Here is a 271,748-nt window from a genome sequence, read left to right on the forward strand (position 1 = left end):
ATTTGCAGCAGGGCCGCCTTTCAGGGGGCCTGGTGTGCTCTCCTGGTGCCAACCCAGCTGTCTTTTTCACTATTCTGAGCTCTCCTCTGCCACCTCGGCCCGGCCCGGGCCTTCATTCTTTCTTGGAAACCCGACTCCTTCGACAGAAGCCACATGTCCCGCTCAGGCCTCATCTGACAGCTGTGGCCCCTGGCCTGGCCCCACAGACGTCCAGTGTTCCCTTTCACAGGCGCGGGGCTGTTTCTGCCAGAAAAGTCCACTTCCTTCACGTGTCTCTTTTTCATGGTGTCACTCTTTTTGGCCTTGAATGGTCATGCCAATTCCTTGCACACTTGATGAAGGGATTTGGGGGCAGAGAACTTGAATCAATGGGGTCTTTTTATTTTCGGACATCAGTAAACAGCACAGATCAGTTCAATGAGTTCAGACTCCGTTATTTCCACGCTCACTGTGGTCTCGACCCAGCATTACATCCCACTGAAAATGCCTCTTGTTATCTCCAGCTAACGAAGAATGTTGCCCTTTCTTCTTGGTTTGAACACGTTCCAAAACATTGGCCTGAAAGATCAGTTTTACCACTGAGGAGCCCTGAATACAAAAATCTTTAACTTTCCCTTTGATACAGCTCAGTGACATTATTCTCGTTGTTTTCTTTCCTCTTCTTTTTATTCTGCTCACTGACAGTATTTTTATCTGTCTGGTAGCGTAAAATGCAACCATTTATTTTCGAGACTAATGAGGACATGCCCAAATCTTTTCCTAGGGCTAAGTTACAAATAATACAGTTAGAGATTTTAAAGGCCCAGTTAGCCTGTTAACTTGTCACCGTGTACCTCCATCAGAATGGCCCCTTCTCACCCTTGTCATTCTCAATATCCAGTCCCGGGAAGGACACTTCACAGAATTGTTTATTTAAATGTAATCAATGTCGTATTATTTTATCAAGAAATAAAACCGCAGAACAAATATTCCTGGAAAAAAAGATTTTAAGATAAAAAAAAAAAACTATATGCTGTCCCCTCTGTAATACCAAATGTCCCCACATTTTCAAAAAGTTAAACCTTTTATAATTAAACCATTAACACCAAGAGCATAAGTTAAGTGGTGCCGGTGATATACCTTCACCAGATACTACTGCCAACAGCTAGTGAAACCCTCAGCACAGTGAGAGGACTCAATGGCAGATTCTGAACCAGACTGCAAGAGTTCAAACCCCCATTCTAGGACTTACTAGCTGACCTTGGGCAAATTACCTCACCTCGCTGTGCCCTTGTCTTCCCATATGAAAAATCAGAACAATGAAAGTACCTACCCTCACTGGGTAGTTGTGAGGATGGGAAACCCTTAGATTATTGCCCAGCATAGAAAGTAATCATCATAGGCATGGACACTGTTGTAGTCCTGGGTGGGTGATCGCCGACTCCCTGACCCAGGCCCACGGCCCTGCCGGTCCTGAAATGCTGGTCAGATCCTTTCCCACCCTTCCTCCCTAACCCCCACCCCCACCTGACAAGACCCCGGGCATTTTTCACTCATCCTGTAGGAGGAAGTTACCTTGCTATGGCATGATAAATGATCAGGCTTTCGCTGGGAAGGCAAGAATGATCAGGAAGCCCCAGGCCACAACATGAAACAGAACTGGCTTTTCAATCTCATAAACTTTTTTTTAAATGTTAACCTAGATGAGGGGAGTTAATTTTATCCTCTGTGGGAAGCACATTCTCATCATTAGCCTCACATAAGTCTGCTCCCTCACTTTATATTTTGTTTATTCTATTTTTCACTTCCTCACTCTCTGCCCCCCCCCACCCCACCATTCTGTGTTTAAGGGGACTCTTTGCTTCCCAGTGTTTGTGTAAAGGGGGTTGTAAGGCCAGGAGCCGTCATCGTGACCATTCACATGCAGGTTCCCATTGGATTCGGGCAGACGATAAAGAAATGGCGGAGTCAGAGGATGGGGGGCCATCCTATTTATTGGTGTCTCACCAAGACAGGCAAACCACAAAAGAAGACAAGGGAAAAGCAGAAAACCAGCTCTTCCCATGAAGGGCAAGGGATCAGGGGAGCCCCTGCAATTGTGATAGCAGGAACTGTGTGTCTGAGCTCCTGGTCTGTCCCACTTTATAGTGTAGAAAACCAAAATCCCTTAATCCAATATACAAACAAGGAAGTCTCCGATACAAAGTCACTTATCCAAGGCATAATTGGATTTCTCATGATAGTGCACCACCCAGATCATACAATCAGTCAAGGGTGTGGGGAAAAGCTTAGTCCCAAAACCAAACCTCAGGCTACAACAACCTGGCCTGCTTATAGCCTGTCCCCCACACCCATTATAAGTCACAAGCGAGCAAACATATATATCATGTTTACAAACTTATTTGACCAACAGGGGTGAATGCATGTGTCTTTGTGTTACATATGTGTTATGTGTAACATTCTCCCTAAAAGTCTTAGGATCCATGTGGATGTGAGGACGTCTAGGCTTCTCCCTGTTGCACATTCTCACACCTGACCCACCCTTCCCCAGGTGACAGCCACCCAAGTTGTCCCCAACCATCCCCCACAACACACCAGGACAAAGAGGGGTTCTCCAAAGATAATCTTGGAAAATCTTGCTACTACGTGGTTAAAAATAAAACTGAATCCCCACGTAACACTGTACAAAGTGAACTCTAGATCTATTTAAAGCCAAAATTTAGAGGCTGAAAGAATGGAGTTAATCGAAGAAAGTGTGGGTGAATATCTCAGTGACGCAGGGAGAGGAGAGAACTTCTCAAACTGAACCACGGAGGCGTGAACGTCCTTGAACATGTCCTCCATTCGCGTTGGTTTTCCGTCCTCTCGCAACTCTTGGTCAGCCCTTCTCAACTGCCTAGACGTTTTCTCTTGTTGAAGGACAAAAGAGAAAGAACAGCACAACTTGAAAGCCTCTCTCTTCCCTACTTTCTGTTTTCCCTTCCTATAAATCAAAAAGATAGTATTTTTTTTCCTAGTCTCATCCTTGCCCCGCATGAGGGTCAGTAATCTATGAATGAATCCAGACAACCTCACAGTTTTGTACAGCCTGCTAAGAAAGGTTTTACATCTTCAGATGGTTGGGGGGGGGGGGCGGAGAATAATTTGTAGGATCTGAACGACAGTATACAGAATACAGATCTCAGTCTACGGCCATACCACCCTGAACGCGCCCGATCTCGTCAGAATACAGATCTCAGTGTCCCTAAGTAACATTATAGTGAAACATAGCTACACTCACACACTGTCTACATTGCTTTGTCGCAACTGCACAGTTGAGCAGTCGTGACAGAGACCGTATGGCTCACAAAGCCTGACGTATTTACTCTCTGGCCCTTTGCTGAAAAACTCTGCCAACCCCCAAACCAGGTGGAATGCCCCTTGAGCATGAAAATCATATTCAACATATCTTTTATTTCCCCGATTGCTTTCCACAGAGTCTTGCCGACAATTAGTGCTAGTTATAACGACTTAAGGCTAATTTTGGCTTCAAGTAACAGAATAGCCTACGGATAGGGTTTTTGATTCTCAACAAGAAATCCAGAGATAGGACTGGCATTGATACAACAGCTCAATGAAGTTAGCGCAAGGCCCTGGAGGACAGCCTCTTCCCCTGTCCTTCAGGGTTGCAAGATAGTATCAGCAGCTCCTCAAGTAACCAGAAAACTGACAGCAACATGGATCAAGAGCAAGAACTTGACCTACCATATCTTCCTCTTTTAGGAGCAGAAAATATTCCCTGAGCCTCCCCACCGCCAGCAGACTTTCCCTCATGGTAGCAGCCAGAATGTGAACACATGGGTCTAAGACAGGGGTCTCAAACTCAACTCAGCATGTGGGCCGCAGAGCAAGATCACAGCCGTTCGGCGGGCAGCACTAGGTCTACAAAAGGCAACTGTTATGCAACACTTTTCAGTGTCACAAAACGACCAGAAACTGTAGTTCACATCACAACTGCTGTTAACTAAGTTAATATCTAGCTAGGATGCTAGAGAAATGAAAAATACAAGTAGGCCCCTAGGCTTACTTAATTTTATCCAAAATATTTTGAACTTCGTGGATTAGTCTGCGGGCCGCACAAAATTTTTCGGCGGGCCGCGAGTTTGAGACCCCTGGTCTAAGGAGGCATGAAATCAATGATCCATGCTCACTTAGACCAGGGACTGGGCTCCCCCCCCCCACACACACACACCTTGAGAACTAGAGATCTCCACTCAAAACTCAAACAGCATCAGAGAACGAGGAAAAAGGGAATGGTTTTAGAGTGGGCAATGAATAGTGTCTGCCCCAAGGTTCACTAATGGCAAGGCTGATGTTTGACCATGGAAAGGCAACACAGAGATTTGAAATGTTTTGTTTGTTTGTTTTTATGCACAGAACCAGGTAATAGCTTAATTCCAACCTTTTCTAAGGCCTAGAACTCTTTTTTAAAAGAGAATAACTTTTCCAAACAGTTTCAAGTGGTTTTCAAATCATACAGCACCAAAGTTACCTGAGTGGCTTCTGTGAGTTCTGCTTGGCCTTTTCATAGTCAGGACCCTTCCACTGCTGGACAGAGTCACATGGTGTGAAGTCACAAGGTGAATTGTGTCCCATAGTCCTCTGACAGTCCAAACTCTTACATTCATAGTGGCTGGCTCATCGGTCACCCAGCTGATCTTTTTTTTTTTTTAATTGATTTTAGGGATAAAGGACAAGAGAGAGAGAAAGAGAGAATTGCTTCTTGGCCTTTTGGCTAAGATCAAGTGGAGAAAAAGAGAGAGAGAAACACTGATTTGTGGTTCCATTTATTTATGCATTCATCAGTTCATTCTTGTATGTGCCCTGACTGGGGATCGAAACCACAACCTTGGCGTATGCAGACAACGCTCTAACCAACGAAGCTACCTGGCCAGGCCCTGTGCTATCTTTTGCAATGATTAAACCAGCAATCAAGCAGAACACGAGTAATGGCTTACAACCACAAAGTACACTACTGTGAGTAAAAAAGAAAGACCAGGCGGTAAGCACACAGGTTCCCAGGAGACGTGAAACCAGTGCCAGTGTGGGATCTGGGCCATGATGAGTCAGAGCTGTGGGCTCCGTGAGCGTGCCTTGACAGGGGTCCCTTTGATTCTCTGTCTCGCAGAACCTGTTACACCTTCTGTTTATGATCACTCGAGTCACATGAACTGAGGGAACAGTCGACCAAGGACTGACTAGAAAAGTAATACAACTATTAAACTCTATAAAGAGAGTTATGATATGGTGGCTTTTATATAAAATCTGGCTGCTCAGCTTGCTCTGTATCATGTTCCCTTTTTTTTCAGTCTGTGGCTTTGATGGGACCTGTCCCATACTCTTTCCCTGTCCTCTCTGACAGCCCCACCTGCCTTTAAGACACAGGCGGGAACATAACTCGAGCCACACACTCTTCTCCCCAAAACTTGGAGGAAACAGGGGCTGTTATGCTAAATACAGTAAGTCAGACAGAGAAAGACAAACACTGGCTGATTTCACTTTTGTGAGGAATCTAAAGAACAATATAAATGCACTGGCCGGTCCTCCCAAAGCACAGAGGTAGCCAGTTCGATCCCCAGTCAGGGCACATACAGGAACAGACTGATGTGTGTGTGTCTCTCTCTCTTTATCTCTCTCTCTCCCTTCCTCTCTCACTAAAATGAATTTTTTTAAAAATTTAGAAAAGATAATATAAATGAACAAACAAAACAGAAACACTCATAAACACGTAGAACAGCCTTATAGTTGCCAGAGGGTAAGGGAGGTGGGGGGAGATGAGGGGGAGGAAGGGGGGAGGGGTGAAGGGATTGAGAAGTACAAATTGGCAGTTACACTACAGTAACAAGGGCTTGGCCTGCAGAGAATATCCTGGGGACCGTGGCCCAAAAGGAGTGTCCCTAGTTCACATCTTTAAAAGGCCCTTTTCTCCATTCACACGAATGCATCTGAATCCCTGTCCGTCCTGATTCGGAGATGTATTCTCAGCTTTCGTTAGTTGAATAGCTCTTAGGTTCGTCCATTGCTGTCTAGGTTTCATCTCTTCCTTTTCTCTCCTTTTCATGTCATGAATTTGGGCTTTCTTCTCATTCCTCTCCTCACGGTCCCTGCTTTCCTTCTCGGCTGCTAGGTCTGGGCACCGCTCCATTTTGGTCTTTTCCAATCGGTTCAAGACCTCCTTCACTTTCTTCTCCACTGTCAGAGTTTTCCTATCCTTTCGCTCGTGAAAGCCCATTTGCCCCACATCCACGGCAGCTGTTCTCGTCAGGTTAGACCACGGTGAGCATGCCCCGTGAGCCTTGCGCACCCACAGCCTTGCACGCTCCGGCCTCCCCGATGGGCACGGGCCACCAGGACTTCCTTCGGAATGAATGTCTTCCATCTTCTCCCCCTTATGGAATCGAAGGGATGCACGAGCCGAAAAGTTTGTTCACACGAAACCAAATATCTTCAGGCCAGCCATTCCATACTAGCTCCTCATTTTCATATTTATCCGTTGCCAAGGGAACAGTGGAAGCGGGTGGGCTGACGCTGCGGCTGGTGAAGTCGAACACCGTCGAACACCGCGATCCGGACGGCGGCGCAGCGACCCCAGCGCGGTGCAGCCGGCCCGGCGCCCGGAGTTCAGAGGACCAGGCGCCAGGCCCCCCACCCCCGTGCCTCGGAGCTCCTCCGCTCCGAGAGTTATTTCCACTTTGGAAAGAAGGCTGGAAATGGCCAGTCGGGGGCAGGGGAGTGGTCATTAAACCAATCATGTGTGATGGGAACATGACCTCTACATTTCCTTTTCTTTAGCTCCACTTCTGGGAAATCGGTCAGCGAGGAAAGAAAAACCAATGTGCATTACACCTACTTTCTGTCACATCAGGCTCGACGCAGGGTGAGCATGTCACCGCACAGCTTGCAGACCTCCACAGCTCTCCAGCCTTAGCCCCCCTGAGGCCGTGGGCCCCACGACTTTCTCTGGAGCAGCACAAGCCCCAGGCCACCCCCTCTCCCTCTGGATGGAGTAGCCCTTCCTGTCCCTCCGGAGCGCACTGTCCCAAATGCCAGCCACTGGCTCCTGTGGCCACTGAGCACTTCCAATGTGCTGGCCTAAAATGATGTGTGCCGTAAGTACGAAGCACACACTGGATTTCAAAGGCTGCATAAATAGTTTTTAAAAAGTAAAATAGTTTGTTACTAATTACATGCTGAAATGATATTTTTAGGTATATTGAGTTAAAGAATGCATAGTAGCAAGTTACTTTCAACTGTTTCTTTGACCTTTTTTTAAAACGTGGCTACCAGGAAATTTTAAATTATGTATGTGGGTCACATTCTATTTGTATTTCTATTGGACAGTTGCTACCCATGCCCTCACCTGCACTCTGACATGTTTCGTCGTAGTATCTACCTGCTTCTCCATCTGACCACTGCCTCCGAGTACTGTAAGCCCCATGGAAACAGGTGCCTTATTCTTCTTCTCATCCTCACTGTCTAGCATCGTGCCTGGCACACTGGACAAAGGATAGTGTGAAGTTCATCGTTACGTTCTTCTATTTTAAAATCCAGGGGAAAGTCACAGACATAGTGTTAACCACTTGAAAGTGAACAATGCAGTGGCATTTGGTACTTCCCCAGGTTGTGCGGCCTCCTAAATGTTGTCTATCTACTTCCTAAATGTTGTCATCACAGCAAAATAAGACCCTGGAGCCACCCAGCACTCGCCCCTATTCCTCACTCCCCACCCCTGCAGTTCCTGGCCATCACTAATCTCTTTTCTTCCTACAGATGTATCTGTTCTGAACATTTCACATAAATGGAATCGTATGATATGTGACCTTTTGCGGCTGGTTTCTTTCACTTAGCATAATGTTTTTGACATTCATCTACAGTTTAGCCTGCATCGGTACTTCATTTCTTTTTTAATGTTCCTTCCTCTGTTCGCATTAGTTCTTGCCCCCTGGAATGCACCCTCCGCGTGCCTCCTCTGTGCTTATCCAATTTAACTCATCAGGCTAAAAACGCAACAGCCGTTGGTGCTTTGTGATTGCAGAGGTGACCAGAAAAGGCTGCCCTGACCTTCGTAATTCATTTTCTCCTCTTTCCCTAAAAGCTAGCGAAAACATTTTTGGTTAAAGAGTAATTTCAAAACTTAGTAAACCTGAAAACGAGCGAGTTTAATATATACTTATTCATGCAGTGAGCACCCAGACAGAGATTGAAGAACTAAAAAATAGCAGTCTCTGAGTCATTTGTTAATACTTAAATCTGAACACCGTGACTCCGATTAGAACACGTTCAAAAATCCACATTAGGACAAGGCAAATCACATGAGCTGTCTGTCTCTTTGAACTGATTCCTTTACCTTTAGTTTATTCTTGCCTTTCTGTTCTGCCAAATATCAAAGGCTTTGTTTCAACAAGTCTTAGAACCTTTGAGAGGTACTTCCCGTAGCCGTTCTTATCACGTGCTCTTCTTCTTAAATAGAATTTTTTCTAAGTCACCTGCTGTATCTCTTTGATAGACAGAATAATGCCCCTCTCCAAGCTGTTCCCATCCTAATCCCCAGAACCCATGAAGATGTTATGTGGCAAGGGGAATTAAGGTTGCAGATGGAATAAGTTTGCTAATCAATCAACTGACAAGATGAGGCTATGGCCCTGGCTGGTTGGCTCAGCAGTAGAGCGTCGGCCTAGCGTGCGGAGGACCCGGGTTCGATTCCTGGCCAGGGCACACAGGAGAAGCGCCCATTTGCTTCTCCACCCCTCCGCCGCACCTTCCTCTCTGTCTCTCTCTTCCCCTCCCGCAGCCAAGGCTCCATTGGAGCAAAAATGGCCCGGGCGCTGGGGATGGCTCTGTGGCCTCTGCCTCAGGCGCTAAAGTGGCTCTGGTCGCAACATGGCGATGCCCAGGATGGGCAGAGCATCGCCCCCTGGTGGGCAGAGCGTCGCCCCCATGGTGGGCGTGCCGGGTGGATCCCGGTCGGCGCATGCGGGAGTCTGTCTGACTGTCTCTCCCTGTTTCCAGCTTCATAAAAAAAAAAAAAATGCAAAAGAAAAAAAAAAAAAAGATGAGGCTATGAACTGGTATGATACAGATGAGCTGCGTATAATCACCAGGGTCCTTACAAGGGAGAGAGGAGGAAGGAGAGTCAGTGTCAGGTGTGGTGGAGGAAAGGCTCTCCAGCGGCTACGGCTGGCTTTGCGGATGGATGGAGGCTTTGAGCCGGGAACTACAGAAAGCCTCTAAGCTGCAAAAGGCAAGGAAACAGTTTTCAATCCCTGCGGACACTTTGATTTTGGCCCAGTGAGGCCCATTTCAAATCTGACTTCCAGAACATATGACAATAGATTTGTGTGGTTCCTGCCATTTGTTACAGTAGCAATAGAGAACAAGTACAGCTATTTACAAAAGTTGGGGAGAAATGAACCTTAATTTTTATTATCATGCTTAAAAAGACTAGTTTGAACTGCGAAAATTCCTAAAATTAAAGGTGTTCACTCCCCACCCCCATGCCAGCCCTGCCTGCCCTGACCCCTGCTTGCGGTGGTCACCGCCACTCCACAAGTCCCCCTTTGGACAGCTGCTGTGGTCACTGTATCTCTGGTGCTGCTGCTCCAGGCGAGACTGCAGCCACCATGAGGGGTGTCAGAAGCCAGGATGCTGGAAGGTAATATAGTGCATTCTCACAAGTTGACTCTTCCTTTCTGCAACATCGTTTCCAAACAGAATAATCATGTCCCTAATACCAAGGAATTGAGATGTTCCCTTCTTTCAATGAATGATTGCCAACTTAATCTACAGTATGATTTCATTTCTATAAAAAGAAAAACAACCCTTGACGCTCCTTCTTATCCAAAATAGCCCTGCATCCAGCACTACAAAGTAAACTACTTTATACGTTGTCAGCTGCGGATCTCGAGGCACCCATGATCCAATTGGTAGTGCTTTGAAACTGAGAACTGGGGTCATCCTCACCCCCTCCAGCTGCCTCCCTTTTTGTCTACTGCCCTAGTCACCTCCCCTTGACAGGATAGGGAAGAAGAGAACATATACAAGATTTGACCACTGTGTCTGTCTCCCTATTAAGGTTTTTTTTGTCTTTGTTTTTTTTTTCCAGGGGGAGGGACAAACAGACAGGAAAGGAGAGTGATGAGCAGCGTTAATTCTTTGTTGTGGCATCTTAGTTGTTCATTGATTGCTTTCTCATATGTGCCTTGATTGGGGGGACTCCAGCCAAGCCTGTGACTCCTTGCTCAAGCCAGAGATCTTTGGGCTCAAGCCAGTGACCAAGGGGTCATGTCTATGATCCCATGTTCAAGCCAGTGACCCTGCGCTCAAGCTGGCAACCCCAGGGTTTCGAACCTGGGTCCTCTGCATTCCAGGCCAATGCTCTATTCACTGTGCCACTGCCTGGTCAGGCTAATTAAGGTTTTGTCACAGAAGAGTTTGTCACTTCCAATTTATTTAGAGATGGAGGTAGTTCATCTGGCCAAAACTACAAACCAGAACTAATTATCAGTAACAAAGAACAAAGTACTTAAAATAAATCAAGAGCAAGTTTTTCCTAAACTGAACTTTGTTTTTAATTCTAAAAGTTGCACATTTGTTGTAAAAAGCAAACAGAATTACACAGATTGTTTGTATCACATAAAACATTCCCAATATTTATTCATTTGTATATGAAAACAATGTTGTTTCAATCAGGAATAATGTGTTCTCTTTGCTGTTTTTTCCTTCATATTTTCTTCAAAGGCTGTAAAAGGAGCTCTAAAGAGGTGTGTGCGTGGCCTTGGGGTAGGGAGTTGGTTACATTCCGGGGTTTCTGTCTCACTGGACTATTTCTATACCTTATTAGCACAGCTGAAACAGATCAATACCTCAAATTTTATCCTCCCCTCCAGCAGGACTTCTGTATCTACTGAAAATGGTTATATGGGTATGTCTTAAAGATCATGTGCAGTAAAGTATTCATAGCCACACTTTCTGCATATCCTTTAACCAGAAATAATGTGAGTGTATAAAATTCATGTTCCAGAAAGCTCATTCGATTTTATTTAATGCCCGTTTTCTGTAACATGAAATAAATATGTTATGTTTTCTGCACTTGACCTTGAGTGATACAACACATAAGTGTTTTGAGAGCAGTTACCAAAAGTTATGCGGATTGTTCCAAAAGCTACCTGGAGTTGCAGAGAGATCATAAATGTGCTTTGGGGTATGTTTCTCAGCTACTGGGGACCTGAGCAGCTGGACCAAGCACATTCTGGCACAACGTCTGTTGTCCTTTTATGTAATCCACAGTTTCTAGTGAATGAAGAGATACAGCCCCCATCTTTGCCTCCACTTGAAGGAAAGGATGTCCCAGCATTAACCAGCACTGGGAGGAGCTGATTGTCTAAATTATAGCAAAAGGAGCATAACTGTGACATTTCAGCATGAGCTGAGTGAGTGAACCAGTAAAGAAACAGCCGCAAGTTGATCATCAGTGAGGTTGGATATTAAATTTTTATCTGGTGAAGGGTATTAAAATTGGGTCCAAAGGCAAGAAAGTTAACTAGAAATTTCTTTAACTAGCCATGTGAAATCACAACATCAAAACAGTGTGCATCTTAAAAATGAATAAATAGATGCTGAGAGGAGTGAGTCAGAAGCACGAGTTGTAAGAGGTTGAACCAAAGAGACCAGATCAGGCAACGCTGCTTAATACCATCACATGATCGGCCCCGAGGCCCATATTTAATTAAAATAAGGAGTGGGGCGCAGCAGAGGCCAGAAGAGCACTGTCTCTCTCAGCAGTACGGAGAGCCAGAGTGGTGAAAAGTTAAACTTTCATCGCTGGGTCTGCGAGAATTCATTCAGCATGGGATGTCTCTACTGCTTCCTGGGGTTTCTGCTTCTGGCTGCAGGACTGCCACTCGATGCCGCCAAACGTGAGTAATTCTCCGTTTCTGTGTTTAACCCATTCTCTGGCTATTGGCTGAAGTGGTGGCTTGTCTGAAGTAATGTTGTCTGAGCCAGAAGCTGGGCTCCATGAAGCGTCTCGGGCAGATTTCATGATCACGCATTTCTTCTGGAGACCGTTGGCAATGTTGAAACTACACCAAAATGACTCCAGCTCCATTCTCTGCTTCAGGGTCTTGGAAACTAATAACGGTGCAGCCTCTCTCTTATGGAGCATGTTTTTCCCTTCACAATTGCGACTTACTACCTCACCAGACAGTAGGAAGGTGGGGTGTGAGGGGAACACTCTCTGGCCTGAGAACAAAGCAATGCTACCCACTCAACTTTGTCTGGTTTCGATCCAATTAGGGTAGAAACCTCAGATAAAATGGGGACCCAAATCTGGAGACAAGCTCTTTCATAATTCCAGCCCAGAAGCTGTTGCTAATCCTGCTGAGATTTCTTCCCAGACCTGCATGAACTTGCGGCTGCGGTAGTGAGGTTCCTGAGAGAGGAGTTGAAGCCCAGTTCTCTAGTCTAGTTCTGCACTGGAGGCTGGGGGCTTGTTCTCAGTGCTGATGCCCAGATCCGTGAATCCGGAATCTTCGGAGGTAGGGTCAGAGCCCCCTTGTTTGAAAAGCTGCTCTTGTGAATGCAAAGCCAGAATTTTGAACCATTAAGCTCCGAGCCAGCCCACTTGTCCCGTCCAAGGGGTGGGTGGTAATGGCAGCCCCCCACCCCCGAGCAGAGTTAGGGTGGAAATTACACATCACCCAGAAGGTCTACTCCACTTTGCTCCAAAAGAGTAGTGACCTTCAGTGGATGAAAGGTCTAGGGATCCTACTCTGCAGGCAGCTTCCTGGGGGGCTGGGAGGTGCTGAGAAGGGACCAGTATCTACCTGGTCCCCTCCTTATGTCCCCTCCCTCAGTCAGGTAAACCCCACAACACCTTGTGGAACAGATGGTCCTCCTCCTATTCAACAGGTGAAGACAGCAAGAGCCAGGGTCTTGCTTTTCACCTGCTCAGCCCAGCCCCGAGGGAGAAGTTGTACCCACGGTCAGAGGGGCACATGCACACATCCTCTCACGCGGGAGAGAAGTGTCCTAGTCAAGCTGTCCCTGCAGAGTGGGATCCAGGGCGGGAGTGCTGGGTGGGGAGAGGAAGGAACCGCTAATAGCCTCGGAGGTTGGAGCATGTCCACAAGTTTCCCCCGGGCTGGAGAGGCCCAGGCAGGGGTGGGGTGTGAGAAGGGCACGCTAGGAGTCACGGGAGCCCCGCGTTGGGGGCGGGGGCGAAATCTGGGGGGCGGGGAGCGTGAGAGGCACGACCATTTCTGCACTAAGCAGCTGAGGCCGGAGGCTTGAGCGGTGCGGACCTGGCCTGGCATCACCTGCGACTGGGGACTGGGGCGGGGGGAGATCCCAGCGTTTCTGACGAAGGCCCAGACTCCGGGACTGCAGTGGGGGCCTGGGGGCTGGAGACCCGCTGGCTGTGCTGGCCCCACGTGGCTTGTGGACAGCCTGGGAGGGCTGAGACTGATGATCCCGTTTCCCAGAGCAGGAGACAGGCCACGGAGAGGGCAATCACTCGCCCCGGGCTGCAGCGGCTAAGAGGAACACGGCCGCTTTCATGTGGGCCACTGTTCTTCCTGCGGTTGGACAGACCAGGGTTCCCTGCCAGCCACCAGGCAGGGCCACAAGTGACTTTACTTTGAGCTTTCACTTCCTTCTTTGCCAGACTGGGCAGTGGGGTTCTTGAGAGATCAGCTAATAACAGGTGCTCAGAGTGGGAGACACGTAGCGATTGTCTTACCTCAGTGACACCCCCTTACTCCCTCCATCTGCTGTCTGAGGAGACGGAGGGACAGAGAACACACAGGTCAGTGGGGGCCGCTGCACCCAGTTCTAGCATCCTTCCCACCAACACCCCTTTGCTCTGCTTAGTAAAACAGATTAGCTGCAGGTTGAATCTCTGTCCCTTTGAAAGGAACCCCCGCCCACTAGGCAACGTTCCTGCCTTCACCTTGCCCTAAACTAGAGATTCTGGTCGGAAAGAAATAAGGATGGGTAGGATTTAGCAGTGTATCAAACACTAAGGAGTTCCTCGCCACTGTCCAGTCCTAGCCCCGGTAGGACGAGGAAGAAGAAAGTGTTGACAAAATTGTTAACAAGCAGCGGGCAGCTTCTTGTTTCTCTGCTGACCACGGGCAGAGCAGGGAGGCCACAGTGCAGAGGGAAGAGCGGGAGGGGGGCTGGAGGTGACCCCATTTACTTTTACACATGTCCCCCCATACCCACACCCCCCTTTTGTTTCCTTCTAGTCTGCATACTGTTGGGTTTGTTTTATTGTTTTTAATTCAACTTTTAATTTTGAGGTCATTGTAGATTCACATAGAGCTGTAAGAAAGACTTCAAAGAGACACCCCTCCCCAGACCCTTTACCCAGTTTCTCCCAATGGTAACATCTTAAAAACTATCACGCAATATTACAACCAGGATACCGACCTCGATACAGCCAAAATACAGAACAGTTCCATCACCACAAGGGTCCCTCACACCCTTTTACGGCCAAACACACAATCCTTTCGAGCCCCACCCCACCCCACCCCCAGCACCCACCAATCCATTTTTTCGTATTTATAATTTCGTAACTTGAAGAACGTTATTATGTAAATGGCATCATTACAGTGTGTAATCTTTGGGGACTGGCTTTTGTTACTGAACACACCTAATTGAAGATGTTGCACGTATCTTTGTTATTACCGAGTAGGATTCCACAGCATAGAGGTACCACATTTTAACCATTTCACCCAGGAAAAGATATCTGAGTTGTTCCAGTCTGAGCTCTTATGAATAAAGCAGCTAGGAACATTCATGTTCCAGTTTTTATGTAAGCATAAGTTTTCATTTCTCTGGGACAAATGCCAAGGAGGTCAGTTGCTTGGTTGCATGGTAATTACACATTTAATTTTACAAGAAATGCCAAACTGTTTCCCAGAGTGGCTGTACCATATTACGTTCTCACCAGCAGAGCATGAGTGATCCAGTCTCTTCACGTTGTCACCTCCCTTTGATGTGTCACTGTAGTTTAGTCTTTCTGATAGGTGTGTAGTGGTTTCTCCTTGTGCTTGTAACATGCTCTTCCTTACTGGTTAGTGACATGGAGCACCTTTTCGTGTGTTTCTTTGCTGTCTGTATATCCTCTCCATGGAAATGTCTGTTCAGGCCTTCTAACTGGATTGTTTTTAACATTGAGTTTCGAAAAGTCTTTGTCTATTTTAGATATTAGTTCTTCATCAGAAATGCAGTTTGCTAATATTTTCTCCCAGTTTGTAATTTGCCTTTTCATCCTCTTCACATGGTATTCGCAGAGCAAAACTTTCCATTTTACTGAGGTCTAATTTGTCATTTTTCCCCCCTTTTATGGATTATGGTTTTGGTGCCAAATCTTAGAATTCTTGCCTAGCCTGGAGCCGGAAGATCTCTCCTAGGATTTTTACATATTTGTGGCACCATTTTGCTGAAAAGGCGAGCTTTCCTTCATTGGATTGATTTTGCATCTTTGTCAAAATCGGTAGGGCATACTTGTGTGGGTCTATTTCTGGGTTCTCTACTCTGTTCCATGGACCTTTGTCTATTCCTTGTTGCTCTCCTTTCAATTTTATATTTTTCCTTGACTGCTGACATTTAAAATCAGAGGAGAAATCTGATAGGAGCTGAGGAAAAGAAAGACTCTTAGGAACAGTGGAAAAAACTGGTCCTAGAATCAAAAGATGTGAGTCTTCATTTCTACCTAATGAAAGATGATCCTGAGTGAGTCATATCAGTTCTCTAGGCCTAAATATTTTTCATCTATAGAATCAAAGGATTTGAACTAACTCATTTGAGTCTTTCCAGATTGAACATTCTATCATTCTGTGACTTAGTTCGAGTGAATTTCCAGTTATGAACATTTACTGATAAGCATAGATTTCCTGCTCTCATTTAGTAGCATCATTTTCCAAAATAGGAACAGTCTCACGGAATCACGGGACATTTGGTTTCTGTCTGAAATGAAGGCCCAGAGAAGACACATAGCCTGAAGTCACCCGGACTGTTTAGTAGCAGAACAAAGATGAGACCCTCGACTCTGTGACTCCCAGTCAGTGTTCTTTTCTAATCCATTGGCCTCCCTCCTCCTTCCAGGAGAGAGGACTAGAAGACAGAGGTTAGTGGCATCCATTCAATATGGCTTCTCTGACTACCTACCAAATACCACACCTCATGGAAGACCCCTTCCAGGATTGAAAAGATGGTAATGTTTTTGGCTTTAAGAGTTCATGGCGAGGTGACGTCACGGAAATGGCGCCGTGAGCAGCGTGTCCGACAGATCTCCCCTAAATCACAACAAATTTATCAACTAGAAACAGAAAAATTTATCCTCGGAGCATTCCGGAGTTCCACACAAACTGAAAGCAAAGGACTGTTATCACTTGAATCTGAGAGACGAGGGTGTGGAGGAAGCTACCGCAGCGACGTTCATTCAAGCCGCAAGGGAGTGCGCCTGTGGTGAGTCAGCCCACACTCGGGAGCCGCGAGCAGCCATGGGCGCGCGCCCGGTCCGGTTGCAGAGCGAGCACCGCCCACACTCCGGAGAGGCGAGCAGCCACCGGCGTGCCCGGTCCGGTTGCAGAGCGAGCACCGCCCACACTCGGGAGCCGCGAGCAGCCGCGGGCGCGCGCCCGGTCCGGTTGCAGAGCGAGCACCGCCCACACTCGGGAGCCGCGAGCAGCCGCGGGCGCGCGCCCGGTCCGGTTGCAGAGCGAGCACCGCTAACGTTCCCAGCGGCCCGCGCACTGCGAGTGAGAGTCGCCAGCCACCAGTGCCCGGAGCACCCCATTCGCGCGCGTGCCCTGGGCATTCCACGCGCCCAGAGCGCCCTACTGGCCCGCACACCCAGGGTGCCCCATTATCCTGCGCCTGGTGCGATCCAGCCGCCAGCGGCAGGGCGAGCGGGAGAGGTACCAGGGTGGTCTTCCCTATTTGGGAGATTCTCTTCGTGGGCGGGGCACCTCACCCAGCCATTCAAGCTAACAATCAAGCGTTGGGGGAAGGGCGCGCGCAGGCAGCCTAAAATACCTTCGGGAGCACAGCTCCGACCCAATCACTGAAATTAGCTTAACCCATGAAATCTGCGCACCCTCGGTTCTAATTGATAAGATCTCTCTCAGTTCAGCGACCCAAGACAAGAGGCGTGATATTTTTTAGTGCCTCTCGCTAAAGGGGCGGGGGCAACTTCTGATTGATAGAGCCTCCATATTCAGGGATAAACGCTAATAAGAAGGACTTGGCAGATAATAAGATCTATACTACACTAGTCGCAAGCAGAGACTAGTGCCTCTTCTTCCCAGCCAAAACAGGCTACAAAGTGTGGAAAGCCTGGGTTGAGAGGTTCAACTGAATGCTAGGCGCTGAACAGTCACCTTGACAACAATTGACTCCCACCCCCGCCTGATTACACTGGAGGCCCTGACTGCCAGAGCCTTTCCCAAAGCCTTGCACTGAGTGGGGATAGAGCAGGGATTTCCCAGCTCTTTGAGCCTCTTACTCCCCAGGCAGAAGCAGTTGCAGCCTTATAGCTGGATCACCAGGCTGCTAATTCAGGAAGGGGGGACTAGGAGAGAGAATCCAGGAAAGCAAACTCTCTCATTGTTGGACCCTGCAAACACCAACAAGCCTTGACTACCAGCAAGACTAAAGCCAATTATATGACATTGCCATAGAATCCCATCAACTGCAAATCCCTACCTAAGTGTGACACAGGGGCAGAGCCTGGGGAACAGAGTCACCGACCAGGAAGAGGGAGAGAAAAAAAAAGGAAGAAGTTAACCTCTCAAAATCAAGAAAAATCCACAGACTTTACAACTTGTTCCACTAATTTTTTTTTTGTTGTTGTTTGTTTCTTCTATCTTATTGCCTTTATTTCCTCCACCTCGGTCCTTCTATTTTCTGCCCATCTTATGCTTCCCTTTTCTTGAACTACACTACCCATGAGTGTTACATTTTATTTCTCTTCTTCATCCTCACCCTCCTTTAAGGTTATACTCCAAAACACTTAACTCTCACTCTCTCCTCTTTTGTTTTGTTTTTTGTTTTGCTTTATTTTGTTTTTTTCTCTTCCTTTTTTTATTTCTTCCTTCGTTTTTCTCTTTTTCTTATTTTTTCCTTTCTATTCATTTTTTCTTTTCTCGTTTTACTTTCCTCCCATTTAATCCTCAATCACGAACAAATTAGTTAATTTGGGACTCAAGGCTTTTTTTGGCTTTATTTTTCTTTTTTGCTTTTGTTTTTGTTTTTTTCTTGTTTGTTTATTTTTGTGGCATTTTGGGTCCTCCCAACCCAAGGTCTCCATTGTATTTAGTCTTCGCTCCACTTAATACAACAGATTTTTACTTATTATTTTTATTTTTTTCTTCTTTATTATTCTTTTTTTGGTCCTTTTTTCTGGTTCCCTCTTATCCCTCTCATTATATCTCTTAGTTGACCATCACTTACAAGCAAATCATCTTATGCTTGTCTAAAATTTTCTTCCTTTTTTTTTTTTTTTATTTTTTATTTTTTTGCATTTAGTAGGTCCCTACTCCCTTTTTTTGCCCCTTGAACTCTTCACCCCAAATCAGGCCCTCCATTATAGGCACGATATTTCCCTGAGGAGGGGAGAGGAGGGAAAGAGAAGAAAGAAAAAAGGGGGAAATAATAAATTATTACTGTTTTTTTTTGTGGGGTGTTTTACCTTTTTTTTTTTTTTTTTTTTACTTTTTACTCTTTATTAATTCTAATTAGTGCTATCAACAAGACCACCCTCAGATGCCAATAAGAAAGAGGAAATCGAATATTATGGATACAAAAGAAAGAGAGGTAACACAAATAGATGTGGAAAAATCTATGGAGAAAAGACTTAACATATTGGAAGCCTTGGAGCTAAATGACAGAGAATTTAAAATAGAAATCTTAAAAATACTCAGAGATATACAAGAAAACACAGAAAGGCAATATAGGGAGATCAGAAAACAACTCAATGAACACAAAGAATATATTACCAAGGAAATTGAAACTATTAAAACAAATCAAACAGAAATGAAAAACTCAATTCACGAGCTGAAAAATGAGGTAACAAGCTTAGCTAACAGAACAGCCCAGATTGAGGATAGGATTAGTGAAATAGAAGACAAACAACTTGAGGCACAACAGAGAGAAGAAGAAAGAGAATCAAAAATAATAAAAAATGAGAAAGCCCTACAGGAATTGTCTGACTCCATCAGAAAGAATAACATAAGAATAATAGGTATATCAGAGGGAGAAGAGAAAGAAAATGGAATGGAGAATATACTCAAACAAATAATAGACGAGAACTTCCCAAGCCTGTGGAAAGAACTAAAGCCTCAAATTCAAGAAGCAAACAGAATACCGAGTTTTCTTAACCCCAACAAACCCACTCCAAGGCATATCATAATAAAGATGACACAAACCAATGACAAAGAAAAAATTCTCAAGGCAGCCAGGGAAAAGAAGAGTACAACATATAAAGGAAGGCCTATTAGATTATCATCAGATTTCTCAGCAGAAACTCTACAAGCTAGAAGAGAGTGGACCCCAATATTTAAAGCCCTGAAAGAGAGGAACTTTCAGCCAAGAATACTATACCCATCAAAGCTATCCTTCAAGTATGAAGGAGATATAAAAACATTCACAAATACAGAAAAGATGAGAGAATTTATCAACAGAAAGCCCCCACTCCAGGAAATACTAAAGGGGGTTTTCCAACCAGATTCAAAGAACAAAATAAAACAACACCACAAGTAACAGCTCCACCAAGAACACAATAAAACCAAACTTAAACTGTGACAACAAAGGAAAAAAAGGGGGGAGAGGATGGAGATTAACAGTAGCAAAGGACGATGAAGTGCAGAAATACTTATAAGATAGGGTACTACAATGAATATGGTAGGTACCCTTTTCATTACTTAATGGTAACCACCCTTTAAAAAACCACCACAAAAACACTTGACTTAAAAAAGGTAGCAACAGAGGAAAGAAGTATGGAACACAAACAAACAAAAACAAATGATAGAAAAACAAAAGAGAAGAATCAAACTAGATACAAAACTAACAGAAAGCAACTTATAAAATGGCAGTAGGGAACCCACAAGTGTCAATAATTACACTAAATGTAAATGGATTAAACTTACCAATAAAAAGACACAGAGTAGCAGAATGGATTAAAAAAGAAAATCCAACTATATGCTGCCTACAAGAAACACATCTAAGCAACAAGGATAAAAACAAATTCAAAGTGAAAGGCTGGAAAACAATACTCCAAGCAAACAACACCCAAAAAAAAGCAGGTGTAGCAATACTCATATCTAATAATGCTGACTACAAGACAGAAAAAGTACTCAGAGACAAAAATGGTCATTTCATAATGATTAAGGGGAAGTTGAATCAAGAAGACATAACAATCCTTAATATATATGCACCAAACCAAGGAGCACCAAAATATATAAGACAGCTACTTACTGACCTTAAAACAAAAACTAACAAAAATACAATCATACTTGAAGAGTTCATGGCTATGCCAAGACATATGACCATATGCACTGATGAGAGAACTGTTTATGACAGTGTATGATTAGGGGCTGGCTGAGGACTATAGACAATGGACTGTGAGGAACAGAATAGTCAAATAAATTGAGTAAGACACTTAGTATCCCAATAAGTCCAGAAGTAACAAGAGCTCAGCAACATGACCAAGAACTCTTTCCATCCTTCCTCTCTGAAGTCCTTGATGTGTAGGCTTGCTTCCTCAGGACTGTGCCCTCAAGGCTCAACAGGGCTGTCACAGCTGCAAGCATCACATCATTGCCCTACCACCTCCAAAATCTAGTCTGAGGAGAATTACCTAAACACACTAGGGAAAAGGTAGAGTAGATTTTTTAAAAACCAACAATCTGCTGTCTAGAAGAAGCCCACTTCAAATATAAAAATAAATATATATGTGTGTGTGTTAAAAGTAAAAAAAAAAAATAGAAAAAAACTGTGCTTGTTAAACACTAAGCATTAATAATAAGATATTCTCATAGCAAGAAGTATTATCAGAAATAGAGGTCAATTGTTAACAATAAAAGGAATAATTTATGAAGAAGATTTAACAACCAGAGGTTCAAATTACAAAAAGGAAAATTTGCCAGAACTGAAAGAAGAAGTTGGAAAATTGGCAAATCCATTATTATAGTTGAAGATTTCAACATTCCTCTAATTGAAAAAGCAAGTAAACAGAAAGACAATAGGAACATAGACGTCTCAAAAAGCACTACCAACCAGCCTGACAGAAATGACATTTAAAAAACACTTTACCCAACAACTGTAGAGTACAAGTGCATATGGAACATTTACCAAGATGGCCATATGTTAGACCATAAAAAAATTAGATTGTTCAACAACGGGCTGTCCAGTATGCATCTCTTGGAACCCTAGAGGCATTCCTGAGCCTAGCATTCCTTTGGCAAGAGAATGATTCAGAATGGGAAAAGATGAAAAACTGGGCTGCAGATCATTGGCATCTGTGTTTTCCTAAAGATATTGTGTTAAAGAAAATATTCAGAGGAGATGTATTAGAAAAATAAAGGTGGCTAAGAAATGCTGACTTTCAAATATTTCTTTGATTCATTTAAGTACATGAAGAGATAATGTATGCATACTTGTGGTCAAGGTATTTCTAGTGGGCATTAAAAAAAACAAACAGGCCCTGGCTGGTTGGCTCAGTGGTAGAGCGTTGGCCTGGCATGCAGGAGTCCCGGTTCGATTCCCGGCCAGGGCACACAGGAGAAGCGCCCATCTGCTTCTCCACCCCTCCCCCTCTCCTTCCTCTCTGTCTCTCTCTTCCCCTCCCGCAGCCAAGGCTCCACTGGAGCAAAGTTTGCCCAGGCACTGAGGATGGCTCTGTGGCCTCTGCCTCAGGTGCTAGAATGGCTCTGATTGTGGCAGAGCGACGCCCCGAGATGGGCAGAGCATCGCCCCCTGGTGGGCATGCCGGGTGGATCCCGGTTGGGCGCATGCGGGAGTCTGTCTGACTGCCTCCCGTTTCCAGGTTCAGAAAAATACAAAAAAAACAAAAACAAAAAACCCCAAACAAACAAACAAACAAAACGCCCTGGCCAGATAGCTTGGTTGGTTGGTTATCATCGTCCTGATATGCAAAAGTTGCTGGTTCAGTTCCTGGTCAGGGCACATATAGGACCAGATTGATGTTTCTGTTTCTTTCACCCTTCCTCTCTCTCTAACATCTATAAATAAATACATAACACCTTCGCTCGCTTGACATATTGGAAATATTATGTATGTTCTTTCCAACCTCATGAAATGAAAAGTGGCTTTAACCATTGTTAGCTAAGTGCTAAACAGGAAAGAGAGTACACTAAATAATTTGTCTTTCAAATACTGATATAGGGTATCAGGACGTGCTGGGCGATGAAAGAACTTCTGACTATATGAGGAAGCACAGCCAGTTAAGTGGCTGGTCTTCGGATGAAAATGACTGGGATGAAAATCTCTATCCAGTGTGGAAAAGAGGAGACCCGAGGCGGAAAAACTGCTGGAAAGGTAAGTCCTAGGATTCAGCCCAACGCTCTGTCATTTCCTGTGTGAGTTAGTCTCAGACGGAGACTTGAAGATCACACGGTGCATGTTTCTCCTGTGAATGACAGCACTCTAGTTACCAAATGGGAGGCACCTGGGTTTGGCAAGCTTTCCTTCATCTCAACATATCTCTTTCTAAGCCACACAAGCAGTTTAATCTTCTCGGAATTTACCAGTTTGTAGTTTTTGGAAGATTTTGGAGAGTGACCCGGTTTAGTCTAAAACCTAGTGGAGGAATGTGTGAAAGATTATCTTCAGAAGACTTGGGACTCCAGAGCAGTTTTTACCATCTCAGAACTGTGGTTAATCAGAGAGTGAATATCTTTCCATTCACATGAGTGAATGGCTTCTTCAGTTATTGGTGTTAAGTTTTAAAAATATGAACTTTTTTTTTTTTTTTTTGTATTTTTCTGAAGCTAGAAACCAGGAGAGACAGTCAGACAGACTCCCGCATGCGCCCGACTGGGATCCACCCGGCACGCCCACCAGGGGGCGATGCTCTGCCCCTCGGGGGGGGGGGGTCGCTCTGCCGCGACCAGAGCCACTCTAGCCCCTGGGGCAGAGGCCAAGGAGCCATCCCCAGCGCCGGGGCCATCTTTGCTCCAATAGAGCCTCACTGCGGGAGGGGAAGAAAGAGACAGAGAGGAAGGAGAGGGGGAGGGGTGGAGAAGCAAATGGGAGCTTCTCCTGTCTGCCCTGGCCGGGAATTGAACCCGGGACTTCTACACGCAAGGCCAACACTCTACCACTGAGCCAACCGGCCAGGGCCAAAAATATGAACTTTTAACATTTTTATTTATTCATTTTTAGAGAGGAAAAGGGAAAGACAGTGACACAGAGAGAAAGAGAAATATTGATTTGTTGTTCCACTTATCCATGCCATGATTGGGTGCTTCTTGTATGTGCCCTGACCAGGGATCAAACCCACAACCTCAGCATGTCAGGACGATGCTCTGACCAACTGATCTACCCAACCAGGGCCAAAGATATGAACTTTTAATATTTGTCACTTCGGTTCAATTGAGCGGATTTTTGAAAATTATTTTAAGTGAATGTTGTTTCTGTGTTTAGAGAATTCTTTAACTGGTCAGCTGCTTTTTCTATTTATCTTCTAGAATATTGTACTCTGATAGCAAAAGTTAGGAAGTCAGAAAATAAAAGTTATTGTAAAGAGGCATAAGGATCCTCGGTTGGTCCTTACAAGTAGTTACCGCCTCATGTCATTCAGCGGTGAAAGGAAAGAGATGCTTGCTCATTGAACTCCACCTTTCTCTGTCCTAGGAGGCGAAGTGCAGGCGGCTCTGAGAAGTGATTCCCCAGCACTGGTGGGCTCAAATATAACATTTGTGGTGAACCTGGTATTCCCTAAATGCCAAAAGGAAGATGCCAACGGCAACATAGTCTACGAGAAGAACTGCAGAAATGGTAAGGAAATGTTATTCACGTCACAGGAACATGCTAGTTCTCCAAACTACTGGAGACGCATTTCAGAAACCTTGATCCTTGCAGGTACTTCTCCAATTAATGCAAAATGCTGCTATCATACCATGTCACTCTCTCCTCGAGTTGGGTGTCAGGGAGGGTGAGTGTGTGAATCCGCCCAGCCCCTTCATCAACATTAGCCAATGACATCTCAGCAAACTGATGGCTTTCCACTGCTTGGAACCCTCTTCAAAGCTACACTGCATGCTCAGTTTTCTCTTTGTGTCCAGGTGATTGGACAGAGACCACCTTCTTGATTCTCAGATTATGGTTTTATTACTTGGAAGTGCTTTGGCCATTCAAAGAATAGTCAATTTGACAGATGTTTGCTGATCAGGGTAATTTCTGCTCACAAGCATTTCTTAATGCTTCTTAAGCAAGTGCTGTGTGGCTAGCACAAATGCTAAAAATATATATACAGTATATATTGGATTGGTTTTGCTCTGAAAGCAGATAAGCTCTTTATTAAAGAGTGCAACTGAACACAGACACATCAAGGGAAATTGTCTTGTTAGAACTGTACATTCTCAAAAATTCCAAGCTAATTACTGTGATTCTTCAGTGACAAGTCTATTAAGTGCACTTATGATCTGATTTTATTATTTAGAACATCTATTAAACTGTCAATGTGTTCATTTCTCATTAATTTATCATATTCTTATGAGGAAAACATTTGATTCTGTATATAAAGGATTTGAAAGTTTAAAAAGTGTTGTATTTAGCCTGACCTGTGGTGGCGCAGTGGATAGAGCTTTGACCTAGAAACACTGAGGTTGCCGGTTCAAAACCCTGGGCTTGCCTGGTCAAGGCACATATGGGAGTTGATGCTTTCTGCTCCTCCCCCCTTCTCTCTCTCCCCCCTCTCTATAATGAATAAATAAAATCTTTAAAAAAAAGTGTTGTATTTAATATTTGATAGCATTTTTCTCTTTTTTTCCTTAAAAAAAGCTGATTTTTATGAGTGTTTCAAATGACAATCTAGCCCTGTGAACATTTTTTTCAATGAAAGAGTTCTTGTGACTTACCAAAATTCTATTAAAATATCTGTCACTACTAAAAAGACTTGGGGATCCTTGAAGAAATGACTGATTCCAGGTGGCAGGGAGGATAAGTACCAGGTGAGCCTGGGATCTCTTCGAGCGTGGGAGTGCCAGAGACTAATGGGGACATGTCACAAGGACACACAAGCCACCCTGAAGAGGTGCCCACTGGCCTTGTTTGGATCAATTTAAGGATAAAAAAATACTAATGGCTGTAATAGACTGGTAAATAAAAAGCTTCTCCATAAATGTCAGTGACTTAAAATATCAGAAGGGTAAGGAGTTGTTCTAAATGAACAAACTATTGATCATGACTTGTTTAAAATGAAAAATGTCATAGATACAGCAACATAGAAAGCAGGGTTGAGCACCGAAATACCCTTCACCTAGCAGTTTAAATGTTCTACCATATTAGCTTGCTCTGCCTCTCCCTCTCTCCCTCTTTCCCTCCCCCCCCCCGCCTCCCCTCCTCTTTCTCTTTCTTCCTCTCTTCTTCCCTCTCTTCCTTCTTTCTTTCCTTTCTTCTTTTCTTCTGGAACAAAATATTCAAATATAGTATGTGACCCTCAATTACTGTGGTAGGGGTAGGAATGACATTGTGTTTATGTAAGAGAATATTCTTATTCTTAGGACACGTGTGCTGATGTCGTTAGGAGTAGGAGTAATGATGTCAGATGAGTTAGGGAAAAAAGTACATATAGAGTGTATCCAAATAAAAAGATACCCTCAGTTTTGTTTGAATACAGTCATGATTTAGAGACCCAGTATGAAGATAAAATAATATTAAGTTGGTATCTCGAGATTAAACTTTCCTGAATAATTGCTCTCTTATAAAAACTTAATAAAATTGAACATATATGCAGAAGAAAATGCACAGGTCATAAATACTCCTTTGGGTGAATTCTGAGTATTAGGGCTGTTGTTGTTCAACTACATTTAAACTAGTTATGATAAAAACATTAAGAAGTGTCTAATTCAGCCTGACCAGGTGGCGGCGCAGTGGATAGATCGGCAGACTGGGATGTGGAGGACCCAGGTTCAAGACCCCAAGTTCGCCAGCTTGAGCGTGAGCTCATCTGGTTTGAGCAAAGCTCACCAGTTTGAGCCCAAGGTCACTGGCTCAAGCAAGGGGTTACTTGGTCTGCTGTAGCCCCCTCCCTCCCGTCAAGGCACTTATGAGAAATCAATCAATGGACAACTAAGGAACCACACGAAGAATTGATGTTTCTCATCTCTCTCCCTTCCTGTCTGTCTGTCCCTATCTGTCCCTATCTCTGTCTCTCCCACACATGGAAGGAAGGAAGGGAGGGAGGGAGGGAGGGAGGGAGGGAGGGAGGGAGGAAGGAAGGAAGGAAGGAAGGAAGGAAGGAAGGAAGGAAGGAAGGAAGGAAGGAAGGAAGGAGTCTAATTCAATGATAAGCATTGAGCATTTTGGTCCAGATGACAATCATGGCTTTTTCTCTCTGTTTAGGTCCAGGTCCGGGTCCGTCTCCTGACCCATACGTTTACAACTGGACAGCATGGACTGAGGAGGATGACTGGGGGAATGACACCGACCAGAGCTATAACGTGTTCCCTGACCGAAGGCCGTTCCCTCACCACCACCGACGGCGGAGGGGGAATTTCATCTACGTGTTTCACACACTTGGTGGGATTTACAAACCCTCTGAATTTTTCCTTTGCCTTTCTTTAAAATGAAAATATTTTCTTATTCCATAATCAAAATTAGTAACACTGAGAGTTTAATAATAGTTCATCTGTTAACATTCCTCAGCTGGGATAAAGGGTAAGAGATAAAAAATAATATTGATTAGTCTTGCAAAATCGCCAGGACACCAAAGAAATAATAAATTTTAAAAATAACTGGTTCAGCTTTCTTTTTTTTTTTTCTTTTTTTTCTTTTTTTCTGAAGCTGGAAACAGGGAGAGATAGTCAGACAGACTCCCGCATGCGCCCAACCGGGATCCACCCGGCACGCCCACCAGGGGCGATGCTCTGCCCATCCTGGGCGTCGCTATGTTGCGACCAGAGCCACTCTAGCGCCTGAGGCAGAGGCCACAGAGCCATCCCCAGCGCCCGGGCCATCTTTGCTCCAATGGAGCCTTGGCTGCGGGAGGGGAAGAGAGAGACAGAGAGGAAGGTGCGCCAGAGGGGTGGAGAAGCAAATGGGCGCTTCTCCTGTGTGCCCTGCCCGGGAATCGAACCTGGGTCCTCCGCACGCTAGGCAGATGCTCTACCGCTGAGCCAACCGGCCAGGGCCTCAGCTTTCTTTTTTAAAACAAAACAACTCAATTTTTTTTATCTAAATCAGTAATCTGGAAAACACTCATATTTATTTATTTGACTGGCACACAGATGGGCATTTGCTGATTTATCCTTTAATTTTTTTATATTGTCCAATATATTTTTAAGAACTAAAGAAAGTTATGGTCTTTTTAGGAAATTTGCAAAATGAAAATGAAAAATAAGTCATCCATAATTAACACCAGAGGTTATTGTATATGTTAACATGATAGTGTTTTCTTTAATAATATTTTTTGGTTAAGATTAAAATGTATACACATTTTTTTCTTAATATCATGAGCATTTGACTACATCATTAAAATTATTTACATATATTATTTTAATGACTGCATAATATTCCATTGTGTGCAAATAACATATTCTAACCACTGCTCTTCTTTGGCATAGCCTACCTTTATTTTTCTTTTTCTAACAAGTGGCATCTACTTTGCATTATTACTGGTGAAGTGATTATTTTTAGGAGGAGCAAATTTAGGTTATTACTAGCGGAGCTGCTAAGTCCTTAGTTAAAAATGTCACTAGGTTGCCACCTGGTATTTGAAAATTGCTACCCACAGTGCAGTGTCCCAGTTTCTAAATATTTTGTCTTTTTTCATCAATTAGAGAAAGCCTCTCTTTCTTTGATTAACTTATTTACAAATCAAAAGAAACTATTAATAACACATTCCAACTGAACAAAGTATGAAATATATGTCAAATAGTATGCCTACCTATTCAAATCCATTGATTGGAAGCTGACTTTTTTTCAATGCTTTCATGGCCCTGTCTGTCACCTCACCAAATGTCATGATGTCTTTGACCTGACATGGAGTTTTCTGTGGCAAATACCCATATTTCAAGCACCGAATCGCTTATTTATAAAAAGTATTTATTTGTGAACCAGTGACTGCATTATTCCTCTATACAGCTCTGTTCATTTTAACCATACAATTATGTTTCTTTAGCTGTATGTTTTATAAGGTTTTACATAAAAATGTGCAGCCTGACCAGGCGGTGGCGCAGTGGATAGAGCGTCGGACTGGGATGCGGAAGACCCAGGTTCGAGACCCCGAGGTCGCCAGCTTGAGCACGGGCTCATCTGGTTTGAGCAAAAAAGCCCACCAGCTTGAACCCAAGGTCGCTGGCTCCAGCAAGGGGTTACTCGGTCTGCCAAAGGCCCGTGGTCAAGGCACATATGAGAAAGCAATCAATGAACAACTAAGGTGTTGCAGCGCACAATGAAAAACTAATGATTGATGCTTCTCATCTCTCTCCATTCCTGTCTGTCTGTCCCTGTCTATCCCTCTCTCTGACTCACTCTCTGTCTCTGTAAAAAAAGAAAAAAAAATGTGCAGCACTTTCTTTCTGAAGCAGCCAACACCACATTCCCGTGCTGTTTTTCCCTCCCTAGAGCAATCTCTAAATGATCAGTTAATGCAACCAATACCTAAATATTTCTAACCTTTCCCAGGTCAGTATTTCCAGAAATTGGGACGGAGTTCAGCGAATGTTTCTATGAACACAGCCAATGTGACGCTTGGCCCTCAACTCATGGAAGTAACTGTCTATAGAAGAGACCGGCGGAGACATGTTCCCATTGCAAAAGCAAAAGCTGTGTACGTGGTAACAGGTGAGTGGTGTGAATGCTAAAGTAACTGAGGGTGAGGCTCTGACCAGGTTGCTCAGCGGATAGAGCATCGTCCCTGTGTGCCAAGGTCTAGGGTTTGATCCCTATATCAAGGCATGTATGAGAAGCAATTAATGAGTATGCAGCTAAGTGGAGCAACAAGCTGATGCTTCTCTTTCTCTTCCTCCTCCCCTCTCATATTAATGGAAAAATTTTAAAAATAAAGTACCTGAGGATGAGGCACTTAGTTCTGATGATGTCAGTGGGTTAAGAAAGAGTCAGAACCAAGTATTCTAGGTTAGATTACAATTCATCTGAATTCCTTCTCAAATTTCTATTTAATGACGTATTTCCTCTGTTTCCAGATTAACTTGGGAAAACTCTAGAAAACTAGCATAGGAAAAGGAAAAATGATGCTGAATTATGCCTAATTTTAATTTTTAACTTAAAAGCATTATTGAAATCACTCACTTAAAAATCAAGCAATCATGCATTCTTTTTTTTAAATATCTCTTTTAGATCAGATTGCTGTATTTGTGAATATGTCCCAGAAGAACAATCGGAACTCATCCAATGAAACGTTCCTCAGGAACATCCCTATTATGTTCAGTGTCATAATTCATGATCCCAGCCACTTCCTGAACGAGTCTGCCATTGACTACAAGTGGAACTTCGGGGATAACACTGGCCTGTTTGTTTCCAACAATCGCACTTTGAATCACACGTATGTGCTCAACGGAACCTTCCCCCTTAACCTCACTGTGCACGCTGCAGTGCCCGGACCTTGTCCTTCACCTTCGCCTTCACCTCGGCCTCCGAAACCCACTCCTTCTTTATGTAAGTGTTTTCCAGGCGACCTTTTGGGGGGGGGGATCATTAACTGCCAAAAACCAAAAAACAAAAAATGTCATGTGAGTTAGAGCATAAGATCCCTAGTTAAAAGGACTGTGTACAGCCTTGGCAAAAATCTGTTGATTTTTACAGCCAGTTTATTGTTATTTCAAGCCGTTAGAATATGGAAGAAAAGGCATATATTTAAAGTCACTCGGCAAGTAAACTTAGGTGACTTGTATACAGCTCTTTGACCGTCCTAATTTTCACTGGCCTTTCTTGTGTGTACAGATGCTTCCCCTTCTAGCTCAGCCACATTCCGTTTGCCTCTATTTTTTGTCGCTGTGAGAAGACACACTGGCCCCTTGTAACTGTTCGGGCCATCCCCCTTTCCTCCCCCTCCCACTTTCCTTCCCACTTCCATTCTCCTCCCTGCTTTGCCCACATCCACCTAGTGTCCCATGAAGACACAGCCGTACTCGAAAGCACTTTCCAAATGGCTCCAAAAAGGATGTTCCTTGAGAATATTTCTTGGCTGGCAAGCTGGAAATACTCCAGACATTAAAGTTTTTCTGGATATAAGGTTTAATGAATTAAATTTCACCCTCTACTAATGGTGTATGAGGATATTCAAGAAGTTCTTAAGAGTCTACTTTGGGAAGCCTTAGCTTCCATCTGATTGCTCTGCCCTTCCCCCAAAGAGCCCTTCCCCACACACGCTATTAGTATATCTTAGCATCCCAGGATCCAGGGGATTATAATAGACCGACATCCTCTCGTCAGACACAAGAGGGCGCCATCACCAAGCACAGAGGGAATGCACCATCATGATGTCCAAACTTGTCATTGTTTTTACCAAAAACCTGTTGGTTATAAATAAGAAACTGTCATAGTAATGTTATTAATAAAACAGGATCTTATTAAACCAAACATATGTAAATTGAGACCCTATAATGTATTACTTATTTTGATTCATTCTTTTTTGAAATATTTTAAATTACAAAAGGAATGCTCGTTCCTTAATAAAAATTCAAATATAGAAATCTAGACTAAAAGTGAATGTTCTTATTTACACTCTCCTCCCAAGAGTTAAATCCTGTGAACAGTTGGGAATGTTTCTTTCCAGATCATTTTCTATGCATTTACAAATATATGTTACAAATACACATAGGGTTTATTGTTTTGGTTTTTATGTAAATGATTTTATGATATATCAGTATATATACAAATATAATTTTCTATAATTTCTCTTTTCAACTTAATAAACATCATAGGCCTCTTTTTATTATCAATATGTGTAAATCTAACTCACTGGCTACATAGTATTTCATAGTATATATAAACTATAATTTATTTACTCATACTCAGCCATTCTCTTATTGATGGATCATTAGGCAAATCCTAATTCCAATCAGAAATATAACTGCACTGAACAACTCTAGCCTGACCAGGCGGTGGCACAGTGGGTAGAGTGTCCGACTGGGATGAGGAAGGACCCAAGTTCGAGACCCCCAGGTCGCCAGCTTGAGCGCAGGCTCAACTGGTTTGAGCAAAGCTCACCAGTTTGGACCAAGGTCACTGGCTCGAGCAAGGGGTTACTCGGTCTGCTGAAGGCCCGCGGTCAAGGCACGTGAGAAAGCAATCAATGAACAACTAAGGTGCTGCAACGCGCAACGAAAAACTGATGATTGATGCTTCTCATCTCTCTCCGTTCCTGTCTGTCCCTATCTATCCATCTCTTAAAAACAAACAAACAAAAAGCTCTAAACACATATCTTTGTTCTGGTATTTCTATAGGAGAATCAGTTTCCTTATCTACAAGTATTGATGATCTTCCTTACAAATTTAATTTTGATTTAATTTCAATTTTACAAGTGTAAAATTAAAAATAAATTCCAGGTGCCAACTGTCTAGAAATTCCTGAATGGTAAAGGGCTTAATGTTATGTTATTTAATGTTAATCTATCTTGAATTACATTTTTAGTAAGCTCCTTGTGTTTCTTAGAATCTATTTCTGTAATATGTATAAAAATGTATTTTAAGTCAGTGAAATATTATTTTAAATTTCTGTTATTATTTTCCATAAGTTAGACCACAAGATATAAAGTAGTAACATTACAGGTTAAGTTTTATTGTGAAGGGAAGCTGCCTGACTTTATCGAAAGACGTTAGATCAATCATAATCAACCCCGAAGTGCCTTAAGACAGCTAGGAGAGTGGAGGGTAGCGATGGTAATACTTATGGGTCCCAAGGTGATGCGAGGAGTCGGCCCATGACTTGACAAAGGGGGGTGGGATGGGGTATTTGTCCTCCAGAAGAGAGGGCGTTTGGAACTAAGAAACATCCAACAGGGTGGGGTGGGAGATTGCCTTCTTCAATATTGCTTATTTCTTAATCTGTTATGCACCAACCTTACTGTTTTAAATTCTATATTTTATCTATGTCATAGCCTACCCTATCTAAACAGATGTACAGAAGGACATGTGGGATAAGGAAACTGAGGTCTAGGAAGTACTTCCCGTGTGGCAGACACAAGAAGCGGGTTTTATATACCTCATCTAGGTTTTATAGTTCAACCCTACTAGGTCAGGAAGTATTATTCCTATGTTACAGACGAGTAAATTGAGGCAAAGAGAGGCTAAATGATATGCCCGTGGTCTCAGACAGCTAAAAACAAGGGACCTAGAATTTGAGCCCAGAATATCTGCCTCCAAAATTAAAATATGACTTTGTCTATTATGGCCAGCTTTATTTCATCATGATTATCATATCACACACTTAAACATGGCTTCTACCTTTCATTTGATTTCTGTGTTCACACAAGATACAGGATTGTGTTTAGTTACATGATTTACCAATGACAATGCCTTATAGCTTTCACATTGATAGGAATCATTACACATTTAGTTCAAATCTCTACAGCAGTTTAAAAGTATAGGATTCTTGATGTTTTTTTTCAAGAGCAGAGAGACAGGTGTTAGATTTTTGGTTCTGTCATATACATCTTTTACACTCTCAGCAACTAATCTAAACTCCATTATTCAAACTTTCCAGCACCTGCTGGTGACAGCCTCCTGGAGTCGAGGGAGATTCCGAGTGAAGACTGCCATATTAACAGATATGGTTTCTTCAAAGCCATCATCAAAGTTGTTGGTAAGACTAGCAGGGGGAGGGTGTTAGAATCGATCCCGGGCCACCCACTCACTTCATTGACTCTGGAGGGGGTGTGGGGAGCAGGTTACACCCACTCTCTGTCCAAGGTGATACCGCATGTAGACAAGCAAAGATTCTACTAGTTTCTAGATTCCCACCTGCCCGCCCCAGCCTTCCTACCCATGTCCTAGTGGAAGTGAGCCCCCCATGAGACATCCACACTGATGAGCCTATGTGGGGCCTGGCTCTCCGACCCTGGGCCTCCCAGAAATCTCATGAGCAAGTCTGGAAAGAAAGCCAGTAACAGTCCCCACAGCTTCCTCTTCCCCTAGCTGATTTCACAAAGGCACACACCGTGCATGTAAGAAACATGAATGAAGAGGCTACCAAACACAGCTGTGCATTTTAAGCACAGCACACAGGAAAGGCAGGTGGGGTCCGAAGCCCGTGTGTGCACCCTGGTTCTGGGGATGGGGCAAAACAAATGCTGTGCCCCTGGGTCTGAGCCACCTCACTGCGAGATGCTGGCCAAGGCCTGGCCCTGGGGCTGTGTGCCCCCAGGGGCACCTTTTCCTGAACCACCTGCCCATAGGGGGTGCTGCCCTCTAACACCCTGAACCACCTGCCCGTAGGGGGTGCTGCCCTCCAACACCCTGAGCCACCTGCCCGTAGGGGGTGCTGCCCTCTAACACCCTGAACCACCTGCCCATAGAGGGTGCTGCCCTCTAACACCCTGAGCCACCTGCCCATAGAGGGTGCTGCCTTCTAACACCCTGAACCACCTGCCCGTAGAGGGTGCTACCCTCTAACACCCTGAACCACCTGCCCAGAGTGGGTGCTGCCCTCTAACACCCTGAACCACCTGCCCGTAGAGGGTGCTGCCCTCTAACACCCTGAACCACCTGCCCGTAGAGGGTGCTGCCTTCTAACACCCTGAACCACCTGCCCGTAGGGGGTGCTGCCCTCTAACACCCTGAACCACCTGCCCATAGGGGGTGCTGCCTGCTAACAGACGCACAGAGTCCTGGATCTGGTGTGGCGAGCGGCTGTCCCCATTTTGTTTAACCTTCTGATTTATTCAGGAGCAGCTGGATTTGGGTTGGTTTCCACTGTATTTTGATGCATTTTTCTACGGGGGGTTGTTTTGTTAGAGGGAATTCTAGAAGTTAACATCATTGAGATGACAGAAGTTCTGATGCCTGTGCCACAGCCCGACAACTCCTTGATGGATTTCATCGTGACCTGCCAAGGGACGTGAGTACATCGTCTCAATCAGAGGGACAGGTCGAGTGAGGGCCCCAGGGCTCAGCAGAGGCCTTGACTGCAGTCCCCCCTTCTGAGTTAATCTGCTTCCCTCGATCATCAGGAAGCCAGGGCAGGGGAGGGGCCTGCGAGCCACTCTCAAGCACACATTTGTTTCACTAGACTTGAGAAGCGCTCATTACTTTTAACTGTTGATGAAGTTGAACAATAATTATTATCAAACGCTTACTATGTTCTTAACATTTTGCATCTGTTCTCCCATTGCATCCTCACACAACCCTCATTTTACAGATGGGGCCACGGTGGTTATAGAACTTGCCCCCATGGACAGTGGGTAGCGGGCAGAGCACAGTTCACAGGCCACGGTCTGGCTCAGAACCCTGCTCTCAAGCTCCCTGAGGCTCCCTGAGGCTCCCTGGAGCGGCAGAGGCCAATGTAGGATAGCTGTGTCCTAGCGTTAATCCCTAGCAATGCCTGATAATCCTCTCACTTTATAATTTACAAAGCCCTTCTAATGCGTTACATAATTTGGCTTTCTATGGTTTGGTTATAGCAATAGACTAAGAATATATAAATTAATATAGGTACTATATCAATAAATTAACTTAGTGAATTAACTGATTCATATAAATGTAAATCAAGCAGTTAGAATGTATAGGTGTGCAAATGTATAAATTAACCAAGAGCATGGGCCAGTATAAAAATGATAGCTGAGTTCTCAGCTGGGGCAGAGGGGCGCGATGAGATTGACAGAAACTAGAGAGAAACCCAGCTAGAGACGCGAAGCTGTTGCGGAGGCCAAGGTGTGCCCCCATCTCACCCACACCCCCATCAGACCCAGTGTCAGAGCTCGGTCTCCCCCTCCAGGAAGTCTGCGCGTAAGTGACACAGTTGCTAAGACAGTCATGCAAGGCCACGGTAGCCCAGTGGATACAAGACGGTTGTCAAACGTCCCTTGTTAAAGTCCCAGCTTTACCTCTAACTGCTGTGTGACCTGGGGCCAATTATGTTCCCTCCCTGAGTGCTATTCCCCTGCTGCACTCGGATAATACTACTTTCCTCATGAAATCATTGAGAGGACTAGACAAACACCGCGTCGGCCGTCGAAGACGCAGTGGACTAGACAGAGACCGCGTCGGATGTCGAAGACGCAGAGCCTTGCGCCCAGTAAACAGCGCTCCACCCTCCATCGTCCCGCTGTGGTTGTAGAGTCCTCCGCAGGAGCCCAGCAGGGCCGGCTCTGGCGTTCAGTACTGTCTTTGCCTGACATCTGCGGGCGTTTAGGGAGCCAGAGGTGGAGGGAACGACTTGGGCTTCACACCCAGCAGCCCCTTGCCTCGGGGGACATAACTCCTTCCTGATGCACCCCCAGGGCCACCCCTTGCGGAGGATACAGAGGAAACAGTAGCTCACCCCCAGGCTTGTTGAAGGGTAAATTGTACATGACAATTTGACGTTATATGCTTTGAGTAAAAAGTAAGGTAAAGCTCAATTTTATAGAAATGTAATGATTTTCCCTTTAACGCTGTTACTTTCCTCTCTCCCCCTCTCTGTGCCCTTCACGCGCTCAGCATTCCCACAGAGGTCTGTACCATCATTTCCGACCCCACCTGTCAGATCGCCCAGGATACTGTCTGCAGCCCTGTGGATGTGGACGTGGGCGACGCGTGCCTGCTGACGGTGAGACGAGCCTTCAACGGGTCCGGGACGTACTGCATGAACCTCACCCTGGGTGATGACGCGAGTCTGGCCCTCACCAGCACCCTCCTCTCTGTCCTGGGCAGACGTGAGTTTGGTTTAATGGTTGTGTAGAGCATATCACATTGCTGATAAAGGGTGTTGTGTTCAATAGTAGAGACTGTCTGAGCTTTGTTATCAATGTTCAATTTTATTTTAGCAAAAATTATCAGAATTAATGTAGATTCGGGGACTGGCATTCAAGTCCAATAGCAAATCTATTTAGGGAAGGGAAGTGAAGGGAAGGGATGAGAGAGAGAGAGAGAGAGAGAGAGAGAGAGAGAAATGGAGTGAAACAGTGGCCAGAGGAAAGCCTTTTGATGAAAATGACTCAGCTATGATCGCAGAGCAGTAATAATAGGAGATGATCACTGCATGCTCGGGCAGGTTTCTATTTCAAGGGGGAAGTGGGAACCAACATCATAAAATAACAGTGTTCTCCAGTGAAACTGTGACAGGGGAGGCTGGTGTCGTGTTGTCATTAGGTCCACATGGGCAAAGATATGAAGCCAGGAAGAGAAATGAGAAGCCAGGTAGACTCCTTGCTCCTTTCTCACTTGCCATGCTTCCCTTCCCAAATGGCACCAGACATCACACGGAGATTGTAGCAAACCAAGGTACCCATTCCTCGGATGCTTGCCAGAAAAACTAACCTTTACCCTCCTAATGCTTGGAGAGGTAAAATGTTTACAAAGTAAGCAAAAAAAAAAAAAAAATTTGTTCAGAAATTTTCATTTACTGGTGGCTTCCAGAATTCCTCGATCTCAAAATAAGGTCTCTACAGTACCCCTTACTGAATTTCATTTATACCAATTTTATTGTAAGCTACTGCTTTATCTCTTAGAGCAGCAGTTCTCAACCTGTGGGTTGCGACCCCAGCGGGGTCGCCTAAAGCCATCGGAAAATACATAATGCATATCAGGTATTTACATTCCAAATCATAACTGTAGCAAAATTACAGTTATGAAGTAGCCACCAAAATTATTTTTTGGTTTGGGGTCACCGCAACATGAGGAACTGTATTGCGGGGTCACGGCATTAGAAAGGTTGCGAACCACTGTCTTAGATAGAGGGTTACACGGTGGGATGGGAGGGAGATTAAACTGGACACACATTACAGCCCTTAGTTTGCCCCTTAATTTGAGTATTTTCAGATGCAACCGAGAGACTAACTCACAAATAATTCCTTTGGACTTGGAGCCTATCTCAGGAGGTAAAATGTACTTACACATATTTAGTCATTAATATAAAAAGCAGCTTTAGCCTGACCTGTGGTGGCGCAGTGGATAAAGCATTGACCTGGAAGGCTGAGGTCGCCAGTTCAAAACCCCAGGCTTGCCCAAGCAAGGCACATACAGGAGACAACTACTATAAGCTGATGCTCGCTGCCCACTCCCCTTTTCTCTCTCCCCTCTCTCTCTCTTCTCTAAAATCCATAAATACATCCTTTTAAAAAGAGGGGACAGCTGTAACTTCTTTCAAAGAAAAACATTAGTAACCATATATATAATTATTTTTGTATGAGGGCTTATTGTTAGTAGGATCCACGGTGTAGATTAAAAAAAACCAAAACACAAGAATATAAAGCAGGGGTCGGGAACCTATGGCTCACGAGCCAGATGTGGCTCTTTTCATGGCTGCATCTGGCTCAAAGACAAATCTTTTTTTTTTTTTTTTTGTATTTTTTTTCTGAAGCTGGAAATGGGGAGAGACAGTCAGACAGACTCCCGCATGCGCCTGACCGGGATCCACCCGGCACGCCCACCAGGGGCGACGCTCTGCCCACCAGGGGGCGATGCTCTGCCGCGACCAGAGCCACTCTAGCGCCTGGGGCAGAGGCCAAGGAGCCATCCCCAGTGCCCAGGCCATCTTTTGCTTCAATGGAGCCTTGGCTGCAGGAGGGGAAGAGAGAGACAAAGAGGAAGGAGGGGTGTGGAGAAGCAAATGGGCGCTTCTCCTGTGTGCCCTGGCCGGGAATCGAACCCGGGTCCCCCGCACTCCAGGCCGACACTCTACCGCTGAGCCAACCGGTCAGGGCCAAAGACAAATCTTTAATAAAAAAAATAATGTTAAAGATACAAAACATTCTCATGCATTACAATCCATTTGTTTCCTACCGCTCTTGTTCATGGTTGCGGGTGGCTGGAGCCTATCACAGCTGTCCTCTGGGAAAACACCAAATTTTTATTGGATAATACCTAACGTACACAGGTCATTGTACGGCTCTCACAAAATTACATTTTAAAATCTGTGGCATTCATGGCTTTCTCAGCCAAAAAGGTTCCCGACCCCTGATATAAAGGAAGGAATTCTTCCTGGCGGGCGGAGTGCACTGGCCTAGAGTGAAGAGCTGGGAGGTCAGGGCAGAAAGAGGTGGCTGCAGCCCTCAGCACTGTCACCTCCAGGCGCTGCTATGGCCACAGCTGTTTTTTGTTTGTTTGTTTTTTTGTATTTTTCTAAAGTGAGAAGCGGGGAGGCAGAGAGAGACAGACTCCCACATGCACCCGACCGGGATCCACCTGGCATGCCCACCAGGGGGCAATGCTCTGCCCATCTGGTGCTATTCTCGTGCCTGAGATGGAGGCCATGGAGCTATCTTCAGTGCCAGAGCCAACTTTACTCCAATGGAGCTTTGGCTATGGGAGAGGAAGAGAGGGAGAGGAAGGAGAGGAGGGAGGGGGGAGAGGCAGATGGGCGCTTCTCCTGTGTTCCCTGGCTGGGAATCGAACCCGGGACTTACACACACTGGGCCAACACTCTACCGCTGAGCCAACTGGCCAGGGCTACAGCTGTTTTAGAATTGCCTTTAGAGTCATACCTCGTCCAGGAAGCTTCCTCAGCACTGGCAAACCACTGTTCTCTCACCTGAATTAAATGTTTCTATAAGTTTTCTTAGGTGTGACCCAAGCCATTTTCAAAAATCCAAATAAAGAAGTTCAGAAGAGCTTTCAATCCACTGAGATTGTAACTTGATGACTCAAGCGTCAAAGTCAGAATTTCAGAGCTAGACCGTTGCTCAAAGGCAAATCCATAGACTTTTAGCTGAAGTGAGTTTTATTCATTGATTCATTGAACATCTGTGAAACAGCTGCAATTCTTTCAACAAATATTTACTGAGCATCTACTCCATGCCCCTCCCAGCTCTAGACACAAGATCTCCAGCTCTAGATAGAGTGGGGAGCAAGATGAAGAAGACCCTTGCTTTTGCGGGTAGAAACAGGCAATAAGATGGCGCTGTGAAGAAAATAAAACAAGGTTAGGGCACGGAGAGCTACTAGCCTGGGAGAGCGGGGACAAACACGGGCTTTTTAGACTGGGAGGTCAGTGGAAGTCCTGCCCACCCAGCAGCACCAGCTGGCTGAGGGGCCTCCTCTGAACTGAGACCTGAATTTTAACTAGGAGCAGCCCCTTTAGATCCTTGTAGGCCACCAGTAGGGTTAGGGCTCTATTCTGTGTGGAAGGGGAACCCTGGTGGGTTTGAAGCAGGATCTGAATTAATGCTTTTAGAAAATCATGCTGACTGCTGAGTGCAGCAAGGATCATTGGAGGTAAAACTGGAAGCAGGTAGAAAATTCAGAGGTCCTCTCCGGGGAGAGGGCTGGTGGCTGGGACCGCATGGTGGCAGAGGAGGCGGAGGAAAAATAGATAAGCTCTAGTTATACTTTGGTGGCAGAGACAAGACTCGTTGATTTGCTGGGTTACAGGAGTAAAGAGAAGACCTAATCCTTGCTTCACGGTTCTCACAACTTAGTAGGAGAAAAATACGTGTAAGGAAGTGACCGCAGCACAACGTGATGGAGGCAGAGGAAGAAAGGCAGGCAGAGCACTGACAAAGGAAGGGGTGACCGCTGCCTCATGAATGTCTGGAAGGCATCCTAAAAGGGTGGACACTGAGATAGGCTGAGGAAGAACATTCCCAGCAGAGGGCGTGGACATTTGAAAGAGTGTAGGGAGGATGGGCAACTGCCAGGATTTTTAGCACAGCTGGAAGGTAGGTAGGGGGAGGTGAGGCCGGACGAATGGGCAGGAAGGCCACAGAGCCCTCTATCACGTGGGCACTGCTGGGTCAGCTGAGGCCTGAGCAGGTGTCTTCAGGACATGACATCTCTCTCCTGAGCCCTTACCACTGTGTTCCAGACATGCTAACTCATTCTCTAAATGGAAGATAAACTGACCCAAAGACTATGTATTATTTAATGGAAAAGATTACTGAAAGCCCGGAGGGAGCCATATATCTTCTGAGAGCTCCCTTTGTCATTTACTTAATTGCATTTCAAGCAGCATGTCCTCTAGGTGGAAGATGTCACTAATACGGTCTTTCTTCTGTTTTGAGACCCAGGCTCCCCTTTAAGAATGGCAAATGGTGCCCTGGTCTCCATTGGCTGCCTGGCTGTATTTGTCACTGTGATCGCCCTCTTGGTGTACAAGTAAGTTGCTTGTTCTAAGATTTTAAAGCACTCTAGTATATTGTTGAAAGTGAGTAGCAATGTGCTGTACAAATGGGCCACTTTCGCTTTTTTGCCTTTTAACCATTTTGTGTGGGGGAGGAAAAATCTTCCATTGACTGATGAATACCAAACTAGCCTGTTGATTTTGCTGTGGTTTTGTGTGTTTTTAATCCTAAAAACGCTACCAGATGTCAGTAACTACAAAATTGTGTCAGCTTAATATTTAACACATAATCTCAAATTTCTTGCATGAAGAAGAGAAAATATATTTCCATAAGACATCAGTGTCTTAAAAGATTAGGTTAAATGAAATTAAACCTTTGGCAGTAGGCATGCAAAAGCCTGTGCTAAGTAGTATATTCCAACTGAAGATCTTTTTAAAAAATCTTTCTAACACATTGCTTTCAGAAAACACAAGAAATACAAACCGATAGAAAACAGCACTGGGATCAAAGGCAAAGGCCTGAATGTTTTCCTCGAGCACGCAAAGGTCAAGTTCTTCCCCAGAAGCCAGGAAAAAGACCCACTGCTTAAGAACCAACCGGGAATTCTTTCTTCAGCCTAATTTCTGACCAACAGCTCACTCTTCAGTGCCATGTTTGTGAGCTATGCTAAGTAGATGATGATTAACTTTTCCCCCTAAAGATTAATGTAAAATACATATTGTGGTTTAGGGAGGTCCAATTTTTTTAAAATTTTTTTATGGGTTAAATGACATTTTAGAGAAGTGAAGAGGAATTATACTGCACGCAACCTCAGCTGTGTTATATAACTGATAAAAAGCAGTCCACGGTGCTTTCTTTCGTTATGATTTTTGTTTCGCTTAGAGTGTCTTAATATCATTAGTAGGATAGACGTGCTGTGTCCAGAGAGTAAGGGGAGAAGGCACTATTCATTAGAGTCTGACCTAAGATACCTAGTAGGAGAGGCTGGACGCTTTCTGGCTTTCCATATAAACACATGCATTATACCAATGTACTGTATTCCTGTCCTTAAGATCATGGTCCAAGCTAACGGAATCACATTTCAATGAACATACATGAGCTCCTGACGGAATAATAACAGGTCAACCCTCTACTATGATGCAGGTGCTTGTCATACTAAATAACAATAATCTAATCAATAAGTCTGAATATTTCTATGGCAACCTGCCCTGCCCTGCCCAGCTGTGCAAAGAAATGTTATTCATTCCTTCATTTATCCCATGGACATTTATTTAGTGCTTTCTGCATATCGGCATGTTGCTAGGCACATGGCCCAGCACTCAGAGCGTGGACAGTCTTGTGTAGATATCTGAATTTCTGTACACTCTGGGGCATTTATTTGAAATTACATATTATGATTTTCCAAAGGAGGCGGCTCCTGGTTTTCCTACTAGTTTCTCTATTTGAACGATGTAGAAACTTGATCAGTGAGGGTTTTATCTGCATTTGTAACTAAAACTGTCTACCATATGTCAGACATGACATTTTTTTTCTTCTCCTGTCTGAAAAATAAAGGATGAAAAGAGACAAGATCCTGGAATTGCAATTATTTTCCAATTTGTTGTTTGCCTTTTGATTTCATTTATAGGCTTAATTGCTTCTTGGCATTTTGGCTAAGGTCAAGTGATTTCATTTATAGTTTTGACACATAAAAAGTTGTTTAATGTGGCCCTGTGGAACACTGAAATTTCACAAGCATTTTATATACACACACACACACACACATACTATGTGAAATTTCAATAAATTTAATATGTAAATGCATATAATCAGACCAATCTAAAAAGAAGAGGTTTTCTATAAACAATTGTCCTGGACTCTTTAAAAAGTCAGTATTATGTTGAAAATAAAGGCGAGAGGATAGTTCTAAATCATAGAATAGTAAACTTTTTCTATAAAGGGCCACCTAGTAAATATTTTAGGTTTTGTGAGTCAGACAGTCTCTGTCGCAACTACTCAACTCCGCTACCATGTATGTAAATGAGAGGACAAGTTCCAGCAAAAGCCTAGTTACAAAAGCAGGTGGCAGACCACATATGCTAGGTTTGTTGACCCCTGTTCTACATTAAAAAACACTGAAGAGACACAGCTACTGAAAGTGACTTAGGGGTCTCGATTGGACCCTGCCTGGAAAAAAAAAAAGCTGTGAAAGATATTCTTGGGACAAGTAAGGGAAATTTAAATACCTACTGGATGCCAGATAATACTGTAGAGTAATTGTTAATGTTTTTAAGGAACAATGAAAAGTTTTCTAAGGAGCTCGTGGGGATCAACATTTAGTCTAGCGCCTTCACTTCACAGGTGACCTAGACCCCCAAAATAAGCTACTTATTCTGAATTCATCTCCAAAGAGTACAAAATTTGCAGAACATGAATTATGAAGTTTCTCCCTATTTATGTGTTGACTGTAGGTTCTCAGCCATGGGTTCCTCTGCCCCTCGGGCATTACTGGTAACATTAGGAGACATTTTTGGTTGTCACTACCAGGGTGAGGTGCTACTGGCATCTAGTTGGTAGAGGCCAGGGATGCTGCTAAACATCAAGCTATAGGACAGCCTCCCCACGGCAAAGCACCCCATATTATCTGGCCCAAGAGGTTAGAAACCCTGTCATGGACTAATGGAAGAAACTCTGGACTTGGATGTAAAGACAGAAGACTTGGGTTCAAGTGCAGCCCTGCCACTTAAAGGTGAGTAACCCTGGGCAAGTTATTTGACCTTTCTTGAGCCTCGGTCTCCTCATCTATAAAATCAATATGTGGTCCCTCCTTTGCTTATTGCACAAGGCTGCTACAGACCCCTCTGAAAGAATGAATGGACAAGAAAGGCCTTTGTACATGGGACAGTGGTATACTACTGGGTGAGGCCTGAGGACAGAAGCAGTGGGAAGATGCTCTGTCATTCTTATTATGGTCAGGAGGACAGGACATTAGTACCTATGAAGAAAAGTATTGTCAAGTTGCAGCGGAATCACTTAGAGGTTAAAACATGGACTCCTAAACTCTACTCCCAGAGTTTCTGATTCAGTGTTTGGGGTAGGACCCCATAATTTGGATTGCTCACCGGTTCCAGGTGATGCTGATAATGCTGCTCCAAGGACCTAACTTGGAGAACTATGGTCTTGGGAAGCAAACTTTCCTTCTTCTATCAACAGAGGGTAGCAAAGAGCAGCAAATATAAGGTCAATTACCAAGGAAGCAGGTCGGGAGCTGGTTGAAATCCTCATCAAATCTCCCAACATTTGAATCTAACAAATAGCAGGAGAGAGAGTTGAAATCATGAATTATTTAGATTTATATTTTCTGTGTCACCTTGGCAACAAGTCATCTAACTTCTGCTGAATGGCAATTTGTAAAATGGAAGAATGACAGTGGGGTGACGATTAATGTTTGCTGAGAATTAGAACTTCCCAAGAAAATTAAAATCTGTAGGTAATAAATTATTCTGGGAATTTCTTATTCCTAGGGCTCTTTATAAATGTCTACATTTTAAACACATCTGACTTGCTCATAAACATTGTTTACCCTCATTGAATTTTCAATTGTCTAACAGTTTAGAGGCAGTACTGTTAACATATTCTTTCTATCCGGAATGTATAATAACTCCAAAAGTTAGTGGCTGGCTAAGAGAAGATGAAAAGATAGTCACCCCGGGGGTGAAGGTGACCACCTTACCTTCTGATGGAGCTCCTGGTTGGGGAAATATCATTTAAGATTATTCTAAAAAATTTTCTCAAAGCTGCTGAAACCGGTGCCCTAAAAAAATTTCAAAGGTCAGTTTGTAGGACTCACCTCTTGCAGACTGATTTTGATCCTTGAACCATCACTGACTGAGCATCAGTATGTCCCAGGCTCGGGTCTGAAGAGGACACAGCCAATATGCAAGAGACGAGAGCTCTGCTTGGAGCTTGGGTTCCAGATATGTACTACAGTGAGAGCCCTAACCTGTGGCCTGGGGATCCCCGCCCCCATTCTGGCCACCCCCATTGACCTCAACCTAATCTGCAAAAGCAAGTTTTCTGCTATTTATAACTGAACTGCCATTTCTTCTGTCCTTGAAATTCTGGAATAAAATTTGCTTTGGGGGATTTGGGTGCCTTAATGGTATTTTAGTAACTAATCAGTTTTAGCCTGACCTGTGGTGGCGCAGTGGATAAAGTGTCGAATTGGAACACTGAGGTCACTGGTTCAAAACCCTGGGCTTGCCTGGTCAAGGCACATAGGGGAGTTGACGCTTCCTGCTCTACCCCCTTCTCTCTCTGTCTAGTTCTCTCTCTAAAAATGAATAAATAAAATCTAAAAAAAAAATTAAAAGCATCAATTTTAAAAACCTTATTCATTGATTTGAGAGAGAGAGAGAGAGAAGAGCAGGGGAGGAGCAGGAAGCATCAGCTCGTAGTGGTTGCTTCTTGTTTGTGCCTTGACTCGGCAAGCCCAGGGTTTCTAACTGGTGATCTCCATGTTCCAGGTGGACACTCCATCCATTGCACCCCCACAGGTCAGGCTAGTACTTAGTCCATTTTAATCCTCTGTATAGTTTACCATAGATATCATCATGTCACCTCACTAATCAAGATTTCTATCAAAGCCGCAGCGCAGTTGTCACTATTAATTGTACTGTACAGGTTTTAATGATACAAATAAATATCAAGACTTGTGCTTAGTGAGTCCTTAATTTTAAGGTGTTAATTAGAATAAATTCTTCTAGGATATTTTTATATAAAGAAGAGATTAACTGCCGATGAGAATGCGGCAGAAGTATTTGGTGGCTGAGGATAGTTTTAAAGTTGTGTTTTGGAATTGAGTCAAGGAGGGTAGGTAGGACTTAAGCCAGGCATTTTCCTTTGTGCTCCAAATTCTCCTCCTCTATAAAATGGAGGACAGGAGAAGAAGGAAGCTAAATTGGATGAACTCTAAAGTCTCTTTGAGTTCTAATGCTTGGGAAAAATGGGGAGGATATTACCCAATTTCCTTACAGTGATGTCAGGAAGACTGTATCATAAATTAACGGTGGCACTATGGTGTGTGGGCCAAATCTGGCTCTCTGTCTGTCTGTCTATGCCCCACAAGCAAAAGTTGGTTTTTATATGTTTGAATGTTTGAAAAAATTAAAAGAGAATATTATTTTGTGCCACATACAAATTATATGAAGTTCAAATTTCAGTGCCCATAAATAAACTTGCATTATAACATAGCCATACTCATTCATCTACATATTGTCAGCGACTGCCTTTGCCCTACAACAGAGTCCAGTACTGTAGTTGGGATAGAGACCATATGGTCTGCACAGCCTAAAATATAAATATTTGCTATTTAGTCCTTTATAGGAAAGTTTGCTGAACTGTGTTTTAAAGCATTGTTGAACTCCATTCTGAACTGAATTGAAAAAACAAACAAACAAGAATTCTTCAGAGACTTTCAGTTATGTGAAATATAATTTTCTTCATTGAGTACCTATTGCTCTGACCCTCAGTCCATGTCACATCATTCTGTACCGACAAGAGCTGTATCATCAGACAGAGTTAAGTGTATGTTGCCCACAAATTGCTATGGGAAAATGTCAAAAAAGACTTCCTAAAGGAAAAAAAAAAATCTACCACTAATCCTCTCAGGAGAAATTACAAAAGCAGGAATCAAAACATAAAGAACCAAGTGATGAAGGATTTCATAACTCCCCCAAAATAAAAAAACTGATATCTCAAATTATATTATAATTTTAAAGTTCTATATAAAAGAGACATCACAAACTTCTTGTTTTAAAAACACTCCACAAAATTCTCATATGTTGCTGCTGGTGGATGTGCAATACGGGAAACAATTCAGCAGTTTGGAAAGGAGTTTGGCAGCTTCTTATAAAGGAAAATATGCATGTACCATATTACCTGGCCCTTCTATTCCTAGGTATTTCCCAAGAGAAATTAAGACACATATGTTCATACAACAACTGGTACCTAAATGTTCATAATGTTCTCTGCAATGGTCGCAGGCTAGAAACAGCCTATCTTTCCATCAACTGGTGAATGATAAACAAATGTCATAGGTCCATACAATGTCATACTACTGGGCAGTTAAAAAGGAGGCCAAATTATTGCTAGATGGAACAATGTGAATACATCTCAAAAGCATTCTGCCAATTGAAAGAAGCCAGACATACTGAATGAGTCTGTTTATATGATATTCTGGAAAAGGCAAAATGATAGTGACTGAGAGCATATCCGTGCTTGCCTCAGTCAGAAGTGGGGGAAGGGATCGCTTGGGGGCACAAAGGAACTTTGAGAGGCACAGGAAACATTTTACACCATAATTGTAATGGTTACACAACTGTACACATTTATCAAATATTAAATTTTAGGGTTAAAATTGGTTTTGTTTATTTTGTAGAAATATACCTCAATAAAGTTGATTAAAAATGAAAAGGCACAGCCTGACCAGGTGGTGGTACAGTGGATAGAGCATCAGACTGGGATGCAGAGGATCCAGGTTCGAGACCCCAAGGTCACCAGATTGAGTGCGGGCTCATCTGGTTTGAGCAAGGCTCACCAACGTGAGCCCAAGGTTTCTGGCTCAAGCAAGGGATCACTTGGTCTGCTGTAGCCCCCTGGTCAAGGCACATATGAGAAATCAATCAACGGACAACTAAGGAGCCGCAACAAAAATTGATGTTTCTCATCTCTCTCCTTCCTGTCTGTCTGTCCCTCTCTCTGACTCTGTCTCTGCCACACACAAAAAAGAAAAGGCACAGACTAGAAGAATATAAAACTTCAATACTTCAATATATGTAACTGATAAAAGATTAGTGCTTACATTATACAAAAAAAATTGTTAGGGAAAGACAATTTATCACACAATGAGACATCATTTCACACCCACCAGGTTGGCAAAAATAAAAAAAATCTGACAAAATTAAGTGTTGGCAAAAGTGAAAACACTGGAACACATATTGTGCTGTTGGGAGTTTAATTTGGAACAATGGTTTTGGGAAGCAATCTGGCATTATCTGGTGAAGCTGAAGATGCATGTACCTATGATCCAGCAGATTCACTCCTAGGTGTAGAACGACCCAGAAAAACCCTTGTATATGTGTTCCAGGGGCATGGATATACACATTAAAAACAGCATAAGAAACAACCCAAATATCCCTCAAGGGTAGTAAATCAGTTGGGATATACAATGTACAATAATACTAATCATCAGTGAAAATGAATTAATCTACAGCTAGTAAACACCCAGAGGAAAGACTCACCAATGTTATATTGACATAGAAAAGCAAGTTGCCAAAGAATATATACACTATGATACCATTTAGGTAAAGTTCTCAAAAGCATGAAAAACCAAGCCATATGGGAATGTACACAAACATATGTAATAAGAGCCCTGGCTGGGTAGCTCAGTTGGTAGAGCACCATCCCATTATGCCAAGGTTGTGCGGTCCATCCCTGACCAGAACACCTATAAGAAGCAACCAAGGCCCTGAACGGTGGCTCAGTGGGTAGAACGTGGGCTCCACATATGGACCTCCCAGGTTTGATTCCTGGTCAGGGCACACAGGAGAAACAACCATCTGCTTCTACCCTCCTTCCTCTCCTTCTCTCCCTCTTCCTCTCCCGCAGCCAGTGGCTCCATTGGTTGGAGCGTGGCCCCAGGCGGCACTGAGGAGAGCTAGCACGCAACCTCAGACGCTAAAAATTGGTTGGTACTTGAGCATCAGCCCCAGAAGAGGTTGCTGGGTGGATCCCTGGATACTGGTTGGGGAGTATGCCAGGAATCTGCCTCACTATCTCCCCTCCTCTCACCAAAAAAAAAAAAAAAAGCAACCAATAATTGCATGAATAGGTGGAAAAAAACAAAATTGATGTCAGCTTTCTGTCTTTCTCTCCCTCCACCTCACTCTCTCCAAAAAAAAAAAAAAATTAATAAAAGAAAAACATGGCTCAAGTACCAGATATTTGAACTCTGTCGCTGGGCCCCCCAGTGCAATCTATTGGCGTGAACAAGTCCATATGGGAAGTGCAACTCAAGGGCTGACCTACTCAAAACATTTTCCAAATGGACCTTATCACCTCCGCCTCCCACCCTACTCGAGCCCAGGATAATAGCTTTTCCTCAAGGGATTTCCAATTTGCAAGTGCACTTCTCTTAAAAACGGATTTTAGAGAAAGAGGAAGGGAGGGGGAGAACCATCGATTTGTTTTCCCATTTATCTATGCATTCATTAGTTGATTTCTTGTTTGCGCCCTGGTGGGGGACCCAGCCTGCAACCTCGGTGAATCAGGACTACCACTAACCAACTGAGCTACCTGGCCGGGGCTGCAAAGGAATCTTGATAACTTTCTGGTAATGGGCCATGGGGAGAAAATTGTGTGTCCTAATTCCAGTATAATCAATTGCATCTTTTGTTTATTCAGTACCAGCTGTTTTAGGGGCTGTGGAGGGAACTGTTAAAAACAAAATAAAAATTCCTACCTTCATGAAGTTTACATTCAGAAGGCAGGGACGACGTTTTGCGTCACTATGACGTAGGACAAAGCAAGGTGGGCAATTACTAGTCCCACAAGTCCTACAATACCTAAAAGCGCGACTCAATTTACTCCGGCCACCGTCGTTTCCCTCAGGCTTCAGACTCCGCTCACGGCCCCACCTCCGGGCACTGGTCCGCCCACGTTCCTGACGTCAATTTTCCAGGCCGCGACGCAAAGACCCGGCCAATCGAAAGCCGCAGAAGATGCTGGAGCTCCACTAAGCCCCGCCCCGTGAGTCGACGCGCGGGCAACGGCGATGGGGCCCGCGAGATGTGTGGCCCTGCGCGCCTGGACACTGTTTGGGCGCAAGGCTCTTCCCCCCGGAGCCGGGCCTGTGGCGGGCGCAGGGTCCTGGTTTCGGTTGCTGGCCGCGAGGGGGCTTCCTACGGGACATGCGCTTGGCCGGGCCTGCTTGACCCCTGCCCGTGCGCGCGGCCTGCGCGGCGGCCCCGGCCTGGAGGAGTGGACAGAGGGGGCAGCCGGCGCGGGGCGCCCGGAATCCCGCGCTGCAGGTACGGGCGTGGAGGAGGGCGGCGGCCCCTGCGGGCTGCTGGAAGCCGGGCGCCCCGCTGAGGAGGCTCTGAGTTGTCCTCTTCATGCATCTCGTCTGGAGTCACAGAACTCCAGATCCAGAGCTGGAAGGGAGTGAAAAGGTCGGCACCGCCTTGCGTGTCACAGTGAAGCCGGGAGGTGAACTGACGGCCCCAAACCCCAGGCGTCCGGAGGGCCCCACCGTCCTCACCCGCTTCCCGCTCTCCGCGGGGTCCTGGGAACTGGACGTGTCCCGAGAGGGTTGGGGCTGGGGGCGAAGGGAAGGAGCGCCGAGAGCAGACGGGCCTGATTTAAGGCCCTGTAATCACTGGGGGTTTGGGGGACGTGAAAGGTGGTAAATAGGTCACATCTGTGAAAGGCTCTGTAGGAGAAGGGGAGTGTTGCTGAACTAGCCGCGAGGTCGGTCCCCGGGCGGCCGCTGTAGAACGGAAGGGTGCTATGCATGAGCAGGCCCCTACTCCCGGGTGAAGAACACAATATCTAAATCTCTACAGGTAAAAAACCAACAATAAAAAAAGGTTTTCACAGATAACAGTTGTTACAGAACCCAGTTCGCCTTATAAGAACATTTTGAGGGTTCAGAATAAGGTTGCTTTAAAATTTCCAGCTACCATTGGTTCTGGGGCCACCCACTTAACTCTGCTAAGCCTAAATTCCTTCCTCTTTCAAGTGAAGGTTGTGGACCAGATAATAAGAGCCCTTCCAGCTCACAATTCCAGGCCCTTTCTGTCCGAGATTTCATTTAATATGCCCCAGGCTGTCACCACCTCCCGGACTGGTGCTGGTTCCTTTTTTTTTTTTTTTTTTCATTTATCTCTTTAACGGTTCTGTGTCTGAGTTATATTGCTCATTCCCTTAAGTACTATTTAACAGAAAGTCATTTGTTGTTGATCTATGGTTCTGTTTGCACGTGGTAATAGCAAAGGATGAATGGTAACCTGAGTACTCTTCCTGTAGAAGGGCAGCAGTGCTGTCGGAAACCACTGCCCAGTTCCAGCATCGGGGAGGCGTGCTCCCTGGGGTCCTTCAAAACATTATAGACCTAAATACCCTCATGGAGGGGCAGTTTCACTGTCAGTTACCTGCATACCTGTCTGTGTCTGTCTCCTACCTAGCCACCTGTCACAAGCAATTTTTTGTGCATTTCAGATCATACTGCTTCCAAGTTTGACATCGATATGCTGGTTTCACTGCTGAGGCAAGAAAACGCAAGAGACATTTGTGTGATCAAGGTTCCTCCAGAAATGAAATACACAGATTACTTTGTGATTGGTGGTGGAACTTCTACCCGACACTTACATGCCATGGCCCACTACATTGTGAAAATGGTAGGATGCTTTCTTTTCCCTTTGGAACCGTTAACTGAATGGGATAGTGTCAGTTCATCAGGCTGAGGAGCAACACATGAAAAATAATCCCATCAGGTTATATCAGAAGCCCCGATTTTCAGAATTTGCATGAATGTTTTATATTCTTTGGTAGTGAAAGTTATGGGGACAAATACCTAGCCCTAGTGAATCAGTATATTTCTGATTCTTGTCTCTTATGACCACAAGGAAAAAAATATTTAAAAAAAGAAACACACTTGGGACAAACTAGAAGACTGTATAACCCAGAGGAAATTCTAGAGCCACACTGTCCATTGTGGTAGCCATTTGCCACACATGATCAATTATAAATTAAAATTAAATATTCAGTTCTTCAGTTGTCCTAGGCCAAATTTCAGGTGCTCAGTGGCCACATGTGACTAACAGCCAAATACTATATTAGACAGCACAACTATGAAACGTTTCCATAATTGCAGAAAGCTCCGTTGGCCGGTGCTGACCTAGAGTTTGAGTCAAATGTTTGAGCCTGGCCGGCGTTCCCAAGCACTGTGTAGTGAAAAAGATGTCGTCTTGACCTCTGACTTCACAGTTGAGGAAACGGAGGGAAGTTCATTTTCCAGCTGAAAGGAGATCAGTGAGGAAGAAAATGGACCTGGCAGCCTTTACCTGATTCTGCTACCACTGTAGGGAGAAATATACCCCCCTAACCTTGTTGAAAATTGGTCATAGAGGACAATTAAGACCAAAAGAAGAGCTGGGATTGCCTCTAGAAGGGTGTTGACAATAAGGGGGCTGAAAACAGCCCTAGTGAGACATGGCGGAGCAGAGGACGGTTCCACCACAGGGTAGTGGAGAGACAGGCAGAGAACCAGGGGCGTGGAGAAGAGACAGGGCCCCAAGGTCTCTGTCAGAAACAGTAGGACGGGGCAAGGTGAATACTTAAAAGTGACCGTTGGACTTGGAGATGTAAAAAGAATAAGGTTTTTCAGAGAACTTTCTGTGGAAGAAGGAGGGCAAGGGAATAGAAATTACTTTTACAAGAACTTTAGATGAGGAAGAAAAATGCAAGGTCAAGGAAATGTTGTTTGTGGTATAATATACATAATGTAAAACTTAACATTTTAACCATTTTCAAGTGTACAGTTAAGTGGCATTAGGTATAAACATTGTTGCCGCCATCCATCTCCAGATTGTTCTCTTGCAAAACTTGAAACTCTTGTACAGTTGATACCACTCTACAGGGAAACATGCCTCTCTCACCTTGTTGAAGTTGGTCATAGAGGGGACAATTAAGACTAAAAGAATAGCTCTGGCCAGGTAGCTCAGTTGATTACAGCATTGTCCCCATGTTCTAAGGTCACAGGTTCAATACCTGGTCAGAGCACATACAAGAATCAGCTAATTGGTAGATGAATAGGTGGTACAACAAATTGATGTTTCTTTCTCTGTCTCTCCTTTCTTCTTTCTCAAATCAATAATAATACTAAAATAACTAGGATTGCCTAGAAAAGGATGGTAAAATAAGAAGGGGGCTGAAAACAGAGCCTTGGTCCCTGTACACATTAAACAATAACTTCCCAGCTCTGGCCAGTTAGCTCAGTTGATCCTGATACACCGAGGTTGCGGGTTCACTCCCTGGTCAGGGCACATACAAAAATCCACCAGAGAATGCATAAATAAGTGGAACAACAAATCTATGTTCCTCCCTCCCTCCTTCCCTCTTTCCCTTCCTCCCTCTCTCCTTTCTTCCTTCCCTTCCTCTCCCCCTGCCCTTCTCTGTCTCCCCCCTCCTTCTCTCCCCTCTCCCTCTCCCCCTTCTTTCCCTCTCCTGCCCACCTTCCTCTCTAAAATCAATAAAATAAGTAAATAAAACAATAATTTTCCATTCTCCCTCTCCCCAACCCCTGGGAGCCACCATTCTGCCACGTCTCTATAAATTTGACTAAGTACCTCACATGCATGAAATAATACCCTATGTGATCTGTTGTGGCTGGCTTATGTCACTTAGCATAACATCTTTTTTTTTTTTTTTTAATTTTTTTCTTTATTGATTTTTTTTTTTTCTTTCCAGAGACAGAGTCAGAGAAAGGGATAGATAGGGACAGACAGACAGGAATGGAGAGAGATAAGAAGCATCAATCATTAGTTTTTCATTGTGGCACTTTAGTTGTTCACTGATTGCTCTCTCATATGTGCCTTGACTGTGGGACTACAGCAGACCAAGTAATCCCTTGCTTGAGCCAGCGGCCTTGGGTCCAAGCTGGTGAGCTTTGCTCAAACCAGATGAGCCCGCGCTCAAGCTGGCGACCTCGGGGTCTCGAACCTGGGTCCTCTACATCCCAGTCCGATGCTCTATCCACTGCGCCACCGCCTGGTCAGGCCCTTAGCATAACATCTTCAAGGTTCATCCACATTGTAGCCTGTTTCAGAATATTTTATTACATGGACATTCCATTACTGGATACTTGGGTTCCATCCCCCTTTGGGTTATTATGAATAATGCTGCTCTAATCAGGAGTGTAGCAATATCTCTTTATGTCCCAGCTTTTTTTAAAATATATTTTAAAATTATAGTTGACATACAATATTAATTTCAGGTGTACAGTACAGTGATTAGACATTTCTATACGTTAAGAACTGATCACGCCTGACCAGGCGGTGGCGCAGTGGATAGAGCGTCGGACTGGGATGCGGAAGGACCCAGGTTCGAGACCCCGAGGTCGCCAGCTTGAGTGCGGGCTCATCTGGCTTGAGCAAAGAGCTCACCAGCTTAGACCCAAGGTCCCTGGCTCCAGCAGGGGGTTACTCGGTCTGCTGAAGGCCCGCGGTCAAGGCACATGTGAGAAAGCAATCAATGAACAACTAAGAAGTCGCAATGCGCAACGAGAAACTGATGATTGATGCTTCTCATCTCTCTCCATTCCTGTCTGTCTGTCCCTGTCTATCTCTGCCTCTGTAAAAAAAAAAAAAAAAAAAAAAAAAAAAAAAAAAAAAAGAACTGATCACCATAATAGGTCTGTCACTCATCGGTACCATACATAGTTATTAAATATTATTATTGACTATATTCCCTATGCTGTGTCATATATTCTTATGACTAATTTTATAACTAGTAGTTGGTGCTTCTTGATTCCCTTCACCTTTTTTGCTTATCTTGCCAACTCTCTCATCTGGCAATTACCAGTTCTCTTCCTATGAGTTTGTTTTTATTTTGTTCACTTATTTTGTTTTTTAGATTCCTAAGTGAAATCATATGGTATTCGTCTTTCTCTGACTTATTTCACTTAGCAGAATGCCTTCAAGGTCCATTTGTGTCACAGACGGCAAGATTTTGTTCTAATTTTTGGCTGGCTGGCTTGCTTACTTCATTCATTCATTTGAGACAAAGATAGGGAGAGAAGGAGGACAGAAATGAGAAGCATTAGCTCATAGTTGCTTCTCTTTAGTTGTTCATTGATTGCTTCTCATATGTGCCTTGACGGGGCAGGGGCGGCTCTGACTGAGCCAGTGACCTTGGGATCATATCAATGATCCCGCGCTCACGGTGGCGACCTTGAGGTGTCAAACCATGGACCTCAGCATTCTGGGTCAATGCTCTATCCACTACACTACCACTGGTCAAGCTGTTTTTATTTTTATTGATTGATTTTAAAGAGAGAGAGAAAGAGAAACATCAATCTGTTGTTCTACTTATTTATGCATTCATTGGTTGATTATTGTATGTGCCTTGACCAGGGAGTGAACCTACAACCTTGGTGTATTAGGATGACACTCTAACTCAGGGGTCCCCAAACTACGGCTTGCGGGCCACATGCGGCCCCCTGAGGCCATTTATCCAGCTCCCACCACACTTCCGGAAGGGGCACCTCTTTCATTGGTGGTCAGTGAGAGGAGTACTGTATGTGGTGGTGACGCCGGACGCACGCGTCACGACTCCGGAAGCGCGTCATATCACTTGTTACAGCTAGCAGTGACAAATATGGAACCAGACATTGACCATCTCATTAGCCAAAAGCAGGCATTTCCCATTGAAATACTGGTCAGTTTGTTGATTTAAATTTACGTGTTCTTTATTTTAAATATTGTATTTGTTCCCGTTTTGTTTTTTTACTTTAAAATAAGATATGTGCAGTGTGCATAGGGATTTGTTCATAGTTTTTTTTATAGTCCAGCCCTCCAACGGTCTGAGGGACAGTGAACTGGCCCCCTGTGTAAAAAGTTTGGGGACCCCTGCTCTAACTGACCGAACTACTCAGCCAGGGTAACTTTTTATTTTTTGTTGGGAAGTCAAGTCACTTTATTTTTTATTTTTTGTCATTTATTTATTTATTTTTATTTAAGTGAGAGGAGGGGAGATAGTAAGACAGACTCCCCATATGCACCCCACTGGGACCCACCCAGCACCCCCATCTAGGGCCAGTGCTTGAGTACCAAGCTATTTTGTAGTGCCTCAGGCTGATGTACTCCAATACTCAAACCAGTTGAGCCACTGGTTGCGGGAGGAGAAGAGGGAGAGAAGGGGGAGTGGGAGGGGGGTAGAAGCAGATGATCATTTCTCCTCTGTACCCTAACTGGGAATTGAACCCAGGACGTCCATACGCCAGGCCAGGGCTCTATCCACTGAGCCACTGGCCAGAGCCACAGGAGTCATTTTAGCAGAGCTCTGGTGCCAGCCAAGGCCAGCCACTGGGTGTGTAAGGTCTGGAGCAGGAGTCCCCAAACTACGGCTATCCGGCCCCCCGCCGCACTTCCGGAAGGGGCACCTCTTTCACTGATGGTCAGTGAGCAAAGCGCAGCGTCGCTCATGTACAGTACTACTTCCGGTGACGTGGGATGCACACGTCATATCACTTGTTACAGCTAACAGTGACAAATATGGAACTGGATATTGACCATCTCATTAGCCAAAAGCAAGCCCATAGTTCCCACTGAAATACTGGTCAGTTTGTTGATTTAAATTTACTTGTTCTTTATTTTAAATATTGTATTTGTTTCCGTTTTTTTTTTTTTTTTTTTACTTTAAAATAAGATATGTGCAGTGTGCATAGGGATTTGTTCATAGTTTTTTTTATAGTCTGGCCCTCCAATGGTCTGAGGGACAGTGAACTGGCCCCTTGTGTAAAAAGTTTGGGGACCCCTGGTCTGGAGCCTCTTCAGAGAGGCTACAGTGTTAACCAAGGCCGGCCAAAATTGTGCCAAGCTTGAAGGTGCATGGAGAAGGCTCCAGTGCTAGCTGTGGTTGGCTACCATTTGTGCCAGGCTTGGGGCACATGGTAGAAGCTAAAGTACAAAGCCCGCTTGTGCTGGGCTGAAGGGTGTTTGGGAGAGACTGCAGTGCAAGGCGAGGTCTGCCGCAGCTGGTGCCAAGCTTAACCCTTTGAGGAGTACAGATGTTCGCGTACGTCCTCGTGCCTCCTGAGCATCCAGAGTACGATCACACAAAAATTTTTATTTTATAAATGTGTAGGCAACATGAAAAAAAGGCAAATGTATGTTCTTGTTTCCATAAATTGGTTATCAAACAAACATGATTTTAAGTTAATAACACTGTAACTGGAACTAATTTCTTTTTTTAAAATCACCTGTGGAGGTCAGCGAGCATGAAAAAAACTCACTACTCAAAAGGTTAAGGGCATTTGGGAGAGATTACAGTGTAAGGTAAGTACAGTCACAGCTTGTGCTGAACTTGAGGTGTTTGGGAGAGAGCACAGTGCAAGTCAAGGCTGGCTGCTGCTTGTGCCGCGCTTGAGAGTGTTTGGAAAGTGAATGCACATTGAGGCTAGCCACTTAAGTGTGGGGTCAGGGGAGCAGATTGGGTGAGGCGGAGTCTCAAGGAAGCACTGGGGCCAGGCAAATGGGGCCAGCCAGGTTCATGGAGAGGGACAGATTTTGGCAACTGCCTGGGAGGAGAGCTCAATAAAGAAACAGTAGCACCTGGCAGGTCTTTTGTCCCATGAGAGAGTTCCCATCAATTTCTGCACTTCCAGCTTTTACCCTAAAGTTAGTCAATTTAGTGCCTCCCTAGATGACTCAGGCGCTTCTTGAAACTCTGTCTCTGTGCTGGAGCTTGGAGCAAGGGGGTTTATGTGCGAACTCTTTAAGAACAGTGGCGTGATGTTCCACTGCCCTTCGACTCTATGTCTAATCCTTGATGGTGTTCAAAGCTGTATGTTATAGGACTCCTCTTGCCAGCATAGCTGCCCCAGGCTGGGGAGCCTGGCATGAGGCTTGGATCCCTCTCTCCTCAGGGGCAATCTGAGATGGTCTTCCTATTTATTAATTGCCACACTGTGGGCGTGGGACCTGTCCACACCACATCTCTGCCGCTCCTCTCCATCTTGATATGGCTTCTTTATGTCCTTAGTTATAGGAATTCTGTTCAGGTGATTCTCAATGATGGTTCTATAATTCAGTAGTAATTTTGACTTATTCATGGGAGTGGGTTCAGGATTTATCTACTTTACCATCTTGGATTCTTGTTTTGTTTTGTTTTTTATTTATTCATTTTAGAAAAGAGAGAGAGAGAGGGAGAGAGAGAGAAGAAAGAGAGAGAGAAGGGGGGGAGAAGCAGGAAGCATCAACTCCCATATGTGCCTTGACCAGGCAAGCCCAGGGTTTCGAACCAGCAACCTCAGCATTTCCAGGTCGACGCTTTATCCACTGCACCACCACAGGTCAGGCCTATCTTGGATTCTTCATGTCTCTGCTTTTAATAGCAGAAGGAGAATTGCCAGATCATGGTAATTATATTTTTAATATTTTGTGGAACCATAAACTCTCTTTACATTCATTCCCATCAGCAGTTCACAAGGGTTTCAGTTTCTCCACTCCTTTGCCAACACTTATTTTCTGGTTTGACTATAGTAATCCTAATGGGTGGGAAGTGGTATCTCATTGTGGTTTTGATTTGCATAGTGATGTTGAGCATCTTTTCACGTGCTTATTGTCCACTTATATATCTTAAGGGAAATGCCTGTTCAAGTCATTAGCCCATGTTTTTTTAATCAGGTTGTGTTGGGAAGTTGTAGGAGTTCTCTGTATACTCTGGATATTTATCTCATATCAAATGTGACTGGCAGTATTTTTTCCCATTTTGTAGGTTGCCTTTTTTTTTTTTTTCTGAAGCTGGAAACGGAGAGAGACAGTCAGACAGACTCCCGCATGCGCCCGACCGGGATCCACCCAGCACGCCCACTGGGGGCGAAGCTCTGCCCACCAGGGGGCGATGCTCTGCCCCACCAGGGCGTCGCTCTGTTGCGACCAGAGCCACTCTAGCGCCTGGGGCAGAGGCCAAGGAGCCATCCCCAGCGCCCGGGCCATCTTTGCTCCAATGGAGCCTTGGCTGCGGGAGGGGAAGAGAGAGACAGAGAGGAAGGAGGGGGGGTGGAGAAGCAAATGGGCGCTTCTCCTATGTGCCCTGGCCGGGTATCGAACCCAGGTCCCCCGCACGCCAGGCCAACGCTCTACCACTGAGCCAACCGGCCAGGGCCTGTAGGTTGCCTTTTTACTTTATTTGATAGTGTCCGTTAATGCACAAAATTTTTTAATTTTCATAAAGTCCAGTTTATCCGTTTTTGTTGTTGCCTATACCTTCGGTGTTGTAGTTAAGAAATCATTGTCAGATCCAGTGTCAAAGCTTTTCCACTGTTTTTTTTCAAAGAGTTTTTTAGTTTTAGGTCTTTATGTTTAGGTCTTTGATCCATTTTGAAATAGTTTTTGTAGATGGTGTAAGGTAAAGGTCCAACATTCTGTTGTATATGTGGATGCCTAGTTTTCCCAGCACTGTTTGTTGAAAAGACTGCTATAAGGCCAGTAGTAGTCGCAGCTACCATCATAGTCGCCTGCCCCTTGCAGGTTCCCATTTAATTTGGGCAGATTGTAATGAATCAACAGAGCCAAGAACTGGCGGGCCATCCTTTATTTCTGCTCCTACTGGTGGGTGAGAAAATATACACGGCGGGAAAACACTTCCCTTTCCACTCAGGGCTCCCAAAGCCACTGCCTTTCTTCGGGTTTTCCCTAGAATCAAAGGCCTCACCAGCCTCACTCTGTCCCCTCTAGAGGCATGCCTGCATTTTGGCTGCCTCCTCCCCTGCAACCACTTGGTCCCTCTCCCCTGCAGCCCTGGGATCTCCTCTAAAACGGCCTCCTAGCTCCTCCTCTGAAAACTTTTCAGCGCAAAAGTCCCTCCTCCAGCACACATTAGCATAACTAAGCCCCTTCCCAAGCAAGAAGGTAATCAGCCGCCCCACATGGGCAGCGCTATTTTTAATAAAAGTGAGCAAAACCAAGTAATACAAATTCTACAAACTTATTTGCCCAACAACTGCCCTTTCTCCAGAGAAGGGATTTGAAACCCTTGTTGAAAATCATTTGGATATACAGGCTCTCTGTCTTATTCCATTGTTCTATGTTTACCTTGATCACTGTTGATTACTGTAGCTTTGTAGCAAGTTTGAGACCTCCAGCTGTGTTCTTTCTTTTTTCTTTCCTATTTTTTAATTGTATATATTGGGGTGACACTGGTTAACAAAATTATACAGGTTTCAGGTGTATAATTCTATAGCAAACCTTCTGTACATCGTATTGTGTTCATCCCCTTCCCCATCTGTGTGCTTTTCAAAATTGTTTTGGCTATTTGGCATCCATTTAGCTTACACATTAGGATGGATTTTTTTATTTCTGCAAAATTAATGTCATTGGGGTTTTGATGGGATTGCATTGAATCTGTAGAGACATAGCTTTGGGAATATTGCCATCTTAAGTCTTCTGATCCATGAAGTCAGGGTCTTTCCATTTCTTGGTGTCTTTCTTTGAGCAACATTTTATAGTTTTCAGTGAGCAAGTCTTTGGCCGTTATGCTTAAGTTTATGTCTTAGTTTTTTTGTCTTTGTGTTTTTAGTATTTTGATTCTTTTGTAAATAGAATATTCTTTATTTCCTCTTCAGGTTTCTCATTGTTAGTGTATAGAAATGCAACTGTTTTTTTTTGTTGTGTTTTTTTTTTTTTACAGAGACAGAGGGAGGGATAGATAGGGACAGATAGGGACAGACAGACAGGAACAGAGAGAGATGAGAAGCATCAATCATCAGTTTTTCGTTGTGACACCTTAGTTGTTCACTGATTGCTTTCTCATATGTGCCTTGACCGTGGGCCTTTAGCAGACCGAGTAACCCCTTGCTCAAGCCAGCGACCTTGGGTCCAAGCTACTGTGAGCTTTGCTCAAACCAGATGAGCCCGCGCTCAAGCTGGTGATCTCGGGATCTCGAACCTGGGTCCTCCACATCCCAGTCCGATGCTCTATCCACTGTGCCACCATCTGCTCAGGCGCAACTGATTTTTATGTATTGATTTTGTGTCCTACAGTTTTGCTGAATTCATTTACTAGTCCTAGTGATTTTCTTTTCTTTTGTAGAATCTTTAGGGTTTTCTACAAATAAGATCATGTCTCTGCAAATAAGGCATAATTTTATTTCTATTTTTTTCAGTCTGGTTACCTTTATTTTTTCTTATTCTAATTGCTCTGACTAGAATAGGACTGTTGAATACAAGGGGCAAAAGTGGGAATTCTTATTTCTAATCTTAGAAGAAAAACTTAATATAAAGATATTTCACCATTGAGTATGATAATAGCTGTGGGCTTTTATTATCTTCAGATAGTTTCTTTTTCTTAGTGTATCATGAAAGAATGTTGAATTTTGTTGTAAAATGCTTTTTTTGCATAAATTTTAGATGGTCCTGTGGTTTTTGTCCCTCATATTGTTTATGTGGTTTTATTACATTGATTTACTTTCCAAAAATAAATCCCACTTGATTGTGAATAAATTTTTCAGTATGCTGTTTGAACTGGTTTGCTGGTATTTTGTTGAGGATTTTTGCCTTTATTCATCAAGGATTCTAGTCGGTAGTTTTCTAGTAGTGGCTTTGGTTTTGGTGTTGGTTAATGCTAATCTCATAGAATGAGTTAGGAAATGTTTCCTTCTCTTCAATTTTTTTGGAAGAGTTTGTATTATTTTTGTTTTAAATAGTTGGTAGAATTCATCAGTGAAGCCATCTGGTCCAGGTCTTTTCTTTGTTGGGAGTTGACCCCCCCCATCCCATGTTCTCTCTTTTTTGATTATTCAGTCCTGAATATTCATTTGTTGGTGTACAATCATTCATGGTAGAATTATGATCCTTTTCCTTCTCTAAAATTGATAGTAGTGATCCCTCAGTTGTTTTTGTTTTAGTTACTTGGGTCTTCAGTTCTTTTCCATAGTCAGTCTAGCTAAAGATTTGTCAATTTTATTGATCTTAGAACCAAATCTTGGTTTCTTTGAGTTTTGCTTTGTTTTTCTCTGTTTTCTTCTTTCTGTTAGCCTTAATTTATTCTTAGGGTGACAGTTAATAAAATTACATAATAGGTTTCAGATGTACAGTTCTATATTTCAACTTTAATTTGTTCTTCACTTCCTAGTTCTTGTAGATGGCATAAGTAAGTTTTTGATTTGGGGACTTCTCAGATAAGCATTTGTAGCTATAAATTTCTCTAGATACCACTTTCACTGCAATCCTCCAAGTTTTGGTTGAGTTTTGTCTCAAGGTATTTCCTAATTTCCCATGTGATTTGTTCTTTAATCTATTGGTTTTTAAAAATGTGTTGATTTCCACATATTTGTGGATTTTCTAGTTTTCTTTCGGATTACTAGTTTCTTCTCATTGTGACAGGAAAATATATATAATTTTGATTTTAAAAATTTACTAAGACTTGTTTTGTGGCCTAACATGATCTATCTTGGCAAATGTTCCATGTGCACTTAAGAAAAATATGTATTCTAGGCCCTGGCCGGTTGGCTCAGTGGTAGAGCGTTGGCCTGGCGTGCAGGAGTCCCGGGTTCGATTCCCTGCCAGGGCAACACAGGAAAAGCATCCATCTGCTTCTCCACCCCTCCCCCTCTCCTTCCTCTCTGTCTCTCTTCCCCTCCCGCAGCCAAGGCTCCATCGGAGCAAACATGCCAGGTGGATCCCGATAGGGAGCATGCGGGAAGTCTGTCTGACTGCCTCCCGTTTCCAAATTGAGAAAAATACAAAAAGAAAAAAGAAAAATATGTATTCTGCTATTGTTGGGTTCATTGTTCTGTGAATGTCTGTTAAATTCATTTGCTCTATAGTGTTGTTCAAGTCTTCTTTATTGATCTTCTGTGTGGTTTTTCTTCTATTATTGAAAAAGGGGAGTGAGCCCTGGCTGAGTAACTGAGCATCATCCCAAAATGCCAAGGTTGTGGGTTTGATTTTGGGTCAGGGCACATATAAGAATCAGGAATCAGTGAGTACATAAGTGGAACAACAAATTGATGCTGCTAATTTTTAAACAAATTTTAAAAAAAAGAAAATGGGAGAGTGAGTCTCCTATTATATTACTGTGTTGTCATCATTTCTTTAATTCTGTCAATGTTTTATATGTTTAGAAGCTGGGGGTTTTGTTTTTTGCTCAACCCAGATGAGCTTGTGCTCAAACTGGCGACCGCGGGGTCTCAAACCTGGGTCTTCTGCATCCCAGTCCAATGCTCTATCCACTGCGCCACCACCTGGTCAGGCAGACGCTGTTTTTTGATGCATATGTGTGTGTAGTTCTGTAATCTTGGTTAGTTGCCCCTTTTATCATAAATGTCCTTGGTCTCTTGTAATAGTTTTTTACTTCAAAGTGTATTTTCTCAGATATTAGTATATCTGTTGTTTTAGACCATCTGTAGTCTCTGTTGGGAATAGGGACATGGAATGATAAAGTACCATTAACGTTGCCATAAAGATTGTTGAGATGGACTAAGAAGATCTAGCCTTAAAGCACCTGCCTCCCCTCAGAGTAAAGGGAGGCTGAGATGGACAGAAGGGATGACGTAGGTGAGGACCAGACATTTCATGAGTTTAGGCCTCTGTGCACCAGGGACCATGGTGAATGAGTAGGTGGGCCCTATCAGGAGGTTTTGGGCAGGGAAGATTCAGGAGAGGTATAGAAGTTGGGCAGGATTTAGGGGGGAACTAGTTTCCTGAAGTTACTAATTGTGGTACAAAGTATGAAAAATGAGTAAGCTAGATCCCAAATTAAGACCAAGAAAAAAAGACCACCAGACCCTCAGTAAGAGCAGAGATTTCCCCCATCTCTTCTCCCTTTAATATGTGACCTCTTCGTTTTCAGTACAAATTCCTGAAATGTAACAGTGAGCCTCACGTGAAGATTGAAGGCAAGGACACTGATGACTGGCTCTGTGTGGACTTTGGTAAGTTATTTTGGCAAGTTTTATAGATATTTGGCATAACACTAATATTGAACTGTTTCCAGTTACAAAAGGATTGAGATCAAAATGCTGATTTGCCATGTAAAATATTTGAAATGTTTCTTTCATTATAACCCAGATGGTCTTATTCACATGTGAAATGCTTACCTAACCTTTTATGCATATAATGAATCAAGAGGTCAGAAAGGTGGAGAACAGGATGGATTAACATGGCAGAGATGGGAAAAATCCCTTAGTGGTGGTAGAGGATTTGGGGTCATTTTCAAAGTATTCCCAGAAGGTACTTACTACAAAGGGAAAAGCAGTGACTGGCAAGCACTATGAGGGAGCGAACGAGTTAGCCGACAGCTTCGTGGACATTGGGAAAGACTGCAGAAGACCATTCCAGGGGGAGGAATGGACAGTGTGTTATCATGGCAGTAGCCGGTAGCAGCATTTTTGCACCAGGTTTCCTGAGCCCCGGTTTCTGTAGCACAACACAGGGCCTGCACACAGTTCTTAGAGGGGAACCCTGCAGTTAGGGTGTCCACACCATTTATAATGGGCAGAAGGCTGCATTGGCTGTAGGGGAGGAGACTCTGGCAAGGCTGCAAGTCAAGGTTACTCAGCTTCATCACTATTAACCTCTTGGACCAGGTAATTTTGGTGGAAGTGGGTAGGACTAGCCTGTGCGCTCTAGGATATTTAGTAGTATCCCTCCCACTGCATTTGTGAAAATTAAAAAATGTCCTTGATTGAGCAAACCTGTTCTTTGTTCCAGAGAGACAGTATCTCTGAGACTAATCGTCATACAAATATCTTCTAAAAAGCCCTATGCTTTGCTCATAGGATGTAGAGATGTGGCAGATACGGAGAATTATCTCCCAAAGAGAAAGCTGACAGGCCTCATCTCTAGTCACTTGGATAAAGTTAACTTGCACAACACTTGAGTAATGTTACATATTGACATCATGTACCTCCTGTATGGTGCACTGAGAAAACACAGCAGCACTTCTATGGTATTTTGCTGGGTGGGGGGGCCCACAGTTTATATTTCCAGTAAGCTCCTAGGCAATGCTCATCTGTGGTCCACACTTTGAGAACCACTGCTAGAGTTCCTGTAATACAGTCTCAGAGGGTTGTGAGATCAAAGAATAACAGCAAACAAACTGCTTCTTCATTGTAACTCTTATCTGTCCTTGATAGGCAAAATGGTGGTTCATTTGATGCTTCCAGAAACCAGAGAAACATATGAACTAGAGAAATTATGGACCCTCCGTTCTTTTGATGACCAGTTAGCTCAGATAGCACCTGAGACATTACCTGAAGACTTCATTCTTGGAATAGAAGATGACCCTTTATTCCCGACTCCAGTGGAGTTCAAATGTGAATAAAATGATACTGTTTTAGCCATTTCAGATTGAGTCACTTCTCAAAAATATAACTCCTAAGTCCTACCTAATTGGGTAAGTTGTCAGATCTGACTGTGGGCACTCACTCCTGCTGACTGACACCTGGATGTGGAGATTGCAGGTAAATGAGCATTAACTATATAGTTTTAATATGTTGTCTATTCCTGAGATCCTAGCAGCATTCTCTGGGGTTATCCACTAGTCCTTGTGCTTCACCTGAGCCCTCTGCTCAGATTTTAATCAGTTTTGCTTAAGTGTTAAGTCTTGTGTAGAATGGAATAGCCAAAACACTTAGCTACCTTTTTGGTCCTATTAAAGCCTGTCGTTCTTAGTTTATGTGTTATGGTATTATCAAGGTTCACATTAAAGTACCACGGAATGGAGAAAATAATTTGAGATTGACATAGTATTACTAAAACTGTTTAAATTTACAAATTCACATTTATTTGAAAAAACAAAAATAAAACATACTAGACATCAAGCTGCACCTAATGATGAAAACTTTATTCTGCATCAAGGTATCTGGAAAATGAAGCTGCATTTGGGGCACTTTACAAATGAGGAATGATTCATATGTGGTGAGTACAAACTCAGGTACAGAATTATTTTCTAGCTATTACCAGATACTCCGTTACCAATGCTTAATTGAAAGTAAAACATGATTTGCCACACTAAAATGCTAGAAGTGAAATATGATAGAATTCAAACCAGCAGATATAAATGCAGCACCTATCTGAAAAAAAACAAGTACTGGATAAATCAAATACTGAGGAAGAGCTCTGCCCATAATCGCATCTCACCTAAAAACCAACCAGAAAGCCAGTCCATGATTTTTTTTTTTAAAGCAATTCACTGGAAGAAAAATTATGAATGCTAGATGAATTCAGTGACAAAAAGGGCACTTTTTGGCTAACACTACAAAATAAACTGGTTTTCCAAAAACATTTCAAGTCGTTTTCAAAATGTCTGATAGACTGATCAAAAAGAACAACATCTAGTTTGTAGAAATTCATCTTGAAATACAAATGAGGCAAAATTATTTTGAGGGGTTTTATATATCCTTCAGATCTGTGTAATATGACTATGATCAATTTATGAACAAAAGTAGCACAATTCTGAGAGTGCGTGGCCTTGGAGCCCATGCACACACCCATAATTGTACATACTGGGCTTTGCCATTAAGCTACAGAATGGGCAAATGAGTTCAGTATCAAAGGTCAAATGTCATCACAGTCATTCAAATTTTTGTAAATCTTGCAATAACTGTTTGCAGAGGATACATAAATCCTGCTGCATTTTATGTAGTAGTATAGGTGGCCTTTCATTTTTCTTATCATTGTTTAAAAATCTTCAAAACAACTCAGTGAGGCTCATGACAGTGCCGGGCACATGCAGCCTTTTGTTGCCTTTAAACACTGTCACACCATCTGACTGCCCCATTGGTCTTTACCAAGCAATTCTTTTAGGGTTTGCTCGTAAACCACTGGTCATAGGTGAATTGGCAAACTAAGCATTGCCAATCAGTTTCAAGTCCACAGGGGCTGCATCTCTTCATAGATGCACTTTTAGGTAGTGATAGTCAAAAGCACAAAGCATTATGCATTCAGTCACGTAGCCAAACAAAAAAGTGAAATCTCCTGAAGCCATTTAACTAGCCATTCCAAAACCTCCTGCACCACTGCTCTGTTAGTACCATCTTAACTTTCCCTACCATAAACAAAAAATAAATGGTATTGCTGCTCTCCAAATATAGGCACTGCTCCATGTCATTGAACATTTATGGATTTTCCAACTAATAACTGTCAGAAGCCTCAAACAACCTGAAATTAATTTTCCAGCTTTACTGTCACTAGCCAGAAGTCAATTTTTTTGTTATTTGCCTGTTAGCTAATTAAATTTTATTTTTTTAAAAACAGTTGGACTTTATAAAGTATATAAAATTTTCAAAAAAGAAACACAAAATTTGCTTTCACTGCATTACTGAATACCTGAGGTAGTTGAGTAAAAATGCACGTTTAATACCCCTGCCAACACCATTCAGCACTTCCCTTAGGTTATTCATGTTAGTGTTAGATAAAGATAAAATAAAACAGGTTTTCTGTGCTAACAGCTTAGTTCTATTCTGACTTAGGAGCAATCTTTATTATTATTTTTTTAATGAATTTAGTGAGTGCATCTTTAAGCCAATTTCTTGCATTAAGGAAAATTAGAATGTTTGTTACATTGAGAAGACAACAAAAGGGAAGTGCAGAGCTCCTCTCTTTTCCTCCCTCCCCCCATTTTTTTTTTTTTAAAGCTGGGTGTCATACATTTCAGAGAGCATAAAGTATACATTCTCACAGAGACAGGAGTTCGAAAGTTGCCTGGTCCTCAGAAACAACTGGCTAGGTAAAAAGTTGTGCATGTGATTCTGGATAGGGGTTCAGCCGCCCGTCTGTTGGTTAAGCACTCTGTCTTTGGTTTGGCATCTGCCTCTGTGGTGGGCTGTTTCCTGAGCCTTTACTTCCGTCTTGACTGAGGTGGTCCGCTCTGCAGAGCTTTCTGCTGTTGGTGCTGCTTTACCTGAGTCAGAATTTCCTGAATTTTTCTCTGGGCAACCTATAAAAGGAAAGAGCTCTGAAATTTCTACCTGGTTGAAAGTTACTAAAAGCTGTTTCACATTAGAACCAGCAGGCCCACATGGAGGCAAGGCCAGGGTGGGAGGGGAGCTCAGCCTCAGGTAGCAGGCACTGTGACCAGCCACACAGGTCAACAGGAGCAGAAGAAACCGGAGCTAAAAGCAAAGGTGTGGCCCTGGCCGGTTGGCTCAGCGGTAGAGCGTCGGCCTAGCGTGCGGAGGACCCGGGTTCGATTCCCGGCCAGGGCACACAGGAGAAGCGTCCATTTGCTTCTCCACCCCTCCGCTGTGCTTTCCTCTCTGTCTCTCTCTTCCCCTCCCGCAGCCAAGGCTCCATTGGAGCAAAGATGGCCCGGGCGCTGGGGATGGCTCTGTGGCCTCTGCCTCAGGCGCTAGAGTGGCTCTGGTCGCAAGATGGCAACGCCCAGGATGGGCAGAGCAACGCCCCCCTGGTGGGCAGAGCATCGCCCCTGGTGGGCGTGCCGGGTGGATCCCGGTCGGGCGCATGCGGGAGTCTGTCTGACTGTCTCTCCCTGTTTCCAGCTTCAGAAAAATGGAAAAGAAAAAAATAAAATAAAATAAAAGCAAAGGTGTGGGGAAGGGCCCCTGGGCACAGTAGGAATTAAAAAATTTGGCAAAAAGTGAGCTGTTCCTTGTGCCTAGGGCACTAGTGAGTCTTAGTTCCCTCCCTGTTTAACATCTGGACGCCCTTTCATAACATCTCTTGCCACCTATTGCTAGAATGAAGTATTGTCTTAGAGCCTGTTACACATTTAAGAACAAACTTGTAAAAACAGTAATAATAATCACGCAGTGGCTCCTCTCTTTAGTTCTTCTCACTCTGCCATTTCGGCCTTAGCTGTGAGGTCATAGGTGACCCAGCCCAAGTGTATTCTGTTCTTCAGTCTCTTCTAAAATTCTGTACTGCCTGGAATTAAACGAACTCATTTGAAAAACGACCTTAAATATTTGAATGGGATGGGGACACCCACAGGAAAGCAACTTCTAATTGAGAAAGAAGCAATTTTTACATCAGAGCCCACTTGCCTGGCAAGCATAGAAGTGACCAGTTATTTTGACCACCACTTGATCGTTTTCATCAGGCGTCTGGTCACGAGGGACAACAACTTCTGCACTAGACAAATTCTGGAGCTCATTCACCTGAGAAAGATAAACACAGATCACATTAAGTCAAGATTTTTTAAGTTACCATTTCCTAAGCACTTACTATGTGCTAAACACTAGCTATGGCTTTACAAATTTCATCCAGTCTACTTATGATTCTGTATGGTTATTAAAACTGTCCCCGCTGCAAGATGATGAAAACTAAGGCTTAGCCAAAGAAACTGACTTGCTTAAAGCTACACAGAGAACAGCAGAACCAAATTCAAACCCTTCCAAAGTGCACTCTGTCACTTCAGAAGTATAAACAGCAGGTGCATGTTTTAAAGAAAAAACTAGAAACCAATTCACTTATAAAGATAGATGAAATATTTAAAATTTTTCTCATCATTGTGCAATGAAAATAAAAAATTGAATTATATCAACAGAAAAATGCCAAATGCCCCTTATAAATATGAGACAGTCTGCTCACATAAAGTGGTCTGAAAGAGAGGCATTACTTTCACCACTAGCTGACACCACACTCAGGAGGAAGAAAAGGCAGTCTTCTCCAAACTTTGGCCCAGATGGTCCTGCCTTTTATAAGTTAGCCAAAATTCAGGGGCTTGGAACTCCTAAGTACCTTTCAACGCTCTCCCTTTCATACCACTGCACAGGTTTTGCTGAAGTACTTGCCGTTTTGCCTCCTTTTCCAATAACTCTGCCAGCAGCAAAGGATGGCACTCTGATATGAGCTTCAAGTTTCACCTCTTCTTTAGGACTAACAAAGTTTTCTTCTTTAATTTTTCCATAAATTCTTCCCTGAGCCTACAGATGAGAACACAGCCTATCAATGTTGTTCATGGAGGAGAAACAAAAGATTCATTAATGTTAAAAATGGCCTAAATCCACACTACCCTTTGCAGTGATAGTTTGCATTTGATAGACTGAAGATCACATAAGAGACAGAGAAAGTAAGAAGCCCTGGAAAAGGTTGATAGTAACTATACATCATAGACAAGGCAATTGATGAAAGAATAGGCCATGTTCCTCTGACAGCAGTTAAAGGCCGTTAATAATAGTCACCCTAACAAACTAAAAGTAAATCATTTTTGTGGGCAGATGGCCATCTGCTCCCCATCTGAAAGGTAAAACTTCTACAGGCAGTAAGAAAGTAATTATATTTTTCTTGAGCAAAAGATACTACGAAGAACTACAGGGCCAAGCTTTGCCAGGCCCACAGGAAGCCAGCTCTTGTCTAAACTGGCCATTGAGGAATCTGCTCAGAAGAATAGTTTGTTTCTACCTCTTAGCCAGGTGGTTTTACTTTGAATGATAAGACACAAACTCGCCCTGGCTGGGCAGTTCAGTTGGTTAGTGTTGTTCCGACATGCCAAGATTGTGGGTTTGATCCCCAGTCAGGGCACAAGAAGAATAAGACTACAAAACCAAGTCAACAGATACTTCTGATATTAATAGCACATCCTGTCATCACTCTACATACAACTAGAAGTTATACATAAGAAACTTCTCCCATGATGTGTAACCATTAATTTGCTCTGTTTTGTACCAAAGGAAAAAGAAGTGAGTTGGTTTAAGTTGCCAGAGCAAACCACAAAAACAAAAGTATCCAACACATTTTCATTGGCACAGAAATAAGCTCATTTTAGGGGATTACAGAAAAAAACAAAGCCCATCTTGGTATCTATTCCATTCCTTCTCAGTCAGAGTCTCAGGTCATGGATGTAGTTATTAACACAAAGGACTCTGGAATATGCATTATCCTCCAAAACAGAAGCTACTGAAATCATAAAAAATATGGGTTAGAAGTTTATTCCTTTGATCTCTAAAATAATTCATTTGTGATGACTGCTGATCACTTAAAATATAATTAATAGCTTAAGTGTTTCATTTAAGACGACTGTGTAATGTCAGCATCGAGGATACAGGGAAACAAACTTTGAATTTCCCAGAATTCAAGCATTATAGAAATCGCAAGATAGTAATTCCATTTATCAACTAGTAAGAGCTCAGCACCAGGAAGGAACATGCAATAACTGATGTTTGTATTTATCTTTTAAGATTTCAAACTACAAATGACTGACCCTGTAGGTTCAGGATAGGAAGCAATTCTCAGCATTTCTGACATAATCTGTACTGCCTGGATGGACCACAAGGCCGGTGTGAGGGAGCCAATTTCTTCATCTGAGTTTGAGCCTAGCCAACCTGTACCCACATCTCAAAGTAGCTCCTTTTGTTTCTTGTTCTTCCTGTAAATAAAGTAGGGAAGGAAAAAAACACCTTTGGATTTTTAGTGTCAGGGGTTGGGGAGGTGTAGGCACTGTTCTAGTCCCATTTTAGAGCTAAGGGAATTAAGGGTTAAGGTTCAGAGTTGTCCTCTTATACAGCTGCTAAGTGGTAGCAACAGGACATGGGTTTTGGAAACATTTGTTTCATTAGAATTCAGTAGTTGCTTTAACCTATGACAGATATACTATGTTTTATAAGAGAAATCATATACTCAAGTATGAATTTGAGGATTTGGCAGGGTATTGGTCTGCTTTCACCCCGAGTCTGCTGAACGCCACCACCAACCCATTTATACTGTGCTTCCTATGTACTATCCTGAGCACTTCCATATTGTTTAAACCTTAAATCCCCATTTTACAGATGAGGAACTAGCCAGCAAAAGGTTAAGTAACTTGAACAAGGTCACAGACTGGTAAATGGAAGAGCCGGGAGCTGAACTAGCAGCCTGGTGGCCAGGTCTCTTCTCTTATGGCCAAGCTGCCTGCCTTTCAGTTCACAAGGAGAGGCATTCCAGCCCCAACCCCCCAAAACATGAGGAGTGCGTCACACCAGGACGGATGTCACAACCTCTAAAGTGGTGGATTAAAATAACTGGAAAGACTGTGGACAAGGGCTAACAGTCAATCCAAGGGTAAGAAGGGGCATTTACATTCAAGGGTAAGGTTTCTCATGAACAATAAGAAAACCTTGGGAATACACTCTGAAGGCCTGTTTACCAGGCAGGTTTGTAACTTTCAGTCTCAAGGTCTCACCATCACATGATAACGAGGCACTAAGCCAATTCTCTCAGAAAACAGGTAAATCCGAATCCAACAACCACTTAGAACTCTCAAAATAAAAAAAAAGGGTTTTGTTTATTTTTGAAATCTAATTTGGGGCATGTCTGTATTCTGTTTTTAACCTCAAAAAATTTCCATTGAGAAATTGTTTCTACTGAGTATTGGATACATGCAAGGGAGAAGCCAGGTTACAGAGTTCCTGAAAAGAAGCCATTAATGTTCCTGCAGCCATTTGTTACCTGTGCACAAACTAGAGCACATACCTTGAACTGGGCCTCTGGTGGCCCGGTGATAATCACCATCCTCACTTTAGCATCTGGGGCTTCAGCTGGAGCGATCTGTAACAGGCCCATCAAGGGGTTATGACACTTTCTGGTGCCACTAATAGAAAGGTTACACAAACCAGCCTGACATTTGTATGTGACAGTGAAATGCAGACTGAGAGATTCCAGAAGGAAGTATGGAGAGGCAGTGATTAATGTGGGTTTATTAGTAACTGGTCCTGCCACATACTTGTCCTTACACTGTGCCTGGTCCTAATATAAAAGTCGCATTTGCAGTCCCTCAGCTAACCCTTACTGTATCCCAGTGCAGTATTGCCGCTGCTTCACATACGGGCAAACTGAAGGCTGGAGAAGTTGAAATACATGGCCCATGCTCACCCCACTAACAGAGCCAGGGGACAGCTGTGTCTGTCTCCACTGCCCATGTTCCTGATCACTGTACTGTTGGTACCCCAAGGGTGGTCCTTGGCCTTCGTGCATCAAAACCCCCTAAGCTTTCTTTGTGTGCTAGAAATTGTTAAAGTCACAAATTATGACAACTGATAAATTTCTTCCAAGGTATGGTCATATAATATGCAGTTAACCTCAGGATAGACTTCACCTTCAATTATGAGGTGGCAAGACCATGTTTCTGTAGCTGACCATATTTAAAAAGCACCAGGACTACCACGGTTGGCAGAACAGTACCTTAATAGACGCTCCTGCAAAGCGAGAAAGCTGTTTGATGTGCTGCCCCTGCTTGCCGATAATGGCACCGACAGACAAGGCTGGGATAAACAGATGCACGGTCTCCGTTTCTGATTGCTGTTGGAAAGAAACACAGGACAGTACTTATAGGACACAAATCAGGCTGTTCTTGTTGGCATAGGGATGGGAACATTTGCATACAGAAGAATCAGAATGGCTTTGGGGAAGCCACTACAGTAAGTTGACATCAGTTTATCCTAAGAGGTCAATAAGATCTTACCATCTCATCCTGAAAGCATTTGCATGTAAAATGTCACCTCTGTATTCGATTTTCTTAAACTTCAGAATGTCACCAAATTACAGAGTTAAAAGCTATGTAAATGTTATAAAGTTTAAATGTATTACAATAGAGGGACAAGACTGTATTTAAAATGAAGATTCCCCCATCACTATATCCATGATAGATGCCTGACAAGTAAAGAAATCCTTGATGAGTAAATTAAATTATGAGAATAAAATAACCGCATCACAGAAAAGTAAAAAAAAAAACAACAAACGATTCCTTCATTACCTGAATTATTTTGTTTTATCTGAGTATGCTACTTTAAAGACCTTCAAAAAAAGGGGCAAAGACCTGAAGAATCAGTATGTGGGATGAAAACGGAAATAACAGAACCTGTCAAACATAAAAAGTATCAGAGCAAAGCCAACGAAGCTCCCCAGGAGGTGGTGCCCTGGACTGACACACAGTGATGTGTACTCCTGGCAGTAGCACCTTAATAAAAAGTTGAGTCATCAAATGTATGGAGCTTAATGAAGATATTTCTGATTGCCAAATTCCCTTTTCTCCATTCCATATCCACCAGGCCTCTCTCTGACCATAAACTACTTTTCAAGGAAATTTTCCTCTGGGAACACACGGCACCTCACATAAACATCCTGTCCACTTGACAGTCATTAAACTGGCTCTGTGGTACAGATCATTCTTACATGGGGTTCAGCACAGTTAGCCATGTTTTCAGGATTTGGACCCTCAGACAAGCAGATAACTTCCATGTTTACTGACAAAACTGAAGCCAGAACAATGGTTTATGATAAGCCTCTTCCAACTGAATTTAAGTCTCTAAGATGGAGCTTGGAAAAACTCAACATTACCCTTTCTGTTACACATTCTTTGCATTTAAGTTAATATTCAGCTGCACTATCATGAACCCTTTCCTAAACCTTCAGAGGTGAAAGATATTCACAAGACACAAGCTGCTTCCCAGTGGATTTCTGCCAGATGCCTATCGGCAAAACTTCCTTTGGCCTTGTTGGCAGACTTGACGTTATAGCTTGAAAAAACAAAAGAACAAAGCTGCTCAACTGAAAGTTTGCATAACTGGTGAAGCCTGCCAATGAGTAATTCCTAATCCTCTATCATGAGGAGATACAAGAATGAGCAAACAGTAAGGTTAAGTGTATTTACTTTGTGGGGAACAGAACCGAAGACATCACAAAGGCATGGAGACAGGCCTGCCAGCCAACAAGAACAGCCTCCAGGAACTGGAAGGACGCCAGTGTTTTCCTTGGGCTGCAGAAGAGATATTCCTGGGTTTTTCTGTTTTGTTTGTTTTGTTTGAATGGATTTTGGTCTGGAACTGGAATTAAGTTTACTCAACTCCATGACCTGAAAGGAATATTGAAGTCTTCCACAACAACAACAAAAAGGGCAAAGAAACTTTTCCCTCATAACAAGTAATCAAGGCCTCTTAGAGGTAATAACTGTGTGCAAGGAATTATTTACTTTGAAATGATTTACTGACAGAAGAGCTGCAACCATAGTAAGAAATCCTAAGACTAAGAGACTCTGTGAAACCAGTCATCTGATCCAAAAATCCCTTTCAACTCGTAGTTTCTTTTCAATTCAACCTAAATTCATTTTAAATCTTTGTAGTACACACTTACTATAATACACACTATTTTAGCTGAATGTTTACAAAACCAATACTGAAAAGAGCTCTGTTCCATTGCTTAACAGTTAACCATATTATGTAACCATATACTTTAATATTTAATAGTTTATCCTTTTTAAACTAAAACAACCATGTACTTATAAATGTATGTAAAACTTATCAATGAAAATTATTTTATGCATATCAATTTGTTTTTTATCTTGAAAAGGTAGTTATTAATGGTGTGCTCATTTAATCATTGAGCACATTATTGAAGTGTCCATTATGTGCCAGGCACAACAGGATGGTTAAAAAGATAGATGGAGTTCTTAACTTAGGTGTTATTTCTAATTTCACCTATGCATTACAAGGTCATAGACTGTTTCTCAGAGAGCATTTTAAACCAGCTAAGACCTAAGGAACTGCTTACTTTTCTTGCCTCTTCTATAAGCGGAAAGTTAGCAATTCTTAGATTATGCTGTTGTTTTGGAAACTTCTGGGAAGACTCCAAACGCACTACCAAAATTATCAAGACAGCAGCACTTGGGCTAACTTCTGCCAACACAAAAGCAAGCTTCCAATGCCGTCAAGCTATGGATATTGCTGTTTGCCAATTCCAGCTCTTGCTCTGCTCACTAGCTGCCAACTGCCTCTTCTCTACAGTTTGAGCATTTCTGAAGGGAGCATTTCCTGTCATTTCTGAACTCGAGGTTTGCCAGTTAAGTACTGCATGAGCCAGCTGCTAGGCAGGCCCTATAGACTTCTTGTCTGTTGGAAGAACCAACTCTTTGGCTTTATAGGAAAAGTCAACCTGGCAGGTTCCAGGAAAAAGGGCATGTTGTAGGGGCAGAGTGGGCAAAGTTCTGGAATAGAACAAAGCATTTATCCAGAGACAAGATGCATCCATTGTACTTTCACATTACAAAACAGGGAGAAAATGAAACAACTGTAGGAGAAAGAGGAAGCAATAGTAAAAATAGTCAGATTCTTTGAAACATTCATCAAAACTTACTGCTTGTCAGTGTCAGGCACTATACATTTAAAGTGAAGCAGAGTTACTGTTAGCCTGCAGGCATCAAGGATAAAGACGTGAACTTACTAAGTAACCCGTCTTTGAGAGCTTTAAAGGAGAGCAAGCTTCTCAGTGGCAGCTGTGGACGCCTGACCACCATTGAGGAGGGCCACCAGAGTGCCGAGAGCAAAACCTGTCAGCCTTTCACTCTCTAAATCCAGCTTTTAAAAGATGTCCCAGACCTTCAATGTTAGGTTCTTCGACAAGAAGAAATGTGAAGCCAAAGGGAATAAAAGGACTGTAAGAAAAGTAAGCTAAATAAATAAATAAAATTTTAAAAAGGATGGGGGCAAAACCTGATGTATTTAACTATTGCCTTTAAAAACAATAGGCAGGCCTGTCCTGTGGTGGCACAGTGGATAAAGCATCAACCTGGAACCCTGAGGTCGCCGGTTCAAAACCCCGAGCTTGCCTGGTCAAGGCACATTCGGGAGTTGATGCTTCCTGCTCCTACCCCTGTTCTCTTTCTTTCTAATAAAAATGAATTTTTAAAAATCTAAAAAGTTAGTTTAAAAAAATTATTTAAAAAAAAAACAATAGGCAGGCCCTGGCCAGGTAGCGCAGTTGGTTAGGGTGCCGTCCCCTTACTCCAGGGCTGCAGGTTTGATCCCTGGTCAGGGCATGCACAAGAAACAACCACTGACTACATAAGTAAATAGATAGCAAATTGGTGTTTGTTTCTCTCCTTCTAAAATCAATAAAAAAAATTTTTTTAAAACTTTCAAAAAGTGGAGACCACTTATTAGTAGTTTGGGTTTAGAAAAAGAACAAAGTTTACTAATATACTTAAGGCAAAACTACAACTAAGTATCCCTTCCCCCATGAAATTAGATATATACTAAAAACTTGTTAAAGAATTGTTTTCTGAAACATTAAACCAGAAAGTTACCTGGCAGTTATTTGGAAGTAGATTGTATTCTAATTGGTATCCAGAGACAATACAGTTCTCTGAGAATGGCATTCTCCCTTTATTAGATGAATCTGCGGGAGTGGAATTGGAACACGGAATTTTCTCCTCTAGAATTGAGAATTTCCCTTTTTTGGGGGGATGGGGAGCCCTTAAAAGCTTACCTCCTTCTTCCCAAGCTCTGAGAGATTCCTTTTAATGTAATACTGCAGAATCAAGGGGGGCAGAGGAACCATCTATTTAAAGACTCCATTTCCTTGCTTCCTTGAAGGAAGACGTGACCAGGTGTTATGTTCTAGCAAACATGACACCAGTAGAAGTGTGAAAAGCTGTCCTCAGGCAATGTCCATAAATGAGGTGACTGCTAATTCTTTTCTTTTTTTTCTTTTTTTTTTTTGTATTTTTCTGAAGCTGGAAACGGGGAGAGACAGTCAGACAGACTCCCGCATGCGCCCGACTGGGATCCACCCAGCACGCCCACCAGGGGGCGATGCTCTGCCCCTCCGGGGCGTCGCTCTGTTGCGACCAGAGCCACTCTAGTGCCTGGGGCAGAGGCCAAGGAGCCATCCCCAGCGCCCGGGCCATCTTTGCTCCAATGGAGCCTCGGCTGCGGGAGGGGAAGAGAGAGGCAGAGAGGAAGGAGATGGGGAGGGGTGAAGCAGATGGGCACTTCTCCTGTGTGCCCTGGCCGGGAATCGAACCCGGGACTTCTGCACGCCAGGCCGACACTCTACCACTGAGCCAACCAGCCAGGGCCTAATTCCTGATTATTCATCCTTCTTGCTGGTTGGAGTCAGACTCAAGGGCTGGAGCCCAAGCAGTCATCCTGGGCCGGGAAGTGGTATGCTTAGCTAATAGGAGCACCAGCCCTAGCTGATACCGCAAAACTACTCAGATTACCTACCCTTCAACTCTTCTCTTAAAAAAAGGAAAATTCATTTAAACCACATTTTTAAACTCCAAAAACACAGCCAAACCTAATCCTGATAATATAGCATGCCAAATATATTTAGAAGCATGAAAACAGACATATGGCAGCATCCCACAGACAGTTTTGGCCTGATAGTTGCCACGAGTTAGAATGACAGGTGGTGAGAGAAAGAGAGAAAGGGGGGTGAGTTTTCTCACTACACTCAAGTAAAGCCTCAAGTTAGAAAGAGGGACATACATGAGTGGGTGTTTATGCTTATCCTAAATACTGTCTCCCACACATTAGTCTTGAAAGGAGATACTCTTTCCAACATTTAATTGCACCCTCCACAGACTAGTAAACATTCTTTGCAGAACAGTAGTTCTTGACAGCGAATGGGTAACCAAAAGCTCCTCGTGACCTTTACAAAACCCCAAGTTTCTGAGCTTCCATCTGCCCCTACTGAGATTCTGATTCACTTAAGTTCAAGGTGGGGCACAGGTTCTTAACCAGTTAAGAAACAGAACAGATGTTATTAATCTTGGCTACACATGGGAGTCATCTATGGAGTTTTCCAAAATAATGATGCCTGGGTCTCATTCCCAGCCCTGCCCCAGGTGTTGGGGAGTGGAAATGCTACTGTAACTAACAAAATATTCCCCCCTTAAAATATGAAGCAAAGAAAGCTGTATTTTGACGGATATTGTAAAAGAAGAAAAAGCAATACATGATTTGGGCAAATGTCAGCAGTGGGTAGTAAACCCACTAGGTGTAACACTGCTGGGAGCAAGATACTCAGTCTCAAAGTACTATTGATAACTTTTTTTTTTTTTTTTTTTGAAGTTGGAAACGGGGAGGCAGTCAGACAGACTCCCGCATGCGCCCGACCGGGATCCACCCAGCATGCCCACCAGGGGGTGATGCTCTGTTGCAACCGGAGCCATCCTCAGCACCCGGGCCAACTTTGCTCCAATGGAGCCTCGGCTGTGGGAGGGGGGGAGGGAGAGAGAGAGAGAGAGAGAGAGAGGAAGGAGAGGGGGAGGGGTGGAGAAACAGATGGGCGCTTCTCCTGTGTGCCCTGGCCGGGAATCGAACCCGGGACTCCTGCACGCCAGGCCAACGCTCTACCACTGAGCCACTGGCAAGGGCCAATAACTTCTTAATCATAGTTGAGAGTTTTATAATGGAGATATTGAAGGACCTGGTCTTCATCATATGATCAAACTTCTGACCAATAATGAAACACGTTGACATCTTTTGCTTCCCTATGTGAGCAGATATTCCTGCCCCAATAAAATGTATGATCTGAGACAGGCAATCAAACCCAGATTAGCGGACAGTCTATAAAACCATTAGCCTGGATTTTTCAATACCATAAAAAGGAAGAAAGAGGGGCGGGGAAGGGGATACAGTACTAGTTCAAAAAGAGACAACTAGCCTGACCAGGTGGTGGCACAGTGGATAGAGCGTTGGACTGGGACATGGAGGACCCAGGTTCAAGGCCCTGAAGTCGCCAGCTTAAGCCCAAGTTCGCTGGCTTGAGCAAGGGGTCACTTGGTCTGTAGCCCCCCCCCCCCCCCGGTCAAGGCAAATATGAGAAAGCAATCCCTGAACAACTAATGTGCTGCAACGAAGAACTGATGCTTCTCATCTCTCTCCCTTCCTGTCTGTCCCTTTCTCTGACTCTGTCAAAAAAAAAGACAAAGACATGACAACTAAATGCAATGCATGATTCTTGACTGGATTCTTTATTGAAAAGATACAGAGGGACAAGCAACTTGACTGGCATAACTGGGGACATTTCAGCACAGACTGAATGTTAAATGGAATTCTGCCCAATTTCCTTAGAGCGGCAGCTAACGTCAAGGTGAATGTCCTCATTAATAATCACCTATAATCACAAAGTTTGTAAAAACAAACACCAAATATCCAAGATAAGATGTACTGTGAGTGGAAAAGGCAACTGTGAGCACCTATTTTTAAAACCCACAAAAGCAAAGATTGCTTCCATTTTGAAGAAAAAGGTAATCACAAAAATACATCTCCTTTCCACTTTTAAGTTCTATGTAGAATTCCTGATTCATTCTTTGAGGTCCAGTATGAACAGAGAGATAAAGTTAGCAGTAGGTTAAAATCTATAGAAAAATCACGTGATCACACCCACCTTCAGCAGACACAAGCAACATATACACAATTCGTCCAACTTTCCAGCTAGGTAGGTGACAGATTTGCCTTTCTTAAGCATTTTTAATGTTTTAGGTAGTACCTCATACGCCAGTACAGGGAAACGTCTGGTTTCAAGTTGGGAATTCCATTTTATCACTGCCTGGGATACATGTTGAGTAAATGTCCACTGGAATTCTGCAGAGAACATGGATTGCTAAGACTGTCCCCATTTTAACCCTTTAAGAATGAGAATGTCTTCTTCCTGCCCTTGAAACCACCAGGCCAGTAGGGGCTCTGAGCTCCAGTCCTCTTGAAGAGTTTCTACCTTTCCTCCTAGCAGCTTCTGCACCTTTTACTGTCTTCATTAGCTGCTTCTAATTACACCTACTTGTTTTTGCTTTGAAATCTAAGAACCAAAGACTACTACTGCCAGTGATGTATCCTTACATCTACTATTGGCTCACTTTCATTAAAGATCACTGACCTCCTCCCATTCATCTAACAAACTGTTACTTGTTTAAGTCACTCAAACATTTAAAATTATAAAAGTGCTTCAGAAATATAATTTCTAAATATGATCTCTGAATTTTTCTAACAGGAACTCAATACACATTAAATCAGAAAGTTGACTAAAACCAGAGACTATTCATATCCTTTTATATGAATATTTAAAAAGTGAATACCTAGCAATTCAATTGAGGGATTTCTGATACTCAAGTATCCACTTCAGTGTAGAAGATGTCAAAGAATGTTACAAAATGCTTGTTAGTGAGGCTTTACTGACTGAAACATGACATGCAGCAAGTGGAGAGAGAGGAGTTCAAGTGACACCTCGGTTTACAAACTGGGAAATGAGGAACAGGGAAGTGGCTTGCCTAGAGAAAGCTAGGTTAGGGCAGCTTGCAGGAATGGAGGTTAGAAGAGAGTGTCAATGGCACAGTTACTCTAAATCAACTCTTGGTAGCTTTCAATAAATGTCATTTTACACAGAACTGTCAAGGACACATCTGCTCTAACCTCAGTCATATGACAAATGCACCTATAAAGATACTAGGAGACGTATTAAGAGGTTTTAAGTCCATATACTCTCAAATTCCTATTTTATGTTCACTTTTACTCACTTCTCAAACTTGTTCTATTATTATTTAAAAACGAGAACTGTTTGACCTGAAAAAATTTTTTTAGAGATTATTCATATAGTTCAGTTCTTTGTTGTGCAGGTGAGAAAACAAAACCAGAGAGGAGTCTGGCCTGTGGTGACACAACCCAGGGCAGAGCGGGCTAGAAGACCTGGGCTCTCGGCTCCAGGGCCCCTTCCACCTGCCCCCTTTAGCGAGAAGGTGCCAGCACACCATCTCCCTCCCCTCACCTTTAGCTAGGGGGGAAAACTTCGTTGGAGGCATCATGAATCTGCTCACACTTGATATGGAGCTGGGATTCTGAGGCCTGTCGTCACAGCGTCAGAGCAGTGGGCTTTGTCACATGGTTTCCAAGCCCAAACCCACTGGAGTGGCTGGTGAGTCCAGGGGAAAAGGCAAATGCTGCTGACAGAGGCAGGAACACACAGCCAAATAAGAGGACAGACCTAAGCACACCCAGCAGTGGTGCTGTCAGGGACAGGCAAAGGGATTCCCCTTCTTCAAGAGATGAGTACGGTTTCTCTGTAGGATTCCAGTGGCACGTGACACACATTCTAGGCAGCGTGGAAATGGAACCCCCCAACCTGTGCCACCCAGACACTATGGCACAGGAGCTACCACTCAAAACACGTGGTAAGAGAGCCAAACAGGAAGGTAAGAGGTGAAACAAAGCCATGAAGGAAGATCCTACATTATCAATTTTATTTCACATGACTATCTACTCCCAATTATCACTGATAACATAGACGACTTATGAGCTACTTTCAAAAAGAATTACTGGATAAGGCGCCTACTGTGCTGCAGATATTCTCATATTACCACTGGCCTCAGAGAAAAACGCTGTTTTTTAAGAGGTTTATTTCTTAATGTGTTTACAAAATAAATAAATGCTATTTATTGTGTGCATATGCACACAAACACGTGCACAAAACTATCTGAGTCCATATAAAAGCACAAACAAAATGGGAAAAAAAGGTTCAGTCTTCATTGACCATTCAAAGCAGTTTGTGAATTTACAGATGATAGAAACCTTTTAAAAATCCTTTTCTTCAATATTTAAAAATAAGTAACCTCTTTCTCCCTACCCAAAGTCTCAACTTTTGACAGTTGAAAGCACATGTTGAAAATTCTGCCCTGAAGCAGCAAAAGTAATAACTGTTGTATCTACAAAGGGGTAGGTAAGAACATTCTATCAACAAGAACCAGGAGACCAGGCGGTGGCGCAGTGGATAAAGCGTCGGACTGGGATGCGGAAGACCCAGGTACGAGACCCCGAGGTCGCCAGCTTGAGCGCAGGCTCATCTGGTTTGTGCAAAAAAGCTCACCAGCTTGAGCCCAAGGTCGCTGGCTCCAGCAAGGGGTTTCTCAGTCTGCTGAAGGTCCACGGTCAAGGCACGTATGAGAAAGCAATCAATGAACAATTAAGGTGTTGCAATGCGCAACAACAATAAAAACCTAAAAACAAGAACCAGGAAGCATGCGCTGACTCTAATTCTAGATGGTCTGAGAACCAAGTATTATATTAAGATTTTCCCCTGCCTGACCAGGTGGTGGCGCAGTGGACTGGGATGCAGAGGCCCCAGGTTTGAAACCCTGAGGTTGCCAGCTCGAGCACGGGCTCATCTGGTTTGAGCAAGGGGTCACTAGGACTGCTGTAGCGCCCCCCCCCCAGGCACATATGAGAAAGCAATCAATGAACTAAGGTCCGCAACGAAGAATTGATGCTTCTCATCTCTCTCTCGTCCCGTCTGTCTGTCCCTGTCACCCAAAAAAAAGACTTTTCCCCAAAGAACATCTCACATTACACTACTTGGAAGGCAACAAAGTCTGTGTCCTGCACAACCACAAAGAAAGCCATGTACATCTTACCTCAAACTGTGGGTAAGGAGGAGTGACAGCTGACGGGGGCCCTGAGGTGGGGGGCGGCATCCCTGATGTGGGTGGGAACAGACCCAAGGCATTCAGATTTAATCCAGGAATTAAATGTGCTTGGAGCTGCAATGATAAAAAGGTCCCTTCATTTTATAATTAAAAGAGCAAGTGTGAGCATTTATAAGTGACAATACCTGTATTTAGATTGTGACCTCTCGTCTAGTTAAAAAAACCATTTGACACAAATTTGAGAACAAAGCAGTTTCCTGTGACCACACTTGAGCCTCTAGTTTATATCTGTTTATATTTCTTGGTATTTTAAAATCTGTGGGCTTGTTGGCCGCCTCCTTGATCTGGAGCCATACGGAGTTTCTCAAAGCAGGGAACACAGGCTTCCTGTCCTTTGCAAGCAGCTCACAGTGCTCAGGCAAATATGGACCCTATACTGTGAGCACACAGTAAATATGGACAGAAAACCATGCATTAGTTGAAGAAGCAAGCAAACAAGATTTGCACAGAAATGCAAACCAGGTAACAGACAGCTATTAAGAGAACTTTACTTCTGGATAAAATTTAACAGTCATGGGTTTAAAAGCCTAAAACAAAGTCAAGCTCTTTGGAAATTGGGTCCCATCCGCATGTAACTACAACTACTAAACTTATCTTTGGAGGGATCCAGGATCCAGGATCCAGCAAGGGGATTTAGTTTTGGTTGAATTTTATAAGGGTTGAGATTTGAACATACTTGAGAATCCCTGGAATTGGACTGATCCACAATTAACTGAAATGTGGATAAGCCGTCATAATGTGAAGGCATAATGTGAAGGTAGGCAGGCAAGTCAAGTGGGCTGAAATGATTAGCATTCTAAGCTCACAAAGGTAATGTCATTTTTCTATCTCCTTTTAGGTATAATGTTTTCAGATGACAGGCCCAAATGAGGAAATTTTTTCCATTCATTTACTTAAATATGCAAGATGAACTTTACAAACGTTATATTTTCAGCATCATTCCATCAAGGAAAGTCAGCAATTCACTGCTGTTGTTGCACGACACAGATTATTCACTTTTATCTCCAAGTAATCAAGTTTTAAATTAGTACTCATAATGAGTTTTAACATGCACTGTTACCTACTGTAATTCTCATAGGCATGCTATGTAGCAGCCCCATTTCACAGATGAAGAAACTGATGCTCAGAAAGATCAAATAAGTTATCCAAAGAACAGAGCAGCAGCTTTAATAAATGGGTGAGCTGGGACTCAAAGCCAGTTTACACACCTCTAAAGCCCAAATTCCAACTATACTAATCTGCCTTATATTAATAATGTGCAGGAGATATTAACCTTTTAAAGGGAGGTGCTCCCTATGGTGCTAAAATCAGTGAACCTACATCTAACGTGACACTATTTAAGAAATCAGTATTAATGCAATTGAAAATGTCTTCTAACTTCATAAAGATGCGCCCTTCATACTGAAACTGACATTCATGGAAGCAATGTCGTTTTCATAGGACTCCCTGATTTTCTTCATGATCGCCTCCTCGGCTCTGGCACAGGTGTCCACGCTGCCTCTCACTGTGATGGTGCGCTCCGGGTTGTACAGCGTCAGCTCCTGCAGTCTGCGCATCGAAAACGAGGGAAGGAGAGAACGGGAGTTATAGGAGCAAGGCAGCCACAGTTCGGCTGCAGATGGCAGTGAAAGCCCAGACACAGTGGCTGGCAATATGTAAAAGTGGGTCGTTGGACATGATGAAAAATGAGTAAGCTCCAAAAGAAGTGAATCCAAGAATCGTAAAGCTACAGGAGAGAAAACACTTCCCTCACCTCAAAAAAAAAAAAAAAAAAAAAATCAGGTGTGCACAGCTCAATTAAGACCATGTTTAAACACAGTGTACTTCTTGACCACTTACAGCTGACCCCTTTCTCACAGCTGAACAGTGAACTAGGATTACTGGAGGGGAGCAGTGCCAGCAGAAACCGAGAGCCAGGGGCACACACCTTTCGTCAGTATGTTCCCAGTCTGCACTGACCCGTTCTAGGCATCACGGGCATTCTCACGCAGTTCTGTTTTCTGGGTCACCAAGCAAGGAATAGCATGGAAGTGTTCCAAAAAGGCGAACGAGAACGCGTGTATGTAAACTCCCTTTCCACCAGTCCTTTTAGAATTTAGATCAAAGAGGCCTGGAGGAACTAATGTAAATCAATCCATCTTCTCTCTTTTTTAAAAAAAAAAATTTTATGGCCTTTTTTTTTTAATCCACCTCGACTAAATTTTAAAAATCGTCCCTGGATGACCACTTAGACAACTAAAAAACTAGAATGTGGCAGCAATAAATAGTCAGAAACTCCCTGGTTGACCCAGATCCTGCTGAAGTTTCAAAACCACTCAGAGAACATCCAAGACCACCTAAGCCCTAGGAGGGAATGCGGTGGGAGGTACTGGCGTGGAAAACAAGACTAAGCACACAGCTCAAAAGGATGTGGAACAGTGGGACAGCCCTCCACAGTCCTAGAGTTCAAACGCTCATTTTCATGACTAGCAGAACACCTTAAGCTAAACTTGAGACAGATGAATGGGATATTTTTTTTTCTGCAACTTGCTAAAAATGTGAACGAACATCTCCACACTGTCTCAGCTTAAAGAAGTCTCCAGTTTCAACCCGTCTTGCTTGGCCAAGCTTTTCTATTAGGTTTTAAAATAGCTGCTTCTAGAATAGCTTTTAAGATTTTTTTTTTTTTAACTTAAAACCCTCACCTTTCTGAGCATAAGCCTCAAGACAGGGGTAGGCTCATTTATTGAATTTACCACTTTGTGTTTTTCTTCCTTTACAATCAAGCAGGACTTTCCTATTCCCTTACCACCTCCTGTGAAAACTCCCTGCTACACGCACGGTCTGTGCTTCAATTCCTCCTTAGTTCGCCTGTCTCCCCGCTTTATTTGGGGGGAAGGGAGAGGGGTACTGGGGTAGAAACGAGGAAAGTCACTCTCAGAGAAAGGAACCCTCTCCCACCATTCCAACCCGTTTGCAGCCGCAGTGTGCTGGCCAAGGGCTCTTCCGGAACAAGCGCCCTCCCCGCTGATGTGCAGTCCTCCCCCACATGAACGCGGCTCTCGCGGGAACATCAGAAAAAACGATTAGGCCCCCGAGGCTGTATAACAAGACACCCCTGCTTCGGTCTTGCTCTCTTGGAGCACTCCGAGACAAGGGCTGTTGCTCGGATCCCCAGGCAGCCCTGTGGACAGGCCCAGTGGTGGGGACTGAGGCCTCACACCAACAGCCAGTGCTGATGTGACAGCGACTAAGGGACCTGGGCAGAACCAGCCAATGAAGCTGCTCCTGGATTCGTGACCCATGAAACTAGGTGACCAATAAACATTTACTATTGTCTTATCAATTGCTGGACTCATTTCTTACACAGCAATGAAGAATAAACTGGGTTCTGTATACCCATTCTGGGAGTACATGTCAGAAAACTTGACCAAAACTTCAGCTAGGAAATATTAATACAAAGATTTTCGTGCCCCCTGCCTCGTAGTGAGAACAGACAATGCTTTCAGTATGGGTTGGAAACGTAGACAGCAGACCAAGTTTAAGAACAACATGTACATATGGAGGTGCAGGCCGGCTCAAGCTGTCAGATGGGACAAGCTCTGTTTAATATATAACCTGCAGCTTAAACAGCGTTTGAAATTTTTCTAATTCAAAAAAAAAAAAGCAAGGCAGCACTTACGGTGATATCGTGATTTTAGTATCTGTGTCTTGCTCAATTTTTTTAAGATTTCTTCCTTCCTTACCAATAAGCCGGCCTACAAAGTTATTATGGGCTAAAATCTTCAAGGGAATCTCTTCTGTGCTGTAAATTAAAAAAAGAAAGGTCATGAAATCAGGGTAAGGAAACCTGGACTTGGGTAAAAAGACAATATTGTTCATTAAACATTTACTACCATATAGGAAACATTATGCCAGGTAAAGTTTAAAACTGGCTGACCATTAGCCTACATTCTAGCAATGCATGAATAGAGGGGGTAAAGAAACATTAAAATGTATTTGGATAGAAGTTAATTTTTAAAAACTGTTTCCTTTTATTCAAGGACTAGCCTCCAATGATGGATTCTGTTAGCCCTGAAAACAGCTCCGACTCAAATTCCTACTCCTAAAACCCTAATACCAGAACACAGTGCACAAATGCCAAACAGTATGCCTGTAGCATAAACCTGAACATACACACCTGGCAGTGCACACAGGGAAACAGAGAAACTCAACAGTGCTTACACTGGCGAAGGGAGGGTGTGACAGCAGGGGAGGGGTGCTTCCCATTTCATTTTGTACCTTTCTGAATTTCCAAGTCACACATATCATTGTTTGAAAACATCATTGGGATTATCTGGGTGGTGGGATTTTTCTTTATTTTCTCTATACTGAAAAAACTAGACTCACAGCACCATACAACACCTTATACTAAAATATAGTTCATATATTTTAAAGGTCCCTACAAATTCAGTGTTGGTGATCAAGTCCCCAGGCCAACTCAGGCACCTTACTCTAGATTCTGCCTCACGCGCAGCACTGGGCTGAACGCCAGTAGTGCCAACCCAACCGCCACTCCAAGTTCCTGTGGGAAAGAAAACCCTGTTCATCCTGGCCCAAGAGTAGGGATTTCCCAGCTCCATGCTCCCTGCACACACATGGGGCTGGGCGGAGAAAGGCCAGGAGCTCACAGTAAGGGCATGAGGATCGGGCCTGCCTTGGGGAAATCCGAGACACCTCCTGGGCCTGTGTCCCCAGTCACGTTCCCCTACAGCTAGACTCCTCAGTTACCACTCACCCCACATCTGCACACAAATTGAAAATATTTTAAGGACTTTGGCTTTACAACCAAATCCACAGTGCCAACCGCTGTAGCTCATCAGGGCAGCTACCCCCGGAGTCTGCTGACAACCCCCAGGAACTGTGCCATAGAAATGCAAAGTAACAGTGCAATGATCAGCCTGTCCACGGGTTCATCCTCTTTACTCACAATTTTATATCTTGAGCTTCTTTATGCATAATCTCCAGAATAGACTTACAAGCCGCAGAGGTGCCTTCAGGGGTAGAAAGGATAGTGATGGACTTCTCAGCAGCACCTGCGTTCTCTTTACGATGGACATCGATTCTTGGGGTGGGCACGAGGAGAGAGGAAACGGGCAGCTGTGAGCATGTATTCACAACAGGGTTTACAACTAACCCACTTCCAAGTCACTGGACTTCTGGGCAGAGGGTGAGTCACTTCCCTCAAGAACATAAACTCCTGATAAACTGTCAACAGGATGCCTTAGAGATGGATTTTAATTCCAGGAACACTCCCCTTTCCTCAGTCTGACCAAGCAGGGACATCTTTACATTCTGCCCCGGCCCTATCTGTTTGAAGTTTCCTTTCTGATGGCACAGAACAAGCATCTCACAACAAAGAGCTGGAGTTCAGACAAAGGCTTTCTTCTGCACTAAAGCAAACAGGAACTGGAAGACAGGCCAAGAGGGCGGGGAGCTGGAGCCCCGCAAACCAGGTCCGCTTCTCCCCGCACTGTGCCCTTGCTATTCATCAGATGGGCACGCTCCGCTCATCTGTTCTGCAAGTCTCTTCCTACACTTTGTCCCTTCATAGAGCAAAGTCCGCAACAAAACCCAAAGAGAAGGCAATGCCACAACAAAGAAAAATGGTCAATAACAAAATGTCAAACATCTCTGGTAATTATATACACACCAATTAAAATGAGGTGTATTTTCTTCCAGACCTGCAAAAGATTTTGACAGGTAAAATTAAGTTTTGGCAAGAGGATGGGTCAACGGGGCGCACCCACACTTTCGGTGGGAGTGTAGAACAAACCAGCAGGACCTATCAAAGTGGAAATGCCTATCACCCTTTGATTCAAGAATCCTACCTCTCGTACCATCAACAATGTAGTCCCATCTGTGTGCCGAGAGCAGTTTCTCACCTTCGGCACTACTGCCATTTTGGGCCAGATTAATTTGTTGTGCTGGGCACCATCTATATACTGTGGTGTGCTTAGCAGCGTCCCTGGCCTCTGTGCCTATAACACATCCCTCTTCCAGTTGTGACAATTAGAAATGTCTCCAGACATTGTCAAATGTCCACGGGGCTGTGGGCGGTCACCATGGATGAAAACCACTAGCACAGAAATGTCCGCTGCAGCACTTGTGTGCAGTAGAAAGAAAATTGGGATGATCTTTAAAAGGCCCACCGGGAAGAGATGGTTAAATAACAGTACATTCCTTTCATATAGCTGTTTAAAAACATGTGGTGTAATTACAGAGACCAACATTGTAAAAGGGCCTCGATCTTCTGTGAAAAAAATGCAGCATAAACCATATGACAAAGTTTCTCTTTTAAAGCTACATTTGTTAGCAGATACAAGGAACAAATCCTATGAAGATACACCCCCAACTAAACAATGGCCACCTCAGGGGCTTAGATGAACCTTTTTTTAAAATTACTGTATGTGTACATTTTGAATTAAATGTAAAATAAGTCTGCTCTTGCCCTGGCCAGTTGGTTCAGTGGCAGAGCGTTGGCCCAGAATGTGGATGTCCTGGTCAGGGCACACAAGAGAGGTACCCGCCTGCTTCTCCCACCGCCATTCTACCCCCCTCCTCCATGGCTCAACTGATGCGAGCACATCAGCCAGGGTGCTGAGGATGACTCTGTGGAGCCTCTACCTCGGGCGCTAAAAATAGTTCATTTGTGAGCAGCCCAAGATGGGTTGGCGGGGGGATCTGATAATGACTGGTTTCAATGGCAAGAATTAATTAAATCCACTGGCAGAGTTCTGCAAATGAATCATCGAATTTAATAAAAATTGCCTCTCTTCCCTCTCCTTCCTCCATCTTCCTGCCTTAAATAAAACACACGGTTCAATTTAAATCACAGAAGCTCTTTCCTCTGACAAGGAAACGAGTAGCAGCTAAAAGGAACAACCCTCATCTGCCACGCGACAAGGAAGGGACAGCCACTTAATAACTAGTTCCTGCAGGCAATGCTGAATCAAGGGAAGCAAGGAGCCCTTCAATTTTAAGATTAAAACCAGACAAATTTGACATGAAAACTGACCTAGGCCATGGTTCAATTGTCTTCCCTAGCTCCTACATTCTGAGGTCAAGGCCACCGATTTTGCACAAAGACCCCCAACACCAAACATCTCCTGCTTCAAAGGGGGGGAGGCAGGATCAGACATCACTGTGCGGGTGGAGCGGGTCGGCCACCACCACTGAACACAGTTCTGTTTGATTCTGCATGAGAAATCGGTCATCTGGTTCAACGCAGGCATGGTGCCTACGATGAATATGGACGGCCTTGGAAGCCTGATGAGACCAACACAGCACCGTGGCCGTCCTTTCAGAAAAAGACTCTCTCCGTAATTCCTTGGACCACATGAAATAAAAGTCAATGTCTTTACTATATTTAAAATGCAAACTAACCCACAGTCATCTCTGTAGCCGGCCCCAGGCCATTCGCCTGTCCTTTGGTGCGGAGTGACTGGCCCAGCAGACGCCTGCGCACAGCCTCTGCTCCCCAGTGTGCACAGCTCTCCAGGGAACACGGCGCAGCGGCCCAGCAACAGGCCCGGCAGCACTCCACAGGACTAGGGTGCAGACAGAGTCCATCACCCAGGTTCTCTGGGTAAAAATAGTCACATACAGTGTGACAGGACGGTTAATAAAGCAAAACTAATACATGATACAACGGAGTTGCATGTCACTCATCTACCAATACGAGAGCCCCCACATGTCAGGCAACGTGCCCGACACCCAGTGGTCAGTTGTAACACATGCTCCCGCTTTCTACTCCTGCACAGTTAGCGCCAGTGTTTGACCAAGAATCTCTCAGTCCCTTCAACTCTGCAAGCTAAAACTCCCAATCAATACCCGGAAGAAAACGCCGTTCTGGCTACATGGCTTACTCATGGGCTAAACCTGAATGATTCTTCATCCAAGTAAAGCAACACTGAAAACCGATCTCTGCGTTGGACCCAGGAAATGAATTCCAAAACCAAAGAGGCTGGTGTAACTGGGGGTTGGAGGAATGGAGAATAACCTCGAAGCCGCCCCTTGTTCTCCTGAGCCTCCCCCATCACAAGTGGAATTTGTGTTCTATTAATGTGTGAAAAATCCCTTTGAGATGAAGATTTAGCGTGTTTATATAAAATAAACACTAAGATATTAAAAGCACACAGTTTTGCAGATTCCCAAGTACTAGACGAGATCCTAACCATGATCAGAAGAACACTAAGACCCAGAATAACAGTCTGTCATTAAGAGTCACCCCATCACACACGCACAACGCTCACTTCGATTGGGTCTGTTTGGTGATGTTCCGAATGGTGGCACCTTCTTTTCCTATAATGGCTCCAACGAACTGGGTGGGAACCAGCAAACGCAGAGGCAGGTCACACGGTTTCTGCTTGGACGCCGACCCTGGAGATCCCTGTCTGGACGAGCCTCTCTGCCCAAACCCACGGCGACCTCGGGGCTGTTGCGAGGGGTTGTGCTGCGTGGCCATCTCGTCAGGGATGTAGGCCACTTTCAACGTGAAGCTCTCCAGCTGGAATCCATTCAATTTGTCCAACGCTCTGGAAGTTAACAAGGCACAGGAGTGGGAAGAGAAACTGAGCTGTATAACAAACCTTTCTGCAAAGCAATACTTATCTCTTCCGCTCATGATCATCGGCTCGAAACTTCTGAATAAAGCCACAGAACAAGTAACACAGAACACACTTAACTCCCACCCTCAACACACACACTTTTCCTTTGAAGTACACACAGGAAGGAAAAGACCAACTTTCCAAAGGGCACATACTTGCTATCTACCAATGAAAAGTAGAAAAAAACAATTTGTCAAACTTTGGAATTTTCTTTACTGAAGCATACCATATTTCTCCATGTATAAGACACACCTTTTCCGAAAATTTTAAGGTCTAAAAACTGGATGCGTCTTATACAACGGTTGTAGATTTTTTTTATTTACATTTCCCACTTTTTCGCACTTGTTTTTGCGCCCATTGTTGAAGACGGTGGTTCGTCATCAGACACAGATGAGGACAAGCTAATGGATGGGAGTTTTGACAATGATGAGGAATTGTACAAATTTTATGAATAAAACTTGAGTTCGGTCCTGGCCGGTTGGCTCAGCGGTAGAGCGTCGGCCTGGCGTGCGGGGGACCTGGGTTCGATCCCGGTCCAGGGCACATAGGAGAAGCGCCCATTTGCTTCTCCACCCCTCCCCCCCTCCTTCCTCTCTGTCTCTCTCTTCCCCTCCCGCAGCCAAGGCTTCATTGGAGCAAAGATGGCCCGGGCGCTGGGGATGGCTCCTTGGCCTCTGCCCCAGGCGCTAGAGTGGCTCTGGTCGCCGCAGAGCGACGCCCCGGAGGGGCAGAGCATCGCCCCCTGGTGGGCAGAGCATCACCCCTGGTGGGCGTGCCGGGTGAATCCCGGTCAGGCGCATGCGGGAATCTGTCTGACTGTCTCTCCCCGTTTCCAGCTTCAGAAAAATACAAAAAAAAAAAAAATACAAAAAAAAAAACTTGAGTTCAATAACTTTATGTAATGCTCCCCCCCCCCCCAAATTTCAGGTCCCAAAATTAAGGTGCGTCTTATACATGAGGAATATGGATATTGACATACAGTGTTACATTAGGGTCAGGTATACAACATAAGGACTCAATAGTTGTGTATACTGTGAAATGATCACTATGATAAATCTAGTGAACATCAACTGTCATATGTGGTTACAGAATTATTTTTTCTTGTTATGAAAATTTTAAGGTCTACTGTCTTAGCAACTTACAAATATACAATAGCTATATATATTGTTAACTATAGCTGCCAGGCTATACATTGCATCCTCATGATTTACATATTTTATAACTAGAATTTTGTACCTTTTGACTCCCTTTACCCACTTTCCCCCTCCCCCCATGTCTCACATCCACCAATCTGTTCTCTGAATCCATGAGCTTGTTGTTTATGTTTTTGTATCTTGGAGATTCACATACTGTATAAGTTAAGATCATAATAGTATATGCCATTCTCTGGCTGACCTCTTCCTGACTTATTTCACTTAACATAATGTCCTCAAGGTCCATTCAAGTTATTGCATATGCCAAGATTTAATTCCTTTTTATGGCTGATTGTTATTCCATTGTGTGTGTGTGTATGTATGTATGTGTGTATGTATGTATGCATGTACATACGTACGTACATACATGCTCCCCCATGCTTTCACCCATTGATGGACATTTAAGTTGTTTCCATGTCTTGGCTACTATAAATAATGCTGTAACTGAATTACCCAAGAGCAGGGGTTCCCAAACTTTTTACACAGGGGGCCAGTTCACTGTCCCTCAGACCGTTGGAGGGCTGGACTACAAAATAACTATGAACAAATCCCTATGCACACTGCACATATCTTATTTTAAAGTAAAAAGACAAAACAGGAACAAACGCAATATTTAAAATAAAGAACAAGTAAATTTAAATCAACAAACTGACTAGTATTTCAATGGGAACTATGGGCCTGCTTTTGGCTAATGAGATGGTCAATGTCCGGTTCCATATTTGTCATTGCTAGCTGTAACGAGTGATATGACATGCTTCCGGAGCCCTGATGCGTGCATCCCGCATCACCGGAAGTAGTATTGTACACAGGATGCATCCTGTGCTCCTCTCCCTGACCACCAATGAAAGAGGTGCCCCTTCCGGAAGTGCGGTGGGTACCGGATAAATGGCCTCAGGGGGCTGCATGCAGCCCGCGGGCCGTAGTTTGGGGACCCCTGCCCAAGAGGTTAGTAATAGCTTAGGAATACTCCAACAGCAAGAGAATTGAGGGGACAGCCCTTGTCCTGGCAAATCTTTCCAAACCAGAAGGGAAAATGTTAGAACTACACACCTCCCTCACTTTACCCTCTTCCAAAATACCTATAAAAACACTGTAAGCATCAAAGGACAAATCTCTCTAGAACACTCACAGGAAATTGATAGAATTAGATATGCAGGATAATCATTCATTAAGTTCTCAGTAACTATTATGAGCCAGTCCCTGAGAAAACAGCAGCCCCTGACCTTCTGGAGTTGATGATCTGATCTGGGTCAGGGAGGCAGGGGTGGTGATGAACCAAGAAAAGCAAATGAAGCTACTTTCTACCTTATCCAGCCAGCCAGCCAGCCAGCAAGCCATCCATCTCTTTGAGAAGAGCTTTACTATTTTGTTTTTATTCCATTTTGAATGTTATTGTGGAAAAGTACTCAATGTTAAGAGTACATTTCTGAGTTTTCATAAAGTGAACATGGATACCCAAGTCTAGAACTAGAACATACCAACACTCCAAAACCCCCGAATAGTGTAGATTACTTCTTCCTTTTCTGAAAGTCTATATAAGTAAGTATATATTAGTCTGTTATGTACCCTCTCGTGTCTGGCATCTTTTACTTACCAGGTTTGTAAGTCACCCATATTGTTCTCTTTTTGTTTTTTACCTTACCTAAATATTTTAAAAGTGAAGACCTCAATAAAAAAACTGATAGAGAAAATATGACCAAGGTTCCAAAAGCCTGACCAGGCGGTGGCGCAGTGGATAGAGCGTCGGACTGGGATGTGGAAAGAGCCAGGTTCAAGACCCCGAGGTCGCCAGCTTGAGCGCGGGCTCATCTGGTTTGAACAAAAGCTCACCAGCTTGAACCCAAGGTTGCTGGCTCAAGCAAGGGTTCACTTGGTCTGCTGAAGGCCCACGGTCAAGGCACATATGAGAGAGCAATCAATGAACAACTAAAGTGTTGCAAAGCGCAATGAAAAACTGATGATTAATGCTTCTCATCTCTCCTTTCCTGTCTGTCTGTCCCTGTCTATCCCTCTCTCTGACTCACTCAGTCTCTGTCAAAATAAATTTTAAAAAATAAAAAAATAAAGCCATCCCTGGCATTCCATTAAAAAAAAAGAAGCACATATAAACACACATTTAATAACACACACACCCAAGTATGCAACAAAATTAAAAACAACGATCCCATACCTTTCCCAAGTCTCTGTTCAGATTCTGTTTCAATGGGTTTCAAGCTCAGCCCAGAACAGGACAGAAAAACAGACATGAAATGGTCTCTCTCTAGTGCTCGGAGGTCATTTCTAGATCACATACCCCTTTCCTTACATGGGGATCTTCCCACTTCTGACTTCGATGGAAACGAGGTGGAGAAGAGATGGTCCCAGCACCAAAGCATGGAATTGGAATTCAGGCCTTGCCTACCCGACAGAGCACTGTCTCAGGACCCAGAAATCTGCCCTCTTCTCTCCCTTCAGTCCCCCTTACCTCACTACCCTACAGTGACTAGTACACGAATGAACCCTTACTACAATAGAGCCAAAGTCATGCAGAAATGCAGAGCAACAAGAGACTTCTGTCACCATCACCACGCTCCGCTGTTAACCACGCTAACTTCTGCAAACAGACCAGTTCTTGCCAAATGTTTGCATATGTATGTGTTCAGTACCTTCTTAAAAACAAAACTGGGATCCTGTGGGACATAATTTTGCATTTTGCTTCCCCTCCCCCCCAAAAAATCTATCTCGGAGTGTTTCCAGGTGAATTCTTTGTCAGAGACACTCTTTTCACAAGCTTCATAGAATGATAACAGGCACACGTCACACGTGTCCAAAGTCCTAAAATCTGAACCTGAAGTTAACCTATGATTCCTTGCTTTCTCCTTCGCCCCTTTTCCCTTAAGGCAAATGTGGATCAAGGGCATTAAACATTTTGGTTACTTCTGAAGGAAGACAACCGCTGTGAAATTTTATTCATATTTACGATGTACTTTTTTTTTTTTTATAGAAAGTTGGTACTGCAGAAGTTTCAACTAACTAGATATTCATTCGAAAACAACTTTAAACCTTTTCAAAAGCAAGGAGAAACAGATCACTGAGGGTTCTTTCAGAAACAAAGGAATGCGAACCCACTGAAAGAGCCCGCCATATTGACAGGCAGGAAAGGCAGTGTGGTGTACCATGACATCTTTCCTACTTTAAAGCTGAGTATTACTGGCTTTAGAGGAAAATAAGCAAATTCTGACTGTAGAATTCAGTCAGTAATGTTACAAAAAGGGTAATTACTTCCTTCTTGAGTGAGACAGACGAACACCGACAGACATCTCCATGGAGATAAACCTGCACATCACCAGAAATGTCTATGTATTCTGGGGCTAGCAACGTCACATGTCCTAAGAAACGACTCTCTCGACTTTGCATAAAACTGTAACTTCCAAAGTTCACTGTGCTGCTCTTAAAGATTCTCTTTGTTTTTTGAGAAAAGGGAAGATTCTCTCCCTTGGGAGGTCAGAAGGCACGGTGCTCCAATACTCAGGGCCCCGAAGGCTCCCAACCGGGCTGCTCCCGCCAGAGAGCAGACCACACACTGGGCATCCCACCATCCAGCTGCCAGCTAAGCAGAGCTTCCGATCCTCAAACCACAGCGCTCCAGATCTGGACAAAGCTGAGAGAGTGCAGGAGTAACTTAACTGAACAGCAATGGCTTTCTTGTGACGAAAGATTCAGAGTTTCTGAATTTTCAATGAAATGCTGAAACCTTTCTACGCAGACTTTTTACACTTGATCTTAGCCAAAAGGCCGAGAAGCGATCGCAGACTTTTTTATAGTCTGCTATGTCCTTTGGTGGTTTGCTGAGTACTATCACCAGACACATTGTATATATGACACGGATGATGATAAGGTGATGGATGTTAACTGGACTTATTGTGGTGAACATTTCACAATGTACACAAATATCGAATCATTATGTTGTACACCTGGGACTAAGATACCATACTTCCCCATGTATAAGACGCACCTAAATTTGGGGCCCAAATTTTGGGGGAAAAAATGTGTTACATAAAGTTATTGAACTCAAGTTTTATCCATCATAAAATTCATATAACTCCCCATCACTGTCAAAACTCCCATCCATTAGCTTGCCCTCACCTGTGTCTGATGACGAATTCCCGTCTTCAACAATGAGCGCAGAACAAGCACAAAAAAGCAGGAAATGCAAGTAAGAAAGTCTACATCCACTGTATAAGACACACTCAGTTTTTAGACCCCAAATTTTTCAGAAAAAAGTGAGTCTTATACATGGGGAAATACAGTAATATTATTTACCAATTATATCTCAATTTTCAAAACACTGAAAAAGACATATGATGAACAACTGTCATAATTATTCAAAACAGATACATTCAGCCCTGGCCAGACAGCTCAATTACAGCATCATCCCAAAGTGCAAAAGTTGCCAGTTCAATCCCCGACGGGGCACACACAAGAACAGATCGATGCACCTGTTTCTCTCTTCTCTCACTAAAAATCAAGAAAAAAATTTTACATAAAATTCAGAAACTAGGTAGTTTAAAAAAAATATGCATTCACTTCAACAGAACTCAAGATGTTTACCCAACAAGTGTATCACTCAGAGCCCTGTTTTCCCTTCGTCACCTGACTCTGCTCCGATGTTGTTCTGAGTCATTCAGAAGATGCGGAGTAGTTTTACTAGTTGGTAGCACCTAACTGTATTGATGGTAAGTTTACTGGGGTAGGTAGGTCACAGTTTAGGGCCAAAAGGGCCGTGAGAGAGAGAAGTAATTTAACACAAGGATGAGAGCCTTGGAAGAGAGAAGAAAGAGACCCAGAGAAGTGCACACACAGAGATCTTAGCAGTGAAGAGGATGCTAGAGACTGAATCCCAGTCCAGCTGGAACAGTAAGTAGACATGGAACCTTGGAATGGTCACTTTCTACTGGGCGCTAAGTTTCTCACCTACGAAACTCAGAGATTAGATTTATGATCCCTTCCAACTCTAAAACTCCCTGTCTAAAATGTCCTTTTCCTTATTCCCACACCTCACTGCTGTATTTAACGCAGGTTCTAACAAAATGAGGCTTAACCATTACTGAAAAGTCATACATTCCGTTTTCTGCTTAGACCAAGAATAAGAGGTTGAGACGTACAATTCAGTAATAATTACCAGAAGCCTGGTAATGCCACAGCAGGGATGCAGCTTAAAGAAATAATTATGAACAAGGCCCACAGATTTACCTACAAAGGACTTTATTCATTAAACTGATTCTAAAAGCACACACACACACCAAAAAAATAAGTCAACAAAAACAAAAAACCTTGCAAACAACCTAGACATGCAGTATAGGACTAGATATATAGACTATGGCAGGCTGAAACACTGTGTAGAGATTACAAATTACAAACAGTATATAGTTAAGGAAAAGATAACCCATAAAACTCTACAGAATGATCTGTATAATTTTACAAGTTTAGACGCATGGGACAAAGTCTACAAAACTTGATGGCCAATTTTTTTTTTTTTAATTTTTTATTTATTCATTTTAGAGAGGAGAGGGAGAGACAGAGAGAGAGAGGAGAGACAGAGAGAGATAAGGGGAGGAGCTGGAAGCATCAACTCCCATATGTGCCTTGACTAGGCAAGCCCAGGGTTTTGAACCGGCAACCTCAGCATTTCCAAGTGGACGCTTTATCCACTGTGCCACCACAGGTCAGGCTTTTTTTTTTTTTTTTTAATTTTTTTTATTTTTTATTTATTTATTCATCATTTTTAGAGAGGAGAGAGAGAGAGAGAGGAGAGAGAGACAGTGAGAGAGAAGGGGGAGGAGCTGGAAGCATCAATTCCCATATGTGCCTTGACCAGGCAAGCCCAGGGTTTCGAACCGGCGACCTCAGCATTTCCAGGTCGACGCTTTATCCACTGCGCCACCAAAGGTCAGGCTTGATGGCCAATTTAACACTGGTTATCTCTGAGTGGCAAAATGGCAGGAAATCCCTGTCTTCCTGTTCTACCTGTCAGTTCTTTTTCCAGAATATATCTTCTACTTATATAATTTTTTAACATTTAAGGGTGGTGGTCCACCCTGTAGCAATCAGCCAAGCTGTTTCAAACACTTCTAACCATAGCAGTGTGCACCTGATCAGGGTCCTCACTCTAATAGAGAAGGACCGTTCAATGACAGCTTCAAAACATAAACAAACTAGACTGATTCCCCCACAATAACACCAGAAGTCAGAGCCTGAAAGAAAGAAATACAAAACTAAATGTCTACAAATTCTAAAGGGTTGTTTCCTTGTCACACATTATAAATCTCCCAATGGGTGATGTCTAGCCTTGACAGTGTGGTCTGCCTCTCCTGCTCTAGAAAATAAGAGATAGAAAATACATACTTCTGTTTTTAATGATTTTTTTTATCATTTTTACTCATTTTATTATTTTAAGAAATAATTCAAGATTTAAGGTTTAAACAAATATATATTTCCTAGTAATACATTAATCTTACTTAACCTTTGATTTTTCTTAGCCACAAGGGGGCAGGAATTTCCATGTTAAATTCTGACTCAGACAGCCTTATTGAGGAATCAATCTTCTTACAAGTGGCATTCACAGAGCTTTAGGTAACAAGAGGCAGACACAAAGCTTTTGAGGTAGGTCCCTAACTCCTGAGTATCAGCAGCCAGTCATCATCTGAAATGAAAAATACTGAACAAGAACAGTATCATCAACAGCAATGAAAAATGGTGGGAAGTGCACAGTGGCTGCTAACTTCAGAGCTCTTGCTTGGTATTACGACGGTAAGCATTTTGGAAGCATCATCATTAGCTTCTTTCAACAGCCCCATGAGCTAAGAAATGCAATTATTCCCGTGTTACAGATGCGTGTGAACTAAGAGTAACTTGACCAGAGTCGAGAAGAGCAGTGGCACAGAGTCCCTTCCTTGAACAAGGCCCTGGAATGTGTCCTTTCCTCCCCACACCTGCATAAGCACAACCCCGTGACACAGTCTCCCGAGCCGAGTCTCAGCCCAGCCCCGTCGCCCACAGAGGGGAGCTTTGAACGGGCTGCCAGGTAAGGGCACGGGGGAAGTCACACAGTGACAGCAGCCACTAAGGCAGCAGCCTGCTGTGCGGAGCCCAAGGAGCAGCCTGCAGGGCTTGGGAGCGGGTCCTGGAGGGACCAGTTTTCCTCGGCTGCCCTCGAAGCAGCCCAGAGCCAGTGCGTTAGACAAGAGTTACTATTGCCCTGGTGCCTGTGGGCCAGGCCAGTTGATAGGATGATTTTTCTATAAATCCAGTGCCTATATAAATGAATATATTTGTTTCTTGTCAACCCTCATTTTGTCCCTGAGAAAACAGCAGCTCAGAGAGGTCAAGGTGATACAATCAGAGGCCACGCTTTCTCTACTCCATCCAATGCCTGTCAAATAAAAGTCTCACAGAATGAGCCTGGCCAGGCGGTGGCACAGTGGATAGAGCCTCGGAATGGGACGCAGAGGATCCAGGTTCGAAACCCTGGGGTGTCAGGCTTGATTGAGCGCGGACGCATCCGGCTTGAGTGCAGCTCACCAGCTTGAAAAGGAGATCACAGACATGACCCAGGGTCGCTGGCTTGAGCAAGGGGTCACCCGCTCTGCTGTAGCCTCCGGGTCAAGGCACATGTGAGAAAGCAATCAATGAACAACAAAGGTGCTAAAATGAAAAATTGATGCTCATCTCTCTCCCTTCCTGTCTGTTCCTCTATCTCTGTCACAAGTCTCACAGAATGAGAATGTACTCATCTCTTTCACACTTTCATAGTAAATTTTCGTAACATTGTTATCACAACAGTAACTCTTCCATTCTTTGTTTGTTTATTTTATTGATTTTAGAAAGAGAGAAAGGGAGGGAGAGGGGAGACAGACAGGAACACTGATCTGTTCCTGTATATGCCCTGACTGGGAATCGAACTAGCAACCTCTGAGCTTCAGGCCGATGCTCTAACCAACCAAGCTATCCGGCCGGACTGACTCTTCCGTTTTCTGAACCATTTCCTAGTTCTCTTTAATCTTTAGAATTTTAGAGAAAAGGAAACTCAACCTGGCAGTAAATAAAATCAGGTGATCCCTCTCCAAATACTCTTGTATTGTATGCCAGGAGGCATGTCCCCAAGGACAGAGATTTTGCCTTTACTGATTGGCAATTTTTGGTCAATGGTTGCTAGTCATTAAATAACTGACTGTTAGAATAAGAGTTGGGAAGACCCTTTCTCTCATTGGAAAGCCCCATTTATTTGTTTAGGGTTGCCTGATTACTGAAATTGCAAATTCCTGAGAGTCTTTTACCCTCTCCTTGGGACTGGCAGGACCCTGCCAATCTCTAACAACACTTGTAGAACTAAAGTGTATCCACATTCAGTGTGCTGTCAGGTTAGGGTTATTTTTTAGCAGTAATTCTGCATTGATTAACCAGTCGGCCCTTTTCTGAGTCTGTGCTCTCAGTACTTGGCACTGGAAGGGACACTAGATGTCCACCACTTCCTATTCAAGTTCAAAACTAAGCAGGTTAGGTCTCCAACAAACCTTCTCCCAGACAACTAAGGAACTGCGAAATTAAGCATTTTCCCCCTTTAGCTAGCTGTCACCGCATAAGTTTTCAAACAAGACAACCAGGGCAGGCCTTTGACAATCTCCAAATAGCCTTGGGTTTATCACATTATCCCTTATTTTCCATCTAACAGAGAGCTGACTCTACCAAGTGTTTATACATATAGTATATCTTCGTAGAGACTGAGGCATGTAAGACAAACGGAGCCTCGGCGTTCTCACCACCATCGACTTGGAGTATAAGGTGGGACATTTCTCTTAGCTTTGCTCCTATACAGTACGGTTGAAAAATAAAGTTTGTAAAAATCACTTTTACAACTCATACCAAAATTTCTAAGACGTCCAAAGACTTCTTATAAATTGTTAATATTTTTAAAGAAAATGAATGAAAGACATAAACAGGAGGAAAAACAGAATTTTAAAATATCTTAAAAGTCTCATATTCAAACATTAAAAGTGAATCTCACAAGTCTCACTCATTGTTTTAGAAAAAAATGGAATGAGCATTATTAGATACTACATTGCACCCACAAGGTTAACAAAGTTTGATAAAGCCCCGTGTTAGGGAGAGTAAGGAGAAATACACACTCACACGAAGCTGATGGCAGTTTAAACTAGTTCAAATTCTATAAAAAGATAACTTGCCAATATCTAACAAAATTTAAAAAGGCACAAAGATCTTAACTCAGCAGATCTCCTTCTAGGAATTTAACCTACAGCTACACTTACATACATGCGAAACGACACCTGCAAAAAGAGATTCTCTACACAGCAATTTTCATACGGTGTGCCACAAGAATTCTTGAAACACGCATTATCTAACCTCTTTTCCCTTAGACTATAAAATTTAAAAAATGACAATAACCATCACAACAATAGCAATCTGATGGGAATGAATCAATTATACCTATTTTTTGTTGTTGTTGGATCAGCAAAAAAACAAAACAAAACAGAACAATTATTGGTGTGCCACAGAATTTTAGTAATTAGATTAGGTTTGCCATGAGATAAAAAAGGTTGAAAATTGCTGCTCTCCAGTGTTGTTCATAACTTCAAGAGACTCAAAATAAGCTAAATATCCAATTTGGAACTAAGTCATTCTACATCCATACAATCAAATTCTATGCAACTATAAAAAACAAATTTCTATGTACAAAATGCTCAAATGTTATAGAATCATTTGTGTAAAAAAGAGAAAAAATAGACCCTGGCTGGTTGGCTCAGTGGTAGAGCGTCAGCCTGGCATGTGGATATCCCAGGTTCAATTCCCGGTCAGGGCACTCAGGAGAAACAACCATCTGCTTCTCCACCCCTCCCCCTCTCCCCTGTTTATTCCCCTCCTGCAACCATGGCTTGATTGGTTCAAGTGCATTGCTCAGGTGCTGAGGATGGATCCATGGAGCCCCCACCTCAGGCACTGAAAATAGCTCCATTGCGAGCATGGCCCCAAATGGGCAGAGCATCAGCCCCAGACAGGAGTTGCCGGGTGGATCTCGATCCAAGCACATGCAGGAATCTTTCTCTTTATCTCCTCTCCTCTCACTTGAAAAAGAAGGAAAAAAAAAAGGAGAAAAAACACACATCTATTTGTCTTCAAAATGTTTATCCCCAAGAAAAGCTGGGGAATAATACTGGGAGGAAGATTTGCACTAGATATGTCTTTGGGCCTTTAAAACTTTGAACTGTGTGAATATTACCAATTTAAAATATAAAGTTCCATCTGTGTGATGTGAATTTCCACCTCCTGCCCAGCCCTACCTTCCCCGTCGCGGCCCCTCCAGGACTGGGGACTGCCTGTGGTGACTAGCTCAGTGCCCCCTCTCGCGGCTGGTTTCACCATCTCCCTTTAGGGGTCAGGGTCCGCCAGCATGGCCCTTCCTTTCACCATTCCCATACAGAGGACAGACAGGCTGCACTGTGTCTGGAGGTGGTCAAGGCCTCCACAGTCTGCGAACACGCAGTGCTGGGCTGCTGGGCACCCGGCACGCCATTGCTCGCTCAGTTTGCGATCCGAGCAAAAGCAGTATTTGTGGGACCCTCAGTTTCTCTCTCTCCTGCTGTCAGTTCATCAGATCATTCCCAAGCCTAGAGAACTGTCTTTCCCTGATTTCTTTAGAAAAAGGAGAGAGAGAGAGAAAGGCAGGGGAGAGGAGTGGGAAGCAAATCGTAGTTGCTTCTCGCTTATGCCTTGACCGGGCAAGTGCAGGGCCTCGACCACCGACCTCAGCATTCCAGGTTGATGCTTTATCCACTGCGCCACCACAGGTCAGTGTCTTTTCCTAAGAGACACATTTCGATCTGTCAAGTTCTGCCACCCCATGGCAGTGAAATATATTTTTCCACCAATCTAAAAGCAAATTAGATTGGTTTAATGTCTGCACACTCCTAAATGACAATAGTAATCATTAGAAAAATCAGGGAGCAAGAACAACATTGAACACCATTGTTAGTTTAACACATGAGTGACTTATCAGCTTTGGATAAAACAGCAATAATGTATGTATCATCCCAATATGAAAAAAAAAATCTTAATGTCATTTGATAATACCCTGGTCCACAGCTTTTTGCAAATAGTGTGTGTAATAATTCAGCTTCACACTATAACTGGCATCAAAGAGATACTGAAAAGGTAATAAAACTTTAACCAATGCAAATTCGTATTATACATTCAAACTGTAAAAAATTTGCTGGGTTAAACTTGGCAAAATAGCAGGTTTATTTCTGCTATCCACTAGCCCCAAATATAAGCACTATACTTAACCTAGTTATTAGATAAAAAGGGTCAAACTGCTTACTGTCTAGCTTGGTCCTTGCTGGCGTAAGTCACGTTTACCACTGCAGTCTCTGAGTCGGTGTTCACTAGAGGAAGAGAAAAAGGAAGAGAAAGAAAAAGTTAGTTTGCTTTTTACTTCCCTCCTTTTGCAAATTTGAAAGCAATTGAGAAGACGTGTACCTTGCTCACAGCTTTCCACCACTCCATACTGGACTAGTAAACTATCCAGCACCTATCAGGAGGGGGAGAGAAAATCACACATTTTCAGTTTCCCAAGTTATTAGCAAGGGCAGAAATATGTTTGAAAATCACAAAGAATTGTGATAAAAAAAAAAAAAGCCAAAAAAAAATGAGCTGAGGTTTTGGACTATAGTAGTGGGGGAAGGGCCCCCCTAGAGAGCACCCCATGGGTGGGCTGCTCTCTCCTGCCTATCCCAAGATCCCTGACTTTCAGCTCATTTCCTGTGGATGGCGCAGCAAAGCATTTCAACCACAGTCACTCAGTTCCTGAGGCTGGAAGAGGAGGAAGCATGTACCCCCATACACACACCAACACATCATCAGACTTCCTCCTTGCATACAGAGTCACGAGACAATGGCCCAAGCTAAGTTTTATCTTTAAGATGTTCCTTGACAAAGAACTTCCTTTTATAGCTATCATGAGTGCATCAGAACAGACAACTCTCGAGGCACGCTAGCAAAATGAAGAAAGAACATGGTTGATATCCTACCTGGAGTCTAACTAAAGACTAAAAGTGGTATATCAACACTTAGAAAGTATAAAAGAAGAAGTGAGCATTTTGAAATCTAGACTAGGTTGGAAAATGTACAATTTAAAGCCGTCTATGTTTTTAACCTCTTTCCTGCAGCTGCATTATTATACTGTGCATGTTACTCTAATAAGAGGCCGTAAAAACAGTAACTAAATTTTATTATACATACTGTAAACTTCAGGTGTACATCTCATCAGTATAAAATAAATTCAACTGTCCTTAGCTTCCAAGAACTATAAAAGTTTTCTTTTTTTGGAAAGTAAAACAAAATAAGTTTCTACTAATTTATACTGAACCAACTATTCATTACTTTACTTGCAAAATGTGAAGGACAGTCCCTTAAGAATGTTTTTTGGCCTCCAGAACACATTAAACCATTAAGAAACATACTAAATAAATTTTTTTTAAGTGAGAGAAGGGGAGATAGACAAATTCCTGCATGTGCCCTGACCGGGATCCTCCCTGGGCAACCGAGCTATCCTCAGGGTCCAGGGCCAACGCTGAACCCATAGAGATGGACACTTCTCAGGAGTGCCGTGATCAGGGATCGAACCCGGGGTGTCTGCATGCCAGGCTGACACTATATCTACTGAACCAACCGGCCAGGGCCTTAAATGAATTTTTATGGTAATTTTCTACTACTAAGCAATTTCTTCTAGAGCAGTGGTTCTCAACCTTTCTAATGCCGTGACCCCGCAATACAGTTCCTCGTGTTGCAGTGACCCCAAACCAAAAAATAATTTGGGTGGCTACTTCATAACTGTAATTTTGCTACAGTTATGATTCGGAATGTAAATACCTGATATGCATTATGTATTTTCCGATGGCTTTAGGCAACCCACAGATTGAGAACCGCTGTTCTAGAGGAACATTTATGTGTATCTTTCAGTCTTATTTTGTCTGATTTCAATCTGAAATTTAGAGCAAGGTTTGGGAATTAGCTTTTTTTTTTTTTTTCCATTTTAAATAAGGTTAATTCCTATTTGTGAATGGAATAGTTTCATTTTCTCATAGCGAGGTTTTGACATGGTGAATATCCTTCGAGTGAGGCCTAATAATAGAAGCACACTAATCTTCGTTTCTAATTATAGCTGCTGTTAAATCATAAAGTTTAATATTTAAATCAGAGCACTTAACTGACTACATAATTTCATTTGTCTGTCTCAGCCACTAGATTTGCGATCCATGTGAACAGAAATTTGCTGTTCACTGTACTATTCTTAGCACCTATGAATGCACAGGCAAAAAAAGACATTTAAACAGTCCGTAAATGAAGTAAATACTTCTCAGGAGAAAGTCTAGTATAGTTTATTGGGAATGGAACTCTCTTTAATAGAGTTCACTTGTTTCAGAGGTGCATTTGACATACATGTAATGTTGATCACAGGCACATCTTATAAAGGAAAAAAGAAAAAGAAAACCTCTTACAATGCCATTCAAAGAGGTAATTAATATGCAACATGTAGTACCTTAAAATATTTTTTTTTAAAGGCAACCAGCCTGACCGGGCGGTGGCGCAGGGGATAGAGCATCAGACTGGGATGCGGAAAACCCAGGTTCGAGACCCCGAACTTGAGTGAGGGCTCATCTGGCTTGAGCAAAAAGCTCACCAGCTTGAGCCCAAGCTTGCTGGCTCAAGCAAGGGGTTATGCGGTCAAGGCACGTATGAGAAAGCAATCAATGAACAATTAAGGTGTTGAAATGTACAACAAAAAATTAATGATTGATGCTTCTCATCTCTCCATGCCTGTCTGTCCCTGTCTATCCCTATCTCTGTAAAAAATAAATAAATAAAAAATAAAAATAAAAAGGCAACCAACTTAGCCTGACCTGTGGTGGCACAGTGGATAAAGCATTGCCCTAGAATGCTGAGGTCGCTGGTTCGAAACCCTGGGCTTGCCTGGTCAAGGTACGTATGAGAAGCAACTGATACAAACAAGTTGATGCTTCCTGGTCCTTCCCCTGCCTTTCTCTCTACCCTCTCTCCAAAATCAATAAATAAAATCTTTTTTAAAAAATAAATATATAAAAAATAAAAGAGCAACCCAGCTATATATTTTAAAACAAAAGTTTTTTCAACACCAAAAACATTTTATATGCAAATTAATTCTAACAAGGTATTTTAATTCACTCCATCTTTAAGGAATTAAAGCAGCAGGAAAGGCACATCTACTGTTTAAAATTTAACTTTTAAATGAAAGCCAATCTAATAGTTGGGCTTTGTAGCAACTTGGGTTTCTTTTTTTTTTTACACAGAGAGTCAGAGAGAGGGATAGATAGGGACAGACAGACAGGAACGGAGAGAGATGAGAAGCATCAATCATCAGTTTTTCGTTGCGACACCTTAGTTGTTCATTGATTGCTTTCTCATATGTGCTTTGACTGTGGGCCTTCAGCAGACCGAGTAACCCCTTGCTCAAGCCAGCGACCTTGGGTCCAAGCTGGTGAGCTTTGCTCCAACCAGATGAGCCCACGGCTCAAGCTGGCGACCTCGTGGTCTCGAACCTGGGTCTTTGGCATCCCAGTCCGATGCTCCATCCACTGCGCCACCGCCCGGTCAGGCCAACTTGGGTATCTTGAGGGGCAGGGGTGGGTAGGGGTGGGAAAGGTGTGGAGGGACATGGAGACAGTGGGGTGGAGGGAGTAGAAAGGGGGGCTGTCAATTTAATGTGTTAATTTAAATAAACATCGTTCTTAATTCTCCCTAAAAGGTTTTTTTCAGTAAACACATAGTTTAGCTTACATATCTTTAACTTTTACTACTATAGAGAATGGACTATAGAAGTTAAACAATCATGATTTATAAACAATGTTGACTAAAGCTGCAAAAATAATGCTAATGAAACTAATGTTCTTCCAAAGTCAAAAGGCCCACTAAATTATATATACATTTATGTATATGCACACACATATATAAATATATACATGCACAGGCACATAGATAAATAATACAAGGCATTTATAACTTTAAAAAAAGTCCAGGAAATTTATATAAAATTTTCACTGCATATACTAAAGTTTAATATGTTCAAAACAAAACTGCTTGTACAGTTAAACATTCTATTCCTAAATAACAATAAATGCTACTAATTTTCAACTATCCTGTGTATAAAATCTCTGAAAAAATGAGAAACTACAATCCTATACACTTAAAATGGCGAATTTTATTGTATGCCAATTATATTTCAATAAACCTAACCCTAAAACAAACACACAAACAAACTATAATCCTTATAAGAAAAATAGGCCCGGCATCCATCTCGGTACCGAGTTGAGGACAAGTCAACCAGACAACATAGAGGATTTTACTACTGAAGACACCAGAGTTGGATGTCAATGGATCTTTGAGGTCTTCATAGTTTTGTGCACAAGTTTTAATTACAACTCAGACACGGGGGAAAGACTGTCAACAGCCCAATCAGATTCACAAAACCCCGAAGGGTTTCCAACCCTCCGATTGAGCAGAGCCAAGGAACCAGCTCTCCTCTGACCTATATGGAAAGGCATTTGTCTGAATGTGCTGTGTGAAGCAGGACTACCAAATTATACCATGCCACTCCAACCCACTGAACTCTCCAAGTCAATACAACCCACTGAACTCGCCAAGTCAATACAACCTATTCTCGGTAAGTTCTGCCCTACTGACTCGTCCGGCACAACTGGGAAGACAAAGGCTCCTGTTATCTGTCTCCTAAACCACCCATCCAAGTTCCTGCCTCCTCAATTCCTAGCGTCTTGTCTTTTAGCCCGTCTATCTCAACCACAAATGTTTCTTTTAAACAGCCTTGTTTTCATGGTAAAAACAAACAAAAGCCAAAATACTTCCACGGCGTATTTCCAACATTTCCACAATCTCTTAACAAACCAACATTCTCATTCCTAAATGAATTTATTTTACTCAAGCTGGAAAGAAAACATTTCTCTATGCTTAGGTAAGTTTATACTCCAACTGGAGGCCAGAGGAGCTACCAAAGCAAATAAAAGCCTCAGAGGAAATGTCTTCGTGGAAATCCCCCCCCCCCATATATATATATTTAAATCTTAAAAACCTCAAATGTTCACTTTTAAAAAAGTAGTTCAGCCTGACCAGGTGGTGGCGCAGTGGATGAAGCGTCGGACTGGGATGCAGAGGACCCAGGTTCAAGACCCCGAGGCCACCAGCTTGAGCGCGGGCTCATCTGGTTCGAGCAAAGCTCACCAGCTTGGACCCAAGGTCGCTGGCTTGAGCAAGGGGTTACTGGGTCTGCTGTAGCCCCAAAGTCAAGGCGCATATGAGAAAGCAATCAATGAACAACTAAGGTGTCGCAATGAAAAACTGATGATTGATGCTTCTCATATCTCTCTACGTTCCTGTCTGTCCCTATCTATCCCTTTCTCTGACTCTCTGTCTCTGTTAAAAAAAAAAAAAAGTAGTTCATCCAAATGTAGAACTAGAAAAAAAAGACTCATGATTAAATGCAAAGATTATCACTTTCCTTAACATAGTGGTGAAGAATCAGACCATTCATAATAGCCTCAAGGGGAAGCAATCTAACTGCCCATCCACTGATGAATGGAGACAGATAATGTGGTCTAGCCACACAATGGAATAGTACAGGGGTCCACAAACTTTTTACACAGGGGCCAGTTCACTGTCTCTCAGACCGTTAGAGGGCCAGACTATAAAAAAACTATGAACAAATCCCTATGCACACTGCACATCTTATTTTAAAGTAAAAAACCAAAACGGGAACAAATGCAATATTTAAAATAAAGAACAAGTAAATTTAGATCAACAAACTGACCAGTACTTCAATGGGAACTATGCTAGGGCGGATAAATGGCCTCAGGGGGCCGCATGCAGTCCATGCCACAGTTTAGGGACCTCTGGAATAGTATCTGGCCATAAAAAAGGATGAAGTACTGTTATGTGCTACAACATATATGAACCTTAAAAAAAATTATGTTAAGTGAAAGAAACCAGCCGCAAAAGACCACGTATTCCAGGATTCCATTCATATGAAATGTCCAGAATGGAGAACTTGATAAAAACAGCAAGTGAACTGGTGGGTTCATAGGGCGTGGAGAGTGACAGGGTGACAGCTAGAAGCTTCTTCCTGCGGTGATGAAGTCATTCTAAAACTGACTGGTGATACCTGCACATACCTGTGAGCATACTGAAAACGACTGAATCGCACACTTTCACATGGGGGAGTTGTACAGTATATGCATTATATCTCACTGAAATGTAAAAATAACAAACATCAATAATACTGGCAAATGACCTAAGTTTTATTTTAAATCCTTAAAGTATTATTAACGTATAATAAACTGCATGAAATTTTATCAGTTTTGCCATCATGTACTCATGAAACCATCACCATAATCAAAATAACAGTTTCTTTAAGATAGTGGCCTCATTTATTCATACACGGAACACCAAAAGAAAGATGGCTGAAAAACCATCTCTGTACCTCACATGACCAGACTTCCTCTATGACACAGCGACCCCTCTCCACCTCCCACAAACCAGCTATCCTTCAGCGGGTGCCTGTGAGTACGGAGTGATTCACGCTCTCCAGGTTAACCTTCCACTGACTACTTGTTCTTTGTGTGTGTGTGTGATAGAGACAGAGAGAGAGACAGAGAGACAGGGACAGACAGGGAGAGATGAGAAGCATCAGTTCTTCGTTGTGACATCTTAGTTGTTCACTGATTGCTTTCTCATATGTGCCTTGGGAGGGGGGCTACAGCAGAGCAAGTGACCCCTTGTCAAGCCAGCGACTTTGGGCTCAAGCTGGTGAGCTTTGCTCAAACCAGATGAACCTGCCCTCAAGTTGGCAACCTCGGGATTTTGAAACTGGGTCCTCCACATCCCAGACTGACGCTCTACCCACTGTGCCACCGCCTGGTCAGGCTGATTACTTATTCTTTATTCCTGCTGTTTAGGTCCCATCACCTCTGAACTATCTGAACCAAGGGGCTAACTGGCATCCTGCTTCCAGCCCACCACCCCGTGACTACTCTCCTTCTGGAAGTCCCTATTCCTCCTCAGTAGCGACACAATGCCAACAGGAACTGTCCGAACTGCAACCCAATGTAGGAGTTCATCAGAGTTCTGGTATAGCCTAACCTAGGGGTCCCCAAAGTTTTTACACAGGGGGCCAGTTCACTGTCCCTCAGACCGTTGGAGGGCCGGACTATAAAAAAAAAAACTATGAACAAATCCCTATGCACACTGCACATATTTTAAAGTAAAAAAACAAAACGGGAATTTAAAATAAAGAACAAGTAAATTTAAATCAACAAACTGACCAGTACTTCAATGGGAACTATGGGCCTGCTTTTGGCTCATGAGATGGTCAATGTCCGGTTCCATATTTGTCACTGCTAGCCGTAACAAGTGATAAGACGCGCTTCCGGGAGCCGTGAGGCGTGCGTCCTGCGTCACCGGAAGTAGCACTGTACGTGAGCCACACTGCACTTTGCGGCGCCTCCACATACAGTACTCCAGGAGCACAGGTCTCACTGACCACCAATGAAAGAGGTGCCCCTTCCGGAAGTGCAGCGGGGCCAGATAAATGGCCTCAGAGGGCCATAGTTTGGGGACCCCTGGCCTAACTTCTTCCAACATCTTGAACATGCTTCCCCCACACCAATGCTCCAGCCACACCCTCAAGGGTGGGTAAAGCGCCTTGTTTCCATAGCACCTGAGCTTACCTAATCCTGGAAATGAAAGCAATCACATTTCACAATCTCTGCACTGCTCTTCATTCTCCCACTAGGCTAGTAATTATTAGCCATAGTGATCCGATTGTCAGGTATGGTGCAAGGAATAGTTACACAGGCTTCCATGCATGGGGGTCAGAAACCTTGCATTCAGCCTGAATAATTTCACCTTCATGTTCCCGAAGTTCATTATTACAAGTCCAGCTGTATGCTGCTACCTCCTGCACACTGCGCGGGGCCTACCCGCGGCCCTCTCTGCAGGCCCCACCAGACCCAGCCTCGCCCTCGCCCTCTGGACTACTGCAACATGCTCCTAAGAGGCTTCTGTGTTCGTTTCTCCTCCTAGGTGCTTGTTCTCACAACAGCTAGCCCTGCATTGTCTAAGTGTGACAGCCACTGGCTACATGAGGCTACTGGGCACTTGAAATGGGTTTAAGTATAAAATAGACACCACATTTAGAAGTCTTAGTAAAAAAAAAAAAAAAAAAAAAAGCTACAGGTTAAAATTGTAACTTTTCAGCTATACTGGGTTTAAACAAAACAAAATTAATTTTCACCTGTTTTCTTTTTTTTTAACTTTTTTTTTAACATGGCCACTAGAAGATTTTAAATTGCACATGTGACCTGCATTATCTTTCTCCTGGACAGTGCTAGATTAGACTGATTTTTTTTAAACACTGGCTAATCAATTCACACCCTACCATAAAATCTAAGAACTTCCCTGTGTATTTGAGACAGATTCCAAAATCCCTAACAAGTGTCTGAAGGCCTGTGTGACCCTCTCATCATCTGATACCCCTCTCTCCTCTCCAACTGCACTGGCCTTTCAGTAATGACTTGTGGGAGATACATTTGGATGCTTTCTAGTAGCAGCAAATATCTATTTTAACTCATTTAATCCACACAATCCCATGAGGCGCCATCCCACTTCATATATGGGCAGATGATGATACAGGGAAGTGATAGAGAGATGATTTAAGTGCCAGCTGTCAGACATCAGAGCCCACTCTTCACCACATGGTTAACTAAGTTCCCTCATTTCTCTTGACAATAAAATTGAAATATAATGATACAAACTAAAACCAGTTCAATCCTCACTTTGTTGGGAGATCACAAGCATCCTTTGGGAGACAAAGAATTTTACCTACTCCGATGTGCCAAGCGCCAAACTCTGTATTTCTATATACCTCAGTCAGCTGAAGGTATTAACCAGCATTAACTTGTGTTTTACAAACAGGAATAATTGTAAAAACACTCCAAATTATATAAACTTAGGGTCCCTTCTGACCACCAGCTTCCAAACTATTTACTTCCCCCAAACCCTAAAAGAAACCGCTGTCTGCTTGGTGGGTCTCTCCAGATGTTTTCAGAAGTATTGTGTCACAATACTTTGTGTGGGAAGATGCTCCATGTCATTCGTCACTAAGGAAATACATTTCAAAAACCACAATCCACTAGAATGGCTATATTTTTTAAAAGGAGAATAGTTAAGTTTTGGCAAGAATATGAAAAAATTAGAACCCCCATCCATTGCTGGGAATGTAAAATAGTGTAGCCTCTATGGGAAACAATATGGCAAGTTCTCAAGAAAATTAAAAACAAAATCACTGTATGGTCCAACACTTCCACTTCTGGATATCTATCCAGAAGCAAAAGCAGGGACTCGAAGAAGTAATTGTACACTCGTGTTCAAAGCAACATGATTCACAATCGCCAAATGGTAGAAGCAACCCAACTGGTTACACAAAATGTGGTTGATATATATATATCTCGTAATATTATTCAGCCATTAAAAAAAAATGAAGTACTGATACACGCTACAGTGTGAATGAACCTCGAAAACATTATGCCAATTACAATAAGCCAGACATCAAAGGTCACATATGGTATGATTCCATTTATCAGAAAGATAAATCCACAGAGACAGAAAGTAGATGAGTGGTTGCCAGGGGCGGGAGGGAGAAGAGAATGGGGGGAGGGATGAAAATGTTCTGGAATTAACAGTGATGATTGTACAACTTCGTTAATATACTAAAACCTATTGACTTGCACACTTAAAAATGATACATTTTATTATAATTATATATATTTTAACTCATTTCTTTTTTTAAAAAAAGGTATGTATATATGCTTATATCTTCACAGGTACACCCACAGGAGACAAATATTTTGTTGTATTTTTAACTTTTGTAAAGCTAATGTATCAACTACTGTTCTAAACATTTTACACATACTTTCTTATTTACTCCTCACCAGGTGGTATTATCCCCATTTTGCAGATGAATCAACTGAGGCAAATTTTAAGTAAGTAACTTGTTTAATAGGACATTGCTCATCTTGCTTTTCCCCTCTATCATCTTGGTGGCCAATCATTCTGTTTAACTGCCACATGGAATTCCACAGCACTAGCAAGCTGCTGTCATTTCTTCTGTGCCCTCAGTCACAGTGTCCCCCAAGCCTTCCACACCAGCCTTCTGTGGCCTCCCCCACAGCCCACAGGTCTCGGGAGAGTCCAGCAGTGAGCCAAGGGGGCAGGGACAGCCGGGCCTCCCCTCCAGGCCTCAGCCCCTAAACCACAAATACAGTACCAAACTGGGGAGGGAACCCAGACGCCAACCCCAGCTTCAGAAGCTAACATTCCTTTTGCAGAAAGGGATTACCTCTCTCAACAGCTACAAATTGCTACCGGCAAGGGAAAGTAGCAGTTCAAAAGCCTAATTACAATTCTCACAGAATTCTGGCTAAAGGCACTAATTAAGAAGTAACTTATCTAAACGAGGGGGAAAATACCCCAAATTAAGTGGCCCACAAAAGTGGTGGCAGATTATCCCAGAGGCTGGCATTGTTTGTGCCAACGGCCTCTTGTTTAAAGTTAAATAAATAAAATGCAGCTAAAGAAGGAAAAGAAAGGTTCCAAAATCAGTATTGATAGGAACATTTCCCATAAATATTACTCTCTCAGATGTGCATTACGTGGTTCTTCCACTGGGCTCTATGGAGCCTTACAATAAAATCCTTGGCACTGATGAACAGATATAAACAATGTGACATTCAGACACTGGAATATTATCTGTCCACAAACAGGGATGGACTGCACAGTACAGGTGCACTTTGGAAACACCACGCTGAGTGAAAGAGGCTACACACTGTATAACTAACTCTATTTCTATGAAACGTCCAGCACAGGTAAATCTATACAGACAGAAAGTGGCTGAGTGGTCGCCAGGGGCTGGAAGACAGGGAGGTCAGTGACTGTTAATAGCTATTGGGTTACCTTTTGGAATAATAAAAATGGTCCAGAACTGAAGCATGGGAATGGTCCCTCACCCTGTGAGCAGACTAAAAAACACTGAACGGTACATTCTTTTTTTTATTTTATTTTAATGGGGTGACATTAATCAATCAGGGTACACAGGTTCAGAGAAAACATCTCCAGGTTATTTTGACATTTGATTATGTTGCATACCCATCACCCAAAGTCATATAGTCTTCCGTCACTTTCTACTGGTTTTCTTTGTGCCCCTCCCCTCCTCACCCCCGGTAACCAGCACACTCTTGTCCATGTCCCTGAGTCTCATTTTTATGTCCCACCTATGTATGAAACCATATATTAACTGTACATTCTTAAAGGGATAAGTTTTATGGTATGTAAATTACAGCTAAATTTTTTTTAACTTTTTTTAGATTTTTTTTATTCATTTTTTAGAGAGAGGAAACAGAGAGAGAGAGAAGAGGGGAGGAGCAGAAAGCATCAACTCCCATATGTGCCTTGACCAGGCAAGCCTGGAGTTTTGAACCAGCAACCTCAGCGTTCCAGGTCAACGCTTTTACCCACTGCGCCACCACAGGTCAGGCTACAGCTAAATTTTTTTTAAAAGAAAAATTTTAAGACATAAAAGGATATAAACTTATACGTAAAACATAATAACCATGTTGAAGAACACCTATCATACTAGATCGTATGATAAATCACATAACAATGTTGACGTTGGAAGAAAGACTTTTCTTCTTTTCTAGTTAATTTCCAAATTTTCTACAAAGAACATTATACAATCAAGGGGAAAAAAAGCCTGACCAGGAGGTAGCACAGTGGATAGAGCATTGAACTGGGACACAGAGGACCCAGGTTCAAAACCCTGAGGTCACCAGCTTGAGAGCAAGGAGTCACTAGCCTGAGCAAGGGTCACTGGCTCCTCTCGAGACCCTGGGTCAAGGCACATCTGAGAAGCAATCAGTGAACAACTAAGGTGCCACAACTACCAAGTTGATGCTTTTCATCTCTCTCCCTTCCTGTCTCCCTCTCAAAAAGAGAGAGAGAGAACATCAAACTGTATATTAGCCTTTAACTTGTTCTATAAAGAAGTGATGTCAAGAAAATAAAGCTCTCCTCTCCTACTCTTTACGCTCAGTTGAACACTGGGCAGAGCCAGATGCATGAGTTCCCTGAGGACTGGACAGAGGAAGTAAACCGGCTGCTGCAGACCTGAACACGGTCAAGACAAAGTCAGAGTGCAGGAGAGAGTGGACAGGACCAAAGTCAAGAAGAATGCCTCCGTCCACTGCTATTTGTTTCCTATGATAGCCATCTATTTCCTAAGAAAGTTTTGGGGCCTGACCAGGCGGTGACGCAGTGGATAGAGCGTCGGACTGGGATGCGGAGGACCCGGGCTGGAGACCCCAAGGTCACCAGCTTGAGCGCAGGCTCATCTGGTTTGAGCAAAAGCTCACCAGCTTGGACCCAAGGTCACTGGCTCGAGCAAGGGGTTACTCAGTCTGCTGAAGGCCCACGGTCAAGGCACATATGAGAAAGCAATCAAAGAACAACTAAAGTGTCACAATGCGCAACGAAAAACTAATGATTGATGCTTCTCATTTCTCTGTTCCTGTCTGTCCCTATCTATCCCTCTCTGTGACTCTCTCTGTGTCTCTGTAAAAAAGAAATTTGAGGTGAAGAAATCACAATATTGCTAAGAAAGTGACAAAGCAGCCCTTGCAAACAAACGTCCTTAGACTTATCCCCATTCTAAATTCATTGGTCCCGGGGGACAGGAGGATTCTAAGGCAAACCTGGTTTCCCCAAACCCCCCACTGCTCTCAGTCTCTGGCAGGGTGTATCCACGATCAAGGCACTACTCGGGGCCTGGACATGTAATTTGCTATACTTAACTGCTAATTAAACCCTTGAGTACATTTAGTCAAAAATTCTATTTAGCAAGCTGCTCACCCAGATCCTACGCCTCAGAATGTAACATGATCCTGGCTTCATGCTGTTTTAGAAAAGATTTGAGGACCAGTTTGGCTAGCACCTATTACTGAGGAATTGGGCGTGCCCAAGTATTTTAAAGGTTTAAAAAGTAACAAAAGTTTGTTTAACAAGGAAAAGTTATAGTAAGAGGAAAATAATTTTAACTGCAAACTTTTTAGGAAACCATGTCTATGAAACAGCAAGTTCAGCTCTTTGAGACTAGCAAGTTCACTTAAGGTTTTAAAGATGTCGGAGGAAAAACAATTCCCAGTTTCTGTCCTTCAAACTACTCCCTACGCTGCTCCCACCTCCGATGGCAGATTCTAGAGACCTGTCTAGAGCTTGCCACTCTCAGCACATACGTGGTTTGGAAACTGTACACTCTTTTGGCTTCTACTTGATCCATGCAAAACACACACCCACATTGCAACTCCATGTCTCTACTATTGCTCACAACAGAATCAAACTCTCGGACAGATGTATTTGAGAGGCCAGCCCATGGCCAGCCCTCACAGCAGGGGTGGTGGTGGTGGTGGTGGTGGTGGTGGTGGTGGTGGTGGTGGTGGTGGTGGTGGTGTGTGTGGCAGGGGAAATGGGTGGGGGCCTGGAAATTTGAGCGCCAATTTCCAAGATGAGTTTTAAGATTCATAACCTGGTGATTTTCTCCAAAGAAGAAACACAGAAAGGCTATTGCAAAATTAATGCCCAGCCATGAATACAACACAAAGGCCTCTCAGGTTAGAATTATTTTGATTATCAGTATGAATGATTCCAGTAAGTCTGAAACCCAAAGTATGTTTAAAGTCATGAGCTCCTAATTACACACATAAAAACTGACTGGTTTAAAAAAAAATTAAAACAAAACAAAACAAAAAACTCACTGGTCATCCTTGTATGATGCCAAGGCACCCACTATTTATAAGGTAGAGAACAAATGGCAAGAATCAGGCATGTTTTTGCCTGACCAGGCGGTGGCGCAGTGGATAGAGCGTCAGACTGGGATGTGGAAGGACCCAGGTTCGAGACCCCGAGGTCGCCAGCTTGAGCGCAGGCTCATCTGGCTTGAGCAAAAAAAGTTCACCAGCTTGGACTCAGGGTCGCTGGCTCCAGCAAGGGGTTACTCAGTCAGCTGAAGGCCCGCAGTCAAGGCACAAATGAGAAAGCAATCAATGAACAACTAAGAAGTCGCAACACGCAACGAAAAACTAATGATTGATGCTTCTCATCTCTCTCCATTCCTGTCTGTCTGTCCCTGTCTATCCTTCTGACTCTCTGTCTCTGTAAAAAAATAAAGAATCAGGCATGTTTTATATCTCAAACTTTACCTTAAAGTGATCACATCACTGCTGAGGACAAGTTTCTCTTGACAAATGCACTCCAACTAATACATGTAGACATTCTAGAATTAGAGTATTACCGTCCTGCAAGCACACAGTTAATGAATCTGAGCAATGATCAATGGCATTTCACATCACGGAGACAAACATTCTATCGTGTACATCCCAATGGAAGAATACATAACCACCTGATACTTTGTCTTGTCCAAACAAACACCAAGTGACTTTGAGTCTAATCCAAGTCCCCCAAGAGTCAGAGAAACATGTTAAGGGATCGCCCATGAATGGAATTCAGCAAGCTAGGAGTATAGAACATTCTACAGAGCAAATAAACCAACAAATATGCTGCACACACAAAAAAGTGGGGGCGTAAGGGCAGTGAGAATAACCTACTGATTAAATGCCTTGAAAAAGATCTTGTTTGGATACTCACTCAAACAGAAGCATTTATTTTTTATAAATTGATGTGATCAAGGAGATATAAAGTTTGATTTGACAGTTGAGATTTACTATTAATTTAACATGTGACTATTTAAAAGAAACTTGTTATGGGGTTGAACTGTGTCCCTCAAAAGTCATAAGGAAGTACTTCCGATTGTGACTATATTTGGAGATCAAGTCTAATCAAAGTTAACAATGAGGTCATTCAGATGGGCCCTAATCCAACAGCACTAGGGTCCTTATAAAAAGGAGAAATTTAGACATACACATGCAGAATGTCACATGAAGATTGTAGTTACATTGCCATATGCCAAGGAACCACGTGTGTTAACACCTTGTTGTCAGACTTCAAAAGCCTCTAGAAAAAAAGTTACTGTCATTAAAGCCACTCATTTTGTGGGGTTTTTTTTTTTAATAGCAGCCCTAGCAAACTAATAGAGATGATTTTGCCTCACAATAATATAGAAAAAGGTGAGGAGGGTAGAGTTATAAACAAAACAAGACAGCCTGATTATATAATAATGGTTGAAATAGTGTCATTATATTAGTCTCCCTCTTTTTATGTTTTGTATTTCCATAATAAAACGGGTTTTTTTGAGCCCTGGCCGGTTGGCTTAGTGGTAGAATGTCAGCCCAGTGCGAGGAAGTCCTGGGTTTGATACTCAGTCAGGGCACACAGGAGAAGCGACCATCTGCTTCTCCACACACACACCCCCACTTCTTCCTCTCTCTCTCTCTGTCCCCCCTTCTTCTCCCATCCTGCAGTCATGGCTCTATTGGAGCAAAGTTGGCAGGGACACTGAGGATGGCTCCACGGCCTCCACCTCAGGCGCTAGAATGGCTCCTAGTTTTAACGGAGCAACACCCCAGATGGGCACAGCATCGCCCCCTAGTGGGCTTGCCGGGTAGATCCTGGTCATGGCACATACGGGAGTCTGTCTCTCTGCCTCTCCTCCTCTCACTTAAAAAAAAGGGAGGGGTTGTTTTGTTTTGAGAGAGAGAGAGAGAGAGAAAGGGAGATGAGAAGCATCAGTTCTTTGCAATGCCTTAGTTGTTCATTGATTGCTTTCTCATATGTGCCTTGACCGAGGGCTCCAGCTGAGCCAGTGATCCCTTGCTTAAGCCAGCAAACTTGGGCTCAAGCCAGCAATCTTGGGCTTCAAATCAGCAACCATGGGGTCATGTCTACAATCCCATGCTCAATCCAGCAACCCCATGCTCAAGCCAAAAGAGCCCACACTCAAGCTGGTGATATCAGGGTTTCGAACCTGGGCCGATACTCTATCCACTGCACTACTGCCTGGTCAGGCATAGAAAATTTAAAGTAAAGGGCATGCAGACCTTGAGATGACCAACCCAGAAGAACTGTGGAAGCACAGGACAAAAGTCAGGCATCATAGTACCAGGGCATGGTAAACACGCAGAGGTAATAGCTTGGGCACAGAAAGACTTGCTCATATAACAGTTATGTAACAGGTCATTGGGAAACTCTGGTATCTCCCACACACACCTTTTATTGGATTCTTTTTTTTTTTTTTTTTTTTACAGAGACAGAGAGAGAGAGAGAGTCAGAGGGAGGGACAGATGGGGACAGACAGACAGGAATGGAGAAATATGAGAAGCATCAATCATCAGTTTTTCATTGCGACACCTTAGTTGTTCACTGATTGCTTTCTCTTATGTACCTTGACTGTGGGCCTTCAGCAGACTGAGTAACCCCTTGCTCAAGCCAGCGACGTTGGGCTCAAGCTGGTGAGCTTTTTGCTCAAGCCAGATGAGCCCATGCTCAAGCTGGCGACCTTGGGGTCTCGAACCTGGGTCCTCCGCATCCCAGTTCGACACTCTATCCACTGCGCCACCACCACGTCAGGCTGGATTATTTCTTTTTTTTTCTTTTTTTTTTTTTTTTTCATTTTTCTGAAGCTGGAAACAGGGAGAGACAGTCAGACAGACTCCCGCATGCGCCCGACCGGGATCCACCCAGCACGCCCACCAGGGGGCGATGCTCTGCCCATCCTGGGCGTCGCCATGTTGCGACCAGAGCCACTCTAGCGCCTGGGGCAGAGGCCACAGAGCCATCCCCAGCGTCCGGGCCATCCTTGCTCCAATGGAGCCTTGGCTGCGGGAGGGGAAGAGAGAGACAGAGAGGGAAAGCGCGGCGGAGGGGTGGAGAAGCAAATGGGCGCTTCTCCTATGTGCCCTGGCCGGGAATCGAGCCCGGGTCCTCCGCCACGCTAGGCCGACGCTCTACCGCTGAGCCAACCGGCCAAGGCTGAATTATTTCTAATGAGGCAAAGTCTGACCCATCTCAGAGCAACGATGCATAAAGAACTCTATTTGATCACAGTTCTCTAAAAAAAAAAGAAAGAAAGAAAGAAAAAGAAAAGAGTTTACCAATAACGTCCCCAAATAACCTGTCCAAGTCCATTCGTTATTCATAACCACCTGTTTCCTCCAGACCTGGGGAGGATCCAATTTCTACTGGGTTCACCGTCAAACTTTCAGGGGCATATTGAAAGCAAATAAGTAATGATAATTATGGGAAATAGAAACTTGCCTTTTAGGGAAGTTTTTTGTTTGGGTAACCTGAGTAAGAGCAGAACTTGACACTTTGCAGATGCATGACTCTGGACAAGGTACTTCAGCTTTCTGCCTCAGCTGCCTCATCTGTAAGGTGGGGACATGGCAATATTGTGAAGATAAACTGACTTAATCCAGCCCCCAGCACATACGTGCTTTCTAAAAGTCTGCCAGGGCTCAGAGTCAGACCATGGTATAAAGAAAGATCACCTATTTGTATCAATCTTCTCCTCAAATTGTCTATTACGTTCCTTCAGAATTATTTAGACTACCTTTAACAACTGTTCACTCAAATTCGCTGGTGTCCCAGTGATTTCCAGAGGCCCGCAAAGCCTCCCAGAGGATTCCCAGGGGCCAAACAGGGAACCCCTAGGCAAGGTTCTGTGCTGCCTTTATCAATAGTCACACACCTGGCTTCAGCCATTCCACCTCCTTTGAGGAAAATGTTTGAAAAGCATCCACCCAGAACACTGTTTATGTCTGAAAAGCATCCACCCAGAACACTGTTTATCAGCTACTTCTTTATTTACAACTCCAAGATGTCCCACTGCAGAAGGCTACCATTAAATGGTTTATTTCTAATATTCAACACCAATACCTCTGGTAACTTCTGTGTTTGGTTCACGGTTAATGTCAACCCCAGGGTTCCTACAGATGTTCTGCTTGATCAAGTTCAAGTATTTCATATTGTTAGCTTTACACTGTCAATTATACTTAAAGGCTTTGGTCTCACCCCATTTCTGTTCAGCAGTAACACACAGATTCATCACGTGCCAGGTAACACCTGAGCAGAGTAACAAACAGGAATCAGCATGTGGAAGATAAAAACAAGCAACAGTTCCTTCCCTTAGAGGCACCTACATCCGCCAGGGACTTCACCTAGAAGATTCCATGGCCCTTGCCTAAACCTCTGCGTTTGGAAGTCATCCCACCTCCCCCTAATCTCCAGGACAGCCTTCTAATTCTCAGCACACATTCACCCCAAGTGTTACTATGCAGGCTCTCCTTGAACTATTTTATATTAACTATGCTATTGTCTTGTCCCCCCCCCCCTCCAGACTACTTTTTGCTTACTTCCTTATTTCTTTCTAAATAAAAACTCCTTTGGTTTCCCTTCTGCAAGAGCCTAGCTTAATGATACTATTGCTACTTCCTAGAATAGCCAGGTCTCCTATAATTGATCTCTCATACTAGACTCCGAGTGCCTACAGAAAGAAAATAACAGACTTGCCCAGCCTGTGGTGGCACAGTGGATGGAGTGTCAACCTGGAATGCTGAGGTCACCGGTTCAAAACCCTGGCCCTGCCCGGTCAAGGCACATATGAGAAGCAGCAACTAAGAATTGATGCTTTTGGCTTCTCCCCACCTCTCCTCTCTCTAAATATCAAGAAGTAAAATCTGTCAAAAAAATAACAGACTTCATTGTGATAACAACTTTAAGAAGCTGTTATTAATCTTTTGGAAATTTCCGATCGGTACCACTCACCTTCATCAAACATTCTTCTAACTATAATGTGGATCCTATAATTTCCCCATTGCCCCATCTCACAAGAAGACAGCTGTTTTTCTGAGATTTCCACCTTACTTTTTAGAATGCATCTTTCATTATGTTCAGAAATGTGGGCATCTTTCTAAAGCTTCAGCTCTCCTACCAAAGAGTGAACATAACTGACCCAAATATAATTAACTGACAGGGAAGTTCTAAGGCTTCTCCCCACTACATCTTACGGTGAATGTAACACTGCCCATCACCAAAATACAAAGAAATAATTTTTTTTGGTATTTTTCTGAAGTGAGAAGCGGGGAGGCAGAGACAAGACTCCCGCATGTGACTAACCGGGATCCACCCGGCATGCCCACCAGGGGGCAATGCTCTACCCATCTGGGGCACTGCTCCATGCAACTGGAGCCATCCTAGCACCTGAGAGGGAGGCCATGGAGCCATCCTCAGCGCCCAGACCAACTTTGCTCCAATGGAGCCTTGGCTGTGGGAGGGGAAGGGAGAGAGAAAGGAGAGAGGGAAGAGTAGAGAAGGAGATGGGCACTTCTCCTGTGTGCCTTGGTTGGGAATCGAACCCAGGACTTCCACACGCTGGGCTGATGCTCTACCACTGAGCCAACTGGCCAGGGCCAAGAAATAAACTTTTAACCATGACAGAAGCCATGGGCATTTTAATATTTTCTATACCCTAGAAGTCCACTTTCTCCAAACTGGTTACTAAGAGCTGTATTCAAAACTAACAAGCCAAACCCTAAATAAAGTGCCCTGTTAGGGCCATCCTTGGGCCCTACAAAAGAAGAGCTTTTTTAAAGATTCCCAATAAGATCCACTTACTTCCAAAAATTGCTACAAGCTCATAGAGAAGCACCAAAAAGACCTTTCAAAGAAATCATTAAGGTAACTCCTCTGAGAAAGGGAAAAAAACCTAATATTTTATGCTGCAATACCCAACTTTGGTTTCTTTATTTTTAGTATACTGGTTACTTGTGCTCCACGTCAAGAACCAGAAACCAAGTCATGAAAGTCCCAGCCTGGATGCAATCTGAGGGCACTTCAGTTCCGAAGGGCCACCCCGCCCCCCACGTTGAGCCCAGAAGACAGCTCCTGCTCCCCGTCGTCATCACCCGGGACCACACCCACGGCACAGACGGGCCTGACGCTGCAGAAACCTCCCGAGAGCTCCTTCCGCAGACTCCTCTCAGGCCAGGAAAAAACTGGATATCCAATTCTTGAGGGAAAGCCAACCTACATTCCCAATTTTGTACCAAGACTGTGATTTTAAAGCATGTATTGCTCATAAGTATTTGCCAGATCGCATATTCAGATCTTTGCCTCAGAAACCACAGTGGCTCCGGGCACGAGCAACGTCAGCATGCAGGGTCTTACGATGCAGGCGGCTAAGTCTGTGGCTCAACACTGTTCTGACACACAATTTTCCAGAAACACTGGACTTCTGTCACCTGACCCTACAATGAGAGCCTAACTTGCCCTTCACTTTAGGACACTTCATTACACAATTAATGGATCTTACCGGTCTTTCAGAGAGCATACAGTTTCAACATTTTGTGAGTACTTATTAGGAATTTTGATTATTTTTCAAATGCAGAAAAATACTCCTTAAATTTAGAAAACGGCCTGACCCGTGGTGGCGCAGTGGACAGAGCATCAACCTGGAACATTCAGGCCACCGGTTCGAAACCCTAGGCTTGCCTGGTCAAGGCACATATGGAAAGTAAGTAGGAGTTGATGCTTTCCGCTCCCACCCTTCTCTCTCTCTCTCTTTTCTAAAATGAATAAATAAAATCTTTAAAATAAAAAGTATTCTCACCCTGGCCAGGGAGCTCAGTTGGTTAGAGCATTGCCCCCACCATACCAAGGTTACGGGTTCGATCCCCAGTCAGGGCACATACAAGAATCAACTAATCAATGCATGAATAAATGAAGCAACAAATCAATGTTTCTCTCTCTCTCTCTCCCTAAAATCAATTTTTTTAAAAAGTATTCTCAGCCCTGGCCGGTTGGCTCAGTGGTAGAGCGTAAGCCTGGCGTGCAGGAGTCCCGGGTTCAATTCCCGGCCAGGGCACACAGGAGAAGCGCCCATCTGCTTCTCCATCCCTCCCCCTCTCCTTCCTCTCTGTCTCTCTCTTCCCCTCCCACAGTCAAGGCTCCATTGGAACAAAGTTGGCCCGGGCGCTGAGGATGGCTCCATGGCCTCTGCCTCAGGCAGTAGAACAGCTCTGGTTGCGGCTCTGGTTGCAGCTCTGGTTGCAGCAGAGCAACGCCCCAGATGGGCAGAGCATCGCCCCCTGGTGGGCGTGCCGGGTGGATCCCGGTCGGGCGCATGCGGGAGTCTGTCTGACTGCCTCCCTGCTTCCCACTTCAGAAAAATACAAAAAAGAAAAATTCTCAAAGGTCTTTAAAGTGTCCTCTGGGGCTTTGTCACTTCCCGACTTGGGTACTGTTCACCCAAGATGTTCCTTCAGTCCTCATCACACTAATTCACCCCCCTCAGGCCTCTGAGGACCTAGATGTGCTGGCCATCGGGACTACTGTGGAAAAGCCTTCTAGTTCTAGCTACATCAAAAATCTACTCTTCAAGCATCTCAGGCAAGTGGGTGGCAGGGGGAGAAGAAACAGTTTCTTCAATCTCCCTTCTACATTGGCATATTTGAGAGGAAACAAAGTTAGCTAATTCTCCCACAGCAGGCCCTTCAAAAGCTTAGGTTTTTTTGCGGGGGGGGGGGGGGGGGGGGGAGGAGACAGATACATGGTAACAAAAATGATGTGACTTAGGGTGATGGGCACACAAACCTAACAGTCCAAATACTGTAGAAATTTTTACCTGAAACTCTTACTGATCAGTGTCACCCCATTCAATTTAATTTCTAAATTAAAAAAAATAATAATAGTTTCCCCATATCTTTATCTGCCCAAAACATGTGAGCAATACAGTTAGCCAAGCCAGGCAGGCAGTTTACAGCATCTACAACGCAATGGTTAGAAATCAGTTAACCCGTCTGACATACACAGCATGCAGGACCCTGAGAGGAATCCCCTGGTAACACTCGGCAGTACATGCTGCCATGAATATAAACAATAAACAAACATAAAATAAAGATGGCATCGCCTGACCAGGAGGTGGTGCAGTGGATAGAGCGTCAGACTGGGATGCGGAGGATCCAGGTTCGAGACCCCGAGGTCGCCAGCTTCAGCGCAGGCTCATCTGGTTTGAGAAAAGCTCACCAGCTTGGACCCAAGGTCGCTGGCTCGAGCAAGGGGTTACTCGATCTGCTGAAGGCCCACGGTCAAGGCACATATGAGAAAGCAATCAATGAACAACTAAGGTGTTGCAATGAAAAACTGATGATTGATGCTTCTCATCTCTCTCCGTTCCTGTCTGTCCCTATCTATCCCTCTCTCTGACTCTCTCTCTCTCTCTGTAGAAAAAAAAAGAAGAAAAAAAAAAGATAGCATAGTGGAAGAGAGGTAACAATCCAGCTACAGTTCTTATAAAAGGCTACGCAGCCCTGCTCTTCAGTTTCTGCCCTGGTCCCAGATTCGGTCCTCCCTTTGCTGACGGCTCAGGAAGTGGCTTACTGGAGGCCTGGCAGACAGGAGAGGAGTGTTCACTTCTGAGCCTGAACTCCGGCTGGACTCTAAGCTCTCAGTTCCAAACCACCTACGGGCTTTTTGATACAGGGGCTGGGACTCCATCGCTCCCTTGCCAGCGAGCCCGTCAGTTTCTGCAGACAAAAGGCACTGGAGGGAGCCTGGAAGGCAGGAGTGGAGGCCATGGGATTGCTCTCTCCCGTCTATCAGCTGCAGTCATCAGCATCATCCTATCCGCAATGGGTTTCAGCCTCAGCCCGGAGCATCCTCCGCTCAGGGTGTCACCTGCTCAGTCCTCAGGGTAGTGGCTGCTCCCCGCTCCCTGCAATTTCCACCTCTGCTTTCCCTTTTGGCTCTTTCAGCCCCTCCGGGGCCTGATTCTCTACCTTAACTTACCCCTGGTGAAATACCTGGTGTTTTCTGTGCTCTGGGCTGGATCTGACCAAGTCAAGAACAAGGGCAGGAGGAGGTGACCGTGTTGTTCATAGTGTAGCTAAAATGCAGTGTGCACATCGGTGCCACGCACTGTTACAAGGGCTTCAGTGTGCATAACCCTATTAATGCTCAATCACAGCCAGCCACCTAATGAGGTGGCTGCTACCATCATCCCATGTTAGTGATGAGGAAAACTAGGCTCAGAGAACTTTTAAAGCCTGTTCAGAGATCTCACAACCAGAAAGTTGTGGAACTGGGATACAGTTCCCAGTCCGAACCCAAAGGCCACCCCCAAAAATTCTAAGGCTTTTCGGCCCTGGCCGGTTGGCTCAGCGGTAGAGCGTCGGCCTGGCATGCAGGGGACCCGGGTTCGATTCCCGGCCAGGGCACATAGGAGAAGCGCCCATTTGCTCCCCTCCCTCCCCCCCTCCTTCCTCTCTGTCTCTTTCTTCCCCTCCCGCAGCCAAGGCTCCATTGGAGCAAAGATGGCCCGGGCGCTGGGGATGGCTCCTTGGCCTCTGCCCCAGGAGCTAGAGTGGCTCTGGTCGCAACAGAGCGATGCCCCGGAGGGGCAGAGCATCGCCCCCTGGTGGGCAGAGCGTAGCCCCTGGTGGGCGTGCCAGGTGGATCCCGGTCGGGTGCATGCGGGAGTCTGTCTGACTGTCTATCCCCGTTTCCAGCTTCAGAAAAATACAAAAAAATAAAATAAAATAAAATAAAAATTAAAAAATTCTAAGGCTTTTCTAGATACTTCATGCTGCCTCAAAGGACTGTTTAAACAGTTCACAAATAACTTGTGACAAGTGTAAGCTGGCTTTTTTGTTATCCTAGTAAGTCTAATTCTGTAAGTCTCCTTCCCAGCACTGCTAATCAAGTGAGACATCGTTTGTCCCCTGAGATGTCCCATATTTCCGGACGTGGCCATTTGTTTCTGGGTGGCATCATTTAAGTTGTGCTTCTACCTTCTGTATTTATTATAAACTCAAAGTGGATCCAATGAAACCTCTAATTTTTAGACTAGAATATTTCCTCCGTGTCTATGTATTTCCTATTGCCATCAAATCAGGAGGTGCATACTGACTAGTCTTTCCAATCTCAGTCATTCTAAGATTCATCATGAGTCAATTCAAAGTCTGAGCCCTCCAACATAAAGGGAGTTTGGACCGGCAAGCACCTACTCATCACTGTCCAAGATGAGGCTTTGGCACCAAATAGCCAGCACGCTCAGTGTGCACAGATGAAAGTGATACAAAGTGACTAGTTTCAAAAAGGAAGTAACAGATGGCTTTCGTTCAAGTCTTCAAGGAAAAGCCTTCAGTAAATTTTGTTGTTGGCCAATATTTTAAACAACCATTTAAAAAAATTGAAAGAGGTGAAAGTCAGGAGTTCCCAAGTCTAGCTCCAGACGTCTTTGAATTCGGTATGTGTTCTTGCTGAAGGATTTGAGTCCCTATTAGCCCATCTGAAAATGGAAGTAACATCACCAACTTAACCTTACCCTCAAAGGACTATGGGGAAGGTAAAATGAAATATAAAAGATTTATTTTATTTATTTAGGCAAATAAAGATTTAGTCTCATGAATGAGGTTAAATTTGACCCAGAATAAGAATGCAATAAACTAAAAGCTCGAAAAGCCACCAAAACTACAATAAACTAAGTGCTCAAGGAGCCACTGCAATCTAAATTTGGAGACATGTTATGAATGAATCAAAAGAAAATTGGGCCCTGGCCAGTTAGCTTAGTCAGTTCAGAGTGTCATCCCAAAGCCACAAGGTTGCAGGTTCAATCCCCGGTCAGGGCACACATGGGGAGCAATCAATGAATGTACAACTGAATGCAACAATAAATGAAATCTTCCCTTTCCCCTCCTCTCTCTGTCTCTTTAAAAAAAAAAAAAAGCAGCCCTGGCCAGATAGTTCAGTTGGTTGAAGCACCATTCCAAGCTCAGAGGTTGCCAGTTCGATTCCCCGGTCAGGACACATACAAGAGCAGCTTGATGATCCTGTCTCTCCCCCACTCCACCAAAATAAAAAAAAGAAAGAAAAATTGCTACTTGCCCCTATCCAATATACCAGCGATTTTCAAACAGTATGCAGCAAGAATTTTTTAAATATGCAACAGCCAGAGGTACTGACCTCTTTTTCCTTAGATTGTCAAATAAAAAAAATGACAACCAACACAACAATAGCAATCCACTGTGAATGAATCAAAATTATACCCGTTTTTTTGTCAGATAAGCAAAAAGTATATATTTTTTGGTGTGTTGCAGAATTTTCATAAGTAGTTTATGTGTGCCCATCAGCTGAAAATTGCTACAATATACTACTACTCTAATAATTCACTTACTTAAAATTGGCTGCAACCATTTGACTATTTCATTGAAAGCTACAATATAGAAGCAGAAAAATCACACTTAACACAGCCTACATTAAAACAAAGGGGCAAAACCACAACACTTGATGTGTGGACCCATCCTCCAAGCCACTCAATTTCCTAAACAAATGTTCATCTAAAACAGGAAAATGTATTCAGCTTAACCTTATTTATCCTGTTTCCATCTACAAAAGTATACTTTTTATATTTATATATATATAGTATAGCTTGAAAAATATTCAAGCATATACTAAAGAACCAATTCCTCCTACAAAGATTAAAACTCAATAAATAATATTGTTCTGAATATAAATGCTGTGTAAAATATTCTGAGCATAAATGATTTGTTACCAGCTTGAACCTTAGATAATTAGACTTCAGACCAACCTCTCAACTTACCACCAGAGAAACCTTTAAGCCATACTTTGCATGTTGATAAAGGTTCTGGTTTAGTCACTCATCAAATGTCATTTTAGAAGACGAATGTGAAACACACAAAGCTAGCTACTCTTGATTTTTATATTAAAAATACGTAAGAGTGGCGCTGTATTTCCTGTACCACCTCTCCAAGGTAGAGTGTAAGAACTTTCAGGTTCCCTCAGCTGGACGAGTCAACAGATATTTTCTTTTATTTCTTCAACCACTGGTGTCTCAGATTCTCACCATGACATCATTATTATTATTATACTTTGAAAATTGCTGACAAAGGCTAATCAATTGTACTAAATATTTAGTTTGTATTTATGCCCAGTCACTACAGTGCCACCATCTGAGCAAAAGAAAGAAGAGTAATATTTTAAAGTAAAGCATAAGTCACAGGGGACTTCATATTTAAATACAATTGGCAAACTCTTCAAAAAGCTTAAAAAAAAAAAAAGAATCTGTTGGGATGAGACTAAATAAGGAAGAGTACCCAAGAAGCTATTTCCATTTTTTTTTAAGTATCTGAGAGGGCAATTTTTAAAAGATACAGAACACCCTTACAAAGAAAAGCCCACACACAACAAGACACAAACCATAAGAGAGAAAACTTTTGTGTCTCTAGCACAAGAGATGAGAGAAGGAGAAAAACCTTTGTGAAAACTAACAATAAGGTTAGATGCCAAAATCTTAATTTTAAATACAGAAATTCTTACCTCCCACTGTAGGTGAGGCGGGATATTTCGTATCTGAAGTTTCCGAATCCTGCAGAAGAATTAAAATGTTTTTTAAAAGGAAAAAAAAAAAACATAAAAGTAAAAGATAGTAATAGCCAACAAAGATGTTAGATATTACTTAAATTACTAACTTTATATTAACTACAAACTAATATATTGTAAGAAAATGCAGCCCGAGAAGAAAAAAGGAAACAGTCACAGGGCACATATTGAGACCATTTGGAGATCCAGCATCTTTAGATTGTTACGGCTCATTTTAAGAGCCACTGAAATTGGCAGACACAGTGTTTGAACCACATTTCATCTGATGACTGTCTTCTAAATTCAAACCCGTCAGCCTCAAATTAAGCACGACAGGACACAAACCCTTAGCGCAGAATGTTCTGAATCTGAGCTCACAGCCAAGGGGGGCCATGGATAGCATTCAGGGGACTTGGATGGGGGGCGAGGGGAGATCACGTTTGTTTTCACTATCCCCTGAAATTTAGCACCTCTTTTCAATTACAAATGATGGCATTAAACCACAGTACAATTACAGTACTTGTAATTTTTGACATCGACATAAATCAGTTCTTCTCATACCACATTAAGTTGTTGCAGATCCTTACATTCCATTACACTCATTACTGTGAAATTCAGATGTGTTGCTGGAACTTAGAACTTGTTGCTTATTATGTTAATAAGTGCATGTTACTATGAGTTTAACATTTTGTTGTTATTTCAAAATAATTAGTTTCTTCATAATCCTATGTGTTTTACTTTATGCATGTAAAAACATCCTAAGAGGTCCACACATTTCAGGCTGCCAAAGGAGACAACAGTACAGAAAACAAAAGAAAAACACACACACACACACACACACACACACACACACAAAACCTTAGTTCAAATGCCCACATATGTAAATATGCATATATAGTATACTATATATTGTATATACTAATATCTATTTATACACGCATACACACCCTCTTTTTCTCCTCTTCAACACTGTCGGGGAGGGGCGGGGGGGAGGGGGAAGGGGAGGGGAGGGGAAGAGAAGGCAAAAGAATTTATAGTCAACTAGCTATTAAAAAAAAAGACTAGACTAGCAGTTAGCCTTGATATCTCAAGTGAAATAAATTACTTAACTTCTAGAATTAGAACCACAGTCAGTTTTCCTCTCCACGTTCAATAACTCACTTATTTTGAATTACCACAGCAAAACAGCAGCTTAGACAACATTAACATCCCAGTCCTTTGTCCCTTCTATTCCCCCAGAACAGGAGAACAAATAAATGTCACAGATACCACCTACCCCTTAGGAAACTCTAAAGAATGTGTCGACTAACCAAACTCAGGTCCTACTCCTGTTTGTAGTAGAACCTGTTAGTGATCACAAAATGGAGAAGGAAGAGCACTCTTATAAGACAATAAAACAAAGCGTAATCACCAGGAGCAATATAACCAAAGAGATAATGAGAATGTCGATTTAAGGAAAAAAAGATACCAAGATCAGACTGACAGGCGTCAGAGAGGATGGGAGTTGGGAGGCTAGATGAAAAAGGTAAGCGATTAAGCAAAACAAGCAAGCAAACAATACTCAGACACAGACCACAGTGTGGGGACTGCAGAGGGAAAGGGTGGGGAGAGGAGAAGAGAAGGGGGGATAGATAGTGTGATGGAAGGAGATCTGGCTTGCAGTGGAAAACACAATGCAATAGACACATGATGTATTATCACAGAACCATACACCCGAAACCTGTACAATTTTATTAAGCAATGTCACCCCAATATATTCAATTTAAAAAAAATTTTAAAGAAAAAGGAAAAAGGATTTTAAACATTTACATTTTAAATGCTAAGTGAGATTCTTTTTTTTTTTTTTTTTTTTTTTTTTCATTTTTCTGAAGCTGGAAACAGGGAGAAACAGTCAGACAGACTCCCGCATGCGCCCGACCGGGATCCACCCGGCACGCCCACCATGGGGTGACGCTCTGCCCACCAGGGGGCGATGCTCTGCCCATCCTGGGCGTCGCCATGTTGCGACCAGAGCCACTCTAGCGCCTGAGGCAGAGGCCACAAAGCCATCCCCAGCAAAGCACGGCGGAGGGGTGGAGAAGCAAATGGGCGCTTCTCCTGTGTGCCCTGGCCGGGAATCGAACCCGGGTCCTCCGCACGCTAGGCCGACGCTCTACCGCTGAGCCAACCGGCCAGGGCCGTGGGATTCGTTTTTAAGTAACTTAGGTGCTACTAGTTGTAAAAGCTGCAGGAAGTGTCCTTTATCTCTGCTTCAGTATAAGGTTTTAAATTTTTTACAGAAGCCTTAAAAATACACTCTAATACAAGAATTTCTAATGCACAGATTTCAAAGCTACTATATATTGCTTTAGCTAGCAGAAAAGTTACTCACATTGTGTAAATATTTACCCTGGGTAACCAAGGAAGTAAGAATTACTACACATAAGCAAGTGCTAATCTGTTTAATCAAACATCTGACCCAGTAAGATAGCAGCACAGGGTTAAGAAACTGAGCATTCATTACCATTAGACTCCTTCTTCTGGTATATTACCTAATAATTTTCCCAAAATTACACAAGTAAGAGTACATACAGAATTCTGGTCAATGGATAGGTAATTATTCATATTACAAAAACAAATATCCACTTCATAGGGCTCCCAATAAACTCTTTAAATAGAATACCATCTTTTGTACATCAGAAGTAATTCATGAACCATGTTTCCCAATGCATTCTTCAAAATGGACATCCAACACCCATTTACTTATTGGACATTATTCCAGAATAATTATTTCCCTTAAGCGGCTGGCCAGTTTCCATTATCTGATTCCCTCAAGTTTCATTTTAGACAAACATTAGAATTGTTTTTGTACAGTGTTATAACATCAAACCGTTCTTTCTACAGATGTTGTACTATGTGTACACCTGAAATTTATACATTGTTAACCAATGTTACCCCAGTAAATTTAACTTAGAAAAATTTTTTAAATTACGGAGAAATATACTCAGTAACAAGTAAAAACAGAAGCAATGCAAATTAAAACAATATTGAAATGGGAGGGGGACTGTTCTTTCCCTCCTGCTCTACTAGTAACTAATCTGAAGTCCGCAGTTTCACCCCTGGCTCCCCACCCAAGCTCCCCTCCTATCCTGTAAGCATCAGAAGGCTCCAAATGAAAAGGGCCCAAGCAAAGGCATGCATTCCAATCACCCAGCACAGAAGCACCAACTTCTGACCTGGAAAGTACTAGAGAAAAATCTACCCAACTCAGCTGCACTTACCAAAAGTCGTCCATAAACAAAAAAGAACCTATCACCTGCTTCGCTGAGTGCCCATTTCCCACAGGAGCTTTTAGAATTAAGTTATATCTAGGTATGATTCTAAATACTTAAGAGTCAATAAAATAGATATTGGTATTTGTTTCTACTCTACTAGTACCAAATCATTAAAGTTCAACCATCAGCAAAATAAGCTGGTGTTTCACTTTCCCCCTGAAACACATCAAAGTAGTACTAACAGGATGCACACTCCCAAGGGCTGGACTTAGGCTCTCTCATCTACTGTTATACTCAGAGCCTGGAACAATGCTTGGCACGCAAGAAGCACTCACTGGATAATTAAATTAAATGTTGTTATAATATTCAACATATAGAAGGGGAAGAAAAACAAGACTTGCAGATCCGCCATCCAGAAACTACGAACATTTTCAATAATTTTCTTAAAAACTATATGGGGGGGGGGGGCACAAAGAAAACCAGATAGAAGGTGACAGAAGACAATTTGACTTTGGGTGAGGGGTATACAACATAATTAAACATCAAAATAATCTGGAGATGTTTTCTCTGAACATATGTACCCTGATTTATCAATGTCACTGCATTAAAATTAATAATAATAAATAAATAAACTATATGGGGAGTGAGTACTGTCAGCACCTACATTTGAGAACAAAACCCAGAAAAATAACGATTTAATTACTGTGTTATTTAAAAAAGCAACTCCAACATAATCTATTTATAAGTTAATCATATAGAACTTAAGGCTTTTCCCCCAAGAGAAAAATGAGGCAAAGTTTAACATTCTCTGTGCTTGAAATATCAGTTAACATGAAAATTCAATACTAGTTATTTATTAAAAGCAACTTAAATGACAAGATAATGACCCAACAGAGAAGCTCACATAGACTCCAAAGGGCATCTTCAAAATCATTAGTAATAAATGGAACTGATTCAAGTTGATTTTAGAGAAATTTTCACATTGACACATTATATAAACAAAATAAAAAGTCATCCTCCATGTGCCCATCCCAGTTTCAATTATCAAGTATGATCACCTGATCTTGTTTATCCATATTCACACCTGCACCAACAAGTCCCACCTCCTGCTGAAGTACATCAGTAAATAGCTATAAAAGAACCTCTTAGGTTAAATCTAACTACAACACCATAATTGCTCCTAAAAGTTTTTTTTTAATTCCTTGATATCAGATAGCCTGTTTATTTCCAATTGCCTAATAAGTATCTTTTTAAAGCTGGTTTGTTCATAAGAGCCCAACAAAACACACCACTGGTGTAGAGCTGGTATCTATTTGATACAAGAGGTTCCCGTCACTGTTTCTGGCCATTTATTTGGTCCCGGTCATAAATCCTGTTCAATTACTTACTCTGAATTTTTGATGCACAATGATGTGTAACTTTTTATATTAAAAAGCAAAAGGCCCTGGCCGGTTGGCTCAGCGGTAGAGCGTCGGCCTGGCGTGCGGGGGACCCGGGTTCGATTCCCGGCCAGGGCACATAGGAGAAGCGCCCATTTGCTTCTCCACACTCCCCCCCCTCCCTTCCTGTCTCTCTCTTCCCCTCCCGCAGCCAAGGCTCCATTGGAGCAAAGATGGCCCGGGCACTGGGGATGGCTCCTTGGCCTCTGCCCCAGGCGCTAGAGTGGCTCTGGTTGTGGCAGAGCGACGCCCCGGAGGGGCAGAGCATCGCCCCCTGGTGGGCAGAGCGTGGCCCCTGGTGGGTGTGCCGGGTGGATCCCGGTCGGGCGCATGCGGGAGTCTGTCTGACTGTCTCTCCCCATTTCCAGCTTCAGAAAAATACAAAAAAAAAACCAACAAAAAACAAAAAGCAAAAACTGTCAATGAACCCACCTCACCAAAGAGAATGAGACAACTGAAGTTTCCCGTGCTGTCTCCTAGAAGTAACCATCTCCTGGAACCTGTTGTCATTCTCATGTTTTGTTTTTTTTGTTGTTGTTGTTTTTTTTCTTTTCCATTTTTTTTTTTTTCTGAAGCTGGAAACAGGGAGAGACAGACAGACTCCCGCATGCGCCCGACCGGGATCCACCCGGCACGCCCACCAGGGGCGAAGCTCTGCCCACCAGGGGGCGATGCACTGCCCATCCTGGGCGTCGCCATGTTGCGACCAGAGCCACTCTAGCGCCTGAGGCAGAGGCCACAGAGCCATCCCCAGCGCCCGGGCCATCTTTGCTCCAATGGAGCCTTGGCTGCGGGAGGGGAAGAGAGAGACAGAGAGGAAAGCAAGGCGGAGGGAATGGAACCCGGGTCCTCCGCACGCTAGGCCGACGCTCTACCGCTGAGCCAACCAGCCAGGGCCCCATTCTCATGTTTTTTAATTGTTTATTAAGTATTATGAGTATCTCTTAAAATTACTCTCAGTAGACAAAATACTATTATCAATCCCTAAAGATGAAAACTTCACACTAAAAATCTAGGCAATGTTCAAAATGCCACAGTTTAAAAAGAATTTGTCTTACAATTGTTTGTTCAATCAGCATCCAAGTCAGGTCCACACACTGCATTTGGTTGATTATGACTCTTAAGTCTCATACTCTACACTTTTCTTTCTCCCACCCACTCACTTGGGGGAAAAAACCCAAAACCTATCATTTGTCATGCCTGGATTTTGCTAATTAAACCCCTACGCTGGTGCTGGGTTTTTTTAAAGATTTTATTCATTTTTTTTTTTTAGAGAGGGGAGAGAAAAAGAAAAGGGGGGAGGAGCAGGAAGCATCAACTACCACATTTGCCTTGACCAGGCAAGCCAGGGGTTTCGAACCTGCAACCTCAGCATTACAGGTCAATGCCCTATCCACTGCGCAACCACAGGGTCAGGCCCATGGTGGTGTTTAATAGGTTTCTCTGTCCCCTACAAAAGAGGTAATTAGATCTGAAGACTCAGGACCTGGCCAGTTTGCTCAATGGATAGAGCATCCGCCCAGTGTAGGGACGTCCCAGGTTCAATCCCCAGTCAAGGCACACAAAAGCGACCATCTGCTTCTCTTCCCCTCCCTCTCTCCCCTCTCTCTCTCTTCCCTCTTGCAGCCAATGGCTCAAATGGGTCGAGTGTCAGCCTCAGGTGCTGAAGATAACTTGGCTGATATGAGTATCAGCCCTAGGTAGATCCCGGTAGGTGCGGATGTGGGAGTCTACCTCCCCTCTTCTTTAAAAAAAAAAAAAAAAAAGGAACTGAAGACTCAGACTCGGTTTGGTCTTCGTTGTTGTTGAAGAGAGTCAATAATACATCACAGGGGGCGTTTCCTACTCCATGAGGAGATCATGAGGAGACCCAGTTATCTCAGGTCGTATGCCGAAGATGTTGCAATTCCTAATGATCACTGCCTAAACACATAATTGCTCTCAAAGCTGGAAACCGAGTTTCTCATTCTATCATGCCTTCTGTGTTTATTTTTAAAGCTGCAGCTCCTTTTTTAAAGCTGCATACAGAACTTGCCCTTACCAAACACGCCGCTATGCTGAAGCACAGTAGGAGCAGGAAGGGCAGGGTAATTCCTTCACTTCCACGGGAGCTTTGTGCCTTCTCGCACTCCGTAGTCACCGATTTCATCCCCACACACTGAACTTGACCGCCTCCTTCCCCCCAATCATTCGCCCTCTGAGCATACATCTTTGCCTTGTCACTTCAGGGCTTCTCCAAAGTGTCGAGGAGCACAAGGGCAGCCCGGAAGCCCTAAGACAACCTGCAGTCTGCAGGGCAGGGTCGGGGACCAACTGATAAATGCCCGTCGCTACCCTCTGCGAGGCATTCTCTGCGGCCCCATTGGCTTTTCCTCGTTCCCCATTTCACCCTCTCATTCTTGCTCCTTGAAATAATCTCCAAAATAAATCAGCTTCATTCAAGTCCTCATCCCGGTCTTTTCTTTCAGGAGTTCAAACAGCATTATTTCAAAATTTTCAGTTGGTTGCCCTGGCTAGGTACAAAGGTGAGCAGATGTTTACTTTGTTCAGTATCATTAAAGATTCATGGATTCATAGATATTTTTTTTAATTTTATTTATTCATTTTTAGAGAGGAGAGAGACAGAGAGGGAGAGAGGGGAGAGAGAGAGAGAGGGAGAGAGAGAGAGAGGGAGAGAGAGGAGAGAGAGACAGAGAAAGAGAAGGGAGGAGGAGCTGGAAGCATTAACTCCCATATGTGCCTTGACCAGGCAAGCCCAGGGTTTCGAACCGGCGACCTCAGCATTTCCAGGTCGACGCTTTATCCACTGTGCCACCACAGGTCAGGCAATTCATAGATATTTTATATCTATCAATCTACTGCATGAATTCTTTTTGCGAATTCAAGGCTCAAATTGCCTTGCCTTTGGAACTCTGGTGGAAACCTCTTCACATTGGTTCCTGGGTCTTTGACGTGACTGGTAACTGCCGAGAGTTCTTTTGCTTTCTGTTACAACACGGTTAAGTCCAGGTTCAACCCGTACACTTCCTGTCCCCGTCTGCAATCAGCCTTACCTACAGGGGGCACTGGTCCTTTTCAATCAGAAATAATACAAAGACATACAACCTGGTCACTAAGGTGCTCATTGTTATTGTGTTGATCATTGCTCCTAGATCAGAGCTAGAAAATCTACATTATGTTTGAAAGAGAAACCATGTGTTCATAATGATTACTAATCATTCTAATTTTAGATTCCTAGGTTTTTGACAAAAGTCTTTGATATTTTTTTTTCTTCCACTATAAAACTTAACAGCATAAACATGAATATAAACAAGAAATGCTTTATGTGCCCTCCTCCAAAAAACCTTCATGTTGCAGCCCTAACCCCCAATGTGATATTAGGAGGCAGGGCCTTTGGGAAATCATTAGGCTTAGAGAAGGTCAAGAGGGTGGAGCCCCTATAATAGGTTTACTGTCTTTTTAAGAAGAGAAAGGAGCATGCTCTTCACTGGTACCCAGTGAGGAAAAGGCCGTATGTGCCTACAGCTGAGAATGCACCTGTCTACAAGCCAGAAAGAGGGCTTTCTCCAGGCGCGGAACAAATCTGCCTGCACCTTGATCTTGGGATTTCCAGGCTCCAGCACTGTGAGAAATAAATGTCTATTGTTTAAGCCACCCAGTCCACAGTATTTTGTTACAGTGGCCCAAACTGCCTAGAACAATAACTATTATTTCACTTAACCGTTGCAGTCAGTATCTTACAGAGGGGAAACAAAAGGGGAAGTTTACCTTGTTCAAGTATCCACACGGCTGATGTGTGGCACTGTCAGAAGCCGTGTCTGGGCCTTCTGGCTCTGGAGTCAGTCTTCTGAACTACACTACACACAACCTTACTGATTTCACTTATAATCCAACCTATCATGTAACCACATCAAATAACTTCAGAAAAAAACAAGTTGCATGTTAAACCCAAAAGGTCAAGGACATGTGCTAATCCTAAAGCAAAATTTTTCACTCTACCCCACAGCATAAATCAATCATAATTTACATACCAAGACTTAATATTGACATAAAATGAACAAGGTTTCATATTAATACCAAGAGGGGAAGGCAACGATGCTGAAAATTCAGCTAACCCAATTACCTCAAAGTGCCATGGAAATTGTATATACAGGCACCCAGGCACTTCTGAAGCCGGTCATTTCATGGTAAGTCTTAATGCAAGACACAAAAATGTATTAGCCTTGCAACCTTCCGGCCAGACTCCCAAATCCTGAATGTACACTGTCTTTATGTTATTTCTCCCAGAAGGTTCTGTCTCGCTCCTACCTTTCTAGTAACTTATACAAATCAAGGAAATCCCCACTTTCTCACTTCACAGAGAAAGAGGTTACAGTTCGGATCATGACCCAATGCTAAACACCAGCTGAACAGAAAGAGAAAACCATGCCTAACCTGTAAACTGTTCCTCTTTGCCTGGTTTTATTTACGTGGGTTTTTTTAAATATTTTATTTCTTGATTTGAGAGAGAAGAGAGAAAGAGATAGAAAGAGAAGAGGAAGGGGCAGGAAGAATCAACACATACATAGTCACTGCTTCTTGCACGTGCCCTGACCCAGCAAGCTGAGGGTTTCCAACCGGCAACCTCGGCGTTCCAGGTGGACACGTATCCACTGTGCCATCACAGGTCAGGCTGCCTTGTTTAACAATACAGTCATTGTCAAAGAGACAGCCAAGCCTGTGGCTGAGAGCAAGCAGTACAGCATGGCCTGCCTCTTCAACCTGCTGCTTGGGGGTCCTCTGTGCTGGCTGCAGATTTTTATTCCAACTGTGTCTAACCAACTCAAGCGATGCCCAAAGAGGAGTTTGCTCAACCTGGCCAAATTCACTATTGCTAATTACTGGTAATAATTACAATACTTAATATTATAATTATACCTATTCTTTCTTGTTTTATACAGTTAAGAATGAGCTCTTTACCCTGGCCAGGTAGCACAGTCAGTTAGAGGATCATTTCGATACATCAAGGTTGCAGGTTCCATCCCTGGTCAGGGCACATACACAAAGCAACCAATAAATGCACAACTAAATTGAACAACCACATCAATGTTTCTGTCTCTCTCCCCCCTCCTCTCCCTCTCTCTGTCTCTGTATCTCAAATCAATTTTAAAAAATTTTAAAGAAATAGCTCATTAAACGAATACCATATAATTTCATTTATATGTATAATCTTAAAAAACAAAATGAACAAACAAAACAGAAACAAACTCATAGTTACAGGCCCTGGCTGGTTGGCTTAATGGATAGAGTGTCGCCTCAGCATGTGGACATCCCGGGTTTGATCACCAGTCAGGGAACACATGAGAAGTAACCATCTGCATCTCTTCTCTTCCCTCCCCACACCTCTCTTCTCCTCTCACAGCCAGTGGCTTAACTGGTACGGGCGTCAGCCCTGGGCACTGAGGATAGCTTAGTTGGTCATCAGCCCCAGACAGGTGTTGCCAGGTGGATCCTGGTCAGGGCACATATGGGTGTCTATCTCCCCTCCTCTTAAATAAATAAATAATAAACCCTCATAGATACAGAGAGCATTTTAATGGTTGCCAGGTAAGAAGGGGTTATACAACAAAATATTAAATATGACCTCATTTAAAAATGTCTGTTTTGCCCTGGCCAGTCAGCTCAGCGGTAGAGCATCGGCCTGGCGTGCGGGGGACCCGGGTTCGATTCCCGGCCAGGGCACATAGGAGAAGCGCCCATTTGCTTCTCCACCCCTCCGCCGCGCTTTCCTCTCTGTCTCTCTCTTCCCCTCCCGCAGCCAAGGCTCCATTGGAGCAAAGAGATGGCCCGGGCGCTGGGGATGGCTCTGTGGCCTCTGCCCCAGGCGCTGGAGTGGCTCTGGTCGCGGCAGAGCATCGCCCCCTGGTGGGCAGAGCGTCGCCCCTGGTGGGCATGCCAGGTGGATCCCGGTCGGGCACATGCGGGAGTCTGTCTGTCTCTCCCCATTTCCAGCTTCAGAAAAAAAATACAAAAAAAAAAATGTCTGTTTTACCACAATAAATAAAAAATGTCCCTAAGCAGAAAAAAAGGTGTGTATATGTGCATGTGTATACACACACACACACACACACACACACAAAAGAAAAAGGGGTATAGCACCAAAATAATGACTATCATGAGAATCACAGGCAGTTTTCAATTTCCTTTTGCTTTTGTGTTTTTAAAATACAATTTACTACCTGACCAGTAGTGGCAGAGTGGATAGAGCGTGGACCAGGCGCTCTGAGGTCCCGGCTTTGAAACCCTGAGGTTGCTGGTTTAATTAAGCACAAGCTCGCCAGCTTGAGCGCAGGGTCACCGGCTTGGCTGGAGCCCCCAGTCAAGGCACATATAAGAAGCAATCAATGAACAACTAAAATGCTTTACAACTGCAAGTTGATGCTTCTCATCTCTCTCCTTGCCTGTCTCTCTCTCTCAAAAATAAAAAATTTACTAGTTGTTAAGGAGGATATAAGCTATTATTTCCAGTGAGTAAGTAGTATAACATATGAGGAAGCAAGAGAAACCATCTATAGATTTCAAGAGTTCTAACTAGCTCTGTAACTTCAGTTTTCTCTCTTCCCCCTATGTTACAGGATAGCTGGAGAAATTATACCTTTTAGGGCAGTCTGAAAGAAATGTCAGTCAATATAGGAAAAAGGGCGCAACACTGCGATTTGGAAGCCAATCAGGTAGACCTCAGGTTCAGAATCGTTGTGAAACCTGATACCCAGTTAAAAGGGGGTGTCAGATCCTAGTAAATTCAATGCTAGGTGAAGGAAAGGAAAAGTGTCATCTCTACCACTGCACAGGTAGGGATGACAGTCCAAGTGTGGTCTGAGAACCATCGACACTAGAATCCCCAGGAGGGCTTACTTGAAATGAAGATTCCAGGGCCCCAATGCAGACTCCCTAAGTCAGAATCTTGGGGGGAGGGAGGGGGACATGATTTCTTATACAGTGAAGTTTGGTGACCAGTGAGGTCTATTTAACAGAGCACACCCCAAGGACAAAATTATTCCTATTGTATTCACTGCTGTGCATTCAAATGTTGAGCAGACTGCCTGGTTCACAACAACTCAACAGTGCTTAAACAAGGACTAAAGGAAGAAAAGCCCCTTAGAATTCCAGTTCTAAGTGAGCCTCTAAGGCAGTGGTTCTCAAAGTGTGCGCCAGGGCGCACTGGTTCACCCTAGAAGATTTCCAGGTGCGCCCTATGGTACTCCAGAGAAATATGTGCCTGTCGGGGACCATAAAACCAACAGGGTTTTTGGAGTTTAGATTTTTGGGGGACAGAGGTGTGGGGAATTTGCTGTAAGCTGACAGTCTGCCCAACCCCCCACCTCACTTGCCTGATTAGGTTGCGAGAGGCTATTAAGCTGTGGTGCTGGATTGTTTACACTACCCCCCATGTTCCCCGGAAAGACTGGAGGCAAGTTTCTTCTATCCTTTGTTTGGTGTCAAGTTAAGATGATATGTGTATGGTGGGGGTTTTCTACACTCAACACAAGAGTAAAAAGAGAGGAATTCTTCAATGTATTGACGAGGAAATGAGAGTTTGCCTTTCAATATATGCCCAAGCATTGAAGAAATTGCTAGGACACATCAAGCTCATGTTTCTCATAAACACAAGAATGAAAAAACTTAACACATTCATGCTGGGACCTGTAGAATTTACTAAACCTTACTAAGAATGTATCTATATATATAAAAAGATAACTTTTTTGTCATTTTTTATTTCTTAACCCTCTTACGAATTCTGAAAAGCATAACTCAAAAAATGTAACATAAAAATGTTTTTTGATGTCAATAAATTTAACTTTGTTGTATTTATTTCATTTAATTACCATAAAAGCACGCTTGGACTTTTTTTTTTAATATTTGACTTAATTATTATAACGTATGTCTCAGAAATTTGTATATAGTGCACCTACAATTATTTGTAGGATTTTAAATGTGTTTGAGAACTTCAAAGTGTTTGAGAACCACTGCTCTAAGGAGACTCTTCTGTCATCCCCCAGCTCCCAGATCCCCACGGGAACAACATCCATGTTTTACTTAGTCCTCTTAACTGAAACAGAGGTGTATTTATCGTTCAAAGCTGCACACCTTATCACCTTCCTCTACCTAGAGCAGTCTGACAACCACTCAGTGTCTGGACAGAGACCTGACTGAAACCTGGGTTACGGGTTGGCCCAGGGGTACGGGCTGGCCCAGGGGTAGGGGCTGGCCCAGGGGTACGGGCTGGCCCAGGGGTAGGGGCTGGCCCAGGGGTCCGGGCTGGCCCAGGGGTACGGGCTGGCAGAGTCCAAGAACAGCCGCACGAGCTCTGCACGCCTCTTATCAATGCGGGCACCGGGCACGCACACACTGCCACCTCCCCTCAGGAAACGAAATGTCCCTCCGAGGGAGGGATCCAGCTCACGTCCTTACACTTCCTTAGGATGTGTGCAAGGTGAGACCACAGAACACTGTTCAAAAAAATAATGGCTGAATAGGACATAGACTGATCCTTGACTCCTGAATAATCAAAGATGTCTGCAGTCTTCATACTGAGATTTAATCTGAAAATGTGCCTTTAACCATAAAAGTTCCTCCCAGTATTTCTACCAACCACATAAACACATGGAGTTGAACATCAAGGAGAGTTCTATTTAAATATAAGGCTCACTCCCTGTATGACTCAAATGTGTAGCTCTTTCAAAAGTACTGTATAACATTTAATATGAGATAGCCAACTACACAGATCTCCCTTGAAACTCAGGGTGGTCAGGGAATAAAGTACTCGCACACACAACCTCTCATTTGCCTGAATCACCCTGAAAATTAATCATTCCTACATTGTTCCATAGTTGAACTAATTTATAAATACCATTATATTTTTTTCCAGCAAGACATCATACTTTTAACAAGTGATTTTTAAAGCTAAATCTCTCAAAAACTGCTCTGTCCAATGAACTAGCAACTGGACAACCGAGGCCCCTGAACACTTAAATGTGGCTAATTCAGTCCCAGGGGAATTGTTCCATGAGTGTAAAATATAGAACAGATTTTGAAAACTTCATACCAAAAACAAATATAAAATTTCAACAGTTTTTAACACTGAGCATATGTTAAGAGATAATATATTGAGTTAAGTAAAAATATGAAAATTAACTTTACCTGTTACTTATTACATCTTACTGTGGCTACTAGGAAAGTTTAAATTTTACATGTATATAAAATTACATATTTTTCAATTAGAGCTGATCTAAAACTTAGTATACTTGAAACTAAAAGGTAAAACTCATAAAATTTTATTGTTTGTCAAGGAAACTTCAGAAACAATTAAAATTTCACCATTACTAACTGTACCTGCAAGAAGAGGTGTTTAAAGATGACAAAATTTTAAAAGTGTTGAATATTTATATAGGGTATCTGTACATTAACACTTTTTATTTCATATTACTGTCAATTAGATGTGGTCCTTTTGCAAGGCAAATTCTTGAATTTGTTTTCTAAGTGAGAAAGCTGTACTTGATCAAGTTATATCACCATCTCATCAACATTAAAAACTACAATCATTCCCCTGGCCTGTGGTGGCACAGTAGATAGATCCTTGACCTGGAATGCTAAGGTCGCTGGTTCAAAACCCTGGGCTTACAAAGAACCAATGAATAACTGAAGTGAAGCAATTATGAGTTAATACATCTCGCTCCCCTCACCCTCTCCTCTCTGTAAAATCAATAGATAAAATCTTTAAAAAAAAAACACCATAATAATTCCACCACCTGAGAGTCTCAAGGAAGACAGTTTAGATGTCTTATTTCCAAGTTTAGAGTTATATAATCCAGATGGTTTATATTTCCAATTTTAACTGAACCTAAGACCTATCAACCAATCACAATGTATCAAACTTAAATCCTAATTCAAATAACTGGGGTGGAGGGGAGAGTGTGGACCCAATCAGACAACTGGAATACTTGATACCAATCAGTGCCAATGTTTTTAATATGTAATAATGGAATTGTCTATGTTTTTCTGTAAGTCCTTATCTTTTACAGATACATTCAGAAGAATTTAGAAAGGTAATAGCCTTGCTATCTTAAATTTGCTTCAAAAATCATTGGGGGAGGTATGGTGAAGGGGCATAAAGTCCAGTAAGGATGGTCATCAGCTGATCATTCTTGATACTCCAGGTGAGAGCTACAGAAGTAATTATTATTGTTATATTTTCTCTCCTATAGTACTTTTGAAATTTCCTCATTTTTTCTCTACTCTCTAAAATCTAAAAGTCGCCTGACCAGGCAGTGGCGCAGTGGATAGGGCGTCGGACTGCGATGCCAAGGACCCAGGTTTGAGACCCCGAGGTCGCTAGCTTGAGCACGGGCTCATCTGGTTTGAGCAAAAAAGCTCACCAGCTTGGACCCAAGGTCACTGGCTCGAGCAAGGGGTTACTCGGTCTGCTGAAGGCCCGCAGTCAAGGCACATACGAGAAAGCAATCAATGAACAACTAAGGTGTCGCAATGCACAACGAAAAACTAATGATTGATGCTTCTCATCTCTCCATTCCTGTCTGTCTGTCCCTGTCTATCTCTCTCTCTGACTCTCTCTCTCTCTGTATAATAATAATAATAATAATAAAACAAAAAAAATTTAAAATCTAGAAGTCACCATCTTCACAAATGAAAAATTCCATCAAAACCAAAGTCTGAGTTTGTTAGTACTTTGTACCATGAGGAAGGAAGTTTTAGAGAAAATATGATTGAGTTTACATGACTGGTAGTAAAGAAACGTTAAGTGCTTTTCACTTACAACCTTCGATCACACTGGCATTTCCCATACTTCAGAAACACTGAAAGGTCCTGAGATTGTTGCATCAAACAACAACCTCTTCTCTTGCCTGGGAAGGACAGTACTCTTGGCCCTTGGTATCCCCGCTGTTCTACATGGTTGGATTCAACCAAACATGGATGGAAAATAATTTTTTCCTTTTACAGAGAGAGAGAGTCAGAGAGAGAGAGAGATAGGGACAGACAGACAGGAATGGAGATGAGAAGCATCAATCATCAGTTTTTCGTTGAGACCCCTTAGTTGTTCATTGATTGCTTTCTCATATGTGCCTTGACTGTGGGGCTTCAGCAGACCAAGTAACCCCTTGCTCGAGCCAGTGACCTTGGGTCCAAGCTGGTGAGCTTTGCTCAAACCAGATGAGCCCGCGCTCAAGCTGGCGACCTTGGGGTCTCGAACCTGGGTCCTCCGCATCCTAGTCCGATGCTCTATCCACTGCACCACCGCCTGGTCAGGCAGATGGAAAATAATTTTTTTTTAAGTTGTGTTGTTGCTGATGTGTACTAGGTAGTTAAGCCTACAATGGTTGCATCTGCACTAAACATGTACAAACATTTTTCCTTGTCAATACTCTCTGATACAGTATAACAACTATTTGCTGCAGCCTGACCTGTGGTGGTGCAGTGGATAAAGCATCGACCTGGAATGCTGAGGTCGCCCGTAGGAAACCCCGGGCTTGCCCAGTTAGGGCACCTAGGAGAAGCTACGAGTTGGTGCTTCCCACTCCTCCCCTGCCTTTCTCTCGTACACGCATACTCTCTCTCTCCTCTCTCTAAAATCAATAAATAAAAATTTTTTTTTTTTAAAAAGATGCTGCAGATGAAAAGATGCATCCTCTAGCTACAAAAACTGAAAGCAGCAACATCCAGAAAACTAGTCATTTCCAGGTAATTTCTGCCACAAATACAGTTCACAACAAAGTTTTAAATGGCAACAATATTGAGAATGACAACAGATACCATTTACTTAGGAACTCCTAGTGCATAAAAGACCATGCCAGGTACTTGAAATACATTTTCATTGGATCTTACAACAATTGAGCTAAGTAGGCATTAATACTCCCACTTCACAGATTAAGGAAACAATCTCAAGAGATTATTTTAACCAATCTCAAAAGTAGGTAAGTGAAAAACAGAATCCATTCAGAGATCTACTGTACAATTGAGCACCTGAAACCTGTATACCTATGTTAACCAATGTCACCCCAATAAATTAAATTTTTTTAAAAATTCAACTTCGTAACTCTAATTTCCATGCTATTTCTACAGTAATTTTAGGTGTCTACTATGTAAAAAAAACAGGTTTCCAAGAAAACTGTCCAATATAATTATAACTATATAACTATATATAAATATATCCCAATCTCGTGGTGGGAGAGGACATTGGAAGTTACCTAATTTACATCCACACGTTATAAAGAAAGGTCCAAGGAAGTTACATTAACATAGAGTAGACCCCTTCAAGGTAATAAAACCACCAGTCTCATCTAGCAGCTATCATGATACATGAATAAGACAAATAACTCTACTAACTGACAATAAAAGCATGATATTCAAGAAGTTCCCCTCAAAAAAAAAAGTTCCCCTTGAAAGGACTGGGAAGTCCTTTCAAGGACCCTATATACTTATACAGTTACTAGATGGATGAGACTAACTTAAAATTATCAGGTATTAGTTTTTTAGTTAAATAACCTTTAAAATAATTGAATGATACTGTTTTTTCTTTTTTTAATTCAGTGAGACGAGGGGAAGCAGACAGACTCTCACATGTGCCCTAACTGGCAAGCCCATTAGGAGGCAATGCTTTGCCTATCTGGGGTGTTGCTCTGTGGCTTAGCAACCAAGCTCTTCTTAGTGCCTGAGGTGGAGGCCATGGAGCCATTCTCGGCACCCAGGGCAACTCGCTCCATTAGAGCCATGGCTGCAGGAGGGGAAGAGAGGAAGAGTGAGACAGGAGAGAGAAAGAGGGGAGAGAGAAAGAGAAAGAGAGAGAGAGAGAGAGAAAGAGAGTGAGAGAGAGAGAGAAGAGGGGTGGAGGAGCAGATGGCAGATGGGTGCTTCTCGTCTGTGCCCTGACCCAGAATCAAACCAGGACATCCAAACGCTGACGGGCAATGCTCTACCACCCACCAAGGCTATTTATTTTTCTTTAGAACTTCAGTAACTATATTTCACATTTTCAAAATTATATTGCCACTTTCAATTACATTCTAACAAAAGTTACATATGGTTCAAGTTCAACTTAAAAAGTGACATGTTAAAAATGTGCCTATTACAACAATCCAGAATGTAGTATTGTGCTTATAATCACTGATTATACACAAAAACATGCCGCTTATGGCTAACATCTCCAAGCCCACGTTAGACACAAGCCCCTCAAAGGAAGAAACTCTTGGTCTTCTTGACATATTGATGTAATTGGTCAAATAGTTTAGCATAAGCCAAAAGGCGAAGGGGGCACTGAGCACCAAACTTACCTCTCCGCTGTACTCACCCTCAAGTGTAACCAGAGCACATCTACCTGCCCTTAGGCTTTCTCTGTAACACAGGCACCAAGAGTTTTAAATGGCCCTCCCCACCCCTTAAGTGCTCTAACCCTTTTTGAAAGCTTTACTATTAGGAAAACCATCACAAACCAAACCTGTCATTAACAATCTGTACAGGGCATTAAATTTTAGTGGGCTGGACTTTAGACTTTAACACCTTGTAAAAATGTTGAAATAAAAGCTTATCCATTTCAAAACACTTAAGAACGTGTTAAATGCAGGCCAAGCACTTTAATTAATTGCCTAAAGACTGACTTGTAGAAACAAGTGCAAAACATAAGCTATCAGGACAGATCATCCACCAGGGGGCAGCACACCAAGACTCGGACACACCCCTAACCATCAGCCATCTATCTGTTCATCGGGTCTTTTTTTTTTTTTTTCTTACAGCATCCATATACACTTGCACTTAGCATACTGATGATTAAAACTAAAACATACCTTAAATTTAACAGCAGAACATCAGTTACAAATATTTGGGATTCTAAAAGTCCCTTCTGAATAAATTTATGTTAGACATTATTTAATTACCACTATGTTTAGAACTTTAAGTATTTTGGGACTTGGGAAGGCTTCAAATATATTATATAAAACGGGTAACTAAAAACCTAGCTGCAAAATTCTATCTTCACTCTAATACAAGTAGAAAAAAATACTGTACATGTAACAGTCTATCTTTTCAAGAGCCTGTAAATTCAGTCATGACAGTTACAAAACCAAACAAATAGGGTCAAAACACCAGATCTGATTTAGAACAACACACAAATCTTTATGTCCTGTAGATAAAAAGAAACTTTCAGAATTTTAACAGCTCCCACCTCTTCCAGAAACTGCAAACTACTTAGTCAGATAGTCCAAAAGACTCAGTTCAGCTATGTATTTCAAGTTACTGCCGGTTTGAAAAATGGCGGACGACGTGGACCAGCAACAAACTACCAACACCGTAGAAGAGCCCTTGGATCTTATCAGGCTCAGCCTGGATGAGCGAATTGATGTGAAAATGAGAAATGACAGAGAGCTTCGAGGTAGATTACATGCTTATGATCAACACTTAAATACGATATTGGGAGATGTGGAAGAAACTGTGACTACTATAGAAATTGATGAAGAGGCCTGACCTGTGGTGGTGCAGTGGATAAAGAGTTGACCTGGAAGCCCTGGCCGGTTGGCTCAGCGGTAGAGCGTCGGCCTAGCGTGCGGAGGACCCGGGTTCGATTCCCGGCCAGGGCACATAGGAGAAGCGCCCATTTGCTTCTCCACCCCTCCGCCGCGCTTTCCTCTCTGTCTCTCTCTTCCCCTCCTGCAGCCAAGGCTCCATTGGAGCAAAGATGGCCCGGGCGCTGGGGATGGCTCTGTGGCCTCTGCCTCAGGCGCTAGAGTGGCTCTGGTCGCAACATGGCGACGCCCAGGATGGGCAGAGCATCGCCCCCTGGGGGGCAGAGCACCGCCCCTGGTGGGCGTGCCGGGTGGATCCCGGTCGGGCGCATGCGGGAGTCTGTCTGACTGTCTCTCCCTGTTTCCAGCTTCAGAAAAATGAAGAAAAAAAAAAAAAAAAAAGAGTTGACCTGGAAATGCTGAGTGAGGTCACTGGTTTGAAACCCTGGGCTTGCCTGGTCAAGGCACATATGGGAGTTGATGCTTCCAGCTCCTCCCCCCCTTCTCTCTCTCTGTCTCTCCCTCTTCTCTCTAAAATGAATAAATAAATAAAAATTTTAAAAAAAAGAAATTGATGAAGAAATATATAAATCAACGAAAAGGAATATTCCAATGCTCTTTGTCCGGGGTTGACAAAGTGTTGTGCTAGTTGCCCCTCCATTGAGAGTTGGCTGAAACCAAGAATTTATCCTGTACGGAGATTTGGAGACTTTGTATGATTACGTCTTTAAATGTAGAAGATATTCAAAAGAGAAATCTGCATAAATTTTGATATTACAAAATAACTAAGGACTCTTCCAACTCCTGAAATATGTTGATTTGCACATAACTCAGATTCTTAAGCCAAATGGCACTTTTATTTTTCTTTAATCCTTCCAATAAATGTGACCACCAAAAAAAAATTTTTTTAATTAAAAAAATTAAGTTACTGCCAATCATGACAATGGCTAAACATGTTAATGCATACATCATTCATATAAATTTGCTTTTTATTTGAATAAAATTACTGTAAAATGTTCATTTTTCTCTTTTAAATTTGTAAGATAATGCTTTTCTCTTTCCTTAGCACCTGGGCATACTAGTTGTCAATAGGCAGGGCTCAATAGATAAGTTGACAGAAAATAAAATTGCAAATAAACCATAAAAGTCAAACTGCAAATATCAACATCTTTAAAATACAATCTCTTGAAGCAAATTTAAGTATCAGTTGGCTATGAATTAATGTTATCTTAGATATTTTTTAGTTTTGTTCAAATACAGAATGGTATTTTCAAAAATCTTAATTCTTAGCTTTTTTTTTATTCAGTGAGAGGAGGGAGGCAGAGACAGACTCCCTCATGCACACTGATCCACCCCGCAAGCCCTCTAGGGGGCGATGCTCTGCCCATCTGGAGTGTTGCTCTGTTGCTCAGCAACCGAGCCCTTCTTAACACCTAGGGCAGAGGCCATGGAGACATCCTCAGTGCCTGTGGCCAATTCGCTCCAATCGAGCCATGGCTCCAGGAGGAGAAGAAAGAGAAAGAAGTAAGAAGGGCAGGGAAGAGAAGCAGATGGAAGCTTCTCCTGTGTGCCCTGACCGGGAATTGAACCTGGAACATTCAAACACCATGCCAATCCTCTATCTACCATTGAGCCAACTGGCCAGGGCTGTGTCTGTTTTTTCACTACTGGAATAACAATAAATAATCCTGTGCATACTCAGAATTTGCTGAGACCAATTTCCTGAATTTAAAAAATTTCAGTGTTTCAAGTGATTAAACTAAATTTAAGTATTTCACTGTTATTTCCTTAAAATATTCATCTAGTACTATGATAAATTTAGAGATTTAGGGTGGAATTAATTAAACCAAATTAAAAGTTACAATAAACTAACTAGAATTTTATGTTTGATGAAGCCATTTGGAAGCAGTTCAGTGAAATTTTAACATTTTAAATTAATTACACTATCAAAAAATTTAACACCTGTTCTGAAAAAATTAAATACTAATACCGATATACAAATTGAACATGACCAAATTAAAATCTGTCAGATCTACATATTTAGACAGTATAAACTGTGATATTTTTAATAAACTTAAATTTGTTTAAAGTCGACATATGAAAACTCTTAGATGTTATGCAATATTGAATTGCTAGCTGTAATTAAATTATAAGATCTTTAACATTTAATTAGATAGTTTATAGTTTATGTAAGAGCTATTAGTTTAAACAAGTCTATAAATTTAGAATTAGCCCTATTGATGTGCATTAAATATATTAGACTTTCACCTGGAATTAAAATACACCAGTATTTTATCTGTTAAAAATTCATTAATGTACACTTTAACTTAAAATATTTATATTAACAGTGTAAAAAAAAAAAATTTCATTCTTTAAAATCTTGAACTATGCCCTGGCCCTTTGGCTCAGTGATAGAGCATCAGCCTGGCATGCAGGAGTCCCGAGTTCGATTCCCGGCCAGGGCACACAGGAAAAGCGCCCATCTACTTCTCCGCCCCTCCTCCTCTCCTTCCTCTCTGTCTCTCTCTTCCCCTCCTGTAGCCAAGGCTCCATTGGAGCAAAGATGGCCCGGGCGCTGAGGACGGCTCCATGGCCTCTGCCTCAGGCGCTAGAGTGGCTCTGGTCGCAACAGAGTGACGCCCCGGATGGGCAGAGCATTGCCCCCTGATGGGCATGCTGGGTGTATTCCGGTCAGGCGCATGCGGAAGTCTGTCTGACTGCCTCCCCGTTTCCAACTTCAGAAAAATACAAAAAATAAATAAAAAATCTTGAACTAGTTTTCTTCATTCTTACAAATAAAATGTCAATGCTTTCCAGAATATTTTAATAGACTTTTGTGTAAAATTATTAAGTTAAAAAATAAACAGCATTACAAATTGCTCATTATAAAAAAGTAGTCATGGGGGTGTAAAATACAGCATTGGTGATATAGTCAACAATACTGTAATAACTATGATGTGTGATGGGGACAAGACTTACCACAGTGTTCACTTTGTAAGGTAAATAAATGTCTAATCACTGTGCTGTACATCTGAAATTAATGTGTTGTATGTCAACTGTAATTTAAGTAATTTACTTTTTTATAGACAGAGAGAGTCAGAGAGGGACAGATAGGGACAAACAGGAAGGGAGGGAGATGAGAAGCATCAATTCTTTGTTTTTTAACCTTTGGTTAAACACTGTAAAACGTTTCTTCTTTCCATATTAATAATGGGGGTAAACCACATGCTGGAGGTTTCAGATAATTAGAATAATCTGTAACAAGTATTAATAATGAAACCTAACCTATTATTAATATCCTATTAATAACAAAGGCATTTAAATAAGTTGTAACTATATATGATCAGCTTAGGTATGGGTAAACGTACTTGACTCCTAAATCAAGACTCCACTGTTTTAATAGTATTGGACTACTATATATCACAATTTCTTCCCTCCAGCTTCCAGAGCACTTTCAAAACTACTTTCTAAAACTTCAAAACCGTACGGGGCAGAACTGAATAAGTAGTTTTTCTAAAAAGTACACATTCATAGATGCTTGTCTATGTATACAAATCTTTCCCCCTAAAAAAAAAACACAAACACACAAGAACTACACAATGACTTCATCTAAGAAAAAGATAACTTTTTAAACTTTATTTTGTTTAATTGAATTTATTGGGGCAACACTGGTTAATAAAATTATGCAGGTGAAAATGATCATTTCAATCATTTTTATGGTTTAAATTTTGCTATGTAACTTCGTATTTTTAAAATCTTCCAAACTTTTTAATTACTATACAAAAACAACTAATTAATTCCTGTGGGTGTTTTGTATACAGTATATTATCTCAGGAAGATAGTTTAAGATTCCATTTGATTTGTGTCAGTGTACACATCACTTGCCAAGAGATGTTAAGATTAAACAGGAACACTGAAGAATGTATAACAATGTTCTACCAATCTCACACTTACCATAGTTAGTGCATCAAAATGCAATGAACTAGGGCAGGGGTCCCCAAACTACGGCCTGCAGGCCGCATGCGGCTCCCTGAGGCCATTTATCTGCCCTGCCGCACTTCCAGAAGGGGCACCTCTTTCATTGGTGGTCATTGGTAGTTCCCATTGAAATACTGGTCAGTTTTTTTTTTGTTTTTTTTTTACAGAGGCACAGACAGACAGGAACGGAGAGAGATGAAAAGCATCAATCATCAGTTTCTCCTTGCGCGCTGCAACTTCCTAGTTGTTCATTGATTGCTTTCTCACATGTGCCTTGACTGTGGGCCTTCAGCAGACCAAGTAACCCCCTGCTGGAGCCAGCAACCTTGGGTCCAAGCTGGTGAGCTCTTTGCTCAAGCCAGATGAGCCCGCGCTCAAGCTGGCGACCTCGGGGTCTCAAACCTGGGTCCTTCCGCATCCCAGTCCGACGCTCTATCCACTGCGCCACCACCTGGTCAGGCTGGTCAGTTTGTTGATTTAAATTTACTTGTTCTTTATTTTAAATATTGTATTTGTTCCCGTTTTTTTTTTTTACTTTAAAATAAGATATGTGCAGTGTGCATAGGGATTTGTTCACAGTTTTTTTTTATAGTCCAGCCCTCCAACGGTCTGAGGAACAGTGAACTGGCCCCCTGTGTAAAAAGTTTGGGGACTCCTGAACTAGGGAAAACACCTGATCATGGGCTAAAATAAAGTTAGACTGATATGAAAAAAATAACCCACATATATGATTATCAATTATAATTAATGTAGGTAGTAAACAAGTTATTGCACATTTCCAGGTGCACAGAACCTGATTAGTGTGTTATATGGTGACTGCTGGTGGTGGCAGTGAGGGGTTGGAGAGAGAGGGAGGTAGAAGAGGGTGTGGGGGATAAAGGGTGATGGGCAGAGACTTGACATGGGGTGGTGAACACAACACAGTGTACAGATACCGTAGAATTGGGCACCTGAAACGCGTACAATTTTGTTAACCAGTGTCGCACCAATAAATTCAATAAAAAGGAAAAAAAATTTAATAAAATTCTTAAGTGAAAATTAAAAAATAAAACAGCTTACTGTGTCATATTCATGAAGAATGACCTGATAGTCACTAGTTATAAAATATAAATCATCACCAGAAAAGAGTCAAATATATTAGATTTGTTGCACTTAGGCAGCTAACGTCCATTTTCAAGTTAAGTACAAAGTTGCTCATTTACAATGAAGGATGGCATACAAAGATCTCCCCTAGCACTGCGAACATTAGTGTCACAGTGTTCCCTTTCCCCAGCTGTGCTGAATCATGCCTTCAGCTCACCAGCACCATGCTGGAATGCCTCTTACCTAACCCTCACTTTGACAGAGCAAGAAAATAATAGTAACATGTTATAATCCGCAAAACAAAACTCAGTGAGTCCACATCAATATAAACAAACAAAATAAATGGAGAAGAGAAAGCTCTTCCTTAGCATAAAATTCTAACCAATCAATGTAGGAGAAATGACAGAAATAGAAAGTCACCATTTAGCAACCACTAATTTCAAATAAGAATCATCACTGAATGCTTAGATTAGTGAGTTTGATGAGAAACTAGACCTTTACCTTGTTGCAAAATATCCCTCACAAGATTCTTAACGCAAAAGGAGAAAATAGTAACTTCCCACTGGAGAAGCCTGGCGGATACCCCCTTAATCAACTGACCAGGGTTAATAGCTTCACTATTAGCACAAAATCAACATCTTGAGCCTCCCGATGAGCTGCTGAGCTGCTGACCGAGGACATCATCACTTCTGTGGGATCCCACCATAAAATACACAACCTGACTCTACCCATGGGGAGACACCAGACCAACTCACAGGGAGACATTCTACAAAAGAACTAGCTTACACTCAACAGAGAGGTCGTGGAAGACAAACAAAAGCCGGAGGTGTTGCTCAGATTAAAAGAAACCCAGGAAACATCACAACTAAATGCATCATTGTATGCTGGATTGGATCCAGGATCAGAAAAAGGGCAGTAGTGGGCCAACAGGCAAAATTTGAATAGTATCTATAGATTACACACTAGGATATCAATATTTTATTTATTGATAATTTTACTGGGTTCTTGTAATAGATGACCTTTATTTTTAGGAAAAACACTGAAATATAATATTTAGCGGTAAATGGCATATTCTCAAATGTTCCAGAACAATTAATAGTATTCGAACTATAGAAGAGTCTATCCATTCAACACTGCCACCATCTCCGCCTCAATCCCGCCACCACCATCTCTGACCTGTACAATTCTAATTTTCTCCTAACTGGTCTCTCTGGTCTCACTCTACCCAACATGGTCTATTCTCAGCAGAGTTCCCTAAACTTCAACAGAACTGTCCCTTCTAAAACCCCTCCACGGCTTCCTCTCATCCCATTCCTACCCACCAGCACGCATGCTCATCTTCTACAACTCTCCTGCTGCTGCTCTAATCCAGCCACATCGGCCTCCTTGTTGACCAAAGGCAGTGAGCATGCACAGACTTCGGTGTTCTTGGGCTCCCTGTCCCCCTTTGCTTGCGTCACTCTTCCCCTGGACCTGCTCATCTCTTAGAGGCCTCTGCTCAGGCAGAGAACATATTGGTGAGATTTTTCCATGATCATCCAATATGAAGTAACCCAGGTCCTGCAGCTGTCCCCATTTTTCCATACCATTTTATTCTTCTCTGTAACCTTGAACATATACCTCACATTATGTATAAATATATATTGTCCACCTTTCCTCTGTAAATCAGTGCTATCCAACAGAAATATAACACAAGCTACATTCAAGTAAAAAAACAGGTAAAATTAATATAAAATTTGAGATATTTCACATTCTCTTTTTGAACTAAGCCTTCAAAATCCAGTGTATTTTATACATATACATCATCTCAATTTGGACTACCCACATTTCAATTGCTTGATAGACACACGTGGCCAGTGGCTACCCTCGTGGACAGTGCAGCCTAGACCCTCAGCTTTAGGAGAGCAAGTTCTTGTCTTTCCAAGAACATAAATAAAGCAGTATCTTGGCTTTTACTAAACACTCAAATTTGTTCAATTTAAAAACTGCTAAGATCCAAGATCAGCAAAACAGAAGCATCTGAAAAAGAAAACATTACCAAGCTACCAAGCTTTCTTATACCAGAAAACAAATACTTTTTATATGGAAAAGACTTGGTGAAATACCATGAAAGGTAACTGTTGTATCATAATTCATGAAGAAAAAAAATATTGTTTAAGGTAAGTACCTCTCTTGTGATAGGAACAAAAGTAGTTATTTTCTAAAGTTAACCAACAGTTCCTAAGTGCAAGCAAAGTTGTGTGAAATAAATCAGAGGCAAGACTCATCATGTGGTCACCCCCACAAACGCAGTGAGTCACCACAAGCAAGCTTCTAGCCTCAAGACATCTAAATCCTCGAGAGTAACTTCAGTGGTGTCCTGAGGTTCCAAGTAGACTTCTTTAACGTTTTATAAATAACAAAAGATACTGAAGGCTGTTCACTTCCTCAGGCAAGACCTGTAGTCAACGTGTACAATTAATTCATGTTGGTGCCCAAATGATCAAACTCACTTTATTTTGCCCATGTATGTTTGTTTTAAGTGCTCCCTAACTACTATTTAAATATTCTATCTTGCCTGACCTGTGGTGGCACAGTGGATAAAGCGTCGACCTGGAACGCTGTGGTCGCTGGTTTGAAACCTGGGCTTGCCTGGTCAAGGCACATATGGGGGTTGATGCTTCCTGCTCCTCCCCCTTCTCTCTCTCTCCTCTTTAAAATGGCCCCCCCAAAAATAGCAATAAATATTTTATCTTTCCTACACCTAGATTCTTCCTTTAGTGTTTTGTTTCTTACCTTTCCTCTTATCTTTCTCTTCCCACACCTGTTTTGCAGAAACTGAAATGTAAAATTCCCTATGAAGGCTAACACACCAGAGTTGCATGAAATCCTCACTTGATCTTGCCTTCTGTTGTGTTACGACGTAAATACATATTCACAGAAATACCTACTCCAACTAATTTCAAACATCACATTAGTGTGAAGCAGCAATAGTATGTGGACCTCTGGGGGTCCCTGAGGCACTTTCAAGAGGTCCAAAAAGTCAAAAACTATGTATATATTAAGTTGCCATTTGCTGTTTTCACTGTGTTGACATTTGCACTGATGGTGTAAAAGCATAAATGAATCAAGGCAGGAACACTAAGCTGCAGTAGCAGTCATTGTATTCCTCACTTCCAAGAAAATACAATCCCAGTTTCATTTTGAAATGTCCTGGAAGAAGCAATAAAAAGTATTAATTTTCTTAACCCTTGAGTGCACACCCCTTGTTAATGTCTCTGTGAAGGAGAGAGCAGTATGCAGAACACACCTGCTACCTACTGTGGCTGTCTGGAGAAAAAGCACTGTGCACTTGTTTGAATTGCAAGACTTGAACCTGCCACTTTTTCATAGAGCACCATTTTTACTTGAAAGAGCTATGGACAAAGTATGGTTATTTAACTTTGAGTATCTGGTGGACGTTTGCTCAAAAGAGAATAAAGTCAGCAGTCACTTCCAGAAAAACTAGCAGCATTTGTTGTCAATGACTAAATTTGAGCTTTTAAGTAAAAGCCAGAGTTTTTGGCAAACTTATCTACCACCATGAGCTTTGACAGTTTCTCAATACTTATGGATAAAAGAACCATTCAAAGTGCAAGAGAGAGCAATGGCTTTTCATGTAACAAAATACAAAAGGTTCACCGATATGATTTCAGATTGCACATTTCACTAGCCTTTAAAAAACTACCATTTGTCCAGTTTTGGTGTGGAAACAGAATATACACAGATGTCTAAAACGACTATTACAGTAATCTTTTCCACCTGACCAGGCGGTGGCACAGTGGGTAGAGTGTTGGACTGGGACATGGAGGACCCAGGTTCAAAACCCTGAGGTCACCAGCTTAAGCATGGGCTCATCCAGCTTGAGCACAGGGTTGCTGACTTAAGCATGGGATCATTGGCACAACCCCATTGTCACTGGCTTGAGCCTGAGATCATAGACTTGACCCCATGGTCACTGGCTTGAGCCTGGGATCCAACATGACCTCATCGTCACTGGCTTGAAGCCGAAGGCCCCTGGCTTGAGCAAGGGGTCACTGGCTCTGCTGTAGCCCCCAGGTCGACATATATGAGAAAGCAATCAATGAACAACTAAGGAGCCACAAAGAAGATTTGAGGCTTCTCATCTCTCTCCCTTGCTGTCTGTCTGTCCCTATTTGTCCCTCTCTCTCTCTGTCAAAAAATAATAATAATCTTTTCCTTTTCTAACTATAAAATATATACCTGTGTGAGGCTGGATTTTCTCACATACTTCAACCAAAACAATATATCACAACAGACTAAATGCATAAATACGAGGATTCAGCGGTCTTTTAGATCAAATATGAAAGAAATTAGGAAAAAGACATAAAACAGTTCCATTTTTCCAATTGTTTTATTTATTCATTTTAGAGAGGAGAGAGAAAGAGAGAGAGAGAGAAGGGGGAAGGAGCAGGAAGCATCAACTCCCATATGTGCCTTGACCAGGCAAGCCCAGAGTTTCGAACTGGTGACCTCAGCATTTCCAGGTCGATGCTTTATACATTGCGACACCACAGGTCAGGCCCTTTTCTTTCTAATTTTTATTTTGGTTTTAGAAAGTGGTTTTTGTTGTTGTTTTTTACAAAAATCTTAGGTTAACATGAAATGGGTTTATTGTATTTATTTTTAAATAATTTGAAACATTATTTAGCTGATTGATAATGAAATATATATATCTATAAAGAGAAACAAAACAAAAAAGCTCTTTGGGAGTCCTCACTTTTTAAGTACCAAAGGGACAAAACCAAAGCTTGAGAACCAGTAGAATGGGGTATAAAACCAAAGATCTCCCACTAGCCTTTCCCCCCCTCAAGCAGTTCCCTTTTGCAGAGATAACCACTTTTTCCATGGAGAACCTTTCAGATCTTTATCTGTTTTTAAGAGACATGTGCATCTGAGAGGTGTTTTTTCCCCCTGAATTCCTGTCTTTTTTATTATTAATTGATTTTAGTGAGAGAGGAAGGGGGAGAGAGAGAGAGAGAGAGAGAGAGACAGGAATATTGATCTGTTCCCGTATGTGCCCTGACTGGGGATCGAACCAGCAACCTCTGTGGTTAAGGACAACATTCGAACCAACAGAGCTATCCAGCCAAGGCATTCCTTCCTTTTTAAAGAGCAATTGCATAACCTGCTTTTCAATTTGCTCTTCCCATGTCAGCTTGTATAAATCTATATAATTCTTTATAACTGCCTCAAAATCTACCACAGTGTATTGTTAAAATACGGTACATTTTCGGTAAATGGACATTTAGGTTATTTCTAATTTTCTATTAAACAATACTGCAAAAATGTCTTTTGCCAAGTATTTATAATAGAAATTGCTAAAGAAAGACATTGAACATGCTTAAGAGTTAGAAACTGTTTAACATTACTTCAAAGTGAAAAATGTTAAAAAAAAAAAAAAAAAAAGATGAGAAGGGGCTTTAGGTATCTTCCTTCTTTTCAAAAATCTACCTTCTAAAGCTCAAAACTGGGTATCTGAAAACATCCCAATCAGATGAAGGCTAGAGATCTCTTTTGCATGGAAAGTAGACAGTGGTGAGAGTTTCAGATTATCTGTATAATACCTGTTAAAATGTAATGAGAGATGTCGTAAAACCTACAATTTATCTGCGTGTATTATGGACTCCTATACAGAGACCTTTTTACAAAGTCCTGCCTGGTGATTTGGAGCTCTTTTACCACATTGCTGATTAAAATTATGCTTACAGACTGCGCATAAACATGAGGACTGAGTTGTTTTCAATGTATTTGAAGGGTATTCACACTAAGATCCTGCCAAATGACGTGCCATGAAGTCTTCTTTGACAATTTACTTCCCGAGTGTCCATTCCTCCACATTCTTGCCAACCCCAGATAGTATCAATCTTGTTCATCATTCCCAATTGGCTTTTTTCTAACAACTAGTAAGAGTGGATATCTTGCCTGACCTGTGGTGGCACAGTGGATAAAAGCATTGACCTGGAATGCTGAGATCACCAGTTCAAATCCCTGGGCTTGCCTGATCAAGGTACAGACGGGAAGCAACTACTACGAGTTGATGCTTCCTGCTCATCACTCCCTTTCTTTCTCTTTTCCTCTATCACTTTGTCTCTAAAAGTCAATAAAAAATTTTTTAAAACTAAATAAATAAATAAATAAAAGATTGGGTATCTTTTCCTAAGTAGATTGTCTTTTAAGCTATCCCCTTCTAGCCTGACCTGGGGTGACACAGTGGATCAAGTGTTGACCTGGAATGCTAGGGTTGCTGGTTCAAACTCCGGGCTTGCCCAGTCAAGGTACATACAACAAGCAATGTAAAACTAAAGTGAAGCAACTATGAGTTGATACTTCTCACTCCCTGTCCCTTTCTCTTCTCTCTCTGTAAAGTCAATAAATAAAATCTTAACTTGCCTGACGTGTGGTGGCTCAGTGGATAAAGCCTCGACCTGGAATGCCGAGGTCATCAATTCTAAACCCCAGACTTGCCCCATCAAGGCACATATGAGAAGCAACTCTTATGAGCTGATGCTATCCTCTCCCCCTCACACTTATCTCTCTCTCTCTCCTCTCTCTAAAGTCAATAAATAAAATCTTTTTTAAAATCTTAACATTTTTTTAAAAAGATATCCCCTTCTAAACTGCCACTTCTTATCCTTTGTACATTTTTATACTATGCTGTCTACCTCTGAAATTAAGTTCTTTATCTACTAGTCCTTCTCTTAAGGTAATTTTAAGACTAGACCCCATAGTAAGGATCTTAAGACATATACATCTAAACACAAATTCCTAACATAGTCACAACACATAACCCATACCTCACAAGGAAATGTGAAATATTCCTATGTATCTGTACATATGCGACACAAACCATGGAATTACACAGGAATGGTATATCTCTTTCTTCCAACTGGTACATGTAAATACACAAGCTTATTAATATGAGCCAATACCACCTAGGTGCCAGATACTTCAAGAAGTCCTTCACAAACATTATCATTTAGCTCCCAGCAACCTTGTGCAATAGGTTTTATGGCCCCTATTTATAGATAAACTGATAGGCTCAGAGAGTTTAATCAGTTTGCCCAGGATCACAGAGCTGAGCACCTGAGGTGTTTATGATTTCAAGCAGGATGCCACTGTCCCTCTCTATCACTGTGCTGCGTGCACTGCTGGCCCTGGTTTTGCTGTTAATGGTGTGTGCACACAGACATGTCTACCTCATCTTTCTCCAAAGGTTTGTTGTGTCATTTGAGATGCCTCAACAAAAATTGAGTGATAACATGTGCTTTAATATCACTACTGATGATTGTCTTGTCACAGCTGACTTTGAAAATAAACAATATAGGCCTGACCAGGCGGTGGCGCAGTGGATAGAGCGTCGGACTGGGATGCAGAGGACTTGGGTTCGAGACCCCAAGGTTGCCAGCTTGAGCGCGGGCTCATCTGGTTTGAGCAAGGGTCACCAACTTAAGCCCAAGGTTGCTGGCTTGAGCAAGGGGTCACTCGGTCTTCTGTAGCTCCCCGGTCAAGGCAGATATGAGAAATCAATCAATGAACAACTAAGGAGCTGCAACGAAGAATTGATGTTTCTCATCTCTCTCCCTTTCTGTCTGTCTGTCCCTCTCTGGCTCTGGCTCTGCCATAAATAAATAAATAAATAAATAAATAAATAAATAAATAAATAATATAGGCTCAGTCAGCCTCACTATAAGGGTTCCTTAGTCCTTGCAGAGTTTACCCTAATGATCCTGTCAGAGGGCATCCTAAGGACAACTCTGCTCCACACGGGATGTTTTGGGGGCACTGAAGTTCCCATAAAGCACTTAAGAGGTAAAAAGCAGTTCAACACGATCTTTGGTGAGCAATTTCCAAAATTAACCTAGGCCTGAAGTCTTGTGGAATAATCCCAAATAAACATCTGCTAAATTAAACGGACTGAGCCCTAAAGTTAAACACGGGAAGAATCAGAATAATAGTGTGGGGGAAAAAGTAAGTTTATAATTGTGAACATGCAAAACACAAGAGTTTAGTCTTGTAGTGGTATTATATCCCGTATGAACACCTGTAAACCTGCGTTCCTGCCTTCACCCCAACCTGTGTAGTCACTCCCAAGCACATAGGTTGCCCTGACCACCGCCCTCTGGGCTCAGCCCCAACCACCATCCTCTCACCGCTGCACCTCTAACCCTAAACAGCTCGCGGTCCCTCTGCACACAACAGGGCGTTTCACACTTACAGGCCTCGGCTCCGCTGTCCCTCTGCCTTTTCCATCCCCAACGCACACACAGCCTCAGTCTGCCTGCACATTCCTCTCCGAACCTGTCCCTGGCTGACTTTCCCACAGCCAGCTAAACCTGATGCCCTTCCAGTATCCTGGGGCACACCATACACCCCACACCACGTTTATAACTTTCCTTTACCTGCAGAGATTTTAGCCCACCTTTAGGATCACTGAAGCACAGAGAGCCACTGTCAGTGTTGAAGAGACATCACCCAGGGACTGAGACAGAACACAGACCACTACCCATCCCCCCACCGTGTACTTTTCTTCAGAACACCTCTCAGTCTTCCAGCTCCTAAAACCTGGATGCAATGGACTAGGAGCACACATGCTCAATGTGTGCTTGTTAAACTAAAGATTATATAAACCATAGGGAATGAATTGATTTCTGATATTTGAAAAATGCAGAAATGGTTTAAACTAACACCCCCCAAAATATGGAAATTATAATCATCAACCACATTTCTCTCTCCAAAGAAAACAGCAAGAGCTTCTTTATTTTTGCAATAGCTGACTTTAAAAAAAACCTACAGACGTTTGGGGATGACTGGGGAAAGCTCAATCACTTCTCAAAGAGTTTCAACCACGCCAGCTCCCTAATTCCCCGCTCCAATCATCACCTGCTCGGCTAGGTGGCACGATGAGCAGCACTTGGTTTCGGAAACTAACTTTTAATAAAATTTAACCTCAGTGTATGATCTAGTAAAGTTCCCAGTGCAATGAAATATTCATTTCTAAGGTAAAATCCCAAATTCAAGGTGCTAGGTATGGAAGAACACAGCCCTAGGAACTCCAGCTATATAGGTTATCCAAACTAAGCCCTGTAGCTCCTGACTTCACTTGTACATACAAGGGGCACAAATGCATCAGGACCTAGACTTGTCAGAGTCAGCCAACATCCATGGTAGAAAGAAAGAGATGCTTCTAGAACAACAGAGTCCTCCATGCTCGAAAAGACAGTTTTTACCTTAAACTGTCTCACTGCACACTTCACTAAAAACAGCTATGACTAACCATGCAAATATATATACATTCACCTGGTATTTTGGGCAGAGCACTTTCAAATTTAAATGCGCAGGTCTTTTGACATAGCAATTCCAGGTCTAAGAATCTACCTTAGAAAACTATATAAACAAGATTCCTATCATATACATATAAGCATTCTCGACTAAAATTACTGGGAAAAGAACTGTTCAATTGTTGCACATCTATGCAGAACAATACAACTGTTAAAACAGAGAACTATGTGTACTTATGTGGAGGGTTCTTCAAGATACATAATTTAGTAAAAGCACAAATTATATAAACAGAATGAGTTCATTATTAAACTAAAAAGTGTTTGTGGATACACGCAAAGTAAAATTTCTGCAAAATAATACACCAATGTACCAGCTGTAAGACCAGAAAGTACACAGGGATAGCGAGGATTGTAAAACAAGTATGTTCACATTTTTACTTCATGTGGTTTAAATTAATTTGAATGTATACATATGTAAAACCTCATTAAGCTGTTTACTTAATACTTACACAGTCTATTGTATCTAGGTTATACCTTAATTCTTTAAAAATCAAAAAATAGGGCCTGACCTGTGGTGGCACAGTGGATAAAGTGTTGACCTAGAACGCTGAGGTCGGCAGTTCAAAACCCTGCACTTGTCTGGTCAAGGCACATATGGGAGTTGATGCTTCCTGCTCCTTCCCCTTTTTTCTTTTTTTCTATCTCACTCTCCTCTCTAAAATGAATAAATAAATAAAGTTTTTTGAAATGTAGGTTCTCATATTTAAAAAAAAAAAGGTAATGTGTCCTCAACGAAAATAAAAACAAAAAGATACCACTCACAGGTTTCTACTTATATCAGTCCCCATACCAAAATGGAACAAAGATTTTCCATATTTCTGTCATCACCAACAAATATATCTACTTCTAGCCTTTGCATTTGAATCTCAAGGGAAAAAACACATCAGCTGCACTGGAATGACTACTGAGTGACGCTGTACTGATTGATGTTGTGCCCACACTGCCCCTAGAAGCCTATGAGGCTCTCTTTCCATTCTGACCTCCCAGACCTCGGTTTCCTTACCCTTAAACTACATCGTGTATTTGGAAAGTGGAATTGGGATTCAAACCCAGATCTAAGATCTCATATCCCACATTGTTCTGTCTGTACCTTCAGTTCCACACGGGCACAGGTGGCAAGCATTCAGGGCTCATCAAAAGGTTTCCTTTCAACTTCCCCTTGCTACTCCCTCCTAAGCCTTAACCATATTCCACGTTTAAGAGACTTCCTCCTACAAGCCAGCATCCTACTAAAGCTGGGTCAGCAATGGCCTGACCTGTGGTGGCTCAGTGGATAAAGCATCGACCTGGACCACTAAGGTCGCTGGTTTGAAACCCTGGGCTTGTCTGGTCAAGGCGCATACAGGAAACTACTATGACTTGATGCTTCCTGCTCCTCCTCCCTCTTTCTCTTTCTCCTTTTCTTTCTCTCTCCTCTCTCTAAAAATCAATAAATAAAATCTAAAAAAAACAAACCTGAGACAAGCCGGCACCACGGACCCCACTCCAGACACAGCTGCCTCTTCTGCAATCTCAAACTCACATCCCATGAGCCACAATTACCTGCCTGAGATAAAGCCGAGGCATCAGCCTCCTGATGCCTTCTGCTCCACTCTCATACCTCCCTCAGGCCCCTCCAACTTCTCTGCTAAAAACCACCTTACAGGGAAAAGTAGTTTTATCATTTTCTCGCTTAAGACAGAATGTCCAGATATCTTATTAGAGAGTAAGTAAGCCCCAGATTTCAGACTACCTCTAACTATCTTTTTCCTACAGAAAGACAATAAATCAACCCTTCAAAGAAGCCAAACAAGATTTTTTTCTTTGGAGAAAGCAAGAAACAGGACATCTGTGCTCTGACTTGCCATTGCAAACATGATCGGGCTGCTGTGTAAGCTACTTTGAGGTTCTGACAACTTAAATGGCAGGAATGAAGGCAGGGCAGAGTCAAGGACCTGGAAATGGGTTCCACTAATCACCTGCAGAGCCTTGGGCAAGTCGCTTCTTCTCCCAGGGCTTTACTGAGAGTCTTTTGGTAAAGCAACTAAATACCACTAAAAATAATCTATTGTGCTATCTCATTTTTATTAGTTTTCATTTTATAAATTAGTAGGTGTTTAACATATTTTGAAAGTAGCACTCTATTATCAACGGACTTACACAGACATAAAAAGTCTTAAGACTGTGCCTGACCTGTGGTGGTGCAGTGGATAAAGCATCGACTTGGAACACTGAGGTCACTGGTTCGAAACCCTGGGCTTACCTGGTCAAGGCACATATGGGAATTGATGCTTCCTGCTCCTCCCCCTTCTCTCTCTCTCTCTAAAAATGAATAAAAATCTTAAAAAATATATAAAGTAAAATACTACTTCAATAAAAAAAAAGTCTTAAGACTTAAGACTTACTCTGTCTCAAAATCAATTGCTCTAACACAGTAATTTGCAACTGGTGTGCCCCAAGAATTTTTAAAGCATGCAATACCTGACTATTAGTCAGGGGCACTGAGTTCTTTTCCCTTAGATTGTCAAATAAAAATGACAACAGCCAACACAATAGCCATCTGGTATGAATGAATCAAAATTATACTATTTTTTTTGTCAGATTGGCAAAAAAAATCTATTATTTAGGAGTGCCACAGAATTTTAGTAATTAGTTTATGTGTGCTACGAGAGGAAATAGGTTAAAAATGCTGCTCTAATACATCACCTGGTTTGGGTGACTATTGTGGAAAAGGACAGAATTCATAATTTGAAGAGAGAGTTCCTTTATCAAGAACCAGATTTTTTGCCTGACCAGGCGGTGGCGCAGTGGATAGAGCATCAGACTGGGATGCGGAGGACCCTGGTTCGAGACCCCAAGGTCGCCTGCTTGAGCACCGGCTCATCTGGTTTGAGCAAAGCTCACCAGCTTGGACCCAAGGTGGCTGGCTTGAGCAAGGGGTTACTCGGTCTGCTGTAGCCCCACCGTCAAGGCACATGTGAGAAAGCAATCAATGAACAAATAAGGTGTCTCAATGAAAAACTGATGATTGATGCTTCTCATCTCTCTCCAATCCTGTCTGTCTGTCCCTATCTATCCCTCTCTCTGACTCTCTGTCTCTGAAAAAAAAAAAAGATTCTGTGACTTTAATAAAAGTAAAATTAAAAAAAAAAGAACCAGATTTTTAAATATGCAAAAATGAGAGAATTTAGAATATGTACAAAAGGTATCTTGTATTTCTTATAGCTAACACTTTATGAATAAAATGGAAGAAATGTTTTACTTATTCAAGGATCCTAAAATAAGGTGATCAAAGTATTTTCAACCTACTCTGTGATATCCGTAAGTATTTTGGCCAATAGTTTCAACCTTTGCTTGTCAAATCAAGTATCTAGACAACTACATAGAAACACTGGACCTGGTCTACACTGTTTTAGAAACTAAGACAGATTCAGAAGATTTTCCAAATGTATGTTAATAAAAAGCAGAATGGGTTGTCCATAAGAAAGTAGTCTCACAGTCACTAGAACTGTTGAAACAGATGTCAGAGGATAGGTCCACTGTCACAAACAAATCTTGGTCATTCAACCAGAGGACCTACTAAAGTTACTCTTCCATCTCTAGCAGATTATAAACAGAACATATTCATAAATTTTCTAGAAAATAAGCAAGTAAACTAATGTCCTAATAAACAAATTCTGGAAGAAAGGCTACATTTCAGGTTGTTTCAAAATTCATAAATCATTCTCCATGTATTCATAGGAGAGCCAAAAGGCTGAGACTGAAGACCACCCATATCCATTTATCCATTCACCTAAATCTCAGACTCTCAGAGGTACGCTACCCAGATGGTGACACCATCCCTCTCCACAGACATTCTTATTTCCCAGGGACAGTTCACTCTCCTTGCTCTCTACCTCACTGGCTTCGTTCACTCTCCTTTGCTGATTCCTCCTTCCTCCTAGAGCTCCAGGCTCAGTCCTTTGGTGATCCATAATTTCAAATACAATAAAGCCCTTTTTTAAAATTTATTGACTTTGTAGAGAGAAAGGGAGAGAGAGAAACACTGATTTGTTGTTCCACTTCATTATGCATTCACTGGTTGATTGATTCTCATATGTGAACCTGACTACGAATGGAACCCACGACCTTCACATAACGGGGAACACTCTAACCACTGAGAACCCCGGCCAGGACACAAAGCCTCTTATTTTCACCTCTACTTCCTACCTCCTCCTGAGCAACAGATTGATATATCCAGTTATCTATTCAATTTCATTTAGAGTTTTAATGGCTAATAAGTACCAGAAACATAGTATGCCAAAAGTAAAGCTCCTGATTCCTACCCAAAACTCTGTTCTTCCTCTAATGCTCTCCATTCTAGTAAATGGCACCCCCTTCTATCCAGTTGTTCTGGCCCCCAAAAAATCTTCCTGTCATCCTTTACTCTTTATTCTTTTCATCCCCTCATCTAATCCATCAGCAAATCCTATTGGCTGTTCCATACAGAAACTGACCATGACTTATCACCTCCAAAGCTAATACCATTATCTCTTGCTGGGATATTTCCATGGGAATCGGCTCCCCGTTTCTAGTGCTAAATGCAATTTTCAAATACATATTTTCTGTTCTAAGCACGCTGAAGCCACTACTCCCTGCCTCCTCCATTTGATGAAAGACAGCTAGGAAGAGAGCCACCACCTTCTCCCTCTCTGAACGTGGCATTCACTCTACTGTCAAGAGGTAGAGTCTATTTCCACATGCCATCTGAATCCGTGCTGGGCCTGTGACTTGCCTTAATCAATAGAATAGGGTACAATTAACAGTGTGCCAATTTGGAGCCAACCCTTTAAGAGACCTAGAAGCTTCTTTCACTCAACTACCAAGTGGTGAGACACCAGGTAGGGACAGGGTCAGAAGGATAAGCACCAAGAGGTCAAACATGTAAGTGAAGCTTTCTTAGACCTTTTCACCCAGCTTAGTAAATGACCCAAAATGACACCAGCCCTGGCCGGTGGCGCAGTGGATGGAGCGTCCTCCCAGAGTGCTGAAGTAATTGGCTGGATCCCAAGGGCAACAGCTCAATTCTGAGGTTGCTGGTCCGAGCCCCGGTCAGGGCACCTCTGAGAAGCAATCAATGGCACAAGTTAATGTTCCTCTCTCTATCTCTCTCTCCAACCCCCTTCCTCACTTTCTCTCAAAACAAACAAACAAAAAAAAAAGACACCAAGTAGAACAGAACCACCACCTCGCAGATCAACAGAATCATGAGGAAGAATAACATGTTGTTTTGAACTGCTAGTTTTGCAGTGGTTTGCTATGAAAAACTTCCTAAGCAATTACCGCAAGTGATAATACCACATATTCTAAGGATTTAGGCCTCTTTCAGCTGATAGTTCAATTAGAGTCCTCAAAGAATAGTTCTATCATAATTTCAAACTATTTCCTAATCAAGTTAAATGGTCTCAGGATAATTTTCTAAAATACATAATTTATGTACTATGTGTTCCCCTTCAGGGCAACAAAATCCACATAGTATATTAAAATTTATAACTGTGTTTATTTACCAATACTGACGACTTGCCAAACAGCAATTTAAGAACATGAGAAATTACACCCTCAATTTTAATAGAGCTCTGAAAATTATGTTTGCCGCCAACTTTCAAGCAAAACCCTGGCAGTCCAAGCCAATTTTTAAACATTAGATTTATGGAGCAGAAAGCCTAACTAAAAATGCTAATCCCACCCCTTGGTCACTGCTACTACACTGCCATCTCCTGTCTTAATGACTCCAGAAGCTTGAATCAGATGCAAAAGTCGACAAAGGACACTCAGCTAAGAATAGCATAGCCTCTCCTTCATCCCAGACCAAATCAACCACCAGTTACTGAATAGATAATTCATACCTTTCAAAAATGTTACTGCGAGAAAAGGTGCTGTATTAATGCTTGCTGCTAAAGACAATTACAATGGAGTTGCTTTAAATTGTATCAAGGTAGTTCAACAGCTTCATTTTCATACAAAATCTCAGACACTGGCAGTATGTGGCTCATAAAAGAATCTCAAAGTATGGCAAAGATTGTTTCCCTCTTGCTGACTGCCCAAAAGACGTACACGTGCAAAAGCAACTGAGCTGCCTGACCAGTCAGTGGCGCAGTGGATAAAGCGTCAGACTGGGATGTGGAGGACCCAGGTTTGAGACCCCTTGAGCGCAGGCTCATCTGGTTTGAGCAAGGCTCACCAGCTTGAGCCCAAGGTCGCTGGCTGGAGCAAGGGGTCACTCGGTCTGCTGTAGCCCCCTGGTCAAGGCACATATGAGAAATCAATCAATGAAGAACTAAGGAGCCACAACGAAGAATTGATGTTTCTCATCTCTCTCCCTTCCTGTCTGTCTGTCCCTATCTATCCCTCTCTCTGACTCTGCCACCAAAAAAACAAAACAACTGAGCTGCCAAACTACAGAAAGGAAATACAAGCTTCTTACAGGTGAAACCCCAGACCTCTGTCATTCCAAAAAGTATTTTTAAGCCTTACCTAGTAACCCCTTTATTTCAAGCTGAATGGCAAATCAGAACAAAATATGCCCCGTTAGTTTATTACAATGGCATTTGGCAGGAACAGATCACGTAAGTGATCACACAAGTCAAAAGGAAAGCCAAAAACACAAGCCAAGATTTTCAATTCCCACCGGCTCCCGGCACATGTCATATTTCTCTAACATCTTCCTTGTTACTTGGACAGCCACACCACAAGCACTTAACATTTATTTTTTGTTTAAATCCTAATAAGGCCAAAGTAAGATATCTTTAAAACTCTTTCAAACTGTATTGAGAAAACAAGATGAAATTAAGAAAAAAAATCTCATTGGCTACAACCACTTAAGCAATTACTGATCCTAAACTGAGCACTCACTCCAAAGACAAGCCTGTTTAGGATTCCTCACCAACCACAAAAGTTTCCTAACATTTAGAACCTGATGTCTCTCTCTGCAGATGTGACACCTCTCCCTTAATTCACAAGATCCACCTGTACCACTCTGATAAGGAAGGAGCAACACCATTATCCACACCTATGTTTAAATGGTCAGCATTAAAAGCAGCTTTTGCGTCCTGGGACAACAGGGTCCGAAGCCTTGGCTAACAGCACACAGCCGGCCATGGCACCAACCTAGTCTATACTAACAGCTCTTAAAATGCAGCACTAGCTTTTCAATAGCCATTTCAAGTAAGATACACTTGCAACCCCAGTCATTTTTATACATGCTCTGTCTATCCAATTGATATGTTAAACCCAAGACCCTGCCTGACCTGTGGTGGCGCAGTGGATAAAGCGTCGACCTGGAAATGCTGAGGTCGCCAGTTCAAAACCCTGGGCTTGCCTGGTCAAGGCACATATGGAAGTTGATGCTTCCAGCTCCTCCCCTGTCTCTCTCTCTCCCTCTCTCTCCTCTCTAAAATGAATAAATAAATAAATAAATAAATAAACCCAAGACCCTAATAAAGAAATGAGTTGTTTATTTAGCAATTTTTTAAAAGGAAACAAGAGCTTAAGCAAAAATTTGAGCTTAGGCGCCATAGTCTCTTTTAACAGATTCTTCCTGAAAGAAATTTAGCAACCATAATATTGTACTATTTTTTCTCCTTTATTCAAATATATAATTAGGATATGTAGCCAATATATCCTGACAGCTAAACCATGAGGAAGCTTAAGCTACAAAAATATTTTTTAAAATTACATAATTTAAAAAAGTAATGGAAAATGAAGTAAAACCCCTATCCTCTCAGTTTTCCACTGTCAGCGACTTTCCTGTGTCCAATAGCCCATAACATAACAAAAAAAAAAATCAGTGCTATTTACATAATCACATAGGAGCAGACATGAGGCCCCCAAAAAGATACCAGTGGCTCTTCCCAACTAAACGCAACTACAATCTTCCAAAGTCACAACAATTTTCACCCACCTTTAACTTACACTTTACCTTCAAATTGGCGCGGGGGGGGAGGGGGTAAGATTATACCTATAAGTGAAGCCAAGTCTTCATGTACTGTATCCTTTATATTTGGAAGAGAAACTGCAACGTTATCATCAATATTCAGTGCAGTCCTCTCTCTTCATTCTGGATGCAGGGGACCTCAAGCTCTGTGAAGTGCTGCTATAATCTTCCCCAATGGAGGGGTTCTGAATGCAGAAAAGCAACATTCCTTCCACATTCCCTTGAGACTTCGGTAATCAGGAGCTAAGCTTGGTCTGAACCAAATTCAACAATACCCCTTCCTGAAAGGGTCCCTGCCCAGCTCCACTCCCAGTCAGAGTTGGGCCAGGCTGCCAAGCATCAAATCACTTCCTAGGCCTGCTCCCCCGTTTAGTCGCTGCAAGCCCATTCATCCATCTCAGAGTGCTGCCATAAGCATTCTTCAGCATAGGGCTCCCAACATGCCTTGCACAGCAGGTATAAAGGTCACTGCTGCATATGTGGGTGTGCCTGCCTCAGATGCCTACATGATGATGGGATGGAATGCAATGACTGCTTAGCACAAAGAACTCCACCCAGAAGTCCACCAGGCTCACTTTGGCAACGACTGGTCTGCAGCATTCAACTCATTGTCACCGGTACCACCCCTTAACCTTCCTTATAGGTGCTGAGTATGTGGATCACCAGGGATCCTTCCCTGCTTCTCCCAAATCCCATTCAGACAGCGGAAGCACTCAGCTAAGGGAAACTACATCACAGCACCAAGGTTCAGTCAAAACAAAATAGTAATAAGGATTTCCAGAAATTTTCTCTAAAATAATTACAGAAAAGAAAGTTCTACCTTTGTTTTTACCCATTTCAGTACAAGCAAAGGAGTTACTTGATTATTATCTAAATCAGTAAAATGCTGTCTTCTCCAGGGTGCTCCTATTCATTTTGCTAGTAAGATAATATCATTTAAAACCCTGCTTATTTTAATTTAATCTCCATTGTTAGTTAACTGAAGAGGCTTCCATTGATAAACACTTGCTGCCACAGGTAACATTTTACCTTCTGTGCTTTTCTAAAGAGGGGCCTGCTCAGTATAAAGGTAACAAGTAACTAAGATATGTTTTTAGGTTAAGCAAAGCCTTCACAAATAAAACAAGCAGTACTTACCAGATGTTTTAAATTTAGTTCCCTACACATGGGTAGAAATTAACACCAGGTTGGAAAGTAAAATCAAAAGAGTGAGACAAAGTAATCTGCATTTGCATGCAGGTCAATGAATTATACCTGAGAACAAGACCTTTAATGCTTAAATTTAGAAACTCTCATGTTCAAATGCCAGTCTTTCAACACAACCATCTGCTTATTTTTTTTATTCATTATTTGAAAAAAATTAAGACACACTGGCTAAACACGAAACCAATGATAATTTGCAGAATGTACTTACATTTCCCCACACCCCCCAGGTAAACAGTTCAGACTTTGCCTTTAAACTTTTTAAAAGAGAGATGACTGACCTCATCCTTAATTTATCAATTCCTATGAAACTGAGATCAATTTAGATACTTTTCAGCACACATTCTATAATTTTAGTAAAATATTCTAAAAGAATTTCATTCTACTATATGAAATTACTTGACTCTTTACAGTAATTCCCAACTAAATCTATCTGGTCATACAAATCTCTTTCCAACTATCCTAATGAAAATTAAGTACACGAATAAGAGAAATCCATAGAAATCCATCCAAACCAGTTTGCTAACAAAAACACAATTTGTAAAAAGGTTCTTTACCTACAAGAGAACTCAATCCAGAAACAGGCAAACAATGACATTTTATGTAGCCATCTCTTTCTGCACAGCAACCCGGAAATCCATAGCACTCCCACTATCACCAATACCTAACTAGACATAAACAGTCCTAGTTTAAATTAACTTCCAGGTTTTTCCTTGGCTAGGGTTGGGAGTGGGGAGATGGGAGGGGAAAAGGCAGAAACCCTTAACCCCACCTTGCGAAACCCAGAAAGACAGAGGCCAGCCCCAGCAGCACAGGAAGGGAACAGCACCTTTCCAGTTAGTTAGAGCTGGGATCTTGGTTTGATCTTGATAAAGGAGCTATTTCTCCAGAATCCTCCAGAAGTTAAAACACTGCCTTCAAACATTCTATCAAGTGACACACAACACATGCTCCCCTAAAAGTGCATGCAATCCCCCTGCTGCTGTAGCCCAGATTCTGAGTCTTCAAGATCCCTTCTTGGTGGTTACTAGTAAGCAAAACATGTTTTCAAAGAGTGGGGTTAAAGAGAAGCAGGAGACAAAGGCGGGTTTGCAGAAACCTGTACCTCTGGAGTGGCTGACCGCCGCTGCTGGGCAGGAGAAGGCCAGGCAGCCGTTCACTCACGTGTCCCAGTCCCGGCTGACCAGCTAGCTCACTGCGTAAAGGCCATTTCTCTCCTCCAGACTTGCAGTCGGCCTCCCAGGCCTCCCAAGCCTCTCAGGCTGGTGGCCGACAACTCTGAACAGAGAAAGAAAGGCACGCCACACCCACGAGTGTCCGCAGCTGCTTTCGCCCCTCCCGTACTTATAGGTAGGATAGGGGGGCGGAGGGCCGCCCATTGCACATAGAATCCTACACAGAGTCCCCCAAACTGTCCTCTGAGACAGACTTCCTGCTGCAGCAATTTGACCCACTCTGCCGGGGAGTGTTTAGTTGTGAGAGCTTCCTCGAGAGACTTCCATAGCAGTGACACTGAGCGAGTGCCAGAGACCCCGAAAAGCTCTCTGTTCCTCGCAGCAGGACCCACGCACACACACACCTGCAGACGTTTAAACGCCGGAGCAAAGGACGGCGCCACGCCACCCAGCGCGCGGCCCACTGCGCGGCCCAGGAAAGTTGTTTTCAGCTGTGTTGACAGTCTTTCCTCCCAATAACGGGGCGACGACAGAACCAACGAGAACATAGCAAACAAGCTCACCTTTGCCTCTTGGGGACCGAGTGCTCAACTTCTAGGAGTTTCCCGTGCAGTTCTACTTTACCTGCGGACACACAAGAGGGAGACGACAGTTGGCAGGGTTCGGCGGCTCTCCGGGCCCCACGGGGCCGCACCGCCTAAGCGACGACACAGGCGGCTTCCCGAGACCCCAAGCGGACCCCGGGAGCAGCCGAGGCCGAGGGAAGCCCGGCGCTGCGCGGGGAAGAAGTCGAGCCCCTCGGGGCTGTGCAACTACCCACGGGGGTGGAGTCGAGTGGACCGCCAGTCCCCTCACTTCGATCACATTCTGCCCCCCCCTCACCAGAGGGGGTCACTCAACCCCACGACACTCGCTGGACCGACGCGGCCCCTCTGCCCACTACTCCCGACACTCGCGTGTGACAAACTCGGGGGTAAGGAGGGGCTCCCGGGTTCCAGTCCAGGCCTGCGGGGAACAGGGAGTGGCGGGAAAGACTCGACGACAGCAGGGTGGCCGCAGAAAGGAAAAACGCCGGAGGTGCACCTCGCCACCGAACGGCCCCCGCGCGAAGGGCGGCGCGGCGCCCGCCACACCGACAGGCACGGGCTGCCGGAGGGACCCGAGTGCAGCCTGCCCTTGGGGCGTCCCCCGCCCGGGTGACCGCCGGCCGCCCCCGCCCACCTGCCCCTTTGGCTCGCGGGACGCCGGGGCGGTAGGACCTGGAAGCCAGGTCGCGCTCGCCCGCCTCCCGCAGGGGCCTGAGGCAGCGTGGGACCGCGGGTGCGAGGCACCGGCCCGCAACCTAGCGGGGTCGAGGCCACTCTGAGTTCTCCCACGGCCGGGGTCCGGGGCGTGAGCGGGGTCCGCGAGGCCAACGCCATACGGAAGGAGCCGAGGCAGGAAGGCGGGCGGGAGAAGCGGCTTTGGCGTGCGGAAGCCTGGAGCACGCGCCTGGGCCCGGGCGGGACGCGGGGCGAGCGCCGGAGTCCCGCGCCGGCAGGCGCCCCTCCCCCGGCCCGCTCCGCCACGGCCCCCGCTCCTCCGCCGGGCTTTCTTGACAGCGCTTCCACCCAGAGCCAGCAAGGCGCGGCACGGGGGAGAGAGCGGCGGGGGTCCGGCCGGGGTCCGAGCAGAGGAAGCCCCTGGGACCCCACGGCCGGACCCCCGGACCCTCTGCCTGCCTCGCCGGGGCCTGGGGCCCGGCATGGCTAAGCCGGCGGCAGCCGCAGGCCCGGCTCCGGGTCCCCGACCCCGGCAGGCCGGGCGGGCGGAGGCGCAGGGCTGAGGCAGGCGCCCGGCGGGGCCAGGCCGGGGCCCACCTGAAAGCGCCTCGATGGCCTTGAGGGCCCAGCTCTCGTCCGGACAGTCCACGAACGCGTAGCCAGTCTTCACCAGGAAGGGGCCGGACACCGGGATCTTGGCGTCCTTGAAGATAGTTTCCAGGTCCGAGGGCACGGCGTTCTCGCTGAGGTTTCCGATATACAGTTTGTTCATTGTGAAGAGTGGTTGTTTTTTTTAAAAAAATTAGGAGAAAAACGAAAAATTAAAACCACCCACAGGGATGGATGTATCCGGCGGGTTTTGTTCCCCTTGTCTTCTCGCCGTTAAAATTCACAAACACAGTAAGAACCAAGGACAAGATCGAGCAGAGAGAAATCAGATCCGAGGGTTGTTTTTCCTTTTCTGGGTATTGAAGAAAAAAAAAAAAAAAAAAACACGAAAAGAAAAAGCCTCCTTCCTACAACCCAAACGCATCAACGAGTCTTCCTAACTCGGAGGAGGAGGCGGGATTAGCGAGAAAAAGGAGGAGAGAGTGAAAGGAGGGGGGGAAACTACTTTTTGTCTCTTCCTCCCCAACCCCTTTGGCGTCGGCCAGCGGACTGTGAAAAATATCACTACGTGAGGGCAGGCGCCGCCTTCCCATAAAAAACCCACAAGGGTGACTGGCAGGAGGGAGGGGAGACGCGGTGGAGGGAGGAAGGCTCAGGAGGCGGAAAAAATCCGCTCCGAGTGTCCGGCTTTTTGAATGAGCCACGTGTTCAAACTACAAATCAACGTCTCACGTGAGGAATCCCAGCGCCTCAATTAGAGTGGGTTTCGGTAGGGGGGCGGGGTAAGAGCGAGCGAGCGGAGGAAGAGGGGGAGGGGCAAGGAGCTCCGGCGAGGGACCCTGAGAAGGGGAGGAGGAGGAGGAGGGGAAATGCTAAAGGAGCCGCAACCGGAGCGCCGAGGGGAGCACGACTGCCGGAGCTGATTGTCACCAGAGTTTAGAAAGGGTTATCTGGTCGGGGCGGATCCTGAGGGGGAGGGGAGGAGGGGAGGAATATTGATTTTTTTCTAATGAGATGGGGTGGGGGTACTAACTAGGTAATTCCTCAATTCTAGTTACCGGAGTTGTAAATATTCGATTTCTTTACATAGGTAATCAACAAAACCAACGAGTCACAATCCCGAACTCTCTTTGTGGCTTGGATGACATTAGAAGTGTAACCTCGGCAAAGCCGCGAGCACGTTCCCAGCGCTAGCACGGGCGGAAACGCAGCGAAAGAGTGGGGTGTGTAGGGGCGGGAGAGGCGGGCAGATGCGCCCCACCCCTGCACCCTTCACCGGCCGGGGCACCGGGGAAGTGGGGCGGCCCCCTGCCTGGGCTGTGGGGGATGGGAGCCCGCGGCGTCCTGGGCGGGTGTCTGGGCGACACCTCCTCCGCCTGTGCTCGCGGTGGCTCTCGGCTTCGCGTTTGCCATTGGCTGCGCAATTCAGAAAAGGCTCCGGGATAAATGAGGCCGGGGGCGGGCTTGGCCACTGGTGGGGGAGGGGAACGCAGGGGCGGAGGTTTCTGGCGTGGGGATGGGGGGCGTCCCGGGGCCTTGGAGGCCGCAGGAGAGAAGGCGGAGTGGGAAAAGTCGGTATTGAAACGGAAACCATTTCTTCCTGTAGTTTCCAGAGAAGGAGAAGGAGTGGGGTAGGCTGGTACTTTCATTTAAATAATTTTAGTTGGAGAACTTGGAACTCTTAAAAACAGCAAGACCGCTCTGCGTTACCCTTGAATGGTATTCGCACTTGAAAATTGTTCGAGTCTCTTTCTGCCTCTTTTCTGTACGCATTTGGCCATAAGAACCATTCAGAATTTCCCTTGAATGTAACGAGTACAATGGTGGGTGTTTAGGGAGGGTCTGGGCCCGGTGGAGCCTTCCTGGGCCAACAAAATGTGGAGTGGAGACGAGGAATACGGAAATGAACGCAGTGCTGGGATTGGGATGGAAACCTCCAAATGTGGTTTGATTGTGTACTCCATTCACAGGCCACATTTATACCGGATACCTGTGGTATATTTTTTAACAGGTATTTCTTAGAAAAGATACAAAGTTCTTATTTCAAACAAGTGAATGAAATTCTGTCTAACCTGGAAATATATACCAACCTCTTTAATGACTTGGTACTCTTACTAGTAGGAAAATGTGTAATAGAGAATATATTGTGATTTACACTGGAACAACAACTTAAGTAATAATGACAATTGATATAGTTCGTTTCCCTTGTCATACCGTGTATGGCATTTAAGTATTTTCCAATTAAAAGATGAATGGCAGATTATTTTTAAGTATATGGGAACCATTACATAATATGTATAAAGAGTTTTTACATTTTTTTCTTTGATATTGTGTTAAGGAACCGGAAGGTGTCAGATCATCCATTTTAAATGCAACTGTTCTAAGTTTTTTTCCCTTGCCAAACAAATCCAAATTTTTAAACTTAAAACATTTTCACAATACTTTCATTCACATTTAATCTAGTAAAATGTTTTTACTTTATGTGATAGAGGGGCAGACTTGTTTTTGTAAAATAATTTAGAACTGTATTATGAGTTTTATTTTAAAAGACTAGTTTGGTGGTTGAAATTTTATGTTTATGACTAAGTTTAACTTCTTTTTCCCCAAACAAGTTTAACTTTTAAAAGTAGCTTATTTTTCCTTTCCATGTTTTTTAAAAAGACATTTAGTTTTGTTTTGTTTTTTTTTTTTAAAAAGAGGTATTCTTCCTTTGTTACATCTGTATTAAAATGAAAATATCAAAAAATTGTAAATTTTTCATGAACCTGTTGCATGTGATCAAAAGCTATTTGTGAAAAATGCTTTTCATTAATTCAGTAATGTTTACTTTTCTAAATATCTTTAAATATTATAAACTACGCTGCTGATCATTTAACTTTTAGGAATTTTTCTTGAGAACAAATTTTGAGTATGTTCAACTTGTTTCCAAAGTCAGCTGAATGGTGCTTTCTGGATTTCTGACAGTATTTGCTCCCATTAAAACAGACTGAAGGAAATATTTACTTCCAAAGCATGGGATAAATTGTTCATTTTCCATAAATCCTAGCCCATGCTTGTCTGTCACTATCAAACAAGTCTAACAGCTGGAATTTAAAAGTGTTTGCTGTTTTGATGAAATATGTTCCTGGGGCTCTTGTGAACTTAATCTGTGTATTATTGTAACAAACTGGATACTCCACCTAGGACCTTAAAAATATACACAAATTATATAAGCTCAGACATCAAAAAGGGAGGTGGATACAGTCTACTTCACTTCGAATCTTCCAAGCACTAAGGGATAAGTATATGCTTATTAGCTGAATATAAAGATCATGGGTAATTATTTTATATTGGCATTTCAAATGCAAAAAAAAATCTTTGATGGTTTCTCAGTAATGAACATAAAGTCAATCTGACTTCCAGTCTTTTGGTGAGTCTCACACAAGAAATTAACCATATATATGAACTACTACAAATTCTTCCTGAAGCCCTTGTAGCTCCTATTTAATAATTCCACGAAGGACTCCCACCCATTGTATGTGCTGTGATGTGGCTCTTTCCAACTGCAGCTTGTTTACTCTTTGGACAGCTGTATCTCCTCATCTGCTGACCTGAGTGCATAAATACTTCTTACTGGTCGGTGTAATACTAAAAGAGAAAAACTATGTTTAGATGGTCGGTTACCGTTGCTGTATCCACTGGTAATAAGCGGAGGCTGAGCAGGTAGAGGGATAAAGGACCTTCTTGTTACCCTTAACTCCCGCTGTCTCCGAGCCCAGCCGAGAGCCGAAGTCCTTAACGAGGATGGCCTCGCACTGTCCTCCGCGTCGCCTGGGCCTCCTAGGAGGTCTTTTTAAAACATACTCTTGCTCCTTCAACCAATTCTCCTAGCCTCTGATCTGTTGAAACCATATGCGTCGTAAGTATGTAGTAACCTGGTTCTGCCCTCCCTTCGGAATCAACCTTCAGTTATTTTTGTTTAAATTTCTTTTTTTAAAAATGGTGCCCCAGGAGATGAGAAGGTGGGGTTGTTTCCTTTCCCCCTGGTCCAGCCCGGGAGAAAGAGGGCGGGATCCTTGCAGCTCACACTGGGGAAGATCCTTCGTCGGCTGCCGACTAGCCTCGGAGGCCCTCGGCACTGCACCGCCCTGGCCCTGCAGCGGGACAGGCGCCTTCTGGCTTCACCTCGGGTTCTGCCTCCGCGTGGAGCAGCGCGGATTGTTAGACTTGGGGGTCGGGGGGGGCTCTGCTGTTCCCCTCGCGGCACGACTCCACCTGAGGTCATTCTGCGCCCGCCCGCGGGCCTTCAAAGTGGATCATACACCGTACGATTGGCAACCCTCCCGCACTTCCGGCCTGTTACGAGTGTGCCAGGGGCTCCCCGGCGCTCCGGGATGCTTGGCAGCACGGAGAAAAGACCGCAAGAAGCGCTCGCTGAGCCCTGCGCCGCTGTCCGGGGCGGGGCGGCGGGGCCAGACGGGCGCCCAGGGCGCGCAAACGCGGCCCGGGGCGGGGCTTTGCGCTGCACGGGGCCGACTCGCCGAAACCAAGTTGAGCAACCGGCGTGGAGAGACACCGCCCCTGGCTGGGGAGGGGGGCGGAGGTTCTTCTTTCGCCCGATTGGTGGACGGAGGGAGCCTATCACCGTCGCCTGTCTCCGCCAGAGCCGTTTGCTGGTTTTCATTCATTGGCCCCCGAGCCGCCCCTGGATTTCCATTTTTTGTGGCGCGAAAATAACCCTTTGCTCCCTCTCGTTGGTGAGGTTGGGTTTCCCTCTTGTCTCAGTTTTAGCCCTTTAACTGTGAGCCCCCAGCCCCAACCTCCAGGGAGGAAAGGGGGAGGTAACTATGGAAGAGTTGGAAGTAGTTCTGCATATGCGGTGGAGCCCGCCCCTTGGACTGACCGCGTGGTACCCGCAGAGTCCTCTCCCTTCCCCCAACGTCCAGGGCCCGGAGGTCGTGGTTTGCGCCATGCTCAGCAGCTGGAGTCACGTCGTCTCCAACATCTTAGAATGCATACGTTTTTTGGTTTTGGTTGGTTTTTTAGTTAAAACAACAGAAGACGTTTCTTGATGCCTGCAGTTTCCTGAGCGTCTAGAGAGGAGACTCATTCCGTCCCCTCCCATTCTAACCCCCCTTTGTGGTCCACAGGGTTACTTTAAGCAAAACCAAACAACCCCTCCAAAAAAAGCAAACGAAAAATTCCGGGTAGAATCAACTATGCCGAGAACAACGTTTGCGTTTCCTAAGACCGGAGAAGCTGAGACCGATCTTGAAAGATTAGCGATTTCTGTAGCTGAAATGTTCTAAATTTACTGACGTTTGGTGGAGACAAAATATAACTATGAGTTGGGCTTAGAAAAAGCACCAAACAAACGAATAATCTTATTTAAAATGAATAATTGGGAAAGCTAACAGCAACAGTGGTCTATTCTAGGTAGTGGTGTCTGCTACGTTTGTAATTATATACATAAGTTGCTATTGGTCTTCTCAAAAATAAATTAAAGATCAGAATTCTGACCGTGACGGAAAAGAGGGAAGTAAATTTGCTTGGTATATATAATTTTATAACACCTTACAATTCGTTAATTATCTAAGGAAAAGAAAATGTACCAGTTAGAATTGTAACTTAAAAATTTGTTCAGATAATTTAATTGTCCATTTGTTAAGTCTTGATAACATATTTGATGTGGTTGAAACCAATTAAACGATAATTCCTCAGTAAATATTAAAAATTTGTAGAGAATTGGTTTAAAACGAGTTGTTGTTTTTCCTATGTTGTTAACTCTTAGCTAGTAATAATGTAACATCATTCTCTTAAATTTTGAAAAAAAATATTTTTATTTAGTTTCTGTACTCTTTCGTTTTAGCCTCTAAAAACCCACTAATTGAAGTAACATAAATTGCCATGTACAATATACTAAAACAAAGTTATTTTAACAGCTCTTTAAAACAAAATTTAAAGACTGAATTAGTAAAGAAAAAATTTTTAAAGTACATTTTGTTTATATGTTTGTAACTCAGCTACATTTCACTAATGTTAATAGATATGTATGTATATTTGAAGCTTTTATGCAAAATTATTTCTCAGAAATTTGAGTTGAACAAACTAAAGCTTAGAGAAGTATATGTACTGTAAATGTTGAAGATAACAATAATTTAGGTAACCTTAAATACCTAAGAAATCTAAAATGAAAAGATGTGATTATTTGTAAGATGATTCTAGGTTGGGATTTATATATTCTGTAACTTTCATATTTTGAAAATGATACATTATAAAAATATTAAAGAATTTTATAGGGTTATAGAGTTTTAAAGAAGTTGCAAAATTAATCTAGACAAGTCAAAACTCTAAACCTTGAAATATTTTAAAACTTTTTCTCAAATTCAAAGATCAATATATTTCATTAAGAAAAACTGTTCTCAGGAGAAATTGATTTTTTAAATTTTCAACTACTAAGTCAAAAATGAGATTTTTAATCTAGCTGGTAAACTTTATAGATAATGTAATGCAATTATATCTTTTATTTCACTTAGGTGAAACTTTAAAATATTTATTTAATATTACTGTTTTGCTTGGGGGTGGGGGGGATGAGACCTTTGACAAAAAGCCTCTGGTTGGTGTGTACATTAAGTATTTGCAGACCAGCCATAGGAAACAAAGAAGACAGGCATTTGTTTGTGGGGGAGGGGTAAAGAGAGGCTGAAAAGGGCTGGGTATTTAAACTTGCTTCTTGGTTGCAACTCATTTATCCTGCAGGTTTCCTTGCTAAGGGTAGAGGGCAGGTGGTAGAGAGAGAATGTATTAACTAATGGAGTAAAATGGGACAGTAATCCAAGCATGAAATCCCACTGGAAAGAACCTATTCTCCTCACTAACATAATCTGAAAGCAAAAGCACATGCTGAGGTTATAGCTAGTTTCCAGCATTTTCTAACATGTACATTTAAAAGGCACATCTTAGGTTACTGTTTTCATATTTGGACCCTTTGTTTTCCTGACCATTACTTTTCCAGATCCCATGCCAAAACACTTAGGAACTAAAGTCACCTTAGTGAAACAGCAGATTTCATGGCAAGTATATACAAAGCAGCTCTTTCTGTTATTTCAGAGAAAAAGTGATAAATTCCTCATGCTGTCTACAATGGAAAGTTAATTCTTAGATTGGATAAGGCAAGGTATATTTGTAAATTTCTTATTTGAAAGAATAGTAGTAGACCATTACCATTTCCACTTTGACTCATTAAAATTCATTCCTTCTTGAGTTCAGTTTACATTTTGGTCCTCAGATTCTCTGAGCATGATAATCCCAGCTTTAAAGATGAAAGCAGCAGGGGGGAGGGGGACTTTTTAAATTACTATTTCAAAACGTCTCAGTTTAAGTTCATAAGAATCTGAGAACATAAGATATAGCAGAGATAAACAAAACCAGATCAATCTGAAATCTTTATCAAGATCTGACACTATAAAGATTTGCCCTAAAATTTATGCCTAACACATTTCTGTTAAAATATTTACTTTTTTGTAGTAGATTGCTTAAAAATATTCATGTTGGTAGTATTTTTTGTTGCTTTTCTCAAGGGACTTAAATTTACTGATCAGTTATTTTTAAATTGATCAGTATATTGACAATGTTGGTGCCTTCTCAAAGGCAAAATTTTGTTTAAACTGAGGTTTAATTTAATATCAACAATTGAGCCTGTTTTATAGTTTCTCCTTATTTTAGTTTTGAGTTGAGAGCTGTCCTATGCATCATTGAAGTATTTCTTTTTTCTATTTTTAAAATTATTTTTCTTTGGAAACTATTTATTTCCTATTATCTAAAAATGTTTTTCCTAGCATTTTCTAAAACTTGGAGAATAATTTTAAAATAATTGAATATTACTCTGTAAAATATTAAAGACTTTTTTAATGTGCATAATTTGATAAAAACAAGTATAAAACATGAGTATTGAATATTTTCCATTAAGCTAATATAACTATATGGTCCCTTATTCTAATTCTAATCCAGCTATTAAAAATCTAATTTATAAAAAAGACACTAACAAAGGTCATAAAAAAACAAGAAAAAATATCAATTTTGTTACATCAGAAATAGATATGATATCCGTTTTATTGATAACATTTTGCTCTGAGACAATTAAATTCAGAATGACATCACCATCTTTTGTTTTCGTTTGTTGAAAATTGCCTAGAAATTTGCTTCTTGATTTGATTATCATCTCTCTTATGGTAATTTCTTTGCTCATGTATTTTTTTAACTACCAAGATTAAAATGACATTGTTGGTTGTGATTTCAATTAATGGCCATCTGTAAAAACCCAAATAGAAAATAAAGTTAAAAATCTAAAATTTTGTTATAGTACACTATGTATAGGAACTTATCTTTAGCAACCACAGAGAAATATTCAAATTGTATTTTAATTCAAAGTCAAAATTGTGACTTTTAAAAACAAGTTAAATTGAATTTTGTTTTAAATATTAATAAAAAACAAAAAAAAAAGTTGAGTGAATGTTTTAATCCAGTGGAATAGACACTACCCTTTTCCCCCAACAACAAATCTTCCAGTTGAGGGCCATTTTGTCTGGTGTGGAATGCAGTCAGTGTGTACAATTAGAAATGAGAATATGTACACATACTCCTGCTGAGAAGCCCTCGGTGGAAATGTGTGAAGAACTAAAACAAGACAGAACTTGTGTTCAAATTCTGAGGTTGCAAGTTAAAACAGGTAAAGTAAGCTCTATTTTATTAAGTTTTTCCTTAACCATCAGAGTACATCAATATGATGTTTTTAAAGCTAGGGGGGGGGAGAGTAATTACACAGTGAACTGAAATTAGGATACTATTGGTACATCAACATTGGAATTTAAATAATGCAAATATTTTAATTTTACATTTCTCTGTGCCTTGTTTTCTATTTTTAAAAACTTTTACTATACACATATAATAAAATAAGCATACCTTGAATCAATTTTAAAAATTGTTGAATAATATAATATAATCACATGTTTTAAAAGTGGTATTAAATTTATTTACAAACTATAAAGTTATTCCCACATCCTTTCTGCTAGATTTTTTCTACCACTTCTACTTGTGCGCATTATCCAAATGTGCATACCTTATTTTAATAAAAGTAAATAGTACTATTTGAGAAAATGTCCCTATTTTTTAAAAAGGAACAAGAGAGGTGGTCTGCTGCTATTGTGAAAACAACAATGTGATTTGAAATCTAAATCTAGTGGAGAAACGCAGATTTTAAGTACAAACTGGGTCCTGTTATTTACTGCTTTTTCTATATCTACGGAAGGATAGGGAAATGAAGTTCTTAGTGGCTATAAATGAAGAATGTTGTTGCAATCAATGATAGCTACTCCGATTACTGTTCTTGTAAGACATTTCATTACAAAATGTCATGTTACATTAAGATAACCAAATATTTTAACTCTTTGAACTTTGTGTGGTAGATGAAGAATGACTACTGCTTTTTTTATGAGTTTTTTTTTATTTAGAAAATTAAATTTAATAGGGTGACACTGATCAATAAGAGTGCATAGATTTCAAGTAAACATTTCTATAGCATTTAAACTGTTGATTGTGTTATGTGCCCATCACCCAAAATCATTTCAGATACTGTATATTTGTTATTTGTCCCCCCCTTTATTAATATAGAGAAAGAGACACATCGATTTGTTGTTTCATTTATTTATGCTTTCATTGGTTGACTCATGTGTTGGGCATCAAACCTGCAACCTTGTTGTATGGGAATGACAGTCTAACCAACTGAGCTATCTGACCAGAGCATGACTACTGCTTTTTAAATAGTTTCCTCTTCTTACAATAAATGATGCATTTTTTTCTTATCTCTACCAATGTTCTCTAATACAGTAATAAACCGAATCACTCTTATGTGACAACTAATAGAAATATATTATAGCCAAGTGCAGAGAAAACATAAGCAAGAAAAAGATCAAACTCAGCATGTTTATGGAACTCTTAAGCTAAAAATTAAAGTAACCAAATTCGGTGATCAAGCTTATAGTTTTTATTGTTTAAAGTCTATAACAATTAAAACTTGAATGTGTTGTTAGTATGCAGTCATTACTAATTATCATAGGGAAAAATCTCTTTGATAGTTTGTGGTTTCCTTTAATGTAACTTTACATGTAATATAAAAAAATAATTACTTTGGTTTTTTTTGAGGTTTTTTTTTCATGTTTCCTTGCAGTAAAATTGAAAGATGAAAAGTTAAGCTGAAGACTATTAGTTATTTCGTTAAAATTTATTATCTGTGGATTAAAATGTCCTTTTGTCTTCTAATTTTTCCATAGAAAACTTGGAAAATAAGCTATTAAAAGCCAACAAAGTTAATGGTAATTATAAGCTCATAAAACAGGTTTGGTAATTTTTTTTTAAAAAATAATCTTACAGTTAATTGAAGGATATTGGAGAATTTGATTTTATATATGTAACCAATTAGGGGTTGGATAGTCAAACAAATTTATTCTGAAGGCACTACAATTCAAGCAAATTGCCAGAGTAGTTTTTATCAAACTCATTAGGCAATGTAATATGAAGTTATAGATTCTGGATTTTGAATCCTGTTATGGATATATCCATATAAATATGCAAGTAAATTATCATTTTCAAAAACCCAGGCTAGAATGGATGCACAGTCAAAAAGGCAGGCTCTGTAGTATAATGGGAAGTCAGAATGTTTAAAGCACTTGTAACAGGAAAAGGCTGTGTGAACCGGAAGATGTCTAGATTTGCTATATTAAATGGTAAATTACACTTTCTCTAAAATGTAATCTTGGTAGCTAAGATTTTTGTCTTTGGAAATCTAAAGTGTTAGCACTTTTTATTTAATGGAAAGAGAGGATTGACCCTCATACTAAAAGACTCAAAATGGGAAAATACCCCTTATCACACATATTTTAAATTTTTGGATTCCTTGTATAAAGAAGTTTAGGGTTTTATTATGTGTTTTAATTAGGGAAATGTATAGAGTATGTTCTCGTTTATGTGACTTTCAATTGAACTTGTTTTATAATAAGATGCTTCTATAATTTGAGGGCTGGAAGGGTTCTTAGGGATCTGCTAGATTCCCATTTTCCAGCTGAGGAAATTGAGGGCAAGGAAAGTCAATACAGGCAGACACAGCCAGTACAGGGGCAGGAAGGAAATATGGTATGGTTATCACTGAATGAAACCACATAACAATCGAAGAGGGAGGTAGTAAGAAGTACCTTTTTTTTTTCTACTTTTGGTGATAAAACAGATCCAAGGTAAGGTTTGCCCAGACCCAATATCAGTCTTCAGAACAAAACAAAAAGAACCCTACATTTATCCTAAGCACAGTTCTGCATGTCATTGTAAACTAAAGGCAAACACCTTGAGGACAGGGGAGACATTGAAAAAAAATGTTTAACCTGGTTCATCTCAGTAACTTTACTCAGGATCTTGGAACTACTCCAAAATGGTAAAAATCAATTCAATGAAAAAGGCTGGGAGGAAAGAAGAAACTATGATTTCTCTCCTGTACTTGCAAAAATTGGATTCATGGCCAGCTGCATCAGAACCACCAGCAGCCAACCCAGTTAGCAGTAAGCCAGGAAATTCCTCCCCATATCAAACTCTAAAAGTGGTGAGTTCGGATTTACTTCAAATTTACAATTGGTTGTCAGTGGGCTTGAATTTTCTTTTCTTTTTGCTTCGTGGAATTTCAGAGGGTGGGGTGTGGGGGGAAGGTTGTATATTAGTTACTACTTAAATAGATATGTATGTGTGTGTACACACACACACACACACACACACACACTCATGTGCATGTGTATCTTCCCGTGGTGCAGTTGAAACTCCTCCCCTCCCATCCCCTGGCTGTGGAAGACAGCTGGAAGGAGCTCTCCCTGCCGTCAGCTCTCATTTGCTCCACCAGCACAGGGTGGTGGTCACTGGTCATAAATCCTCCTGGCTTCCCACCCTAACAAGATACACGAACCACATCCAGTTCTGAGAGCTCAAAGTCCTTGGCTATGCCTTTGAATTCAAGCTGCACTTAAATAACTCGTGTACCTGTAAATCTATTGATCTTCATAAATGGTGGGTGCCACAGGGATGCCTGTTTTCTATGCATGTGGCTGACCCTGCTGTGACCCTGGGTTGTCTCTCCCCCACCTCTTGTCTTTTGTTTCCACAGCTGTAAAGCGTGTTAAACTGTTTATACCTTTCTTTTTTTTTTTTTACCGTTGTCACAACAACAAGACACCGAGTAGGCTTGCTACAAATATTTGTGAAATTTAGTTTTCAGGAAAAGGACTAGGGCTGGGACTATCAATGGAATTATTGGACCACTTCAGAAAGTTCTATGAAATGCAAGAAGGGAAGGAGTTATTGCTTGACATTTGAAAATAATGCAGGAAGGGATGTTGTGTGTTGATGTATCCAGTACCAGATGAAGGAAAGTTTATTTAAATACCACAGCTAAGCAACGGTTGGTGGGGAAAGAAGAATAAAAATGAAAATCTATCCTAAAGGAATCCCTTACCAATGCCAACCATTAACACAAGCCAATGTCCTGAAATTTGTCTGTATTTTCACATTTATTTTCTGATTTAATGGTTTAATGGAAGGACCTTCTATTAAATCAGACCCTTGTGTGCTTCATAGGAATTTAGCTAAGAAATTATTACCATAATACAAAATTTATGACTGAAAGCATTAAAAAGAAAAACAAAATTGTCAAAATTTAAAAACTAATATGTCAAATTACTGGATGATTGATCAGTCAGTGTGAATGTTTGCTAATAGTTACATTTGTCCTTGAAATTAGTTTTCTGACTCCCTTAGATTTCTGAAAAATTAATCTATTTGGATATTTTAATTTTTTAGGAACAAATTATAGATAGAACAAAAACTGGAGCCCTCATGAGACCCATTGAAAGATATTCCATACCTATAAAATATTATCAGCTTTAGACCATATTTATTGGATTAAAAGAATAAAAGTGCTCAGTTTAAATATCTTGTTTACTTTTTTATTCCTGGTGGTTTCTTGAAATATTGTAAGAATTACTTAGAAAAATGACAGACATAAAATTTTCACTTGTGCTGCTGTGACTATCTATAGTTTGGGCTTTCCCCAAATGTATGACACATTCATTTGAGCAATATTTAAGTGGGACTTTTTATAGAATTAAAGAACTCCAGCATAGTTGCTCCTTCTTGCAAAATAGCTTTAACAGTGATGCATTTGAAAAGCTTGCAAAAATCCTGAGAATAGCAGGGATCTAAGAGAAAAGAAAAAAAAAAAAAAAAAAAGATCCTGCAGGTGAATCTTTATTTTCATTATTTGAAATAAGCACAAATTATAGGACTCAGATTTTAATACTCTGTGATTATGAGTATTCCTGTGCATTTCATCTGTTTAATTCATTCTCATGGAATGAAGGAAAGAGAAGGCTAATGGAGTAAACTGAGTGCCTTAAGAACCATGTCTTCTTTCTCCCTTATTTAAAATAATATATTGTAAAGCAAAAGAACACCACTAAGTGGAATTTATTGAAAGAGATTTGGCTGGTGCTTCTACCTATGACATTTCAAATTTTTGCACAGACTAAAATGTTCAGAGTCTGGGCAAATTGTAAGAATATTTCGTTAACATATATTTTATATTGTGAAAGTAAATGAAAACTCTTAATGATAACCTCACAGAAAAGATTATTTGGCTTTTTTAGTTTATAGCTCCAAAGCTTATAAAAATAAAAGCTTTTTAATCTAGCCCTGTGATTTTGGTGTTATTGATAATGCAAATATTGGATAAGAGATATTTTATTTTATAAAGCTTTTATTCCACTGCAAAATTTTAAATGTATTTTTAATGAGAACATTTTGGTCTAAAATTAAAACTAAATAATTGTTTAAAAACAAAGGAAGCAATCGAATTTTGACTTATTTTTTTTCCTTTTAATTCCTGAGCTATTAATGTTTTCCTGTCAAAAATCTTTTGTGTCCATGTATACATTCAAAGGTAGACACATTGTACACTTTACATAATTTTTATATTTTACACTTACCTCACTTTTCTTTGTTCTTTTTATTTTATAATGTAATAAATTTAGTGTACAATAATTCTGTATCAAGTCTTCATAGTTGAAGCTACACCTTCTTGTCAACTGAGTCCTTATTTTCCAGGAAGGTTCCCTGATCTTTGAAACTATAAATAATCTCCCTCTCCTCTGATATCAGAATTTTGAAGTGTGAATTTGACACAGCACTTTGTATATTGCAAGACATTTATCATTTAAAAAATTTTACACTTATATATCTCTATTAGACTGTAAACTGATTAGTAAGATCTGATTTATCTTTGTTTTATTTATTTTATCTACAGAGACAGAGAGAGAGTAAGAGAGAGGGATAGACAGGGACAGACAGACAGGAGCAAGAGAGATGAGAAGCATCAATCATTAGTTTTTTTGTTGTGACACCTTAGCTGTTCATTGATTGCTTTCTCATATGTGCCTTGACTGTGGGGCTATAGCAGACCAAGTAACCCCTTGCTCGAGCCAGCAACCTTGGGGCTAAGCTGGTGAGCTTTGCTCAAACCAGATGAGCCCGCACTCAAAGCTGGCGACCTCGAGGTCTCGAACCTGGTTCCTCCGCATCCCAGTCTGATGCTCTATCCACTGCACCACCGCCTGGTCAGGCTGATTTATTTTTAGATGTAAGTAGACTCCATGAGTACAGGGATATATATATATATATATATATATATATATATATATATATATATCCTTTGTCTGTGTTGCTTACTGCTAATTTTCTAATACCTGAAATTGTACCTGGTACAGAGTACATATTCAATAAATTTGTTGAATGAAGGCATGGTACCATCTAACATCCAGTCCTCCATTCAAGTTGTTGAACATATTTATACAAATACTGGCTTTTTCTATAAATACATACTCCACCTCACCCTCTAAAAGGCATGAAGTAACCCTGTTTCAAATTTTTTAAAAACTAGCAACTAGCCTGACCTGTGGTGGCGCAGTGGATAAAACGTCGACCTGGAAATGCTGAGGTCGCCGGTTCAAAACCCTGGGCTTGCCTGGTCAAGGCACATATGGGAGTTGATGCTTCCAGCTCCTCCCCCCCCCTTCTCTCTCTCTGTCTCTCCCTCTCCTCTCTAAAAAAAAATGAATAAATAAAATTAAAACAAAAAACAAACAAACAAAAAAAACTAGCAACTATAGGAATGAGAATATAAAGTAATTCTTTTGAACCAAAATATATCAAAGTTCTAAAATTTTCTTTTTATATCATTTTCAATTTTGTAAGGATGATGAAAAATTTTGTAAGGATAGTGAATTTGGTCATAATTCATTATCAATACAATCCTGTCAGAGAACATCATACACTTATTTTAATGTTTATTATATTGATTTTAGAGAGAGGAAGGGAGAGAGGGAGAGAGAGACAGAACATCAATCTGTTCCTGTATGTGCCCTGCCCAGGAATTGAACCAGCAACTTCTGCACTTCAAAACCATGTTCTAACCAATCGAGCCAGGGCCATCATCATTTTTTTTTTTTTACAGGGACAGAGAGAGAGAGTCAGAGAGAGGATAGACAGACAGGAATGGAGAGAGATGAGAAGCATCAATCATCAGTTTTTCATTGCAACACCTTAGTTGTTCATTGATTGCTTTCTCATATGTGCCTTGACCACAAGCCTTCAGCAGACTGAGTAACCCCTTGCTCAAGCCAGCGACCTTGGGGCTAAGCTGGTGAGCTTTTATTTTTGCTCAAGCCAGATGAGCCCATGCTCAAGCTGGCGACCTCGGGGTCTCGAACCTGGGTCCTCCGCATCCCAGTTCAACGCTCTATCCACTGCGCCACCGCCTGGTCAGGCCCATCATAAACTTTTAACACTTCATATGTGGATTAACTTCTAAATAATGAGAATATAAGGCAGAACTGAATTCATAGAAAACTTTTTAAGGACTTAAACTATGAATGATTTTTGTCACAGCAAAATATTTATATATGGAGTAAACATGAGATTTTTATGATGTAGTTCTTGATGAAGAGAAGAAATAGCAAAACTGTCCAGAAAAAGAGCCAGTCTGTAACCTAAACTCTTTAATCAATAATTTTCTAGTTAAAAAGTAAAGTTGCTGAGAACCTCATATAAATGATCAAATAAGATTCTAGTGCCCTGGCTGGATAGCACGGTGGGTTGGAGCATCGTCCAGATGTGCAAAGATGGTGGGTTTGATCCTGGCTCAGGGCACATTCAGGAACAGATTGATGTTTCTAGCTCTGTCTCTTGCTTCCTCTCTCTCTAAAATCAATAAATATTTTTAAAAAAATTCTAGGCCTGACCAGGCGGTGGCGCAGTGGATAGAGCGTCGAACTGGGATGTGGAGGAACCAGGTTCGAGACCCCGAGGTCACCAGCTTGAGCGCGGGTTCATCTGGTTTGAGCAAAGCTCACCAGCTTGAGCTCAAGGTCACTGGCTTGAGCAAGGGGTTACTTGGTCTGCTGAAGGCCCACGGTCAAGGCACATATGAGAAAGCAATCAATGAACAGCTAAGGTGTCACAACGAAAAACTGATGATTGATGCTTCTCATCTCTGTCTGTTCCTGTCTGTCTGTCCCTATCTATCCCTCTCTCTGACTCTCTCTCTGTCTCTGTAAAAAAAAAAAAAAAAAAAAAATTATAGAAAGTTACAGTAAACTCATTTCACCTTCCACTTTAAAATAGCTATAATTTTTTAAAACTAGTGATTATGTTTTCTTAATTTTATTTATTCATTTTTTAGAGAGGAGACAGAGAGAGAGAGAGAGAGAGAGAGAGAGAGAGAGAAAGGGGGGAGGAGCAGGAAGCATCAACTCCCATATGTGCCTTGACCAGACAAGCTCAGGGTTTTGAACCGGAGACCTCAGTGTTCCAGGTTGTCACTTTATCCACTGCGCCACCACAGGGCAGGCTAAAATAGTTATAATTTTTAGATAGTGAAGCCTACTGCTCACAAAAATTAGGGGATATTTTATAGCTTCATATTCATTTTGAAATATCCCCTAATTTCTGTGAGAAGTATATATGTACCTGACTTGTGGTGCGCAGTGAATAAAACATCCACCTGGGATGCTGAGGTTGTTGGTATGAAGCCCTGGGCTTGCCCAGTCAAGGCGTATACAGGAAGCAACTACTAGGAGTTGATGCTTCCTGCTTCTCCCCTCCTCTCTCTCTAAAAATCAATAAATAATAAAAAAAATATGCTTTGATTTTCATGGAATCCTTAAAATTTACATTTCTTATTTCATTATGAGCAATATTAAATATTTAGCATTATCCAAAATGTAGTAGTCTAATGTCATAAGGTTTCATTGTGTGGTTAGCTAACAAAAATGATTTATATAAGCATTAGATTTTGAAAATTATGAATATAAGGAATATACCCTAAGAACACCATAGAACTGTTCCAAAAGGAGAAATAACCCCCATGTTAATGGCAGCATTGTTCACAATAGCAGAGATCTGGAAACAGCCCAAGTGTCCATCAGTGGACGAGTGGATCAAAAGCTTTGGTACATATATACTATGGAATACTACTCAGCCATAAGAAATGATGACATTGGATCATTTACAATAACATGGATGGACCTTGATAACATTATATGGAGTGAAATAAGTAAATCAGAAATAACTAAGAATTATATGAATCCATACATAGATGGGACATAAAAATGAGACTCAGAGACATGGACAAGAATGTGATGGTAACGGGACGGGGGGGGGGGTGGCGAGGAAGGAGATAGAAGGGGTGGGGGAGGGGAGGGGCAAAAAAAAAAAAAACAGATAGAGCCTGACCAGGCGGTGGTGCAGTGTATAGAGCGTCAGACTGGGATACGGCAGACCCAGGTTTGAGACCCCAAGGTCACCAGCTTGAGTGAGGGCTCATCTGGTTTGAGCAAAAAGCTCACCAGCTTGAGCCCAACGTCGCTGGCTCAAGCAAGGGGTTACTTGGTCTGCTGAGGGCCCGCGGTCAAGTCACATATGAGAAAGCAATCAATGAACAACTAAGGTGTTGCAACATGCAAAGAAAAACTAATGATTGATGCTTCTCATCTCTCTCCGTTACTGTCTGTCTGTCCCTGTCTATCCCTCTCTTTTATTTATTTTTTATTTTTATTTATTTATTTTTTTTTTTCTGAAGCTGGAAACAGGGAGAGACAGTCAGACAGACTCCCGCATGCGCCCGACCGGGATCCACCTGGCACGCCCACCAGGGGCGATGCTCTGCCCACCAGGGGGCGATGCTCTGCTCCTCCGGGGCGTCGCTCTGCCGTGACCAGAGCCACTCTAGGGCCTGGGGCAGAGGCCAAGGAGCCATCCCCAGCGCCCAAGCCATCTTTGCTCCAATGGAACCTCGGCTGCGGGAGGGGAAGAGAGAGACAGAGAGGAAGGAGAGGGGGAGGGGTGGAGAAGCAAATGGGTGCCTCTCCTATGTGCCCTGGCCGGGAATCGAACCCAGGTCCCCCGCACGCTAGGCCGACACTCTACCGCTGAGCCAACTGGCCAGGGCCCCTGTCTATCCCTCTCTTTGACTCACTCTCTGTCTCTGTAAAAAATTTAAAAATTAAAAAAAAAAAAGGAAATGATGAATATAGCAGATACACTTCTCTAAAAGACTTATGTACTGGGTATACTTTGAACTGGATTTGTTCAATCTACAATTCTTTGTCTAATAAGTTGTTATAAAACATTTTGTAAAGTAGTGTTTATTTATTCAACAAATATTTGTGTCCCGAAAGGTGTGGGCATCATGGCGGATAAATATTAATGCATAAGTTGTGTTTTTCGTCTACCACTCCTTATGAGGTAGCATATAATACCACTCATGCAATCCTTAAAAATGTCAGCAATGTACCCCAAATGCCCTTAAGGTTCTTTAATGGCTTATTTTAAAATGTACCTAACCCATCATGAATATATCTAAATGAAATGAAAATAATCAAAGTGCTGTCAAAAAACATATATTGAGTAAACATGAGGCTTTTATGATGTAGTGTAGTCTTAGTGATGTATTCTATGATATAGTCGTTTTTTTTTATTTATTTTTTTAATTTATTCATTTTTTAGAAAGGAGAGAGAGAGGGAGAGAGACAGAGGAGAGAGACAGAGAGGGGGGGGGAGGAGCAGGAAGAATCAACTCCCATATGTGCCTTGACCAGGCAAGCCCAGGGTTTCGAACCGGCGACCTCAGCATTTCCAGGTCGACGCTTTATCCACTACGCCACCACAGGTCAGGCGATATAGTCGTTTTGAAGAGAAGAAATAGCAAAATTGTCCAGTAAAAGAGCCAGCCTGACTTGTGGTGGTGCGATGGATAAAGCGTCAACCTGGATGGAACGCTGAGGTCATTGGTACCGCGGGCTTGCCTGGTCAAGGCACATAGGAGAAGCAACTACTACAAGTTGATGCTTCCTGCTCCCCCACCCCTTCTCTCTCTCTTCTCTCTCTAAAATCAATAATATAAAAATCTTTAAAAATACCAAAAACCTCCATCAAATAAAATATTTTTCATTAATTAATGAATCTTTTGGTCTATCACAGTTTCTTGGTTCATCATGTCCTAACAGAGATTGGCAGTACAGTCCGCAAGAGTCTCACTACCTAGCCTCTCAAGAACTTTTTCCCCCATCTTTCAAGATTTGAAAGCACGATTTGACGAACAAGTTCACGCTCATCCCACCAGTTTCTTTTTTCTTTTTTTTTTCATCCCACCAGTTTCTTTCAGTGATTTTTACACATCAGTCATATATCCTTTTATCTTGACTTTCTAGATAATAATGTCCTGATTCAGTCTAGTCGCCTTAAGATACTCATTGATGAATGCCTTTGATCATCTGTTGTCTTTTCCCCAGACTTCTGCCGTCCTCTTACTGTATTTGGAGCACTGTTCAACATCCAGGCATGGATTTAGTATAATTTTGTGAAAGTATAGGGTCTGTTGTCTGTCTTGTTTAAATAATTCCTGAGTATCACCCGGGGAGGGTAGATTTTAGGCTATTTGGAGCTGCATTTCAGGCTGTTGTTTAAATGCAACTATATTTGGAATCTCTTTCCGGAGTACTGGTTATTATTTCAGAGGAGAGCCCCTAATTTTCCCTCTCCATCCTTATCTAGGCTGAAGCTTGTTTTGCACTCTTTGTGTTCTTGGGCAAGTGGATGGGGAGGGAGGAATTATTAGATCATTGTTAGCCGGTGTGTTAGAGTGGTACGTGGAAACTTCTGCATCAGCCCACTGCCATATCCCTATGCTTACCTAAAAATGATTAAACAAATGAGGTCCACCTGAATGATGTCACACTCAAGTTTAGCTTTATACTTTTTATCTGGCTGTTCCCTAATATGAGAATGAGTGGGTTGGACTAAAGTAATTTTTTTTAATTTTTATTTATTCATTTTAGAGAGGAGAGGGAGAGACAGAGAGAGAGAGAGAGAGAGAGAGAGAGAGAGAGAGAGAGAGAGAGAGAGAGAAGGGGGGGAGGAGTTGGAAGCATCAACTCCCATATGTGCAACCAGGCAAGCCCAGGGTTTTGAACCAGCGACCTCAGCATTTCCAGGTCGACGCTTTATCCACTGTGCCACCACAGGTCAGGACTAAAGTAATTTTTAAAACCCTTTCCAGCTCTAAAATTTTACTGATTCTTCTGAAACAGGAAACTGCTCCCCAAGAATGACTTCCTTTACAGCTTGGTTTTTGTCATTTAGTATTTAAATATTGTCTGGAGAAACGTATGTCACAGCCAACATGGAAATACATATCATAATTGATTCTACAGGGAAGAACTGCAGAAGAACTACAGGATAATGAATTTCCATTTAGAGAGTTATAATTGTTGCAGTATTCATTTTAAAAAATACCTCCCCTTGACTGATGTATTGTGGGAAAGACTCACTGGCGGTTGCTGGCTTTGAGCTGGAGGAATGGGGCAGCGTCTGGAAACTAAAAAAAGAGCCTCCAGGAAACAACACAGACCTGCTCCTCCTGGAAAAGGTAAAAAAATGAAAATTTCCCTGGAACCTTCAGGAAACAATGCAGACCTGCTGCTCCCCGGAAAAGGTAAGAAACAAAGTTTCCCCTAGAACGTCCAGGAAACAGTGCAGACCTGCCGCACACCTTGCTTTTCGCTCAGGGAGACCCATTTTGGACTTCTGAGCTCCAGAGCTGTAAGATATTAAAACTTGTTATATAAGCTGCTAAATTTGTGGTAACTTGTTTCACAAAGCAATAAGAAATTAAAACAAATGGGTGCGTTTCAATATTTCCATTAGGGATATAGTGTAATATTGGTTACATTTCAACTCAGTGTTTAGCTCTTCAGGATATTCATATGTTTCACAGGTGAATTGTATAATGTCTTGAACAAAGGATAACTTTTTCTGTAGTAATTGCCTCAATTTTGTTTGCTTTATTTTTGAAATACTAATGCCTTTGTGAGAAAGTTAAATGAGAAATAATTTTTCCTGAGACCTGGAGTGTGTGGGATGTCTATATGCTACTTTCATAATGACACCTATTTGGCTGGATATAGAATTCTGTATTGAAAAGTACATTTTTAAAAATAATTTTGAATGCATTTCTTTAGCTTGCTCTGGTCTGTTGCATTTGTGTTACTTGTCAATCCCCTTTTAGCCTTCAAATAACAATGATACACACCTGCTGAAAGAAATAAAGTACTCGTGTTGTCTAACAAATGACTTTCAAATGGTGGTGGTTTAAATTAAAAAAAAAAAAAATACCTCCCCTTGCCTGACCAGGCGGTGGCGCAGTGGATAGAGCGTCGGACTGGGATGCGGAAGGACCCAGGTTCGAGACCCCGAGGTCGCCAGCTTGAGTGCGGGCTCATCTGGCTTGAGCAAAAAGCTCACCAGCTTGGACCCAAGGTCGCTGACTCGAGCAAGGGGTTACTTGGTCTGCTGAAGGCCCACGGTCAAGGCACATATGAGAAAGCAATCAATGAACAACTAAGGTGTTGCAATGAACAACTGATGATTGATGCTTCTCATCTCTTTCCGTTCCTGTCTGTCTGTCCCTGTCTGTCCCTCTCTCTGACTCTCGCTCTGTCTCTGAAACAAATAAATAAAAATTAAAAAAAATACCTCCCTTATATCCCTGGCCAGATAGCTCCAAAGCACAGAAGTTGCCAGTTCAGTCCCTGGTCAGGGCACATAGAGGAACAGACAAATGTTCCTGTCTCTCTCTCTCCTGTCCTTTTTTTTATAAAATCGAAAAAGAAAAAGGTTTCTGCTCTCTGTAGGCATTGTTACATTAAAAATGAATGTAACCTCCAAGTGTATATATTTAATCAAAAATCATATTTTACATTTTAAAATGATTAATTTTACATAAACTTTATCTTAATATAGCTGATTGAGAATTGATTAATAAATGGTCTGAATCACTATGACTGAAAACAATGGAACCATTGATAAATCATATTTTGAAAAGAAGGACACTTCCAAATCATGGCTTGCATGTTTATCGTCTTTCCCGTCTCCTTTCGTCGGGCATACTCAGTCTTTGATCACAATGAAGGTTTTTTGTTTGTTTGTTTGTTTTTTGTATTTTTCTGAAGCTGGAAACGAGGAGGCAGTCAGGCAGACTCCTGCATGCGCTTGACTGGGATCCACCCGGCACGCCCACTAGGGGGCGATGCTCTGCCCATCCGGGGGGCCGCTCTGTTGCGACCAGAGCCACTCTAGCGCCTGAGGCAGAGGCCATGGAGCCATCCCCAACTCCCGGGCCATCTTTTGCTCCAGTGGAGCTTCGGCTGCGGGAGGGGAAGAGAGAGACAGAGGAAGGAGAGGGGGAGGGGTGGAGAAGCAGATGGGCACTTCCCCTGTGTGCCCTGGCCGGGAATCGAACCTGGGACTCTTGCACGCCAGGCCGATGCTCTACCACTGAGCCAACCGGCCAGGGCCACAATGAAGGTTTTGAAGCATACAGATCAGTTACTTTACAGAATGCCTCTGATTTGGGCATTATTTTGTATTTTTCCCATTTGAGTCAAATTAGGAATTTTTTGTGGAATGCCATACAATGATAGTTTTTAGTGCATCATCTCAGGAAGATTGTGATGTCCATCATTCCCGTTACTGGTGATGTTAACTTTTTTTTATTTTGTATTTTTCTGAAGCTGGAAACGGGGAGAGACAGTCAGACTCCCGCATGTGCCCGACTGGGATCCACCTGGCACGCCCACCAGGGGCGACGCTCTGCCCACCAGGGGGCGATACTCTGCCCCTCCAGGGCGTCGCTCTGCCGCGACCAGAGCCACTCCAGCACCTGAGGCAGAGGCCAAGGAGCCATCCCCAGCTCCTGGGCCATCCTTGCTCCAATGGAATCTCACTGCAGGAGGGGAAGAGAGAGACATAGAGGAAGGAGGGGGGGTGGAGAAGCAAATGGGCGCCTCTCCTATGTGCCCTGGCCGGAAATCGAACCCGGGTCCCCCGCATGCCAGGCCCACGCTCTACCGCTGAGCCAACCAGCCTGGGCCGGTGATGTTAACTCTGATCACATGAAGAGGTTCTGCCAGGTTTCTCCAGTGTCAATGACAAACGTTCCCTTTGAAATTAATATGTATTTTGCATGGAGAGCTTTTCAGACAATGTTTCTCATTATTCCTCCACCTTTTATCCACAAGTTTTAGAACTCTTTGAAGAGTTTTGTTTCTTAATTATTACTACCATGATTGCTAAATGGTAATTGATAGCTTTATTTCTTACACTTAGATTTTTTTTTTTTTTTTTGTATTTTTCTGAAGCTGGAAACGGGGAGAGACAGTCAGACTCCCACATGCGCCCAACCGGGATCCACCCGGCACACCCACCAGGGGCGATGCTCTGCCCACCAGGGGGCGATGCTCTGCCCCTCTGGGGCATCGCTCTGCCGCGACCAGAGCCACTCTAACGCCTGGGGCAGAGGCCAAGGAGCCATCCCCAGCGCCTGGGCCATCCTTGCTCCAATGGAATCTCGCTGCAGGAGGGGAAGAGAGAGACAGAGAGGAAGGAGAGGGGGAGGGGTGGAGAAGCAAATGGGCGCTTCTCCTATGTGCCCTGGCCGGGAATCGAACCCAGGTCCCCCGCACACCAGGCTGACACTCTACTGCTGAGCCAACTGGCCAGGGGCTACACTTAGATATTTAATTCATCTGTAATTTATACTTTTCTTTGAATTTATTGCTCACCACCTTGGGACACAGGGACAAAGCTCTGAGTTACCTAGTCAGGGCTGTAATTTATATTGATATAGTATGAGGTGAGGTCTAAACTTATTTTCTTCAAGAGTCAATTGTAGGCCCTGGCAGGTTGTCTCAGTGGTAGAGCGTCGGCCTGGCGTGCAGGAGTCTGGGTACAATTCTCGGCCAGGGCACACAGGAGAAGTGCCCATCTGCTTCTCCACCCCTCCCCCTCTCCTTCCTCTCTGTCTATCTCTTCCCCTCCCGCAGCTGAGGCTCCATTGGAGCAAAGTTGGCCCAGGCGCTGAGAATGGCTCTGTGGCCTCTGCCTCAGGTGCTAGAATGGCTCTGGTTGCAACAGAGCAACGCCCCAGATGGGCAGAGCATCGCCCCCTGGTGGGCGTGCTGGGTGGGTTCCAGTCGAGCGCATGTGGGAGTCTGTCTGACTGCCTCCCCATTTCTGGCTTCAGAAAAATACACACACAAAAAAAGAGTCAATTGTAGCCTGACTAGGCAGTGGTGCAGTGGATACAGCATCGGACTGGGATACGGAGGACTCAGGTTCGAGATCCTGAGGTCGCCAGTTTAAGCGCGGGCTCATCTGGCTTGAGCAAAAAAGCTCACCAGCTTGGACCCAAGGTTGCTGGCTCGAGCAAGGGGTTACTTGGTCTGCTGAAGGCCCGTGGTCAAGGCACATATGAGAAAGCAATCAATGAACAACTAAGGTGTTGCAATGAAAAACTGATTGATGCTTCTCATCTCTCTGCGTTCCTGTCTGTCTGTCCCTATCTATCCCTCTCTCTGACCTTGTCCCTGTAAAAAAAAACAAAGTCAATTGTACTACCTTTTGACCTACCCTTTTCCTACCAAAATAGTCAATTTATCATATAATTTTTCATAACTTGGATCTGAACTCTGTTCCTGTTTATTAATTCCTCTGTACATTCTTTAACTTGCTTATTGTAACAATTTCATCCACTCCCTCAGTCCCCATCTTGTAGGGGTTATTATAAGCAACTAACAAAACTTTTTCCCTTTCTGTGCAAGAATTTGACCGTTCATTAAATGTTTCTCTGGAACTGTGATAATGATAGTACGTCAAGGGTCACATTTGCTTATGTTAAAAATTATTTGATTGGTGAAGTGCATCTGGACGGGAAGTATCCAATGAGTACACCATACTTTGAAGCTTCTGAGTGCAGTGACATAACTGGTTATGTCTTCCAGGAACTTTGGAAGCTATGCTTGTGGAGCTGTTACAAGAGATACTAGATACTAACACATAAAACTTAAGCCAGGAAGCTTCTACACTTACACGTGTATTTCATCACCTTTTACCTACTTAGCACAGCTGTGTGGCCTCCTAGGATCTCTCTCTTTTTTTTTTTTACAGAGACAGGGAGAGAGTCAAAGAGAGGGACAGACAGGAGCGGAAAGAGATGAGAAGCATCAATCATTTTTTTGTTGCGATACCTTAGTTGTTCATTGATTGCTTTCTCATATGTGCCTTGACCAGGGGGCTACAGCAGACCGAGTAACCCCTTGCTCGAGCCAGCGACCCTGGGTCCCTGGGTACAAGCTGGTGAGCTTTGCTCAAACCAGATGAGCCCGTGCTCAAGCTGGCGACCTCGGGGTCTTGAACCTGGGTCTTCCGCATCCCAGTTCAAGGCTCTGTCCGCTGTGCCACTGCCTGGTCAGGCCTCTAAGGACCTCTTAGCAATGCCTGGTACTGCCCTACTGCATGCTGCTTCCTAGCCTATATATATATATATATATATATAGTTCTAAGTGATGCCAAATGTGGGCTAACAGAATTTTCTAAGTCTGAATGTCTACTGGAACTTAAGACACCTTGATTGATGTAGCATTGTTATTAGAACTCCATTATGTGTATATATAAATCTGGGGTATGGATTGGAATGTTTATAATACTAGGTCTTCCCATTCAGTAACATATACAGGAGTGGGCAAAAGTAGGTTTACAGTTGTGATACAAATAATACAAGAATAAACTTTCACATACTCAGAACTGTAAACTACTTTTGCCCACCCCTGTATAATAGTACTCAGGAAGCATGTACACCAGGATGACAAATGTTTTTTGCACTTATTCAATTTATGGTTATTTTAAAAGGTGTAAACCTTGGCCTGGCCTGTGGTGGCGCAGTGGATAAAGCATTGACCTGGAATGCTGAGGTCGCTGATTCAAAACCCTGGGCTTGCCTGGTCAAGGCACATATGGGAGTTGATGCTTTCTGCTCCTCCCCAAATTTTTTTTTTTTTTTTTTTTGTATTTTTCCGAAGCCAGAAACGGGAGGCAGACAGACTCCCGCATGCGCCCGACTGGGATCCACCCGGTATGCCCACCAGGGGGCGATGCTCTGCCCATCTGGGGTGTCGCTCTGTTGTAACCAGAGCCATTCTAGTGCCTGAGGCAGAGGCCACAGAGCCATCCTCGGTGCCTGGGCCAACTTTGCTCCAATGGAGCCTTGGCTGCGGGAGGGGAAGAGATAGAGAGGAAGGAGAGGGGGAGGGGTGGAGAAGCAGATGGGCGCTTCTCCTGTGTGCCCTGGCCAGGAATCGAACCCGGGACTCCTGCACGCCAGGCTAAGGCTCTACCACTGAGCCAACTGGCCAGGGCCTCCTCCCCCTTCTTTCTCTCGCCTCTCTAAAAATGAATAAATTAAAAAATTAAAAAAATTTAAAAGGTGTAAATCTTGAATAATCCTGAGAAACCAGAGCATAGAAACCATGATATAAAATTTGTAATTGTAACTTTGGATGATGGGTATACAACACAATCAACAGTTCAAATGCTATAGATATTTACCTGAAACCTATGGACGCTTACTGATCGTCACTCAGTTAAATTTATTTTTTTTAGATTTTTTATTCATTTTGGAGAAGAGAGAGAGAAGGGGGAGGAGCAGGAAGCATCATCTCCCCTATGTGCCTTGACCAGGCAAGCCCAGGGTTTTGAACCAGCGACTTCAGCATTCCAGGTGGAGGTTTTATCCACTGCACCACCACAGGTCAGGCAATTTTATTTCCTTAAAAAAAACACATTTGTAATTGTATTACAAGTTCAATTGCAAACAATGTATACCTCTACAGAGACGTTACTGAAAATAATTTTCAAAGGCTAGTACTTGAAAATTCCCATATGTTTAAAAAAATATTTTCCATTTGAGTTCTCTCCACTTGATTTTATAAATATCAAATATGTAGAACACATATCTGACATTTAGGATATCTGTTCCATATAGATGAATTTACCAGGTGATGTAAGCCCTGGCTGGGTAGCTCAGTTGGATAGAGCAGTCCTAACATGCCAAGATTGTGGGATGGCTCCCTGATCAGGCCACATACAACCAATCAATGAATGCACAAATAAGTAGGAAAAGAGATCGAAGTTCCTCTCGCTTTCCCTAAAATCACCAAAGTTTGAAAATCAAGAATATGAGCATTTTTTAGGAAGACAGAATTTTTTTCCAGATTTTTAACAGCTTCATGACCCAAAAAAGATAAAGTAGGAACCAGTTTTTTTTTTGGTGGGCCATCCTATTTATTGATGTCTCACCAAGACAGGCAAACCACAAAAGACAAGGGAAAAGCAGAAAACCAGCTTTTCCCATGAAGGGCAAGGGATCAGGGAAGCCCCTGCAATTGTGATAGCAGGAACTGTGTGAGTCAGCTCCTGGTCTGTCCCACTTTATCAGGAACCAGTTTTATTTATTGATTCTTAGAGGGGGGGGGAGAGAGAGAGAGAAAGAGAGAGGAGGAGCACGAAGCATCAACTCCCATATGTGCCTTGACCGGGCAAGCCCAAGGTTTCGAACTGGCAACCTCAGCGTTCCAGGTCAATGCTTTATCCCACTGCGCCAGCACAGGTCAGGCAAGTAGCAATCAGTTTTAAGGAGTTAGAGACAAGACTTCACTAAAAATTCTAGTAACATTAAAAATGGGAGTTTTCCTTACCTTCAAATTAGTTGAAAAATTTCACTTTAATATAGGTAACAGAAGAGGCCCAGAAATACCCCAATTTTTATTTCTACATTGCTCATCCATACAATGTAACCCATCTACTCTTTAAGCTGATACTATCTATATATATGTAACATTACACCCATCCACTCACCGATAGGTTTCCTTTCTATAAAAGAATCCACCATGAGGGTTGAAACGTACCTCTGCACCCTTCCCTTAAGGTATCACCATGTCTTCCCCAACATTCCAGGAATTCTTCTGCCTTGTAAGGCCATCACATTTGCTGTTCCCATACCTAACACTTCTTCCAGATATCCACAAGCTTCCCTCTCCCCTTCTTTCAGATTTACTCAGATTTCACCTTCTCAGGAGACTTCAGACTGCCCCATTTTAACTTGTATACCCCCCCTCACTTCCCTATTCTCCTCCCTTGCTTTTTCAGCAACAGGTATTTAACACATCTACATGTTTAATTATGCTCAGTCTCTGCATCTGGCTATTTTCTTCCAAATTGTGGCCAATGTTATCACTTTTTGTTGATAAATTGCTTAGATTATAAAGTACTGTAGTCCCATAGTTGTCAAATTAATGTTCTTTAGGGCAATGAATCGCAATCTTTTAATAACCTGGATTAAAGAAAATAAAAGCCCCAGGAACCAACAAGAGATTGCTTTGTTCTTTTGATAGCCTTTTTATTTGAGCCTTGGTTAGGTAACTGTTGGTTAGAGCCTTGTCCCGATATGCCAAGGTTCTGAGTTTGATCTCTGGTCAGGGCACACAAGCAACTGATGAATGCATAAATAAATGGAACAGAAACATCGATGTTTCTCCAAAGTCAATTTTAAAAAAAGTCTGCCTTCAGTCTCATAGATCCCATTGATTACACAAATCATAATCATCTTTTATATCTGCTTTGAGGGAGAAAAACAAAAGAGCTAATGCTCTTAATAACCTTTTTATAAAGGTTACCAGAAACAACAGCCACCTCTGCTAAAACTCTCTTATGTTACAGTAGTCATTCAAATGTGTTCCTTACAAAAGTGAGGACTTAATATTTTTAAAAAATATTTTATTCATTCATTTTAGAGGGGAGGGAGGGAGGGAGGGAGAATGAGAATGGGGGGGAGGGGCAGGAAGCATCAATTCCCATATGTGACTTGACCAGACAAACCCAGGGCTTCAAAATGGCAACCTCAGTGTTCCAGGTTGACGCTTGATCCACTGCGCCACCACAGGTTAGGCAAAAGTTTTTAAAAAGATTTTGATTTGAGAGAGTCAAGGAGAGAGAATGAGAGAGAAACATCAATTTGCTGTTTCACTTATGCATTCATTGGTTGATTCTTGCGTGTGCCCTGACTGGGGATTCTAACCCACAACCGTGTCGTTTTGGGACAATGCTCTAACCAACTGAACTAACCCCCAGCCAGGTAGAATGTGGGCTTTCTGAAGACTTGAACCATATCTGGTGCTTGATACTGAATACTCTCAATATTTACAACTTGGTCAACCAAAAAGGAAGAGTAAAACAAAGTGTTTTTGTTGTTGTTTTTTTGTGGCAGAGAGTCATAGAGAGGGACAGTTAGGGACAGACGGGAAGGGAGAGAGATGAGAAACATCAATACTTCATTGCAGCTCATTAGTTGTTCATTGGTTGCTTTCTCATATGTGCCTTGACCGTGGGCCTTCAGCAGACTCAGTAACCCCTTGCTCGAGCCAGCGACCTTGGGCTCAAGCTGGTAACCTCCGGGTCCTGAACCTGGGTCCTCCACATCCCAGTCCAATGCTCTATCCACTGCGCCACCCCCTGGTCAGGCTAAAACAAAGGTTTTTAAAGACTGAATAAGAAAAGAATTAGGCCCAGGCTGGGCAGCTTAATTGGTTTAGAGCAGTGATTTTCAACCTTTTTTCATGGCACAAACACACACTAATTACTAAGGTCAGTGCCCCTGACTAAATACAACCAATTTTCATCTCATGGCACAAATAAATTAGGTACTAAAGAAGAGGTCAGGGCCCTTTTTCTTTAGTAATTAGTTTATGAGTGCGTGAGAAACAAAGGTTGAAAATCACTGGGTTAGAGCACTGTCCTGATATACCAAGGTTGTGGGTATAACCCCTGGTCAGGGCACATATAAGAATTAACCAATAACCTGACCAGGCAGTGGTGCAGTACATAGAGCTGTTACCTGGCATGCTGGGAATCCAGACTCAAAACCATGAGGTCGCCAGCTTGAGTGCAGGGTTACTGGCTTGAACGTGGGATCATCATGACCCATGGTCGCTGGCTTGCGCAAGGGGTCATTGACTCGGCTGGACCCTCCCGGTCAAAGCATGTATGGGAAAACAATCAATGAACAACTAAGGTGCCACAACTACGAGTTGATGGTTCTCATTTCTCCCTTTTTGTCTCTCGCTTTAAAAAATAAAAAATTTAACCAATGAATGCATAAGTGGAACAACAAATCAATGTTTCTTTCTCTTCTCCCCCCTCTGCAAATCAATCAATAAAAAAAGAAAAAAGAGACAAGGATTACATTTAGGTATAAGCAAAAAATGTTAGAAAAAGGAAAGACTGGTTCCCAAATCAATGCAGTTATATTTTCCCGTTGTAACACAATAAAGAGACAGTCCCGTTTTCAAAGAAATTAACTTTTATTTGAAAGGAGACTACTTTTCCCCATACATACTACATAATAGCCTGCCTACCCTTTGTTCCTATACCAAAATGTCTAACAACAAAGTATACAATTGCTCTAAGTAATAAATAAGGGTTGTCCTCCTATAATTAAGCGAATACTTAAAACTTCAATAGATTCAACACAAAAATCACACTTTAAGTTTTTAAGCTTTAACAGATGTATTTTAAATACAACACATTTTATAGGAGTCCACAAACTTTCCATCTATAAAAAAAATGTAATCTTTAGGGTTCAAAATTTCCATTTTTCAAAAGAAAAGACGTTTTCTTTCATAGCCTCAAACTTTCTACACTCAACTATTTGACTGCTCCATGCCACCCCAAACTTTACATGACTTAACTACCTGATGTGTTACTATCTTCCTCAAAAGAAAGTTTTAAAGAAGTCTGTGGTAAATGCAGATTTCTAATATAATATCTAACACAAAAGAAGCTTTAGAGAGATAATTTCTTTCCTCTTTTGATTAGTCAGGAGTTAATTTTCTGTAAAAGCAAAAAAAAAAAAAAATTACAAAGCATAACACTGGGGGGCTGTTCCTTTTTTACTCAAGATGTTTACTCAAAATGACAATTACATCTTTAAGAGTAAATAAAAGGGGTGGAAAACAGCAATACAATTGAAAATGTGTCGATGCTAAATAAACTAAAGATTTTTTAAGGGTTCTTTTTAAGAAGTAGAAAGGATCAGAAGCTCAGGGAAATCCAGAATTAAACAAGAGAGAAAAGGATATCCTCAACTGCAACCATTCTCTGTCAATAGCGTCCTGAAAGAGAAAAAAGAAAGTCAAAATGACAATTCTAATTTGATTTATTATTTTTCCAACTATTAACAGTCACCATATACCCTAGTTTTCTAAAATCAACCATTAATTCAAAATGCGTTTTTTTATTTTTGGGGGGGATTTTATATATTCATTTTAGAGAGAGGAGAGAGACAAAAAGAGAGCCAGAGAGAGAGAGAGAGAGAAGGGGAGGAGGAGGAAGCATCAACTCCCATATGTGCCTTGACCAGGCAAGCCCAGGGTTTTCAACCGGTGACCTCAGTATGATAGGAGGTTCTTAATGTTAAAAAGCACAAGGGTACGTACTTGGGCTGTAGGAACGAGATCTCGATCGTGATCTGTATCGACTGTAGTAAGGGGAAGGTGACCTTCTTCTGTAGGAAACAAAAGATTACTTAGCAAACACACAATCCATTGAGGTAGAAGAAAATAAAAATTCCCCATCATTCAAAATAATAATGGACCCTAGCTGGTAACTATTAAGTTCTCTGTGTGCCAATGATACTAAAACAGTAAGTAAATACATGGCAGAACAAAATACTGGCAATACAGATAATGAGAAAATCATCCAAGTATTTTTATTAATATAAATCAAACATAAATCAATAGTGCCCAATACTACTACTATAATCTAACTTAGAACAGAAATCACAAGTGAAGACATTACCTGTACCGGTAATCATAGTCTTCGTATCTGTCATAGCCGCGCTCATATCCTCTCTCGTAGTACGAGTCTCGACGTCTGCCACCTCCGCCGCCGCCGCCACCACCACCGCCGCCTCCACCGCCACCACCGCCACTGCTACAGAGAAACAGAAAATCTCACACCAATGCCAACGCCTATTTTATAGGATCATTTAATATAAAAAGTAAAATAGATATCACCCAACTCTCCAAACCATGACTGCCCTTCTATTAATGTACTACCTAAATCAGCAGGACCTTTCAACAAGGTGAAGTGCACTGAGCTGGGAAACAATACAAAAATGCTAAGATGTTTGTACTTATGACTAATTCAAAATAATTCAAAAACATCAAGCATTAAAAAAAAATTTCAAGAATTTAAACAGCTATTTTGTTCTACACAATGTGAAAGTTGGCTCTTTTTTTAAAAAATAAACACTAATATCAGTATAACCCTTTCCTATGCACAGAGGCTACCCAAATCACATTTACTAAAAGCGTACAATATTTTTCTAGTATGCAATAATTTTTCTATTTGTATAGAAATGCACTTCAATAGTTCTAATTTATCCCCCTGCTCATATACATGCAGTTGACCCTTGAGCTGTATGGATCTACTTACATGCAGATTTACTCCCCAATCAATACCTGTGCTGGGGAAAACTAAGCTGTTGTTATTTTAAAGTCATTTATTTTAAGTGAGGAGAGAGGTCGAGGAAGAGGGTAAGGGTGAGAGAGAGGGAGGGGGAGAGAGGGGGAGGGAGCAAAAGAAGGGGAAGAGGAGCGGGAAGCATCAACTCATATATGCCTTGACTCAGTAAGCCTGGGGTTTCAAACCAATGACCTCAGCATTCCAGGTCAACACTATCCACTGCATCACTCTAGGGCAGGCCTAAACTAAGTTTTTGATGACTCAAAAGTTATACACGGATTTTTTTGTGTGTGTACTTTTCCCAAGTTAGAAGCGGGGAGACAGTCAGATAGACTCCTGCATGCGCCCAACTGGGATCTACCGGGCATGCCCACCAGGGGGCAATGCTCTGCCCATCTGGGGCGTTGCTCAGTTTCTGCTGGAGCCATTCTAGTGCATGAGGTGGAGGCTCTGGAGCCATCCTCAGAGCCAGGCCAACTTTGCTCCAATAGAGCCTTGGCTGCGGAAGGGGGAGAGAGGGGGAGAGGGAGGAAGGAGAAGAGGAAGGGGTGGAGAAGCAGATGGGTACTTCTCCTGTGTGCCCTAGCCAGGAACTGAACCCAGGACTTCCACACGCTGGGCCGACACTCTACCATATATAGATTTTTAACTATACAGGAGTTGGTTCCCCTAACCCCATTTTCAAGGGTCAACTGTATGTATAAAAAATAAATAAAATGATTCAAGGAATGTATAAAATTAATTTCCATTTTAAATATAGAAAAAGTTTTATCTTTTGAGTAACTAAATTTTATAGACATTTCTGGTGAAGTTCCGGCTATGAGAGTTTAGCTTTAGGAATCTTGAACTCTTACTGAGTTGGTCTGCCCATGTAGATGCCCGGTGTAGGTGTGTGTGCTCTCTTGGTGATAGAATAATCTACACGAATTCTTCTACCATCCAGCTCCATTCCATTTGCCCTTTCCATAGCCTGTAAAGGAGAATAGGCATAGAAAGTCATGTATAATTCACCAAGGAGAGATTACCAAAACTAAGAAATTTAACACACTTTCCATTTAAAATTTCAAAAATTAAAATTCTCTAGACACTTCATTTTCAAACAACAGGCGATAGGATTCTATATCCCTGCTATCTGCGTATCAATAAGATTGAGTTTTCTAATGCACATACGGACACTTAAGCAGGCTGGTGCTGAAAGAATGGGGGCAGCTACAGCCAGAGAGAAGAAACTACATAACTCAGGGAAGCCTGCACCTTCAGAAGTATGAGAGTGCAGTAACTAATTTCAGTCTGTATAACTCAAAGCAGAAATTGCAATTCAGCTGACAAGTCTCACCTAGTCAAGCCATTCCTTAAGAACACACTGCCACCTAGTGACCTGTTAATGTAAAGGACCCTCCAAGCCTTGGCTGGATTGTTCGGCCAGTTAAGCATCATCCCAATACACCAAGGTTGTGGGTTCAATCCCAGTCAGAGCACATACAGGAACATATGTATGTTTCTCTCTCTCCCTCTCTCCCCCTACCTTTCTCTCTAAAATCAATAAATATATTTTAAAAACAGAGGAACCTCTAAACCTGTCAATAAGTGCTCCTGTCTTTATACCTACATTTATATTCCCCCCATCACTGATCTTTGACACTAAAAAAATCCTATCAACACTGACAAAACATTAAAATAACTATTACATAAAGGACTTACAACCTGAAGCATATTTTGTTAGACTTTTCCAGGATTTTTCAACTTCAGTACTATACACTTTGGAATTGCTGGTTCTTTTCTATGGGTGGCTATCCTGTGCACTACAGAATGTTTAATATCATCCCTGGTCTCTATCCACTAGATAGTAGTCTCTCTTATTTTAAAAAGATATGCTAACATTTATTATGATTGCTTAGGTTGCAAACAGGCACTGTTGATGCAGAAAGCAATGATCTATTGTCAACAATTGTCACATGTAATATGGTTCAAAAAAGAAATGCTAATACTTGTCATTTATTAAGGTTTGATAAAATCTTTAAAAAGAAATTTATTGATTTTAGAGAGAGGAAGGGAGAAAGACAGAAACACTGATCTCTTCCTCTATGTGCCCTGATGAGGTATCCAACTTGCAACCTTTACATATTGGGACAATGCTCTAACCAACTGAGCTCTAAGGCCAGGACAAGGTTTGACCAACTCTTAACAGTAAGCTTCAAATTTCTTAAAATGGAGTATCCTAACTCAATCACTATAAACTTTTAGCAAGCCTACTCCTTCCTTTACAATTCAATACCTATTACATTAGAATAGCACTAATTTAAATCATTGTTAGGCAAATTAAGAATGGCACAAGTTCTGTTGGTTAGAGCATCGTCCAGAAGCACAGAGCTGCCAGTTCAATCCTCAGTCAGGGCACATACAAGAATAGATCAAAGTTTCTCCCCCCCCCCCAAAACCAACAAAATAAACAAAACAAAACAAAACAAAAAGAACGGCACCATACAACCCTAGCTGCTTAGCTCAGTTGGTTACAGAGTCATCCCAAAACGCCAACATTGAGGGTTTGATCCCTAGGCAGGGCACATAAAGCACCAACCAATAAATGCATAAATAAGTGGAAAAACAAGTTGATGTGTCTCTCTTTCTCTCCCTCAAAAATAATAAAACAAAAACATGGCACACATAAAAATTTTCCATTGATTTGAGCCTGGCTTGTGGTGGCGCAGTGGATAAAAGCGTCGACCTGGAACGCTGAGGTCGCCAGTTTGAAACCCTGGGCATGCCCGGTCAAGGCACATATGACAAGCAATTAGCAACTCAAGTGAAGCAACTACACGTTGATACTTCTCACTCCCTGTCCTTCCCTCTTTTTTCATTGATCTGAGAGAGAGGGAGGAAAGGAGAAAGGAAGAGAGAGGGAACAGGGGAAGAGAGAAAGAGAGAAGCATCAACTTATTGTCTCACTTAGTTGTGCTTCTTGTACGTGCCCTGACCAGGGATCAAACCAGCGACCTCAGTGCACCTGGATGACACTTGATCCACTGAGCCACCAGCCAGGGCTTATTTCTTCAATTATAGAACAGAATGATAGATGACTATTAGGAGAATAGAAAACCAAAGCTTTGTATCTATACACAGGGAGTTAGACACACAATTAAACAGATTAAACCTAAAGACTGTAAGGCTAAAAAGTCAACTGACTCAAATGCTTGAAATGTGCATAAGGCTTATTCTAAAGAATCACATACTTCACATTTTCCATTAACTCAAACATATACATCTTACTTTACAGGGCCAGATTTCAAAAAATATATGCCTACCCAAGAAAGTATTAGCTGGAAAATGAAACTGGCCATTCTACTAATTGTAACACTAACACACAGAGTTTGACTAGATCAAGAATGAAAGAGGACATAATATTTATGGAACTGGAAGCCAGTTAATCATCTTTTAATAGTAACTCAATACTATAATCATGCACAGCAGAAAATGTTCAAAGTAACAATTATAAAAACAAAATTACCTCCTTTGAGTCATCTATTCTCTCAAAATAGACAAAAGCAAATCCTCGTGATCGCCCAGTTCGCTGATCATAAACCACATTGACACCACTCAACGGTCCATATCGTGAAAATACTTCACGAAGATCTCTCTCTGTTGTGTACAAACTGAGGCCAAACACTCCAAGACAAGTGTTGGGATCTGGATTTGCCTGTTGAATACAGATGTCATTTAATTTTAAGCTCCAAATTAAAATAAAATTGAAACACAGAGAAACACTTTGCTTAGAACACCTCACCTGATACATATACTACACTGTTTCAAGTGACTTGGAAATAATTTAAGAGGAAAAAACCCCCTAAAACCCAGATGAGTTATATCTTGCAGTTCACAATCTACTCGGGCTTTCTTTGGAATATACTTCAGGTTGTAGACTGAATAAAAACAACCAGACTCTCTAGGCCAGCAACTTACAGAATGTATACTAAGAATTCTTCCTTAGTTTAATGCCGTATTTCTAGTTTATTCAAATATTTTACATCTCTTATCGATGTGTACTAATCTGACTTCATTCACAACTGCTGAATAGATTCCCCTCACCCCTGGCCTATTTTTATTCCTTAGCAGATTCCACCAGAGTTAAAAGACTCAGCATCACATGGGAGAAACACAGCACAGCAGTTCTGCCCAGGAACATTAGAGTCAAGAGTCTGGTTGAAACCTGGGCCCTGCCAGTTAGCCAAAAACAAACAGCGACCTCACATTCAAGATTCAATTTCCTTATCCATACCATGGTAACTTGCCTCACAAATGTCAGGAGTATTCAATGTATTAAAGAACTTTGCACAGTGCTCATACTGTGCACGCTAGCTATTGCTCCAGTTTTCAGTATTCACTTGCTGTTTACTCCTGCCCTCAACCAACATAAAACCCTTTATCTCAATATTCTCAACTCCGTTTACGCTTTTCATTTTAATTCTTAGGATATATCATTTCACCCTAAATTTCAACTCTTTAACTACTCAAAGGTCAAGAAAATAAAATACATTTAAATGTATACTAAGTAATATCTATACCACTTGAAGATGTTTGTTGAGTATTACTTCTTAAACAATGGCTTGCTCTTATAAAGCAAGACAGTATGCTATGACTAAACACATATAAAAGACAAAATAACTTTTCATTAACTTTTAAATATCACATACCCTGCTTCCTGTATGTCTTCTTCGGTTAGACATTGGAGAATGACTTCGGCTCCTTCGACGCCGGTATTCTGGTGTATAGGACCTACTTCGAGATCGTCTCCTGTGAGAGTGAGAATGGGATCTGGATCGAGTGTATCGTCTATGAGAATGCCTCCGTGACCTTGACCTTTTGGAAAGACATAAATTTAGGTAATATGGAAACAAACGATTAATGCAACAACCTATACATTTATCCCCACTTATTCTCAGCCCCTTTCTGAGGAAAGGGTAGTCTTCCTCTTGTTCTCTCTCTCTTGTGTTGGACAGAGATAGAGAGTGTCAGAGAGAAGGAAAGATAGAAATAGGCAGCCAGGAAGGGAGAGATGAGAAGCATCAATTCTTTGTCGTAGCACCTTAGTTGTTTGTTGATTGCTTTCTCTTATGTGCCTTGACTGGGAGCTCCAGCTGAGCCAACGACCACTTGCTTAAGCCAGTGACCCTGGGCTCCAAGCCAGCAACCTTGGGGTTATGTCTATGATCCCACATTCAAGCCAGAAACCCTGTGCTCAAGCTAGCGACCCCATGCTCAAGCTGATGAGCCCGCGCTCAAGCCCACAACCTCGGGGCTTCAAACCTGGGTTCTCCACGTCCCAGTCTGATGCTCTATCCACTGCGCCACCACCTGGGCAGGCTCCTCTTGCCTCTTAATCACTATAATCTCTCCTTGTTCTTAGTCTATCTCTTCTACATCCCCCTTTTCACCTTACCTTACAAGCATGTTAAAGCTCAACTTCCTCTTTTAAATGTTTATTTTACTGATTTTAGACAGAGGAAGGAGAGAGACAGGAACATCAGTATGCCCCTGCACGTGCTCTGACTGGGGATCAAACCAGCAACCCTTGTACTTCAGGAGAATGCTCCAACTAATCAAACCATGCAGCCAGGGTGCAACTTTCTTTTTTAAAAATAGATTTGAGAGAGAGAGGATAGGAGAGGGAGAGAGAGACAGAGACAGAAACATCAATCTGTTCCTGTATGTGCCCTGACGATGCTCTAACCAACCAAGCTATCTGGCCAGGGCTCAACTTTTTTTTTCCTTTTCTTTTTTTTTTCCTTTTTCATTTTTCTGAAGCTGGAAACAGGGAGAGACAGTCAGACAGACTCCCGCATGCGCCCAACCGGGATCCACCCGGCACACCCACCAGGGGCGATGCTCTGCCCATCCTGGGCGTCGCCATGTTGCGACCAGAGCCACTCTAGCGCCTAAGGCAGAGGCCACAGAGCCATCTCCAGCGCCCGGGCCATCTTTGCTCCAATGGAGCCTTGGCTGCAGGAGGGGAAGAGAAAGACAGAGAGGAAAGCGCGGCAGAGGGGTGGAGAAGCAGATGGGCGCTTCTCCTGTGTGCCCTGGCTGGGAATCGAACCCGGGTTCTCCGCACGCTAGGCCGACGCTCTACCGCTGAGCCAACCGGCCAGGGCTCAACTTTCTTTAAAAAGAAAAAGATGGCCCTGGCTGGTTGGCTCAGTGGTAGAGCGTCGGCCTGGCGTGCAGAAGTCCCGGGTTTGATTCCCGGCCAGGGCACACAGGAGAAGTGCCCATCTGCTTCTCTACACCTCCCCCTCTCCTTCCTCTCTGTCTCTCTCTTCCCCTCCCGCAGCCGAGGCTCCATTGGAGCAAAGACGGCCCGGGCGCTGGGTATGGCTACTTGGCCTCTGCCCCAGGCGCTAGAGTGGCTCTGGTCGCAACAGAGCGACGCCCCGGAGGGGCAGAGCATTGCCCCCTGGTGGGCGTGCTGGGTGGATCCCGGTCGGGCGCATGCGGGAGTCTGTCTGACTGTCTCTCCCCATTTCCAGCTTCAGAAAAATACAAAAAAAAAAAAAAAAAAAAAAGAAAGAAAGAAAGAAAGAAAGAAAAAAAAAGAGCCTGACCAGGTGGTGGCACAGTGGATAGAGCGTCAGACTGGGATGCAGAAGACCCAGGTTCAAAACCCCAAGGTCACTGGCTTGAGCGTGGGCTCACTGGCCTGAGTGCAGGGTTGCTGGCTTGAGCATAAATTGTCTCTAATCAAGAAATTACAAAGATTTATCAAACCAACTGCCCAGGCTGTTTTCCTCACCTAGTACACCTGGGACATGTGATACAGTGGACCTTAGAATGGTTACCCCAATTTTGTTGGGGAGGTAGTGGTAGGGGCTCGTAATTACTCAGCCCCTACCCCCAGGACCAATTACACCTGACCGGAGTTCCACCCTGCACCTAAGTCAGAAGTTCTAGGAAAAGAAATGTAGCTGAAATGTGAATTTTGAAAAAGCTTCTCAAATAATTTTGATAACCAGCACAATATATATCAACTTTTCCTGAACTAAATTACACACCAAGTCTCCAATGGAAAAAATTGCCATTTTTGTTGTACAAATATTACATAAAACCAAACACTAATGCTCCAATGGCAAACACATTTAAATCAACTGACATATTTTTTAATAGCTAGCTAGTATCTGATAGATTGAGCTTAGAAATAATGCTACTTTATCTAAGTCTTTAATTAGAATGTATTATTCATTTTTCTCTCTCTCCTTTTTTGTGTGAGGAGGGAAGATAAGAGAGGCAGACTCCTGCATGCACCCTAACTGGGATTCACCTGGCAACCCTGTCTGTGGCCAATGCTAGAGTTCTGAACTATTTTTAGTGCCCTCAACTGACACGCTTGGACCAACCTAGCTATCAGTGCTTAGAGGGCTACACTCAAACCAATCAAGACAGTGGCTTTGGGAGGGGAAGAGGGAGAGAAGCAGATGGGCACTTCTACTGTGTGCCCTGAAAAGGAATCGAACCCAGGATATCCACATGCTGGGCTGACAGTCTATCCACTAAGCCACCAGCCAGGGCTATATTATTCATCCTTAAACTCCATTTCTAAACAGTTTGAGAAAACTACTTCATGATTTTGACTCTTTGGTGAAATCTCTATATAAAATGCTACAAAAAGAAGGGATTTTGCAAAAACCACTTTGCCCTAAAAACTCCAAGGAAAGCATTTTTAATATTAAGCATTTGATGTATTTTTTTAAAATTCATTTTAGAGAGGAGGGAGGGAGAGGGGGGGAGAAAGGGAGGAGCAGGAAGCATCAACTCCCATATATGCCTTGACCAGACAAGTGCAGGGTTTTGAACCGGCAACCTCAATGTTCCTAGGTCGACGCTTTATCTACTGCGCCACCAGAGGTCAGGCAATTTTTAATATTATTTAAACCACATACCTGGACTTTGATCTTGATCGAGAATGGGATTCAGAATGTTTGGAAACCCTCGATGGACTACGAGATCCTGACCTGCTCTCCGATTTTACACGAGCAGGAGTTCCCGTTGGAGATTTTGACTGAGAGCGAGACTCCTAACAAAGAAGACAGTATTACAAATGGCACTGGTCACGTAGATGCCTAACACCTAACATTTAAAGTACCGTAATTATTTATATTGATTGCTCCTGAAAAACAAATGGTTAGGCAACACCCTCCAGAAAAAATTTCAGCTCATTAATAACCCATTGTTAATACTGCTGTCCTCAATAATTCCCTACTTGAACCAGATCACCAATTCTCTATTAACTAAGTAATCATGCAAATTCATCTACAACTTGATCATACAGACACTGGAACATAAACCATACATTTACTTAACCTAGGACCCATTCATTCTTCCAGATTCTTTTAATTCTACTTCACTCTTGCTTTCTACTTCTCTTCATTCTTCATTTTTTCATTTTTCATACTTCGTGTATTCTTCCCCAATTCAAACAATTCAAAATAGCCTTAAAAAAATATTCAAGTGCTTCTATCTGACCAATCTTCTGTTCAATTTTTTCCCCCATTCAATTTTAATTTTCTGATCTTTAACACTTTTCATTAGCCGCCTTTTATCTTGATTTATCTTCCACATTCTTGGAAAAAACTCTTCAATTTCTTCACGAACATTAACCTTAATGGAAAAAGAACATTTAGTATATTTAAGCACGTGGGGATTATAAAACTCTGCTGGAGTTCAGAATGTTATCTACCAAATGGAAAAGCCAGCAGGTAAAGTGCAAGTAAGTAGTTTATTTAAAAAACAATTTTATAATCTTTAAAATTGTTCAAAAGTCTAGTTTCTAAAAATTAAAAGAGAATTTACTGAATTTTTCTAAATGTTTTTTACCATATTCTTCACCCTCCTCCCCTTTCATGTTTTTCATCCTAGTTCCTAAAATGTGAACAATCTGAATATAAAAACTTAATTCAAGCATAAGTCTAACATAAACTGAAATCCCACCTGTTTTATTTACATTTTCACTAAGTTATAACCTGAAGATTCTCAGTGATCTTAAAATAAGCTTTCACTAAGCCATGCTATCAAAATAAAGTTAAAGCAAAGCATCCTAACCTGAAATATTTGCACATACCTATCTAAACTCAAACATTATAGGATACATGCTGAGGTTCAAAGAAGTAGAAAAAATTATAACAATTAATAACATTTCCTGATTTGGTCTGACCACTATCTTTGTTCACTCTGACTTAACCAGGAAGATATGCTCTGAGGTGAAACAAGCGTTCTGGACAAAAGGGAAAAGAAAATACGAAATTCTTAAAAATTTTCCCACGCTTGTAAATTCCTATATAAATGTATTTTTTGCAAATGTGCCATTTAAAATTTTATATTAAGTATCAAAATGCACAAAATTTATTATAAAATTAGTAACATAGTCTTTATTTTTGAATTCCACCTCTTTTAGTTCACAATTTTTGCTGATTTTATGCAGTTATGCATATTTGTACTCCCTTTAGTGACTATATCCTATATCAAAACCTGACTGGCTTCTGAAAGAGGTTAAATATTAAACAACAAAACTTTCCAAATTCAAGTAATTTCAAACTGATTAAAAGCCTGTTTTTAAATCTGACAGATACACAAGGCACTTATGACCAAAGCAGGATGGAACATTTTGCTTCTCTGTCCATTTAAGCCTTGACTACTAACGTAATAATTATCCCAATTTCACACCAATTTTTATTTATGCCATAAGACTACCAACAATGCAACATTCTTAAAACCTTTCCTTTACATTTAATGTTAAGAAGTGCACTAACGCTGCTAAGCGTATTTATTTTTTTAGATGAAAACAAAACTGAAATATATACTTTGCCTGTTCAATATTAACCTCTCCCATTTAGTCATCTACAAAAAGTCCTTCACCACATCTCACATACTCTCTAAATTCCTGGACAGATGCCTGGAGCAGGAACAGCAATTTAGACCCATTCATTCACTGAAACTGTAAAAGCAGCATATTCAGTACTTAAAAAAGAAAAAAAGGTACAGCTAATTTGCTTGTAACTGCATTCTAACACTGATAAAAATATTTCCTCCCCCTCTCTTTTGGCTTTCCAGTCTATAAAACAGATCCTCTGGTATAATACTCATTTATGTTACTAATGAATAGCAGTGGATGGAATACTATCTATGAACATCAACACAGCTCTTTTCATACATTCATGTAAGGCAGGGGTCCCCAAACTTTTTACACAGGGGGCCAGTTCACTGTCCCTCAGACCATTGGAGGGCCAGACTATAAAAAAAACTATGAACAAATTTCTATGCACACTGCACAGATCTTAAAGTAAAAAAAAAAAAACAAAACGGGAACAAATACAGTATTTAAAATAAAGAACAAGTAAATTTAAATCAACCAACTGACCAGTATTTCAATGGGAACTATGCTCCTCTCACTGACCACCAATGAAAGAGGTGCCCCTTCCGGAAGTGCGGCGGGGGCCGGATAAATGGCCTCAGGGGGCCGCATGTAGCCCGCGGGGCCGTAGTTTGGGGACCCCTGATATAAGGTTTTGGGCTCTGTGAGATTATAAAACCTTTAATTTTACTAGGCCAGAAATAAAAATCTTATATTAAAACTCCAAATTTATTCTTAAATGTTTGTGAAGCTTTCTAATCCAAATACAGGGGTGTATTTATTTTCAAATCTTCCCTCATAGGCATGACTAATTGAAAATTACTCAGTAGTGCTGAAAACGACAATTAGAAACTAATGTAAACAAGGTAATCAGTTAACATCTTAAATTTTATTTTATTTTGTCATGCTGGAAGGGACAAAAAATATATATTTTTAAATTTTTATTTATTGATTTCAGTGACAGAGGAAGGGAGAAAGAGAAACAGGAACACTGAGCTGTTCCTGTATGGGCCCTGATCAGAGATGGGACCAGCAACCTCTGTGCTTCAGGACAATGCTCTAACTCAGTGGTCCCCAACCCCTGGGCTGCGGACCGGTATCGGTCTGTGGGCCATTTGGTACTGGTCCGTAGAGAAAGAATAAATAACTTACATTATTTACGTTTTATTTAAGTCTGAATGATATTTTATTTTTTTTAAATGACCAGATTCGACCCTGGCCGATTGGCTCAGTGGTAGAGCGTCGGCCTGGTGTGCAAGAGTCCCGGGTTCGATTCCTGGCCAGGGCACACAGGAGAAGCGCCCGTCTGCTTCTCCACCCCTCCCCTTCTCCTTCCTCTCTGTCTCTCTCTTCCCCTCCCGCAATCAAGGCTCCACTGGAGCAAAGTTGACCCCGGTGCTGAGGATGGCTCCATGGCCTCTGCCTCAGGCGCTAGAATGGCCCTGGTTGCAACAGAGCAATGCCCCAGATGGGCAGAGCATTGCCCCCTGGTGGGCATGCCGGGTGGATCTGTCTGACTGCCTCCCCGTTTCCAGCTTTGGAAAAATACAAAAATAATAAATAAATAAATAAATAAATAAATAGATAGATAGATAGATAAAATTATTTAAAAATGACCAGATTCCCTCTTTTACATCCATCTAAGACTCACTCTTGATGCTTGTCTCGGTCACGTGATACATTTATCCGTCCCACCCTAAAGTTCGGTCTGTGAAAATATTTTCTGACATTAAACCGATCCCTGGCTCAAAAAAGGTTGGGGACCACTGTTCTAACCAACTGAGCTATCTGGCCAGTGCAGGACTAGGGAGATCTTTGGAGCCTCTAAAACACTAATCCCATTTATGAGGGCTCCTCCCTCATAACCTAAGCACCTCCCAAAAGCCTACCTCCTATCACTATCATTTTTGGAGATTAGGATTTTAACATATGAATTTTGAGGCAACACAAACATTCAGACTATAGCGTTATATATGCATCATGATATATAACTTCTTTCACACATCTACAATCTTCTGCTTAATTCAGGAGGCTCCCCAAGGCTTTCAGCTGCTATCTGTTTCCTGCTGGGTTTTCTAGTGAACTTCTGAACGACTTTGGGGTGGTGACTGTCCATTAGGTTCAGAAAGCTGGCAACATCTTAAGTTTTAAATTCCAGTCTTGGCATAGCATCTCAGTGGAAGAAATGCCATTTTCCCTTTATTTGTTAACAAAGCATTAAGCTATGACAGTATCTTTTTAAGACAGTATATTTTTAAAGGCTTGCTTTTTATTATCCAAGATGTTACAAATACCTAACCTCCTTTGTTGCCACTCCCCCCCTTTTTTGAATGAAAACCTAAATCTGCACACATTTCTTCACAGGATCATTCAAGGTTAAGAAACACTCCTTTTAACCCCCCTTTAACTCTCAGTTTCAAAGCTGTCACTATCAGTTTAACCTCCCAAAACTGTTTAGACTCGAGACTTTAAAATAAAAAATAAACTACAAACCATAAAATAAACCTTTAATTCTTCAGAATTATTTTTTTATTGATTTTATTGTTTACATATTCTACTGTTGCCCTGAATGCATCCCCCCAACCCCGTTCAGAATCACTTTTACATAATACCCAAGTCCTGTCTAAGAACTATGTAGTAGTTAATAAACCAGTCTTCACACACAGAAAAAAATGGTCATATGAATACTGACCATTTTTAAGCAATTTATTTCTCATGAGCTACCAAATAAATGCCCTTTTCACTGAACTGTGCATTAGAAACCAGGCTACAATAAGCCCAATATGGACAAATGCTAGATTAACCTTTTCTATCTTTGACTAGTCACTACATCATATCACAAACTTTAATATAAATCTTAAACAGGCTTCCATGTTACCATAACCACTATATAAACCAAAAGCTAAAGCAAAAAGTTCTCACTGCCCAACCTGCTCAAAAAACCGATTCGTTCTTTTAACTATTCTTTACTATCAAGGTACCCATTGGTGGTAGCTGAAGGACAAAGCCAAAATAATAAAGAGAGAGCTAACCATAAATACTAACAAAGAGTATTCAATAAAGCAGTCTAAGAACCATCTTTCTTCTGTGTTAAAATACAACTGTATTTTTCATTCTTTTAATCAGGAAAAAGGATTATTCAATTGTTGTAGAACATGAATAATTCCTGTAGCAAGCAATAATTGCAGTGCTTGTTAATAAAACTAGTATAAGTGGGGGAAAAATTCCAATAATATATATGTTTAGTACTTAAAAGCCCATGAAAATAAACACATAAATCAATTTAAATGCTACACTGTAACCCATTCTACTATTATGGCAAGGCAAATTCTATGCCAAGTAATGGTGCCAAGTTTATACAAATTCAACTCTATGTGAATAGAACATAAGCTTTTAAAACAAACTTTCTCAAAATTTACTTTCCCACTACTTTATGAAATTGAGTATCTATTTCCATAGAAATACACTAGTGTATTTACGTAAATTGTGTGTCCAAAGTGGGGTGCTGGTGCTTAAATCATCCAAATAATATTTATTTTACTACAAATTTCACTTTTAGGATGTGTGGGAAACCTGTGTTCACTCAGTTCTTTAATTTCAGTCTACAGAAATAGCAGTTCTGCGTCATTTCTCTCGAGTATGATGGGTTTCTTACAGACTCTCAGACTTATAAAAGGTATACTCCCAGGCTCAATGAATAACTCTTAACTTCTATTAGAATAATTTCTTAATAAGAAAATAACTTCATAACATTAGCAATTTTAAATGATTTCCCTTACTTTCTTTAAGGTCATACTTGTATGATGCATTGAGTGAAATTAAAGAGGTCTTTATATCTAAAGGCTCACGGACATTCTAACATTGAATCTTATCTATCTTTCGTCAAGTTTAGAAATATTTTGGAACACTTAACCAAGAACTGGCATTTATACATATATAATCAAATTCATGTCACAACTATGAAGTTACCTGTAAAATTTATATTCTTTTGTACAGATTTTAAATGTGGCTCATAAACTTGCCAACTTATATGCCATGATCAATTATTATCTCCAAAAAGCTAGTGTATAAGTGACAATTTCAAAGCTACAGAAAACAAGTTTCTAAGAATGAAAATGGTTTAGGTATAATAAAAGCCAGTAAATAGCAAACTACTAAAATAAGAACCTGTCATAGAATTCTCTACTTATACTCTCATCTTCTAATGTCATGAAGTGTTTATGAATCTTGATTAAGACTACAGAGCCTTAATTTCAAGGGAATATTATAACTTTTCCTCTACCTCAGATGGGTCAGGTCTTTGCCACTCACACTTTTTGTGAAAATCATGAGACAATAAGCATTATACACAATACATGACTAACTTAACCGAAGGAGGGAAAACCACATTTCCTTTAATTATTCCCCTTAACTTTCCCTTTCAGGGTTTACAGATTCTTTCCCACATTTGATCTTTACCATTTTCTCACTTCATTTCTGTCTTGCTAATGCTGAATATCAGTATTAACAGGGCATGTAAATATGTTACCTTTTACAAAGGTTCCAGGGTAAGTTATTTAATGCCTAAGCACCCACTGATTCTACAAAAAGTTTTCACACTGTCTGGCAAGTTCTAGGAAACTATCACCCTGATTTTTCATAGCCATTCCACCTTTTTTATCTCCTAGGTAAACAACTTTAGTTCATTTACAAAATTAAGTCCATAAAGTTTACTTGCATTTCTTTAATGGAGCTCATTCCTAAATATTTAATTCTCTTGATATTCATTTAGATCCCAAGACCTTTATTCTCTTTGAGAAATGTACATATCATAAGCAGCATCTATGACAAATCTGTAAAATTAGTTATGCACTGTGGGTACAATTAATTGCATTGCTCCTTTTTAAAATCCCACCTTCTACTTGTATGGAGCAAATCAGTACCTTTCAGTGAAAGTCTCTCAAATATAAAAATTGAAGCATTAAAATGTTTCCTTAAGTTTATAATTTCTATGTTTAAATGATGGAATACAAAAACATTAAAATTAGATGATAGTACTTAAAACTTTAGGAAGATAAATTAAACCCCAAACAAATAAAACTGTCTCAAGTTTACAACCCTTACTATAAGGAAGTCTTATCCTTTTCTAATAGGTTGATGTGATGAGTGAGGAAATTAAATTGCTAAAGCTTAACTAAGTTTCTTTTGAAGGTGCTGACATTTTTTCCCTATAAAATAGAAAAACTTTATTTAGTGTTTAAAAAAATGGAAGGCAAACCTCACTTATTATTTTAAAATTTCATCAACAAAAATAAAAATATTTTAATTTATTCATTTTAGAGCAAAGAGGAAAGGGAGGGGGGAGGGAGGAGAGGGAGAGTGGGAAAGAAAGGAGCAGGAAGCATCAACTCCCATATGTGTCTTTATCAGTCAAGCCCTGGGTTTCAAACCAGCAGCAGCAACTTTCCAGGTTAACACTTTATCCACTGCACCACGACAGGTCAGACAATAAAATATTTTAAAACCCAGTGTAAGGTTTTAAAAAAACCCAGCCAGTTACCAAGCTAAGTTTTTAATAGCGTAGTCATCACCCTTATTATTATAAATCAGGTTTCAAAGAAATAAACTATCTGCTATTTCTGCTGTTCAACAGTTATCAACATACAAATTTTAATCCCAAATCAGTACAGATGAACTTGTTTTGCTCTTCATTTTTATCACCCAGTCAATAATCATATATTAAGGGGAATCCTAAGTCTCTTTAAAAGGTAGGAACAAGTTCTAAAATGTGAGGTGCGGGGCGGGGGAAGTATAAGTATATACTATAGTACTTTTCGTCTTGAACTGTACTTCAAAGCATAGACAACTGTGGAATTATAAGATGGACCCCACACAATAAAGAATCATTAATCTGTTAAAAACACTGGGCTATTAGATGACAAAAAATTTGAACTCAGTATTTTTCTAAATTTCATTTTAAAAAAACTAGAGGCGAAGTCAGCCACCACTTGTGACATGACATGCACCATGGTTCTATTTTGGCACTATGTATGTTTTGCATTACATAAGCCGAGAAAAGGCAAAGCTATTTAGTAGGTCATGTGAAAATGATAGCAATTGGCAAAGACCTGCCCCTAAACACCTCTAAAAGAACAAGAATGTGTTGGCTCCAGGTAATATCCTTCCCTGAGCCCTCTTGTTCAAAAGAGAGGCTGATGCGGCAGGACACAGAAATGCTGTGCAAATGCAGGATCCAGGTGGGTAGTCCATCCAACCCTCTGGTACCCTATCCCAAGTATGTTAACCTGTCCTCAACTCTTTCCTTTGGTTTCTTGCTGTGTTTTTTAATTTGTTCAATAAACCAGGTGATTCAAGCATCTTAAAAAAATAATAAATAAAATAAAATAAAAAACAAGAACTAGGAGAATAAGTAAGATGATAAACTGAAATTTTATTCCCTTAATTCCTCTAGAGAACACTAAAATTTTTTTGAGATCAAAATCCTAATTTTAGTTGAAGCTGTGTGAAGCAAACAACTCATTCTTTTTATGAAGATGACATGCAAAGTCATAGCTCATAATTTGATAAACATGTCCCAAGCAAACTGCTTTAATGAACCTATTCGTTTTAAGGGTGCCACTATTCTCTTGGAGTCCTTAAAAATGTCTCACTCATTCTAACTATCCTTCTGATGTCCTGTTTAGACCAGATTTTTCATAATTTCCTTCCTTAAATATTTCAATGTGCCTTGCTGCTCTTCCTGTACCAGTCTCTCTGTTCTTTGCTAAAATGCCTTTCATTGTACCCCTCTCAGAATTAATACATAGATGGCTCCCTTACAGCATATTAGATTAAGACCAAATTCATAAATCTAGAATTCAGAACCCTCTATTATCTGACTGCATGCATATTTAGTCAAATCTTTCATCTCTCACTCTTCCCTCAACTTCCTGTCACACCCACACAATCAATATTTATTTCCCTAATCATAAGATCGAAAGTGGTTTCACACACTGGGCACAGCTTTTCCTTTCCCGTAGCACCAAGAACTGCTCGGCTCCATTTTCTGATTTCCGCATTCGTTCTATCACATAGCACTTGATTATATACTTACTTTACTCAGATTTGAAATGTCAGTCATCTCAAATTAAGACTTCAAGCTCTTACTCCCTGAAGAACATCTGGCCTTTTTAGTAAAAAGGCAGCAGATGCTCAACAGCTTCACCTCAGGCAGAAGGAAATTTTGGTTGGTTAAGTCTTAGGATAACTTATAACTAAATCGAGTCAATTATATTTTCTTGTTTTTTCTTTTTTTTAAACTCCAGTCCTTTAAATGGAAGAGATATTAATCTATAATGGAAAATTAAGCTCCTATGTTTAGTAAAATCCATAAATGACTCAGAGACACTGAAGTGCAGTGCAGTTTTTAAAAAAGTAAATCAAAATATATATAGCATAGTATTGCATGCAATGAGCAAATGACTGGGACTTAAACATCTCAGATTCCTGGCTGCAGGGTCTTCTGGGCCTCAGTTTTTTATTTTTAAAATGGTAAGGGCACTCCAGCCCTTGAAAAATTAGTGTGCGAAGTAAATTAGAAAGTATGTCAATATATGGGGGTGGGGTAAGTGGAGATGCTAAAATTCTAAACAAGTACAAGCTCTTAGTATTAGTCCTGGTTCTTCAATGTGTTCTATAGTCTCTAGAAAGTTGCCCTCTAATAGGGCTAATATGTGTTGTTTATTCTGTAGATGAAGAAAACGAAATCTGAATACTGAGCTGTCAGTTTTTTCTTCTTTTATCAAAAAGTTGGAAGTATAACAACTACTTAAACACCTTGAAATCCTTTTTTGAGCTTTTCTAAATGTAGATACAAAGATAAGAACACAATTGTATTCTATAAAAACTTTTTAAACTGGCTTGTGGTTAGCAAATAAAAAGTACCTCAATTTACACACACACACAAAAGTAACAGTTTAGCACCGATGCATTCAATCGGAGTTCACTAAAATACACTTCCGTATCACCTGTGAAAAGTATTTTCTATGACAACAAATACTATAAGAATGGGGGAAGGTAAAAAACCCCTTTCTATTAAAATAAATGCCTACATATATTTTAGTTTAAAATTGGGTGGTAATCTTACACGAATTACATGTTATGTGGGTAAAATGACAATTAGCTTGCTCCATTCCTTGATTTGATGATTAAAAATAAGAACTTGAGGGAAACAAGGTCCTAAAGAGTAAATCCTTTTCACCTCCTCAGACCAAATCAAAACAAACATTAACAAAAATAATTTTTTTGTACTAAAATTAATCTGAGGAAAGATTAGTGGACAGCAAAATTCCTTTCAACAACTATCTAATATTTTCAAAACAAGAAGCAGCTTACAACTACCACGACATATTCTTACATGGTTTTAAAGTTTTTTTTGGACAAGCAGAAAAAAAAAAGAGTGGGATCAACTGCTCATTTATATCTACACTCCAGATAATATTTTTTAAAAAGCCCAACCTTAAAGGCATTAAAAGTAGCCCTTTTATGTATAATCTAATACTCAAATCTGTTTCCTTCTGATGGGACAAAATGCACTGCATCCAGCACGCAGCTCGAGGGCTCTTTGGGCGGTTCCCCTGGTGACTAGAACACTAACACAAGGTACAGGTGACCACGCCGCCTGGGGAATCCGTTTTCAGCGTTTCACACTAACTCACACACTTTCCACTTACGGGGCTAACTTCGGAAACACGACTCCAACACTGATAAACGTTCCAGTAGCATATTGAAGCTTAGGATAACATATCTTTGTGATGTTTATACATTGACCCCAAATCATGAAAACCTTTGAGCCCTCTTGGCTGGTTGAGAAGATAACATGGAAAAGGGCCTGTAATTTTTAGCTAAACGTTGTGAGTTATCGAGACTCGTTATTTTTAAAACACTGAGCCATGAAATGTGTCGTTATATAAGATTAAGACAGAAAATTCCTCCCCCCCCTTTTTTTTTTACCGTAAAAACCTGTAAAGGAGTGGTCAATTTTTAGATAAACGGTCATAGGAAGAAAAAAAAAAGCATTAGAAGTTGAGATATAAAGAAGAGAGAGAGAGAGAGAGAAAAAAAACACAACACCCCAACATCAAGGAATCAGAAGAACAAGGCGTTATAGCATTTCCACATTCATTTCGAAATGAAAGGAAAGGAGAAGGGACATTAAGGGGAAAAAAGGGCTCCTCGCGTAGTTTTCCCCTCACAGCTCTCGTCTTAAGAACGCTTAAGGGTCGCCGCGGTCGCTGACTGACCACTTCATTAGGCTCGTCCCACCTTCAACCTCAAGGCTTTTTTCGCCTTTATAGACGCCACGCCGCCGGTTCCACCAGAGACGCGGCCGCTCACTGCAACAGAGAGCCAAGGAGACACAGGCCCCGCTAGTCCCGCGCCAGCTGCGCCCCGCCCGGGCGAGCCCGCGCGCTCTCGGCCCCGAGACCCTCCGCGGGGCGCGGGGTCGCCGCCGCTGCCGCCGCGGCGGGTACCTACCGCCGGCCGTGTCCCCCCGCCCCACCGCGACGGGGACCCGCGCCTCGGAGCGGAGACCGGGGAGCCTCGGGGCTGGCGCGCCGCGGGGGGGGGGGGATCGGACCCAGGAGGCCAGGGACCAGCCAGTCTCCAAAAAAAAGGGGGGAGGGGGTCCCCGTGGTGTCTGGGGACAGGAGTGGAACCCAGAAGCCATCTTGGGATGTGAGGAAGCAACCGCGGAGGCTCCAGAGGCTGCTCCTCGCGGATCCCCGCAGGACTTCCCGCAACCCGGCCCGACGGCCCGCGCTCTTCCCCGTGAAACCCCGAGCGTCCGTCCGCCGCCGAAGACGGCTCCCGCGGCTTTGTACTCACTCTGCCCTCGAAGTTGTTCTCCTCTACATCACTCATGTCGGCCAGGCGCTCCCCAGAACTAAATAAGAGACAAGTTCCGCCTTGAGGGCCGGTGACCTAATCTACCCGCTGACCGGACCTCGGGGAGAAGGAAAGAGTCGGCAACAACGGCCGCCCCACTCCACTCCCACTCGGTCGCGAGCTCCTGCAAGATGGCGCCGGCGCCGCCAGAAACCTCCTGGCCACCCTAGTGCGCAACGTAAGGGGCGGGGCGTCGTTGGACGTCACCAGACCCCGCCTCCCGCGAGGCTTGATTGCCATCCCGGCCTAACCGACAGGTTGGCTTGTGCTCCGAATGTCGAATGTCGGTCTTTTGGGACCTCGTTCCCAGCGTTGACCTCCAAACTTCAGTATCTTGTTTAATGCGTCAGCCCTCTTGAAGATTTTCAGTCACCAGATGAGCTTTTATTGACCTTAGCCCTTTTCTATATTTTCCAAGCGCATTCTGATGACAGAAAAAATTAGGAGCACGTATATAATTAGACTTTCATTTTGGGATGTTTTCAGCACTATTACTTATATTCAAATTTTGTGCTTTAAAGTGCTATCGAAGTAATACCTGCACAGATGGGGTTATAATGAAAAGTCACAGTTCCTTGTCTCTGCCTCCAGACCTTCCTCTTAGAGACAACTGTGTCAAGTTTTTCGTAATTTTTAGTTACCCACTACTCTTATTTTTTATTTTATTTTAATTTTAATTTGAGAGAGAGAGAGAAACATTGATCTGTTTCTGTATGTGCCCTGACCATGGATCCAACTGGCAACCTCTGCCTATCCGGAAGGTGCTCTTACCAACCGAGCTATCCTGCCAGGACCCTACTACACACTCTTTTATTTTATTTTATTTGTTAGTTTTTATTTTAGATTTTATTTATTTATTTTAGAGAGAGGAGACAGAGAGAGAGAGAAAGAGAAAGAGGGAGGAGCCGAAAGCATCAACTCCCATATGTGCCTTGACCAGGCAAGCCCAGGGTTATGAACCAGCGACCTCAGCATTCCAGGTCAACGCTTTACCCTATTTTATTTCTTTAAGATTTTATTTACTGATTTTACAGAGAGGGGAGGGAGATAGAGAAGGGAGGGTGGGAAGCAGCAACTTGTAGTAGTTTCTTCTCCTATGTTCCTTGAACTGGCAAGCCCAACGTTTCCAATCAGCGACCTCAGCATTTCAGTTAGACACTTTATCCACTGCGCCACCACAGGTCAGGCCGTACTATTATTATTTTTTTCTTTCTTTCTTTTTTAGCGAGAGAGCCAGAGACAGAGAGAGAGGGACAGACAGGCATGAAGGGAGAGAGATGAGAAGCATCAATTCTTTGTTGAGGCACCTTAGTTATTCATTGATTGACTTCTTATATGTGCCTTGACCAAGGGGCTACAGCAGACCAAGTGACCCCTTGCTCAAGCCAGCGACCTTGGGCTCAAGCTGGTGAGCCTTGCTCAAACCAGATGAGCCCACGCTCAAGCTGGCGACCTCAGGGTTTTGAACCTGGGTCTTCTGCATCCTAGTCCGTTGCTCTATCTACTGCGCCACCGCCTGATCAGGCCCGTACTATTCTTTTTTGATTTAGATAATTCCTTATAGCTTTATAGCCAAGACATCCCAAATTTATCTACTTGATTCCCAATCATGGTAATACTTTCTTTTTTGAAAAATTTTAAAAATTGATTTGAGAGAGAGATAGGAACATTGATCTGCTCCTGTATGTGCCCTGACTGAGGATCCAACCCACAACCTCTGGGCTTCCCGATAACACTCTAACCCAGGGGTAGTCAACCTCTTTATACCTACTGCCCACTTTTGTATCTCTTAGTAGTAAAACTTTCTAACTACCCACCGGTTCCACAGTAATAGTGATTTATAAAGTAGTGAAGTAACTTTACTCTATAAAATTTATAAAGCAGAGTTACAGCAAGTTAAAGCATATAATAATAATTACCAAGTACTTTATGTTGGATTTTCGCTAAGTTTGGCAGAATAAATCTTTATAAAACAACTTACTATAGTTAAATCTATCTTTTTATTTACATATACTTTGCTTGCTCCGCTACCGCCCACCATGAGAACTGGAACGCCCACTAGTGGGCGGTAGGGACCAGGTTTACTACCACTGCTCTAACCAATGGAGCTATCTGGCCAGGGTATGGCAATACTTTCTCCTTCTCCTCCTCCTCCTCCTTCTTCTTTTTATGGTTTTATTTTTAAAAGATTTATTTAGTTATTTATTTATTTATTTTAGAGAGAAAAGGGAGACAGAAGGAGGGAAGTGGGTGAGGAGCAGGAAGCATCAACTCCCATATGTTCCTTAACCAGGCATGTCCAGTTTCAAACCCGCAACCTCAGCGTTCCAGGTTAGCACTTTATCCACCTCGCCACCACAGGTCAGGCTAAGGCTGGATTGATCAATTCAAACAACAGAGCAGAGTTTTGGTAAGCTCTTGTGTGGGGAAGGATCTTATGTAAGAGATGCACATGGGATAAGGCCCTGGGACTCAGGAGAAATTGCTTATCACAGATGCTGTTGGAGAGTCATATCAAGAATTTGCATTTTCTTTTTACTTTGGGCTGTTATATAAGGCATGCACCTGCATGAGGGGCTATTGTCAATTTAAAGCAGGTCACTTGGCCAAACAAAATTGATACCAAGGCAGCAATACCATAGAGTAACTTAGCTAAACTCTCAACAGTCCATCCTGTGATGCCTCAGGATCAGAAATAGCAACCAATTGTGTAGCAGATATCGTGTCTGTGTGTGTGTGTGCGTGTGTGTGTGTGTGTGTGTGTGTGACAGAGAGAGACAGAGAAAGGGACAGATAGACAGGAAGAGAGAGAGATGAGAAGCATCAATTCTTTGTTGTGGCGCCTTAGTTGTTCATTGATTGCTTTCTCATATGTGCCTTAATGGGGGGCTATAGCAGACAAAGTGACCCCTTGCTCAAGCCAGCAACCTTGGGCTCAAGCTGGTGAGCCTTGCTCAAACCATATGAGCCCATGCTCAAGCTGGTGACCTTGGGGTTTTGAACCTGGGTCCTCCACATCCCAGTCCAATGCTCCTTCCACTGCTCCACTGCCTGATCAGGCTATAGTAGATATCTTACAGCAGTGGTCCCCAACTCCCGGGCTGCGGACTGGTAGCAGTCCGTGGGCCATTTGGTACCAGTCCGCAGAGAAAGAATAAATAACTTACATTATTTCCGTTTTATTTATATTTAAGTCTGAATGATGTTTTATTTTTAAAAAATGACCAGATTCCCTCTGTTACATCCGTCTAAGACTCACTCTTGACGCTTGTCTCAGTCACGTGATACATTTATCTGTCCCACCCTAAAGGCCAGTCTGTGAAAATATTTTCTGACATTAAATCGGTCCATGGCCCAAAAAAGGTTGGGGACCACTGTCTTAAAGGACACAGGTGTTATTGTCTAAAGTCATTGTACTGCACATTTAACTAAGGCAATAATGGTGAAACCTGGCCAGCTACTATGTGAGATTCAGTTTTTGCGGTCTAGGTCGATGGTGAGAGCCATGAGAATAAATCCGTGAGGGATATCAAGGAGTTTGAGAATTTGTTGAAATATTTTGGTTATAGTATAATGCATGGCCTGTATACCTTGGCACATCTTGAAAAGGTTGGCCTGTACTTGTCTTGAGTTGTTAACATATATGCAGCAAGAAGTGCTCTATAAAGAATAGATAACACCCTGTTCAGCCAACGGGACATCTAATGTCAGTCAATTATCAATCACCATTTGTGTTAGTGAGTCATGTACTGCTGTCACATCAGACTCAAAATATTCTGTAATGTCTACATGTGACTGGTTTAGGTGGCTGACAATTGCTGTTTGGTTTTTGACATCTAATCTTGTTAGCCTAGGAGAGAACCACCTCTTCCTATATCTGCCAGTTCAGTAGTGGTAATCAGTCCCAACAGAATAGGGATAAGAATTGGCTCTTTTGGTGTAAGAGCAGGGTTTCTCTAATGGACAGGTTTCAGGAGGGCAAAGAGTGGCTGGACTATTAAAGGTAACTGTTGCAGTAACAAGGGTCATCCCCTGGATAAGTGCAGACTGAGCAGAGCCACCTAGACTTCTCCTGGCTCTTGAGTCAGGTCCACAGTTCAATTTGGATGAGTCATAAGGGGGTGGGGTGGGGGGAGAATGGGGATGAAAAGAGACTTTACTTGGGGCAGAGTGTGCACAATGTAGTGTGTAGATGGTGTTTTGTTTGCTGTTTGTTTTAATTTTAAAAATATCTTATTTATTAGGGCTGGCCAGATAACTTGGTTAGTTAGAGCATCATCGGAAAAGCAGAGGTTGCTGGTTTGATCCCTGGTCAGTGCACATACAGGAACAGATCGTTGTTTTGGCCTCTCTTCTCCCTTCCTCTAGCTCTAAAATCAATAAATAAAACAAAATAAAATCTTATTTATTGATTGATTTTAGAGAGGAGGAGGGGAACCAATAAGTATCAACTCATAGTTGATTGCTTCTCTTATGTGCCTTGACCTGGAAAGCCCATAGTTTCAACTTAGTGACTTCATCATTCCAGGTCAGCACTCTATCCACTGCGCCACCACAGGTCAGGCTAGGTGGGGCGTTTTATTGATTTGTACACTTGGGACCTGTATGGTTCTCTGTACCGTGTCATCCCAATAAAGTCAATTAACAAAAATAAGTAAGTAGGCCCTGGCTGGTTGACTCAGTGGTAGAGCGTCGGCCTGGCATGCAGGAGTCCCGGGTTTGATTCTCAGCCAGGGCACACAGGAGAAGCGCCCATCTGCTTCTCCACCCCTCCCCCCCTCCTTCCTCTCTGTCTCTCTCTTCCCCTCCTGCAGCCAAGGCTCCATTGGAGCAAAAGTTGGCCCGGGCGCTGAGGATGGCTCTGGTTGCAACAGAGCAATGCCCCAGATGGGCAGAGCATCGCCCTCTGGTGGGCATGCCAGGTGGATCCTGGTCAGGCGCATGTGGGAGTCTGACTGCCTCCCTGTTTCCAACTTCAGAAAAATACAAATAGATACATAAATAAGTAAAAAGGAAAAAAAAAAAGAATTTCAGTGAGATGTGACTTATCATCATGGGGCAGTATCTGTGTAAAGAGTGAGGTCCGCCCTTTTGTGTTGCAGTGTAGTTGGTCGCCTTTAGAAAATACCACTGTGGGGAGTTCATTATTTTGGTGCTTACCCATTGGGTGCCTGTTTGGGATATTGATTGACGCTTTGGTTTAGCCTCATGAGGTTTGTGATTTTCTGGAGGAAATTAGTACAAGGTGTTGATCACTAGGAAGAACTGTGGGATAGATAATGATGGGGGCCTTAGGTCTGACCCTGTGTGGTGACAGTTCCAACATTGTTTTACTTGCAAGGACTGGGCTCCTATCTTGGAGGTTTGTATGAAGATAGTTGTGTCAGATCTGGCCCACTCGGTTGAGGCATGGGGTAGGGTGGTGATATACAAAGGGGAGGAGCTTATGGATGAAATATGGAGAGGAGTAAAGGTGGCAATTTCCTGTGTAGAGGAGGTGCAGGCAGTCCTGGTGGAAATAATAGGTGGAGAAGGGAGTGTCATATATGCATCAGGTGGAAAACAAACGCTCTAACCTAGCAGTAAGTAGTGACCACAGCTGCAAGAGGTCCCTAATCATAGGTTAAGCAGGTCAATCTGGTGGTGTTGCAAACAAATGCTTTATTGTGGCTAGTGTGGTTAGAATACATTGTTTGACTTGCCCTAAAGGTGAAATGATGTCTAATGCTGCCAGAGAGACTTATTCACAGTTTAGCAAGTATTTTGATAGAATCAAGCAGTTAGCTATTGCAGAAAAATAGTATGCTGTGGGATTTTCAGGGTTGATTAACCGGAGGCATTTCTGCAACTCAGCCCCAAGGTTAAGCCACCCTGCTAGTGTGGAGGTCAGAGGCCCGGCTCAGGATGGACCTACAAAGAGGGGCCTTATGCACTTGAGCAGATCTCAGTGAGCTCCACCAGATCCTCACGGTGCGCCTTGCAAAGGGGCGTGCAGTGTCTGTCCACCTGTGAGCTTTGTGGAGACTCCATTCACAATTTTTATACATTTGGTACACACTGATAGGCTAATTGTAATGATGTTTTGGTGGCTAGCAGCTTTATGATCCAGAGATCACCCCATTAAAACTATGGTAAGTTCATTAGGGCACAAGCCTGCCATTCAGATGAACGTGATTTGTCTACATTGTGATGACTCTTCCTGGGATATAATTTCTGGCGTGGTATAATAAGGGACTAACTCATTTATTTTTTATTTACATATTTTTATTTATTGGTTTTAGAGAGAGAGGAAGGGGGAGAGAGAGAGAGGGAGAGAAACATCGATCTGTTGTCCCACTTATTTATGCATTCATGGGTGATTCTTGTATGTGCCCCTGACTGTGGGTCGAACCCACAACCTTGTCATATCATGATGATGCTCCAACCAACTGAGCTACCTGGCCAGGGCAGAAGTGACTCATTTAAGCATTACTTCCATTGGTACTATTTAATGCAGAGAGAGGTGAGCTCTAGGTCAGAATACACACCTGGTGGCAGGCTGGCTGTAGCCCTTCTAACATGGCCAGCCAGCACCTGGTGCTGAGCTAACCTGTCATGCAGGTGTGCACCAGGATGATTTTGCTCTAGCACACCTCCTGAGACAAGGTTAGGCCTGAGGGGTCTACTAGCAACCCTATTAACCAGGCTGTGCACAATAGCAATACTAACCACAACAAAAGAGAACATTTGTTCATTTGCATTTGACTAGCTTGCGGGCCTTAATAGTGAGTGTACTACTTGCTTTGGAACAAGAGGTCATTAACCTCTTCCTCTAAGGTGATGAAGGAGTCTAGCTTTAGTTTACTGATAGCTACCTAGCTCCAGGGATTTCTGTTGGGATTTCATTCCCTGATGTAACTGGTACCTGCCAGAAAAAAAGGTAGAGGACCTTTTTTTCTCTCTCTCTCCCTCTGAGATCCACACAGTTCTGCTAGTGAGTCCTTGACAGAATTGGCATGGGGATTGAGAACTGGTATATGGCTTTCTTTCTTTTTCTTTTCTTTTTTTTCCTTTCTTTCTCTTTCTTTTTTCTTTATTTCTTTCTCCATTTCTTTCTCTCTCTCTCTCTCTTTCTTTTCTTTCCTCCTTTCCTTCCTTTCCCCTTCCTTCCTTTCCTCCTTTCCTTCCTCCCTCCCTTCCTTCCTTCCTTCTTCTTTCCTTTTCTTCCTTTTTACTTCCTTCCTTCCCTTCCTCCCTCCCTCTCTTCCTTTCCTTTTCTTCCTTTTACTTCCTTCCCTTTCTTTCCTTCCTTCCTTTTCCTTCTTTCCTTCCTTCCTCCTTTCCTTTCTCCCTCCCTCCATGCCTCCCTCTTTCTTTTCTTTTCTCTTCTTTTCTTTTCTTTCCTCTTTCTTTCTTTCTTTTTTTTTTATTGATCATTTATCACCCCCATCATTTTTTTTTTGTATTTTTCTTAAGTTGGAAACGGGGAGGCAGTCAGACTCCCACATGCACCCGACCGGGATCCACCCAGCATGCCCACCAGGGGGTGATGCTCTGCCCATCTGGGGCGTGCTCTGCCGCAATCAGAGCCATTCTAGCTCCTGAGGCAGAGGCCACAGAGCCATCCTCAGCACCCGGGCCAACTTTGCTCCAGTGGAGCCTTGGCTGTGGGAGGGGAAGAGAGAGACAGAGGAAGGAGAGGGGGAGGGGTGGAGAAGCAGATGGGCGCTTCTCCTGTGTGTCCTGGTTGGGAATCGAACCTGGGACTTCTGCACGCCAGGCTGACGCTCTACCACTGAGCTAACTGGCCAGGGCCCTCCTCTTTCTTTCGGCTGTTCCTTTTCCCAAGGTATCTCAAAGACCTCTTTAGGATTGCGGTCAGCTTCCACTAATGGTGGCAGGATCTTTGCGCTGACCCCAGAGAGCCCCGAGAGTGTAGAAGTAGCGCTCTGGCATGTTGCTGTGCCTGGTTGAGTGGTGGGCAGGCTACTGCTGTGGGTGTTTTACATTTAGTGAGGAGCTTGCTAACCTCCTCAGGTGTTTTAGGTGGTGCTGACACTTAGGTGTTAGACTGTTAATATCAGGCCATTAGATCCTGTGCTACAATATGCCAAGGGTGAGACCCATGATATACCACAGGGTCAAGGTGTGAGGTGTGACACAACCAAGTGTGCAGTAACAGAGGGACCACAGCCCCAGCTGCACTTGCCTTTATAAGGAGCCATGATTTTCTGGAAAAGGGTGCTCGTATTGTACTGGATAGGACTCAGGGGCCACCCACAAACACAGGGGCCAGGGGAGGGGAGACTCCTCTCTTCCCCCTAAAGGCACTGCCTGGCACCATGGCAGCTCACACTTGGGCAGGAGTTGCCATTAATTCAATGAAACCTTGTGAAAATCTTAGCTAATGCTCCTAACTTCTGGTTGTGTGCTTAGACTTGGGAAATACACTCAATGTTTACATTTAATTGCCTGGTGTTATATATTAATTTGATGTAATAAATGGGGTATGCTTGAAATTCTGCCTCTGTCACTTCTGAGTTCACATGTTGCATATTTATTTGGGAGCTTAGTAGATCTTACTACCTGGGTTTTCAAATATTATCAAATAATTCATTTTGCGTATCCTTTACAACCAGAAGAGGGCAAGCTTGGAGGGAATAGGAGATGGCAGTTATAAATGCGAAACCCTAGCCAGTTTGCTGGTTCAAAGCCACCAGGTGGCAGTATAATCATGTCAGGAACAAGATCAGGGTCTCCCCCTACCCCCCACGCCCCAACCGCTACCACGGTCTCTAAACGAGTGGGCACCAAGAACATACACATTTCCCTCTTTTTCCCCTTCTTTTGGTCAACTCATCCTTTATTAACATTAGTCTTCTGCAGCTTTATGTAACTGGTTGCTTTATATTATCCCTTAGATTTGATAATACTAAGTTTAAAATATTGGAGCAGAACAAAGCAAACTTAAAAAGCTTTTGAGATAAAGTTATCACAACATGAAAATTACCATTTAAACGACGTTAATGGTAGAATTCAGTGAGTTTCAGTATATTTGCAATGCTGTGCAGCCATCACTGCTATCTAAATCCAGGGTATTTGTATCGCCCCTAAGGAACCATGGACTCATGAAGTAATCACCCTGTTCTCCCTTCCGTTTATCCTATATACAGCACAGATTTTTTTTTTATTTTTTATTTTTCTGAAGCTGGAAACGGGGAGAGACAATCAGACAGACTCCCGCATGCGCCCGACCGGGATCCACCCGGCACGCCCACCAAGGGCAACGCTCTGCCCACCAGGGGGCAATGCTCTGCCCATCCGGGGGGTCGCTCTGCCGCGACCAGAGCCACTCTAGTGCCTGGGGCAGAGGCCAAGGAGCCATCCCCAGCGCCCGGGCCATCCTTGCTCCAATGGAGCCTTGGCTGCGGGAGGGGAAGAGAGAGATAGAGAGGAAGGAGGGGGTGGGGGTGGGGGTGGAGAAGCAAATGGGCGCTTCTCTTATGTGCCCTGGCCGGGAATCGAACCCCGGTCCCCCGCACGCCAGGCCGACGCTCTACCGCTGAGCCAACCGGCCAGGGCCTATACAGCACAGATGTTAATGGCAATATTTCTCTTTGGTGTCAAAATAAGGCTATGTCCAGTCTAAAATATCAAATTTATATACAGGATGGAAAAAAACACACAGTTTTGGAACAGTTAGTAACCCTAACTTGCCTTCATATTTCATAATAGAGTTTCAAGGACGACCCAAATTCAGTTTGCCTGCCCTCTTGGGCAGGAACTCTGATGATTTTGATTGCAATAGGATAGACACTAGAAGATGGCAGCAACAAAGACTGATTAGTAGGGTTCATGTCCCTTTAACACCTTAGCAAATAAGCAGCCTTGCAATATCCAGCTATTACCCACCATGTATTCGGGCTTCTCCGAAGGCAGGGTTCTTTCATCGTCTTCAGGGCTGTAGGCTCAGAACTGGCTGCAAGTGGTCCCTGGTGGGTTTTCCCACGGCCCACAGCATGGGCACTGATGGGGACAGCTGAGCTCTTAGCAAAGGTTGAGGGAAGCAGGGAGAAAGGTTTGTCCTTATTTTATAACTTTTTTCAAGGGTAGAAATTGTGAGTTTATGGCAATATTTAATCACAACAATTTTCTTATCTTATTTGGGATACCCAGAAAGTAGATTCTCTCGATGTATTTAAATTTTTTTAAAAATTGATTTTAAAGAGAGAGGAAGGGGGAGAGAGAGAAAAAAAAAACATTGACTTGTTGTCTCACTTATGCATTCATTGGTTGACTCTTGTATGTGACTTGACTGAACTCACAACCTTGGGATAACACATCAAACCACTGAGCTACCTGGCCAGGGTCTCAATATATTTTTATAGGCAACTATATCAAGAACAAAAGCACATAGACTTTCTAACCTAAGGGGATGTAAGCAGGGGATTTAAAAATTCTTCAAATTCTCTCCTAATAAGGAATAGCACCTTCACAGTTTGAAAAGGGCACACAGGTCTTTCTTCAAAGTAGTTTTCACTGGCTGTTAGTCCTTCTGCTCACCATGAAAAAGAAATTATGACATGTAAGTGTGAGGGGTGTCAAAAAAAACCAAGAAGGTTTTTCTAAGCAGCTTCCATAGTGCTAAGTTAATATCTTCACTAATTACAAACATAGAAAGATGAGCCTGACCAGGTGGTGGCGCAGTGGATAGAGCATTGGACTGGGACACGGAGGACCTAGGTTTGAAACCCCAAGCTCACTGGCTTCAGCACAGGCTCACCAGCTTGAGTGCGGGGTTGCTGGCTTGAGCATAGTGTCGCTGGCTTGAGCACAGTATGGCTGGCTTGAGCCCAAAGGTCGCTGGCTTGAAGCCCAAGGTTGCTGGCTTGAGCAAGGGGTCACTGGCTTGGCTCGAGCCCTTACCCCAGTCAAGGCACATATGAGAAAGCATCAATGAACAACTAAAGTGCTGCAACTATGAGTTGATGCTTCTCATCTCTCTCCCTTCTTGTCTGTCCCTATCTGTCCTTCTCTCTCTCTTTTGCTAAAAAAGAAAAGAAAAAAAAACAACTGAAAGATGCATGTGTTTTTGTTTGTTTGTTTATTTTAAATTTATTTCTTGGGGTTTTGTTTCTTTGTTTGTTTTTTGTGTATTTTTCCAAAGCTGGAAACAGGGAGGCAGTCAGACAGACTCCCGCATGCGCCTGACCGGGATCCATCCGGCATGCCCACCAGGGGGCAATGCTCTGCCCATCTTGGGGCATTGCTCTGCTGCAATCAGAGCCATTCTAACGCCTGAGGCAGAGACCACAGAGCCATCCTTAGCGCCCAGGCAAACTTTGCTCCAGTGAAGCCTTGGCTGCGGGAGGGGAAGAGAGAGACAGAGAGGAAGGAGAGGGGGAGAGGTGGAGAAGCAGATGGGCGCTTCTCCTGTGTGCCCTGGCCGGGAATCGAACCCGGGACTTCTGCACGCCAGGCCGACGCTCTACCACTGAGCCAACCAGCCGGGGCCTATTTCTTGGTTTTAGAGAGGGAGGGAAGGGCAAGAGGGAGGCACAGGAAGCATCAACTCACAGTTGCTTCTTGTATGTGCCTTGACCCAGCAAGCCGGGGCCTCGAACTGATAATCTCAGCATTCCAGGTCTGTTGCCTTATCCGCTGTGCCAACCACAGGTCAGGTTATGTGCTTTAAAAAAGGAATTAGGCCCTGGCAGGTTGGCTCAGCGGTAGAGCGTCGGCCCGGTGTGCGGGGGACCCGGGTTCGATTCCGGCCAGGGCACATAGGAGAAGCGCCCATTTGCTTCTCCACCCCCCCTCCTTCCTCTCTGTCTCTCTCTTCCCCTCCCGCAGCCAAGGCTCCATTGGAGCAAAGACGGCCCGGGCGCTGGGGATGGCTCCTTGGCCTCTGCCCCAGGCGCTAGAGTGGCTCTGGTCGCGGCAGAGCAACGCCCCGGAGGGGCAGAGCATCGCCCCCTGGTGGGCAGAGCGTTGCCCCTGGTGGGCATGCCGGGTGGATCCCGGTCGGGCGCATGCGGGAGTCTGTCTGACTGTCTCTCCCCGTTTCCAGCTTCAGAAAAATTAAAAAAAAAAAAAAGGGAATTAAATGAAATAAAAGTGATAGTAATGTAGGGAGAGAGTGACTCTACCTAAGTTACACATTTTTATAACAAAAGAAATGATATCTTAAAAATTACCAAAAAATAATCTAAAAAGTTCAAAGAAAAGATAAACATAAATCCATGGAATGAGATTTTCATTTATCATCATTCATTAAATATTTATTTGCCCTGTACTGTGCTAGATAGTTGTACCATCATCAAGAGGATTGGGTTGTCCCCAATTATTCAATTCTGATTACATAATTTTATAGGACTTTAACGAAGAAGAAAAGAGAGAGGTGTTTGAAGAAGCCAGGGTGACAGCATGAGGTATTTTCTGATTTGTTTAGATTTTAGTAGAAAATGTACCAATGATAGAAATAAGGAAATATGACTAAAGATAGAGAGTATGTCATATATCTGTAAAAAAATGACATCAAAGCCCCAAATGAGTCGAGAATTGCAAATTGGCTAAGGAAAAATAAAAGAACTTTATAAATCATATTTAGAGCAAAAAGATGAAGAGTTAGGTCTGATGATTAAAGCTGTGTAATGTGAACAAGTGATAGAATAAGTAGAACTCTTTGCGTCTGTGTTCTGTGTCCAGGAGAATGATCTCCATACTAAAAAAGGTAAAACAGTAGTGGGTTAGAAGAAATTGATAGCTAAGATGGGTGAAAAATATTAAGTATCTAAGTTATTTAGAGATCTAGATAAGACTACATATTCAGACAGGCCAGAATGAATAGTTAAACAGATGTTATTTTGAAAATCAAGGAGCATGAAATCAAGATCAGATATTGGCAAATGCAGTGACAATATTCCAAAATGAGATAATGGGGTACCCAGACCTGATCTTTATCTTGGGCCAGATTCAAGAAAGGATTATTCAAAGTATCATTTATGTGCTCCTACAAAGTAAGCACATAATGAGAAGTGAGAATTTGCAAGGAACATGAATTTTCAGGTTAAGTTTCTTTCTTTTGATAAGATTAAAGAATTTGTAGAATGAATGAAATAAAATGTTAGTAAATCTTGACTTCTGCAAGGTTTTGAAATAGATTTTTCACTGTATCTTTCAGACTCATAGGTCCTTGAGTGAAGGGGATTGTACATCATTTGTCTGTGGGTCCCCCAATGCCTAATGGTTGACTAAAATCTGTAGTCTGGATAAACAAATGTATTAACTGAGTGCAGGATGTGGAAATATGGCTCTGATGCTTGTATAATTCAGTGGTTACTGGTTAGGGAAATTTGCCGATGGATCAATATCAAACTACAAATGAAAAAGTTTAAATTGTGAAATGATAGGTAGAAGACAACATTTTGATTTTGAGAAATGATTTATTTGCATGGAAAAATAGACAAAATCTTTATGTATAAGGAGTATAAACTACAACAGCTGTTCCAGAGAGCAGTAATCAGCGAAATTGAGAACACTTGATAACCTAACAGGTTGACTCCTGAGTATGTATCCCAAAGAAGCTCTTCAGGAGTCCTTAAGGAGACAGAATGAGACTGTTTATCATGGTTTTGTTTGTAGCAAAGAACAGGAAGCAACATGGGGCAGTAGTTTAGACTTGAGCACCCTTCACTTTAGAAATCTTCACATAGCACAAAGACACAAAAAGGACATTTCTGAAAGTACACAATGGCATGTTGGTCACCAACTTGGAACTTAGGGCTGGCACAGCCTGACCTGTCACTTTGTCACCCTACATATCCTCTGTTGTGACTGATGCTCTTCAGGCTCCAGGGAAATGCATCCACCTTGTCTTGTCCTTTGCCCTTTTTTGTGTTTTGTTTGTTTGTTCTTGTTTTTTAATTTTATTTAGAAAATTAAACTTAATGGGTTGATATTGTCCTATGTCCTTAAAAAGGGGTCACGGAATTAGACTGTTGTGGAAATCTGCAGACGGTACTGCTGCCAGCCGTGAAGATGGACTTGGCTTTGGAAGACTGGGAGCACTTGAGTGGCAGAATTGCTCAGTAAGGGAGTAAACAGATTACTTGACAAATCCTTCCTCTCAGATGCTACAAATGCCGCAGATTCTTGCATAAGAAAGTGTTCTTTCTCAGTAGTGCTAAGTGTCCATTTCCTTGCTTTTCTCTTGGTATTCCAATCCGAGCTAATTTTTTTTTTTTTTTTTGTATTTTTCTGAAGCTGGAAACGGGGAGAGACAGTCAGACAGACTCCCGCATGCGCCCGGCAGGGATCCACCCGGCACGCCCACCAGGGGCAACGCTCTGCCCACCAGGGGGCGATGCTCTGCCCCTCCGGGGCGTCGTTCTGCCGCGACCAGAGCCACTCTAGTGCCTGGGGCAGAGGCCAAGGAGCCATCCCCAGCGCCCGGGCCATCTTTGCTCCAATGGAGCCTTGGCTGCGGGAGGGGAAGAGGGAAACAGAGAGGAAGGGGGGGGGGGTGGAGAAGCAAATGGGCGCTTCTCCTATGTGCCCTGGCTGGGAATCGAACCCGGGTCCCCCGCACGCCAGGCCGACGCTCTACCGCTGTTGGCTCAGGGCCCCGAGCTACTCTTAAGGTAGCACTGTATTTGCAGCAGATGAACAGCAGCTGAGGGCAGTTGCATTGCTGCATGTGTATATATGTGATTTAGACATAAGATGCTTAAAATGGAAAACTGACTCTATACTGGCAACTAAATGGACATTAAATGCTAAAATTATGAGTTTTATTTTAATAAAAGTATGTCAAAAGATTTAGTTAAATTTTCAGAAAACTAAATTTAAAATTCAGCTTTATTTAAACAATTTTGACTAAGTACTCTGGTATCCATTCATTGTAATTTATATGTAGCATTTTAATGTGATAATTTTAAATAATTTAGGAGAAAAGGCTTTTGATATTATGTGAAATTTTAATTTTTTTCTCATATATATTTTAATTTACTTTTTATTTGTGAGACAGAGAGAGAGTCAGAGAGAGGGATAAATAGGGACAGACAGGCAGGAAGGGAGAGAGATGAGAAGCATCAATTCTTCGTGATAGTTCCTTAGTCTCCTTAGTTGTTCATTGACTGCTTTCTCATATGTGCCTTGACCTGGGGGCTACAGCAGAGCGAGTGATCCCTAGCTCAATCCAGTGACCTTGGGCTCAAGCCAGCAATCATGGGGTCATGCCTCTGATCTCATGCTCAAGCTAGCGATCCCACACTCAAGCTGGTGAGCCCCTGCTCAAGCCAGATGAGCCTGAGCTCAAGCTGTGACCTCAGGGCTTTGAACTTTTGTTCTCTGTGTCCTGGTCCAACGCTCTATCCACTGCACCACTGCCTGGTCAGGATATTTTAATTTACTTTTGAAATAAAAATATATTTAAATTGTGTAAACTTTGAATGTATTACAGATTATTATTATTTTATTTTTATTTTTGTGACAGAGAGAGAGACAGATAGACAAGAAGGGAGAGAGATGAGAAGCATCAACTCATAGTTGCAGCACTTTAGTTGTTCATTGATTGCTTTCTCATATGTGCCTTGACCAGGGGGCTACAACAGATCGAGTGACCGCTTGCTCAAGCCAGCGATCTTGGGCTCAAGTGGGTGAGCCTTGCTCAAACCAGATGAGCCCACACTCAAGCTGGCGACCTCAGGGTTTTGAACTTGGGTCCTACGTGTCCCAGTCCGACGCTCTATTCACTGCGCCAATGCCTGGTCAAGCCAGATTATTATTATTATTTTTAATTTTGATCACTGAGAATGAATAAAAGTCAATGTCATTAAAAGTATAGAAAATATAAAAGTTGAGTTAAAAACTAGCTAATAAGGAAATAAATAAAAAGTCTTCAAATGAGGTTGTCTGCTTACATTTCTTTAAAAAAGATTTTATTGATTGATTTCAGAGAGAGAAGGACAGAGGAGCACAAAGCACCAACTCACCTCTCGTTTATGCCTTGACCAGGCAAACCTGGGGTTTTGAACTGGCAACCTCAGCGTTCCAGGTTGATGTTTTATCCACTGTACCACCACAGGTCAGGCGGTCTGCTTACATTTTTAAAAACTGGAAACAATGAAAGCAAATAGACCTTTTTTGAGAATGATTCACATAAGATTCTTGAATACAAGATTACAAATATTTCATTTAAGGGAGATTCAATAACTGATATCATGAAACCAGGAACAGTTTATTCTCCTCAAATCTCCAGCTTGAACAGGTCAAATGCAATCTCTGCAATTTCACTTTTTTTTTTTTTTTTTTTTTTACTACAGAGACAAAGAGAGAGTTAGAGAGAGGGAAAGACAGGGACAGTCAGACAGGAACGGAGAGAGATGAGAAGCATCAATTATCAGGTTTTCATTGCGACACTTTAGTTGTTCATTGATTGCTTTCTCATACGTGCCTTGACCGTGGGGCTACAGCAGACCGAGTAACCCCTTGCTCAAGCCAGTGTCCTTGGGTGCAAGCTGGTGAGCCTCGCTCAAACCAGATGAGCCCACGCTCAAGCTGGTGACCTCAGGGTCTCGAACCTGGATCCTCCGCATCCCAGTCCGACGCTCTATCCACTGCGCCACCGCCTGCTCAGGCCAATTTCACTTTTTTAAAAAAAATTTTATTGATTGAGTTTTGTGAGAGAGGAAGGGGGAGAGAATGAAAGAGAGAGAAAGAAACACCGATCTGCTCCTGTATGTGCCCTGACTGGGGATCAAACCAGCAACCTCCGTGCTTCCGGATGATGCTTTAACCAACTGAGCATCCTGCCAGAGCTCATACTTCTTACTAGTGAAGTTTAATAACTGACCAAAACAGTTCTAATTAATAGAGAATTATACATCAAATCAGCAGGTTGAATGAGCAAGAGAAACTCCGAGGCTATTCAATGTTTATTGAGCAATGATCCTGGACAGTGATCATCCCATTCTTTTGTTTCAAAGGAATGGTTATGATTTTTCATTTCTATCTTCACTTAGCATAAAATTTAGTAATTAATTTTATACCAAAATGCTTTCAAATGGAGTAAAAAGCTATAGAAATTACTTTATATTTCAAGTTTAAAGGCTATATCTTTTGTTAAGCTGTCACACAGCTCACAACCAGTTTTCAAGGTCAGCTTCGGCCAATGAAATATTTGTGATTGGAAATATTCAGATTCCTGATCGAAAGAACAGAAATGTCACTGGCACACACAAAAACACACATACTATTACTGGAACTAGAAAAAAATGGCGCCCTGGCCGGTTGGCTCAGCGGTAGAGCGTCGGCCTAGCGTGCGGAGGACCCGGGTTCGATTCCCGGCCAGGGCACACAGGAGAAGCGCCCATTTGCTTCTCCACCCCTCCGCCGCGCTTTCCTCTCTGTCTCTCTCTTCCCCTCCCGCAGCCAAGGCTCCATTGGAGCAAAGATGGCCCGGGCGCTGGGGATGGCTCTGTGGCCTCTGCCTCAGGCGCTAGAGTGGCTCTGGTCGCAACATGGCGACGCCCAGGATGGGCAGAGCATCGCCCCCTGGTGGGCAGAGCGTCGCCCCTGGTGGGCGTGCCGGGTGGATCCCGGTCGGGCGCATGCGGGAGTCTGTCTGACTGTCTCTCCCCGTTTCCAGCTTCAGAAAAATGAAAAATGAAAGAAAAAAATGGCTGAATAAACTGCAAACAATGATAGCATTCACCAACACAAGTAAACACTGGTGTAGGACATTATTGTAATAGTCTTAAGGCGGTGTTATTTTAACCACACCATTTACAGAAAACAGTGGAATATTTTTTTTAAAAAAAGACTTTATTTATTCCATTTTTAGAGAGGAGAGAGATAGATAGAGAGAGAGATAGAGAGAGAGGAGAAGCAGGAAGCATCAACTCCCATATGTGCCTTGACCAGGCAAGCCCAGGGTTTCAAACCGGCAACCTCAGCATTCCAGGTTGATGCTTTATCCCATTGCACCACCACAGGTCAGGCAAAAAAACAGTGGAATATTTTTAGATTTAGAATAAATGATTTTGAAAGTTGAAGCTAGAATGGCTAAACATTTAAGCCAGATAAATAATGATCACTACCTAGGATGGAAAATTAAAAAAAATTTTTTTCCCCTTTTGTGGCAGAGACGGAGTCAGAGAGTGGGACAGATGGAACAGACAGACAGGAAGGGAGGGAGATGAGAAACACCAGTTCTTCGTTGCGGTTCCTTAGTTGTCCATTGATTGATTTCTCATATGTGCCTTGACGGTGGGGGGGGGGGCTACAGCAGACCAAGTGACCCCTTGCTCAAGCCAGCGACCTTGAGCTCAAGCTGGTGACCCTTGCTCAAACCTGATGAGCCCACACTCAAGCTGGTGACCTCGGGGTCTCGAACCTGGGTCCTCCGCATCCCAGTCCGATGTTCTATCCACTGCGCCACCGCCTGGTCAGGCTAGGATGGAAAATTTAATGTAAGATCATTAAACCTAATGGTTAGTAAAGTGAGAGAAATCCCATATAAAATGAAAACTTAAATTTATTTACTTTTATAACTTCAACTAGATTGTACAAAGTCATATTGAATGATTACATGCAAACACAGACACATATTTGAACCATCAGAAGAAAACAAAGTGGAAAATTAAGGACTGTTTCACTGATATTATCCCTGTCATAAATAAGTACAGTACAGGCTTTTGGCTTAAGTGAAGAACTGAGAAACCATTTTTCAATTTTAAGAATTGATTTGAGAGACTACTGAAAACAAGTCTGCTAAGAAACTAATCTGGACAGCTGTGGAGACATGTCCTCGCGCCACCATTTGGTAGCATAGCGGAGAGCCGGTTCAGTGGACAGCCTGTCTGCAGGAGGACAGCTAGGCTGAGGGCTGCTGCCAGTGTGGCCGGCAGGTGGAGGTTTTCCAGGGCTACCCCAGGGACCCCACGTAAGACCTGTCAGCACATTCCTTCAAGTGCTTCCTAGGCCTGAGGTCTCTGGATATATTCTTGTCTTGATCTTTCCTACACTCTCTTCGATCAATTATTTTATTATTATTATTTTAAATTATTATTATTATTATTGATTTTAGCAAGGGAGAAAGAGAAAGAGAGAAAAGGGAGAGGAGGAGGGGTGGAAAAGCAGATGGTTGCTTTTCCTGTGTGCCCTAACCGGGAATCAAACCTGGGACTTCCACACGCCAGGCTGGCACTCTACGACTGAGCCAAATTAATAACAGAGTCCTTTCTCCTCAGGTGCTGTTTGTGGCATGTCTAGTTCATCACCACAGGCAGGCCCCAGGGCTTTTGCCCAAGGCACATTGAAAACAGCAATGCCAGGCTTGTGTTATAAGGCAGTAAAAGTTTAGGGGACTGTGTATCCTCTACCAGTAAATCCTATGCTACAGATGTACCATGTGTCAGTAATGGTATATGGCTGTGACTGTACCCCCCCCACCATGCATGATCAATTCTATGATAAAGATATTGCTAAAATTAAGTGCACACGCTGTAATTTAGCCAATAATCCAGAAACATTCATGAAATGACTTACGAACTTCTCATGTTAGAAAACGTTAGTCTTTATCATGTCAATAGTAATGATATTCTTCTTTGGAACAAATTCAAACATTACAAACATCGCTCTGGATCTGTCCAAACATTGACCATCTTGATAATGAAGCCTAAACCGAATCACTCTTGAACACATGAGGAAAATGCTTTCTAAATTTTGTCAAGGTAATTGGATTTAATTTAGACAAGATACAGGATGCATTAAGACAGTTAAAACAAAACAATACAAAGTTTCAAGAAGCAATTTGTGGTCTTTATAGGAAAATAAATTTTTTTAATGTTTTTTTATTTTTATTTTTTTTTTACAGAGGCAGAGATAGACAGGGACAGACAGACAGGAAAGGAGAGAGATGAGAAGCATCAATCATTAGTTTTTCGTTGTGCATTGCGACTTCTTAGTTGTTCATCGATTGCTTTCTCATATGTGCCTTGACTGCGGGCCTTCAGCAGACCGAGCAACCCCCTGCTGGAGCCAGCGACCTTGGGTCCAAGCTGGTGAGCTTTTTGCTCAAGCCAGATGAGCCCGTGCTCAAGCTGGCGACCTCGGGGTCTCGAACCTAGGTCCTTCTGCATCCCAGTCCGACGCTTTATCCACTGCGCCACCACCTGGTCAGGCTGAAGATCATTTTGAAGTTGCACTGGCCACAGTTGTTTGATCTGTTCATTGTTATTAGTAATGTTAGCTAAAGCTTTACAAAAGAAAATTTACATAGCTAAGTTTCACTTTGGAAAATAACACATTTTCTAATTATAGAGAAAATAGTTTTTCTAAATCAAAAGGTATTTAACAATGATGCCACTCAAATAAAATATAAGAAATTAGAGCAAGGAAACAAAAGGTTTTATGTAAATTTCATAAATGAGAAGATTCATTAACAATCATCAAACTAATTTCCATTAAGCATGTTTTCTAGCAATGATCGATTAAGATAAGTATCAATGACAATGAAAAAGACCTTTGAACAAATTGATTAGCCCACTTCCAGTTTTGGTTTTCTTTTTTTGTATTTTTCCAAAGTTAGAAGCGGGGAGGCAGACTGTTGCATGTGCCTGACTGGGATTCACTTGGCATGCCCACCAGGGGGCGATGCTCTACCCATCTGGGGCATTGCTCTGTTGCAACCAGAGCCATTCTAGTGCCTGAGGCAGAGGCCATGGAGCCATCCTCAGCCCCCGGGCCAACTTTGCTCCAATGGAGCCTTGGCTGTGGGAGGGGAAGAGAGAGACAGAGAGGAAAGAGAGGGGGAAAGTGGAGAAGCAGATGGGCGCTTCTCCTTTGTGCCCTGACCAGGACTTTAGTATTGGGTTTTTTTTTTTTACAATGTCACAGCATTGAAAATTTTGAAACAAGAACTTAAGAAATATTTTAGGGAATCTTCATTGTTTTAATAGATGATGAAAATGGCAACGTAACTGAAAACAACTATGATAAAATGAAAATATTTGTAATATTTTTAAAATTTTTATTTTATTTTATTTATTCATTTTAGAGAGGAGAGAGAGAGGGAGAGAGAGAGACAGAGAGAGAGAGACAGAGAGAAGAGAGAGTCAGGGGGGAGGAGCAGGAAGCATCAACTCCCATATGTGCCTTGACCAGGCAAGCCCAGGGTTTCGAACTGTAATATTTTTTGTTACAGTATAATAATGCAATATCATATGCATTACAGTGTTTTAACATGATATCATTTCATTATCATAATGTATTAGGATAGAGATAAGATGTTACTTTGTGGGGATACAGACTATAAGGGGGCCCCAGGGAGCCATCTGAGGAGCTGATCTATTTCTTGATCTGGTGGTAGGTACATAGGTATAAGCATGTAAAAAGGTAGTGAGTTATGCATGTAAGATTTGTGCACTTTGTATACAAATTATAACTCAATATAAGAGTTTAAAAATTCATTGTTCATTTTTTAATTTAAGTATGGCCTGTCTTGATTGAGTCAAGCACATTGACCTGGGACACTGAGGATGGCTCCCTCCAGCCTCTGTCTCAGGTGCTAAAAATAGCTTGGTTGCCAGCATGGCCCCAGATGGGTAGAGCATTAGCCTCAAACAGGGGTTGTGGGTGGATCCCTGTTGGGGCACATGTGGGAGTCTGTCTCTCTATCTCCTCTCTTCTCACTTGGAGAAAATAAAATAGACAATGTATGGAAGGCACATGACAGTAAATGCTTGATAAGTAATTATAAAGAATTAGGGCAGATTCCTTCCGCATCCCAGTCCGACGCTCTATCCACTGCGCCACCGCCTGGTCAGTAGGGCAGATTCCTTAAATGACCTAATCAGGATCTAAAGCGGTGTTTCCCAACGTGGGGCCCACGCCCCACAGGGGGGCAATTTGATAGTTAAGGGGGGCAATTTGAAAATGGACTCAACATGACTTTAACTCTTTCGTCCTGAGCCATTTAAATGCAATGCTAGATATTGGTGCCAAATTTAACAAAAAATGCAATTCTTAAATAATTGCGGTAAATAATTATTAAGTATAATTTTGTTTGACGAGACCAAAATATCAACTGGGTGATTGGCATCGTCAAGTAAACTTCGTCCTGGGTTCACCGCGGAGCGTGCCGTCTGCCACAGGGAACCCCGGACTAAAAACTCGCTAAACAACACAGTTATTCTCACCTAATTGGCCCATCGCAACTTCTGTAGTGTTTCACATCATTCAGTTGGTGTTAATTTGAAATAAGTGTCAGTCAAAACTGTTGTAAAAGCTCGTTGATTTAATAAATATACATATATATATATTGTATAGATATAATTGATAAGTATTTGATTTTATTTTTATCAATATTAAACTCTTTATTAAGTACTTCTTGCATCGGGGCTAGAAAGCACTAATATTTTATAAATATTATTGGGGCTATAATAGTGCATGCACGACAATTTTAATTTTAGAAGCATAACTTTCCAGAAAATTTTGTCAAGCGGAAAAAATATAGATACCTTTTGATTTGCGGTGGTAGTGTAGTAAATGTGTTATATACATTTAAATAAATATGAATTTTTAGTATATGTTTACTCTATGTCACATTGAATATATTTTAACACATATTTTAATATTAGTTTTTAATTGATCTTATTTTTATTTCTTATAACCCATAGTAAAATGAGTGGTGCAAGCAAGAAAAAAACTCATCAATATTTGGAGGAATATTTAAAATTTGGGTTCATACCCGCTGTTCACAATGAGCGATTCCTTTTTGTCTTTTATGCCAGCAATGCTTGACCAACGAATCAATGAAACGAGGTCGTCTTGAGGTGCATTTGAAGGCGAAACATAGTGCTCATATTAATTCAGATTTGAGTTACTTTAAAACTTTAAAGAAAAATTTTGAAAAAAGAACAACATTAAAGTCTCTATTTACTGCTCATACTTCAACTAATAATCATGTTCTTGAGGCTAGTTATCAAATTTCTTTATTCATCACTAAAACTGGAGAAAATCACACTATAGGAGAGAATTTAATAAAACCGTCAATATCAGCATTTCTTAAAATGGTTCTTGAAAAAGATGACAAAGATGTAAAAGCTATGCCACTCAGTGACAATACTGTTAGCAGAAGAATAGACGAAATGAGTGAGGATATTGAAAAACAACTTATTGAAAAGCTGAAAACAAGAAAATTCTCCTTGCAAATGGATGAATCAACTTTGAGTAACAGTGAGGCAGTATTGATAACTTACGTAAGATACATTGATAAAGGACATTTTGCTGAAGAAATGTTGTTCTGTAAAAGATTAGAAAGCACCACTACCTCCAAAGATATATATAATAAGCTAAAAAACTATTTAGATGTCAATGATATACCAATGAAAAATATAACATTTTGTGCTGCAGATGGTGCTCCCAATATGATGGGCAAGAAAAATGGCTGCTTAAAATGGATGAAAGATGCGAATCCAGAAATGATTCTTGTGCATTGTGTTATTCATAGGGAAAACTTGGTAGCTAAAAACATCTCGCCTGTTCTGAATGAAGTATTACATACAGTAATAAAGTATGTTAATGCTATTAAAGCTAGTGCCAAATGTGAGCGTCTTTTCAAGCTATTTTGTGAAGAACAAAATGAAGACCATGTGAGACTTTTACTTCATACTGAAGTAAGATGGCTATCTAAAGGAAACTGTTTGAAAAGATTCATGGAACTGTTTGATACTCTTCATGATTTTTTAAGCGACAAACCTGAAATGAAGTATCTGTTAACAATAGATGGTAAAGCATTTGTGAGTTATTTAGCCGATATCTTTGAAAAACTAAATATATTAAATAAGCAACTTCAAGGAACAAATAAAACTCTTGTCGATGCAAAAGCAAAGATATTTGATTTCATTACCAATATTGAGTTATGTCAGAAACATATTAACAACAAAAACTTTAAACAGTTTCATTGGCTCCAAAAATGTGAAGTAACTGATACCACTTTACTTGTTATTGTCAATCATTTGAATATTCTATTGGCTGATTTAAAAGAAAGATTTTCTGATTTAAAACAAATTGATTTCCCAACATGGATGATGCAGCCAATGTTAGTGGATTTGTCTGATATATCAAATATGCAGTATCAAGAACTCGCAGAATTGCAAAATGATGAGTCAGTTAAAGCTTTATTTAATATCAAAGGAGCGATGGCATGGCTTTGTGAGGAAACAGAAATCAAATACCCAAATTCAACCAAATGTGCAAGAAAACTATTGCTACCATTTCCATCTTCATTTTTAGCTGAATGTGGATTTAGTGCTGTCAATGATTTACTGGTAAAAGAAAGAAATCGGCTGGATATAACACAACGTGGAGACTTGAGACTAAAGCTAACCAAATTGGAACCTAATATAAAATCTCTGTGCAGCAAGCATCAAGCGCAAGGATCACACTAAATTAAAATAATAAATTAATATAGAAAAATCTGTGTTAAAATTATTTGGAATTTAAATTTCTGTTTTTCATTATATGTTTTGAAATTTTACTTACTGTGTTTTGTTAACAATTTCATAGTGATTTTTTCCTAGAACCTATCATTTATGTTTATTAAGTGAACAAATCAATTTGTTAATGTTAAAAATTATGTATGTTACATAGGGGGGGGGACATAAAAATTTTAGAAAGGTTAAGGTGGGGCATGGCACAAAAAAGGTTGGGAAACACTGATCTAAAGGATTAAAATAGCCCTGAACAACAGGCTAACTCAGTGGTCTGCAAACAGCTGCTTGCGAGCCACATGCGGCTCTTTGGCCCCTTGAGTGTGGCTCTTTCACAAAATACCACATGCTGGCAAAGGCCAGCTTAGGAGTACCCTAATTAACTTAATAACAATGTACCTATCTATATAGTTTAAATTTAAAAAATTTGGCTCTCAAAAGAAATTTCTATCGTTGTATTGTTGATATTTGGTTCTGTTGACTAATGCGTTTGCCAACCATTGGGCTAACCTATCAAGGTGAAATTTGTGAGTGTAAATTTATTATTTTTTTCTTTTGATTGATTGATTTTAGAGAGACAAAGAAAAGAAGGGACAGAATGAGAGAGAACAAGAGAGAAACATTCATTTGTTGTTCCACTTAGTTGTGTAGTCATTGATTGCTTCCTGTATGTGTCCTTACCGGGAGTCGAATCAGTAACTTGGGTGTTTCTGGATGACACTTTAACCAATTGAGCAAAGCAGCCCGGGCCTGTAAGCATAAATTTAAGACATTAGTTTTGTTGTTGTTGTTTTTTGTTTTTTTTTTTCCTGAAGCTGGAAACGGGGAGAGACAGTCAGACAGAGTCCCGCATGCGCCCGACCGGGATCCATCCGGCAGGCCCACCAGGGGTGAAGCTCTGCCCCCCAGGGGGCGATGCTCTGCCCCTCTGGGGCATCGCTCTGCCGCGACCAGAGCCACTCTAGCGCCTGGGGCAGAGGCCAAGGAGCCATCCCCAGCGCCCGGGCCATCTTTGCTCCAATGGAGCCTTGGCTGCGGGAGGGGAAGAGAGAGACAGAGAGGAAAGGGGGGGGGGGTGGAGAAGCAAATGGGCACTTCTCCTGTGTGCCCTGGCTGGGAATCGAACCCCGGTCCCCCGCATACCAGGCCGACGCTCTACCGCTGAGCCAACCGGCCAGGTCTAAGACATTAGTTCTTGAATTCTAATTCTCCTTTTTATTATCTGTGACCGAAGACAAGTTACTTAAACTTTTAAAGTCTTAGTTTTGTCATGTAATGTAATGTTAAAATACAACTTCTTGTCCTCATTTTGAGTGAATCCCCCCAAATTATCAACTATTCAAATATTATTAATTATTCCAAAGTGATGAGTGATGGGTAAAGTCACCTAATCAGGAGTTGAAGAGGAGATGGCTCAGCACTGATTTCTCCTGGCTGACGACACCCCTACCCTGAGGGGGAAGCTGGGAGCTAGAAGAGGATGTTTAGGGAGAACTGTGGCTGTCAGTATCCTGGAAGGCTCTGGCCCCAAAAAGGGAGTCCCTCTCTTGCCTGACCTGTGGTGGCGCAGTGGATAAAGCGTCAACCTGGAAATGTTGAGGTTGCTGGTTCGAAACCCTGGGCTTGCCTGGTCAAGGCACATATGGGAGTTGATGCTTCCAGCTCCTCCCCCCCTTCTCTCTCTCTGTCTCTCCCTCTCCTCTCTAAAATGAATAGATAAAAAAAATAAAAAAAAATAAAGGGAGTCCCTCTCATGCATTACATTTAGATTCATGGGTCTTTATTCTCCTTTAATCTGGACGGTTCTTCAGCCATTTTTTTTTTGTCCTTCATTACCTTAACACTTTTAAGATTGTGAACCATTTATTTTGTAGCACATCTCTCAATTTAAGTTTATTGGATATTTTCTCATGAGTAGGTTGTAATTTTGCTTTTTTTTTTTTTTTGTAATTTTGCATTTTTAAACTAGGAATATTTTATAATGGATGCTGTGGTCTTCTCAGTACATCACACAGAAGGCACATGGTGTCATTTTGTCCCATTAGGTTCATGTGAACTTTGATCATTTAGATAAGGTGGTGTCTGCCAAATTTTTCTTCTGTAGAATTACAGTTTTCCCATTTATAGTGAATACCGATTTTTCAAGAAGATATTTAGTTATTTCAAGACAATATAAATCTTCTTCTCATCAAAGTTTTACCAACTATGTTTAGCATCTAGTGATTATTCTTTTTTTTTTTTTTGGTGACAGAGACAGAGAGAATCAGAGAGAGGAGAGTCAGAGAGAGGGACAGATAGGAGATAGGGACAGACAGACAGGAAGGGAGAAAGATGAGAAACATCAATTCTTTGTTGTGGCACCTTAGCCACGTCCAAATCTGACTCTCTATCCACTGCACCACCACCTGGTCAGGCCAGTGATTATTCTTGCCTGAATCATTTAGTACTATGATGATTACAAAATGAGAAGTTGGAAGTCAGCCTATTACACAGGACTTAACATTGTAATTATTAAACCAAGACTATTTCAGAAGCCTAAAAGAGCAGACTTTTTATTATCTAAGAGTGACCAGAGAAATCTGAGAACTTGCTTAGATTTCATCTCTACAGAACTGGTTTGAATGGAAAGTGGAGAAAAGAAAGACAGTTGTTTTTCTTTCTTTTTAAATTTAACTTAGTGGAGTGACGCCAGTTAACATGTTGATAGCTATACAGGTTTCAGGTGCCCGGTTCTACAACACATCTCTGTACAGACAGTTGTTTTTCCAATTATAACTTAGTCCCATCTGTTCAGTGTATCAGCTATACTCATCCCTAATATGACATAATGATAGGGCCTACTCCATATGTTGCTGAGGAAAGTGAGAGAATGCAAGTAGAATGCCAAGTGCCTCCTGGTATGCATGGCCCTCGGCATTGGGACATTGCTCCTCCCAACAAGAAGTAGAGTCTAGCCTGACCTAATGCCAAGTGCCTCCTGGTATGCATGGCCCTCGGCATTGGGACATTGCTCCTCCCAACAAGAAGTAGAGTCTAGCCTGACCTGTAGTGGCGCAGTGGATAAAGCGTCGACCTGGAACGCTGAGGTTGCCGGTTCAAAACCCTGGGCTTGCCCAGTCAAGGCACATATGGGAATTGATGCTTCCTGCTCCTCCCCCCCTTCTCTAAAATGAATAAATAAAACCTTTTTAAAAAAAAGAAGTAGAGTCTATTTATCTATTTCTTTATTGTGAGCTGGCCCGTTTCTTGTTTTGGCCAATAGAAAGTGGCTGAACTGTCCTTGTGGGAGTTCTTAGCCCATCTTAAGAGGCCATGAGCTTCTGCTCTCTCTTTCTTGTTGTCCTGACACAATTGGTAAAGTAGTCAAGACCTCTTGGGGACAAGAGACCCTCTGGAGAAATCTGAAGCTGATGGCCAGGATAACCGCTAGACATGTGAGTGAGGCCATTAGACTACCCAGTGTCAGTCGAACTGCCAGATGACTACAACCGCATAAGTGATTCCAACTAAGGGTGGTGGAAGAATCCTACAGCTGAGCACAGTTCAAATTGTTGACCTTCAGGACTGATGGACCTTGGAAAACAGAAGACACAGGGCAGGGGCATGTGGCGGAATGAAAAATGATTGTGTTTAAGATATGGTTTTCTTTTTCTTTTCTTTTTCTTTTATTTTTCTGAAGCTGGAAACGGAGAGAGACAGTCAGACAGACTCCCACATGCGCCCGACCGGGATCCACCCGGCACGCCCACCAGGGGCGACGCTCTGCCCACCAGAGGGCGATGCTCTGCCCCTCCGGGGCATCGCTCTGCCGCGACCAGAGCCACTCTAGCTCCTTGGGCAGAGGCCAAGGAGCCATCTCCAGCGCCCGGGCCATCTTTGCTCCAATGGAGCCTTGGCTGCGGGAGGGGAAGAGAGAGACAGAGAGGAAGGAGGGGTGGGTGGAGAAGCAAATGGGCGCTTCTCCTATGTGCCCTGGCCGGGAATCGAACCCGGGTCCCCCGCACGCCAGGCCGACGCTCTACCGCTGAGCCAACTGGCCAGGGCCAAGATATGGTTTTCAAGGATAGGATTCAGGTGAAGAGGTGGATAGCAAGGAAGTAGTTTTTGTTTTGTTTTGTTTAATATGTAAGAACTTTAAGCAGAGTTTTCATAAAATGAGACAAACTTCCTTTGAAAGTTGTGAGTTTACTATCACTGAAAGAATTTTTTTAATAAGGCTGGATGGCCTTTAGATGGATGGGTTCAAGTCTTGTATGGCCCCTTTTCACTCTTATAGTTCTTGGATTCTGAGAAAACTCTGTACATCCATTTGGCCTGACAGTTCTGAAAATACCTTCCTTTTAGTATTCACTTTAGTAACAGTTTTAACAATTTTCTACAAGTTTACAGCAACAAAGATGATTCATCGCAAACATCTGTCAAAGCTATTGCTTTTTGTCCTTTCAGTTTATAAAACTGCAGAGATGAGCTCCTGAACAAACTCCTGTCTTCTTCTGCGTGTCTTTGAATTTTATAAATTACAATAATTTTATAAGTGGTAGACACATTTTTTAAAATGTTAATGTCTCTGTAATCAAGACGTATCTGTACTCACCATCAGTAGGTGGCAGTTAAAACAGATGTATACTAATTATCTATAAATATGGCCATAGCTGTTCAAATGGTCATTATTTCAGCCGAGTTAAATGCATTATTAGTACCACATGTGTTGAATGTAATTAATGTTCAGAATGACTTACACTTACAGAATGGATGTCAGTAGCTGGGTAGGGAATCCCAGAAGTAATTGGGTGAATTCTTTTAAGCAATGCTTCACCACCGACATTCTTGATGGTGTGGATGGTCAAACTGTGTAGAATTTTTTTTTCTTTTTAAATTCAATTCAATGGAGTGACATTGATTAAAAAGAGTACATAGGTTTCCGGTGAACATCTCTATAGCATTTGAACTGTTGATCATATTGTGTGCCCATCACCCAAAGTCAAATCATTTTCCATCACCACACATTTGTCCCTCTGTACTCCTCTGCCCCTACCCACCTCCTGAAAAATTTTAAGTTAGAGAAAAGTATTATATGAGAGTATAATTAGAAGTGATTTTTCTGGCCTGACCTGTGGTGGCGCAGTGGATAAAGCGTCGACCTGGAATGCTGAGGTTGCCGGTTCAAAACCCTGGCCTTGGCCCTGGCCGGTTGGCTCAGCGGTAGAGCGTCAGCCTGGTGTGCGGGGCACCCGGGTTCGATTCCCGGCCAGGGCACATAGGAGAAGCGCCCATTTGCTTCTCCACCCCCCACCCCCTCCTTCCTCTCTGTCTCTCTCTTCCCCTCCCGCAGCCAAGGCTCCATTGGAGCAAAGATGGCCCGGGCGCTGGGGTGGCTCCTTGGCCTCTGCCCCAGGCGCTAGAGTGGCTCTGGTCGCCGCAGAGCGACGCCCCGGAGGGGCAGAGCATCGCCCCCTGGTGGGCAGAGCGTCACCCCTGGTGGGCATGCCGGGTGGATCCCGGTCGGGCGCATGCGGGAGTCTGTCTGACTGTCTCTCCCCGTTTCCAGCTTCAGAAGAAAAAAAAAATTAAACAAACAAACAAACAAAAACAAACAAACAAAAAAAAACAAAACCCTGGCCTTGCCCGGTCAAAGCACATATGGGAGTTGATGCTTCCTGCTCCTCTCCCCCTTCTCTGTCTCTGTCTCTCTCTCTCTCTCTCTGTCTCTCTTCTCTAAAATGAATAAATAAAAAAATAATTATAAATAAATAAGTAAAAAGCACATGAAATGTTAAAAATTATTAAATTATTAGAAGTGATTTTCTTTCATTGTAATTCATAAAATAATGCTGTATTTTATAATTGGTGGCATCAACTGATCCTGATGAAAGATAGTAACTATTAATTTAGCTAACCTCTATTAGTGTTTACTGTGTGTTGTCCAAGCATAGTATGAAGCATTTTACATGGGTGATCTGAGTTTGATCTTCACTGACATTCTACAAGGTAGGGCTGTTTATTACCCACATTTTTTACAAATGAGGGAATTGTAGCCAGAGAAGTGAATGTTCCCAGGGTTTTGCCCCTAGCAAGGGATGGTGGCAGGATTCAAAAGCAGGCAATCTAGTTCTAGAGCAAGAGTTTTTAAGCACAGCATTGAACTGTTTCCTATTAGCAGAAACGCTTTTTTTTTGGCCCACCCATAAGCTATCTTATTTTGAAATTTCTCTTTTGTGTGTCTTGTCTCTCTCTCTAGACCTTAAGAATCATTAAGTCAAGGATCTTCCCCCCACCCCATATTTGGGTTTTAACCCCCTAGCATTGTACCCAGTTTATTCTTATTATTGAATAAATATCCTAAGACAGACATTATCTTGCATTCTGTGTTCAGACTTGGTCTTGGGTCACTGCTTTTCTGTGGGGGCTGTGTGAGTGCTAATTTAATTGCAAAACACAGAAACTATAGTAGAATTTTGTCCTGTTTTGGTAGTTGACTATCCAAGGCCTTTCTATTTTGGGAAACTGTCACTAGATGGCAGCTTTTGGGGAGACTGTGCTGTGCTCCTATCCTTGGTTGCCCCAGAAGGGAGTTCCTTCCTTCCTCCCCTCCCTTTTGCCCCTTTGCAGCTGGAGCACTGGCAGGTGGCCTTGCACCTCAACTTTCAGCCTCTCCCACCTGGGGCTGTAAGTCTGGAGCAAAGGATGCAAGGTGAAGATATCATTAAAATTCATTAAAAGTACCAAAAAAGGATAGCAGTGTCACATAATAGTGATGGAAGTGTTTTAAAAGATAGTTGTGGCCCTGGCCGGTTGGCTCAGTGGTAGAGCGTCGGCCTGGCGTGCGGAAGTCCCAGGTTCAATTCCCGGCCAGGGCACACAGGAGAAGCGCCCATCTGCTTCTCCACCCCTCCCCCTCTCCTTCCTCTCTGTCTCTCTCTTCCCCTCCTGCAGCCAAGGCTCCAATGGAGCAAAGATGGCCCGGGCGCTGGGGATGGCTCCGTGGCCTCTGCCTCAGGCGCTAGAGTGGCTCTGGTCTCAACGGAGCGATGCCCCGGATGGGCAGAGCATCGCCCCCTGATGGGCATGCCGGGTGGATCCCGGTCGGGCACATGCGGGAGTCTGTCTGACTGCCTCCCCATTTCCAGCTTCAGAAAAATACAAAAAAAGAAAAAAAAAAGAAAAAAAAAGATAGTTGTAGGACCACAGGAAACTTCAATGATGCCTCAGTTCCAATTCATCTTCTCATATGTGTTCTGTAGCCTCTTATTGATTCATTGAACACCTGATGTATTTCCTTATTTTTTTCTTCTTTAGATAATGAATCAATTTTTGTTGGCTACAATCAAGAAATCCTACTGATAGCTTCAGTCAAGATGACTTCAGGCAGGGCAAAAAATTAAAAAAAAATTTTAATTGATTTTTAATTTATTGTGTTTACATAGATTCAAGTGTCCCACTGAATATATCTCCCTCCCCCTGGCCCCCGTGTTCCCCTTGACACCCCCTTTGACCCCTCCCCCAATGCCCTTCCCCCTTCCCTTCAGGATTTGCTGTCCTGCTCTCTATAACTCCGTGTTAATATATATATAATTTCACTAATCTCTTTCCCTTCTCTGGTCCCATCCTCTCCTCCCCTTTCCCTCTGTCCGCTTTCCCTCTGGTCCCTTTGATCCCACCTCTACCTTTATTCCGTTCCTCAGGGCAAATTAATTATAGGGATATAGAGAGATCTCACAAAACTCATTTTAGATAGACCTCCCTTGAACACCCTGTACAGAGGTGGGCAAAAGTAGGTTTGCACTTGTGAGTATGTGAAACACAGAGTTCATTTTTGTATTATGAATTAATTATTGTATTATTCTTCATTCAAATAACTGTAAACTTACTTTTGCCCCACCCTTATAAATAGTTCTCATTTCTTTTGCCACTCACTATCAACTTATTATGCTTGACTATTCCACATAGCAAAAATGCTTTCAGAAGTATACAAATATCAGCCACTGTGTTTCTTCCCTACCTATCCTGTCCTTTCTATATACAGTGTGTCTGTAAAGTCATGGTGCACTTTTGACCGGTCATAGGAAAGCAACAAAAGATGATAGAAATGTGAAATCTGTACCAAATAAAAGGAAAACTCTCCCAGTTTCATACCTATTCAGTGCAGTTTGATGTGGGCTCACGCACAGATTTTTTAGGGCTCCTTAGGTAGCTATCCCGTATAGCCTCTACAGACTCGTCACTGACTGATGGCCTATCAGAACAGGGTTTCTCCACTAAACTGCCAGTTTCCTTCAACTGCTTATCCCACCGAGTAATGTTATTCCTATGTGATGGCGCTTTGTTATAAACTCGCCGATATTCACGTTGCACTTTGGTCACGGATTCGAATTAGTGAGCCACAGAACGCACTGAACTTTCCTCTGTACCGTCCACATCTCGACTGGCATGGCTGTGGGCTGCTCCGCTGTATACACGGTGTGACATTGTCATCTGCGCATGCGCACATGCTGCCACAGCATCCTACAGAAACTGGGAGGGTTCTCCTTTTATTTGGTGCAGATTTCACATTTCTATCGTCTTTTTTTGTTGTTGTTGTTAAACAAGTGGTTTATTTTCTGTTACAGTGTACATGATACAAGTTTATCATCACATTCCTTCTAGGGAAACACGTTAGGTTGAAGGAAAATGTTAATTTCCAGGTCTGTATTTTGTTCAATCGGTGTAACTTAATTTATGATACTTACCCATAATTAAAGAGACAGTTTGATTTTTCAGTTGCTGTTTTTTTTAGATCACAGTCCACTCTGGATTCTAAAACGTCCTTTTAGGAAAGTACACTTCAAACTGTGACATAGATTTTTATAGGGTTTATAGACCTCATGACCCTTGGCACAAGAACCCTACCAAAAGCCTGATGAGGATGGAAACTGCTTATTTGTCTTACTTGTCTCCAGCTGAGGGTGTAGCCACAGTATATGGACAGCTGATGAAAGAATTTCGCTCGGAGGTTTTGTAGCATTGGATTTCATTTCAGGGTTAAGCTCCTTTCTAGGAATGAAGGTGTATTGTCATCTGAGGGTGAAAAAACATTTAGAGTGTGGGAAGTATAAAAATTATTAATGCGAGGTGGATTTGCTATCAGGTTGGATGGCAGTGCCTACATCCCTGGGGGCTCCTGTTCCCAAGACTTTTTATTGTTCCTATCCAGTGTGAGGCACGGGCCTTGAAGTGGTGAATTCAGCCTCTGAGGTTGTGTGTCCATTGCTGCAAGAGATCTATCGTCTTTTGTTGCTTTCCTGTGACCGGTCAAAAGTGCACCGTGACTTTATGGACACACTGTATTTTGCTTAAGAGTTTCCAACAATCGTAGTAACAGAAGAATAGGTTTCCAAAGTTCACAATGTCCTTTTATGATTGAACTGTACTTATCCACCACCTGGTCTGAGTTAAGCACATGATAAACATTATATCACCTTGAATTTCTAATTTATCACTGGTATCATATTTAGTAATATCTATACTGCTCTTTACTTTCTCCATTGGACTTATTTTCCCAACCTCCTCGTAAAATCATCAAGAGAGTGGGCCTGTTTTGTGCTTGCCATGTGTTCTCCAACACACTGAGCATAAAACTGGGCAGCTGGTGCTCCATAAATACTTGTTGCTGAAGGGATTGAATGGATAAAGTTATCTGTATGATAACTGAGAGTGTGTGCTCTGATATCATCAGCCATTGCAGCAGGGAGGCAGGAAATGAGAGTGTAATTAATGCGTGTCAGTCTTTCTCTTAATTTCCTCCCGCTCACTTTTTGTGGAATCAGAGATGGCTGACAGGATGTGGGCGGGAATTGATGGGTCCCACAGGGACTAGGATTCTGAGGCTGCATATCTGTTCTGCTAAAGATTTGATCTGAGTAGTATACCATGAGGAATAGGTTGGAATGTGCGAATTTTATAGAATGTGTTAGTGGGACCATGACAAACAAAGCTCTTGGTATTGTAAGAATTAAATACAAAAAAAGTTAGGTAATGCTTAAACCAAAATATTAATACAATTCTACACTATTTAGCAACTTTTAATTTACAGTGTCACATACTTCTGACTAGATCTCATAATGTATTTGAGAAAGAGTAAATAGAAAGATATTTATACACTTTTTAACAAATGGGTAAAATAAAACAGAGCCAAAGAAATTGGCTAAATCCTTGGGAATTATCAAATACTGTTATTAAAAATTGGGTCAATTTTATCTAATTTAGAATATTTGTAGGCTTTAATTTTTAAGTCTAGCTCCATACATAAAAAATGTATAATGATGAGTTTTGAATGCAATAACACTCACCATTTCATTTAGTTTACATGTAGTAGTTCTGAATTTTATAATAATGGGCAAAATATAGGTAATTTTTGTGGTTAGGCAAATTAACCAAAAAAATGCATATTTTCACCTTCTGTTTGGTTAAAATCCATGTCACTGAATGTATATGAGCGTGACTGTAAGTCTGCTAGGAAATAAAATGGTCAATATGATCTTGATAATTTGAATGTTCATCTTTGCCTTTTTGCAATTTATGTCTGGGAGTTTATTTTATTTTTAAAAACTTTTTACTTTACTGATTTAAGAGAGAGGGGAAGTGGGGGGAGAGACACACACACTGATCTGTTGTTCCATTTATTTATGCATTCATTGGTTGATTTTTGTGTATGTGCCCTGACCTGGGAATGGAACCCATCACCTTGTCCTATTGAGAGGATGCTCTAACCAGCTCTAATCAAATGAGCTACCTGGCTAGGGCAATATAGTTGGGAGTTTAAATGAATAAAATCTGCTCCCTATAAGGAAGGTCTACATTTGAATTGGGCAATTTATGAGTTCCCAATATGAGACAGAGAATTAAAATACCTCACTTGGCTTAAAGTCTTTATTATATCTTTGATTAGGAGCTTTTCCTGTGGTTAGTAGGCTCCTCTTACATTCCCAAAGAAGAGGGGCAAGTCAGGGCTCTCCCTGCCCTAATGTATAGACTCCCCAGACCAAACCCTTTGGACACATTCTTGAACATACATCCAGGGCTCACATGGAAAAATGGAACAGTCCATGAAGGGTCAGGCAAATCATAAAAACATTACGATGTAGGAGGAACAAAGATTTTATTTACTTGCATGTACCTGACGCAAACCAGTGCAGTTAGTAATTGTCCAGATCCTGAGTGAGAATGGTGCAGAATGAAGAAATAGACTCAAAGAGAATAAAGAATGGGATCGGGAGGCCTCTGCAAGCTGATGGCAAGCCAGAGCCAGAGCCAGAGCCCTCGGTCTGCTTTATTATATAGTGTAGAGAATTAAAGCCTTTAAGCCTTATGCAAATAAGGAAGTCTCTGATACAAAGTCACTCATCTGAGGCATAAATGGGAATCCACATAAGAGTGCACCCCCCCCCCACCATGCAACAGTCAAGGGTGTGGGGAAAAGCTTAGTCTTAAAAAGGATGTTTGAGAAGATCTTAGTATTAGGTGTTGAGAAGATCTTAGTATTAGAAGGGTGTTGAGAAGGTCTTGGCCTTAAAAGGGTGTGAGGAAGATCTTAGTCCTAAAAGGGTGTGGGAAGATCTTAGTCTTAAAAAGGTGCAGAAGAGCTTAGTCTAAAACTAAGCCCTAGGCCAGTGTTTGGGAATCTTTTTGGCTGAGAGAGCCATGAATGCCACATATTTTAAAATGTAATTCTGTGAGAGCCATACAACGACCCGTGTATCTTACGCATTATCCAATAAAAATTTGGTGTTGTCCCGGAGGACAGCTGTGATTGGCTCCAGCCACCCGCAACCATGAACATGAGCGGTAGGAAATGAATGGATTGTAATACATGAGAATGTTCTATATTTTTAACGTTAGTATTTTTTTTTATTAAAGATTTGTCTGCGAGCCAGATGCAGCCATCAAAAGAGCCACATCTGGGCCCTGGCCAGTTGGCTCAGTGGTAGAGTGTCGGCCTGGTGTGCAGGAGTCCTGGGTTCGATTCCCGGTCAGGGCACACAGGAGAAGCGCCCATCTGCTTCTCCACCCCTCCCCCTCACCTTCCTCTCTGTCTCTCTCTTCCCCTCCCGCAGCCAAGGCTCCATTGGAGCAAAGTTGGCCCGGGCGCTGAGGATGGCTCCATGGCCTCTGTGTGAGAATGGCTCTGGTTGCAACAGAGTGACACCCCAGATGGGCAGAGCATCGCCCCCTGGTGGGGGTGCCAGGTGGATCCTGGTAGGGTGCATGCGGGAGTCTGTCTGACTGCCTCTCCGCTTCTGGCTTCGGGGGGGGGGGGGAGCCACATCTGGCTCGCGAGCCATAGGTTCCTGACCCCTGCTCTAGGCTATAAGGACTTTGTCAGCTTACAGCCTGTCTCCCACATGTACCCCTCATAGCCCAATGGAAGATGCTTTCAGTTTTAGGCCTACCTGACAATGGCATCCTTCAGGGAGGCTCCCTTTATTTCTGACCTGTCTTTCCCTCCTTCTGTTTTGCCCATTTCAGACTCTCAGGAAAGAACCACCTCTCCCTGTGGGAAAGAGTCACCATTTCCCCACAAGTTTAGTTCAGTTCTTTTCATGGTCTCTGCAAATCTGAGTAATAGTGCAGGCCTGAGCAGTGTCACGCTCTGCCTCTAACAAGAGTAGAAGTATGTATTCTAATTCCAATTCCTTCTCCTGTTCAGTTTCTAACATGTTTCCTCAGAGACAACAACACTATTAATCTTTGGAAAGGCTCTTTTTCTTGTTAGCATGAAATTACTGGCCTTGTCTTTCAGTGATAGACTACCTTCTCCCCTATTGTGTTGCTGACAAGGCATTTTCCTATCTGGCGCCTAGTACGAGTTGGCTATGGTTTTTATCTCTGGTTCCAGGAAGGAATGGTTTTAGCTCTGATTAAATTTATTTGAGCAGCTGATTACATTTTTCTGATTCTAGGTCTTTCTTTGACAGATGAGTGGGAGGAGTATGGCAATACATCCTACTACATCTCAGAACATTGTTTCTAAGTTATAAAGTACAGTGGGATATACTGCCTGACAATAATAAGAATTGAACAGCATTTGTTACATATAACATGTGGTGTCCAGAGACTTGTGTATGATGGCAGTGGGAAGTACTGAGTGTCTTTTACCAGTCTTGGGAAACAATGGGTGTTTAAAATCTAATATGGGAGATTGGTAAGTAAATATTAGATAATGAAAGTCTCATAAACAAATGCTTAATAACCATTTCCTCATCTTAAAATTTTGCATGGATATAAAAAGAATTTGCATGGGCCTTCAAATTAAGTAAAAGTTCTTCAGTTTGACATTTAAAGTTCTTACTCGCCTGACCTGTGGTGGCGCAGTGGATAAAGCATCAACCTGGAAATGCTGAGGTCACCGGTTCGAAACCCTGGGCTTGCCTGGTCAAGGCACATATGGGAGTTGATGCTTCCAGCTCCTCCCCCCTTCTGTCTCTCCTCTCTCTCTCTCTCTGTCCCTCTCTTTGTCTCTCCCTCTCCTCTCTATAATGAATAAATAAAAAAAAATAATAAAAAAAAAATAAAATTTTGCCTGACCTGTGGTGGCGCAGTGGATAACGCCTCGACCTGGAAATGCTGAGGTCGCCGGTTTGAAACCCTGGGCTTGCCTGGTCAAGGCACATATGGGAGTTGATGCTTCCAGCTCCTCCCCGCTTCTCTCTCTCTGTCTCTCTCTCCCTCGCTCTCTCCTCTCTAAAAATGAATAAAGAAAAAAAAAAAGATTTAAAAAAAAAAAAAAATAAAGTTCTTACTCTGTTCTACCTTTTTTTTTTCATATATAGCTATAGGAGCATTGTCCAATAGAAATATAATATGAACCATATATGCAATTTTATTTTTTCTGTAGTCATATTTGAAAAGTGAAAGAAGTAAATTTTAATAATGTATTTTATTTAACTGAATATATCAAGATATGTTAACATATAGTCATTATTTTAAAACAATCAGAATTTTTATTTTATTTTTGTACTGAATCTTCAAAACTTGGTGTGCATGTTACACTTATACCACAACTCAATTCACACTAGCCACACTGCAAATCCTCAAAAGCCACATGTGGCTAGTGGCTACTGTATCAGATATCACAAGTAATCTGTAGCCAGATTTTCTCATGTTTTGTGCACTTGACCAGTATTGTCTCTTTTCCACTGTGCTCTGCTACCATTAATTTTTTTTTAAAGATTTTATTTATTGGTTTTAGATAGAGGAGAGAAAGAGAAAGAAAGGGGGAGGAGCAGGAAGCATCAACTTATAGTAGTTAACTTATCATATGTGCCTTGGCCAGGCAAGTCTAAGGTTTTGAACTGGCAACCTCAGTGTTGCAGGTGGATGCCTTATCCGCTGTGCCACCACAGACCAGGGCAGATAGATGTGTTCTTTTTCTCTCCATATACAGATATCATCTACATTGGTGCATGTAGTTTGGTTGTTATATTCCATTATACAACTATATCACAATTCATCCATTTTGTTGTTGAAAATTGGGTTGTTTACAATTTTTAGGTATAACAACAGTACTGCTGTTAACACTCTTGCGCATACATCTATGCTACAGGAGCATGGATTAGGGCATCTGCGTGGAAAGCGTGTGCTAGATCATCTATTGGCCTGTGTTCAACTTTAGTAGATAAGGGAAAAGTTTTCCAAACTGCTCTATTAATTTACTCTCCCTACAGTAAAGTGAAAATTCCCATTGCTATACTCTTAGTCAGTACTTGTAATTGTTAGTCTTTTTCATTTTGGTTATTCTGTTGGGTGTAGTGTTCACTTCATTTTAATTTACTTGTTTTTATATAAGATTGATAATTTTTTTTTTGGAATGTTTTAATTTTTTTAATTCATTTTAGAAAGGAGAGAGAGAGGGAGAGAGAGAGAAGAGAGAGACAGAGAGAAGGGGGAGGAGCAGGAAGCATCAACTCCCATATGTGCCTTGACCAGGCAAGCCCAGGGTTTCAAACCAGCAACCTCAGCATTTCCAGGTCAACGCTTTATCCACTGCGCCACCACAGGTCAGGCGATTGATACTTTTTTACATGTTTACTGGTTATTTGGGTTTCTTAGTGATGTGCCTGTTCAAATATATATATTTTTTATATGAATCCCTCACAGTAATTTTATATATTTTAAGATTTTTTATTTATTCATATTGAGAGGGGAGAGAGAGAAAGGGGGGAGGAGCAGAAAGCATCAACTCCCATATGTGCCTTGACCAGGCAAGTCCAGTCAAATATATATATATATATTTTTTAACTTTTTTTTTTTTTTTTAATTTTCTGAAGCTGGAAATGGGGAGAGACAGTCAGACAGACTCCCGCATGCACCCGACCAGGATCCACCCGGCACGCCCACCAGGGGGCGATGCTCTGCTCACCAGGGGGCGACTCTCTGCCCCTCCGGGGCGTCGCTCTGCCGCGACCAGAGCCACTCTAGCGCCTGGGGCAGAGGCCAAGGAGCCATCCCCAGCGCCCGGGCCATCTTTGTTCCAATGGAGCCTTGGCTGTGGGAGGGGAAGAGAGAGACAGAGAGGAAGGAGGGGGTGGGAGTGGAGAAGCAAATGGGCGCTTCTCCTATGTGCCCTGGCCGGGAATCGAACCTGGGTCCCCCTCATGCCAGGCCGACGCTTTACCGCTGAGCCAACCGGCCAGGGCCTCTGAGGTTTGCTTTTTAATGCTTTTAATGGTGTCATCTGATGAAACTAAGTCTTAAATATTAATGCAGTCACATTTATTAGTTTTTCTATTATAGTTAGTGCTTTCTGGATTATTTTAAAAGTCTGTCCCCTACTAAGGTTATATTTTATCTTTTAAGCTTTATTGTTTTGCCTTTCAAACTTATGTGTATTATCCACTTGGGGCAACGCTTTATCCATTAAGCCAACTGGCCAGGGCGTGTATTATCCATTTAAAATTGATTTTTGTGTGTAGTGTGAAGAGCCCAATTTTATTTTTTCTTTCCAAATGGGCATCTGTTTGTCCAAACACCTATTATTGAAAACCATTTTTTGCTCTGCATCATTACCATGACAACATAAATTGAATTTCCATGTATGGGTGAGACTTTCTGGGCTCTTTATTCTATTCATTGGTAAATTTGTTTACCCTTGATTTAATAATACAATTCCTTAATTATTAGAGCTTTATAATAAAGCTTGATATCTGGTAGTGCATCTTCCTCCTCCTCCTCCTCCTCCTCCTCCTCTTTCTTGTATTTTCTTTTACTCCTCTTCCTCATGAATGGTTGTGTTTTTCCTTCCATAAAATTTTAAATGGACTTAAGTTTTTATGTCACATACACATAAAATGTCGAGATTTTAATCTGGAATTGCACTGAATCTACAGATAAATTTGGGGAGACTTGACATCTTTCAGTATTGAATCTTCCAGTCCATGAACCTGTTATTATCTCTTATTTGTTCAGGTCTTTAGTGTTTTATTTATTTATTCATTTTTTTAGAGAGGAGAGTGAGAGAGAGAGAGAGAGAGAGAGAGAGAGAGAATAAGGGGGGGAGGAACAGGAAGCATCAACTCCCATATGTGCCTTGACCAGGCAAGTCCAGAGTTTTGAACCGGCGACCTCAGCATTTCCAGGTCGATGCTTTATCCACTGCTCCACCACAGGTCAGGCAGGTCTTCAGTGTTTTAAAAAATGTTTTCTTCAAACAGATCTTGAATTTCTTTGAGTGATCTATTCGTAGGTATTTAATATTTGTTTTAAGCTACTGTAAGTGCTAGCTTTTAAAAAGTGCAATCTTTTTGCGGAGTAGGTGGTGGCAGAGTGGAGAGAGTACTGGCCTAGGATACTGAGGACCCAGGTTCAAAACTCCAAGGTTGACAGCTTGAGCGTGGGCTCATCTGGCTTGAGCAGAGGCTCATCAGCTTGAGCACAGGTCATGGCTTGAGTGTGGAATCATGGCCATGACCCCATGGTCACTGGCGTGAAGTTATAAGGTTGCTGGCTGGCTCAGCTGGAGCCCCTGGTCAAGGCACATATGTGAAAGCAATCAATGAACAACTAAGGTGTCTCAACTATGAGTTGGTGCTTCTCATCTCTCTTCCTTCCTGTCTGTTTCTTGTGCTAACAATAAATAAATAAATAAATAAGAAATTGTAATCTTTTTTTTCTGGAATATATATATATCTTAAAAATATTAACTTTGTTAAATTTATTAACTTTATTAATTATAACAATTTATCTATAGATTCCTTCTAGTTTGCCATATACATAATATCATCTATAAAGAATACCAATTTTAACCTGACCTATGATGGCACAGTAGATAAAGCGTGGACCTGGAATGCTGAGGATTGCAGGTTCAAAACCCCAGGCTTGCCTGGTCAAGGCACATAGGAGAAGCAACTACTATGAGTTGATACTTCCCGCTCCTCTCCCGTCCCCCCACTTCTCTCTTCTCTCTAGAATCAATAAATAAAATATTTAAAAATTTATTTCTTGCTAGTCAGTCTTTTACTTTTCTTGCCTTATTCCACTGGTTAAGGACAATTCAGTAGCAATAACATATAAAATATATTCTTGTCTGTAGCACACTTTTTTTTTTTTTTTTCCAGAGGCAGAGATAGACAGGGACAGACAGACAGGAACAGAGAGAGATGAGAAGCATCAATCATCAGTTTCTCGTTGTGCGTTGTGACTTCTTAGTTGTTGATTGCTTTCTCACATGTGCCTTGACTGCGGGCCTTCAGCAAACCGAGTAATCCCCTGCTGGAGCCAGCGACCTTGGGTCTAAGCTGGTGAGCTCTTTGCTCAAGCCAGATGAGCCTGCGCTCAAGCTGGCGACCTCGGGGTCTCGAACCTGGGTCCTTCCGCTTCCCAGTCCGAAGCTCTATCCACTGCGCCACCACCCAGTCAGGGTGTAGCACACTTTTAATCACTACTATGTCCTCTTGCCTAAAGCCATGAGCTTTTGAATTGTTGATTCCAAGAACATTTTATGAACTTGACTCCAATGGCAAGAGAAGTGAAGGCAAAGATAAATGAATGGGACTACATCAGAATTAAAAGTTTTTGCTCAGCAAGAGAAACTGATATCAAAATAAACAGACAGCCAACTATATGGGAACTGATATTTTCAAACGACAGCTCAGATAAGGGCCTAATATCCAAAATTTACAAAGAACTCATAAAACTCAACAACAAACAAACAAACAATCCAATAAAAAAATGGGAAGAGGACATGAACAGACACTTCTCCCAGGAAGAGATACAAATGGCCAACAGATATATGAAAAGATGCTCAGCTTCATTAGTTATTAGAGAAACGCAAATCAAAACTACAATGAGATACCACCTCACTCCTGTTAGATTAGCTATTATCAACAAGACGGGTAATAGCAAATGTTGGAGAGGCTGTGGAGAAAAAGGAACCCTCATTCACTGTTGGTGGGACTGTAAAGTAGTACAACCATTATGGAGGAAAGTATGGTGGTTCCTCAAAAAACTGCAAATAGAACTACCTTATGACCCAGCAATCCCTCTACTGGGTATATACCCCAAAACCTCAGAAACATTGATACGTGGAGACACATGTAGCCCCATGTTCATTGCAGCACTGTTCACAGTGGCCAAGACATGGAAACAACCAAAAAGCCCTTCAATAGAAGACTGGATAAAGAAGATGTGGCACATATACACTATGGAATACTACTCAGCCATAAGAAATGATGACATCAGATCATTTACAGCAAAATGGTGGGATCTTGATAACATTATAAGGAGTGAAATAAGCAAATCAGAAAAAAACAAGAACTACATGATTCCATACATTGGT

At 42.3% G+C, this 271,748-nt stretch overlaps 5 protein-coding genes, 1 non-coding gene and 1 pseudogene across 10 annotated transcripts; 3 read left to right on the forward strand and 4 right to left on the reverse strand.

Annotated features, from left to right (window-relative positions):
• Positions 1-5,949: 5,949 nt before the first annotated feature.
• On the reverse strand, positions 5,950-6,785 carry LOC136310650 (coiled-coil domain-containing protein 25 pseudogene; annotated as a pseudogene).
• A 4,943-nt stretch (positions 6,786-11,728) lies between these two features.
• On the forward strand, positions 11,729-41,996 carry GPNMB (glycoprotein nmb). 3 transcript variants are annotated; one of them, XM_066239811.1, is made up of 11 exons: positions 11,729-11,933; positions 22,429-22,581; positions 23,899-24,042; positions 26,617-26,787; positions 28,894-29,052; positions 29,569-29,886; positions 32,936-33,034; positions 34,186-34,288; positions 35,869-36,083; positions 40,368-40,461; positions 40,891-41,996. In XM_066239811.1, the coding sequence occupies exons 1-11, from the start codon at positions 11,864-11,866 to the stop codon at positions 41,045-41,047; spliced, it is 1,683 nt and encodes a 560-aa protein (XP_066095908.1). In that variant the 5' UTR covers positions 11,729-11,863; the 3' UTR covers positions 41,048-41,996. The 3 variants fall into 3 exon arrangements, with proteins under 3 accessions (XP_066095908.1, XP_066095906.1, XP_066095907.1); XM_066239809.1 differs by having other exon boundaries at positions 11,730-11,933; positions 26,611-26,787; XM_066239810.1 differs by having other exon boundaries at positions 11,730-11,933; positions 26,611-26,787; positions 40,374-40,461.
• On the reverse strand, positions 23,310-23,385 carry TRNAA-UGC (transfer RNA alanine (anticodon UGC)). The gene has a single exon. It is a non-coding gene; the product is annotated as a tRNA-Ala (tRNA).
• A 7,219-nt stretch (positions 41,997-49,215) lies between the features above and the next one.
• Positions 49,216-64,535, forward strand: MALSU1 (mitochondrial assembly of ribosomal large subunit 1). Its single transcript, XM_066238613.1, has 4 exons — positions 49,216-49,495; positions 50,685-50,863; positions 63,039-63,120; positions 64,324-64,535. Exons 1-4 carry the CDS (start codon positions 49,240-49,242, stop codon positions 64,509-64,511), a joined length of 705 nt encoding a protein of 234 aa, XP_066094710.1. The 5' UTR covers positions 49,216-49,239; the 3' UTR covers positions 64,512-64,535.
• Positions 64,536-64,950: 415 nt separating this feature from the next.
• Positions 64,951-176,225, reverse strand: IGF2BP3 (insulin like growth factor 2 mRNA binding protein 3). Of its 2 annotated transcripts, XM_066238611.1 has the most exons (15): positions 175,598-176,225; positions 174,302-174,362; positions 129,685-129,733; positions 103,726-103,777; positions 103,568-103,631; positions 90,650-90,931; positions 87,325-87,459; positions 86,038-86,160; positions 83,789-83,924; positions 82,305-82,430; positions 72,308-72,424; positions 71,600-71,674; positions 68,944-69,075; positions 68,194-68,307; positions 64,951-67,127 (listed from the first exon to the last, which is right to left on the reverse strand). In XM_066238611.1, the coding sequence occupies exons 1-15, from the start codon at positions 175,770-175,772 to the stop codon at positions 67,029-67,031; spliced, it is 1,740 nt and encodes a 579-aa protein (XP_066094708.1). In that variant the 5' UTR covers positions 175,773-176,225; the 3' UTR covers positions 64,951-67,028. The 2 variants fall into 2 exon arrangements, with proteins under 2 accessions (XP_066094708.1, XP_066094709.1); XM_066238612.1 differs by lacking the exons at positions 174,302-174,362; positions 175,598-176,225 and adding an exon at positions 173,121-173,207.
• LOC136311076 (U6 snRNA-associated Sm-like protein LSm3) lies at positions 148,718-149,601 on the forward strand. Its single transcript, XM_066240235.1, has 2 exons — positions 148,718-148,928; positions 149,543-149,601. The coding sequence occupies exons 1-2, from the start codon at positions 148,718-148,720 to the stop codon at positions 149,599-149,601; spliced, it is 270 nt and encodes an 89-aa protein (XP_066096332.1).
• Positions 176,226-206,463: 30,238 nt separating the features above from the next.
• Positions 206,464-228,621, reverse strand: TRA2A (transformer 2 alpha homolog). Of its 2 annotated transcripts, none has more exons than XM_066238318.1 (8): positions 228,405-228,621; positions 216,571-216,704; positions 213,331-213,496; positions 212,148-212,336; positions 209,497-209,612; positions 207,974-208,108; positions 207,613-207,677; positions 206,464-207,288 (listed from the first exon to the last, which is right to left on the reverse strand). In XM_066238318.1, exons 1-8 carry the CDS (start codon positions 228,438-228,440, stop codon positions 207,278-207,280), a joined length of 852 nt encoding a protein of 283 aa, XP_066094415.1. In that variant the 5' UTR covers positions 228,441-228,621; the 3' UTR covers positions 206,464-207,277. The 2 variants fall into 2 exon arrangements, with proteins under 2 accessions (XP_066094415.1, XP_066094414.1); XM_066238317.1 differs by having other exon boundaries at positions 206,465-207,288; positions 207,613-207,680; positions 228,405-228,619.
• Positions 228,622-271,748: the final 43,127 nt, after the last annotated feature.

Source organism: Saccopteryx bilineata, chromosome 7 (assembly GCF_036850765.1).
Source record: "Saccopteryx bilineata isolate mSacBil1 chromosome 7, mSacBil1_pri_phased_curated, whole genome shotgun sequence".
NCBI lineage: Eukaryota > Metazoa > Chordata > Mammalia > Chiroptera > Emballonuridae > Saccopteryx > Saccopteryx bilineata.

What these genes read in the sequence shown, in the direction of transcription:
- IGF2BP3 (XM_066238611.1), bottom strand. Translation starts at nt 175,772, where the DNA reads ATGAACAAACTGTATATCGGAAACCTCAGCGAGAACGCCGTGCCCTCG. An exon ending in CGCCTCACCTACAGTGGGAG is followed by an intron (nt 103,778 to 129,684) that starts GTAAGAATTTCT and finishes CCCTCCTGATAG; the next exon opens with GTGCTGGATAGTTTACTAGT. An exon ending in GAAGCTCAAGATATAAAATT is followed by an intron (nt 86,161 to 87,324) that starts GTGAGTAAAGAG and finishes TTTAATTTACAG; the next exon opens with CACAGAAGAGATTCCCTTGA.
- TRA2A (XM_066238317.1), bottom strand. Translation starts at nt 228,440, where the DNA reads ATGAGTGATGTAGAGGAGAACAACTTCGAGGGCAGA. An exon ending in CGATCAAGATCAAAGTCCAG is followed by an intron (nt 213,497 to 216,570) that starts GTATGTGGTTTA and finishes TCTTTCCAAAAG; the next exon opens with GTCAAGGTCACGGAGGCATT. An exon ending in GAAGACATACAGGAAGCAGG is followed by an intron (nt 212,337 to 213,330) that starts GTATGTGATATT and finishes TGTATTCAACAG; the next exon opens with GCAAATCCAGATCCCAACAC.
- MALSU1 (XM_066238613.1), top strand. Translation starts at nt 49,240, where the DNA reads ATGGGGCCCGCGAGATGTGTGGCCCTGCGCGCCTGGACACTGTTTGGG. An exon ending in CCCGGAATCCCGCGCTGCAG is followed by an intron (nt 49,496 to 50,684) that starts GTACGGGCGTGG and finishes TGTGCATTTCAG; the next exon opens with ATCATACTGCTTCCAAGTTT. An exon ending in CTGGCTCTGTGTGGACTTTG is followed by an intron (nt 63,121 to 64,323) that starts GTAAGTTATTTT and finishes TGTCCTTGATAG; the next exon opens with GCAAAATGGTGGTTCATTTG.
- GPNMB (XM_066239809.1), top strand. Translation starts at nt 11,864, where the DNA reads ATGGGATGTCTCTACTGCTTCCTGGGGTTTCTGCTTCTGGCTGCAGGA. An exon ending in CTACGTGTTTCACACACTTG is followed by an intron (nt 26,788 to 28,893) that starts GTGGGATTTACA and finishes AACCTTTCCCAG; the next exon opens with GTCAGTATTTCCAGAAATTG. An exon ending in ATCGCCCTCTTGGTGTACAA is followed by an intron (nt 40,462 to 40,890) that starts GTAAGTTGCTTG and finishes CATTGCTTTCAG; the next exon opens with AAAACACAAGAAATACAAAC.
- LOC136311076 (XM_066240235.1), top strand. Translation starts at nt 148,718, where the DNA reads ATGGCGGACGACGTGGACCAGCAACAAACTACCAACACCGTAGAAGAG. An exon ending in AGAAATTGATGAAGAGGCCT is followed by an intron (nt 148,929 to 149,542) that starts GACCTGTGGTGG and finishes AAAAAGAAATTG; the next exon opens with ATGAAGAAATATATAAATCA.